The sequence below is a fragment of the Prionailurus viverrinus genome, chromosome B4 (assembly GCF_022837055.1).
Source record: "Prionailurus viverrinus isolate Anna chromosome B4, UM_Priviv_1.0, whole genome shotgun sequence".
Taxonomy (NCBI): Eukaryota; Metazoa; Chordata; class Mammalia; order Carnivora; family Felidae; genus Prionailurus; species Prionailurus viverrinus.
In genome coordinates, this window is record NC_062567.1 from 10,374,676 (window position 1) to 10,618,468 (window position 243,793).

The window sequence follows — 243,793 nt, forward strand, 5'->3', positions numbered from 1 at the left end:
GGATGAACATTTCATCCTAAAGCAGCAGAATATACATTCTTTTCCAGTGCACATGGAACGTTCTCCAGAATAGACCACATACTAGGACACAAATCAGCCCTCAATAAGTACAAAAAGATCAATATCGTACTGAGCATATTTTCAGACCACAACACTATGAAACTCGAAATCAACCACAAGAAAAAATTGAGAAAGGTAACAAATACTTGGAGACTAAAGAACATCCTAGTAAAGAATGAATGGGCTAACCAAGAAGTTAAAGAGGAAATTGGAAAGTACATGGAAGTCAATGAAAATGATAACACCACAGCCCAAAACCTCTGGGACACAGCAGAGGTGGTCATAAGAGGAAAGTATATAGCAATCCAGGCCTTCCTAAAGAAGGAAGAAAGGTCTCTGATACACAACCTAACCTTATACCTTAAAGAGCTGGAAAAAGAACAGCAAATATAACCTAAAACCAGCAGAAGACAGGAAATAATATAGATTAGAGCAGAAACTAATGCGGTAGAAACCAAAAACAAACAAACAAACAAACCCCCACAAAAAAACAGTAGAACAGATCAATGAAACCAGAAGCTGGTTCTTTGAAAGAATTAACAAAATTGATAAACCATAGCCAGTTTGATCAAAAAGAAAAAGCAAAGGACCCAAATAAATAAAATCAAGAATGAAAGAGGAGAGAGCACAACCAGCACTGCAGAAATACAAACAACAATAAGAGAATATTATGAGCAATTATACGCCAATAAAATGGGCAATCTGGAAGAAATGGACACATTCCTAGAAACATATAAACTACCAAAAGTGAAACAGGAACAAATGGAAAATTTGAACAGACCCAAAACCAGTAAAGAAATCGAATTAGTAATCAAAAATCTCCCAAAAAACAAGAGTCCAGGGCCAGATGGCTTTCCAGGGGAATTCTACCAAACATTTCAAGAAGAGTTAACACCTATTGTCTTGAAGCTGTTCCAAAAAATAGAAATGGAAGGAAAACTTCCAAACTCTTTCTATGAGGTCAGCATTACCTTGATTCCAAAACCAGACAAAGACCCTACTAAAAAGGAGAACTATAGACCACCTTTCCTGATGAACAAGGATGTAAAAATCCTCAACAAAATACTAGCAAACCAGATTCAACAATACATTAAAAAAATTATTCACCATGACCAAGTGGGGTTTATACCTGGGATGCAGGGCTGGTTCAATATCTACAAAACAATCAAGGTGATTCATCACATTAATAAAAGAAAGGACAAGAACCACATGATCCTCTCAATAGATTCAGAGAAAGCATTTGACAAAATACAGCATCCTTTCTTGATAAAAACCCTCAAGAGAGTAGGGATGGAAGGATCATACCTCAAGATCATAAAAGCCATATATGAACGACCCAACACTAATATCATCCTCAATGGGGAAAAACTGAGAGCTTTCCCCCTAAGGCCAGGAAGAAGACAGGGATGTCCACTCTTCCCACTGTTATTCAACACAGTATTGGAAGTCTTAGCCTCAGCAATCAAACAACACGAAGAAATAAAAGGCATCCAAATCGGCCAGGAGGAGGTCAAACTTTCACTCCTTGCAGATGACATGATACTCAATATGAAAAACCCAAAGGATTCCACCAAAAAACTTCTAAAACTGATTCATTAATTCAGCAAAGTTGCAGGATATGATATCAATGCAAATACATCTGTTGCATTCCTATACACCATCAATGAAACAACAGAAATAGAAATCAAGGAATCAATCCCATTTATAATTGCACCAAAACCCATAAAATACCTAGGAATAAATCTAACCAAAGAGGTGAAAAATCTATACACTGAAAACTATAGAAAGCTTATGAAAGAAATGGAAGACACGAAAAAATGGAAAAATATTCCATGCTCCTAAGAAGAACAAATATTGTTAAAATGTCAATACTACCCAAAGCAATCTACATATTCAATGCCATCCCTATCAAAATCACACCAGCATTCTTCACATAGCTAGAACAAACAATCCTAAAATGTGTATGGAACCATAAATGACCCCGAATAGCCAAAGCAAAGCAATCTTCAAAAAAAAAAACAAGGCAGGAGGCATCACAATCCCGGACTTCAAGCTGTATTACAAAGCTGTAATCATCAAGACAGTATGGCACTGGCACAGAAACAGACACTCAGATCAATGGAACAGAATAGAGAACCCAGAAACGGACCCACAGAACGTATGGCCAACTAATCTTTGACAAAGCAGAAATGAATATCCAATGCTGTTTTCAAAGGAGCACATGCACCCCAGTGTTTACAACAGCACTATCAACAATAGCCAAAGTATGGAAAGAGCCCAAATGTCCATCGACAGATGAATGGATAAAGAATATGTGGTGTATACGTGTGTGTGTGTGTGTGTGTGTGTGTGTGTGTGTGTGTGTACATACATACAATAGAGTATTACTCATCAATCAAAAAGAATGAAATCTTGCCATTTGCAACTACATGGATGGAACTGGAGGCTATCATGCTAAGCGAAATTAGAGAAAGACAAATATCATATGGCTTCACACTCATATGAGAACTTTAAGACACAGAACAGATGAACACAAGGGAAGGGAAACAAAAATAATATAAAAACAGGGAGAGAGACAAAACATAAGAGACTCTTAAATTGGAGAACAGAGGGTTACTGGAGGGGTTGTGGGAGGGAGGAGGGGCTAAATGGGTAAAGGGCATTAAGGAATCTACTCCTGAAATCATTGTTGCACTATATGCTAACTTGGATGTAAATTTTAAAAAAAATTAATTAAATTTTAAAAAAGAATGAAAGAAACAAGGAAAGATGTTACCTGGCAATACTACTGTCACTGGGGAGACTATGGGCTGATCGCCATGACCCCCCTCCACAATCTCCCTCCCGCTGCTGGTACTCACAAGAAACAGAGGTTTCAAACTGTCTGGTCTTATTTTTGGAAGAAATGTCTGTGAAGCAGAAAGGAAGATCAAGGATAAAGAAGATTCACATTTAATTTAAAACATTATCTGAACTGGGGCACCTGGGTGGCACAGTCGGTTAATCCTCCGGGTTCAGTTCAGGTCATGATCTTGTGGTTTGTGGGTTGGAGCAAGTCGGGCTCTGTGCAGACAGCTCAGAGCCTGGAATCTGCTTCAGATTCTGTGTCTCCTTCACTCTCTGCCTCTCCCCTACTCATACTCTCTATCTCAAAAATAAATTTTAAAAAAACCAAAAATTAAAAAAAAAACCCATTATCTGAACTGATCATTTCCACTGCCTCCCTCAGAGAACATTTATGTGACCATCTACACAGCAATAAAACCATCTGACTTAGTGTATATATTTTCTTAATTTGCTCCTATGGTTCTTACCTTGTAGGTGTTGATGTGGCATTTTATTTAATGCTTGTTATTATTTATTACGTCTTATGCAATGCCTTATCTCTGAACAAGATTATAAACCCCTCAAGAGCTGGGATCACCTCCCAGCAAGATATTTCCTAAACATATTCGGTAAGTAATTTTAGTTGGTTGATCTGGCTGCTTATCTTTAGGAAACACTGAAATCATTAAGGAAGGAAAGGGGAATGTAAAGAAAGAGCACACACAGAAAACAACCATCTCTGGATAACAAAGGCACCAACTCATCACCCTGAAGCCAATTTATAGTAGCCAGAAAATCATCTTTGCTCATTTGAGTTTACACAGTGAATATTCTCCGTGTTAAGGTCCTGGTGTGGCTCTTAGCTCCAGAGAGGCTCCCTATGAAGCCTGATTCTGGTTCCCGGTTCCTTGTGTAACGTTCTGGCCGCCTGGTTATGTGATGTTTTAATCATGCTTCTTCCCTCCTTGTTGGCACCTGCCTGACACAGGTGTAGTCATTCCCCTGGAATCTCTAGAATGAATACATAACCATCTACAAATGCCCAAGGAGGTACCCAGGGGAGTGCACCTCCAGTTTCGATGGCGAAGTCGGAACAGCTGCCACCTGTGTTCTCTGTGGTGCCTTCCATCCTCAGCCCACCTCTAGCCCAGCTTCTTCCAGGCCTCCATCAAAGGCCAAGAGTCACCATTCCTCAGTCCTTGGCTAGCTCCTCTTCCAAGCTTAAATCTTGAGCATTATTCAGGAGCAGAAAGAGACATGGAAGTATTCTTAGCAATATGATGGAGGCCCCATTTGGAGTCAAGGGAGGAGGTGAACAGAAGTTTCACCATCATCCAAGAGAGAATAGGGGCCAGGAAGGTCCTGTACGCACAGGGCGCCTTAAAAGCTCATTAGTGAACTGCGTTTCCTCACGTTCCCAAGCACCTTGGCCTTGGCCAATAAAAAGAACAGGAGGAAAAATGTAGTTAATCCTATAACCACAGTACCTTAAAACTCCAGTGGCAGGGCAAATATTTTAAAGGGCAAAGTTGTTTTCATGGTGAAGCCTGCAGGTGGATCCCTTACAAGGAGCCACGGCTCAGGTCTCTGTTCCATCACTGGGGGTCGACATAGAGCTGAAACCTTCCTCATTGCCATTCTGGAGCCTACACTTCTCTTTCTTCCTTCACTGGACTCTTTTTCTCTTTGCCTCTACATCAATTATAGGCCTGTGTGCTTAAAATAATTGGATTCTTGACAGTTTCTTAAAACGGATTCACTTTTACTCTGCTATTTTGGAACACTGAAATCATTCTGTTGTAATCTCTCACCATACATACGCTCTCCATGCAAATAATCATGAAATGAATCGCATTTAAATTTTACGAGATAATTTTGTATGAAGTAGACATATTTTCCAACTCTTTGCTTCTTATGCCCTTTTAAATACTAGCGATTCAAGAACACATTCTTATTGTATAAAAATTATTGAATATAAAAATATACAGGTGAAACATGGATGCCCCCTTTTACTTCCGATTCCAGTTGCCTTCCCTGTCCCATTGTTGACATGATCGATAAACTTCCAGTCCTAGTTGTAAGCATTCATATATATATATATATATATATATATGTATATATATATATATATGTGTATATGTATATATATATATGGGCATATTGCTATATATATATATTAAACATGTTAATATTTTCATGTAAATGAAATTATACTATGTGTTGTTCTACAGCTTGCTTTTTTTTATATAACAGGATAGCTTCAAAGTCTTATTTCCATATATGTACAACAATATAATAATAGTCCATAGGCACAAATAGGGAAGTATTATACTTAATCTAGTAAGCTACAACTATATAGTTGGGTTGTTTTCCTGAGAATTGCTGCAGATGGCCAACCACCCTTGTGCACATGAATATTCCTGAAGGCCAAATTCCTAGAAATGTAATTGTGTGTCACAGGATATGTGTGTTTTTAAAAGTTTTATTGATGGATTACTTACATACCCTAAAAGTTTGGGGTGGGTATTAGAATATTTATGTTAATATGATTATTAGTATATTTAAAGAGTTATGCAACCATCACAATTTTATTTTAAATCATTTCCTTCACCCCCAAAAAGAAACTTTATGCCCATTTGCAGCCCCATTCCCATCATGCCCATCCCCTGCCCTAGGCAACCACTACAGCACTTCCTGTATCTACTCTGGACACGGCATATACATGTAACCACACACTGTGTGGTCCTTGGTGTTTGCCTTTTTTCACTTAGCTTGCTTTTTTTTGAGGTTTATCCATGTGGTACTTTATCCATGTATCAATACTTCATTCCTTTTCATTGCTCAATAATATCTCACCATTGGGATATACCAATTTGCCTATCCACTCACCGGCTGATAGACATTTTGGACGTTTCCACTTTTTAGCCACTATGAATCACGTTGCCGTGAACATCTGCGTGCAAGACTTTGCACCCACAGATGTATGTTTTTGTTTCTCTGGTGGTATACTTAGGAGAACTGTGGAGTCATGATAGATCTATGTTTGACATTCTATGAAACTCCTGGACTTTTCCAAAGTGGCTGCACCATGTTATATTCTCACCAGTATCCTAGTCAACACCTATCTTTTTATCTTCTAGAGGATGTGAAGACATGTGTGTTTTAAAGCTGGCTTTACCAATTTGCACTCCCACCAAAGGTGTCTATATAACAGTAACTATTTCTCCACATCCCCAATGAGAGTATTTTGTTTTAAGAATATATATTTTCATAAAGCATGGGCATGTGCTTATTTCTAGCTATGCATACAGTAAAGAATAAATATAGGAAATCTGAAAGATTAAGAAACTAGAAAAAGCAGTACAATAAGTTAAGACTGATCATCATCAGTGGTCATATGTCACATATAATAACCAAGAAGAAAAGGAGTCACTGATCAGAGAGTCACAAATTTACATGGATATAACAGTATGCCCAAGATAATAGTCAGATGTCTCAAAGAATTCACCACAGACTTGATGATTCTTTATAGACAAAATCTCAACATGATCCTACTAATTAACCTCAATATATCCCACGGATCCTACAAGATATTGATAAGGCATATCTGAATTTCAATAATGTTAATGGACAAGATCAATGTCTCATACAAGCAGGATGAATTAGGCAATGCTGGCCATGCAAAATTAAAGAATACTTCGTTTCTGGTGGGACACCTGGGTGGCTCAGTCGGTTACGCATCCGACTCTTGATTTCGGCTCAGGTCATGATCTCACGGTTGTGGGATGGAGCTCCACGTTGGGCTCTATGATGGGTGTGAAGCTGGCTTGCGATACTCTCTCTCCCCCTCTGTCCCTCTCCCCTACTCGTGCAATCAATCCATCAATAAACAAACTTCGTTTCTGGGAAAGACATCAAATTCCAAAAAATTAAAGTAACATACATGGTAAGATATTTAAAAATCCCATGACAAAGGAAGTAAGAATTATAAAAAGACTTAACGCAAGGCCTGGGGCTCGTGGTTTAGTTGGCTTGGACTATGCAGCCAGGCTCCATGTCCTTAGATGGCGCTCTCAGTCAGTCTGAGGAATTCCTGTTCTCCTAGGCTGTGTGTAAGATTATTAAAAGCCCAGGAAATATAGTGAGATAGGACTGAATTCCCTAGGAGGATATGAAAATAAATACAGCCCTAATAGTAGGAAAGTATTTCCAAAGTAAATAGTTTTCGACATAAAGCTCACAAATTGATTTGTGAAATATGGGAGTTATTTTTAATAATGTGTTAATCACTGTACTCAAGTGTGATGGTCAATTTTGCGTGCCAACTCGACTGGGCCACAGGGCACCCAGATTGAACATTATTTCTGGGTTTGTCCATGAGAGTGTTTCCAGAAGAGAGTGGCATTTGGGTCAGTGGGCTCAGCAGGCTGCCCTCCCCAGGGCAGGGGACCTCGTCCAATCCGCTGAGGGCACTGAGGTCCTGGCAGAACAGAAGAAAAGGGGAAGGGAGGTTTCACTCCCTTTCTCTCTCTGCCTGACTTCTGAGCTGGGACATCAGTCTTCTCCTGCTCTCAGACTAGGAGTCACATCATCCATCGGCTCCCCCTGGTCATCAGGCCTTCAAAACCCAAGTTTCTCACACCACTGGCTCTCCTGGGTCTCCAGGTTGCAGACAGCAGATGGGGGAACTTCTCAGCTTCCACAACTGTGTGAGCTAATTCCTCATAAGTCTGTCTGTCTGCCTGTCTGCCAATCAGTCAACCAATCAGATCTTCCACTAAATCTTTGGTATTTCCTCTTGGCTCTGTTTCTCCAAAAACCCTTGATACATCAAGCATGGTTCACATCCTGTTTCAAGAGCTTGAAGGTTTCAAAATAATTAGGCATACTAAACCTGTAATCACACTTTAAGAGGTTTTAGACAATTTAATTAGTTTATATTTACAATACATGCTTAAATGTCCAATGGGGCACCTGGGTGGCCCAAGCCCCAATCACTCGGGTGATCAAGCCCCGAGTCACGCTCTGCACTGACAGCATGGAGCCTGCTTGGGGTTCTCTCTCTCTCCCCTTCTCTGCCCCTCCCAAAATAATGCTCTCTCTTAAAATAAATAAATAAACAAATGAAAAGTTTAAAAAAAAAAAAATCGAGTCACAAAGCCACTAAGCAGGGCCAGAGTGGGGATGGTGGCCAAGCGAAGGCAGGAGGTGGGAGACATATGGGGGGGCTATGAAAATAAGTAGGTACATGGAGAAGGCTTTCACTGCTAGAGAAAGAAGCAACAAGTATGGAAATGGAAAAGCCAGCATGTACTACTGGGTTACATTTGAGACTATCAATGTGAACTCGTAATTTTTGATCACCATAGATGTAAAAATAAAATCAATACAAATGTGTAAATACACATTCACACTGACACACACAAATATGTGCCCTAACCCTTAGAGGCCTGGGAACACCACCACTCAGCAGCAATCAACATCGTCTCGATAAATAACCAAGCGTCCTTTTTCCCAGACTCTGGTTGACGATTACCATCTTGCTAGGAGACCTAGGAACAAGTAGGAAGACATTCAAAACATCTCAACTGATAATCAGACTGCATCTTCTCAAGAGAAGAAACAAAAAAAAGTGAGAAACTGTAAATGTGAGGCTACCTCAGAAAGATGTTATTTACCCAAGACCTTAGAGAGAAAACACTTCATTTCTCCTTATACCAGTAAATGTAAGCCTGGTAGTTGTATTCCAATACTTTTTAGCTGCAATTAGCATTTTAAACGTTCTCAAACACTTTAATTGCCCTCTGCTTTTTTCACATCTATTACTATTTACTCGAAGAAACAAGCAAGCGTAGAGTGGTTCGATGAAATGGAGTTAATGGCCTCAAAACTGCCCCCTTGGGAAACTGCCTGGTTATTCCAAGAATGCAGCCGTAGCTCCAGTCGTGTTTGTAACCCATCTTCTGCACTGCCCTTTAGAACTCATGGTTTACCCCTGGATGTAGAAAATCTTCACTGCCCTGAGTACATTTCATTTTCAAATAGAGTCTAATACAGCTGGGTAATCAAACTGAGTAATAACTCGGGGCTGGAAAAAAAAAAAAGGCACAGAGAGACTGGAATCTCCAAACTATTTTAACTAATAGTGCAGTATAATCAAGCGTACAGTTTCCCGAAGTCACTTTTGGAGGGTAACATTAACCTAGATAAATAAGCGGAATAATTTCATGGTCACATCTCAGATAGGTTATATGTACTAGCTCATGGCATTAAAAACTGGCCCTTGCCAAAATACACCTCCCACTGTTCTACCAGGCTACTTAGAATTCAGAATACTTTGACCTGACGGACAGCGAGCTGCTGCTAAAATACCACATATTTTATACAAAAAGTAGCATGATCCCTTACCATGAATTTGTTTGACACAACGAATTGTCAGCCTGACTGAAGCAAGACAGAGGACATAACTGATGGGGGCGGCGGGGGGCGGGGGGGGGGTGTCAAAGAGGACAGTCACCAAAGGAAGACCTAAAACCACCTTCTACTGAAGGTGAACACAGCAACCCCCCCTTCGGTTCCAGATATCCACCTCCAACAGATCAGACAAACACAGCTGCGTGGTCCAAGCGCGTGGTGATTTTTATTAAGAATAACTTTGGTTCTAAGAATTCCACCCTCAGTTCTGTAATACTTTCCATTAAAAACAATTATACAAGAGCAAATACAAAAAATATTAAATTATGAAAACAAATCCATTAAGGCTCCCTTTATATATATTATATACACTCAAACAAGTCAAGATTTCTCAGAGTAGAAGAATAAAGTCAACTGTTGCAGCTTAGAAAGCAACACTCCTTTACTACCAGGAGACTATAAAACACTGAACTATTTTAAGAAAACCACAGAGTGGAAAAATGGAGCCATTTCTGTCAAAAAGTGGCTCAAAGCACAAAACTGCCCGGATGTTCAGGAGTCCTAGGGGTTTGGGCCGCACAGTATTAACGTGTGGAGGGGAGACTGGCACCCTTTTAAACTCGGGCTTGTGAGCTGAGCTGAGCTGACGGCTTCAGGGAGCTTCTCGACCTGTACATCCCACTGTTTGGTCGTAAGACATCACCTCACGCTATTTACAAGTCTTCTGGCCAGACCGTGTACTACTCGCTACACGTAACTGTGCAGACTGGTGAGTGAGACTGGGAGGGAGATGCTTTTGTCCTTTTTCTTGCCAGTGAAGAACGAATTCTAGGTAAGTTCTAGGAACAGAATCGGTCCTTCTGAAGGAGTCTGTCAGGGACCCTTGAGAATTCTATCGAGTGGCAGAATTACTTCAGAGACGCAGGACTTAAGATCCAGCATCCAGTTAGGTGAAAGGCTATGAGCTAGTCCTGAATCTTCATCCTGCAAATCTCATCATTAGTCCATATATACAAAGACAGCACTCCAGTCAGCGTGCAATCAGAAATGTACCTTCAAGAGGATCACGTGACATACCTTCTTCTCTCAAAAAGGAGGAGGATGGAAAAAAAAAGTTACCATTCCATCCTTCAAAAGTAGACTATTACAGAGCAACATTTCATCTTCAGCATCTCATGTTTCGTTCAAATAATACCCACTGGTGAGAAATCACCCACTGAGGGTGTGGTCGACATGTCCTCTAACTGGCAGTATGTGCTGTCTCTGTGTTTACCTTCATCTTGTTCACATGAGGACTGAGTATGAGCCTGTCAACTATGAAAACTAAAGCATTCCCACAGAAAGCTGATTTCTACTATGCTTATTAGGATTAAAAGCTCAGGATCCAGTTTTCTATGAGCCTTTAAAGGAGAGGACTCTGCAATGTAGAAATTACTGGCTGAATCGCCTGGATGGAGAACATACTGAATCCACATGAATTCTTCCAGACCACCCCCAGTAAAATGTACCAGCGGTAATAAAACGTACTTTGCGTAAGGATTTCGCTGTTGTCCGCCTGGGACTCACTTACGATAGCAAGCTAGCTGGTGTGCGGAAGCTGGGCGGCCTCTCCCTTCACCTCAGCGTTTCCTGAGGTGCATACAGTGGTCATCACCGCTGACAGAGCAGCGAAAGAGTCTTTCTTCACCGGGGGGGGGGGGGGGAGGGGGGGGAAACAAGGCAAAGCAGTATGTGATCCTTGATCCGAAATTTCCAAAACTGGGAATTCTAATGATATCCAAAATGTACAGATGCTATCAACCTTCCACCTAGGCCTCCTGGAGACCGATCTACGTTTGTTTCACATTAGAATACCCAGACAAGTCCTCCTTGCCTGGCTCCCGATGGGAGCTTCCCCCACACTGTTCTCAAAGATTTGGACCCTCTACGTTTGACACTGAAGTTGGGTTATATGGAACTAGTTTTTATACTCCAAAGGAGCGGAAGGATTGTTTCATATAAAGGGACTAGGCTCGGCAAGAAATTCAAACACAAAACAAAACAAGATCCTAATAGTTATCAAAGCAAGAATTGGATTTATACAATGTGCCTTCTCTGAACTGGACTGTCACTATGGAGCATTCTAGTATCAGAGAACCAAAAGCAATTAAAATAAGATCAAGACGGACCTTTATGTGTTTTTTGTTTCCGTATGTTTTACATGTAACTTGTTTGCGTATTTTTAGGTATTTTTGTTTCCATGTTTTTTAACCTTCTCACCCTATTTCTGAATCTTAATGCCAACAAAGGTAACAGCTGTGCTCAACATTAACATCAACATTCTCAGGTGTCAACCTAACACGGGTGACAGTAGGACTACACAAGACAATTCTGGATTCTCAACAGAGAATTTACAAATATAAGATGTAACAGATCAATGCCTTTCTATGTGATCTAAATTATCTAGCAGATACCTAAAGGAAAAAACAAAACACGTTTTGTTTTTTTGTTTTAGATTTTAGAAGGAGAAAGGCTCTCTGCCCCACTAAACCTGGACTGAAAGAAAAACCAAGTAGTGCAATTCTGAAGAATTTATTCCAGTGTCCTCTTTCTTTTTTGCTGTTGTGGTTTTGTTTTTGTTTTTTTTAAGTCTTTGAACACAGGTTCACTTATCCCAACTTAAGTGCTGGTCAACGTCCTTCATTTGGCGAATAGAAATCAACTGTCACAGGTCATTTATCCACCCAGATTGTAGGAAAACCAAAACCAAATCCTTTTTAAAGTAACAATTCTCTGCTGGCTGGGGTTCTCTCCAGGGGCTTCTGCCCTGAGCTTAAGTGCTGCGGAGACACCTGCACACGGCCTCCCCGTGTGGTGTGCTGGGCGTGCGGTCTCTGTGGCCCAGGCCTACGACTCCTGCGCTTGGGCCACTTCTTGGCCTGTTCTCCTGAGATTGCCTTTAACCTTCACAAACTCTGGGGTGTTTTCTTGTTCTTCTTGCAATTTCTGCTTCTCAAGTTCGTGCTAAATGAAATTCAGAAACAGGAAAATTATTTACAAAATGAGAGGCTTTTCGAAACACCACTCCTCTTTCCAAAGTCCCTAACACCTTCATTTCCCAGTGCAGGAAATTCTCTCCCAGTCTCCACCTTAGGTGTATGTATGTACGGACACGTGCAGGCCCTGGGGTCGTCCTGTGAGGGAGCAGCAGCCCCCCCGGGTGGTACTACCAGCAAAACCAAAACCAAAAACCCAAAAATCAAGGCTACGGAAACAGGATCCCGAGACCAATGTGCAGTTGGTTGGTGAGGCTGAATCTCACTCAATTGCTTGAGTTCCCCAGTGCTCTGCTGTGAGTTCAGTGATATTCCCCAGTTTGGGCTTTGCCTCCTGAATCCTTGTCTTTACTTCATTTGAATGTATTTTATGTAGCCCATTAGCTGACATTCTGTCTCACAGTTTCCTTTTGTGAAATCAGCATTTACATCTGACATGTCTGGCAAATTTTGCTTGTTCCAACATTCTTATTTCTCAGGACAGAAGAGATAACTTTTGAGAGGAGTCAACCAGAGAAAGTCATATACTGCATGATCTCCCTTATTTGTGCAATCTAGAGAAACCAAAACTGTAAACGCAGAGAGTAAAATGGCGGCTAGCAGGGGCTGGGGAAACGGGAGAGATGTTGGTTAAGGGTAGGAACTTGCAACCAGTAGAGAAGTAATACACAGCACAGCACAGTAATTACAGCCACCAAAACTACACTATGAACATAAACAAACAAAAGTACACTATGAACAGAAACATGCTAAGTGGGGCGCCTGGGTGGCGCAGTCGGTTAAGCGTCCGACTTCAGCCAGGTCACGATCTCGCGGTCCGTGAGTTCGGGCCCCGCGTCGGGCTCTGGGCTGATGGCTCAGAGCCTGGAGCCTGTTTCCGATTCTGTGTCTCCCTCTCTCTCTGCCCCTCCCCCGTTCATGCTCTGTCTCTCTCTGTCCCAAAAATAAATAAACGTTGAGAAACATGCTAAGTGACTAGACCTTTAGTTCCCAACGCCGAAATGATAATTACGTGATGTGACAGGCGCTAGCTAACACTTCAGTGGCAAACACACCGCAATATAAAAGCACCAAGTCAGCACGCAGTACACCTTAAACTCACATGATACTGAATGTCAGATGGATCTGAATAAAGGAAAAAGACAACTTTCATCTCACTCTCACCTGCTCCAGCTTCTGCTGCCGTTTTAATAGTTCTATTTCCAAGTCAGATTTCTTCTTTTGTGCTTCTTCTTCTTTCTGCTTTATTACTTGATCTCGTTTTCTCTTTTCCATCACCTTTTGCAGTTCTGGCTTATTCTGAGGGGCAAGACCCCTGCATAAATAAGTAAATAAATAACAAAATTAGAAAGTCTTAATCTTAAAAACAAAAACAAAAGAAAGTTTTAATCTAATGGGCACATCCTTCATCAACAGAAATTTATGGCGTCAGCCACAGAAAAGGGGTCTACTGAATTGGCAGCATCACTATGATGCCTACTAGCAGCTAGCAGCACGGGTCGTGTCAGAAATTCACGAGCATGGAAGAAAGACAAGAACAACTTCCAAGAGTACGCAAAATGCATTCATTCAATAAAAATGGACTGAGCACCTACTGTGTGCCAGATACTAGGCTATGTAAAGGGTAGTGAGGATGGTTTGGAGGGGGGAAGGTCGGAATAGCGGGCTCATTCAATGGGTATTATGATCGCTTATGATGCTGATGGAGACGGAGAAGATGGAGATGAAGATGGTGGAGAAGACAGTGATGGAGAAGATGGAGATGACAGAGAAGAGGAGGACAGGGATGACACAAGATGAGGAAGGTGGAGATGGAGAACACAGAGATGGAGATGATGGGGATGGAGATAACAGAGGAGAACAGAGATGATGGAGATAGATAGAGATGGTGAGGATGGAGATACCCAGAATATGAGGTGCCTGCACCTGAAGTTTTAGGGAAACCTTCCCAAGATGGAGCCCCCGATCCCACATACTAAATATAGCCTTGAATCGAGTGCCTGCGTGGCTCAGTTGGTTACGCATCCGACCCTTGGTTTCACCTCAGGTCACGATCTCATGGTTCGTGAGATTGAGCCCTCTGTCGGGCTCTGTGCTGACAGCACAGAGTCTGCTTGGGATTCTCTCTCCCTCTCTCTCTCTGTCACTAACCTGCTCTTTCTCTCTCTCAAAATAAATACTAAATACACACACACACACACACACACACACACACACACACACACAAACACATACATATTGCCTAGAGTTAGGCTAGCACAGAAATGTAAACAGCAAAATGGCCCTGGACTCCTCTTCCAAAATTCTCAAATTTGTCATAGGGCTCTTGTATACCAGAAGGCACGTCTAAGATTTCATCACTGCTGGGGGGGGCAGAGAATTCTGATCCCTTGACTCCTAGTGCTCCATACAGTGGAACTGCTTCAGATGTGTAGTTTACTACTGATGATGCACGGAAATCAGACTTCAGGGAAATTTTACTTTTCTAAGAGATAAATCAGGCTGCCTTCTTTGCAGATGGGGAGAAACAAAAGCAAAACTTAGACCATTCCCTAGCAACCCTGCACCCAAAATGTTTGGGGTAAGTCAAGGACATTTCCTTAGGTGGAACTTCTATGTTTAACTGTCAGCTAGGACATTGCTGGTTTCTATTTTTCTACCATTTCCTTAAGATTTCTTCAGTCCAGGCTTTCCACGGTGCTGGCTCAGTCAGCCTATCTCCTCCTGTCTTCCTTCTCTCTTTAGCAAGTCTCCACTAGCTCTCAAGTAATCTCAACTTGATACTAACATTTACTAAGAGCATTTAAAATAAAAATGAAACAAACCACAGAACAGGAAGAACATCATCAATTTCAGGCAGCACAGGGTGGAAGTGATGGTGGGCGTATTCACTCTCACGCACCCACACACATGCACACTTGACCTGTCAGTGACCCAGGCTTTTCTGGGCAGCAGGAAGGGCCCTACTGAATCAACTCAGGACTGAGATGGGCCCATGCACCTTCCCACGCACCTTCTGGTCCTGCTGATGGTGACTGCTAGTCTGTAATTCAGGAATGTCTACCTTGGTGGTGGTTCTCTAAACTATTTCAATCAACCAATGTGTCTCAGCATCTGGGAGTCATCTGAGTAACTGTTAAATCAAATAACAATTTCCCGAGTGTGGGCTCTGGCTGCAAGAAACTCGTCAACACACTCCTCTCAATGTCTTTCAAGTTCACACTATTTCATCTGTAAACAAATCCTCAATTTCACACTTCTTCATTTATCTAACTATAATTTTTTAAGATTCTGGCATCTCCCCTATCTCCATTTTTTTAATCACAAATGTTTCAAAGTTGTTTACAGAGTAAAGATCAGTATATGCCATCACTACAGATAAAGGATGCATAGTCAAAATAACATGTATCCTCACTTTCCCAATTTTCATTAGCAGAACTTTTAGTAAAAAAGAATGAAAAACATTAAATTCAGCCAAAAAAAAAAAAAAAAAAAGAAGAAACAAAAGAAAGGAGATGAGTTACTTCTGTGATTTAATTAGTGTGTTTTGCAGTTACTAAGATCTTATGATGGGGGCACCTGGGTGCTCAGTCGGTTGAGCGTCCGACTGTTGGTTTCAGCGCAGGTCATGGTCTCACGGTTTCATGGATTTGAGCCCCTCATCAGTCTCCTTGCTGACAGTGCGGAGCCTGCTTGGGGTTCTCTCTCTCCCTCTCTCTCTCTCTGCCCCTACCCGACTCACGCTATTTCTGTCTCTCTCAAAATAAATAAATTTAAAAATAAAGATTAAAAAAAAAAAAAAGATCTTACGGTGTCGACAGAAGTATCGAGGAACTATTCTGGAAGTTAAATATGAAATGTAATAAAAACTACTTATGGTACTTTGCTCACAATAAATGTAAGTGGCACCTGAGCATAAGAAAATTTGTTTGTAAATAATCTGAGTAAAGACCCACTCAGTTCCATGACTATTAAAAAGCTTCAGTAGGATACCACAGACAGAATTAAGGGACTTACATTTTAGGATTAAGAATTTAGCTATCTACATAATTTAAATTTCAAAACTTTTCCTTTCCCTTTATTTCACTGGCAAAACTAACCTCAATGGTTATTAAATTCTTCTGGATTATGCAAAGGATGCTCAACAACTTTGATGTATGAACACTAAGCTGGCATTCTGCTGCAGCCTATGAATGGGTTTAACTAACATCCAGTATTCATTTTCTAGTCAAAGACTTTACACAATGGAGACAGTAAGATAAAATATTTAGCCACAGAAAGCTCAGGGAAATGGTGCTTATCTGATAAATGTTCTGCACTTACAGCAGTCAAAAAGTCATGCAAATTTAGTTAATATTTTATCACAGAAGATCACTTCACTTTCTGTGCTGAATGGAAAGTCAAGCACTGCCCATATGATTCTGAGTTGAAAACTGGATCAGCCTGTAGACGGTGCCCAGAGACAAAAACAAGCCACTCCAAATCTCATGGACTACAGTGTCATTCTTTGCATGCTAACAGCTGATTTCTCTTTAATCACTTCTGACAGATACAATTAACAAGCACTTTCAATTCCTCTATGATTGACAGGTGCTTAAGTCCTGATGGCTTTGAACCACTCAACACCAACAGTTATTTCTGGGTCTAGTTCCTGTGACTATAATGTGACAGAGGGCACCCAAGACAGTTTTTTAAATTCGTATGTGCTCTTTGCAAAAACAAAACAAACAAAAAAGGTAGGTAACATATACACCCATATATGTAAAAGTAAAAGCACACCTAAACTCCCTGTTACACAAATCTTGGGAGCACCACATACACTGTATTCCATGTGGTTAGAATTGTACAGAGTAGAGTCCTTGCCCCACGGACCCTTTCCCATTCTTACACCCGCAGATAACTAACACTTTGGTCTGTCCTCTTCCATACTTTCTATGGCCTCCTCCTCATTCTTCTGAACATCTGCCTAAGATGTCATGGTACAGAAGTGCCATCATTTCCCCACTCCCCTGACAAACATTTAGGTTGTTTCCAATTGCTCCCTATTAAAAGCAATGCAGCAATGAACTTCCTTATACATGTATACCTGCCCTTTTATAGAACTATTTCTGTTGGCTAGATGCAAAAAAGTGCAACTGCTGGCTGACCAGCACATTTTACGTTTCAGTGGATATTTCCAAACTGCCCTCCGAGAGAGGCTCCAACAATTTATCTTTCTACCACTCGCGATGAAATGTACAGACAACTTTTGAAGGTACATTTCACATTTCACATAAACCACTGAATACATCAAGGGGCAGACTGGAAGGGTCTATATTCATTCACTCCACCCCCACCCCAGACACATAAAACCCATAAAGGTGAAATTCCCTCTCTCCTCACATGGGAGAGCACGGAGCCAGAGGTGAGGGCTGGCTCAAACCCTAACGGAACAGCTCCCCTCCCCACCCAGCCAAATATCTCCTGGCCTAATTTTTTTCTTAGGGTGGAAGGGGAGGGTTGCATTTGGATTTCAAGTCCTTGATCTTTAAATCTTGGAATCTTCTGGTTTGACCTGTCTTTATCTACATTTTTGGCTTGAGTCATTTCTACCTGCATGGATTCTAAATGCAAATACTCCTAACTCAACTTCCCATATTTTTTGCCACGTGGTACAGCAACAAGTATCTACTGAGGAACTATCTGTCCAGCAGAGCATATAAAATGAACAACTAAAATCACAGGAAACGAAATTGCTGACTGGAAGGTACAAGCCAAAGAACCAATTTTAGAGATGTGTTTAGGTGATTGGATATTCTGTATCTGTGGCCAAAAGTACTTTGTAGAGAAGATAGAATCTCTCTAAGTTATATAAGAAATATCCCTATATTTTTAAGACCTCTCAAACACTTTTTTTTTTTTTTTTTACATTTTTATGTTTGAGAGAGAGAGCCGGAGTGGGGGGGGGGGGGGGCAAAGAGAGGCGAGCAGGGATGGGGGGACAGAGGATCTGAAGCGGGCTCTGCGCTTCAATCCCTACATTTTACAGCATCAAGACTGCTGTGGGGCTCAAACTCATGAACCGTGAGATCATGACCTGACTGAAGTCAGATGCTCAATCGACTGAGCCACCCAGGTGTCCCGAACACTCATCTTTCAACTACAAAAAGTAATTTCTCTTGAAATCTGCCAACTACAGGGGCGCCTGGGTGGCGCAGTCGGTTAAGCGTCCGACTTCAGCCAGGTCACGATCTCGCGGTCCGTGAGTTCGAGCCCCGCGTCAGGCTCTGGGCTGATGGCTCAGAGCCTGGAGCCTGTTTCCGATTCTGTGTCTCCCTCTCTCTCTGCCCCTCCCCCGTTCATGCTCTGTCTCTCTCTGTCCCAAAAATAAAATAAAAACGTTGAAAAAAAAAATTTGAAATCTGCCAACTACAAAAAATAATGCCTCTTGAAATCTGCCCTTTAAGCCACTGAGAAGCTGACCAAAGAACCTGAGAAGCTGACCAAAGGTCTTCATAATCAGACCTAATGGCAGACTGTAACCAGATCAAAATTTAAAAACTCTTAATCTAAAACTGATCTAGGTCCAAAAGACGGTAAGTAGAGGAGAATTATATCCTTGACAGGGTGTAGGTTTCAGAGTATTTACGAGTATCTACGAGTATTTGTTTTCCTAAACAGTGAATCTGCTTTTATCTTATGATCTCTAAAATGTAACCTGAAAAACTCTGTGAACCAAATGCTCCCGGGTTTTGAGCCAAATTTATGCCTAAGTAGAGCAAAGGTACAGGGCTCCATGGAATGCTTGCTTTGCGTTGATCTCATTTCTGTCTCCCTTTCTTTTCTCCACTTTTTTTTCTGAGTGATACTATTACTCTATTTGGTTTATCTGTATGAATTGCTTTTTATTCTATGTTTATTCTCTGGGTTTTCTTGTATTTATATGTCAAATTAGGGTAACCCCAAGATAACACACACTGGGTTACTGGAAAGATCACTGGTTAAGATAAAATATGGGAAGGTCCTTTACAAATTGTAGAAAAGGAAGCAGACTTTCATTATGATTCAAGCCAAAAACCAAGTACAATTATCCTTTAACCAAATATATATATTATCCATCTGAAACTTCCTATCATTTGGCACAAAAATTTCTTGATTTTCTAAATTTAGAAATTTTATTTCTAAATAAAAACCCCAGAGTCTCTAGTAAGTATATATGATAGAAGATGAATCAGAGAAGAAACTGCTTGAGACATTTTCACTCCACAAACCAACTGTATTTCTAATGTGAGGACCCCACCAAACTAAGATCTTATCCTCAAAAACCTGAAAACATAGGATGAGATACATGCATTGGATTTTGAAACCCACCTTCCTGCCTTTTCGGTTTCTTTTCCCCCTCTTGATATACTTCAAAAGCCAGGCCATAGCCCTTCAGAGAAAAGGGGGAAGAAGCAATGGGAATTTTCAGAAGATGCTACATGGGAGGTGGAACATGGATGGGACTAACTGAACATTTATTTTTTAAATTTATTTATTTTTAATGTTTGTTTATTTTTGAGAGAGAGAGAGAGAGAGAGAGAGAGAGTGAGAGAGAGAAAGAGAGAGAGAGTGGGGGAGGAGGAGAGAGGGAGAGAGACACAGAATCCAAAGCAGGTTCCAGGCTCTGAGCTGTCAGCACAGGGCTCAACTCAGGACTGAAACTCATGAACCACGAGCTAGATCGTGACCTGAACCGAAATTGGACGTTCACCCAACTGAGCCACCCAGGCGCCCCGAATTGAGCATTTGTTATACCCCAGTCATTTTAACAGGTATTCACACATGTTATTATTTAAAATTTTTTTTAAGTAGGCTCCATGCCAAGCATGGAGCCCATCGTGGGGCTTCAACTCACGATCCTAAGATCAAGACCTGAGCTAAGATCAAGAGTCGGACATTCAACCAACTGAGTCACCCAGGAGCCCCTATTTATTTTGTTTTTATTAAATGTTTTTATTTACTTTTGAGAGAGAGAGAGAGAGAGAGAGCGAGCGCGAGCATGATCAGTGGAAGGGCAGAGAGAAAGAGAGACACAGGATCCAAAGCAGGCTCCAGGCTCTGAGCTGTGAGCACAGAGCTGGACACAGGGCTCAAACTCACAAACCATGCGATCAAGACCTGAGCTGAAGTGGGACACTCAACCAACTGAACCGCCCAGGTGCCCCATCCCCTATTTATTTTTTGTAAGAAGGATATTTTTATCCCCCATTTCACAGATGAAGAAACGTGTATCAGGAAGAGGGACCTTGTCCAAGGTCATAAAGGTAGGTCAAGTTAAATGGCAAACCAGGATTTAGATGATTTCCCTCTAACCTCAGAGCAACATCCTCTCTACACCATGGTACTTGAGGGAACACCAGCATTCTCCCAAATTACTTGAGCTGGGCCTGGCTAAAGAGTCAGCTGTATAAACAAGGAAAAGAAATCATGGGCCAGAGAAAGTCAGACAGAAGGAGGGTCTATTTTCACAGAAAATGCCTATTCTAGAAAATCTGGAACCAGATTCGATTGTACAAACCTAAACGTTTTAGATATAACCCAGGGTACTAAGTACATTTTTGTGGAATAATTTGTAGGCTATAATTCAGAGAACAAGTCTGCCAATTTTGGTTTTACCTTTGCCTCTCTTCTGACTTGGAGCCTTTCATAGATACAATAGAAGAACAAAACCAAACCAAATAAAACAAAAACAGCTTGGGCCAGAATGTCTCTTACTAGAGATCAACCAAGTCCCCTCCTCCCACTTTACAGATAAGGCAACTGAGGACCAAGAGGTAAAAGATGATCAGAAAACCACTCAGTGGCAACGGCTACTCTTTTGGAGTACATTAAACTTTCGATCTTTGTACCAAAATGCAGGCATCATTTCCCAGGTAAGACTGCCTTCAAACTCTGTGGTCTATTTAGGAACGTACAGCTCTGCTTTGCTTTGGGCATGATATCAATTCTATATATTTTTTCTTTTATGTGACAAAGATGGTTAGAAGCTAAGCACTTATTCAAAAAGGATCAGACGTGCATTCAGTTTAATCAGCATGAATCTAACAGCATACTGGGGCACGTGAATAATGCGTGGCAGGGGTGCACTAGGGAAGGAGAACTGCCGCCAACATCTCTTCACATTTTTTTATTTTTATTTTTAAATTAGGCCTTCCTGATAAAATATGACCCGGCTGCTTAACTTGGTCTGTATATCCTTCAGTTCAATGGGTACCTACTGAGTAAAGAGTGGGGCAATGAATGACCCATAAGGTCCCACAGTTAAGATCAAAAGTTTCATTCTGAAGATCCAAGAAGAGCTCCAAAGGAAGCTTAAAGGCTCTTAAATAAAGTAATTCTGTGTCCTAAGAAATAAAAATAATTTTGTATCCTTGGCTCTCCCAGTCAACCTGCCCTGCCCAGAATCACTTAAAAAGCAAACTATACCAACCCAACATCCAAATTTTCTATAGCACACATGGAGCAAACTGTCTACAAAGAAGATAAAAGGTAAATGTTTTCTCTCTTCCAAAAAAATAATAAATGCCCCAAATGTAAGGGGCAAATTCAGAATTTTAACAAATCTAACAAATAAGGTATTCCTCTTCAACTTAGGATACTCTTTTATCAGTAATCAATCCCCTCGCATCCAAATTCTAAAGCAGGTGTCTATTTTCAAAGAGGACACAGTTCTGCAGAATGCAGAGTCATTCCAGCAGATGATGGGACTTTATGGGGGGGGGAGAGGGGGTGCCCTGGCTCAAGGACACCAGAAGGAACAAGGCAGCCTTAAAAACCATCAGGAAAGGTAAACATCTCTGAAGCTGAAGTCCCCAAAGGAAAATTCTGCTCAAGAAACCACCGTACCTTTTTTGATTCATGAGAAGTTCCCTGTGAAGATCCTGATGGTTGCGGGATGTTTTGACAGGATTGACTAGTTTCTGAGGCCTAATTAGCTCCGGATTGTCATCTTCCACGTAGTCTGGCTCAGCCATGATGTTTCTCGGAATGAGATAGGCGTCCTTGAGGTCAGTGTCCTCAGACGGGCCGTCTGAAAGAGAAAGGTGACACGGTCTCTGGTCTTTCCTGCTGAGGCGTGCCATCCCCCAGGGCCCACTTCACTGCTTCACTGAAAACTCCTATGAAGCTTCGAGAAAGCAGGAAGCAGAGAAAAAGAGACACAACAATGGCCGTGGTTTTCTGGGTGACTAAAGCAAAGGGGACCCACAATCTGACTCTGGTCACTACTGCTCACACTTTAAGTTTCAGGTCACACAGGATGCTTCCTGCCAACATGTCAAAAGACCAACTTAACCCCATAACAAGCACCTGGACACCTGACCGGGATCCTTCATTGCTTCTTTCAGCCCCCTCCCCCCACCCCCACAATGAATGTGCACCAGTAATGGGCAGACCCATGACACCCATCAATGTTGCGAGGCTTCTAGAGCACAGAGCACTGCTTCTGATGTTGCCACTGGCCGGGGTCTCCTCTCACCTTACATGAGCACCCAGCTCACATTGTCCTCCGCTCCCTCCTCAAACGTCACCTTCTCAGTGAGGTCTGACCTCTCCCTACCCTACTTAAACCCAACCCGGCCCCCAGTTCTTCCCTGCTGTCAGTCCTGTGAGTTGGCCTCTTGGTTACTGGCTCTCGAAAGCAAATGCTCCCGAGGGCGAGAATTTTGTCTTACCTACCCCCTCTCCAGCTGCCCTACAACAGTGCCAGAAAAAAAGGAAGTGACAAGAAGGGAAGACAAAGGGAGAATACTTCGCGGCAAGAACGCGTCTGTATAGGTTTTTGGCGGGGAGGGCAGGCAGTCACTGGAGCACAGCGCAACAACTCCATGGAATGCCTGGGCAGAGTCCCACGGCCTTTCTGGGCTCAGACTCCTGATCAGTAAAGCAAAAGGAACAGAGGACGATCCCCAGGGTCCCTTCTCCCCCCCCCCCCCAATGGCCCCTACCCCGTGTTCAATTCTAGTCATTCATTCTATGATTTAAGTGTGTGTCCCCCCATAAGAGATGCTCAGGGCACAGGTCTCCCCCACACACGCCCCTGTAGCTACGCAGGGGCAGTGTGTGGCGCACAGTGGGCAGTCCACGAACATTCATGATATTTAATGAGACAGAAGAACAAACTCAGCGAGGGCAAGAGCTGGGAGGAAGAAGGCTGGCTGGGCATCAGGCTGGAAGCTGATGGGTCCAGCCGGCAGGCACTCCATTGCTGTGGACCCCTAGGCACTTTTGGTGTTGACCTCAATCCTGCTCCCCTGCCCCCAAAACAAATCTGTCCAATATTTCAAGATAATTAACATGCCATTTCATGCTTCCCTGTCCCTGTATGATGACTTTATTTCCCAAACCAAAAATGAGATGCAGAGTCTGACTATGGCACAGTATTTGACACTGGGCCTTCCCTCAAAGTCCAGAGAACATGCTTACTAATTCTCTGGCCAGTTTGACGCCCCTAGACAGAACAGCGACCACAGAACAGGCCAAGGTTGGAGGAAGACCCGCACGTGCATGGGCTCACACCCAAAACGGCCACCTTCCCCCACCTCTCCAGGGACACGGAGAGAACGATCCCCTCCACGCCTCCTGGCCCAGCAGTGGTGCAGATGGACTTCCACCATGACACAGAGGAGCCAGGGGTTTCTGCCTATTCTCCCCACGAGTCAGAATTGCTTCTTTTACAGCTCTAAATCCCCAGGCCCAGCAAAGTGCCTGGCACATGGCAGAAGCTGAATAAATGTTAACTGAATCAAATCTGGTCTAAACTAAAAAAGTGGAGAGGTCTTCCAGGGATAAGCTCCTCGACAGAAGACACGTTCCATCTTTATTTCTGCCCATGACATCAACCCACCGAGCAAGCATGAAGTAAAAGCACGTATATTCACACAAGAGGGTGGGATGAAGGGAGGAGAGAACACACGGTGTTGTTTCCATGGACTCTGGGCACAGGAGTGAAGGGGTAGGCAGTGGAAAAAATAAAGATGTGTTTCCAACTAAAAATTTTAAAACAAAAACAAAAACTGGATCCAGTTGCAGTCAGTCACAAGCAGGAGTTTTGCTCTCAAGGTCATGAAGATGCTTTCCCAGATCCTGAACTATTCCAAACCACTGGTGTGTTCTTCCATACCCAAGGGGAAAAGATGTTCCAAGCAGCAGTCAGCAATCACCCAGGGCCCGGACGTGACCATGTGTGAGCCTAGCAACAACCCAACGAACAGAAGAACTAGAATCTTCACTTTGCAAACAATAAAACGGGGAAACAAAAAGTAACTTGTTCATGCTAATATTATTAGTAATGGGAAGCTCAAACTAAAATGAATGTCTCTGGTCTCAAACCTATTCTCTATACCAAATTTGCTATTTTTATAGCAAAATCTCTTGAAGATTAATGTGAAAATAAGGAGATTAAAAATCCAAAGAATAAAGAAATCAGCTAAAATAGAAAAACTGTGGATGCACTATTTGTTTATATATTTTAGGTTTAACGACATAACTGAGGCTCAGAATTACTGAACACTGAGACGCGCGTAACAACTTACGCCAAATATTCCTTGAACGCTATTGACATGGATCCTTTAAATCAGAATGCCTGCAACCGCAATGACTGGAGAATTACAAACCTTGACCGTGGCAAGTCAGCAAGCCCATCACGGCCAGCCTGGCTTCAATACGCTGCCCCGCACCAAAGTGTGCTCTTTGACTGATAGGTGAAAGGCACCATAAACACCTCTGTGTGGCCCCAGCGGTCTTTCCATTCTCATTAATGAGCAGACAAGAAGGCCTACAGGATCCCATAAAAGGATCTGTTTCTCTGCTCCAAACCATGGATAATCTCCATGACAGTGAATCAAAACAGGTCACAGCCTCCTAAGGTCAGTATCACCTGGGGGAAGGGAAGCCCTGTGGACGTGGGGCAAAGCAAAGAACTCATGCAAAGGCCACAAGGCAGGAGTGTGCCTGGGGGATGTGAGGAGCTGCAAAGAAGCCAGCGGGGCTGGAGGAGTGAGTGCTGGTGAGGACAGAGAGGTGATGCAAGCGGGGAGGGGTCACGTGTCATGGGGAATGTGAGGGCCACTGTAAGGACTCTTGGCCTTTACTCTGGAGACAGCAGAAAAGACATTCAGGATTTCGAGCAGAGAAGTGACCAGATCGGACTCCTATTTTTTTATTTTTTACATCTTGATTTTGTTTTGTTTTTTTCCGTCTATAATTATTTTTTTTATTAAAAAAAAATTTTTTTTTAACGTTTATTCATTTTTGAGACAGAGGGAGACAGAGCATGAACGGGGGAGGGGCAGAGAGAGAGGGAGACACAGAATCGGAGGCAGGCTCCAGGCTCCAAGCCATCAACCCAGAGCCTGACGCGGGGCTCGAACTCACGGACTCACGGACCGCGAGATCTTGACCTGAGCTGAAGTCAGACGCCCAACCAACTGAGCCACCCAGGTGCCCCTATAATTATTTTTTTTAATGTAATTTATTGTCAAATCGGCTAACATACAATGTGTACAGTGTGCTCTTGGTTTAGGGGGTAGATTCCCGTGATTCATCGCTTACATACAACAACACCCAGTGCTCATCCCAACAAGTGCCCTCCTCAATGCCCATCACCCTTTCCCCCCTCTTCCCGCCCCAAATCAACCCTCAGTTTGTTCTCTGTATTTAAGAGTCTCTTATGGTTGTTTTCTTTTTTTTTACAATTATTTATTTTTGAGAGGCAGAGACAGTGTGAGCAGGGGAGGGGCAGAGAGAAAGGGAGACACAGAATCAGAAGCAGGCTCCAGGCTCTGAGCTGTCAGCACAGAGCCCGATGCGGGGCTCAAACCCATGAACCGTGAGATCATGACTTGAGCCGAAGTCAGATGCTTAACTGACTGAGCCACCCAGGCGCCCTAGGAGTCTCACGGTTTTAAAAGACCACTGTAGTTACTGAGTTTAAAACAGCAGCAGCAGGCGGGGAAAAAACTGGGCAGGAACAGTGATACGGGTGACACATGGGTGACACATGGGTTAGACCAGGATGGTTGCAGCACAGGTCAGACGGGTCAGGACAGGTGCTGACTGGAAAGCCTCTGAGGTTTCCTGAAGGACTGGACAAGAGTCACGAAAGGCATGGGAGAAGCTCGGGGGACTCCAAGGTCCCCGGCCTAAGCTACGAAAGGGTCGGCGCCATCATGCAGGGGTGCTGGGAGTGGAGGTGGACATGCAGAGTCTGATGTACCTGCTGGACAGACGTCTAGGTGATGACAGCAAAAAGGCGAAGGCAATCAGTGCTCAAACCCTGGCTGACTCTTTCCTTTGCCTCACTGGTTTGACCTCCATGGTCTCTCACTTGCCACCACCCCCCCGGCCCCGCCTCCCCAGGCCCCCCTCCCTCTGCCCTCCTTTCTCACAATTCCTGCAAGCAAAGGCAAACAAACAGGGTGCTCACTCCCAGTCTCTCCTGGATGTTGGTGCCAGGGTACAAGCACATCTCGGGTCTTGATGCCAAGACAGAGGTAGAGCTTTCAGTGTGCAGAATGGGAAAGGCTTCGGTTCTGATTCTAGGAAACAAGCTCTAGCTTGGAATTTTCTTTGGATTCCTCTCTAGGTTTAGTATCTGGGAAGTGCTGCTTCTCCCAGGGGACCAGGGCAGGAAGGCGGGCCTCAGCCTGTCCCCGCCTGGATTGAAGCAGACCCCCTGCTGCACACGAAGGTGCAGACGCTCCCCTTCAAACCCTTTCTCACTGGTTGGCCCTTCTGCACAACTGGGGCCAGGACAGGAGACACGAGGCCCCTCAGCCTCAGTCAAGTGTGACCTGAGGCCTGCCTGTGGACCAGGCTAAAGGAGTCCTTGTGGCCCCTTATGGAGTAGACCCTGCCGGGGTCTGGGAAAAGGTCACTTAGTGGGGTGAGCCCTGGGGATGAACCAGCAGGGAGCAACCTCTGTTAACCTCTAGTACTCATGGCAGTGGCGGTGGCCACTGAAGGATCTGGCGTCTGCATTCTGGCCACTTCTCAGTGACTTTCCACCCTCGAGCCATGACCAACACATGGAACGTAAATGACCTTCTTCTTCAACTTTCTTCCCTCTGTCAACCATCTTCCTAATCGCTACTAAGTCAATGGCACTGGAAAATGCCCTTCGGATCCTGAAGGAACTCTTTCATTTCACGGATCCTATCCACCAATTAAACTGAAATGGAGGGTGCCTGGGTGGTTCAGTTGGTTAAGCACCGATGCTCAGTTCCAGCTCAGGTCACGATTTCATGGTTTGTGAGGTCAAGCCCCGCATAGGACTTTGTGCTGACAGCGCAGAGCCTGCTTGGGATTCTTTCTCTCCCTCTGTCTCTGCCCCTCCTCTGCTCACTCACTATCAAAATAAATAACTTCAAAAAAAATTTAAACTGAAATGAACACTTACTGCCCCCAAATGTTCACATTTCCCTGCCTTCCTCACCAGCATGCCTTTGCCAGCACCATTCTCTCCAGCAGAGATGCTGATCCTCTTCAAGTACCTACCCCTGAACTGCTGTAAAGCCAAATTTCACTCAGCCTTTCAGATCCAGATAAATGTCAAATCTCCCAAGCTACCTTTCCTAATTCCCCAGTTGCGATTAAACTCCCTGACTTCTCAACCCCAAAGGAATTTTCTCTGTTCCCTTTCCCTAACAGTCACCAATCCCCACCTTCTATTACAGCAATGTGTACAAAATCGTCATCCCTTCACTGCAAAGACCACATCTGGTCTATGTTCACATTCCTCACACTCCCTGGACAGGGTCAATAAATAGTAGTCAAATGAAGTAACTACCAGTAGAGGGAGCCCCTGAGCTGTCCGAAGTCCTAGCAACAAGTTGTGAGTGCAGCGCAGAAAGTGGAGTTGGGAGGTCAGGGCTTCCTCCCTGAGCCATCAGGTAATCCTGAAGCCTGACAGACAAAGAGGATGAGACAGAACTGTCTGGAAGGAAAAGTACTTTGTGCACCGACATTATTACTACATGACACATTCTTCATGAAGAATAACACGAAGATATTTTTGTCATACTCTCCTGATCAAATAAACCGATTTGTATTTTTTTTAATTTCAATTCAATAAAGGAAAACTAGTGTTGGCTCAGTGTAGGAGAAATAAAATTGGCTTGAGATCCTGGATAAAACTTAACTTTCGTGACCCTCTGTTCTCCTGTTAAAGTTCTCTGTTAAAGTTCTCTGTTAAAGTGAGTGTTGTAATAAGAATTGGTTGAAATGTAGATTTATTTAAGTACTCCATAAAATCTCTGGCATGTCTATGGAAATTCAATAAATAGAAGCTATTATTAGATAAAATGTGTGACCAACACCACTAACACAGTTTATTTAGAGGTCTGAGAAACCTTACATACAAAACTCCACCTCTTTAGGCCTTGGTTTCTTTAAAAACATAGGAGTTCAACTAAATGACCCACAGCCCTTCTCACTGGTAACATCCAGTAATTCTAAGACCCATTCATGCTACAAACATTAAGAACCTTCCAAAAAGGGGCACCTGGGTGGCTCAGTGGGTTGGGCATCTGACTTTGGCTCGGTCATGATCTCATGATTCGTGAGTTTAAGCCCGGCTTTGGGCTCTGAGCTGACAGCACGGAGCCTGGAGCCTGCTGCAGATTCTCTGGCTCCCTCTCTTTCTCTGGCCCTTCTCCACTTGCATGCTCTCTCTCAAAAATAAATAAATGACCATTAAAAAAAAAAAAAAACCTTCTGAAAAGTGTAAAAAGGTCTATCCCACCTTCAAGGTGCTACATGGAGCTGTGAATGGCTTAGCCAGAGGGCAGGGTAGAGCAAGACATAGGCCCCAATAGCAAGGTCCTTTTATGCCGCTCAGAGACCAAGGCAGCACTGAAATACCTTAACAAGTTGAGTAATAGAGAACTGCATTTTAGACTGACCCTAATACTAAACACATCTTAGAGATTTGAAAGCAAACCTAAAAACTCTGCCTTGGACCAGGAGGAGACGGTGGCATCATCTGGTACCCAAAGGCATTCGACAAGAACCCAGAAGACCCCCAAGGCCACAAGCCCAAACACGGTGCACTGAAAAATACCACCTGCTGAGAATTCTGCTTTAACTTCTGGAAATCCACAAACAGAAGTCATTATTAAACTCTACTATCCCAGGAGAAAAGAAAATACCAACATTAGAGATGGATTTTGAGTCCTGGCTTTGTTGTCCCGATCAAAAAGGTTCACTCTGGGCCCACTTCATGCCTATTCGCAGGCATTCTGTGTTGACTGCTTTCCAGAGGTAAATAACCATTCCCACAGAAATACGTCACAAGTGGATTAATAAAAAATATTTATTGCATCTGAATTTCCTCCTCACACCGTTTTTGGAGTCAGCAGTTTTATCTGCTATTTCTACATCAGAAAGATAAAATTTAAAACCTAATCCCATGAGATTTAAAAACCACATTTTGAAATTATGATAAATTTCATGTTTACCTTAATATTTAAAATCAAATTCTACCTAGAAGCACTAATAATTGAAGCCTTTTTGAAAACAACACCTGAAACATGGCAATGTATGCAGGTGTACTGTAGGCTACAGGTGTCCTGTGACCAAAGTGAAACAAGTAAACTTCTGAATTGCTACAACTACTTCCAGCAAGTTAGAAGTAATTCCAAAGCACTCTTGAGGAGCAATTGTTTCCCAGGCTGACTCTAAAGAGATTCTAGCAACCCTCTAACAATACTCTGAAAGAGCCCGATCACTTAAGATAGCAGGCAGGCCAGCCCCAGGCCTAAGTCACCTGGCAATGGAAAGCCTGCCCTCAGTACCCACTAATCCCAGGAGGGAGGCAGGCTGTAAAGAGGAAGCTGAGAGAGCGGTGAGTGAGTTAAGACAAGAACTGTTCCCCAACAGCCAAGGGTTGCAACGACAAACTCCTGACCTGCCTGGGTGAACCTACAAATTCATCAGGGACAGTGACACCATCTGGCACCTGAAGGCATTAGACAAGAGCCCAGGGGACCTCTGTGGCCACAAACCTAAACTAAGGCTTAGAAATGGCGCCTAACCAGAGCGGTCTGCACACAGAAATGTCACTTTTTCACCTCTGCCTGGCCCCACGACTGCCGCCACTTCAAACTCTCGATAAAGTGGCTGCAAATACGCTGCTGTACAAACGCCAAATGGTGACGCCCTTGGGAAAATACCAAACTCATTTTCTCATCAGTTTTTTCATCCCCTAAAAATGTATTTTTATAAAAAAGGCACATATTTTATATTTAGAACATGGGAAAGGAGGCAAGAAACATGGGGAAGACGGAACACAGGCCATTATCAAAGCTAAGCCGGTCTGGCTGAGGCGAGACCAACCAGAAGGTGGCGACGGCTCCACAAATAACTAGATGTCCGTCTTCCTAACAACCACCAGGAGAGCAGGGAGGCCTCACCCCTGACCCTCAGCACTGTTAAAAGTGCAGAGATATGCCACGAAAGCAATCCACTCTGGGGTCCCTATGGATCTCCCCTAGAAGGTGTACATTAAGCTTCTCCCCATCATTTAATTCTGGATGAGGCCCTATGAGGTAGGAGTTACTATTATTCCCTATGGCCTACAAAGGAGGCTCAGACAGCTTCAAGAACATGGGTTCCAGAACGTACTGAATGGGTCTAAATTCTAGATTTCTCATCTACTGTGTCTTTGGGCAGGTTACCTCAGCAGTTAAGGAAAAAAAAAAAAAACCAAGAATGGCAGATTATCTCGTAGGGTTGTTAAGAAGGGTAAATGAGAAACGTATACCAAATACAATGACTAGAAATCATAAACCTTCAGCAGATGTCATCTGATATTAGCGCCATCACTGGCAATATATAACAATTAGTAATAATAACATTGTTACTCCTGCACTGGGTCACACAGTCACTACAGGACAGGGCTAGGATTTGAACTTGGATCTGCCTGATTCCAAAGGGATGCTCTTTGAGCAGTCCATTCTTCTGGATTGGGATAATGGGAAGGAAGACTTAAGTTTCGCTTTTAACAGGATGATCTTCTCTATCTCTTGAAAAGATTTTAGAAGCCTTTTAACATCACAGCTTTACAACCCCAAACAGAAGACATCTTGCAGAAAATTGCATTAAAGTGAGGAAAGAAGTCAGGAAAGACACATGTTCTTTCAAACACAAAGGTTTTTCGAAGAATGTTCGCAGCAGTGCTATACTTAATAGCTCCACACAGGAAGTGATCCAAATGTCCATTATCAGGAGGATGGATAAACAAACTGGGCACACTGATACACTGGAATACTACGCAGCAATGGGAATGAATGGACGACAAGTCTGAATCTCATAAATGTAACTCTGAGCAAAAGAAGCTAGACACAAGAGTCCATACTTCATTATTCCACATACATAATGTCCAAAAACAGGCAAAACCAATCTTTGGTGTTAGGTATCAGGATAAAGGACATCTTGGGAGTGGGCTGGGAGTGAAGGGAATATGACTTTTAGAGTGCTGATAATGTTCTGTTTCCTGATATAGGTTCTGGTTATACAGGTTTGTTCACTTGGAAAATGCACCACTCACTACACCTTTAAGGCCTATGTCCTTCTCTGTATATACATCAAACCACGTTAAATACTGTACATATCAAATAGCTATTAAAATTACTATCTAAGAGACTATTTGGTTGCTGCTATGTTATTAGAATTTTGTCATTTCATCCATTTTAAACCTTGTTCAATCCTTGAGAAATAATACAGTATAAAGGAAAAGAAAACCAGGCTTGAAGACCACCCATCCTGGATTAGAATCCTGGTTACATCATCTACCAGTTATGTGATTTTTGTTACTTAACCTGGGTCTTGATTTCCTCCACTGTGAATCAGAGCTCACATACCTACATTTGCAGAGCAGTTGTAAGCATTAAAAGAAAACTTCTGGAAAACATCCACCACACACAGTACCTGCCCCTGCGGCATATGCTCAATAAATTAGACAGCTCAATAGTTCCAACAAATTAATTCATTAATCTACCTCTTCATTAACTAATGTTCTATTTAAGTGAAAATGGATGGCCATATGCCACAGGTATACTAGCTGAGACAAAATTTAATGGATAAACCCAATCTTGTCTCTGCTCATCTTCTCGATTTGGACTCATGTGACAGAGAGGGATGTGGGAGGGGGGCAGATTGGAGGGGGTGATGAAAATCCCTGGTAGATAAGGCCAAAGCACAGACTGGAGCCTGCAGCTTGAGCCTGCCAATGCCTTGAAAATCTTGATAATTTCCCAATTACTACGCTTCAGTCTTATCTGCAGAACTGGATGGCCATTTCTCTCCAACTTCTCAGTAATCTGTTGCAAATAACTATTCTGAGCATAGAGCAATTATATGAATATAAGGGATCTCCAAAAACATAACATTTCCTAACTTGGCCCAATATAGAGTTTAAGTCTTCAAACATCAAGACAACTTTACTTATGTTCACAATTTGCTTAACCTCCCGTGGCCCTTCAGGTAAGACTTGAATCCTGCACATTCCCTCCCTCTACCTTGAGGGCAGATTCTAGAATTCCCTGCTGCCCTCTGGTACTACCCTAATTCTGTGAGGAGTGAATGGTGGGAGGGAGACATCTCCTCAGCCCTGGCCAACAGAAGCATTCATCTGAAAGAAAAGAGAGTGGCAACCGGGTGGCCGGCATCACCATCGTGGGCAATGACACGCAGCACAGCTGCATGACGGCAGCCCACACCACAGGGCATGTCACCACCTGCCAGGCTTCTGGGCTCCGCATGTCCCAGCCTGCTTAGTCCTCTCTGAAGCCCCCAATAGCACAGAATGGTTTCTCAACCAAACAAGCACAAGAAAATGGTGAGGCTCAAGCTCTCATCCAGAGATATTTCAAACTGAGATGGGGGGGGTCTCCTTATGGGCTGCTATCAAGAGGGTGGACTGTGCCAGGGGGTCATTCAGACATTCTTTCAGATAGGAGGTCCTATGCTCTGACCCTCAGGTCTGTCCACAAGGACAGTGATCCATGAGGCAGCCAAGCACAAAAAGCTACCAGTGGATCACTAACACTAACAGATCAGAGAAAACAAATTCCGTGCACTGTGTTCCTATTTGCATAGCAGCCAATGCACAGGGTTCTCCTCAGGCCTCCTGGCTCCTCAGCCGCTCCGTGGAATTCAAAGCTGTTGTCCATGTCCTCCTCGATGTGAAAGCCAGCCCCTTGGACGACCCTCCCCTGACCCTCCCTACCTGTCTGCCCAAGCGTCCTCTTCCCTCCCGCTCTCTCAGTGCCCATTGTTCTACAGAACAGGTCCCTAGCTCTATACTCTTGACTCTGGTGACCCAACATGCCCGTGGCCTTTCTGCTATATGAGCCATTTCTGAAGGGTATAGAAGATTCTTCCTTTCTTCCCAAGCTCCATGTCAAAAGTTTCAACTGCCAACTGGATACTTCACATCTGAAGCAAACACGTGTCAAGTTGAGCTCAACCTCGGTGGCTGGATTAATAAGTGCCCCCTTTGGGCCAGATAAGAATAGAACACTAAACAGGACAGAGCCAACCCCTTATATTCTGGTGGAAATCCTCCCTGGCTAATTGGGAGTCGAAATTTTTGTTTTCAATAGCAACAGAGAGGACGCCACACACACCTGTCTCCCACTGTCAGAAATAATCCTGTGGCTGTCCCTTAACTTCCTAACTTCACCATAGGCCAGCCAGTTTTCAAACAGACGTTATCTCTGAAATGTCCTATACCTCAGCCTTGATAGGGAATCAACCAGTCAGTGTTTCTTTCTCATAATACATGTCTTTGAGACCGTCACCCACTGCCCCTGCTATAGTCCTAGTTCACGCTTTCCTCCCCTCGTCTCCGAATCAAGAAGCTGGCCCTTCACCGGCCTCCACTCCTCCCGATCACTCTTCCCACTGCACCCCAGCCACATCCGATGCACTATTTCATCAGATCAAGAACCGCCAGGCCAAATATCACTGCCACATCAGGATAAAGTCTTAACTTTCCACCTAGTTCCCAAGGTTCCCTACAATCTGGTCCTCAATCACCCTTGCAAACTTGTGGCTCCTCTCCAACACAAAGCCTCTACTCTGAACCCACATTCCCATCTCCACCTCTGTTCCTCATTTCCTCTCAGGTAAAATTCCCTCCTCAAGACCAATGAAAAGTCCTTGCAAAGACCCAGCTCAAAGCTTGCCTCGCCAAAAATCTTCCCACTGCCACTTCTCAGGAGCCCTCTTCCTCTCGTCTGCACCGATGTGGGCAATTCTGCTCGCTGACCCCTTACCCCACGAATCTGACACTTACCATGAATTAATTTTTCCTATGTATCCATGTTGTGTCCTTCAAGAACAGATGAGTGTCCCTTGGCAGGGAAGAGACCTTCGACTGACGTAAATCATCCCCACAGCTCTAGCACGGTGCCTCAAACATAAGCCACAGGAAGGAGAGTCAGACACACAGGGACTACATGATGCAAAAGAACCAGAAGAAAGCTGGGGCCGCTAACTCCTTGTGACTTTGGCTGTGGACCATGCAGGCAACAGATCTGTGTTTACTCCCTATTGTGTGCCCAGCACCATGCCTGTGTCACCCATGGCCACTCCATAAAAGTGGACTGAATGATGGGGGAAAACACCGAAGGGTGAGAGTATCCAAATTAAGTAGCTCCTTTCCCGAAGCTTTTCCTGACTCCTCATAAGAATTCCCTCTCTTCTGGCCCAACAGGACACTGTTCCTACTTCTCTGAGGCTACTTAAGTCTACTTCTATTAAAATTGTATTTGAAGTTTTCTTCCCCTCACATTAAGCTCACAAAGGGGAAACCTGACTTTTACTTATTTCTCATCTTCAGAAACATCTCTGTGTGCTTTCCATATATCGTTCAACTAAAATCGGCCAGGTGATATGCAGCAAGTACAGAGCTCAGATTTACAAAAAAGGGGCAAAAACAGAGGGTGGAGGGGAGGTCAACCCTTACTTTAAACACATTCTCTGCCCTCATCTTATGTTGAAGGAGCACAGAATGAGTTAGAGTGAAGTCTCTTCTCTCAATAAAGATGAGTACAGGGAACCAAATGTCCAGCAGACATTTTCCTAACCCAGAAGATTATCCTCCCTCTTGAACAAGATGACCCAATAAAATGCTCACTAAAAGCCCACGACATCAAATGCTGTGTGTAAAAAATGAGTCTTTTGCCACAGAAAGCTAACTCAAATTGTTGTCTGGTGAGAAATAAATATTAATACATCGGCTTGCATAAATATTCCCAAAAAGCGATTAGTACTTCATTAATATGCAGCCCATTAATCTGCACAAACCTCTAAGCAACTGAAATGCTGTCCAATTAACAGATTTCTTTAATAATTAATTACCTTAAAGTCATTGGCCTTAAAATTGCCTTAGACAGATAAATTACACTTATCAAGTAACATTTGATACATGACCATTAAGTGACTCAGAGCTTCTCTCTCTCCTACATAAAGCAGCTTGATGAGATCTGAAGTTCAAGGACCCTGCTTTTACCAGAGAAGACTCCTCTGTGGTCTAACAGTGTCACCCAGTGGTAGAAGGCACAGCTTGTGTTCATAGCAGCTGTTGTTTTTAAAAAGAAGCATTTGACACATGTGTTTACTAAAGGGGAAAAAAGAAAACCGCTGTTTTGAATTGCACAAAGAAAACTAGTTATGTGTAAATCCTGGAAAACATGGAACTGGTACAGAGAGCTACCCTACAGCCAAGGTTACTTTGAAGCCCTCAGGGACCATACAACACTGTTGAGATCTGAAGAGAGGCACAAGTGAAGTTCCCTGACTCAGGGGCAGTGCACGTTTGACTCTAAATCAGTTCAGTCCTGGGGCTGAGCAACAGGACCGCAGTCACCAACCCCCACTCCGCCATCTGCTTTATTGTCTACCCTTCAGCCACTTCAGTTCTCAAAAACAGATCTTCCAGAACAAGGAAAGAATAACCAGCCAATTCTGTTCCAAGGCTGACTATCTGATTTTAAATACTTATGAGGTGAAGTTTAATTGAAAATAATAAATTATTTAACTTCCTTATCTGTAAAAAGAGAAGGCTGGAACAGATGACCCTTGAGATCCCTTACTAGTTCTAACATTCTGATAATACGGAAGAGTTCGGCTTATCGGTTGCTCTAAACCACAGGAGCTTAGAGCCAAGAGCTGCAGAGGTTGGCCCCATCATTACAGCCAGATGGACATGAGAAGCTGCTCCTGTGATATTCCTCACGTACCCCACTTTGGCCTCCACTCTGGCTCACCCTTGTTCCTCAGAACCATGCACTTCTCCACATGCAATCCACAGTGAGTAGGTTTTCTGCTAGTGATACTGAATTTCCCCGGATGCAGCCACCTTCACCCCAAGTGCGCCTGTAAGAGTCTCAACTGCCTGGCCCAGGGCTAGAGAGGTCCACATAGGAATGGAGCATGGGCCAGACTTTATTAGACCAAAACTCCAAATTGCAGAGGGGGCGGGGGGGCTCTGAAATATCACAGTGAAGAAAGAGACCTATACCATACAGGATAAATAAAAATGAAAAACTATTCCTCTTTGCATAGTCTCCTATATCAAGTACGTATTGTACCATAAATGAATAAATTGAAGTCTGACCCCTAAAAACAACAGTGGAATCATGCCACAGTTGACCTTACTCCCCCTACCAGCTAGTTTCTCTTAACACGTCTTTGTCTTCTCTATAAATCCATAGATATTCTTCTTGCTTATTCCCACCAAATTCCAAATACCTGTGACTTTTATAAAGTTATTAACAGTTTTTTCTCCTCATTCCCCTACATTTAGAAAACCAGCATCTACTCTCATGGACCACTTGTAAGAAGATAAACTTGTGTTGCTGAAGAAGCAGCCTTTCTGAAGAATTTGTTGGCAGTCTGTGGCAAAAGGCTTTAACACAAAGACACCCTGGAACCTGATAATTTCACTTCTAGAAATTTACTCCAAGATAATAATCAGAGATGTAGACAAGAATGTATAAGAATATTTATCTATGATCTATGATAGCAAAACAAACAAACAAACAAACCTTGAAACCACCTGGGACACCTGAATGGTTCAGTTGGTTAAGCATCTGACTCTTGATTTCAGCTCAGGTCATGATCTCTCAGTTTGTGAGATTAAAGCCCCTCATCGGGCTCAGAGCCCACTTGAGATTCTCTCCCTCCCCCTCTCTCTGTCCCTCCCCCCACTCACTTGTGCTCTCTCTCACTCTCTCTCAAAATAAAGAAATCAACTTAAAAATGAAACTACTTAAATATCTAATAATGGGATAATGGACTTAACGGACTTAAACATCCTATTTTTAGAATACACAATAAAATTGGAAATATTCACAATATATCAAATAGGAAAAAAATATCAGGCTCCAAAACAGTATGCCCCCTCTTTTCTAGTATGCCCATCTGCGTGTACAAGAGCTACTCAAAGTGTAGTGCAAGGATCAGATGTATCAGCACCACCAGGGAACTTGCTAAATGCAAATACCCAGCCTTTGAGAGACTAAATCAGGACAGCTGCAGGCAGGCCCAGCAGTCTATGCTTTCCTGCTCACTATGTGGCACACAACCTTTGGGGTAAGATACTGAAATTCCCCCTGTTGGAGGGACGGAGACACGGAGGCGCACCGAAGCTAGCTAATTCACCCAAGGCTAAAAGGCTAGTAAGTGGAAGCATCACACAGCTACCTCCAGAGTCCATGCTTTTGAACCACTTTGCTTAGTGCCTCCCCAGGTGAACTCATACTTGGAAGTGTGCACAGTGCTCTTTCCCTTAAATTAACAGCCTGATGCATCCCATCTATTGGTTTTTCTTCTTCGTTGTGTTTTAGCACTTCTGTTACAAAAAGCTCCTGACCGGATTGGGGGTGTTTTGACACCATCACTGGCACCTCCATTAACATACCTCGTGGTGAGCACCTGCCTGACATCTTTGAAGGCTATAAAAAGATCTCTACATTAAATACCAGCCCACAATGGCAGAAACCTCAATGCCCACCAGCGACAGACAACGCTGACCATGATACAGACTAAATATAGAAGGCCCTTGGGGCGCCTGGGTGGCTCAGTGGGTTAAGCGGCCGGCTTCGGCTCAGGTCGTGATCTCACGGCCCGTGAGTTCGAGCCCCACGTCGGGCTCTGTGCTGACAGCTCAGAGCCTGGAGCCTGTTTCGGATTCTGTGTCTCCCTCTCCCTGACCCTCTCCCGTTCATGCTCTGTCTCTCTCTGTCTCAAAAATAAAATAAACGTTAAAAAATAAATAAATAAATAAATATAGAAGGCCCTTCTGTTACCAGCTAAAAGGAAGCTGCCACGTGGCAATCCCATACACACGCTTTACAAACCACGTGGTTTACCATTTACGAAATTATGCAACTTTTGATCAATTTCTTTTTCTCTTCTGGCTTCCGCGTTATTTCAAAATTCACACATAACACATTTTTGTATTACGCTATCTTATATTCACAAAATTCAAATTTGAAAAAAAAAAAAAATGCTACCAGATCTTATTCCCAAACTGCAAGTTTCTAAATAAAAGAGACCTCCCTCAGCACTTTTATTGTGTATTATTTTCTAAGGAAGAAACACCTCGATCATTCATTTCAGGAAACTACAAAGGGAACGGACTGGGAAGATGGTTGATTTAGGCCTCATCACTCCTGAGAGGAAGGAAACTACACAGAACAGAAAAAATGTCCAGCTGGACTAGTTTTCAAAGCCCTCAAATATTCCTGTCTTCAAGAGCTGAATAATAGTTTCATAAAATTTATGACTTGGGCCAACTAACCAAGTATTTTCAAAAGAGAAGACTATCTTTAAAAGGACTTAGTGACAAAAACTTTAAAGGAGCACGAGAGACCATTTTTCCAGCTTCCTAATTACTAACAGATAAGGAAACTGAGGCCCAGGAAAACAAAATGGCTTGGCGAAGCTCACAGAGAAAGGGGCAGTGCCTGGGCCAGAACCAATATCTGACTGGTCCACACTCTGTGTTCCACATTGGCTCTCTCACTTCTGACGACTCTACTCAACTTTCTCAGTTCATTTTCCACATTTTCTACTGATTTGGCACAATCACTAATACCACCATGAACACTACCTCTCGATCAATAACTGGATAGCATCGTTAAAGATGGTATGTTTAAATTACAAGTATGCTTTAATAACGGCACCAAGACTCTACCTCCTTTGGTATCCTGCCAGATTTCAAAAAAGTACAAATTCACCGTGGTGATTAAAAAAAAAAAAATCCTCTTAAGGTAGGAGAAAACTATGTTTGCCCCCCCCCCCTTTTTTTGACCTGATACATTAGCGGTGAACTACAATGTAAACAACCACCACCACCAGTGACTGCTCAGACGCAGTAACTTCGGACATCCCCTTTAGACCCCCATTTACCTACCCATCCTCTGTCAAATCCCACCCTTCGTCAACTATCAGGACTTAGGATAAAATTTTTTAAAAAACTACTGGAGAAGTGAAAATCTGCCCTACTGACAACCGGAGAAACAAAAGACCAACCTTATAAGCTGTCCCCAGTACTGCCACCAGAACGTAGAGTATGCTCAGAATGGAACACAGGCCCACAATGCCACCAGAAACACGACAAGACGTCCCTCTTATCTCACTAAGAGGTGGGACTACTAACTTTTTCCTAAGTGACAGCTCTCAGTCCACATTCACGTGCTGCCTCCTAGATAAGGGTTGTCGGTACACCCCATCACTGAACTGTGCCTGCTTCCTGACGACATCCAACCCAGGTCTGGCCCCATTCCCCAATCCCGCCTTCAAAACATGCAGCTCAAGCACAAACCCAACTCTGCTTTCCAAGAGAATCCCAACATTCTTCTGGACCACGTCTGTCTACATCAGCGAGTTAAATGAACCCACTTTGATGGGACTATACCTAATCCTGGTGGTTGCTGGCTCATGGGATTCAACACGCTTTTGTCTTAATAAGTTACAGTAACAAGTGGTAGAGGAAAAAGAACCTGAAATAAAAGGCCCACAAACCTATAAATCCCGACATCACTCTTCCGGGTCTGCTTCCTTACTGATAAAATGAGAGCCCGTAATCCTATCATTTTCATCTCCAACTTTTCATCTCCAGTCTGCCACATTTCGGCCACATGTGCGTCCAACAGATTTGTTTCTATGGGAGAACGTGCCCTGGCTTCCGGTCACTCACCTTACCCTTTCACTGACAGAGTTTGTCTGGAGAACTTCATTTTTCACCTTTAAAAATAAGGGGGCGGGGAGAGAGAACTTCGGGCCAAAAACAATCGTTACAATGACGTGTTTTTCTGAACGGTTAGAATGTTCCACAATTATAAGAATGTAAGTGGACTTTTATTCGATTCCTGCTTCCACAAGGAAAATGGGGCACGTCTCCCGTCTGGTTCTTGAGAGGATCGTCTGGCTCGAACTAAGCCCCCGAGAGCAGCTATGCACGTGGCCCGGGTACTTTGAATTAAAGCCTGTTTTCCCACTTGCTCCTCTTCAGGTTACCTCCTGGGCTTTCCGCGAACATCAGCCGGTCTTGTTACGGAAGCCACCACAACCAAGACCTTCGGGAATAGTGAAGCACCTGTTGTCAGCAGGGCTGGGGCCGGGTTTCCTCCCGTGTACTTCCGCCCCGTCGTCCCTCCTACGCGTGGGCCTCGCCTCAGGCCCCGAGGAGAGGGACGGGGCCGCGCTCGCCGCCGTCTGGAGCTCGCAGCCGGCGGGGGACACGGGCACACGCCGCAAAGGCAGTGTGGTACGTACACCTGGAGGGCGAGGGGCGCACGCACGTCTCGGAGGCAGGGTCTTCCTAAGACCACCTCCTTCCGACTCCAGGTTCTCTCTGAGGGCTACGCGCACATCAGTGAGGACGCTCGGGGGCACACGGGACGCCGCCCGACTAAAAGCAGCTGAAACCACGGGCACTCATCTGTAACACACACAGGAACCTGGCGTCAGATGCCTCGGGGCTGCTCCGACGCTCAGTGGCGTCATCGGGGGCCCGGGCTCTCACTGTGGCGCTCCGCCTCGGCAGCTCCAGGAGGAGACGCGGCTGGGTAAGCCTCCGGCTCAGAAGTCTCCCCCGCCGTCGGGGGGGGGGGGGGGTCACTCCCAGAAGCCCCTGGGGGCCCCCCTGCTCCTGATTGGCCAGAACGAGGTCATGTGATCACCAGAGACAACGGAAACTGGGGAAACGGGAAGACGGCATTGCGGAGGGGGGAGGGGAGCACGAGGTCTGTCGCGTGAACAGTCAATTCTGTCACACACAAGACTGTTATGGGCTGAATGTGTCCCCTCCCCCCCATATTCATATGGGGAAGCCCTCTCCCCCAGGATAATGGCACCTGAAGGCAGGGCCTCCGTGAGGTCACGAGGGTGGGACCCCATGATGACACTAGCGTCCTTGTGAGAGGAAGAGACACCAGATCTCGCTCTTCCTCCACCGTGTGAGGGCGGTGAGAAGGCAGCCGTCTGCAAGCCAGGAAGAGAGTCCCCACCAGGAACCAAGTCGGCCAGCACCCGATCTTGGACCTGCAGCCTCCAGAACCGTGAGAGACACGTCTGTCGTTTATGAAACCCGGACTGTGGTATTTTGTTATGGCAGCCGGAGCGAACACATCCTGACAAGAGGCTCGCTGGGCCCCTCTGGGGGAGGTCACTCGTGAGCTCCAAAGCTGAAAGGGAAACCACAGCAACGCTAATTTCTTAGAAGCGTGTAGCCCTCACAGCATCAGGAGTAAAAGCTGCAATAAGCAACAAAGACAGGAGACTTCTTAACGGAAACCCTTTTATCCTTAGCGTTTCCCCCTACATAAAACCTCCCTTTTTAAACTGGGGGGCAGCGGGGGCTGGGGGGAAGTTTGGCAAGGGTTCAAATGTAAACACATTAGTAGTGGGCGTGGGCCCTGGAGCAAGGGAGTAGACTACTCTGCCTCCTAACTCGCTCTGCTTGAACTCTGCAGATTAATTCAGTTCCCTCCGGAAGCTTGTCATTCTAAGACCCCAGCCCTTACCGTTTCCCACGGCTGTGGCGGAGTCACAGGAAAACAGAACACGGCGTCCCCAGCTCCAGAAAGCATCTTACTTCCCACAAGCCACTACTTCGGTCACCCCATCTCACAGGCACACAGCGTCTCCCACGGGGCTACTCCGAAGCCTTGACTATCTCTGCCTACAGTTAACAGGCAGAGGAAAGCTTTCAAAGTGAGAATGGGGAAAAAATCAGAGCAACCTCCTTGGCAAACCAGGAACACAGGAAAATGAAAGCCTAAAAACAAGTGGCCAGCATTTACACGAGCAGACCTTAGGTGCCGCAATGTCTAAAAAGCGTAACGGCCTTTAGTCTTACTGGAATAGGAAGGAGGCTCACTGTTTTGTTTTGTTTTAATGATTATTTTTGAGAGAGAGAGAAAGACAGAGACAGAGCGTAAGGGGGGTGGGGGGCAGAGAAAGAGGGAGATACAGATTCCAAAGCGGGTTCCAGGCTCTGAGCTATCAGCACAGAGCCCAAAGCGGGGCTTGAACCCATGAACCGGGAGATCATGACCTGAACTGAAGTCGGATGCCCAACAGACAGAGCCACCCAAGCTCCCCAGAGGCTGTTTTAGAAAATATTCAAGATTTCAATAATGCATGTATTTCTGGAGTAGAGGCCTTAGAGAAATAATCACTTAATTTTAGTAGTGAGAAAAAAATACTTAAGTCATAATCCAGATCCTAAAGAACTTGAGAGAGTCCATTCATCATTCAAACACAATGCTTTTAAGGCCAATTTATAACTACTGCAGTAGTCTCCTTTTTACTTCGTAGTGTCTACCCTCAAGTAAATTCTCAAGGTAAATCACACCTTCTTCCCCCGCATGCAACTATGCAAAACTCAAACCACTTACCACTGTCTACACCGTGCCCCCCCCCCCCAGCCCCCAAGTACTAATATATCCTCCATCACTCACTCTGGCATTTCAGTCAAATCTATTACTACCTAATAATACCACAGTCAAGTGGTGTTTTCCCCAACCCTGCCATACCGTCAAGCTACTTAAATCCTACAGCTGCAATACTGATTAAGAAAAAGAACAGGACAGGCTGGTAACAGTAAATGCTCTGCCCAACACTAGTTCCACATAAGATGGAGAACTCTGCTTCTCTCTCCCTGAAGTTGCCCAGGTTTTAAATGTTTTCCTTTCTCTCGTTGCAAGAGGATTCATTACTCCAGAACTCAGCATCCATGGGGCGCCTGGGTGGCGCAGTCGGTTAAGCGTCCGACTTCAGCCAGGTCACGATCTCGCGGTCCGTGAGTTCGAGCCCCGCGTCAGGCTCTGGGCTGATGGCTCAGAGCCTGGAGCCTGTTTCCGATTCTGTGTCTCCCTCTCTCTCTGCCCCTCCCCCGTTCATGCTCTGTCTCTCTCTGTCCCAAAAATAAATAAAAACGTTGAAGAAGAAAAAAAAAAAATAAAAAAATAAAAAAGAACTCAGCATGCAGAAACCTCCCACCAGATCTCAGAGCCCCTGTCAAGAACTTCAGAACTTTATTTGAACAGTGTCTGTTTTTAAATCCACACGAATAGTAGCTACTGTAATTTAGTTCAATGAGAAGGGCAAGGACAAATGACATATCATCACATTCACAATGAAAACCTGTCCTTTACTTACAGCTGGTTATAAAGGAAATCATTCATCGCTTCCAGAAGAACAATTATAAAATCATTATCAAGAAACTACAGATGTATCACGATAGCTTAACTTCCCTTATGCCTTGGCTGGGGGGGGGGGGGGGGGTAAAAACTTATCTGAAAAGCTTAATAAGGATAGGACAGCTTTACCTACTTAGATTAAGTATTCAAAGTTGAGTATACTAAACGACCATGAAAAATGAGGTAATTTTTTCAGAATTTCTGCAAGGCAATTCAGGGTTCAAAATCTGGAAATAAATACTCTTTATAAAGTTTGTAATCTTACAAGTGTCAAAATGAACACGATTCCAAGTTTTTGGGACCAAAATAGCTAAGATTTCAAATTCAGTTTATAATACAAAATCTGCAAACACAATGGTACGTGTGACATATTAGGAAGGACACTAATGACCTTATTTTCCTAATTTTATCCATGAATCTTCAGAAATGAAGTCATAAACCTCATTTGCTCTTTATAAAATGTATTAGTACTAGGGACGCCTGGGTGGTTCAGTCAGTTAAGCATCCAACTATTGATTTCAGCTCAGGTCATGATCTCATGGTCTGTGAGATCAAGCTCCGTGTTGGGCTCTGAGCTGACAGTAAGGAGCCTGCTTGGAATTCTCTCCCTCCCCCCTCTCTCTAACCCCTCCCCCTCTTCTCTCTCTCAAAATAAATAAACATTTTAAAAAAAACGTTTTGGGGCACTTGGGTGGCTCAGTCAGTTAATATCTAACTCTTGATATCGGCTTAGGTCATGATCTCGGGGTCCATGAGATGGAGCCCCACATCAGGCTCTGTACTGACAGGCTCCCTCTCTCTCTGCCCCTCCCCTGCTCACTCTCTCTCTCTCAAAATAAACTTTAAAAAATAAAGAAATTTTTAAGAAAGTTTAAATAAAATGTATTAGTTCTAGAAAAGATCTGTTACCATTCTTAAATTTCTTTACATCTGATAGCAATATACAAAAACCAATGTTAAAGATAGTTATAAGCATTTTCCTTCTATGTACTATCAGACTTGCTCTAAAGTTAATAAACTTTCTAAATTACCTCAAATCAATGGCTTTCAAACTTCTGTCTGTAATCCTCTTTATAGAGTAACCCAATAAACACCCGCACTAAAATCAGCTCAAGTAGAAGTTTCCAGAAGGAATACACTGCCTTTGCTATATGCTGTACACTCTGATGTTTTCACTTTTATTTTTTTGTAATGCTGGTTGTGACCGACTAAATTGACTTCATGACCCACTAATGGACGCAGCTTGAGAAATCCTGCCCTGACTCATTTATGTGAACTTGCTACAATAATTTAGCAGCACTCTCAAGACCAGAGAAGGCATCTGAAAATGTAAATTGGATGAGCTGCTGTATGCCAACTGTCATCATCCCTTCCAAATAGAAAACACTTAAAATCCATTACCTTTTCAAAATTTTATTTGGAAGAGTATTACTGATACTAGAGTCATCACCTCTCTTCTGCCTAATCTTTATCCTGACTCCAGTCACTAAAGAACAACTTCACATCCTTCTAGCTGTGTGTGAATGAGTAAAGGAAGACAAACTAAAGATTACTTAGAGAATTCTATCTGTTCCTGGTTAGGTAAGTCTTTTTCCCTGCTTATGACAGAACATGGGCAATAGAGGAAGTATTGTATTTTCTCAACTTTCTAAAATATTTTTAAAAAGCAGTTTCAGGGACACCTGGGGGGCTCAGTCAGCTGAGCTTCTGACTTCGGCTCGGGTCATGATCTTGCAGTTCATGAGTTCGAGTCCCACATGGGCTCACTGCTGTCAGCACAGAGCCCGCCTTGGATCTGGATCCTCTGTCCCCTTCACTGCCCCTCCCCTGCTTGTGTACGCTCTCTCTCTCTCAAAAATAAATAATAAAACACTAAAATTAATTAATAAAATAAAAGCAGTTTCAATAATTTCTCTACCCACAAATAAAATTATATAGTACATCAATACTTTAATGTCATTTGCCTATTTTTTAAAAATGACAGTGTAACTCAGATAATATGTTTCTTAATACCAAAACAGTAATCTATTTGCATAATCTCTTAAGAGGCAGAACAAAATTCTACACAGGGAGCTAAGGTCAACAATGAGTAAGAGGAAGGGCTGCAGTCCCAGGGACCCAAAACCAAACAAAGGCCATTTGGCCCCACCACAGAGGAAATGGGTCAGAAAATATAAGGGAGAAACTAGAATTGATCTATTTCTTGTCCCGGTCAAAGATGGAAAGGCAACAGTAAGGGCAGTAGGGAACAGCAGAAGGAAGTTAAGCTCGAGAGTCTGAGAAACTCAAACCAGCTCTACCACACATTAGCTGTGTGACCTTAGTTCAACAATAAAAACACTTAAAATAATTGCTTAATAAATATTAACAGTGGGCGGGGCACAGTCCTAAATGTGCACACCCACCAACTCACTGAATTTTCACAACAAAACTCTGAGGCAGGTTCGGAGGACCAGAGAGAAACTAGGAAACTTGCCGATGCTCATACAGTGAGTCATGGGAAGGCCAGAATTCAAACACAGCCCAACTCATCCCAAAACCTCCGTGGGGGTTGCCTTCTGAGCCCCAGGTTTCCTTATCTTTCCCTCTCAGGGCCGCTGTATGGATTAACACCTCCGGCCTGTCAGATAAGGACCCATCACCACCAAGATCCAGTGACACAGCTGCCCCAGCACAAGGCACAGGGTGTCTCACGCAAGCCGAACTTCACCTGTGCAGAGTTACAAACTTTATCTCTTTTTCTTCTACCCTCTCACTGCCCCACCCCCTCAGACACACCTCCCCCACAAATACCTTTCACTGACCTTAGGAAATATGCACTGGAGGGTAGAGCAACGTAACTTGGATCATGAGTATATTTACTGAAGGAAAGAAGGCGGGGGTATCTAACGTTTATAAGACGAGCAAAGTTGTCAGGCTTAATTCAGAGCCAAGACAGTGACGGGCTGAAAGCCACAGAGGCTGGGACTCAGACAGCATAGCAGGAGTGTGCTGGAACAATCCTCCGGGTTATGCTCATTTTACCACGGACGGCATGAAGGCAGGAGGAGCCTAGGCGGGTAGTGCCGGTGTGGAATGGACTAGGCCAGTTGTGGCTGGGGGATCTGGCAGAAATAAAAGGGCAGGGCCTCAAATATGCCAGGAATTCTGCTGAGGGCAATAAACCACCACACAATGCAAAGCAGGATTGCATTAACATTGGTTTTGGAAACAGGAAGTACCCGTACCAAGTAGCTAGTAAGTGTCGACAGAATTTTTCAAAATCGGGTTACCTTCTCCTTTCTTTCCACGTTAGTTGGCAAATGCCCTCCCCTCCAGTTCTTCACACAAAAAAGGTGGGTAAACAGAGGCACTGACAGGGTGTTCAAAGGACATAACCACAGCACTACAATCAAGTTAATTTAACCAAGTTGTTGAAAGACAGGCCAATGACACACCATCACCCGATAACTGAAATCAGACCATTTTTAAAAGTAAATATAGAGTAACCGTGTAGGTATGTATGCTCCTATAGTATAACAAGTCAGCTACAAACGTGACGCTCAATTTGTTGTTGTAGCAACAGCAGACAATGCCTGCTCAGACTAGGAGTTAGCATTTTACCTCTTTGTTTCACCTTATACTTCTATCACTATTATAAAAACCAACTTCTGAAAATTAAGATATCACTAGTTTGTCAAACCAAAGGGAAATACAACCAACAGTGTCACCTGGAAAAAAAGCACCCAGAACCCTAAATGACATAAATTGAATTTATGAATGTTCAGAAAACAAGACATTGTTACTATAAAACTATTTAATAATCTCAAGAGATAAAAAGTTTGTTTTCAGACTTCGGCAAAAAATTAACCATGAAACTAACTGCCAGATTAAATAATATTATCTAAAAAAAGTAGTTTACTAATACACCTATTATTTTAAGGAAATGAAGGACTGATTACACTGTGAGCTTAGAATCATTAATGTCACTCCTACTGAAGTTATAATTTAATGCCTGATTATAAAATAAACATACAAAGAATCCTAGGTTTTGTCTTTAATCTTTTATTTTGCCTCTTGTGCTTATTTTAAGATAAGTTCTATTTCTACCTCATTAGCAAGAAACAAACTTTGTTTTCTCTTAAAATGGTTCACTGCAGAGACAGAAATATTCGACTCCGTGACTTGGGATAATTGTGTATTATTTCCTTACTAAATCTGTCATTGCCCCTTTTCCCTACAATTAACTAAACATCACAGGTCCAAGAGCACAGGTCCAAACCTCAGAAATGCCAGGCCCTGTTCCTGGGTCTGCCATCCCTTAGGCTCCATGCATTCAGAAAATGTTCGTGCCCCTCAGGATCAGTTTCATCACCTATGAGCCCCGAACCAAGAGATCGGAGGTTCTGGGGCAGTCTGATCTAAACCTAAGACTTTTACACACACACACACACACACACACACACACACACACACACGATGCAATGCAATGCACTGGGCAACACAGTCAGCCTCCATGAGACAGACTTTTCAAAGCCACACACATTCCCCTATCCCCCCCAAAATAGGAAACGTGAGAAATCTGCTCTTTATCTATCTGCAGCTATAATACAAACAGGGTGACTCCTAAAAGATCTATGACCCATAAGGAATGCATACCACAGCCTGGCTATGAAATGCAGCCCCTCATTGCCACCTTGGGGTTTTCAATAGTCTGAGGTGATCAGGCAGCAAGAGAAAGTAAACTGCAATAAAAGAACATTACATTCCTTTCTCACTACTCAAGGCGGGGAGGCGGGGGAAGCACTATTTGATTAATAACCATTACTTCAAATGGCCTTCCAAAGAGCCCTTCCCTATCATCAGAATTGATGTGAAAGTCAGTTATTTGATCTCAGAGATCTACAACAAAGTAGTCCGTGGTGACTCCTCCCAAAAGCACAGAAGATCTACAGGTGCTGATCACAGAGTTTCTGAATTGCTCCTGGCTCCGCCAGGATGCTCTGACTGAAAAAGGAAATACACCAGTCAGCACTCAGCCTGCCAGGTATCAGCCGGGTCACAATATTCTCATCTGTCACAGCCCTGACTGACGAGAGTTCTGCTCTTGACACAACAAAGCTGTGCAGAACCTCCAGCTTGATTAGCGACTCACTGTGTGTTCCTCCGGACTGCAGTCTGTAGGGTACGTGTGGGCCATGGACACCGGCCTGGCTGTACTGGCGGCAGTGCAATTTCAGGGTAAAATCGGAGAAGGCCATCCCGGCACTGCCACTTGTCAGACACAGCCAGATACCAACATTTCTGTGGCTAAAAAAGTAGCACCAAGAGGTTCATTATTAAAAAGAAAAACGCCAGAGCAGGAAGCCTGCACCAAGAATTGACTTTCTTCCCAAGTGTTATCCTAAAATGTAAATTAGGTCGGGTCACTGCACAATAGCTTCTGAGAACCCCTGGCAGCGCCCCCCACTCCCCCCCTGACTGGACCAGGGACTGCTTCTCACCACACCCCAGGCTCCAAACTCACCTCGCTCCCTGCGCTCCAGCCACACTGGCCATCCTTTAACTCTTACCTGGCTGAGTCTTTGCACAGGCCATCACCCCCACCCAACAGCATTTCCTCCCAACCCATCCCACCTTCTCCCCACACTGGCTCATTCTCACCCTTTTAACCTCTACCCAAACCTTTCCAGATCACCCCATCTAACCGGGGTTCCTCCACCATCAGTCCCTGTCCTGAGCTCGGGTCCCACCTCTCGCAGTCTGGAACTGTTTATCTAGTGCTGGACACAGGTTACTCGATCATCTCCCCTCCAGATACAGAGCCACTGGAGGGCCAGGGCCATTTCTCTTGTACACCACTGTATCTCCAGGGCTTAGAATATACTAAATGCTCAACCATCATTTCTTAAACTAATTCAGTATCTCAATAAATTTTGCATGGAGAAAAGATGCAGCCCAGAAACCTTTTTATTTGTCCTTAATTGGTCATGATGAAGAAAAAAAACTGTAGTCACTGGTATTGGGCTAAATTAACTTCTCTATTTCTCTCTACTAAATACCCACCCTTGGTTGGGTCTGTGCTCTCCTGCAATGTCTTGATTCAAATGGGATTTAAAAAAAATAATTTGAAATGGGTAGTAGAAACTGTATTATCAGTGATGGTTTGGTTCTCAGGTAATCCACAGAAATAGTCCTACTACTAACATTTATTCAGTCCTTACTACGTTCCAGGCACCGTTCAAACACCGTGTATTTCATCTCCTGTAACCTCCAAGACAGTTCCATGAGGGAGGTATTTTCACGTCCACTGACAGAGTAGGAACTGAGGCACAGAGACTTAGCAACTAGCTCAAGGTCATGCAACAGGAAGAGGTGGGTCAGCCCAGTGGGGGGTGCGGCCAGAGCCTTGGCTTCTTCAGTACCACAGCCGGCTTCTTTCCCTCCTAGAGAAGTCCACTCCCAGGGGAAAGAGACCAGGCAGTGCTGTCTCTTCTCATTTTGGAACCAGACCATTATTTGCTAAGTTTTTAGGGAAAAAAGACAATTCATCTTTTGACCCACTCGGCCTCAGTCCAGCTAATTCTGTCCTAATTCTTCCAGCTTGCCTTCCTAGTCCTCAGCATCTCCCACTTCCCTGAACCCCCCATTCATGCATCTCTACCACTTTGCCATTCATCACACAGTCCGGAACTATTTTCCAACCCAGCCTACGACAAGTGTGTGAGCGTCTAATTGTGCCCACGCACACGATCAAACGTGCAAACCTCTTACATGCAGATGCGAACCTCTTTCCAAACTCCAATTTGCTCTCTCTAGCTTTCAGAAGTCAGAAGGTAATAAGTTACCTGAACTATTTCAGCCTGAGATATAAAAGATAAAATAACTCCTTGACCTTCCTAGAGATCCTAAAATGTGTAACTTATAAAAAGTTCCCTGTTCACAAAGTACAGTTTGAATTAATACACAGCCTGAACATGACCCAAATCAGGTGGAAATTTCAAGAAGTGTCCAGGATGATAATTAAATGATTAAATGAAGCAGGCCACTGGCAACAGTACACCTGACTGCGATTTTCCTATCTACAGTCCTCCCTTTCCGAACTCAAGAGTCCAAGTTGCTCACAGGTATACTTGTGGGGAGAACAGGGGGGGGACTAGAAAACTGGGTATGGGAGGGGCACTGGGCAGGGAGATTGTACATTCAGTGTTTGGAGCTGGAGACCACCTACATTTTGCTGCTGAATTTTTAAAAACCCTTCAACACCTTAATAGTATGTTGTGCCAGGTATAATAAAAGTATGCCCAAAGAGCTTCACAATTCTTAAGCTGCCAAGAGCTACATGTGAAAGGCAGCCCAAAGTAGCAGATGAAGATGTAAGGGAAAAAAACACTTCAACCACTGAGTTGTACAGCTCCAACTAAAGAGCAGCAAAATAACACATTCCTCAACAGGACATGCTGATTCTGCTTATTTACATGTGAACCCACTGGATTGACTTAACCTCCATTTCCCTTCAAACACTCCACAGCTGTGATTTACAAACCTGGCTTGCACATCGGAATCACCTGTGGCACTTCAAAAACAATACCAGGGTCTAGCTCTGGTCGAGAACCATGAAAGGAGGGTCAACCATGACCAGCCACACCCAGAACAGGGTCTGGGCTAGAACACGACCATGTATAGGGGAAAGGCTGGTAAGGGCGGCAAGAACCATTTTGTCCACTCGTCTCCTCTCCCTCCATCCCCAAGGCCAGCCACCTGAACCAACCATCCATCCATCTACCCTTCCGTGAGCACCTCTTGTGCCAGCAATGAGTACCAGAGACACATGGCAGACAACACTGGCAGACCTGCCCTCAAGGAGCTTCCATTCTAGTGAAACCACAGCATGGAGATTTAAGTTACCCCTTTAAAAGGAGGGGGGTGGGGCAGCTGAAAAGGTCCCTCCAAGCAATTTCAATCGGTCTTACTGAACTTAAGTCCCTTAAGGCCACAGCTTCTCATTCAGTCCTCAGAACTAAGTTTTCTGTTGCGTTATGCTCTGCTTCAACTGGCACGACCCAACACACTGCTCTACTCAAAGGCTGGATCCAGGTAATCAAACCCTATTTCCTCAGTGCCCCTATGTGCCCCACATCCTCAGAGAGGGAGACTGGAATATCCCAAAGTCAAGTTTGTCCAGTCAACATTCTGGGTCTTATATTTTCTCGTTTCTTCACTGCCTATCAGGCTTGGGGGATACAAAGGATATACATGAGGGGCGTCTGGGTGGTTCAGTTCCTTAAACATCTGACTCTTGATTTCGGCTCAGGTCATCATCTCACAATTTGTGAGTTTGAGCCCCACATCAGGCTCTATGCTGACAGCGTGGAGACTGTTTGGGTCTCTCTCTCCCTCTCTCTCTCTCTGCCCCTCCCCCCCCTCACTCTCTAAATAAAGAAACTTGTAAAAAAAAGAAATATTTTTTTTTAAATTTTTTAATGTTTATTTTTGAGAGAGAGAGAGAGAGAGAGAGAGAGAGAGAGAGAGAGTTAGTTCAAGCAGGGGAGGGGCAAAGGGAGGGGGAGACACAGAATCCAAAGCAGGCTCCAGGCTCTGAGCTGTCCGCACAGAGCCTGACGTGGGGCTCAAACCCACAAACTGCAAGATCATGACCTGAGCTGAAGTCTGGCACTTAACCGACCGAGTCACCCAGGCGCCCCTAAAAGAAATATTATCTAAAAAAGAAAAACAAAGGATACACAAGAGTCCCTTTTAAAAGTCTTTTGGTAAAAACTAAAGATACATTAATATCACATACTGATTCAGAACTAAACTGTGTAAACAGCAGGGAACACAGATTAGTCAGAGGGTGAGCACCCCACTGAAGCAAGCCCTGAAAGAAGGGTTTGGCCAGGCAGGGTCAGCAACGACCAAGCAGGTATTTTAAGGGACACCAGGGGACCCAGAGGCAAGAGAAATAATGGCAATACCAGCCTGACCAAATTGAGGAGGACTCACCAGGTAAATAAATGGCAGGAAAGAAGGCTACATCGGTACGAGGACGAGTTTAACAGAGAGCTCTGAATCCAGATGTGGTTTACCTCTGACACTGTACGACCACTGTAGCAGCTCCCTGAGAAGGAGAAAGGCACTGATGGAAACTGTTTTTGTCACTAACTCTCCGATTTAGCCCAACATATATACCTGACACACCAGTTACTTTCAACAAGAACCTCATCAAAGTTGTTCATAACACTAGCATTAAAAAGCAGTCAAAGTATTTACTCCAGAGTCCAAATATGTAAAAATTTAAAAAATCAAACTGCTTCCCACCAATCTCTCGGGCTTTTTCGTGCTCCCATTTGCACCATCTACAGAGCACACTGGTGTTCTGGAAGCCACTGACAGACACGAGTATAAACAACTATCTGGCCACTCACATCTAATTTTGTTCCAGAACATGTGACCATCAACTGCCTGTCCGGGATGGTGTTTGGCACAGTTTGAATCAAGGTATAAACACAGCAAGCCTTTCATCCCCTGTCTTTCAAAAGACATATGACATCAGGAAATTAAATGCAATCTGTTTAGAGTAGCCCATGACAGAGAATCTGGTGAATTCCTTCTTCCCTTAACTCATCAAGTATTTATTTCGTGCCTGTTAAGTGCCAGACACTATTCTAAACAATGTGGAAGTAGTGACAGAGGAAACAAAGCCCCCGCCCTCATGAAACCCACATGAGGCGGGGCGGGCAAGCAAATAGAAATAGAGTAAAACCCTGGTTTGCAAGCCTAATTCGTCTGGAAACATGCTTGTAATCCAAAGCACTTGAATATCAAGGTGAATTTCAAGAACCACCTGCTCAGTTGTGATCCTGTGACATTTGCCATCAGGTACTACTCGTATTACAAGACGTCACTTTTTTATCAAATTAAAATTTATTAGAAATGTTTGCTTGTCTTGCAGCACAAGTTACCTGCATCGCAAGGTTTTGCCATATATGTGTTTATCAAGGAGTAAGTAAGGACTAGGGAAAGCAAACACAGGGAAGGAAACAGAGAATGAAAGGCTGGGCTATTTGGGATATTCTGGGAAGATTTCATTAAGGAAAGAACAGACACCTGAGTGGTATTTGAGCAACTATCTGAGTGAAGTTGCTATGTAGGGAGAGATCCACTCCAGGGAGAGCCACCAGCATGAGCAAAAGCTGAGACTAGACACCAAGGGGGCCTGGGTGGCTGCAGCACAGGGAGCCAGCAGGAGGGAAGATGGAAAAGTGGTCAGGAACAGGATTTTGGCATCGATACCAAAGGCAGGCAAGGGTAAAAGACCCCTGCAGTTCATGAAGTTTATGATTACGGTAATACAGTAATAACAACACTCCTCCTTCCTTACTTAGCCTGCAAATTCTTCTAAGTCCGCTCTATTACACAAAAGATGATGACAGATCTGAGAAATAAATGCAGTGCAAACAGCGGTTTCAATAACAACATGAAGAAATCACTACCTATATCTGGAGTGCATTCCCTAGCCTCCCAAATGTTCAACTCATAAAATCTGATGGATATTAGAAGATTTCCAAATTTAACGATGACTTTAACCATTAAGGATGCCCCCGAGTAGAATATTCTCAACTGTTTTAGGCAGAGGATAGAATGGCCTTTTAATGTAAAACAATATTAGAATAGGCACTAGTTTCCCATCACAGTTTACACTTTAAAGTGGGCTATGCCTTAGTAAACAGCCCTGGAGAGATTGCAAACACTGCAAGACGTCACCAGCACATTAACTAAAGCCACAGACCTGTATGCTCAGCTGGAAATATCAAAGGGATGTTCTCATCTTTAAGATGATAAGTGGAGGATGCAAAACTGCTAATTTCCTTCTTCGTGGATGCAGCGTAGCTTCTGTAGACATCTAATAATCACTTAATTATATCATAAGGAACATAAACAAAGAAATGCCAACAGGATGCCAACATAAAACAAAGAAATGTCCTCCATTTTCAGAAAAAGAGACCCATCAGCAGATTTGGATTCCTGTCCACACACTGAGGGCAAAAGCCTTAAAGCAGCAATATTTTTGGACAATACAACATCAGGGACATAATAGCGAGCAAACATCCTTTCTAAATCCATGGGTAAGCAGGGAACTAATCCCCAGATGTGGGCTGCCCTTTGCATTTCTCTGAAGCCACTTCAACTTCCAGCCATAAAACCATAAAGAGAAAAACGCCACACTCACCTCACTGACAAACTACTCAGAGGCAGTAAATGAGAGGTTAATTACACGCTGATTTCCAGGATATTTCTCAACTATGACAGTAGCTTTATCACCTAGTACAAGATCCTTTTGCCAATTTACCTAGATAAGAAACAGGATTTGCCTGAGGTGTGACAGAAATGAGAAAAAGCAAATTATGTCCCTGCTATAAAATTCAGCAATTAATACTTTCCTTGAATACAGCTTCTTTAATACATCGATTAATTGCCACTAAACTAAAAAGTTAAATTCCTGAGGCTTAAAATAGCCACAGAAAGGTTACATCAGTTCTGTTAAATAAACAAAAACTTAAGAGGAAGAAATGATCTTGCTATCACTCCAACTATACATATTGGGGTTCTTGTAACAGGTGGTCCAGGGATGAGGAAAATCATTTAATAGATACATTTATTCTTTATTAAAAAAAAAAAAACAAAACCCTGGGGCACCTGTGTGGCTCAATCAGTTAAGTGTCTGACTTCTGCTCAGGTTACGATCTCGCCGTTTGTGGGTTTGAGGCCCACATTGGGCTCTGTGCTGACAGCTCAGAGCCTGGGGCCTGCTTCAGATTCTGTGTCTCCCTCTCTCTCTGCCCTTCTCCCATTTGTGCTCTCTCAAAAACAAACACTAAAAAAAAATTTTTTAAGAAAAAAAAGGCCTTAATTTTTTCCCTGATTTTAGAAGCAATGTGCTGATTGTAGAAAATTTGGAAAATACATAAAAGTATAAAGAAAATCATCCATGAATGCATCAGGACACATTCCCATATTTTGCTATTTTCCTTTCAATTAGTACAACACACACCTCTTCAAAATTAGGATCATACTGAGTAGACAATTTATTACATTTAAAAGCATTTCATCTGCGATAAAATACTTTTTAAATATAGTTGCATAATATTTCATTATACAGATGTGTTGTAACTGACTTAATTATACCTCTTCTGTGTATTCAGAATGCAAGATGAACTACTGAATTGTAAAGTAACAGACCAGGAAAAGATCTATGTTATGGTTTCAGAACCTACATTGTACCTAACCTTTAAAAAACCACCGCTAGTCATATATTAATGAAGTATCAAAGAATATCCATAGTTATCCAAAAAGGTTATTTCAATGCTCCTACCTTTCCCAGTTTGTTAGATATAATGAGGGTATTGCTATTTTTGTCATTCTAAGTACATTTTTTATTTTTTTGAGTTTTAATTTCTAACACAGTAAGAATCAATAGACATTACAACAGAAAAAGTTCTTTGGGGTCCTCAAATACTTTTTAACAGCGTAAAGGAGTCCTGAGATCAAAAAGCTTAAAAATCCTGGGCTGTAGAATGAAGGCTCTCTTTAACAAATACACCCATGTACTATTTTGTTTGTGTGTGACTGATTTCTGCTTAAATGAGATTGCTCCAAGGCTTTTGAGAAATTCATCCTATCTGCATCGGGTGGAATTCTTCCTCTCTTGGCCCACATTTAGTCTCTAAAAAACTAGGCTCCCAGATACTTAATATATTTCAGCATTCTATTGCCAAACACTTTCTTCAAGCAGATACAGCAAGGAAAACAGGACCCCAGAAAGTCAGAGATGTAAGATCTCTAACAACAACTACCTCTCCCTTGCTGGTTAAACACAATAAGACAAAAAACTATCAAAATACATCTGGGTAAGAGCAGAGTGATTCAGATGATGGTATCTGACACACACTGTTTTTACTTCCTCTTATCAAAATTACACAGGCAATTCTGTGAATTCCACAGACCAAATTATACACACATACACCCTTCCACCTATCAGTGCCCAGAACTCAAGGGAAATAAGAAAACATGCACTTAGTTCCTGTTACAATGTTACTTTCTAATCAACAATCCAAAGCCCCAAAGCGATTACAGCACAACAGATATTCCTTATATTCAAGCACTGCAAGGCTACTATGCCACTGTCTTGGTTTTTTTTTTTGTTTGTTTTTTGGTTTTTTTGAGAGTGAGTGAGAAAGAAAGAGAGAATGCACACATGCATGCATGGGAGAGGCAAAAGGAAAGAATCTCAAGCAGGCTCCACACCCCACATGGGGCCCAGCACAGGGCTTGATCTCACAACAGACTGTGAGATCTTTTTTTTCTTTAATGTTTTTTTAAATTTATTTTTGAAGAAGAGAGAGAGAGACAGAGCATGAGCGGGGAAGGAGCAGAGAGGGAGACACAGAATTCAAAGCAGGCTCCAGGCTCTATGCTGTCAGCACAGAGCCCGATGCAGGGCTCTAACCCACGAACCACGAGATCATGACCTGAGCTGAAGTCAGCCGCTCAATCGACTAAGCCACCCAGGCGCCCCTGTGAGATCTTGACCTGAGCCAGAATCAAGAGGTGGGGGCTTAACGACCGAAGCCACCCAGGCGCCCTGTCCTGTTTTTCTGTAACATTTAGTTTCTACAAAGAAACAAAATGATCACACTTTATTTTTTTTAACTTTCTTTTTTTTAGAAAAAGAGAGCAGAGCAGAGGGAGGGAGAGGGGGGAGGGAGGGAGAGAGGGAGATGAGGAGACAGAGAGGGAGAGAGAGGGAGAGAGAGAATTCTAAGCAGGATCCATGCCCAGTGTGGAGCCCCACATGGTGCTCAATCTCACAACGGTGAGATGATGATCTGAGCAGAAAGCAAGAGTCAGGTGCTTAACCTACTGAGCCACCCAGACACTCCAAAATGATCACACTTTAAAAAATCAGATTGAAAATTTTAAATACTCTTTCATTATTAGAATATGTATTTGTAGCAGGTGCCCAGCACACTTCAACACCAAGGTTAAAGCAGTGAACAAACGAAGTTCCTACTCTCATGAGGTTTACATGCTAATGGGGGAAGCAGACACTTAACTAAGGAAGCAGCAGCAATGAACTACATTGGGTAGTAACAGAGGAAGCCCAGGAAACCCTGAGACAACAGGCTGCAGATGTCGAGAAGACCTTCGGGATGAAATCGGTCCCGGTGGCCAACCCTTCATGGACATGTGGCAGCACAGATCTTAAGAAGTTTAAGATTAATCAGAAAAACAAAGAAGGAGCTCAAGGGCAGGGATTTATATATAATGAAATCAAAACTCACCTGGGGAGACAATGAAGCCAGCCACCAAAATGGAGAAACAAGCTCGGTGGATCAGAGAAAATAGGAGTTTTAGACATGCTGCACTTTTGACGCCCATAAAACATGCAAGTGAATGTGTAAAGGAGGCACTGGCGAAAGTGCTTGAGCTCGAGAGTCACAAACAGGCTAGATACACGGACTTGGGAGCCAAAAATCTACAGGATGGGTGAAGAGGAGCCTGCAGAAGAGACCGAAGGGGAGTATCCAGGAAGAGCAGGGAATCCAGGGCTCAGGGCTCAGAGATAGGCGACTACTGCACAGAGGAACACGTTCTCAGCCGTGGTAAACTGTGTTCAGCAAGAACTGCTGAGCGGTCCATCAAGAGCACAAGCAAGCACCCTCTGAACTCAGCAATAGGGAGGATGACTTTCCTTCAAGGCTGGCTTCGTGAGCATGCACCTTGGACGTGGTTTCATGCTTTGCTGCCACCATCTTGAAATTCTTAATAACTTTTGAACAAGGAACCCTGCATTCTCATTTTGCACTAAACTCAGCACACTATGTAGCAAATTCTGCCTGAGAGCAGTTTCAGTAAAGTGGTGGAGATAAGGGGGTAAAAAAAAAAAAAAAGGAATACAGTAGTGTGAGGAGTGAATGGGAATGAGCAAATTGAGACATGAGGCATGTGGTGGAGAGACCAAGGAGGCCCCCATGAACCTCATCCCCCACCTCTCATCCCCTAGTACAACCCCTTCCCTCTGAGTGGAAGTAGGACCTGTGACTCACTTCCACCCAACAGGATATGGCAAAAGTGACAGGATTATCACTCCCATGATTATTACACCTTGCTGGAGTCTCTCTCTTACCAGCTGTCAGGAGCTGCCATGAAGTAAGTGGAACCCCATGGACCATGAAGTACAGGGACCTCTAGGAAAAGAGGGCAACTTAAGTCCCATGACTGCAAAGAAATGAATTCTGCCAATAACTCCGTGAGCTTAGAAGCAATTCTTCTCCAGGTGAGCCTCGGATGAGACCACAGCCCTGTACACCCATGGACCGCAGCCTGAAGCACAGAACTCAGATATGCTAGGCCTGGATTCCTGACCCACAGAAATGGTGAGATAATAAATGCATGTCATTTTAAGCCACTACATTTATGATAATTTGTCATCCAGCAGTAGATAACGAAGTACAAACCAGAAAGGAGAATATCCTCTCCAGACGTTTCATCAAAGGGAAGGAGACAGAAAGTAGCAGCCAAAGTGCAGGGCACCAGGGAAGGTATGGGTTTCACGGTGTCCGTTGTATTCTGTTTTTAAGATGGGAAAGACGTGAGCATTGGCAAATCCTTATGATAAAGAAACACCAGGGCAGAGGTGGAAACAGGAGGTGGGAGAGGGTGGTGGGAGAGAAACTGATTTTCAGGAAGTGAGGGGGATACTTCTTGCACCATCAACAGAAAAATAAGAAAGGATCCAAGAATGGGCAGATTTGCAGAGGGGCAGTGGGAAGAAGAGGGCACAGCCTGGAAATGACCATTTTATTAGTGGTGGAAGGATGGTCTGCTGACAGCGAGGGACAAGCAGGGATGTAGCTGACTATAAAATTGGAGATTTGCATGTTGAGAAGGTTGGACAGAGCCACCGTGGAGAGCAGGAGTGCTGAGGAGGAAAACATTTAATTTCCTAGCCGGGCTAAGTCCCTGGTGAAGGTGGGGACCAGGATCTTACAGTGGCATCTGTGACGTGGTCTGGCAGAAACTGGCAGTCCAGGCACAGACATGGGGACAGTGAGCTGCCTGATCCTCCAGGGTTGGGATGTGCCCTCCCAGCAGGCAGAAGGGAAAAGGGGATTTGGTGTACTGAGAAGGGCACCGTGAAACGTTGGCCGTGGAGTCAGAAACCAGAGGCACCGTGACTGACACTGAGGGTGGGAGCAGGACAAGGGGCTCGAAATGGACCCAGAAGGGCAAATATCCGACGTCACCTGGGACAGCCCATCAGAGGAACTGGATTGGAGGTTCTGGAGGCTACAAATTTCAGACCCAAAGCAGCTCACCGTGTTAGCAAGATCTCGGACAGTGACTCTTTGAGGGTGATCCACCCGTTCCAGTTTGAGCATTGAAAGTCCCGTGTCTGGGGAAACTGGGATGGTTCTATAACTGAAGGTGGTCCCTGAAGAAAGCCCCAGCCCCCAGTCCCAGGCAAATGAGGCCTGCTGGTCACCCACCTTGGCGGCCACTGGGATCAACTGATGAGCTCTAACAACTCCTGAAGGCTGGAGCAGGAGACTGCCGCCCAGGGGCCAAAACTCTGGAGCCAGGACTAGTAAATGACTGCACAGACGGCAGGAGATGATCACTAACCATAGCAAGCCCAGAAGGCCAAGGAGTGAGACAGGAAGGATGTGAAAGCAGCCACGAGGAGCCGGGGCGCTATCTGGGTGTGGCAGAAGGTGCCATCTGTGCCCACCAGGGCACAGACAGCAGCAAACTCCAAGAGCCGGGTTCCATTAGGACCAGGAGGTGAAGACTTCTGGAGGATAAGCAGGCTGATCACGGAGCAGGAGTCACAGCACGAGGCAAGTGCAAAAATCTAGGGTAAGAAGGGGAAGCACAGGACAGTCCTCAGAGGAAAGTCCCTGGAGTTCCAGGGCTACAGGAGCCCACGGAGGTAACTGCAGGGAGAGAGGGAATAGGGTGGGAGGTAACCCCGTGTGGGGTGTGGGGTGGCTGCTGGTGACATACTAAATGGCACTCCAAAGGAGCTGGTGTCCCATGAAGTCTGTGGGACACAAGCACAGGTGTACTTTAACACAATGAGACTGCTATGTGGTACATACACATTTATCCTGAAGAAAAGAAATTAGGAATTTTCTAAGCTCCACCATGGGTTCCTCTGGTCCTTATCTAAAAGTCCTTTCTGCTTGGGACTCAATACTCAGATGTCTGTTTCACAAATAATCATTTTTTTCTGATATTCAAACCTTCACCCAACCCTGAGATTCTCCTTAAACCTCTCACATTTCACTAATAACTTGTATGTTACCTGAATCCAGAAAATCCTCATGGATTTAACTGATATGGAGGCCAATAACTAATACAGAAACCGAGTACAGAATATATTTCTTGACAATCAAGTGCCAAAGTTATCACATCACCATGGAACTGAGAAGGAGAGAATATGTGCTATGTTGTGCTGTGTCACAGGGAGTTGTGTTTTCTGGCATGTGTGTGTGTGTGTGTGTGTGTGTGTGTTCATGCACATGTGCAAGCATGCATAGGTATTAAGAGTATATACCATCTGGAGATTTAAGTCCTGTAGAAGCTCGGAAAGACTCAATAATAGAACACTGTTTCAACAAAACCTTTTTAGCCTTATTTACAAAAATATATATGCAGAAAAACTTCCTCAACTGAAGAACAATTCGAGTACTTCTATTCAGTCTAACCTTGCTCTCAAGTTCTGGAGAAGACAGAGTTCAGCCAGGCCTTGGGTGGGGCGGGAGAACTAACCAAACAAAAAAGCACAGTGAGCTCACAAGTGCCAGGAGATCCGATGGTTACTCAACAGGTTGGGCCTGGGAAGGAAACCGAGGGCCCTTTGCCACCCCTCACACAGCCCACAAACAAGCTCTCTCTCCCCGTCCTCTCGTTAATTCAAGACCAGGCTTCATGAAGGAAAATGGGCCCCTATTCTCATAGGGTAGCCTACGAGCCCCAGCACAGCCCCAGCACAGCCCCCACCACGCAGGCTGGTTAAGCCAGAACTCCTCAAAAACCAGCACACAGACCCTGAAACAGAAACTCCCACCAACCAGGTTCATTTCCTACAAAGGCAGTTACCAACAAATAAATATTTCTAAATTAGTTTCATTACTACAGAAAGAGAATTCTTTTACAAAGTAAAGCTTTCAAAAGTTAAGCCAGAATATATAAAATTTAATTTATATATAAATAAATGTGAATGTGAACAAGGAAGATAGGAACCCTATGTTAATAAGGGTAACTCATATTTTTTTTCTCCAATGAAAAGACATTGCAAATGCACCTACCAAAAAACCAAAAAACAAAAAACAAAACCCAAAGCCAAAAAAACCCAAAAGCCAGTATAGGAAGGAGACAGAGAGATCTACTGGTCTCTATCAACATTACACTGTCACCAAGTATTTGTGCCAGTCAGCAGTGTGGTGCGGGAATAGGTAGCAAGACAAGCCAAAGCCACTGTGAAAATAGTACACCACGATGAAGGAGAGCATTTACATCCCTTGTCGTCTTAGACAGGTATTGACAGAGACTGAACGGTTTCATGATGGACACCCAAGAACCCATCTTTCGTGATCCCACCAAGGAACAAGAGGCAAATTCAACTCAGAGCCTGTCAGAGCGGTTTGCTGTTCCTGCACACATGTGTTTTTTCTATCCACAACTACTAGGGAGAAGGGGAAAGCAATGAGCAAAACAATTTCAAATCAAGGGCTATTTAGCTAAAATGAAATACTTCAAAACACTTATCCATCCTATAATGTCCATGGAATAGTGGCATTTTTACCAGAAGCGCGTATCTTCCAAAAAATTCCACAATTTAATCATCGGGTTCCCAAACATTGAATAGGGGATGAATAAATACATGGGGATAAAACATACTGGACACACAAAAGATATTTTTAAAAGGTAAAGGACAACTCATCCAGAGTATGACAGAGATGGTTGGGCATTTGAAGAAATCTTCAGAGGGGAAAAAACAGCCTCTTACGGAACGCTCTCCCTGGCAAAGACATGATGTCCAAAACTGTAACGAGATGTCACTTTTTATTTAGCCTCGTACCATACAGGTCTGCTGTTCTGTTAAACCCACAAGTTCAAGTTCACACATTTGAAAGACTAGATTATTCAGTGACCCATGGGAAGATCTCAACATTTATTCCTACCTCAGATACACATTTTCTTGTTTAGGCTTTATTCATGATCATCCAAAGTTTTAATGCTTTTTAAAACAATTTTTAATGTTTATTTCTTTTTGAGAGACAGAAAGAAACAGAGTGCAAGTTGGGGAGGGGCAGAGAGGAGGAGACAGAATCCGAAGCAGGCTCCAGGCTCTGGGCTGCCAGCACAGAGCCCCATGCGGGGCTCGAACTCATGAGCTGTGAGATCATGACCTGAGCCGAAGTCGGATGCTCAACCGACTGAGCCACCCAGGAGCCCCCCCACCCCCCCAATCATTCAAAGTTAAAAAAAAAAAAAAACCCAACCTTTAGTAAGACAAAGTTTGCCCAAGAAATTGCACTACACTTGTCACCTACTCAAGGCACAAGCAACAATAGGTTACTGAAAACGAACAGGTTACTGAGAATGAACGCTAAACTCTGGATATTTGCAGGCTCCTCACTCAAGGCAACAGATAAAAAAGATCCGGGCAAGAAAGCACCTCCCAATAGCAGTGGTGCCTTGGAGAGGGAAGGAAAAGTCCCCCAAACAAGAATTTACCACCACCACTTGCCCCTCCCCAAGAAGCTTTTTTTCTGAAAATCAAAACAGACAAAGTTCAACTTCAAAGGGAGATGTTGTAGCAAGTCCAGAAGGCGGGAAAGTTGGCATATCCATCTCTGTGTGCAAATGAATGACCTCATGAGGCATAGAAACGAGCAAACAATGCAAAACAAACTGTTCCAACTCTGGTACCAGTTACTGACCTTCCAGACCAATGGAACATGCTGTCTCTGGCAGCACAAGCAGAATGTGCATAAGAGAGCAGCTACTCTGCTTGAAAGCAAATACCTTCTACACACATTCACTGAAATCTAATAACAAAAGCAAACACTTCCACCTATGAATCAGCGCCCTCTTTAAGTGGTGTGACAATACACATATATAAACAAGTCAAATGCATGGGGGTCTCCCCAAGCCTGCATGTGCACCGTCCCCTGCCCAACACTCACACACCTTAACCATGCTCAGTCACCTTTCCAACTCAGTCACCCTCCCCAACTACAAGAGGTTAGGCTTTAATATTCATTGTAACGCCACCACCAATACCTATAGCATGAAGGCTTTAAGGCAACTAAAACTTGAGCTCCTAAGGATCATAATTCATGACATATGGTCTACTTGTGAAATGTGCTGGGAATTTTCTATTGTGGGGGAAATGTTTAACACAATGAAAAACTACAACCAGAGGAAGGAGGGCCTTGAGCTCTGGTCCCAATTCTGTCCAACTACCTGTGTGAAACTCTGGGCAAGGAATGGTCTACCTCTCTAAACCAGAGACATTTCCTTCGAGGTCTAGATTGTTATTAAATTATTAGGAAATATCAAATCTAGACCAAGGCACAGGGTGCGAAATTACCATTGGAGAGGCACACACGAGACATATTTAGTGAGCTAACTTCAGTGCTGGCCCACAGTACACTTGCTCCCCAATCAAGCTTGACACAGCAGTGACACAGAAAGAACCTGAGAGGCAGTACAGAAGGAGGCTCCATGGAAAACCCTGAAAACTGTTTACAAACCATGCTGCTTGGCTCACATGTGATTCACGAGCATTCCTTCCAAATGTATCACTGTGGACATGAGTCAGTCAGCTCTTCCTGCTCCTTCTTTCTATCTGCCCCTCCCACAGCACAGGAAACATGGCGCACCTCCCCACCTGCGAAGTGTCATGAGACCTGATACTTAAGATTTCAGGTCTATTCCACCTGTGAAAAAACATGGACAACCAACAGGGTTTAGTAAACCACACACACGTTTCGCCAAACCATACTGATCCCTAATACGGTACATATTTCCTATGGTGTTTTATGTTATAATAGTACTGATTGTGACCCGCGGTATAAAATAAGAGATCCATCAAAAATAGATATGTAAACAAGATGTGTATAGACATACATAGTGGAATATTACTCAGCCTTTAAAAAGAATGAAATTCTGGGGCGCCTGGATGGTTCAGTTGGTTAAGCGTCCAACTCTTGATTTTGGCTCAGATCATGGTCTCACAGTTCCTGACATGGAGCCCCGCATCAGGCTCTGCACTGATAGCATGGGGCCTGCTTGGGATTCTTTCTCTCTTTCTCAAAATAAATAAGGAAGGAAGGAAGGAAATTCTGACACCTGTTACAACAGGAATGAACAATGATGATAGTATGCTGACTAAAATAAGGCAGACACACAAAGATGAATACCGTATCATTCCATTTATATGAGGTATCTACAAAAATCAAGTTTAGAGAGACAGAAAGTAGAATGGGGGTTGCCAGGGCTGGGGATGAGAGAGAACAGGGAGTTAGTGTTTTGTTTAATGAGTACAGAATTTCCATTTGGGAAGATGAGAAAGCTCTGGAGAGGTATAGTCATGATGTCTGCACAACAACGTGAATGCACTGGGGCACCTGGGTGGCTCAGTCAGTTAAGTGTCCGGCTCCTAGTTTCAGCTCAAGTCATGATCTCATGGTTTGTGAGTTCAAGCTCTGCATCTGGCTCTGCACGGACGGTGTGGAGCCTGCTTGGGATTCTTTCTCCCTCTCTCTCTGCTCCTCCCCCACTGATTCTCTCTCTCTCTCTCTCTCTCTCTCTCTCTCAAAATAAATAAACATAAGAAGTTTTTTAATGTGAATGTACTAAATGGCATTGAACCATATGCTTAAAAATGGTTAAGATCATTGTGTGTCAACTGTACTCAAAAAACCATTTAAAAAATGACAAATTTTATGTTATGTTAGCACAATAAAAAACAAAGCTGAGAGTCAACAGCTGAGAAACTCCCCTAAAAAATGAAAGCCTTCTATACGACATGGTATTAATGAAACCGGAACAACTAGGAAAAATATTTCCAGTAGTATTCTGTAGCATTCATGTGAGATAGTAAAAAATACATGTATTAGTCTCTGCCCCGACTTCCTGACACAGAGTTCCAAAAATCTAGCACTAGGAGAATCTCTCATTCTAGGAGTTGGTCTTTGACCCCACTGAATGGGGCTCTGAAACCAGGGTGAATTCCTAAGTGGTAAGAGCAATGGAGGCATCTTTTGTCCAACTGAGGCAACTCTGGGTGTACTCCTGATGGGGGCTGGTCACCAGAAAGACCAACCCATGATCAGAAACTTGGAATTTTCAGCCCCAGCCCTCAGTTCTCAGAAAGTTAATAATTGATCGTGCCTCCATGAGGAAGCCTCCATAAAAATTCCCAGCATTCGGGGCTCAAAGAGCTTCTGGGCTGGTGAATACACCCAATACACCGGGGGGTGATGCACCTCGAATCTATGAGACAGAAGCTCCTGCACTCAGGCCCCTCCTAGACCTTGCCCTATGTATTTCTTCATCTGGGTTTTCATCTGGATCCTCCACCATATCCTTCAATAAACTGGTAACCAAGTGTTTCCCTGAGTTCTGTGAGCCATTCTAACACATAATCAAATCCAAGGGGGAGGAGGTCACGGGAACCTCTAATGTGTGGCCAAGCAGGGCAGAAGTTGGAGGTAACCTGGGAACCAAATACTTGCAGCTGGTGTCTGAAGCGGGGAGGTGGCCATCATCTGGATGTGAGACCACATCCAGGCAGAGAACGTCACAACTGAGTTAAATTGCAGGACACACAGCTGAGGTCACTGAGAAATGCTTAGTGGGGAAAACCCCCCACACACCTGGTGTCACAAGCGGTGAGCGTGGCAGTCGTGTGTCAGAGTAAAGGAGAACCACAGGAGGAGAGACTGGGCAGTTTTGTTTTTCTTTACAGCTAGAATCCTAACGCTGCAATCAACATATACTACTGAGTCTTAGTTTGCTCCAACTATAAAACAGGAACAGGGAGGTTTATTAATAAATTAAAGTCACAATGCCCCAAGAAAATGTTTGTTGACGAAAAAGTTGAGAACACTGTGAAAATTTAGTTAAGAATAGACATTATCAGATCACTAGGAAAAGGGGATGTTATTGGAAAATTTAGAAAAATCTTCCCAAAGTATTCTGGGGTTAATATGGGTCACTGCTATTAAAAAGTAGGAAAAAGAATAAACACCGATTTCAAGCAGGAGCTCAAAAAGTGTATAATCATCCAAGGCTCTCTTTGATCAAAAAATTATCTCTTTTTAAAAACTCTTTTTATCTCAAAGACACGCTGACTGATACCACAGTGTCTGCCCCTGCTTTTTTTTTTAAAGTTGAGAGCTGAGGATTTCAGCTCTCAAAAAATGGTAGCAGGGGCCGTGTTCTCTTACCCTGATTTCACACCCAGTGTCCTCAAATGCCAAGTCCTTTAAACTCAGATCTATAAAGCTATATTTATGACAACACACATCCACAGAGGCAACTCTGGATAAGCAGGCCCAACGTCTTTTCCACAAATGTAAATGAACATATGCACTTACAATCCACAATTTTCTATTCACATATAACTCCAATGTTAAAGACATTTTTTCTCCAAATAACCATCTTTGGGCGACTAATGTTTTTATGGCTGCGGGCCAGGAGATACAAGGAGTTAAATTAAGTTTTATTAAAGGTATTAGCATTAACACCAGTAAGAATGGTGGCCCCTTTCCTCAGTTCTTCCCAAATGGTCTCAGTCCTAGAGCTGGCACCTATTTCTGTGCTTACACAGGGCGTCACAGGGGTCTCCAACTTTAGGTCCAAGTACATGAAAGTACGAAGCCCTTTTCCAATCAGGCAAGCTCAATAAACAAAATGGTGCCAACTTCACTTGCCAACAAATGAGCAACTACTTTGTCTAACCTATTTGTTAAACCCAAGCATGGGCCTAGCCTCCCTAACAGATGTAAGCTCCCCAAGGGTAAATATCCTGCATACTGATCTGTGCCCAAGACACTGGGTCTTCCATTAGGAGTTTAATAAACCTAAGTTACTACATTTCCACAAACTCAATCCATTTTTATTTATCTTTCCTCACCTTGCCAAATCTCTCTAAGTGATATTCTCAAGGTTAGAAATATACAGAAGAGGGGTGCCTGGGTTACTCAGGCGGTTAAGCATCGGACTCTGGATTTCGGCTCAGGTCATAATGTCACAGGTTCGTAGACTCGAGCCCTACGTCAGGCTCCGCGCTTAGGATTCTCTCTCTCCCTTTTTTATCCCTCTCTATCTCAAAATAAATAAGTAAACATGTTTAAAAAAAGAAATATACAGAAGAAAAGCATACAATAAACAAGTTCCTTCCCTATCAGGGACACACATTTCCTTCTAAGATGCTGAAATAATACTACCAGCTTATAAATATGACTGGTCTTTACTCGGGGAAGAAAAATCCATCTCAAACATGAAAAGAGATGGGATCTTGGCAAACTGTTCACTTTTTGCTCCTTTCTATAAAGTCAATAATAGGATTCTTTATTTAGGATCTATAGTCAGTCCACTATCAGGAAGCAAGTAAGGGCCACTGATAAGGCTAGAAAACAAACCACACCTCAGTCACCAGAACAAAGCGTAGGGAGTTCCTGTTCAAAGACAAACATGACAATTTTGGAAGAGATTAAGATGAGGGAGAGGCAGAAGAGAAGTAGGCACATCATGCCTGACTAATCATTGATAACTAACACTGACACAATCAAATGTCAACTCACAGAAGGCAGTGATTTGCTTCACCTGCAATTTACCAACCATCCGAAATCCCTCTTCCAATCACTCTCTCCACAAAATAGACCATGTTTTTGTTCAAACGTGCACTAAAAAGGACAGCCCTGTTCACAAATCTTAAGACTTTACCAAAATTATAACAAAGCAAAAAAACAAAACAACAACAACAACAAACCCCACATTCACTTGCTATTAACTTCTACAGACATCTCGGAAAAACCCTGGAACCAGACACCAGGAAAGGACGCCCACTCATTAAGTTATGCATTAAGCTCAAGTCAGTAAATAAACTGATTTTCTAAGAGAAAAGATATTTCCTTAATGGTTTATGAAACAGTTACCAAAGTGACACACCGATTTTGAAAACTAATTTATTAGAACGTAAGCTTCTAAGAACATAAGCAAAAGTAGGTTTTGCTATTTAAGCATCACTTCTCAACATCCACAGCAACTGACGTTAAGTCTCTAAACACAGGAAGGCACAGAGTTACTGAATAAATGGACTCCAATCTGTTGGAAACAGCAATGCTTAAAGAAACTGTATTTTAATATTCAGAAGCCAGTTATCTGTTTTCCCTATTACAGTGCAGACTCCTTCTGAAGCCTTCTACTGCAAAGTAACCAAAATCTTACCAGATTAAGAATACACCAGATAAAACCCATGAAAGATTCACCTCCAAACCCTACTCATGACTTACAAGTTCCTACCTCCCTGCCCAGCTGGCAAACGACCCTAAAATTGCTTCCCTGAGCTTATCAGCCGAACAAATGGAAACTCTAAGCGAACACAGAACTTCCCGTCAGTAGCATCACCCAAGCAAAAACACACAGAGGCAACAGAATCTCAAAACCAGGTTGACTACTCAATACCTGGGATGAGACATGGATAAAATCGTGTTGTCATTCCCCAGTTCTTCTTTCCAAAGAGATGGGGTACCTCAAAATAAATCATGTGTGCAACCAAATACATGGAATTTAAAAGTCAAGGCCACACTACAGAAGAAACAGCTAAAGTGTGAGCAATGAGCAACAGTGTAAACAGCATCCCCTGCTCATTTACCCACAAATAAAAGCCCACGGAACACATGGCTATTTTCAATTTTAAAACATGCAAACTGTTAAAGGCCAAAGCCATAGGATTATGCTTGGCCTTTAATTCACTGGCCTTTCATTCATTTTAATTTACCAAAAGGAAATGCTAATGTGATCCTCATACTTGGCCTCCCAAGACCCTGACTTCATACCAAAATGGAACTTAAAATAATGCATTCTGCAGAATTTCCTTCCTTACTGAGAAGACAAACGATTTAGTTATACTCGAGGACTAAAATCTAAGGAACTCTTATCCCGTGTTGCTTGGGCAGTAGAGAAGGCTTAGGCATCGCCTCCAGTGGGAGAACACCTGGGGTTACAGCAAACCAAGAACAAAGCAGAGTCCTTGTTGCTGGAAACACCCGTTTCATGCACTTCATCTTCTACTGGGGGTACAGGGGGAGGGGAAAGACAGGCAAGAAGCAAAGGAGCTTATAAGGTATCTGCAGTGAGTCCGGTCAAGTGTTAGGAAAACGAATAAAGCAGGGTAAGAGGGTGCAGGTCAGGGGGCCGATTTTATAAGGGGTGATGGAGAGGCCTCTCAATATCTGGGATGAGCTTTCCAGAGAGAGGATCTGGAGATCCCCACACACCCTGGGCAAGCGTGTGCTTGGCCTGTTTAGGAAAAACAGAAAAGAGGCCAATGTGGCTGGAGCGAGGGGAGGAGGAAAGTGGTTGGAAACTGGGTCAGGGAGGTGGCAGGAGCCAGACCAGCTTCTGATGCACTCCAACACTTGGAGAAATGGCTGATTCAGGAATCAGAGTTCTACACCACCAAACGTGGTGGAAATCAACTCCTTACAGCGACCCCCACTGCCCCAGCATTATAAAGCCCCTGGGAGGTTCCAGGGACCATCTCACTTCAGCTGCACCTGCGGGTGTCCACGCCCATAATAGCTGTGGAACCAATGCCCAGTTCCTGTAAGAAGACACAAAGTAGGGCGCTCAGGATTAATGCTGGAGATTGTGCAGGCTGCTCGCCCAGGTGGGCAGTTTCAGATTTGGCATACTGACCACACACTGCTCGTGACAACCACTGAAACTCCAGGTTATGATGCATTAGAATAAAATCCTGTCTTCAGTCGCAGAGTACATCATCATCATCCCACTTGCCACAGGTTACCAAAGAGATCGGCTTTTCTGGGGCACTGCCGATCTCAAATACTCTTTGCCGTCGTCCCCAGAAACGCATGCCTCGTTCTCAATTTACCCTGGACATCATTAGCGAATAGACAGTGGCCATCCCTCTAGGAGACAGGTAACAGTTCTTCTAAAACCAAAACCAGAATGGTGAGGCGGGCGTCATTAATAACATACCCACGTTTTTCAACCTTCGCCTGAGTGCTGGCTGTAGGCAGGCACACTATTAATGTGCTCGTTGTTATTTCTGTAAAACTCGATCAAGTGTACACTATTATCCCCATTTTACTGACAGAGCTGTAACCTGAAGACCCGGAAGTGGGCCCAAGCACTCTGATCCCAGAAGATGCCAAATCACACTGCTTCTCTTTAAGGAACTGGACAGTGAAAAATTAAACATTTGACAAAAGTTACCCAGGGAGAGAGGGGAAGACATAGCCTTCCCCATTTGGCTAAAAAGACAACCTGTGTCTTAAGATCCAGAGTCAGGACTCTTTAGGGAGATATGTGTAACCCAGAGCTAAGCATACAGGAGAAAGAATCTGCTCATTAATGACAAGTGACATGACATGCAGAAAACCACAGTACGGACCGCAGGACTCCAAAAACAGGATGTAAGCTCACCTTTCTGGGCAGACAGCCACGCACCCACCGGCTGCCCTCCTTTTATGTTTCAGTATTCTTTCATCCGGGGAAGATCGCGAGCTGGCTGTGTGTAGCTCTCCGTTTGTTTTACAAGGGGCCACGGAAGTTGTGGCCTGACACGCCACCCCACCCCAAGTCACAGGGTGAGGGGGGCTGGAGGAAGTAGAAGAGGCTCGGCCAAGCTGCCAACCTGCATGCTGAGTTGCCGACACCAGCCGCCAGGAAGAAAGGGGAAACGTTCATGAAGGAAGTGAAGCAACAGAAGCAAAGGGCAGGCAAACCCACAACCGTACATTGTCCGCTCACCGGGAGGGCCCTCTGTGTTCCAACGTGGATGGGACAGTCCTCAGGGTATCACTGGGCCCGGGGACACAGCACAACGTACAAGACAGTCCTTTCCCCCGAAAGGATCTGCTGTAAGGGGTGGTGGTGGTGATGGTGGTGGGCGGGGGGAGGGATGTTTCTAGGGTAGTTCTTAGGAGGGAGGGTTTCAGCTCAGGAAATGTGTGACTAAAATGATATAAAACAGGATGTAAATGGAGGTCTTTTAAAAGGAACTTCTTGCTCCGCACTGGCAGTGCAGAGCCTGCTTGAGATTCTCTGTCTCCCTCTCTCTCTGCCTCTCCCCTGCTCGCTATCTCTCTCTCTCAAAATAAATAAATATTAAAGAAAATAATAAAGGAACTCCTAGCACTCTGAGTCTGAAACAGGGGCCGAGCACTCCTCGTGTGTTTCATAGTGTGAACGGCATGACTGAAGCCAGCCCAGCCCCATCGACACGCCTGAACCCCGTGGGCCCTTCAGTGTCTGACTCGCAACGGCAGAATTTAAGCAGCAGCGCTCTGGAGGCCAAGATTAGGATGAGAGGGGCCCCAAACTCAGAGTTCCCAATCAGGCACGGAAACATGCAATCCGTGAGCAGGGGACCTCACAGAAATCCAGAGGAAAAGCACCTGCCAGTAGGGACAACGTGCGGGAGAGCTCTGCCTTCTCACCCTGGGGCGCCCCAGTGCGCGGAACCTTTCACTCGGTTCCATCATAAACGAAGCAGTCTCAAACAGGACGACGTGCTGTGTGAGGCCGGCACCCACATCAAATGGTGCTTCTGGAACTTCAAGAAGGAACAGCAACTCTTCTGGGGAATGGAGCTCCTAGCAGAAGGGACAGAGAACCCGTGCCCAGGGGAACAAGAGACACACACAGGCACGTTATCAACAGTACCCAGATGGCACTGAGTCCTGTTCCCCCCTGCCATTGCTGCACACCCCAACTGCCAGGCAGCCAAGACTTCCTGAGACCCTTCTAATCAGGCTGAGTAGTAAAAGGAGGCCAAGCGTCCTTGCCTCTCTCACTCCTTTCTGCCTCTCACTAGTCCCAGGCATTAGGTGGAGCTGAGGCACTGCAGGAGCCCCAGGGAAAGCACAGCCCCCCAAGGAGGTCCAGGCAAGGAGGTGCGATGATGGTGCCACCAGGTGTGACCGGATTACAGGGAACAGCTCGTGGACTGCTGCCAAAACAGTCACTGAAAAAAACATAAACCCAGAGAGAAAAGAACACTGAAAACCGTAATGCAGGATGTTCTTTGGAATCCAAATAATAAGCAGACAAAGAGATGGGAGCCAAGCTCCTCCAATGAGGCAGGAAGCCGTGGGCTTACCAGAGAACCTCATGTCAGTCAACCCTTTAATGGGGACCTTTGCTCAAACACACAACAAACACTTACCTGCAGCCATGGACATGTACCTAGGAAGCTAAATTATTTGTCAATGATACCAAGTCACTTTGGAGTCCGGAGGAAGGCTCTACTAATAATTATACACGACACAAAAGACACAGACCAAGCTTATCCCAGACAAAACAGAAGGTACCTCATCCCTGTGTATGAACCCGGTGGGCTGCTCTCTCCTGCCATTAATCACCAACCCTGGACCCCTCACCCAGCAGTCAGTCCCTGCGCTTACAGGAGCCCATGACCCACAAACGAACCAGGCAAGGACCTCCACTGGGCATCACTGCCAACTCCAGGTTACTGGTGACCTACTGACCTGATTTTCTCCTCTGCCGGCTGACGTTCCCAGCCCACTCACCACGTCCTCCTTACTTCCACTTTGCAGGCTGCACCACTGAAATCGTTACCTTCTCTGCAGAACACATCCTGGTTTCTAAGAACTTTGCCTGTCCACAGATTCTAAACCTCTGTTCAGCTTGGCCGTTGCTCTGGGCTGAATGTTTACATCTCCCCAAAATTCCTATGTTGAAGCCCTAAAGTCCACTGTGATGGTATCTGGAGGTGGGGCCTCTGGGAGGCGTTTAGGTCACGAGAGTGAAGCCCTTGTGAATGGGATTAGTGCCTTTATAAGAAGAGACGAGAAATGACCTCTCTCACCGCCATGTGACGGCCATCCGTCTTGCATATGTGCAAACCAGGAAGAGGGCCCTCACCAGACACCATATGTCTCAGCACCTCAATCTTGGACTTCCCACCTCCAGAACTGTGAGAAATACATGTCCACTGTTTATGCCACCCAGTCTATGGTATTTGTTGTAGCCCCTGAGCTGACTAACACAGCCATATCCATACCTTCAGGTCCAGTGTTCTCTCTTCCACTCTCCAGTTAGGGCCCAGAGTCCAGCCTTGGCCCTTCACCCCCAACTTCCTAAGCCATCTCTCTGTTCTACCAGCACTTATAAAACTGGCTCAACATTTCAGGTACAGAAGGCCCAGGATGATGGTACAGGTGAAGTGGGCACTCACCCCAAACCTTGGGCAAACTCTAGTGGAGTCCGATGGGACTGAATATTTTGTTCCACTGCGTGAGTGAAAACAATCACGTATAAGGTCATATCCAGACACCAGCTTGGGGGGAGCACACAAAGGAAGAACACTACCATTTGTGAATACCTATCTATACGCAGGCATGGTGCCAGGGGCTTTACCTGCATTCCCTGCCTCACAGTCACATTGTAGAGATGAGAAAACTGGAGTTCACAGAGGTCAAGGAACTTACTACACTACACCAGGCCTACCTAAAATAAGCCTCATGTTCTTTCTAGTATGCAAGTGTTTGAATAAATGAAAACCAACACTTTTTAAAATTTTTTATAATGTTTACTATTTTTGAGAGAGACAGAGTCCGAACAGGGGAGGGGCAGAGAGAGAGGGAGACAGAGAATCGAACACAGGCTCCAGGCTCTGAGTTGTCAGCACAGAGCCCTACATGGGGCTCAAACTCACGAGCTATGAGATCATGACTTGAGCCAAAGTCGGATGCTTAACAGACTGAGCCACCCAGGTGCCCCAATGATAACCAACACTTTACAAAGCCTTGCAGGGAGGTAATGTGAACAGCATCTTTCCACAATCATGTAAAGAACTCATAAACTTGTTCCTAGAGAACTACATTCTCATATATTTACTTACAAAAATACATTCTCACATATTTATTCATTTAGAAAAAAATCTTTAATTTATTCACTCCTAGGAAGTTGTTGCACTCAAAGTCAAAATGGGAACTGGCAAGAGTCCACAATAGTTGTCATACATTCAAACGAACTCCTCGGCTTTTGTTGGGGTTACAAATAACTAGTTTAATATCTCTAAGATTTTATATTAGTATGAACAAGCACTAAGAACAAACACATCAATAAAAAAGACAGTTTCTTAGGATGACAGAATTGTGAGTTGGTTTTTTTCCCTCTAACATTATTCTTTTTCTGCAGTAAAATCGTCACCCTCCCCCCCAGTAACTAGGAAATTTTGATTTTGGTTTATATTCTTCTGTGGTGGCAACTGCCAGCACAGGCAGTAGGTAGGGCGAGGCAAGGCGAGGGAGAGCGAAGGAAGCCATACTGAACTGGGGATCAAGGGAAGAGAGTTCTAGTCCTTCACAGGCACTAAGGAGCCGTGAGACGCTAGTCTACTCAGCACCAGTGAGCTTCAGCTGCCCCGTGAGAGCTCCATGTTCTGTGAGGCCTCATCCCCCAGTCAATCCTGTGACTACCGGAAACACTTTAGCAGGGGCTGGTGACTAGAGCCACACACTTCCGAGAAGATGGTGGGTGTGTATTTAAAGAGGATTATCAAGGGAAACATCTATGAGTAAAAACTCATTTGTCTCCATTTAAAGAGTCGTGTTTATCTACATGAGGTTCGTAGAGGGAATATCTAACGTTTTACAATTATTCTGAAGAGGCTATAAATAGGCAGGATGTGAAGTTAGTCAGCTATGCACTAGGGCTCACCAAGAAGCACATGTATGCAACATGTTCCGGACTATTTGTAAGCTGTTTTGTTTCTGGCACAAACAGAGAAAGAAGGAAAAAAAAAAGTCTTGGTACATCCAATCATTACAGATTTCAGCTGTACAAATCAAACAGGAAGCTCACGAAGAATGCAATTTAGAAGCATTTAAATCAAACAAAACAAAAAAATCCCTATTCTGGGCATATATATGGACAGCTGCAAAGCCAACTGTGTTTTTGTTTTACTGCAAATTGTTTAAAGTCACCAACAGAGCAGAGTACAAGAGACATCCAAGGGGACATGTCCCCGGTCATTAGCAGTGTCTCCGCATTCCCCCTCCCTGCGTACTCAGTTAACACAGACCAACTGGTCTAACGAACACCCCTGTGGCACCCACACCAGGCTCTTCGGGAACAGTGTGGACAGAGAAAAAGGTGAATCTTTCATTCATTAGAAGCAAGAGGCTAATAATGCTCAGAAAACACAACATGGAAGAGGAGCAGGAGAGGGCGAGGCTCTCAGCCCAGAAACTGCTGCTTCCCAGACCCCACCACCAGCCAGTGCCTCGGAGATGTTTTCAAGCAGTTAAAGGATGAGGGGCAATCTGTTGTGAGTAATGATCAAAGGAATTATGTCTTTAAGGCTGTGGGTTGGCACAGGGCATTTATCAAAAGAAAAAAGCCACCCGTTCAAACCTACGTAGGTATCTCTTAAGTCCTAAACAATCTATCACCTAAGAGCTCACCATGCTAAGAAGCCAAGCAGAACTACTTGCTAAATAAACATATTAATTACTTAAATACTTATTAGGGCAAGTGCATCACTTTCCATTGGCCATATTTGCAATAAATTAGAGCTTATAGATTTTTAATGTAAATTTTTAGAGTATGTGGAAGGCTCTAGAATGGTAATGTTTATGGGCCATAAGGAATAAGGCATCCCTTTAGTAAAGAATAATGGTTTAAAAAATAATCATAAACAGGAAGGAAGGAAGGAAGGAAGGAAGGAAGGAAGAAAAGAAAGAAGGGGTTAAGAAAGGCGGTGCCACAGGTAGCTAGTACACATTCTCTGGAGCAAGCATATAAGAGTTTCATGTGATCTTGGATTAGTTACTCAAGGTCTCTAGATCCCAGTGACCTCTTCAGTAAAATAGAGTCATGAGATGAGGATCAAAAGAGTGACACACATAAAGCATTTAGCATGTGCACAAGAAACACTGAGTATTAGTGACTGTCATTCTGGACTGAGCTCAGTTCCGTCTCCACCCATAATGAGCTGTGTGGTCTGAGGCAAGCTAGTTTTCATGGCTGAGTATCAGATTATTCACTAACAAAGGAGGAGTCTGGGTTAGATGATCTCTTGATCTCCATGGCTTCTCCAAGCTCAAACCCTTTCTGACAACGTGATGTGGTTAACAACTTCAAACTCTTTTAGGCTTCTGGTACCCACACCTTTCTTTTAGGATTTATCGTTCACAGCCATGACTTGATTGATACCAAGAGTGTGGTCATAAACACAACTGCACAGTGTGAGACTGTGCCTTATGGGAACCCCAGAACCTGCTTCGTGACGATCCCTCTCACAAGTGGTTTCCGGGAACACACAGTGGCAAAAAAGGAATACGTGGCAAAAGAATCCACGTGTTGCCCTTCCGGTGGCTTTCAAACGTTGAGGCTGTCCCCAAATCAGAATGCTGGTATAGTGTGTCTGCTGTGTCCTGGAGCGATGGAGCATATGTAAATTAAATTCATTTGCCATAACGACCCTCCTTTCAAAGGAGCTCTCAATTACTTCCTGTTGGAAACACTGCAAGAATCTCTCCCTTCTGAGCCTAACAATGAAGTCAAAAAGTTGCCACTAAATCTACTTCTCTTAAATCAGGGTGGAAGAGAAACTAAACTAATTCAGATTTATCATTCTCCTCCCGCTGTTTTAAACTCATCAATGACTTACCTTTTCTAAGGAAAGATGGGGCTTAAATGTCCTTACACGTCAGGAGATTTAAAGTGACTATTCAGAAGGATAATGTGCCATGGTGTGCACCATCACATGGAATTCGATCACAAACCCACATTTTAAGCTCCTAATTGAGGCGGCGGCCAGGCACCCAAGTTATGTAAGCAACAGGACAGGATTTAATGCTGCTGCTAACTAAGCAAAACTTACAATAAAATTAACCTGACGCAGTAGCATTCATAAAAGATTGTGCAAAAGGCAATTCGCTCTAATGATAAGTATTCACGCACAATACCTGGATGAAGCCAGACCAATTTTGCTTCTCTATTAATCCTCTAGACGTCCCAAAGCTGCATCAACATGGCTGGCTTTCCCTGATCTCTGGCCAGTGTAAAATCCATATCCCTCTCACTAACCATGTTCATGAAGAGAGAAGAATCAACAAACTCTCATGAAATACGTGATTTGGGTAAGAGTCCTCAACAGGGACTAACAGACATTAGGGGAAAGGACGAAGTGGAAATTCACAGTGGAAGGATCAAGTACTCACCCCGTGAATGCAGTGACCCGCCACGGTATCACCGAAAGGGAGACACCCGTTTTCCTGAGATGGTGCAACGTGAAATACACAACCCCACCAACAAACTGATCCTACCCAAATAACTGGACATGAATCTAATCCAGCTCGAGGGCTAATTTCCGGTGTACAGACCTACAGAGACGAGTGGAACAGGTTTAATGTTCCAAGTCCAGAATGTGGGCCACTCTCCAAGACAACTGACCTGATTCTTCAACAAATCAATAGCTTAGGGAGAGAAGGGTGGGGCAGAAGAGCTCTCCAGAGTTAAAAAGCTTCAGGATGCTCACAATCAAATTCAAGTGTGGGCTCTGTTCTGAACCCAGTTTGAAGAAACCTACTGTAGAAGACATTTTTAAGTTAACAGGTGGACAGCTACCCTAGGGAGTTGGGAATTCTACAGGTCCCTGGGCTTCCACCACCCTTTGCCGTCTGATGCTTCTGGAACTGCATGTTCAGGCGCCCCGCGATGAAACGGCACATCGGCAGAAAGTAGGGTACGGATGGCTGGGCCCCATCAAGTCCTGTACAGGAAGAGGAAACTCTCAGGTAGGAAGACTCACAAGATTCACAGCTGATAGAACAAGAGGCAGTTCCTGGGGTTACCCAAAGAAGTTTACAGGTTCCTCTAGTTAACAATTTTTGCCAATAGGTTTCCAACTGCCCCCAGCTTCATCTGAAACCCATTCATGTAAAAAGCATAAAGTCACTGCTCTGAGCAGGAAAATCAGCATTCGAAGCAAGTTACCTGTGTACTGGGAGAAAACATAGGACCAACACCCAAGTGGCAAACTCCCTGTTGCAGTCTTGAGCGGTCCTCTACCTACCGCCTTGACTCCCTGGAGAGTTCTGTCGAGTTTCTTTTGGCTTCTCGCCTTTCTTTGTTTCAATATATCTGATGGAAAGGCACCTGGGTGGCTCAGTCCAATTCTTGGTTTCTGCTCAGGTCACGATCTCACAGGTTCGTGAGATCAAGCCCCAAGTTAGTCTCCACACTCACAGCACAGAGTCTGCTTGGGAATCTCTCTCCCCCTCCCTCGCTCTCTGCCCCTCCCCCACTTGCTCACTCTCTCTCAAAATAAATACTCTATAAATAAATAAATAAATAAATAAATAAATAAATAAATAAATAAATAAATCTATTGGAGGTATAACTTACATAATGTAAAGGGCACACAGCTCCATCAATTTTTACTCCCTGAAATTTTAATTTTATTTGATTGGCCTTTCCGATATAACATCCCCTCTCCTCGAGACTAGTAGGGCCAGTCAGAAGCAAGCCTGGAATGGAAGAACAAACAGGTCAGGGCCTGTTTACAACTCCCAAGCCCCGCACGCTGGTGGCCTCCACAGCTGACGCGGGCTGTCCGGCCAGCCAAACAGTGAGCGCGAGCCAACGGTGATGGCAACTGAAGATGCGGCTTCTTTACTGCCACCTGTGAGTCTCTAACTCTGTCCCCAAACCCCACTTTCCCAAAGCTTCCAGCTCAAGGCACAGGGCTTTTCACCTGCGGCTCCGCGGAACCCCTCCCAATGGGTGCAGAACACTGGCGGTCCCCTTTCGCCAGTTCCAAACACCTGCCATTTCACCACTTAATCTTCTTTTAAAACACGGCAGATGCCCCTGTGGTTCTAACCCTATGGAGACTTCTAAAGATCAGAGGGAAATCTTTTCAGATCCAAATGTAGTATCATTGTTTCACTCTTTAAAACCATGTGTTCTAAAATAAAGAGCAGCTTTTACGTTTGCTATTTTGAACTTAGTAAACAGGGACCATAATTAAAAATCCCTAAAAAATGAAAGGTACTACACTTTCCCACAGTTAGTTTAACGATGCCGTGATCCCATTTTAGAAAGTGAGGAAGCTACGGGGCCAGTAAAAAGTGTCTCCCCAGAAACGAAGGGCAGAATCCTGGTGTAAAGTTAGTCCTTATGCCAAAGAGGTTATCACTCATGATGGCTAAAATTATATAACCAGCTCCTACCAAGCTCCTTGACAATCTAGGGGGGAAAAAAAAAAAAAAGACAAACAGAAAAACACATAGGAGGTGTTTAAAACAGTTTAAAATTTTCAGAATATTAGGGATACACAAAGAATTCTTCAATAGGGAATATGAAATCCTCCAATACTAGTTATATGTGAACAGGGAAAAATACTGTTTAAATACAGATTTTGTTGCAAAGAGGGGAAAATGTATTAATGTATAATATAATTATATAAACATCTTGAAAAATGCATGATGCCTAATTAAATTACATCCATTAATAAGGCAGTAGCCTGGGGACAGTTTGTACAAAAATGGCATTTCTGGTAAACATAATATTTAAAATACTCAAATACACAAGCTCTAATGACATAATTATGTGTTTTTAATTTGGTGCCATCCTTACGTTATGCCTAGAAGAAAGCAACTTCACAAATGAATCACTTTTAGATGCTATAGTTTCCATATGGCAATGCCAAAATAAAAATGCAGAGCAGATATTCTCCTTAAAGCTATAGTTTTGGATTTACCTGGCAAGTGCACTACTCCCACTGGGATCCCAAACCCCTTCTGAGCCTAGAAAGTCAAAAGTGTTACAACAGAGTCCAGGGAAAACAGACACGGTTCTGCAGACAGAAGTCCCGAGTTTGATCATCGTAACCTTGGGCAAGCTTTTAAATCTCTCTGTGCTTTAGTGTCTCATTTGTGAAACACGAATAATGCTACCTGCCTCACAGAATCACTTAGAAGATCACAGAAGACCATGAGCACCACCACGCCCAGCGTAACAGTAAATGCTCAGTAAATGCCAGCTATTAACGATTTTCATCATCTTCTCAAGGCCCATCTCTGTGGAAATCATTCTCATCAGCAAAAAGCACCTCTTTCTGACAAAGGCAAAAAACACTCCTCAAAAGCAGATGCGTTGTGCAACAGTGGGTGAGCTGCAAACACATTCTGTTAAAATATACAAAGCAGGACACAACGGGCCGCATATTGTGTGATTTCTTATGTGTGGATGAAATTTCTACAAAAGCGAAATTTTAGAGACAGAAGAAAGATGAGCGGCTGCCGAAGACTGGGGATGGGAACAGGAATGGACTGCAGAATCCATTTTTTAAAAAAAATTTTTTTTAATGCTTATTTATTTTTGAGAGAGAGAGACAGACAGACAGACAGACAGACAGACAGAGCATGAGCAGGGGAGGGGCAGAGAGAGAGAAGGAGACACAGAATCTGAAGCAGGCTCCAGGCTCTTGAACTCATGGGCTGCGAGATCACGACCAGAGCCGAAGTTGGACGCCTAAATGACTGAGCCACCCAGCTGCCCTTGGACTACAGAATCTAAAACGGGTCTGGGGTGATAGTTGTTCAAGCACATAAACTACACACTATAAAACTGCACACTGACAATGGGTGAATTGTGTGAATGTAAATTGTATCTCAATAAAGCTACACTACCATAAAATAAAAGAGGTGTGTTTCCAAAAAGTTTGCACAGGCATTTCATACCACTCCGTGATAACAGCAAATTCAGGTATTTTACAGAACATAGCAAAAACAGTTCAGAATGCAAGCCTGGCAGGATCAGACTTGGATCCCAATCTTGACCCAGTTTCCTTCCGGGGCAAACTTTTCACTTCTCTAAGCCTCAGTTTCCACATCTGTGAAATGGGAACCTAAAAGGATTACTCTCAGAGGCTGCTGTGAGCATTGCATCATCCTCCCTTCCCCTCTGCCCCCACCCCCAGGGTTTTGCATATCAATAAATGGAGTCACCCTTTGTACAGTTGCTGAGGCTAAAAGTGTGGATGTTATTGAAGATTCCTTTCCCTCTTGAATATTAGCTCCAATCCATTAGTGAGTCTTGATGGTTCCATCTTTTTTTTTTTAAGTAGGCTTCACGCCCAGTGCAGGGACCAACTCCCTAAGTTGAAGAACCCACCAGCTATAGAGCATGCAAACTTGACCTCACCCACAAGACAGCTCTAAGAGGTAGTCAAGTGTGACTGCCTCCATTTTACAGATGAAAAGCAAATAAATGACCTGCTCAGAAACTACTAATTAGTGGGGAGCTTGCGCTTAGGATTCTGAATTTTTTTTTTAATTTTTAAAAATGTATTTACTTTGAGAGAGATAAAGAGAGGGAACAGGGGAGGAGGGACAGAGAGGGAGGGAGGGAGGGAGAATCCCAAGCAGGCTCTGCACTGTCAGCATGGAGTCCAATGTGGGGCTGGAACTCATGAACCCATGAGATCATGACCTGAGCCGAAATCAAGACGCCGGCCGCTTAACCAGAGCCATCCAGGCACCCCTAGGATTCTGAACATTTTAAAAATCTAGGTCTCTCTCTCTCCAACACACTACACTATTAAAAAAAGGAAGTCCATTAAAAAACAAGGAAGAAAAATAAGAAATCTGACCACAGCATTAGCTGTTTTAAATGAAATTAAGTTATAAGGGAAAAGAATATTATAAAGGAACGTCTTTCTACATAGACATATCCACCATGACATTCTTAACTTCCTCCAGGACATGGGAATTTTAATTCATCCACATTAGACATTCATAAACAACTTCTGATTATTTACACTGCAGGAGTTTACAACACGACTCACTGTACAGTTTCATAGACTCATCAGCATACAGCAGGCCCAGGTGCCTGGATAAAATGTTAAGTTTTAACCTTAACTCTTATGGAGTGTGCTCTCCGTTTGTTATGTTAATAATGACTCAGAAAGGTTTATACCAGAGTCACAGCCCTCTCTCCTATACACTTCATTATGACAAACCTTGTGTCCAAAAATAGAATAGAACGTGTCATTTCTAATATCAGAGCCAGGTTATCTTTACCAGGAGCCAGGTGAGGACAGGTGAGGAGAAAAGGGAGAAGGAAGTCCCTCCCCCTTCCCTACGGGTCCCTCATCTTGGCACCACTGTGGGGGGGGGGGGGGGCAGAAGGGGGGGGTCCCGCATCTTGGCACCATGGCCACGGAGTTACTAAAAATCAGAATTATAAGACTGCAGGCAATGGCACAACAGCCTCCAGTCACGTCTCGGGAACCATGACCCTCTGGGGTTTCATGACCTTGCATTTGCCCCTGCCGTGCCGGGAGGTACGTCTTACTAAGTTCACGTCACACATTGAGAATACCAGAGCTCCTAAGGGTTCTGTAACTTGCTGTAGGTCACAAAGCTGGGGCCTGGATTCTAACTCGGATATGTCTGGCTTTAAAGCTCCAAACCTCTCCCCTCCCCCACATTAAGAAATGCACCCCGCTCCCCAGTCCCACCCTCCAGCCCAGGGCCGGGAGTGAGTAGGGTGGTCCCCGCAGAAACTTCGGTGCAACACGAGCTGGCAACACAAGCTGGCACTGACAACAGCAAAGATCATCGAGAACCCTCCAAATCACATGTACCTACAGCCAGCCAGGAAGCAGACAGCTGGTCTCTAACCCGCATTTTCTCATTCTTGTTTTCTGAGGAGACATCACAAGACGTCTTCAACCCAGAAAGTTGCCTAGGCTGGGCATCCCCCCTATTTAAGACCTCTGGTTCTAACGACGGAGTTTATGATTCAGTAGCACAAGCAGGAAAAGCACTGTGGGCAGCCCAGAGGCCCCTGCTGTTTCACGGACTCTACAAGAGGGTTTCCTTCACACTGCAGAAGCCCAAGACTTTGCTACATGGCTGTCACCAAACCACGCCTTCCTCCTCTTCCCCACCTATACACATCACCACAGAGCACAGGCAATGGCTACTGCTTTCCAAGTGCTCTGCGCCCACTGCTTCCCCCTAAATGAAATCTTTAGAACAGCTAAGGTGTTCACCTAGTTTTATTTTATTTTTAATATTTTTAAATTTATTTTGAGAGAGTACACATGCGCACACGGGTGGGGGAGGGGCAGAGAGAGCCTCTCTCTCCAGGCTCCACACTGTCAGCACGGACAGGGCTTGAACCCATGAACCGTGAGATCATGACCCAAGCTGAGGGGAGATCAAGAGTCCAACTCTTAACCGACTGAGCCAGCCAGGCGCCCCGTGCGTTCACCTAGTTTTAAAGCAACATTCCTTTCTCTGAACCTCTCCCCTCCGTTTTCCCTCCTAGAGCTCACCAGAGTTTGGAAAACATTCTTAAGTCTTCCCACAAGTTCCCCACAAACCCCATCTTATCTTCTCATCTGGAACAGAACTTCTGGTCACCACAGTCATAGTCAGTGCCCCTCCCCCCTCCCCGCATGACACTAGCCCTCAGCTCCTGGGAATCCCTCAGGTCAGGACCCCATGTCCCCAAACTGGTTTCTTGAGGTTCACCTCCAACAAGAACATGGGGACAACACCATCCTTTCCCCATTTCTCCTGGATCAGGGCCACAAAGTGCCCCGACCCCTCAGCCACACTCCAGACAACAATGAAAGGTCCTCCTCCTGGGTTCAGCCCCCACCCCTACCACCCTGCTCTTAAACTGCTCAGCCCTCAGCAAAGCACCCTCACTTCCCTCCCATGCCTCTCCCCAGCCTTCACCTTGAGTTAGCAACACGACCCCTCAGCCTTGGCCAGGATTTAGTCTTTCTTTCGGAGACACCTTAACTCACCAAGAGCTACTTTCCCCTCACAGCCCTTAACATGACTGTCATTAAACCATGTCTGTGTAATGTTGTGCAATTCTTTAAACAGCGTCCTCACCCGTCGCGCCATGAGGACAGGGACCGCATCCGCTGTCGACTACAATACACCCAGTGCGAGGCCAGAGCTGGCACAGAAGAGGCTCTAAGTAAAGGTCTGTTACGCGAAGGAGTGAATGAAAAGCAAAGCTTCCCCCACCAGCCTTAGAAACAGCCCCTCGCAGATTTGCCAAGGCTAAATGGCAACCTACACCAGCTTGCCAAATTATTTCTTTTACTAATGGGAAATGAAATCAGAAAGCTTCAACTCCTTTTCAGCCGAGTGTCCTAAGTATTGAGCATAAGGAAAAGTTCAGATGGATAAGGCCCGGCATTTTCTACACCAGAAAGGAAAAGGGGAGAAAAATGATTTGCTTTCACAAAGGAAAAGCAAAAATAGGCCAAGATAAGACAAGGAAATTATACAAGAAAATGAAGCTTCATCGGGTCATTTGAGAACCACGTGGCCTTGGGCTGTGGTTCACACAGACTTCTCATTGGCACCGAAGGTTTCTCAACACAGATGCCCAAAGTGAGATGCGAAATAGGCCAGTGTCCACAACTACTTTCTCTAGACTTCAAGAGGGGTGGCCACCCCCCAACATATCTGGGGACTTCCACAAATGCCTGAAATCTAGATCTTACTGAACCAAATTTCCTGATCCATTTTTAACAACATTCTGCACAGAGAATCCTGGAAGGAGGAAGGTGCAGACCGGACGTTAACAAGAACACTAAGCCACAACAGGACTCTACTGTAGACGTTCTTTTCAGAGAAAAGTCTTCTACCCTGAAACCACTCCCACAGAAAACCAGTATAAATCTTTTCCATAAATTCTTTTCCCTTGGGACATTTTAAACAATTAAGAAATCAAAGAAATGAATGAATAAGAGCACCCATCCTACCACAGTTCAGGAACAGGATTTCCCATAGCACTTCCCTAAAACATAAACCAAGTCTACTTTTAAACATCCCCAAGAATGGTTTCTGCAGTCCACAGGGGCAAGAGGCTGGCCGTCACAAACAGCCATAGCAAGCCCTTAACACTGGACCACTCCCAAATTTTACGCCCCTCCCGCCCCACCCCCAGAAACGTTATTGAAAAAGAACAAAGCTACTCAACTCTGACCTCTAGTCCTGCTGGGTTTACGTTGCGTTTACAGTGCTTATGTAGTCTAAGGCCACAGGAGGGTTGAAAAATAATATCTAGAATTCTGAAATGTCCTATTTGAGTTTCTTTTGACTTCTGTACGTGGAAAGGCCCCATTATTTCTGAAGGAACGCTGATCATTACAGCAGACAATGTACTTCTCCCGATAAACTTCACACCCTGACTTACAGGTCACTACTGAGCTGCAAAAGCTCCCTCTAAAGCATGTGTGCAGATAAAGGAGCCCCAAGTTAGAACAGGAACAAAGAATGCACCTGATAGTTCATAGCCACAACTTCCTTCTCGTAAGTTCTTCTAACTTCGAAAAGGACTGCATCATCCTCACGATCCATCTACTTCTAAACAGTTGTCTCCAAGACCTCTTTTTACTTTGCATGGAGTAATGAAGATGTCCAGAAACTTTCCAAGTGGAAATTGTAGAAATGAAATGTCCGAAAACTTTACAAGTGGTAAAGAGAAGTACGTAATAACAAAAGCATTCAGTGCCAAATCTGTGGTTGAACAATGTGTTGTTTTTTGGCTTTTTTTTACAGAACACATGCACTCAAAACCACTCACTACTCACAGGGAAATCCTTTTTTTTACTTTCTCAAGGCAAAGTCTTTCTGAAGTAAGCCTATATCTGGCTATAAAACCTCTATCATTCCTTGTTCTACAAAAAAGGTGTCCTTCCATCAACATTTCTTATGAAATCGGAGAATTTTACTTTTTAAATATTTTAAAAGCTGAAATACCTTTTTTTAAAATAGTCAATCCAAAACTAGTCCTGAAACCTGAGTAACACAGTCCCTAAAACTTTTGTCAGTTCATTCTTCCAAATTAAGTGGAAACTACCTTGTTTTTCCTATTTCTTCCCTCCCCCCTTCTGTACAGGTGGTTTCTTGTAAGGCTATAAGAAAATATATTTCAGACAACTTGTTGGTATTAATTCTGTGTGAAAGTGGCTAACCACTATTGTAGACTATGGATATATTTCAATCTGATGTGACTGGTAAAGATTAAGAATCAGTAACTCATTTATTCTCTCTCTCTCTCTCTCTCTCTCTCTCTCTCTCACACACACACACACACACACACACACACACACACACACACACCATGGCTGCCAAGCCATAAATCAAGCTAAAATGCCTTCATCCTCAGGGTGTGTTTGGACAGTAGACATAAGTGACCTTCTTTTCTGTTGGTTTTTTTTTTCAATTTTATAATAAACATACATAATTCTATACTTGAAAGTTTTCAACTTGAAACTACTAAGAAATCTCCAGACAGCCATCCCAGATACTATTTCAACTTAAAGCAACTTGGATAACTAAGATCTCCAAAGTCATGGCCAGGGCAACGTGGCCAGGGGAGAAAACGAACACCCCCGTTGGTGAGAAATCCTCAGGTTAAAGAATGTAAAGTCTAACAAGCATCCCGTTTTTCTGTATTTCCCTTTAATATCATACTCAAATCACAGAACTTTGCTCTACCGTCACTGACTTAAGTCTTTCTGAGGAAGGAAGGGTATGGTATCTTGCCGCTCAGAGTAAGATCTGCAATTTATACCCTCAACAGGATTCCTCTTCATATTTCAGAAGTGGCTCTTACCATCCCCTACAGAGCGTGTCAAAACTTGGCCACACATATCCATGCGATCCCCGAGGCACCCGAAGATGCTTAGCGAGATACTATGGGAACCAAATTTCTAGGACTTCATGGGTGCAGACGCCGCCCAAGATACATACCGGGTTTACTGGATGAGTAGCAACGGAAAGGAGTCAAAAATGGAAAAGTTACTTGCAGACTGTTTGGAAACAGTGCGACAGTCACCTTTAAAGCAACGGGGCAACCCCCACCCCCCTCGGCCCCTCCTTTGTCTGCCCAGGCACAGGCTCGCTCGGGCCCCGGAGCCCGCTCCGGCCACCCCGAGCGCGCCCGCGCAGCGAGGGGCAACCGGGCGCCGAGGGCTCGGCATCTGGCCGCGCGCGGCGCACCCGGTGGGCAGCGCATCCCGCTCCAGGCAGGGTCTCTCCATTTTCAGGGCCGAGGAGGCAACAATAAGCCGAGCCGAGCGGCCGCCTGGGCTCCCCTTCCTCGCGGCGCCCCCCGCCTCCCCCAGCACCCCTCGGGCGGGGGGGCACGGCACCGGGCCCTGCCACGCCCCAGCCCTGCACCCCAGGCCCTCACCGAGCACCGCGCGGGGCGACCGGGGCTCCCCGCACGCCCACCGCCCTGCGCGTCGTCCTCTCGCGCACGCACGGACCCCCGCCCCACAGCGCGCGCCGCTCTCACGGCCGGCCGCGGGGAGGGAAAGCCGGCGGCCCTTTCCGCCCTGGGGTCCCCCGGGCCGGGGGTCGGGGAAGGGCGGGCGGCCGCGCAGTCTCCCCGGAGCGCACCCGCCTCCCCCGAGCTCCCAGTCTTTGTGTGCAAAGTAAGTGCGGGAGACGAACCTACCTCGGCGCGCTCACAAAGGCGCGCGGCTCCCTCCCCGGCGCTCGCTCCGGGCGGCCGCGGCGGCGCCCAGCGACCCGGCAGCTCAGAGCGGCCCCGAGGCGGCGCGGGCGGCGGCTCTGACGACGGCGGCAACGGCGGCCAGTCCAGCGCTGGGCGGCTCTTTCACACCCCGCGGCCCCGCGGCTCCGAATTAAGCGGCGGGGCGGGGCGGGGGCGGGGCGCGACTGCGGAAGCCCCGCCCAGACCCCGCCCCGCCGCGCTGGCTGCGGGCTCCGCGCTTGGGACCGCGGCGGCCGGAGGGGAGTGCGCCACGCCAGGCGGGGAGCTCGGAGAAAGTCTGGGGATTTGGTTCCGGGAGGTTTTCCTTCTGTTGTTCTAGTTTGATTGGCTTCAGAAACTTGGAAAGAGGAGAAGGAATGTTGGGAGAAAAAAAACTAAGTGTCACCAGATGAGAGAGAGAAATGGGAAATCGAAGGTGGCGGGAGCACGTTCCCGGAGCCCACAATTAAAGATCTCTCTCTCCCCCACCTCTCTCTGTCTCGGTCTCTCCCCTGAACTACTCGGCTCTCGGCTCGTGGGTGTCTGGCCTCTGTCTTCACTCCACGCTTGTGAGGTTTAGCGAGACTGTCCCTATTGAAATCCTACAAATATGTCACAGAAGAAATCAGGGAGGAAGCAGGCTTAATTGTATAAATTTACTGTCAAACCAGGACTTGAAACCCGGTGACCTGGAAATTTACCTAGATTCCTTCCCTGTCCCCACCCATCAAAGAGTAATTGGAGATCTGATTTGTGCACAAGGAGGAAAGGTTTGTTTCAGCTTTTTTTTTTCCTTCTCTGATTTTCGTTTTTTACAGCAAATTGCTTCTCTGCCCAACCCTAAGACTCTCAGATTACCATGTGCCTGAATCACAACAGGTACAAAACTAAGAAATTGAGAGTAGCAAACAAGGACAGGTTGATGGATTTTAAATCAAAAGCTTTTTAATTTTCTTGGCAACAGACGCATAAGGTTTTATTTATTGGGAAGTTTTTCAGACTAAAGAGCGTGGGTCATGATCATACAGAACAGTCATATCAATTATGGATTTCAGTAAGCAATTACTCCAAAGATGCTCTAAAGCCAGCCCTTTAAGGGCCTGGCCATCCTTAGGTCCCTGAAGCCCACTGAGGGGTGGAATCACCTACCACAGGATTTAGAGAGTAAGAGGCTGTGTGAACTTTATCCATAGTGTTTCCTCTGAGTCTTTCTTTTCTCCCTGTCCTTGGATTGTGTTGTTTCTGTAATTAACAATGGGTCCACCAGTCACCAAACCAGAACTGGGGATCCAGACTAGATTCTCTATTCACTCCTCACAAGGGAGCCAACCCCAAGTCCTGGGAATCCTACAGGGATCCTCCCCATCCTACCCGCCCTGCCACAACTGCCTTTGGGGTGTGTAACCATACCCTGGCAGTGGTCTCTCTCCCAACTGTCCCCAGCCTCCAATTACACACACTTTTTCCCTCCAAACTGCTTCCCAGTGAACTTTCCCAATACAAATCTGTTCAAATTTAAACCCTTTAACAAGTGCCCAATTCCTACTACATAATCAAGTCTAAGCTCCTTGCTACAGTACCCCATAGGGCAGTATACTTCTTGATATCACCTTGACCTCCTACATCCCCCAAATGCCCAGGGCTTAGCTCAGCCAGAATGCTGTATTTGCTGAATGGCCCTGCTCTGTGAACACAAGAATAGAGGAAAGAATCTGTCACCTTGCATAGTCTGGTAATTATTGCACTATATTGTAAATATGTGTCTTCCTTGAGCAGAGTTTGTGCTTGATATATACATGTATCTTTACCCCTCATCCTTAACATACTATCTGGCATATAAGAAGTGTTAGGAACTGAATTATGTCCCCCCTAAATTCCTATGTTGAAACACTAACCCTCAATATGACTGTATCTGGAAATAAGGCCTTTAGGGAAGTAATTAAGGTTAAATTAGGTCATAAAGGTGGGGACCTAATTTGGTAGGACTGGTGGACCTTTTAAGAGGAAGAGACACCAGAGTTTTCTCTCTCTCTAAAACATGCAGAGAAGAGGTCATGTGAGGACACAGCTGAAAAACAGCCATGTGCATGCCAGGGAGAGACCTCACCAGAAACCAGCCCTGCCCCCATGTCTGTTGTTTAAGAAGCCACCATTATGGGGGCCCCTGGGTGGCTCAGTCGGTTAAGGGTCCAACTTCAGGTCAGGTCATGATCTCAAGGTTCATGAGTTAGGCCCAGAGCTGGGCTCTGTGCTGACAGCTCAGAGCCTGGAGCCTGCTTCGGATTCTGTGTCTCATTCTCTTTCTGCCCCTCCCCTGATTATGCGCTCTCTCTCTCTCTCTCTCTCTCTCACTCTCTCAATATCTCTTTCTCTCTCTCAAAAATAAACATTAAATTTTTTTTTAAAAAAGAAGGCACTATTTATGGCATCCTGAGTGAACTAATACAAGGAGCATGCTTTAAATTCTAGATTCTAACCTGGGAAAAGCACTAACCCACCAGTGAGTCCGTAATGTCCCCTTAAAGCAGCCTGGGACACTTGTATCATGCCAACACAGTGAGAAGAGTGTCTGGATGTGGTAAGTAACTACATGGCATTTCCCCTGCCCTCTGAGAGGAATGGGAATATGTAGCTCATTCCATAGTCCGGGGTATAAATGTCCACAGGTTCTTAGCCATCACCCTACCCTTGTGTCAGGAAACATAATTTAAACAAAAACAGTAAGAGGAGATCAAATGTTTTCTTTGAACTTCTTGAGTCAACGTCATTAAAAGAAAGGACACTGGGGCGCCTGGGTGGCTCAGTGAAGTATCAGACTGTGGCTCAGGTTATGATCTCACTGTTCCTGGTTTGAGCCCTGTGTTGGGCTCTGTGCTGACAGCTTGGAGCCTGAACCCTGCTTCAGATTTGGTGTCTCTCTCTATGTCATTCCCCTGCCCGTGTTCTCTCTCCCTCTCTCTCTCTCTCTCTCAAAAATAAAAATAAAATTAAAAAAAAAATTAAGGGGCACCTGGTGGCACAGTCAGTTAAGCATCTGACTTTGGCTCAGGTCATGATCTCACGGTCGGAGAGTTCAAACCCCATGTCAGGCTCTATGCTAACAGCTCAGAACCTGGAGCCTGCTTCGAATTCTGTGTCTCCCTCTTTCTCTGTCCCTCCCCTGATCATGCCGTCTCTCTCTCAAAAATAAATAAACATTAAAACAATTTTTTAATTAAAAAAAAAGAAAGAAAGGACATCAATTTACTAAATCCACTATTTTGGGATTAGCTCGTTTCTGCTCCATTCAGTCTCAGCGAGGCTCTGTCATGCATTTGCCAGAGACCAGCTTGTTGTGGGTGGCCTCAAAGTCCAGATGTTGACTGGAGCTGTCTGCTTGGGTACCTCAGATGCCCTGTACATAGCCTCTCGGGGGGATGGCTGGGACTTCCTCACAGGTCAGCTGTGTCCAGTGGGGGTGAAAGAGGAAGCCATAAGGCCCCAGGAGCGGCCTAGCAGGAGGTCTAGCAGCCAGGTCATTCTGTGACATCCTATCATTTGAAAACAACACAGAGCCAGCCCCAATATGAGGTTCAGAGAAACAGACTCCACCCCTAGGTAGTAAAAGCAGTGGTCACATTACAAAGGGACCTAAGTACCGGGATCCTAGGACAGGAGGAATCATGGCGGTCATCCCTGCAAATAATCTTCCCTCGAATCAGAGTTGAGGAACCACATAGTGGAGGGTAGCTGCGACAGCTGAGAGCGGTAGTCTCAAGGGAAATCATTCTTATTTATAAACAGGCAAAAGCCACTTGGAAGTTGAACATAAAGCCCACAACAACAGATTCTATAATTGGTACTGGCCTCATGTACTGAACCGATAGATCAAAGTAAATACTTCAGTTTTGCTTATTTGTCTTTGCTTTCAAATAAGAATGAGATTAGAAGGAAAAATGGCGTTAGGTCTCTAAAGAAGCTAAGCTTGACCCAATTCCAAATCAGTGTATTAGTTATCTATTGCTGCAAAACCAATTACCATAGACTTAATAACATAAAACAATACCCACATACCAGCTCATCTTTGCTTTAGTTCAGGCATGGCCGGGCTGGGTTCTCTGCTCAAGGTCCCCCAAAGCCAAATCAAGAACTTGGCAGAGCCCATGGCTCATCTCATCTGGAGCCCAAAGGTCTCATTGGCAGAATTCAGTTCCTTCTTTGTCCGGTTTGTCCAGTCTGTAAGATTAAGGTCCCCGCTTCCTGTTGGCTGTCAATTACCAGCCACTCTCAGATTCTGAAGGCTGCCCACATACCTCCCCATGTGGCCCTCTCCATTATCAAGTCAGCAACAGCACATCAAATCCTTCTCAGGCTTCCTCTCTGTGCCTCCCTCCACCTCCCTCTCCTTCCATCTCTGCCTCTAGACTCAGATTTACAGGGCTAGTGTGATTGCGCCAGGCCCTACCCAGATCACCTCCCTATCTTAAGGTCAACAGATTTGAGAACTTCTTCACCTCTGCAAAGTCCCTTCACAGCAGTACCTCGGTGTGTGTACCTTTTAAAATGAGGAGCATCTAGAAAGGATCAGAATGATACATCCAAATCAAAAAGTATGTGCTATAAGCAACATCATGAGCTGTTACATTGAAATAGCTTCTTTGCATGAGCATTTGTGAGCAAAAAAAGTGGAACCACTTTATTAAATATACTAATGGCACCAACAATAAAAATGAATATTCTCCCCTTTAAGAGTCATCCACTGCAAAGCATTTTACAAACTCTACAACAGAGCCACAATTCCTATTGAAACTGAACCCTCTGCCATTTCTAGGGAGCTTAAAGTTTAAGTTTTAATTTCAAAATCTTTAATATATGTGTTGCCTTAAAATACTTAATTTGGCTTTTACAAAACACTTGCTCTTTGTTATTGACAATTTTAAAATCAAAGGGACTATAAAATAGTGATTAGAAAGCTATAACTAAATATCACATCAGAATCAAGAGAAACAGCTGTTAGCCACATCAACAACTCCTGAATGGTGCAAAGATCTGAGTTTTATGTCTTTCTCTTCACATGAATCCAACACCAGGAAAGAGGATTTCCTGAGAGTCTTCCTGTATAGTAAAACAAAAATCTCTAAAAAGCAAGAGGGAGGAAAACCCTCAAACCCTCATCCTGCCAAAAATATTAAGACATTTTGGTAGTAGATATTAATAAGTAAACAAACAACTTCATGTTTGAGCACAATGAAGATAATTCCTATATGTCTCCCAATTCAAATAACTAACATGTAAAATAAAGAGCCAGTTCACTGAGAATATTCTACATTTTGCTCCAACTTTCTTTTCTTCTTTCTAATATGCATTCCAGATACATACATTTCTTTTAGCAGAAAGTATTCCTTAAAACTCTTGCATTGGTAATAACTAGTTAAATGCCACTTATATATTCTTATCTACCTTTTTTTTGAGAGAGAGAGAGAGAGAGAGAGAGAGAGAGCACAAGACAGAGAGCACAAGTGGGGAGGGGCAGAGGTAAAGGGAGAGAAAGTATCAGAGAATCTTAACCAGGCTCCACGTCCAACACAAAGTCCACAACTGTGAGATCATAACGTGAACCAAAATTAAGAGTCTGAAGCTTCACCCACTGAGCCACCCAGGCACCCTTATTCTCGTCTACCTTTTAGGCGATGCATAAAGTTCATGGAGTAATGGAATAAAGACTAAGTTGGACAGAAACGATTTCAATCATGGCTCTGTTACCAACTAGTTTTGTGACCTCGGATGAGATATTCAACTCACCAGAGGCTGTTTCCTCTGGCTTTGATGGTTAGTGATGGTATAGCAATCTATATCCATATCTATATCTACCTATATCTTAGGTAAACTGATGGCTACCAAAGGGGAGGTAGGCAGGGGGGTAGCTTAAAAAGGTGATGGGGGGGGGCGCCTGGGTGGCGCAGTCGGTTAAGCGTCTGACTTCAGCTCAGGTCACGATCTCGCGGTCCGTGAGTGGGCTGATGGCTCAGCCTCTGGGCTGGGCTGATGGCTCAGAGCCTGGAGCCTGTTTCTGATTCTGTGTCTCCCTCTCTCTCTGCCCCTCCCCCGTTCATGCTCTGTCTCTCTCTGTCTCAAAAATAAATAAACGTTAAAAAAAAATTTTTAAAAGGTGATGGGGATTAAGGAGGACACTTGTCGTGATGAGCACCGGGTGTTGTATGTTAAGTGTTGAATCACTAAATTCTACACCTGAAACGAATATTACACTAAATGTTAACTAACTAGAATTTAAATAAAAACTTGGAAAAAATTATGGCACTTTTATATACATATAGACAGAGGTGCATGTTTCTTCTATAGAATTTATACCATTAATGGTGTTTCTGTTGCTGTCCAGGCTTGGCTGGATAGGAAGACTGCTCCGTCCACTTTGAGTTGACAACTAAAGTCCAAACTGCAGCTAATGTTAAATCTTGACAGAGAAAGTTTGCTTATTAACTCTGTTTAGAGAATCGTATCACCACACATTAGAAATGCTAAGGATTCCTGGGCTTTAAAAAATGCTCTTCGGGTGATAACATTCTTTAAGTTGTTCCACCAAAATTTAGCATGAACTACAATTCTAACTAATGTTAATGCTCACTGGATAATGTTGATAAATAGCTAAACTGTATAAGGAAAAAGAAAGGAAGAATGAATAACAAAAGGACAAGAGCCCTTGTCCGACAGCTGAAGGCAGTTCCTGGAAGTGTTTTGTAATGCTGCCTGTTCACCTCAGATAGCCACCCTCATAGCTCGGGACAACCTGGCCTGTCCTGATTCCAACTTGCCCCAGTGACCAGCCTTTTGCAAGTCAACAGCTGAGACACATGGCAGGAAACAGAACTTTGACATGCATTTTACCTCCCCAGCTCATTTCTCTCTACAACAACTGCTTATGGCATCTGCCATTGCCTGCATGAGAGCATAAACAAATACTTAAAAGGATAAAAGAAAGACTCTGCAGAAATGTAAGAAACTATCTTTTTTTCTGAAAGACCAATACAATTGACAAACCTCCGTCCAAAGTGATGAGAGACAGACACCCAGAAAACAAGTAAAAAATATATTAGGAATGAAAACGGACACATAACTATTGATACGCAAAGGCTAAAAAGTAAATGCAGAAACGCTATGAGCAACTTCATTTGAAAATTCAGATGATACAGAAACATCCCTGCGAAAATACAACCAACTCAGGATTACATAGGAAACTTGGAGGGTCCCATAAACTTCCAATGAATTGAATTAGCAATTAGATTTCTCACAGAATGGGAGGAATCTAGTACTATGGAAATTGATTTTAAGAATTATTTGCTGGGGCAGCTGGGTGGCTCAGTCACCTGAGCATCCCACTCTAATTTTGGCTCAGGCCATAATCTCACAATCCTGAGACGGAGCCCCATGTTGGGTTCTACACTGACAGCCCAGAGCCTGCTTAGGATTCTCTCTCTCTCCTTCTCTCTCTGCCCCTCCCCCCCACCAAGTAAATTAATAAACTTAAAAAATTATTTGCTAGGGGCGCCTGGGTGGCGCAGTCGATTAAGCGTCCGACTTCAGCCAGGTCACGATCTCGCGGTCCGTGAGTTCGAGCCCCACGTCGGGCTCTGGGCTGATGGCTCGGAGCCTGGAGCCTGTTTCCGATTCTGTGTCTCCCTCTCTCTCTGCCCCTCCCCCGTTCATGCTCTGTCTCTCTCTGTCCCAAAAATAAATAAACGTTGAAAAAAAAATTTTTTTAAATAAAAATAAAATAAAAAATTATTTGCTAATGACAATTCTTAGCTTGGTTAGAAATATCATTAATCTCTTTGACAGTTTATCAATGGGAATAATGAAAAGCAAAACTCCTCTTTTCACTGCTAACTTCTCTACTTACCATATGCCTGTCCCCTTACCAAGAGGACCCCTGATGGTCTTGAACCCACAGACTTCCAGATAGTCTTCATTTCCTCTCTCAGGCCCCACCTCCCTGTAGGTCACAAAACCAAGCCACTGCTTTCCCTATTATTTCTCTCAAATCCCCATTTTCCTCTTCATTTCTATCAAATTCTGCCCAGACTATAGATACGTCACACTCACTGAGTGGACACCCACAATGCGGTCCTTCTACCCGCCCCACACAGTGAACACTGCCTCCCAAGTCATAGCTCCAGCAGGCCACATCCACCAGACTAACACAGTACAACAAAGTACACAAGGCTTCCACCCTCGGATCCAGACCACTGGCTTTTATTTTACTAAAATTCAAAGCTACTGCTTTCTTTAAGAAATGGCTCTCTCGGGGCGCCTGGGTGGCGCAGTCGGTTAAGCGTCCGACTTCAGCCAGGTCACGATCTCGCGGTCCGTGAGTTCGAGCTCCGCGTCGGGCTCTGGGCTGATGGCTCAGAGCCTGGAGCCTGTTTCCGATTCTGTGTCTCCCTCTCTCTGCCCCTCCCCCATTCATGCTCTGTCTCTCGCTGTCCCCAAAATAAATAAACGTTGAAAAAAAAAAGTTTAAAAAAAAAAAGAAATGGCTCTCTCAAAAATAGAGCTACCATACGATCCAGCAACCCCTCTTCTGGGTATATATCCGAAGGAAATGGATTCAGTACCTTGAAGAGATACATGTATTCCACATTCATTGCAGCATTACTCACAATATCCAAGATGTGGAAACAACTTAAGTGTCCATCAACAAATGAACGGGTAAAGGAATATTACTCAGCTGTGAAACAGAAGACCATCCTGCCATTTGTAACAACATGGATGAACCTGAAGGTCATTTTGCTAAGTGAAATAGGACAGACACAGAAAGAAAAGAACTGGGTGGTCTCACTTATATGTGGAATCTAAAAAAGTCAAATACCTAGAAGCAGAGAGTAAAACCATGGTTACCAGAGGTGGGGAAGTAGGGAGAGAGGGGAGGTGTTAGTCAAAGGGTACAAAATTGCAGTTATATAGGACAAGTAAGTCTAGACATCTGATGTACAACATGATGACTATAGTTAATAATACTTTACTGAATACTCGGAATTTGCTAAGATAATAGATTTCAGATGCTTTCATCACACACACACACACACACACAAACACACACACAAATGGTTTAACTACGTCAAGAGATGAATTAATTGGTTTGACTGTAGTAATCATTTCATTATGTATATGTATACCAATCAGCATGTTATACACCTTAAATATATACAGTTTTTATTTTTAAAAAAGAAATGGTTTTATTTTTCCCTAACCAGTTGTCCTGAAAGACAAGGCTAACAAATTCAGCTGAGCTGAATCTATAAAGGCAGGGGAAATTCACTCTTATAGAATAATGAATTCTCCCATGAATTATAGTTACTGGTCAGAAATGAGAGAAGAACTCCACACATCCTCAGAAATAGTAGCTTCTTAAGGGTTTAGAAGGAGCTGGGTCTCTAATATTCTTACTTATAAACAATTATCAAAACATGTCTAGCTAATGGTTTCTGAATTAGCTCTTTTCTTTGTATGTTTAGGATGAAAATAGATGAGCTAGATCATGAAGAATTCTGAATATTTCTTCTTTCGTGAAGTTTTTTTGATCTATTTTACTACTTTGGATAACAAATTTAATTCAATTCCTGATTTTTCCTATCCAAGCAAAATAAAACTGAATCACAAAATAAAACCTTTAGTAATCGATAATCATGTGGATTTGGAATGAATATTTTCTTCTATTGTCCTTATTTACTTTTGAACAAGTTGACAGTCCCAACAATGGGAAAAAATCAGATTTTTTCACAATCATAGAGAAGTCATCAAATAAGATAATACAAAATGCCTTGGAGAACAGTGCCGCACTTTGTGTAAGATAAAGATACTTGGTTTGCCTACAGAGAGCCAAATATTACAGTGATTAGGTCCACAGTCCAACAGATTTGATTATGTGTTGTGTATCCCCTGTTCCCCCAGCTGAGTGAACTTGGCCAAGTTATCCACTTCCCTAAGATTCAGGTTCCTCATTCGTGAAGTGGTGATTTATTCATTTATATTTTTACTTTTTTTTAATGTTTACTTATTTTTGAGAGACAGATAGAGTGCGAGTGCAGGAGAGGCAGAGACAGAGGGAGACGCAGAATCCGAAGCAGGCTCCAGGCTCTGAGTGTCAACACAGAGCCTAACGTGGGGCTCGAACCCACAAACCGTGAGATCATGCATGACCTGAGCCGAAGTCGGACCCTTAACCAACTGAGCCACCCAGGTGCCCTAATTTACTCATTTATTTAACAAATATTTCTCAAGCATGTTCTTTGTCCCAGGTACTATTCTACTCCCTGAGAATACAATAGTGAACAAAGCATAAAATATCGCTACGATTATGGGGTGTATATTCTAAAAGAGGGAATCAAGCAGGAAAGGGAGAAAGGAGGAAGGAAGGAAGAGAAAAAGGAAAAAAAAAAACCAGAAAAGCATATAGTATGTCAGATAGCATTCATTATTGCTATGTTAGAGAAACACCTAATAAAGCTGAGACACGGATGAAAAGTGGCGGTAGGACTGTGTCATTTTAAGCAGGATGGCAAGGAAGGCGTCTCTGAGACAATGCCATTTGAGCAAATACCTGAAGGACGTGAGGGGGTTCCTTGTGCAGGCTTCTGGAGGACAGGCCCTCTGGGCAGCTAGACTGGTAAGTGCAGAGGTCTTGAGGCGCCCACGGAGCAAATTCCAGGCGCGGCAGGAGGCCAGTGTGGCTGGAGAGCCAGAGCCAGGAGGGATGATAGATGATGAGGAAGGAGAGGTGCAGAGGAAAGCAGAACAGATGGTATAAGGCCCTGTGGGCTGTGGCAAGAAGAGCCTGGCCTTTTCTCTGAGCAAGCTGGGAAGCCACTGGCAGGTGTGGAGAAGACAGACCTGTTCTGATGCACACTTTAAAGGGCTCACCAGGCTGCTGGGTTGAAAACAGACTGCAGGGGAGCAAAGGTGGAAGAACACTTAGAAGGCTTGTGTACTGGGAGGCTGGGTGGCTCAGGTCATGATCCCGCTGTTCCCGAGTTCGAGCCCCCCTTGAGCCCCATGTTGGGCTCTGTGCTGACAGCTCAGAGCCTGGATCCTGTTGCAGATTCTGTGTCTCCCTCTCTCTTTCTGCCCCTGCCTCTCGCTCTCTCTCTCTCTAAAATAAATAAACATTAAATTAAAAAAAAAAAGAAGAAGAAGAAGGCTTTTGAATTAATCCAGGAAGGAAAAGGTGGTGCTTTGAATCAGCATAATGAGAAGTGGCCACATTATACTTCTTTTGAAGGTGGAGCCGACAGGATTTGCTAATGGATTAGATGTGGAAAACGGGAGGGGGAAAAAGAGTCAAGGGTGATTTCCAAGTTTTCAGCCTGAAGACCTGAGCGAATGGAATCCCTTTTTCCGAGAAGGGGAGGCTCTGAGAAGAACCACTTCGGGAGAGGATATCGGGAGTTCAGTTCGGGGTGTGCTGAATCTGAGGTGCCCTCAGTGAGCCAAAGGTATGAAGCCAGTGGTTGGAGAGGAGTTGCTAGCCGAGAGAAGGGTGAGGCCAGAGCTATACATTTAAAAGTCATCAGCGGGCACATGATACTGAAGGCGAGACTGCATCTATCACCCAGGGAATGACTGAGGTCTGGGCCACCCCCACATTTTGGGGTCAGGGAGATATGTGGAAACAAGCACAAGAGAATGAGAAGCACCTTGAGAAGGAATGGCCGTTGAGAGAATGGAAACCAGGAGAGTATGGATGATAGGTGAGGCCGGGATCCGAGGAGGAAAGAGTGGTCGCCTGTGTCAAACACCGCGGGCAAGTCCGGGTCCGGGGAGGTGGGAGCTGGGGCCTGACGGGTGGATTTGCCCACCCAAGTGTCACTGGTGGAGCTGTGGGCACAGAAGCCTTACCGTGGTGACTTCAAGAGAGAGTCAAGGGCGGGATAATTGGAGGCAGCTGGCGACTTTTTTTTTTTTTTTTTTTTTTTTTTTAGGGAGGGGATTATAGAGCCAAGAAAGGTTCTGTTTCGTTTTGTTTTAAATTTTTTTTTTTCAACGTTTATTTATTTTTTTGGGACAGAGAGAGACAGAGCATGAACGGGGGAGGGGCAGAGAGAGAGGGAGACACAGAATCGGAAACAGGCTCCAGGCTCCGAGCCATCAGCCCAGAGCCCGATGCGGGGCTCGAACTCACGGACCGTGAGATCGTGACCTGGCTGACGTCGGACGCTTAACCGACTGCGCCACCCAGGCGCCCCTCGTTTTGTTTTAAAATTTTTTTTTTCACGTTTATTTATTTTTGGGACAGAGAGAGACAGAGCATGAACGGGTCGTTTTGTTTTAAAAATGGAAGAAATTGGGGCACCTGGGTGGCTCGGTCGGTTGAGCATCCGACTTCAGCTCGGGTCATGATCTCACAGTTCGTGGGTTCTGAGCCCCGCATCAGGCTCTGTGCTGACCTCTTGCTCAGAGCCTGGAGCCTGCTTCCAATTCTTTGTCTCCTTCTCTCTCTGCCTCTCCCCGGCTCACGCTTTGTTTCTCAAAACTAAATACACGTAAAAAAAAAAAAAGAAATTAAAGATGGAAGAAATTAATGGCATATCAAGGCCTGTGTGTAATCCTTGGCATGCTTTTTCTAAGCTGATGGGAATGATCCTGTATCTAGAGGATTAGTGATTATCTTTATTGGCCTTCTAAACATTAAACCCCGGCGCAACGCTCTGCTCCAGCTGATTTGCCTTTTACCTGCTCAACATACACACTCCCACCTCTGAATCTCCTTCGTGCTGTTTTCTCTGGCAGGAATGCTGTGGCTCTCCCTTTAATAGAGCTGATTTTTACCCATATACTAAGTTTCAGCTCAAGTCCTATTTCTATGAGTCCTTCCCTAACTTTTGTAACCCAGATTAATTGCTTCCTTTATTTCCTTTCTATTTACTTTATTATTTTTTAATGTTTATTTTTTTAAGTTTTTTAATGTTTATTTTTGAGAGAGAGAGAGAGAGAGACAGAGTGTGAGCAGGGGAGGGGCAGAGAGAGAGGAAGGCACAGAATCTGAAGTGGGACACTTAAGTGCTGAGTCACCCAGGCGCCCTTTTATTTCCTTTGTATAACACTTAGTATCTCTAACACACTTATTAAGTATCTCTGTGTGTAAAGGACTGAGCTAGATTTGGGAGGAGAATAAGTTAAATGGAAGGCACAGTATCTACCCTCAGGAAGCTAACAAACGTGTTATCTGTTGTACATGATATTTTTTGTGCATATCTTTTTTCCCCTAATTCTCTCATGAATCTTGAGGGCAGGCAGCGTTTTCACCCCCTTGGGGCTTAGCACCATAAGTGGAGCTATAGATTTTTGTTGAATTATATTAAAAAATCATTATGATAAAGTATTATTAGATCACTTCCCAATTATATAAAATGGTCACAAAAAAAACTTTTCTTAACATCTTACTTTTTCAAATATTTTTTAAAAAAATTTTTGATGTGTATTTATTTTTGAGAAAGAGAGAGAGCACAAGCAGGGAAGGGGCTGAAAGAGAGGGAGACACAGAATCCAAAGCAGGCTCCAGGCTCTGAGCTGTCAGCACAGAGCCTGACACGGGGCTCAACCCACAAAGCGTGAGATCATGACCTGAGCAGAGGTTGGATTCTTAGCCAACTGCACCACCCAGATGCCCTCTTCAAATATTTTTATAATCATTATTTTAAACCTTTCTAAAGGATGTTAGGTATTTCCCTCCTGTGTTATTCAAAGGTCCTTAGAGACATTATTTAAAAAAATAAATGATTGCAATCTGTTTATGGAAGGCAGAACTGGGTGTCTTTACTGGGAATTTTGATAAAGCTGAACTTAGGGCACACTGCATGTTTGCTAGAATAACTGTTCTTAAGACTCAGTTTTATATATAAGAGAAGGATCTGATTAGCGGTTCTGTGGAGCAATTGGAAACTTGTGCTTCAAAAAATATCAAGGCCAATAAAGAGACAAGGGGCATTGTCTTCATTGAGATTCCCACTATTCTCAGTGCTCTCCTGATGACACAGAGTAAGCCCAGGGGACTACTAATGAGCTAGGAAATATGAATATGCATCAGCTGGAACCTGACCAAGAAGCTGATAAAGGGTATTGTTCCTCGCCTAGGTCTGCCTGCTATAAAAAGTAGAAGGGTCCCGTGAGTATACTGTGGGCAGGTTTGTGGAGATTTTCTGCTGCTTATTGGAGAACACCAAACTTCAGTAAACAAGAACAGCACTGATGAAAAATACGCTTGAGTCCCTCATCACAATCAGTTTAAATAAACTGGGGAGGGGAGCATGGGTGGCTCAATCGGTTAAGCATCTGACTTCAGCTCAGGTCATGATCTCACTCCCCATTAGTTGGAGCCCGGTGTTGGGCTCTGTGCTGACGGCTCAGAGCCTGGAACCTGCTTCGGATTCTGTGTCTCCCCCTCTCTCTGTCCCTCCCCCACTTGTACTCTCTCTCTCTCTCTCTCTCTCTCTCTCTCTCTCTCTCAAAAATAAACAGTAAAAAAAATTAAATAGAGTGGGGAAAATAGAAAATACAAAGCAAACACAAGATGGTCAGTGAGCAGGAGGAGGAAGAGAAGTGAGGGGGGAAGGAAGGATAGAGAAAAGGAAATGAGAAGAAGGAAGAGCTGACCCGGAACAAGAGGGGGGCAGGAGGGAGGAAGAGAAAATAGAGAGGGGATGAGGAAAAGGAAATTGGCAGGAGAAAGGCATAGGATATTTTAAGATGTTGTTTGAAGGTCAATCCCTGGTTTTCACTATGGATGAAAGCCTCAGGAAACAAACCTTCCTGTTGAGGCATGTGTGTGATTCCTGTTAGGTTCCTTCTCAGCAGTTGCTGAGCATTAAGAGAAGGGTATCTGTAAAGACAGGGGGGTTGCACCTGAAGGCTGGGCCCTCTCTAGTTTCAACCCCTAAGGAAGACACAGGACTTTTTTTTTTTTTTTAATTAAAGTTTATTTTTGAGAGAGCAAGACAGAGCACAAGTGTGGGAGGGGCAGAGAGGAGGGAGACAAGGGTCCCAAGAGGGCTCCTTGCTGACAGCAGAGAGCCGGAAAAGGGGCTCAAACCCACACACTTTGAGATCATGACCTGAGCCGAAGTAGGACACTTAACTGACACCCACGTCGTGGGTGGAGCCCACGACACAGGAGCCCCACGACACAGGACTCTGAACCTTGGAATGGAAAGTGAGAGAGAGCCCTGGGCTTATTCAGAAAGGAGCCATGCTATTCAGGAGACACAGTCTTTTTTTTTTTTTTTTTAATGTTTTATTTATTTATTTTGAGAGAGAGAGAGTGGGGAAGGGGTAGGGAGAGAGAGAGAGAAAGCGAGAGAGAGAATCCCAAGCAGGCTCCACACTCAGCGTGAAGGTGGACATGGGGTTCAATCTCACAACCATGAAATCATGACCTGAGCTGAAATCAAGAGTCAGATGCTTAACCAACTGAACCACCCAGGCGCCCCCAGGAAACAGAGTCTTAAAAAAAAAAAAGGCCCATGTCAAATATGATTTAACATAAAATTGTGCATTCTATCCTGTGAAGCTTGATGTATCATAATTTCACAATAGACAGGAGACATGAAAGTCGTTTATCTATATTTGAATGCAGACAACAGCAGAAGGATAAGGCCAGAGCAAGACGGATGAAAACCGAGAGAAAGTCGTCCTGGTAGGGAGCACAGAACACAGCCATGTCCCAGAAGGGCTGTCTGCAGAAATAGGAAGGAACATTCAGGTAAATGCCAAAGAAACAGCCTGAGGTGCACACAGGAGCCAGTGCTGGGGGTCTCACTGCTGTTCAACGTGTAGGTTTTCTAAATCTCTGATAGTCTAGAAGATACAAGGAAGGATACTCCCCTACAAATTTCGGAGGGGGCTCGGCTCTCCTGACGCCCTGATTTCACCGTTGCAGCTGCCAGCAGTGTCTGTCACGTGATAAATTTCTGTCGTTTTAAGCCACCCAGTTAGTGATCCTTTATTACAGCAGCCTAGGAAGTTAATACACACGGTAAGTGTGTGTTTTGCTTGATAGGAGCTGCCAACTGTTTTCCAAAGCACCTGAATTTACATTCCCACCAGCACTGCATGAGGATTTTGGTCATTCTACACTCCGTCAGCACTTGGTGTTGTCAGTGTTTTTTATCTTAACCATTCTAACAGGTGTGTAGGGATAGCTCAAGTGTTTTTAATTTTCATGTCCCCAATGGCTTATAATGTCAAACATCTTTTCATGTGCTTTCTTGCCCTCCATATATTTTCTTTAGTGGAGCATCTGTTCAAATCTTCTATCCTGTTTTTACTGGTTGTGTGTTTTCTTAGTGATGAAGATGTAAGACTGTTTAAATCCCTTATTAATTGTATGTCTTGCAAGTATTTTCTCCCTGTACGTAACTGTTCTTTTTTATTTTTGTAACAGTGTCTTCCAGAGAAGTAAAAACTTGAAGTGTGATGTCATATTCACTCACTTATTTTCTTTTACGGCTTGTATTTTCTGTGTCCTAGGTGAAAAAGACTTTGCCCAAGCCAAGGTCCCAAAGAGTTTCTCTTATGTTTTCTTGTAGAAATTTTATAGTTTTTGTTTTTACATTTAGGTCAATGATCTATTTTTGCATGTGGTGGTAGGTAAGGGTGAGCTTGTTGTTTGGGCTTTTGTGGGGTTTTTTTTTGGCATAGGGATGTTCAATTGTTTCAGCTTCGTTTTTGAAAAGACCATTTTTCATACGTTGAATTTCCTGGGTAGATTTGTGGGAAATCAATGGACTGTATAAGTTCAGGTCTATCTCTGGAATTTCTGTTCTATACTACGTGTCTATGTATCTCCCATTAATTTTATTTTATTTGCCTTGCCTTTACAGTAAGTCTTAAAATCAGTGTGAGTCATTCAAATTTGTTTTTCCACAAAATTATTTTGGTTATGCTAGGTCATTTGCTCTTCCATATACATTTTAAGATTTTTTTTTTAATGTTTATTTATTTTTGAGAGAGAGAGACAGACAGAGCGTGAGTGGGAGAGGGGCAGAGAAAAAGGAAAGCACAGAATCTGAAGCAGGCTCCAGGCTCTGAGCTGTCCGCACAGAGCCCGACGCGGGGCTCGAACCCATGAACCGTGAGATCATGACCTGAGCTGAAGTCAGATGCTTAACCGACTGAGTTACCCAGGCATCCCTTCCATATACATTTCAGGATCAACATGTTGATTTTTTTTTAATTTGCAGAGATTTTAATTGAGATTGTATTAAATCTATAGATCAATTTGAAGAGAGCTGACATCACAATATTTAGTCTTATAATCCATAAACATGGTATATCTCCCCATTTATTTTGGTCTTTTTAGATTTTGTTCATCAATTTTTATATTCTTTGGTGCATAAAATGTGCACGTATTTTGTTAAAGTTATTCCTAAGTATTTCATGCTTTCGATGCCATTATAAATGATATCTTCTTAAAAGTTTCAGTTTTCTGGGCACCTGGGTGGCTCAGTTGGTTAAGCTTCTGACGTCGGTTCAGGTCATGATCTCATGGTCTGTAAGTATGAGCCCGACATCAGGCTCTGTGCTGACAGCTCAGAGACTGGAGCCTGTTTCAGATTCTGTGTCTCCCTCTCTCTCTGCCCTTCCCCCGTTCACTCTCTCTCTCTCAAATAAATAAAACATAAAAAAAAATTTTTTTTAAGTTTCAGTTGTCAATTACTAGTTGCTAGTGTACAGAAATACACAAGTTGATTTCCTTGTTTCCTATGAACTTGATAAGCTCTCATATTGGTTCCAGTAGCTGTTTCTGAGAATCCTTTGGGATGTGTGATGCAGCTAATAATGTCATTTGTAATACAGAGAGTTTTATTTCTTAGGTTCTCTGTTTTTTCAATTTGCAATTGCTTTCAGGGGACGCCAAGGGAAGGGGCATGCCTGAGGCAGATGAGAAGAATAGGATCCATTCCTCCCTTCTATGCTTTGAAAGCACACCTTAAACTGTTGCTTGTATTACAAAGATTCATTGTACAATTTTTCTGTTAAACTGTTCCTGTGTCATCGGTGTCTGTGACTGACTCCTACCGCAGACTATTTGGTTCCAAGCTCTTCAGCGTTCAAACTGTAATGCTCACTTTGGATGAAATATTTCCTCTTGCTGGCCACTTTTTAAAACGTACACAAAATGGAACATTTTGTGGCTAGACATAAGCCAAATGCCGCAGGGCAAGGGGAAATTAAAGCAAGACATTTGATTAAAGAGTTAAGACCAAAGAATTAAAGAATGTAAAGGACAAAAAAGGAAGCTAATGCTTAGCTTAATCATGCTACAGGTCTATTAAAGGAAACAGATACAGAGCCTTGAGACCTCCCCCGGATTCCCAGACTAGAAGCATATGTTGATTTGAAGTTGGGGAAGACAGAAGGAGAATAAACAATATTTGAAATGGAAGGATTCAGATTCTTTGAGGTTTTCCCAGCTGATATGGGGTGGCACCAGCCCTGTTCGGCAGCTTGCTTGTTAGCTGCTGGAAATAATATAGCACATGGGGAGCTAAAAGAAAGAGGAAGAAGAATCCTGCAGGGTGAAAAAAATACATACCAAAATACCTTGCAGTTGAGAGGAGATGTGTCAAGACAACATACACTGACAATGAAGTATATTCAAGTTGCTCTGTGATCCCCAGGTAGTTTCTCTTTGCTCATTACATAACACATCTTAAATACAGGAGAAACAACCCCCTTATACCCACATAATTTTTTCAGTAAGTAATACCTGGTTTTTCAAATCTTGGTTATTTCATAAACACCAGTAATGAAGTCTGTCTTTCAACATGCATTTCAACGAACATTTGTGCATCCACACGGGGGCCATGCAGTGTTTCCAGAGAATATTAACATGAGAATATTTTAATAATACCAAATTAAAATATGTAGAATATTACAAATGAGGTCACTGCCCTCAGCAAGCTCATGGTCCAGGGGAAGAGATAGACAACTAAGCAAACCAGTTATGAAGCAATAAAATGCTGTGATGGACAAACAGCTGGGAGCCAGGATGAGGGATTTTGAATCCAGATTGGAGAGGAGAGTCAGAGGAAGCTTCTGGAAGGATCCAGCACATAAGAAGTATGTTAAAGGATCTGTACACTAGGAATCCTCTTATTGGCTATTGGTTCGGATAGACGGTCAGTTGATCAGCACAGGGAATTCTTAAAAAAGTCATCTTTGCCTTACACACTTAATTTAGTGTAAACATAACTACGGGGCATTTCTTCACTCATTGACGTGATTGTACGGTCAAGGATTCCTTTTAAATGTAAGCCTTTCTAATTGGAATTCTCTTGTTTTCTTTCTCACACAAATCATGCTTACAATGCATTAACTACACAATTTCCCATTTGTTTCTTCAAATGGGAGCAAGAATGTGGAGAGAATTGCAAAGCAATCTGAGTAAAGAAGCCTTCTTGATTTTTACTACTTTGCTCGTTTTATATAATTCTCTTGCCCACACCTAATTTGACAGCAATTTGTCTCTCTCTCTTTTTTTTTTTTTAAAGTTTATTTATTTACTTTGAGAGACAGCACAAGCAGGGGAGGAACAGAGAGAAGGAGAGACAGAATCCCAAGCAGGCTCCATACCTTCAGCACACAGCCCCATGCAGGGCTCGAACTCACAAACCGTGAGATCATGACCAGAGCCGAGACCAACAGTGCAACGCTTAACCAACTGAGCCACCCAGGCACCCGGACAGCAACTTGTCTTAAGCAGCTCATCTTCATTCTTTTCCAAGCACTTGATCTGATTTTCATAATAATAACCCTTTCTTCTGACAGTCATGTTTTGTTGATTTACTTAATGTTTAATCATATTACAGTATTACAATAATAAGTACTCCAGGTGTAAACCAGTGTGAAGCAAACACATCTTAGTAAGCAGACAACTCAATCAGTAGAAGCAGAAGTGTGTGGAAAAGAGGGTATCAGCTGCAAGCATCTAGCCATGGGGCTCACCCATTATATCCTACAGGGAAAACTTAGTGACAGTTTGTCCATGAGGTGCTAAGTTCAGGTTCATTAAAAGGATATCTACTAGAGAAAAGGCACAGACATCCCAAGTAGAGTGAGTAGCACAGAGATATGGAGACCGGCACAAAAGCGACACAAAGGCATGTGCAGGATGGTGGTGGGTTCAGACTTCAACTAAATATCTCACGATCGGGCTTTGAATTGTAAAGGCATATAAGACAGTCCATTTTCCTTAATATTTCTATCATCAAAAACCTCATCTTTCCTTAATATATCCGTCAACAAAAACCTCATCTTTCTCAGTATTAACGCTCAACATTGCTGAGGATACCCATTTTTAATGAACTTGCCAACATCAGTTACAAAGCATTCTTCTGAGTAATGGAGTATTGTAAAATGTCAGTTGCCTGTGTCATCAACTGCCATGGTACGAAGTGGTACCAAACAAACAAACATAAAACAATGTAGAGGCTGGTGAAGCCAGCGCCCAATTCAGAAATGGAGGACCATTAAAAAAACCACTGGAAGTGCTGAAAGAGACCTCTAACAACACAAACAATCTAGTGGTCGTAAGAATCAGGACGCCTGAGTGGCTCAGTCGGTGAAACGTCCCACTCCGGATTTTGGCTCAGGTCACGATCTCACAGTTCATGAGATTGAGCCCCGCATCGGACTCCACGCTGACAGTGTGGAGCCTGCTTGGGATTCTCTCTCGCTCCCTCTCTCTGCCCCTCCCCAGCTCGTATTTCTTTCTCTCTCTCAAAATAAATAAATAAACTTTAAAGAAAGAATAATAAATACAACCATGAAACCTATCAGAAGATGTGAGAAGCATAGAAGAATTCAAACATGGCTTGGAAAGGCTGCAGAAAAAATAGAGGAGCCAGCTCCAGTGGGACCATGGAGTTGTTTAGCCTTTATTTCAAAGTAAAAAAAAAATAATAATATACATATACATATACATATGTATGTATAATATATGTATATACATGTAATATATGTGTATATATGAGTAATATATGTGTATATACATACATAGGGGTCAACTCCCAAGGAGCTTGAAGCGCCCTGAGTAGTCTTACATATTTGGGACAAGCTGCACTTCTGACAAATGCGTAAAACAACACAAGCAGCTGACGATGTAGGGAGAAGAACACAGGGTAGTGGAACTATTAAATCAGTAACACAGACATCTTATAAACCCAAAGCACACACATAAAAAAAGTGTATTAATCTTGATCAGTAAGTATTCAAGAGTAAGAAACATTTGTTCCTGGTAGCCCATTGCTCTTGACACAAGACAATAATTCTGTTGATCGGAAAGTCACTTCCATGTGTGTATGTGTGTGTGAATGTCTTCCGGCCCTGCCAGTTTTCCAACCTGGCACTAAATCTCTGCCCTGTCTCTAGGTCATCCTTCATTCCTTCTCCTTTGACCCTCTGACAGAGCCTCCTGTAGCCCCCACACCTCCCCAGGACAGCGAGCAGAACTTGGCCCTGGCTCTGGAGAAAGGACTTTGTGACTGCTCCAACCAGGGCCTGATGGTCATCAATATGACTGTTCTGGCAGCCCTTCAGGGAGCTCATAAGAACAGGCAAACAGGAGGGAACAGCCCTGTTTTGCAGCTGTGACGTGATGTGCCAAAACGGGCATTAATGTCGCGTGGAAGAAAAACAGGCGTAAGGAACAGAAAGGATTTGCTTCCTGTTAGAACTGAGCTGTGGTTTACAATCCAGATCAGATTTCTTGGTCATTTTTATGGTGACATTCTAGTTTGAGGATCTAGTGCTATTGCTTAGAAGAAGAAAAAATCGACACAGAGGAATAATTGAATTAAATAAATATTCAGCAGTGCTTTAGCCCAGACCCACTCAGTTTGACACTACAAGCAAAATCGTCCAACCCCGCATGCAGCTGCTTATGGATAAATGAACAGCTAATTTCAACAGGGCTGCTGAATAATCAAGGCTTAAAAGGAGACGTCCTAATGGAATCTGCTCTCTTGCCTACCTCATTAGAAAACCTCCAGCTGTACATCAAAGGGGCACACATCCTCCTCTCTCATTAGGGCCGGGGGGAGGCTGGGGACACAGGGTCCCCCAAAAGTACACTCAGGACTCTTTTAAGACAGTGGCTGTTTTGAAGCTGGCAAAGGAGAAGAGAAGAGAAGAGAAAAGCGATCTCCTGTTATGGTGATGATTTTGTTTTGTGTTTTGAGGGCTGGTCACTGCTGGCCACTGCCAGTCCCTGGGTGGCCTTGGATTTATACAACACTCTTCTTGTAGCATGAACTAGCCGAGACTCCCCTCCCCTCTCCTCTGTCTTCAATATACAATTCATTAGAGAACAATAAAAACAATGCTGTCTTATATTTGAATGGCCATTTAGAGTTTTCAATTGTACTATATTATCCAAGAGCTGGAAATCTTGGAATTTAGATGCAAAAGTGTGTATTCTCCTCTAACACTTCTGCTATTTGGTTTCTCATTTGGGGTCACAGTTATCACTGGACCTGACTTTCATGGGAACAGATGGTGGCATTTGGGATGGATCCTTTCATAGCTTTAGGTGTCTTGTAAGTCTTTGTGTAGCTTCGTAAAGCTCTTTGGGATGTGTATAAACAGTACCACTGAACCCATGTGGTTCATGTGGTTTTTGATCTGCTCTGATATGACGTATTTGAACCTTGCTCTGTCTCTTAGCCGTCACATTATAAATCCTCACGTACACAGATTTTCTTCCCTACCAATTGCCTATGCTCCCTGTTCTCATCATCATCTCTCTCCTCACAAGACACTCCTAATTAGATATGACCATGGCCTGAAGGTGATCTTCAGAAAGGATATTTACGAAGCAGGCACCAATTATCACCCAGGCAATTTAGATAAATTGCCACTGCTCAAACACCGTAGTCTAAATTGTGGTCATATGATTAAAAAGGAGAATTTCTGAAATGAATGGTTATTAATTTATATAGTACGGCAATCTGATTGTACCAAAAATATTTTTACCGCAGTCCAAAATTTCCTACCTCCCAATATATTTAATATTATATTTAGAGTATTATAGTTAGAATGGCTTTAGAAATTGATCACATAGGCCAAAATGAACAAATCCGGAGACTATAGATGCTGGAGAGGATGTGGAGAAACGGGAACCCTTTTGCACTGTTGGTGGGAATGCAAATTGGTGCAGCCGCTCTGGAAAGCACTGTGGAGGTTCCTCAGAAAATTAAAAATAGACCTACCCTATGACCCAGCAATAGCACTGCTAGGAATTTATCCAAGGGATACAGGAGCGCTGATGCATAGGGCCACGTGTACCCCAATGTTCATAGCAGCACTCTCAACAATAGCCAAATTATGGAAAGAGCCTAAATGTCCATCAACTGATGAATGGATAAAGAAATTGTGGTTTATATACACAATGGAATATTACGTGGCAATGAGAAAAAATGAAATATGGCCTTTCGTAGCAACGTGGATGGAACTGGAGAGTGTGATGCTGAGTGAAATAAGCCATACAGAGAAAGACAGATACCATATGGTTTCACTCTTATGTGGATCCTGAGAAACTTCACAGGAACCCATGGGGGAGGGGAAGGAAAAAAAAAAAAAAAGAGGTTAGAATGGGAGAGAGCCAAAGCATAAGAGACTTAAAAACTGAGAACAAACTGAGGGTTGATGGGGGGTGGGAGGGAGGAGAGGGTGGGTGATGGGTATTGAGGAGGGCACCTTTTGGGATGAGCACTGGGTGTTGTATGGAAACCAATTTGTCAATAAATTTCATAAAAAAAAAAAAAAAAAAACATTAAAAAATTAAAAAAAAAAAAAAAAAAAGAAATTGATCACATAGCTGAACAGACAGCAGAGACACACAGAATCTTAAGGATGTCATCCAAATACCAGTTTAAAGTAGCAGTTTTGCCAGATAGAAAGAATGCACAAAGAATGCAGAGTAAAAGGCACATTAAACAGATTGGTTGAATCCAAACAGGTTGTGAGGCAAAGAGGGGGAACAGAATTGGGGTTTGGTGGAAGGGTCACATGATATGCCTTAATCAGAGGACACAACTGAAAGTAATTAGAAAAGAATGAGCAAAGGGGAGTCCGGGTGGCTCAGTCGGTTAGGCGTCTGACTCTTGATCTCAACTCAGGTCATGATCTCAAGGTTCATGGAATGGAGCCCCACATTGGGCTCTGTGCTGACAGTGCGGAGCCTGCTTGGGATTCTCTCTCTCTCTTCCTCTCTCTCTTCCCTTGTGCCCCTCTCTCTCCCTCTCCCTCTCTCTCTCTCTCAAAATAAATAAAGGAACTTTAGAAAAGAATGTGCATGAATTCAGGGGACCTAGAACATACGTAGGACATCCATTTGGAGTCCCATGGTGGCAGAGCCATTAATAAGAAAGTCTAAAATATCATTAGTCATCTGAAATGCAAATCCAAACCACCATAAGATACCACTTCCCACACAAAAGGATCGCTATATATACATGTATAATAACAAGTGCTGGTGAAAATGTGGAGAAATTGGAACACTAATATGTTGCTAGTAGGGATGTAAAAGGGTTCAGCTGCCGTGAAAAACAGTCTGGTGGTTCCTCAAAAATCTAAACCATCTGGGGGTGGGGTGGCGTCTGGGTGGCTCAGTCAGTTAAGCGTCTGACTTTGGCTCAGGTCATGATCTCACTGTTCGTGGGTTCTAACCCCCCCGCCCCGTTGGGCTCTGTGCTGACAGCTCAGAACCTGGAGCCTGCTTCGGATTCTGTGTCTCCCCCTCTCTCTGCCCCTCCCCTGTTCACGCTCTGTCTCTTTGTCTCTCAAAATAAAAAAAAAACTTTTGTTTTAAAATCTAAACCATCTCTTTAGCCATCACATTATAAATCCTCACTTACATAGATTTTCACCACATGACCCAGCAATTCCACTCCTAGGTATGTACCCCAAAGAAGTGAAAACAGATATCCACACAGATTCCTGTACGGGCACATTCATAGCGGCATTATTTGCAATAGTCAAAAGGTAGAAACAACCCAAATGTCTATCAATGGAAGAATCAATACACAAATTGTGGTATATTCATACAACAGGATATTATTCAACCATAAAAAGAAGAAAGGACTGGCACATGCTACAACATGGATGAACTTTAAAAACACTATGCTAAGTGGGGGTGCCTGGGTGGCTCAGCCGGTTAAGTGTCCTACTCTTGGTTTCAGCTCAGGTCATGATCTCAAGGTTTCATGGGTTCCAGCCCCATGTCCGGCTCTGTGCTGCTGGCAAAAGCCTGCTTGGGATTCTCTCTTCCTCTCTCTCTGCCCCTCCCCCACTTGTGCTGTCTCTGCCTCTCAAAATAAATAAATAAACTTAAAAAAAACCAACATTATGCTAAGTGAAAGAAACAAGACCAGAAGTTTACATATTGTATGATTCCACTTATCTGAAATATCCAGAATAGGGAAATGCATAAAAATAAAGGGCAGGTGGTGGTTACCTGGGGCCCCGGGGTCATGAGTAATCGGGAGTAACTGTTCATGAGGACAGAGCTTTATTTTGGAGTGATGAAAATGTTTCAGAACTAAATACAGATGTCACTGTATAAAGGTGTAAGTGCTAAAAATACTTTATTTTTTTAATTTTTAAATTTTTTTAGAATTTTTTAAAGTTTATTTATTTTGAGAGAGAGACCACTTGAGTGTGCACACAGGGAAGGGGCAGAAAGCGAGGGGGAGAGAGAACCCCAAGCAGGCTCCGTGCTAACAGCACAGAGCCCGATCTCACGAAACATGAGGTCATGACCTGAGCTGAAATCAAGAGTCAGAGGCTCAATCGACTGAACTACCCAGATGCCCCTACAGTGTAAGCAGTTTAAGTAAAGTAAGGACAAGGGTGTAAATGTACTAAATGCCACTGATTTTTTATTTTAAAATGGTATATTTTCTATAAGGTGAATTTCACCTCTTTTCTTTTTTGAAGGCTCAACATAGCAGTTTATTGGTGAGAAAAATTATGCTGAATTTCTATAGTTTTTCATTGCACACCCAAGCTAGTCTCTCTAGTTTATGTGTGGTCAGCCTCTGAGAAGTTCGCCCCAATGCTCCTGGGGTGGAAATCCCACTTCCTTGGAGTAGCATTCCCCAGAATACTTAGAAAAAAACACTTGGAAAGAAAAATGACATCTAAGTGGTCTACTGGAATTGGTTCTTCGGTGGATATGTTTATTTTGACCACAGGCCAGCTTAGAACTAAGTCTAAAGACAATGACACAAGTAGAAGTCATCGTATTTCTAATTTTTTGTTTACTTTTGTGTACCTTGTATTTGAAATGTTTGTATTGTTTAAAAGAATAATTGGCACGGATAATTGATTTAGACTTATGATTTTTAAAAAATTATTTTTTAATGTTTATTTATTTTTTGAGAGAGAGAGAGACGGAGCATGAACAGGGGAGAAGCAGAGAGATAGCGAGACACAGAGTCAGAAGCAGGCTCCAGACTCCAAGCTGTCAGCATAGAGCCCAACACGGGGCTCAAACTCAAGAACTGCAAGATCACGACCTGAGACAAAGTCGGACACTTAACCGACTAAGCCACCCAGGCGCCCCTAGACAAGGTAAAACCTGGTTTGTAAACAGCATAAAAATTTTAGAAGAATTTAATATTATTCGTATAATTTCTATATTATGCTATTATATGTATTAGATTTTTATTACTTAAGTAAGTTTTGGGAAGATTTTGGTGTTATAGAGACAAGGCAAGGCCTGAGAAATAAAGCTAAAGTCATAAACAGTAAAAATATTAAGTGTAACTTAAAGGATTTAAATGGGACCAAAGATTAGTTGAAGAGCCTTTAAAGTGACTTTTTTTAGAAACGTATCAGCATTATATATTGCAAAATGAGACTTATAAACTTAATCATTACTTTTAAATTTACTCTTTTAAATTGAGTATTAATATTAAAAAGCACGTAAATCATAGAAATGCAATCTTTTTACCTTAGATGCATGAAAATACATACAGTATGTTCTCTGAGGTCTCACTGTAAATGAACAATGTGTATCATGGTGAAACTCTTTGATGGAGCTTTATCTTCTTCCGCAGGATGCTGCATATGGATAGAGGTTTCCTTGGCTGCAGAATTTCCTGTTCTTTATGCCTCAAGCTCAGGACAATAATCAAGACTTTTAAGAAAACATGCAAAATGCACTTATCTTGCTCACGTCAGCAGGTTGTATTAGATTTAGCACTTTATGCCCCAAATGCAAAGTTAAAACTTGGTTGTTGAGTTCAATATGCCATCACTTCTCCCTCAGTGTTAAAAAAAAAAAAAAAAAAAAAGACTCACTGGAAACAGACTTGCAGAAAAAGATCTGAATTGCAAGACTGACCATCAGAATCATTAGCAAAATACATGATTGCGTACAAATGCCTACTGCTCCCAAAGAATCCCAACCAATAAAAAAATAAAACAATGCACCTGAATTTTACATACATATGTTTTACTTGGTGCCCATTTTCAAAACTGTGTTTCATAAAGAACTCTCTCCAAGAGCAGTCAATTCTGTGTATTAAAAGAAATAACTTCGGCAAAGGGCTTTCGAATGCTCTGGTTTGAAACTCCCTGAATGGGATCTAGTCTGTCTGAAATGGTTTACTTCATGGATGGTTATTATCATTTAGCATTTATTGAGAGCCAGCAAAACGCCTGAACAAAAGGAAACAGAAAGGCATGAATCTGCAATCTCAACTCTGCCTTCTGTCCTGTTGTACAGATCATTACAAAGCCCTTTCTACTTAAATTGAAGCAGCCCATCTTTTTTCTGGGACAGGTTGCAGTGATCTCACATATGTTCCTTTATTTCCTTGTCACACACGAATCTCAGCGTTTCCCCCCTTCTCTGCCTGCCCACCATCCTACCACTTCTTCAACAGATCACTTCTTCAACAGATCCGCGCCTTGATCCTCTCCCCAGGCAACTCTCCCAGGATTTCCTTCCTGAACCACCACAACATCTCCTTACAGCCAGCATCCATAAAAAGTGCCTTATTGCCATTGTTCATTTCTGCAGGATGACCTTGTGCTCATGGGACGAACTTGGATAAACTTGGATAAACTTGGGCTTCCTTGTCCATCTTTTCTGTTAAGTTACCTGTTTAGATGAAAGAAATGAGCCAGCGTGTATATACTATGGGGGGGGGGCGCTTTTAGAATCTATCCTTTTTTTAAAGATAAATTCCTTTTCTAGAATTTGGCACGGATTCCTCAAGAGTAGATCAGATTGACTATGGTCATGTGAAAAGTTCCCTGATTGATTTACAAGAGGGCTACCACCATGCCCTCCCACTCTGGCCTTTCAATTTCAGGAGATTCCCAGAGAAAGGAGAACATTCCTGAAAGATGATCCCATCTTTCCTCCTTCCAGGACATTTTTGTCTCCCACCCTACTGACATCATAAATAATCCTGATTGTCCCTTTTCCGTCCCTCATTTATCACACACTCCTAAACCCATTGAGCACTTCTAATGCAGGACTGGCTACATACATTGTGGGATCCAGTGCAAAATGAAAATACGGGATCCCTTGTTTTTTAAAAAAAGATGAAGCATTTCATTTACATTTTTTTAAATGTTTTATTTCTGAGACAGAGAGAGACAGAGCATGAGTGGGGGAGGGGCAGAGAGAGAGGGAGACACAGAATCTGAAGCAGGCTCCAGGCTCTGAGCGGTCAGCACAGAGCCCGATGCGGGGCTTGAACTCACAAACCGTGAGATCATGACCTGAGCTGAAGTCAGTTGCTCAACTGACTGAGCCACCCAGGTGCCCCAAAGATGAAGCATTTCAAGACGGCCACACTACTGCATGAAGTCCAGTGCAGGGCCCTTCTAAGCTCAGGCCCCTATCTGACTGTGCAGGTAGTATGTCCATGAAAATAAAAAGTGTAGATTTCTGACCATCAGAATCAGAATCCCCTCCATAGGATTCAAAAATGGGCATATGAAACTAATTATGTAAAGGAAATCCAAAAGTAACTTTTTCTTAGGGAAAGAATGGGGAAGAACAAAGGCCAGGAATAGAGGACGGCAGAGAGAGAGACACAGAATATGGCAGAGGAACGGAGAGCCTGGCCAGCAGAAGACAGACACGAGGGGGTGCAGGAGAAGAAGGGCCAGAGAGAGGAGGGGTTCAGAGAAGAGCTGGAGGCCCATGTTCAGGAATAAATAATCCACTAGTCAAAAGCACCTTAGTGAATGAAGCCCCCCCCCCCCCCCCCACCAAGAGACCACCGGTAGTTTAAATAGATCTCTAATTGTGAAACTGACTGACAGACAAGAGAAACTTTACTTTATAGTGTAAGAGAATCTATATGCATACTACAGGTGGGCTCCTGGCTCTCGAATAATAATGCAAGAGGATACAACGATGCCGAAACTGGCCCAAGCAAAACAATCAACTTTATATTACAGGAGGCATGACAAGATCTTGCAGTGCCTTGGCATAGAAATTCATTAAGTGTTCATTGATGAATTACATTTTTTCATTGATGGATTCCTAAATTAACTCAATTAAATTTGTGAATTCATTTCTCGATGAACGAAAGTGTGGAACGACCAGCTAATGCCTAATCCACAAATTACTAAATTAGCTTCCACCGAACAAATGAAATTAAATAATATATACTAAGGCTCCAGCAAATAATTGTTGAACGAATGAATAAATGGCTAACCTCAGACAAATCCCCTATTAGCCCCCAAATCTCAGAATTGTAATTTTCCATTCTGAAACACGACACCTTCTTTTCACAAGGCAGCCAGAGAAAATATTGATTCAAAAGACGTTTGATTGGCAGCACTAACCTCCTGTTTCTTCTACTTCCCACACGGCGAGAAATTTAAAACACTTCTGGTCAATCGTTGTGCCACTTTGTGGCGCAAATATAAAACTTAGGGAAGAGATGAAATGAGTAGAAAGATGAAGCCTCGGCTCACATTCCCAGAAGTCAGGAATGTGAGGCCTTGGCAGCGTTCTTACTGAATGCGAAGAAGCGGACTGTGATGTTTTTTCTGTAATTGAGTTATACTTTTAAGGCATCGTTAATTGATTTTCTAAGCCATACAAGACAGCGATCAAGGTTTCAAAATATATGCCCAAGTGGGGCGCCTGGGTGGCGCAGTCGGTTAAGCGTCCGACTTCAGCCAGGTCACGATCTCGCGGTCCGTGAGTTCGAGCCCCGCGTCGGGCTCTGGGCTGACGGCTCAGAGCCTGGAGCCTGTTTCCGATTCTGTGTCTCCCTCTCTCTCTGCCCCTCCCCCGTTCATGCTCTGTCTCTCTCTGTCCCAAAAATAAATAAAAAACATTGAAAAAAAAAAAAAAACAAAATATATGCCCAAGTGTCCAAAATTTGGAGACCAGGCAGATAAGCTGGGGTTTATTCCCACAGCAGTAGCAGCCTTGCAAGAGGATGAGAGTGGGTAGTGAGAGAGGTGACAAGGTTCTGCTTCTCGGAATGGCGGAGTCACATCTCCCAACGCAAACAACTTCAGAGAAAATCCAAAAACAGCCCCCCTGAAGGCGTGGCGAGTGACTAAAAAAGCGGGCAGAACTTGGAGAGAGGTCTACATTTGAGGAAGGAAAGGCACCAGCTGACTTTCCCCTTCCACAGCTCACAGCTTCAAGTTAGGTGGTGCCTTTGGGATGACGGGGAAGGGGGAGGTGGCTAACACTTGAACAGACACCCACAGTCTTTCTGGCCCTGGGAACCAGAGGACAGAAGCAGGGGAGCCACGGCAGCTGCAAAGTGAGGGGAAGAAACCTGAGAAAGGAAAGCAGGAGAGAGGGAGCCTCGATTTCTCTGCATAAATGCTGCCCGTTATCTCTGGGCTGAGCCCTGAACTCTGTCTTCACCGTTAGACTTCAAGGCTTAAAAGAACTAAACAGAGATTTTAGCTGCTGCTCACTACTTCGGGAAACAAAAAATCAATATTCTCTGTCAGCGGTTCTCCATTGAGCAGGCTGGGGAGTGGCTGGGATGTTACCTCCCGCCTGTAAGAGACAGTGCTACATACCGAAGTACCGTTTCACTCAAACTGTCAGTTGCCACTTCACAGCCGCGGGGTGGCAGAGAACACAGCCACAGGTTATCACCCTATCTGCACCCACAGATTATCAGGAAAACAGAAAACAAGTGTTGGCAAAGTTGTGGAGAAACTGGAATCCTTAGGATTGCTGGTGGGAATGTAAATGGTGCGGCTGCCGCAGAAAACAGGCTGGTGCTTCACAGTTTGACAGAGATTACTACGGGATCCAGCAGTTCCACTTCTGGGTGCATGCCCGAAGGAACAGGAAGCAGAAACTCGAACGGATCCTTGTACTCCCATGTATATAAGCAGCATTATTCACAACAACCAAAAGGTGGAAACAACCAAGTGTCCGTTAATGGATGAGTAGATGCACAAAATGTAGTCTGTACAGACAATCGAATGTTAGCTGTTAAGAGCAATGAAACTCTAACACCTGCTACAACGTGGATGAGCCTTGGAGACCTTATGCTGAGCGAGATAAGCCAGACACGAAAGGACAAAAATGATTTCCATTTTTATCCTATTTCCATATAAATGATTCCATTTATATGCGGTATCTATAATAGTCTCAAATGTATAGAAACAGAAAGTAAACGGTGGGCACCAGGGGCTGGGAGGAGGTGGTAACAGAGAGTTAGTGTTTAATGGGTACAGAGTTTCAGTTTGGGATGAGGTCGGGAGATGGGTGATGGTGATCGTTGCACAACAATATGAACGCACTACTGTCACTGAACTGTGCACATAATAGTGGTTATGATGGTAAATTTGGGGCACCAAAATGGTAAATTTTAGGTGGGTCAGTCAATTGAGCAACCAACCCTTGATTTTCACTCCAGTCATGATCCCAGGGTCAAGGGATCAGGCCCCGTGTTGGGCTCCGTGCTGAGTGTGGAGCCTGCTTAAGATTCTCTTTCTCCTTCTGTTCCTCCCCTGCTCTCATGCTCTCTCTCTCTCTTTCTCTCTCTCTCTCTCTCTCTCTCTCTCTCTCTCTCTGGAAAATTAAATAAAACAAAAATTTTTTAAATGGTAAACTCTATGTTATATACGTACATTATGTTTTTTAATACACACATGTCAGTATCTCCTTAAATGCTGCTCTAAGATTCAGAGAAGTTTCAGACCTCCCTTGTTAGAACTGGGATGTATTTTTCCAGGTGAAACATTGTTATGAATGACAGTTAATTCTCATTTAGGCGCAAGATGACTTAGTCTTTAAACCAGGTCTAGAAACAATACCATTAGTTGTGATGTTGCTTCTATGCGAGAATACATTCTGATGTTCTATTTCACACAACTCACTTTGAAACATCCGGAACATAACTATGTATTAGATGCTGCTTCTGCTTCAAGCTCAGGTACGCTCACCAGTTTCTCTGGCCATCCCCTCTGATCCTGAACACACAAGAGCATCATCTCGTACCCAGTCAGGATAGAATAACTATGCTGTCAGGATTTTGCCATAACGTTACTCTCTGAAAAAGAAAACAATCCAAGTGTATGTTTCAGACAGAGAGGTAGAGGAGAGACAGACTTACTATCACATGCCCACAGAACTAAACTTATAATGCATTCTGCCGTTTCTCTACATGTCTCCAGCACCTTTTGGAGGGAAAGTATATGATCTATTTAATAACTCAAAGTAATTATTTCTCTTTTTAAAATAAGAATCGGTAGTGGGCACCTGGTTGTCTCAGTCAGTTAAATAGCCGATGTTGGATCAGGTCATGATCTCCTGGTTCGTGGGTTCCACTCCCACATCCGGCTCTGTGCTGACAGTTCAGAACCTGGAGCCTGCTTCGGATTCTGTGTCTCCCTCTCTCTCTGCCTCTCCCCTGCTCACGCTTTCTCTCTCTCTCTCTCAAAAATAAACATTAAAAAATCATAATAAAATAAGAATCGGTAGAGAAGCAAAGCATTGAACACTGTGCAAAATCAAGTTCTCAACTTAACGCAATTACCTCGCTCCCAACTCATCTGTTTCATTTTAAATAGTCCAGTGTTACATTTGAATTTACTCTCATGTTCACCAATGTACTTGTTTGTCTCATTCTTACCATTTATTCTTTCTTATTCTTTCCTCCAGTTTAATCTCCTTCTCCCTTGAACTCGTCCAGTTGCCCTTTTAGTGATGGTTTGTAGCAGCAAACTGTCATTGTTTGCCTAAAATGTCTTATATGTCCTATGTTAAAATGTCCTAAAATGTTTTATATTTTGTCTTTATTTTACCCTCACAGTTGAGTAACAGTTTACTGGGATTCAAAATTCCAGGTTGACAGCCGCTGTCTCTTATTCTCTTAACACATTGATGATATGATTTGTTTGTTTCTTCTTTCTCTCCTTGTAATCAATAAGTCTTCCCCCGGTTTAACAGTGGCTCCTTTGTAAGTATCTCCACCCCACCTCCTCCCCATCTCCTCTGGTTTATTTCAAGACCTAGTTGTCTTTAGTGTTCTGCATTTTCACCTTCATATGCCTAGGTGTAGGCTTACTTTTTGTTATCTTGCTTAAGACTTCTTTTGACTCCTGCATCTGAAGATTCATGTCTTCAAACAATTCTGGAACATCCTCGGCCCTATCTAACTCCGCTGCACTCCACAGCCCAGTACAGAGTGCCTATAGGTATATCCTGTCTTCTCAGGCTCCGTTCACTCCCTCTCAACCTCTCTTTCACCTTCCACATGCCGTCATCTCTCAGTGCTCTACATTACCTGTGTAATTTCTTTAGATTTATCTTACTATTCAGTAATTCCTTAATCATAAAATCTGTTAACTCATCCTTTTCAACAGTATGTTGCATTTATAGAAATTCTATTTGGTTCTTCAATAAATGTGCCTATTCCTTTTTTCCCCTTATCTAATTCTTGTGTTCTTCTTATTCCTTTGCTTATGCTCTTAATCATTTTTTTAAATATTTATTTATTTTTGAGAGAGAGAGCACAAGCAGGGGAGGGGCAGAAAGAAAGGGAGACACAGAATCTGAAGCAGGCTTCAGGCTCTGAGCTGTCAGCACAGAGCCTGATGTGGGGCTCGAACCCACAAAGCGTGAGATCATGACCTGATCTCACCAAAGTCAGACGCTTAACTGACTGAGCCACCCAGGCACCACCACCGCCCCCCCCCCCTTTTTTTTTTTTGCTCTTAATCATTTTTAACATTCTTGTTTTTTAGCCTTTCCCATATTGTATTAATTTTCCAGGACTGTCATAATAAAATGCCACAGACTGGGTGGCTTCAACAACAGAAATTCATTTTCTCACGGTTCTGGAAGCCAGAAGGCCAAGATCAAGGTGCTGACAGAGTGGATTTCCTCCGAAATCTCTCTCCTTGGCTTGTAGATGGCTGTCTTCTCCCTGTGTCCTCACATGGTCTTTCCACTGTGTGGGTCTGTAGCTTGTTAAAAAAATTTTTTTTTAAATGTCTATTCATTATTGAGAGAGAGAGAGAGAGACAGAGCACGAGCAGGAGAGGGGCAGAGAGAGAGGGAGACGAGACACAGAATCCGAAGCAGGCTCCAGGCTCTGAGCTGTCAGCACAGAGCTGGATGCAGGGCTCAAACTCAAGACAGTGAGATCATGACCTAAACCGAAGTCAGATGCTTAACTGACTGAGCCACCCACGTGCCCCTGTGTGGGTCTGTATCTTAATTTTGTCTTCTTATAAGGACACAATCAGGTTGGATTAGGGCCTACCCTAGAGGCCTCGTTTTGAACTAATCACTCCTATAATGGCCAAATACAGTCATCTGCTGAGATAGTGGAGCTAGAACTTTAACGTACGGATTTGGGGGTGCCTTGGTGGCTCAGTCGGTTCACCATCTGACTTCGGCTCAGGTCATGATCTTGAGGTTCACAAGTCTGAGCCCCTCAGTATATGTACAGCAGTATATGTAAAGATTAAGTGTATGTGCTTGGACATACATGATGACATGTGGGAGATTCTAGGATCCATCCTGTGGGTGGCTGACAGTCCCCTCCTTTGAAGAAGCCAGCTGTCCTGTTGGGGCTGTCTCTATGAGGAAGCCCACACAGCAGATGAGGGCAGCCCCTGGCTGACAACCAGGAAAACCCTGATCCTGCAGTCCTATAACCACAGGAATTGAGGTCTGCCACGTGTGGCTTGGCAGCGAGGACCCCTGTGGAGACCTCAGCCCAGCCGACACATTGAGGACAGCCATTGAAGGCTCTGTGCAGAGGACCAGTTCAGAGGCTTGACCCACAGAAATGTGAGTTAACAAATGCATGTCATTTTTAGACAGGTCTGGGCAATTTGTTACACAGTAGGCAATAACTAACATACCCCACGCCTCCCCGGCTCATGTAGGTGTCCAGCCCAAGTCTTGAGATTCCCAAGACCTCCCAGCCCCGGGGCACCCACAGCACCAACTTACACCACTGCTATCTCGTTTTCTGTTGCCTCTCTTCACTCTGGGCTCCTAGGACTTCCCATTATTTTAACAATTAGCTGTCTATTCACCAAAAAATCTTTGTTATTTTTGGTGCAGCATATTTAGGTTGTGTTTTAAAGTTTGTTTGTTTGTGTTTAGGCTGGATGGCTTTGGGGTCATAGTCCTCCTTGTGGTTAGAAATGGAAGGACTCCAGTCAAACCGGAAGCTCATGTTCTTTTCTCTTTACATTCTTCTCACAGAACATGTATCTGCTTCCCAAGTTCAAATATGACCTCTCTGGGGAAGACGCTCAAACTTTCATCTCAAAGTCTAACTTTTCCCTCAGAAACCCAATCTATATCTTCTTTTGCCTTTTTCAAATACCTTTCCCTTGGAAGTCTTATCTTGACATTAAGGCAGCTTACTTCTCCATTTTTTTTTTTTTTTTTTTTTGGCCAGTCCTTCAGATTGATTATCTCCTAATCAGATTCCAATATACCCTTTTATTCACCCCTTCACCCAGTTGGCGGCCAAGAGCTCTTTATTTGTCTTTACAACACTTCCCACATCTGCTTCTTCCCTTTCACAGCTATTGCCAACCGCTCACTGTGGGCTCACTGTCTAGATGCCTATGGTATTTTCTCCGTGCTTCCTCATTTCCTCACCTTGGCTAACGCTGCTACCTCCATTTAGTCTGCTCAGCCTGTCAATATCTTACCTATCTTTAATTTTTTTTCTAATGTTTATTTATTTTAGAGAGAAAGAGAGAGAGAGAGCGTGCACACACAAGTCGGGGAGTGGCAAAGAAAGAGAGACACACACAGATCAAAAGCAGGCTCCAGGCTCTGAGCTGTCAGTGCAGAGCCTGATGCGGGGTTCAAACCCATGAACCGTGAGATCATGACCTGAGCTGAAGTTGGACACTTGGCCAACTGAGCCACCCAGGTGCTCCTTCTTACCTATCTTTAAACATCCAGCCCAAAGACAGCTTCCTCCAGGAAGCCTTCTCTGACTCCTCGGCACTCAAACAGTACCTGAAACCTTAGATCTGGGAACTGCCATGCTTTACTTCCCTGTGTCTTTGCCTGGTAAAGTGCCTTCCAGAGACTGTGACTCAGATGTGAAAGACTACCTGATCCCTGGCTCAGAAAAATTAGGAAGTGAGTCAGGAAATCTGGTAGTAGAAAGGGCCACAGAACTGGGATTCACAAAATATGCAAAAAGTCACATGATTCTTACTGCCACCAGCCTAACTCAGGGATCCACCAGACCCTGGGTCTGAGCCCAACCCCATGCCTGACTTCTTTCTTATTCCAATTCCAGCCCTGCTCCCAGAGTGGCTCCAAACCAGAAGGCTTACTGATTCTAGCCGAAAACCCCGGCTTCAGTGGCATAGAGTACCCTCTTTTACGAAGCCCTCCATAACCTCATCTATTCTTCCAGCTTCGTCTGCCACAAGCCTTTTCCTTTTTCCTAAACTCCAGCCATTGCCAACACAGGCATCTGAATGTAAGGAGAATTTGCACCCTCCTGCTTTCACTGACACTGCCTCTACAGCCTGGAATGACCTTTCTCCTTTGAACCACAAAGGCTTATCTCAACATTAAGACTCAGCTGGAAAGGGAAGGGGAAAAAATAGTTACAAAGAGAGAGGGAGAGAGGCAAACCAAAAGAGACTCTTAAATACAGAGATCAGACTGACGGATGATGGGGGCTGGGGGAGAGGGGAAAATGGGTGATGGGCATTGAGGAGGGCACTTGTTGGGATGAGCACTGGGTGTTGTTGTATGTAAGCGATGAATCACGGGAATCTACCTCCAAAACCAAGAGCACTCTGTACACACTGTACGTTAGCCGATTTGACAATAAATTGTATTAAAAACAAAAGACTCAGCCGGAGTCACCTCCTCCATGAAGTTTTCCCCAACTGCCACTCCCTCCCTCACTTACCTGTCTATTGCTATCTTGTCCATCTCTCTGAGTCTCCATTTGTATCCAGCATAGAGCACGGCCACGGTAACACACAGCACTTACTGAATGATTTCTATGTGTCAGGCACTATTATCAATATTTTACATGTATTAACTCATTTATCCCTGACAATGAGCTTTTGAGATGAAGACTACAGATGAGGAAACAGAGCAATTGTAGTACCCTTCAGGCCACGGAGCCTTAAGGAAGGCCACTAAGAAGTGGTCGAGCCAAGCTTTGAACTGAAGGCATCTGACTCCAGAGCCGGAACCATTAACCACACACTATCCTGCATCTCAGGAAGTGTTGACTAAACAAATGTGTGCACCGATGAATGACTTCTCTAGAAAGATGGGAGGTAATCGACTGTCCTTTTTCTTTTGCCTTCATTGCTCACGTCAGCACATCCTACATGACCTCTTCTTGGATCCACATCTCTCAGGGAGGTTCTTATTCAAACCTTTATTTCTAAGTTCTCTTGGGAATAAAGCAGAGGACTGACAAACTGTAGGCCACTAGAGCTCTCAAGTGCCCAATGTGACCTGGACGGATATCCTCCCAAGTGAAATAAAAACAGCGAGGTTTTTTTTGCTTGCTGAATTTCCTAGGATAGCACCTTGCATAATTCCTAGCTAGGATTATAGAATTTTTTTTTTAAACGTTTATTTATTTTTGAGACAGAGAGAGACAGAGCATGAACGGGGGAGGGTCAGAGAGAGGGAGACACAGAATCTGAAACAGGCTCCAGGCTCTGAGCTGTCAGCACAGAGCCCGACGCGGGGCTCAACTCACGGACCGTGAGATCACGACCTGAGCCGAAGTCGGCCGCTTAACCGACTGAGCCACCCAGGCACCCCTAGAATTTTTTTTTCCGAGAGAGAGAGGGGAGAGGGGCAGAGGGAGAGAAAGAATCTTAAGCAGGCTCCACATGCAGCATGGAGCCAGACGCGGGCTCAGTCCCACAACCCTGTGATCGTGACCTGAGCCAAAATCAAGAATCAGATGCCCAACCGACTGAGCTACCCAGGTGCCCCAAGAATTATGGAATTTGAGAGCTGGAAGGGTCTTATAGATGATGCATTCCAATCCCTTAATTTAATGACAAGGAGGCCAAGGCTCAGATCAGCAGTCATCAAACTTCCCACGGCCACACAGCTAGTTAGTGATTCCCAGGCCAAAGGCCAGAGGAGACAAAATACTCCAAAATCTGACATTATTTCCCTATCTTTTTTTTTTTTTTTTTGAGAGAGACAGAGTGTGAGCAAGGGAAGGTCAGAGAGAGAGGGAGACACAGAATCTGAAGCAGGCTCCAGTCTCTGAGCTGTCAGCACAGAGCCCAATGGGGGGGGGGGGGGGTGCTCAAACCCACCAGCCATGAGATCATGACCTGAGCTGAAGTCCGCCGCTTAACCGACTGAGCCACTCAGGTGCCCCCCCCCCTTTTTTTTAAATAGAAAACTTGCTTCAGGGCACCTGGGTGGCTCAGTGGGTTAAGCAACCGGCTTCAGCTCAGGTCATGATCTCACAGCTGGTGGGTTTGAGCCCCCCCCCCCCCGGTCCCCCCGCCCCATTGGGCTCTGTGCTGACAGCTCAGAGCCTGGAGCCTGCTTCGGATTCTGTGTCTCCCTCTCTCTCTGCCCCTCCCCCACTCATGTTTGCTTTCTCTCCCTCTCTCTCTCTCTCAAAAATAAATAAACATTAAAAAAATTTTTAAATAGAAAACTTGCTTCAAAGGAGTTGTGATCCAATTACAATGATTTCACCCTTTACTTAGCATAATTTGCTCCCACTTCCAAGGGGGATTGGAGTCAAAAGATTTATGGTGGTTCTATAATATCCTACGAGAGGAATGTTCTTTTGCTTCACAAATGAAAAGGTTACTTTTCTTTACTTCAGTAGCTCTAGCTGAAGGGCAAATGTGTTTTAACAAAATGTGCTTCCTTAAATAATATAATTAATCATCAACAAAGTTCTACCACACTCTGTAGTTTCTTCTTAGGTAGATAAATAACCAAGTTGATACTTCCTAATGGCCCTTATCCAATACACACACACACACACACACACACACACACTGTATTACTGTACATACAATACTTGTATATTATCTATAATTATTATATATTATATACATAATATACTATTATATATAATGAATATGTGTTGTATATAATAAATACCAATAATACAATATAGAGTAACTACCAATCATGTATAATAACTACGATTTTGACAGGTAAACCAATAAAACACGTTTTTGGAGTTTGTGGCCCTCTGCCGCATGAGACCCCTGAATAACTGAAGCCAGCAGTGGTTCGGGAACATATAAGTTGCTGCACTGAGGACCAACACTGGGTTAGACAAAGTGACGCAAAGCCAAGTTAGGCCAGTTTTAGATGACCGACCCTCGGGTACAGGACCTCAGCAGACATTCCAAGCAGCCAGGAAATAATTCCAAAGGGCAGTTTAAGGTCACCGTGGGCAGAGACATAAGAAAACAGCTGTCCAATGTGAGATTTTTTTAAAGCTGTTGTCATATGACTTATTTGGAAATTACCTAATGGTGCCAGTAAGGAGGAGGAATACGTACCCTTCTTTGTCTTCTTATTCTCTCTCCCTCTGTCTACCCAATCCTGTTCTGAAATAAGGCAGAGCTGTGAAGGGAGAGGCCAACAGGTACTGCGAATCTATAATGATTCAACAATAGTCATAACGCTGGCTAACATTTATGGAATGCCTAATATTCCAATTTAATTCTCCATTTAATCCCTTACTGTGTACCTGGCGTTGTGCATTCCATGTATTATATTGTGTTATCCTCATACCTCGCCAATGAGATGGTCTTAGTTCTCCAATTTTAAACCTAAGGAAATTTCCTGAAGTCAAACAACAAACCAGAGGTTGAGCTAGGAACCATAGCCGCCTTGTCTGATTTGGGGACTCATGACCAGGTGTCCCACTCACTCTGCCTGCCACTGCAAAGCCCATCAGCACTGTCTACATGAGCAGACACACATACATACATACTGCAAACATGGCCAATGTTTTCCTCTATGCTAGAAGCCAGAAAATGTGAGGGTCTTGTCCTGTTTTGCTTCAACTTTGCCATATAATCTTAAGTCATTTACTTTCTCTATGACTCAGTTTCTATACCTGTACAGTGAAAATTACAGTGAATTAAATTATAATTCTCCTCTACAGTGAAAATTTACCTGTCCTACTCTAGGTCAAGGTATTTTAATCACAGATCGAATAAAATAATTGTGAAAGCATCATGAAGGATGTAGCACATATATAGCATTGGTATGATTGTGTTTACTACAAAACACAAAAACAAAATACAAAAACCTTTCTTTCTCCTTGACAGACAGGAAAGGTCTTTTCGTATATACTTCTTCCATCCCATTATTTTAATGACTAGTTACACAAAGCTGGCAATAAATCACCCCTTATTTATAAGAAGGAATAAATGCAGAGTGTCTGGTCTAGTAGATGTTCAATAAATATTAACTTCCTTACTTTGTTTGAACGGGCCTAGGAGGCAAAGCTTGTGCAATGGTTAGTTATGTGTCAACTTGACTAGGTGAGAGTGGCCAGATGTTTGCTCAAACACTATTCTAGATGTTTCTGTAAGGTTTTTTTAAAAATATATTTTAGGTTCCAGTATAGTTAACCTACAATGTTATATTAGTTTCAGGTGTACAATAAACTGTTTCAACAATCTGTAAAGGTGTTTTTAGATGAGATTAACATTAAAAAATTTTTCTTTAATGTTTATTTACTTCTGAGAGAGAGAGAGACAGGGACAGAGCATGAGCAGGGAAGGGGCAGAGAGAGAGGGAGGCACAGAATCTAAAGCAGGCTCCAGGCTCTGAGCACAAAGCCTGACGTGGGGCTTGAACTCACCAGCCGTAAGATCATGACCTGAGCTGGAGTGGATGCTTAACCGACTCAGCCACCCAGGCCCCCCAGAGATGAGATTAACATTTAAATCAGTAGTCCCAGCAAAGCAGGTTGCCCAATTGAATGTGGGTGGACCTCATCTAATCATTTGAAGGCCTGAAAAGACCAACAAGTCTGACCTTCCCCTGAATGACAGGATTTTTTTCTACCTTTGAATTCAAACTGAAATGTCAGCTCTTTCTGGGTCTCCAGCCTGCTGGCCCTGGACTGGCACTGAACCACTGGCTTTTCTGACCTCTAAATGACCTAAAATAACCTCTGGCCATTTTACCCTGCATAGCTTCTAATCTTGGGTCTTACCTCCAAAATCACATGATCCAATTCTTTATACTAAATATATCTCCTCCCCCTGTCTCTCTCTGTGTCTCTCTCGAAACAGACACAGACACAGACACAGACACAGACATAGATGTATCCTATTGATTCTGTATCTCAGAGAACCGTGACTAACGGAGCCTGCTACAGGCTCATTGAGTGCCACGGGAAAATATGTTTGCAACATTATAAAACAATCATCAGCCACCATCTTCCTGTATGCCATTAGGTTCAAAATTGAAAAGCCTGAGGGTGGTGGAGGGGGGAATTATGCCCTAGGACTCACTTGGCTATATCACAGCCCTACCGTCATGATTCAGGACATATCCTTGGGGAATCCAATTCTTTTCATGGCTAGGACCTCACTGTCCTTTCTGTCCTAGGGTGCAAATCACTTATTTGGCTGCAAAAGACTCTTTTATTGCCTGTCTCACATTCTCCACTTCATCAATCTTGAATAGGTGTCAACACCACAGAAGGCAGTGGCTTGATTCAGTAAGTCTAAAATGGTCCCCAAAGGCTTGTCACCTGGGTACATTATGAATGACTTTTAGATTTTTGCTCTCCTTTGGTCTAAGCCAGCCTGAGAAAGAACACACCGCGGTTGCCAGACTTTGGTGCTTTCTTCCCCTCCCCCACATCTCCACTGATTTATAATTCATTTTTTTTCTGGTTAACCGTGACCATGGTCAAGACCACGCACAGTACCCTCAATAGACTCCTCAGCTTGTTGGAGGGGATATGGCTATTAACAAGACAGCCTGGCTCCCAGAGGGTTTGGCTACTGAGATGCATTTTTCTTCCTTTCTCAATTCCTAGTGGAAAATAATGCCTGAGAGGAAAACAAGACAAACAGTGGCAATTCAAATTTCCCCTGAGCTAGGGTTTATTTTTTATTTTTCCCAGATCCCAGATAAATTTTCTTCCTGGTTTCTGTTTTATGTCACATTGGCTGACATATGTCAAGCTCTTAACATTGATTAAAAATAGACCACTCGGATAGAAACAGACTATCACAACACAAGGGAATTTTGCTGTTTCATTCCGTTGTTTTAATAAGTGTAAGGGTAATAAAAGACCTAGATAAATAGTCTTGGAGACCGAGTCCCCTGTTTATCTACAGAACAGACGTAACTTCTCAGCTCCCCTTCCTTACACTGTAGTTGATTACTCAGAAAGGTAAGGTCACCCTACCTTCACCTCTGCCCTCTCGTAGAAAGAGTCAATTAAAGAGAATGTCTAGAATTGCACGGATTATCTTTGTTTAGGCTACGATCTTGCTTGACAGTTGTGTGGGTACATAACTTACTTCCTCTGTTAGATTGAGACCTCCCTGAGGTTCCAGACAGTGTCGTTCATGTCTTTCCCACAAGACACAGCGTGGTCTCTTGACACACAATAGGAGACAACTGGCTGCAAATATTTGTCAGTTGAACAAATGAGTGAATAAAAATATTTTAGTAGGTGTAGATGACAAGCCTTCTAGGAGCTGTTAGGCTCAATTATAATGAGGTGCAGGCTATCATTCGTCACCAGCAGTCTTGGCCAGATATTCGGGACTGCGAATTATACTAGCCAATTAATTGGTAGGTATGGTTGTATAACCACTTCCTATAAGATCACTATTCTCATCCAGATTGCTGTTTGAAAATGAACCAAGACATTTCCACTGTAATTCTGACTCCATGCTAGCACTATGTGATACAGTCTGTGCAGATTTACTTTCTCAGATACCTCCTGGGGCTGGAAAAAGAACAGGATCAGTGCCCCCCCTCCCCCAGTAAGGGTATCTATTGCTAGAACCTAGTAATATTTTGCTAGACTGAGGCGATGTTGTAAGGAGATACTTTAGGGGCACCTGGGTGGCTCAGTCAATTAAGCGTCTTACTCTTGATTTTAGCTCAGGTCATGATCTCACGGTTCATGAGTTCGAGCCCCAAGTCATGCTCTGTGCTGATGGCTTGGAGCCTGCTTGGGATTCTCGCCCTGCCCCTCTCCGCCCCTCGCCCACTTGCGTGTGCACTCTCTCTCTCTCAAAATAAATAAACTTTTTTTAAAAAAGAAGATACTTTATTATTGCCCCAATCATCTTGCATATTCACTATCATATTGAGATGCTGACAAATATAAGGAATGAAGAATTCATTGGGCTTCTGTCAACAAACAAAGTAAGAATGGGGTGAGAATAAATGCTTTAGAAAGTAAAGGCCTACTAAACTTTTTCTTAAGAGATTTAGCACATTTGAGAAAAATGTACAACAACTAGATTTTTGTCCAAAAAACACTCAGTTAAAATTTTCTTCAGGCATCTCAATATTTTCCATTTCTGGTCAAGATCTGAACAGCAAAAAGGAAGTATGATCTGAGGTAATTATGGTCTGCCCAGGAGCAAGACAGGCCCCAGACCTCATGAGGAAGCTTGACCAAAAGAGGAACAGAGCCGTTTGACTTAAAAAAACTGAACTGCTGGAGTTTTTTACTGACTGGCCCTAATTCAGAGCAGGTGCAATCACTCGGGCTGTTTGCTGACAGGCAACATGGAGGAGAGAAAACAAAAAGCAGGGAGAAGCACTGAACGCTCAGAGGCTTTCAGAGGCTCCTGTTGCTAGGGAACCACTTCCTCTGTGCTCATACCCAGCTAACTCAAGCTATTCAGATATCACTAGAATAATCTTTCTTAGGCTTAGGAAGAAAGGAAACAGCTCTCAAAGCTCAGACGTCATGGTAACACCAGGCAAGGCCTGGCTTTTCCAGCAGACGCTAACGAGCCAAGGATGCCGGGAGAGGACAGAAGTGAATGGGCATCTTGTTTTTACTCAGACGGTCAGGGGGCTGACTCCCTTCTCCCCTCTGCCTACCTAGGTATATCAGTTGCAAAGCAGCGACAACATGCGCACACGAGCACATCCAGCAATTGTATCATCAGTCAGAGCGGAGAAAAGGTTTTATTCATCTTCAGATGCCGACATCATCCAACGCGGTGCTTTACGCTCAGTTCTCCACGTGCGTTGAATTCAATTCTTTTCACAGAGATGACTGAGGATTTGGTTCTATGTGCACTGTGTGGCGTGCTATGCTGCGTACAAAAATGAACGGATAGATTCCTCCCCGCGAGAAGCTTCCTGGTCTTGTAAGACAAACACAAGCCTGGATGGACTCTGGCTACAAATGGCAGCAACACACACAACAGCAGCGTGAGGAAGATAGAAAGGTTTTTGTTGTTGCTGTTCTTACACATAAAAGAAGCCTGCAGAGAGGTAATCCAGAGCTGGTATTGAGCCCCCTGGTCACAGAGACCCAAGTGTCTCCTGTGTTTTCCCCCCACTATCCTTAGGTGGCAGTTTCATCCTCAGTTACCCTGTGGTCCAAGATGGCCACCACGATACCCGGTCAACATTCTAGGCAGGAAGGAGGGGAGGAGGGTGCTCTCTTGAGGGAGATTTCCAGAACCCCGCAGTAGTAGACACCGCATTTGAAATCTTTCTATAAACAACGTGAAAGCCCTCTCTCCCTGTGTTATTGTTTGGGGGGTGTGAAATCAGTCTTATTTTGTACAGTTATATATTTTTTTCATTGTGAAAATTATAGCATCGTATTACAGCAAATTTGGAAAATAGATTAATTTGTCCCCAAGACCGACATTTATTTAAGAACAACAAATACTTATTGCACACTCATTGCACTAGGAGCTAGGGCTGTGAGCTGAAAGGCCACTACAAGCATTCAGGATTTTCTTCTCCATTTTGTAAAACTATGCATCAGTTTTTGTGTTTTGTAGTTGTAATAAGAGTAAATAATTCTATACCCTACTTTTTGCACTTCACATTAAATCATTAGCTTTTTTTCCATTTTATTATATAACTAAATTTTAAATAAGTAACATATGCTTATAGTAAAAATGAAATGTTATTTAAAAAAAAAAAAAAACAGCCACAGGGGCGCCTGGGTGGCTCAGTCGGTTGAGTGTCCGACTTTGGCTCAGGTCTTGATCTCACGGTTCGTGAGTTCAAGCCCCGCATCAGGCTCTGTGCTGATGGCTCAGAGCCTGGAGCCTGTTTCAGATTCTGTGTCTCCCTCTCTCTCTGACCCTCCCCCGTTCATGCTCTGTCTCTCTCTGTCTCAAAAATAAATAAACGTTAAAAAAAAAAAAAAAAAAACCAGCCACAAAACAATAATGAGATGCCACTAGACACCTTCAGAATAACCAAAATCCAGAACACTGACAACACCAAACGTCTGTGAGGATGTGGACAAACAAGAACACTCACTCATTGCTGGTGGGAATGCAAAGTGGTTTAGCCATTATGGAAGACATTATACTCTAACCATGGAGTCCAGCAATTGCACTCCTTAGTGTTTACCCAGAGGAGTTGAAACCTTATCTACCAATTTCATCCACATAAAAACATGCACACAGATGTCTACTGCAGATACTCATAACTACCATAACTTGGAAACAATTAAGATATCCTTCAGTAGATGAGTAAACTCTGGTCCATCCAGACAATGAAATATTATTCAGTGCTAAAAAGAAATAAGTTATCAAGCTGTGAAAAGACAGGAAGGAATCTTAAATACATAGCACTAAGTGAAAGAAGCCAATCTGAAAAGGCTATATACTGTATGATTCCAACTATATGACATTTTGGAAAAGCCAAAACTATGGCGATAGTAAACAGATCAGTGGTCACCAGGGGTTGAGGAGGACGAAGGGATGAATGGGCAGAGCACAGAGGATTTTTAAGGAAGTGAAAATACTCTGTATGATGGATATATGTCATTGCACATTTGTCCAAACTATAGAACGTACAATACCAAGAGTGAACTCTGATGTAAACTACGGTGTTTGGGTGATTATGATGTGTCCGTGTGGGTTTGTCAGTTGTAACAAATGTTCCCCTCTGGTCGGGGATGTTGATAATGGAGACGGCTATGCATGTGTCAGGGCAGGAGACATATGGGAAATATCTGTACCTTTTGCTCAATTTTGCTGTGAACTTAAAACTACCCTAAAAAAAAAAAAAAACTCTATTGAAGATAAAACTCAGCCATATTCCTTTGCTCTTACCATCTTACACACTGTCCCAACTTGAAACCGTCAGCACCTGAGGTACATCCCATAGTTCCCTGGTAGGATGAAACTCTAGTCACCAAACATGATTATTTTCTTAATAACCAACCCTTGATTGACTGCCTACCTTATGCTATTTCACTTCCCCTCCCCACTACCTATGCTTCCTGGGATCTCCTCCAAAGAAGTTGTGCTAGAATCCTTGTCCCAGGATCTACTTCTGGGGGAACCAAATTAAGGTAACTCCTGACAACTTAGCTTATATAACATTGGCAGCCCTATCTGTAAGGGAGGCTGGGAAATGTAGTTTTATAGCTGGGCATAAAACCACACCCAACAATATCACAATCCTGTGGCTAAAGAAGAGAAGATGAATATTGGATAAACAATTGGCAGAGATAAGTCATGTCCACACATAATTATAAGTTATGGGCCATAAGAGAGGTGTTGGGGAGATTACTTCTCAGTATGTACTCCATTATTTCATCAAGACCTCAGAATTTGATTTGGACCTTTTAAGCCTAGGTATGATTTTAATAGATGAATAAGTACTCTGACAGTGATGTGTGGGATGGACAAGAGTAGGTAAGATCCAGAGGCAGAAAGACCAGTTAGGAGGAGCACTTGGGTGGCTCAGTCAGTTAAGCATATGACTGTTGATTTTGGCTCAGGGTCGTGAGATCAAGCCCCGTGTCAGGCTCTAGGCTGGGTGTGAAGCCTGCTTAAGATTCTTTCTCTCCCTCTGCCCCTCTCCCACGTTGTGCATGTGCTCTCTAAATAAATAAATAAATAAATAAATAAATAAATAAATAATCATTAGGAAACTATTAAAATACTTTGGGCATGGGGGTGGGGGAATAATAACCTAAACTGGAGTGTGACAGCAGGACCGGAAAAGTTGGAATAGATATGAGAAATACTGCAAAGAAACTCAATACAGAGGTTAAGTGGAAAGTAGGAATCAAACATAACATTGAAGCTAAAAACCAAGATGGAGGGAAACAGAAATTATACAGTTGGAGAGAAGAGTCAAGTTTGGGGGGAGTTTGTTCTTATCTGCTTCTTCTAGATTTCAACATAATATCTTAATAGAGTGAAGCAGATTAAAAAACAAAGATCCTCAACTTCGCCAAATCTTGGGCCGGGGCGGGGGGGGGGGGGGGGGGGAGTCAAGACTCATTTATTTCATCTCAACCAAAGCATGACTTCATATACCCAGGGGAAATTCCAGGAACTTGCCCTACTCCAGGGTGCCCTCCTTACAGGAAACCAGGAGCATTAGCCTTCCTAAAGGGCACCAGATCTAAGATCCCTGCTGATAAACGTGCTCAAAGCAGAGACAAAATCTACTCCCTCAGTATGGTAGTGCTCAGAAATTCTCAACTCTGTTCAGAAGACATATTGGTATTTGCAGAGTTGCTGAAATGGCTAAGGGCATAGGGCATTGGACTCAACTGGGCCTATGTTGGGATAAACTAAAGTTTTAAGGTTGAGTTTCCTTATCTGCAAAGTAGGGACAATGTAGTACCCACTCCATAGGGCTGTTCAGAGGATTACACAAGAAATTCACACAAAGCACTTAGCATAGCACCTAATGCATTGCAAGTACTTAGTAAATACTAGCTAGTGTCATTGTTAGAGTATCCGGCAAACATGTGTACCAGACATTTCACGTTCAGTTGTTAGAAAAGGACAATTCAGAGCATGCGATCCTGAATACGCTCAAATCAAAAATGGCAGCTGGACCAGATGAACTCCGGATACACTCAATGGGAGCAGAGAAAGTGTGGACACCTGAAGGAAGTAACATGATGTTCCATTTTCCTTAAACATTTTCCAATGGTTTCCAATGGTTGGATGGACCCGCATCCTATGAACCCACCCATAGCAGAGCAGCCATGAAAAGAATGCAGACACAAGAAAAATGTTAAAGCTTGAACTTCTGGAAATGTGGCTATTAGGGCTGAGGGCATAAAACCAACAAGGCGAGACTTGAGGCCCTGTATGGGTGCTCAACACAGAGGGCAGGCTCCAGAATGTTCGTTGAACACATGGATGAGTTAACCATGTAACCAAATGAACTGATGCCACAGTATTTACAGTGACGGCCAAATACTAGCACTGGGCCTCTGCCAAACGTGCCCTGACTTTTCAAGTCCTTGATCTGGTTCTGCTTCTAAAAGCCAAGGGGGCAATGTGTCCCTCTTGTCAGTTTCTCCTTGGATAGGAAAGCTGAAATTTTCCACGATTACTATATACACTGGAGTCATGCTTGATCGAAATCCATCTAAAAGGTGCCAGGCACACGGCCAGATGAGCAAATGCTCACAAAGGGAATGTGACATCAGTCTTGCTGAGCAAGAGCAGAAACAGAAGTCCTTTACCACAGCCCTCTCAGTGGGAACACCGTGACCCCTTAGCTCCCGTGAAAGGAAAAGGACTAGAGAGGCAGGTGTGGCCCCAGAGCTGTCCCTAGTCCTCCAATGTCCTGTGTCATTAAGGTGTGAGCTGGGGCTGCACTTATAGCTGTTCAGCCACACCCATCCATTAAGTGGTTCCCCTTCCCCGTGGTACCCTTCAGAGTCGCAAAATGTTTGTACCACTCCATTATCGAAATCATGAGAAGCCTCTGAAGAGTATGGAATTAGCCTCTGACCCAGAAGAAAATGTAACTGCGGGGAGCTTCAGGGAACTGTGTGAAGATCGCTGGCCGAGGTCAGTGCTCACCAGCTTGATGCAAGCTAGCATTTCCTGCCCTGTTTCCATGGCAATGGCCCCCACACAATCTCACCTGCTCCTCAGACACAGGCAGGATGGGGATGTAACCTCTCAGGGATGCGACACCAGCTGATTATTATTTTTTATCACTTAGGAAGGCAGGCCGGGTTTGGCCAGATTTTTCAATTTCTCAAGAGATATCAGAACCTAGATTTTTACAGGAAATTTTCCAGGCTTTAAACACTGGCAATCATTTTTTTTTTTTTTTTTTTTTAATTTTAAAGACTGCAGGCCAAAGAACACGTATCTGACTTTGCCCTATTGGTAACGCCAGTCCTAAGCAGTTAAAAATCACCATTCGGGCTTTCAGAATTACTCACTGTTTTTGAATAGCTGTGTGGAACACAGACCACATACCAACCCTCAGCCATAATTTGTTACAGAAAATTCACTTAACATTTTACTATGGTATTTTATTGTCTCTTTCTCATCATCTCTCTGTGATGAAGGGTAAGGAAGCAGAGGTGTTCTTTTCTAAGCTGTTTTTTAAAAACAGGCTGAAAATAAGGTAAATGATTATTCAAGTTCACATAGATCCAATCAATAACTCAGCTGAACATTAGAGCTCATGTTTGGGACTCAAAAATAAATGGTTTTGTGACTCAAATCCACTCTTCAACTCATGTCAAGTGAGTTCGAAATGAGTCACAATGTGGCAGTATCTAAGCAACTATGCTTTGTGATAGTCAACTTCCAGATGGAAAAATCTTATTCCTTCTTAGTAATCATTCAACACCCCCCAATTAATGGGTAAGGACAGAATGCTGCATTCAGAAAAGGTTAGAGAATTTTTTTTTTTTTTGAGAGAGAGAGTGCACGGCCACACAGGGAAAGGGGAGGGGGTGGGGGAGGAACTGAGGGAGAGAGTGAATCTGAAGCAGGTTCCATACCCCAGGTGGAGCCCAACTTGGGGCGGCACCGCATCACACTGAGATCATGACCTGAGCTGAAATCAAGAGTCAGAGGCTCAACTGACTGAGCCACCCAGGTGCCCCAAGGTTGGAGAATTCTTAAGAAGCTTAGGAAGGCCGCCATTTTGACCAGTTAATGAGGTAGTAATCAAAGCAGCTAGTTTGCATTTACATTAAAAAAAATATTTTCAGATTTTTTTTGTTTGTTTTTTGTTTTGGTTTTGTTTTGGTTGTGAGATCTTAGGCTCACTGATTCTTTTGAGTACGCTGTGGTGTGTTGAACGTGGTGCCGGTGCCAGGGGCCCCTGTCTCGTTTTGGATGCCCCCAGAAGCCGTGTATGTGGGAGGTGAAGGCAACAGCAGGGGGGGCAGTGGGAGGAGAAGCCGGGAGGAAGGGCCACCAGCTACTTCTGTGGGTGACAGGGGGCTTGGCGCTCGGCGGCAACTCTGGGGCGCCAGGGCAGGGCGTGTGCCCCACAGCTGGCCTCCCCAAGGGGCCAGGGAGCAGAGGTATTGCTTCACTAGGCTGCAGCAGCGCTTGCTTGAGGGCTACCAAGGGGGGTCAGAGCAGGTTCTGGAACAGAACCCCTGAGGCAGACACCTGCAGGCCTGGAAGTGGGGCGTGTCCGCAGAAGTGGAGGTGGGGGCACGGTGGCCACATCCCCCAGCTTCAGCAATCCTGCACTGCCACCATCCCCCCTCGGAATCTGGATGATGGCATTTTCTCAATGAAGTGACATACAAAAATGACTTTAGAACAAATTTTTTCAACCATATGGCTTGATCTGTGCTCCTCCCATATACAAATTCTGGAGCAGTGGCTAAGCCACCAGGAATACTTAAGTGGGTGGTGGGGTCTGACTGTCATGAAGCCAAATTGAACCCAGCTGAGTGAGTGAGGGAAATAAAGACGCTCACCTTAGGGGACCCCCTAGGACCAAAGAGCCACTTCATTTAAACGTTTGCAGGGATGGCACAAAAACAGACACATAGACCAATGGAATAGAATAGAAACCCCAGAACTAGACCCACAAACGTATGGCCAACTCATCTTTGACAAAGCAGGAAAGAACATCCAATGGAAAAAAGACAGCCTCTTTAACAAATGGTGCTGGGAGAACTGGACAGCAACATGCAGAAGGTTGAAACTAGACCACTTTCTCACACCATTCACAAAAATAAACTCAAAATGGATAAAGGACCTGAATATGAGACAGGAAACCATCAAGACCCTAGAGGAGAAAGCAGGAAAAGACCTCTCTGACCTCAGCCGTAGCAATCTCTTACTCGACACATCCCCAAAGGCAAGGGAATTAAAAGCAAAAATGAATTACTGGGACCTTATGAAGATAAAAAGCTTCTGCACAGCAAAGGAAACAACCAACAAAACTAAAAGGCAACCAACGGAATGGGAAAAGATATTTGCAAATGACATATCGGACAAAGGGCTAGTATCCAAAATCTATAAAGAGCTCACCAAACTCCACACCCGAAAAACAAATAAGCCCAGTGAAGAAATGGGCAGAAAACATGAATAGACACTTCTCTAAAGAAGACATCCGGATGGCCAACAGGCACATGAAAAGATGCTCAACGTCGCTCCTTATCAGGGAAATACAAATCAAAACCACACTCAGATATCACCTCACGCCAGTCAGAGTGGCCAAAATGAACAAATCAGGAAACTACAGATGCTGGAGAGGATGTGGAGAAACGGGAACCCTCTTGCACTGTTGGTGGGAATGCAAATTGGTGCAGCCGCTCTGGAAAACAGTGTGGAGGTTCCTCAGAAAATTGAAAATAGACCTACCCTATGACCCAGCAGTAGCACTGCTAGGAATTTACCCAAGGGATACAGGAGTACTGATGCATAGGGGCACTTGTACCCCAATGTTTATAGCAGCACTCTCAACAATAGCCAAATTATGGAAAGAGCCTAAATGTCCATCAACTGATGAATGGATAAAGAAATTGTGGTTTATATACACAATGGAGTACTACGTGGCAATGAGAAAGAATGAAATATGGCCCTTTGTAGTAACGTGGATGGAACTGGAGAGTGTGATGCTAAGTGAAATAAGCCATACAAAGAAAGACAGATACCATATGTTTTCACTCTTATGTGGATCCTGGGAAACTTAACAGAAGTTCATGGGGGAGGGGAAGAAAAAAAAAAAAGAGGTTAGAGTGGGAGAGAGCCAAAGCATAAGAGACTCTTAAAAACTGAGAACTGAGGGTTGATGAGGGGTGGGAGGGAGGGAAGGGGAGGTGATGGGTATTGAAGAGGGCATCTTTTGGGATGAGCACTGGGTGTCGTATGGAAACCAATTTGACAATAAATTTCATATATTGGAAAAAATAAAAAAAATTAAAAAAATAAATAAACGTTTGCAGGGAAACGTGGGTAAATACCAACAAGAACACCACCACCAACAACAATCTTTGAGATTTAAAAACTTCACCTTTTCTCTCCTACCTAAGAGCCTTTGTGACAATGACCAGCTGGAACCTCTACATGATGATTTCCACTGTCCGCAACCTGAGAACAGGAGGAAGGGGACACCCCAAGGACAGAGTGGGCTGGGCATCCAAACACGCAGCATGTGACACAAGCCCCAGCTTTCTAGTCTGGGGACAGGACATGAGCGGTAGAAGTGGGGAGAGAGGTTCCTGCAGGATGGAAACACTGGAAGACCACCATTTTGTGGTCTCGTGTATTTCCTGTAAGTGCTGCTTCATCATTGCTGCTTTTGTGTATTAGTGTTGCCTTCACAATCCTGTCTGCTCTAAGGGATTCTTACAAACACCCAATAACAAATTTTAAACAAACAATGAAATAATAGAGGAAAGTAAAATAGCATAGAAACATCTTCTGACACACACACACACACACACACACACACACACACACACAAATTAGGCAATTCTGCTCCAAGTATTGCCACATTGAAAATTCATTCCTAGTAACTGATTCATTTTATGACCTGGATAAACTTCTGGAAAGCCTCGTGTCTCCAGAAGTGCTGAGGGGACTAGTACTTGATAAAGCTACCAAGGTGTCTTCTGGGGTGCGTGGGCACAACACCAAAACCAGGCATTGCCTCTGCAGGTGCATTTCAGCTCCTCTTCAAGAAACAGGTGTCTGGTCAGTCAACCAGGCCAACCACCCCAATCAAGGGTGCCTTGAGCACAGAGACCTAAATCAAACTCTCACTTTTATTTATGTTTGTGTTTTCTCATTTATGGACAATAAATTGTCTATTTAATTTCCCGAATAAAAGAAATCTGGAAATGATTAGCTCTCTGCCCATGGAGAGGGGAGAAAAACCAGAAACTGCTCTTGGGTGACCCTGAGGAGGATGGACGCTGTGGTTTCAGAGGTGTGGGTGGTAGTATCGCTTACTGGCTGTTGCCTAGGACGCGCTGAGAACTCAGAAACCGGATTTCTTAAGTCTGACACGTTCTCGATGCAAAATAATATTGAGCTAGGAGCAGAGTGGTACATCTCTAACAGGCAGGCCAGGAAGTGTCCTTTCCTGCGTGAAGGAAAACCATTACTGCCTTGTGTTGCCAAAGACAAGAATCATCCCCACTCCCTCCCCACCACCGCCCACCAGAGAAGCATCTTCTTGGATTCGAGGGCAAGGCCAATTGATTTAACGGCAAAGAAAATCTAGCTGCACTCTCCCCCCACCCCATGTCTTTCTCCTACTTACACTGATAATGCAGGACCTGTGAATAAATTCTAGAAACATCTTCCTCCTTACGAATATCTGTTAGAGCCCAAACATGGCCTCCCCATCCAGTGGTGTTTTCGTTTTTGGATTAGGGATTATATCACTTCTGCAGGTGCTTATTCCTCTGATAGACCATCACTTCTTGGGAAGAATTTATATGACAGTGAACATTCAGTCAACTAGTATTTGAAGTAGAGACAAAATAGTGGGACTCCTTAGGCTAAAACAAAAGCATGGTATCTAGGTCCCACACAGGAGTGTAGGGATCAGGACTTGGCTGGAGGACATCTGCAACCCAGCAGCATTTTCTCTAATAAAGGGCCTCCCAGAACCCACAGACTGTCCTACAGGCAAGGAAACGGAAAGAAGGTAAACTCAGGCACAGGAAGGACATTTACCTCCTTGAAGGCAAGCCTCATGTCTCCCTCATCTTTGACCACCACCCCCCACCCATGGTTCTCTTCATGTTTGTTAGAGCCCCAGCTGAAAAACAGTTTTGATATTAAAAGTTGTACTATAAGCCAGACTTGATCATTCATGCATGCACTCACACTTTAGTCAAACAACCATTTATTTTGAGCTCTTTCATATTCCAGACATTGTGTTGAGAGCTGGGGGAAAAAAAAAAAACAAACAGAAAAATGCACTCAGCGTTCAGATTCTGGCTGAGCTCATTGCTTCAGCGAAAGTTTGAAAGAAAAGAGCAAGCATTCCCTCTTCGTCCAACAAACATTTATTGAGCACCCACTATACATAGGGCTCTGTTGTAGGCATTCATGATGTACACAGTGGCCTATAAAATGCTCAAACACTGCTGCCTTCATGGAGCTCATTCTAGAAGGGGAAGACACACAAAGAGTAAATAAAGGACATGGTGCGCCAGAGTGGTAAGTGGCTTTCAGACAAGCAAGATGGGGCAAAGAGGTTAGAGTTGAAGGACAGATCACAGTTTTTTGCTCAGGGTGGTCAGGGAAAGGCTTGCTGAGAGCAGAGCCCTAACAGGAGGTAGGGACAGAAGCCATGCAGACCAAGACATCCAACCATCCCATATAGAAATTTAGGGATCGGGTCATCTACAGCCCCCGGCAGCATCTTCTGTGATTAAAAGGCTTCCTAGGACCTCAGACTGTCAGTTCTAAGGTCAAGGGGATGGAAAGAGAGTAAACTCAGGACAAAGGAAGTGTACAGCATCTTCTGTTTTCTAACTTCCTTACCTGAACAGTCCTCTGTTCATTCTTTGGCCCGCACCTCGGAAAAATCGGTAAGGAAAATAAATAACCTTTTTTTGCACAAAGTGGGGTGTGACTGAAATACAGTTGGCTGGGTGGAAAGCTCATTTTGACTGTTCTACTGTGACATGAAAGTTAAGACCAAACACTTTATTTGTCTGAATTGCCAGAGAATAGGTCATTTTCTCACCTCCCAAGGCTCCCCGCCAAAAGTGTCGCCTTCCCACAGGGGGCCAGCCTCACACACGCGCACACACACACACACACACACACACACACACACACACGGCGACATCATGTCGCTTAAGCAGCTGTTCAGTGGAACCCTGGTCTCACTTCCTCATAAAGGTTACAAAAATACATACATTTTTTCTTCCTTATTGCATTCATTTTTAGTTGAAGAATTTTAACCGTTTGGGGTTTACTTCACACACAAGAAACCTACAAACCACAGGAAATGAAAACTTGACAAAATGCAGATGATACAGACAGCCAACTCTGAAAGCGTGCTGGGCCCCACTCAGCCGCAGGTGAACTTTAGCAAAAGGAGTGTTCCAATGAAATGTTCTGACTGTCATAAAATAGCTTCGACTTACAAGATTCTCCCATTATGATCTAAGTGTTGCAATCTTGGGGCCCCCAAAAGCCCCAGCTGAGTGCAACCAAAAAGATGATAAGGATTCAGCAAAGTGTTCTTGAATTTTAAACACGTTTGAAAGTTGCTTTAGCATTCAAAAATATTTGGCCTGCTTTTAAAGCAACGCATGGGCAAGAAAAATGGCAAGACAGAGCCAACATTTTAAAAACACATTTTACTTTCTTTTTGAAATATAGCCACCAGAAAGGGTGCAATTCATTAAAAAAAAACAACTCTCTCAAGAAAGCATAGCTGCCCATTCATCTGTCTCCCTGTCCACAAGGGAATGAATGAATAAATGAAGATAGGATGTGCTAATCTCCGAAAAGTGGTACTACATAATTTCTATCATTTAGCTAAGATAAGATTAGTTTGGGCAAGATCTGGAGTTTCTTTATGTCAGCTTGTAAACCTGAGTCTCTGTACCGAAAAGGTAATGCTCACTTTTAATCTTGCTCAATATTGATGCCTTTTATAGGCTGTTGTGTGTATGTGCAGTGCTTGGCTTGTGCCAAGGGCCCTTCCATGGAATAGAAAGAGATTAAATTAAGCCTCATGGCAAAACTTCTCCATGGGAATGCAAGCTGGTGCAGCAACTCTGTAAAACAGCATGGAGGTTCCTCAAAAAACTGAAAATAGCACTACCCTATGACCCAGCAATGGCACTACTAGGCATTTATCCACGGGATACAGGTGTGCTGTTTCGAAGGGACACATGCACCCCCATGTTTATAGCAGCACTATCAACAATAGCCAAAGGATAGAAAGAGCCCAAATGTCCATCAATAGATGAATGGACAAAGAAGATGTGGTATATATATACAATGGAGTATTACTCAGCAATCAGAAAGAATGAAATCTTGCCATTTGCAACTACATGGATGGAACTGGAGGGTATTATGCTAAATGAAATTAGTCAGTCAGAGAAAGACAAAAATCATATGACTTCACTCATATGAGGACTTTAAGAGACAAAACAGATGAACATAAGGGACGGGAAACAAAAATAATATAAAAACAGGGAAGGGGACCAAACAGAAGAGACTCATAAATATGGAGAACTGAGGGTTACTGGAGGGGTTGTGTGTGTGTGTGTGGGGGGGTTGCTAAATGGGTAAGGGGCATTAAGGAATCTACTCCTGAAATCATTCATTGCTTTACTATATGCTAACTAATTTGGATGTAAATTTTAAAAAATAAAAAATAAAATAAAATAAAAAAACTTCTCCAAAAGTCAGAGCAACCACAGAAGGTTCTGGGAAAGGAACACCTCTCATGGCAATGCGAAAGGGAAAGAAAACCTACAGAAGGAAAGATCTGGGAGCAGATGGCAAAGTGAGCCATAGAGACCAAAATGTCTGCCAACTGTGATGTAGCAGCCGAGAAATGAGGCACCAAATCAGGTGAGAACATGTAAACCCTCCCCGTGTCCTTGGATACTTCCAATAACTGGCTTATCTTCAGAGGGTCATATTGTCAGCTCCTTGCTGACATATAGATCATTCTGCTTGGAATTATGTTGTCCTTCTTGTCACAATTAGTAAAGTCTCATCGTTTTTCTCTGTTTTTCACATAACACCATGGCCACCTCAAAGGAACTGTTACATATGGAAATCTTTCCTTCACAATATCTCCACTCATATCACCATTTTTCATGGGTCCATTACCTCATTCTTCCTTTTCCCTGTGCAGTTATAAGCAGAATGTTGTAGGAGAATGATGCAAGATATCTCCAAAATTGCACCTTTGCATAAAGGATCTAGCCTCACTTGTGCACAGACGTAAAACTTGGTTTTAAGGAACACACAGTCTGATGGAGTCTTCACTGAGCATCCCAATGATTCAAGGCCTTACTCAAGTCAAGAAAGTGACTAACCATACATTGTGTCTGTAACCAGAAAGCACTCCTCTTCTTACCTGTTTGCTAATGTTTAAAGTCCTTTTAACAGCCACCAAATTTTTTCATTCCATAGGTACATTTGCACCATAAAATACCAATAGGCTGTAGAAGAGGCAACATAATCAGGTAAATTAATTACGTACCAATGTACACATGCCTGATTGCATGTTCTTTTCTTTTAAAGCTTATTTATTTATTTTGAGAGAGAGAGAGTGTACATGAGCAAGGGAGGGGAGAGAAGGAGGAGAGAAAGAATCCCAGGCAGGCTCCATGCTAGCAGGTCATAGAGCCTGATGTGGGCTCAATCTCATGAACGGTGAGATCATGACCTGAGAGGAGACCAAAAACAAGATGCTCAAACCACTGAGCCACCCAGGAACCCTGCATGTTTTTTTGATGGTAGCATAACTGGGGACCAAAGGTAGTGAGGAAGGAACCCCACTGTGGAGGGGCAGGGCCTGGAAAGGGCAGTCTTGAGGTAAAGGTAAATTTTATCTATCTGATGATGAACATGCCTAGCACTGGTCTTGCTAAAATGAAGCACCAGCTGACAGCCACTCATGGTGTATCACATTAAAAGAGACTTATTATAAATGGGCACTCTATCCACTCAGCTAATATATCCATAAAGTCAAGGGGAAGCGCTCCCTGATTCTGAGTAGGCATTAGGGTTCTATTACACGCAGGTCACTTACTTAAAAAAAAAACCCTCAAATATACACAGACACTGAATTATTAGAGAGCAAATGACAGGTAATGATGATGGTAAAGTTTAAACACACTCCCAATTAACCTGTTCTAGCCCCTGGGTGGACCCTGCAAGTATAAATTATAGATCTCAGGATAAAGTGACTGATGCTTGAGGATTAGGTCAGCGGCCACAAAAAGAGGCTGAATGCCAAATAGGTATTGCTTAGATTCATTATATAGTATTTGGTTTTCACTTTATAAATATCCTGGCTAATGTGTCTTTCTTCACAAAAGGATTTCATATCTATTCTTCAAGACCCAACTCGTATGCTGCAATCCCTTGGATAACTTCCTGGATCCGCCAAATTGAGTTTCTCTCACCTCATCCCCCCACTCCTGTCTGTGTTTTAGCATGCACTGTATCAGACCTGTTGTCTTAGCCCTCTGTGTCCATGTTTTAGAGACATTATTTAAGTACAAGCTCTAAAGGCAAGACTTCCACAGAACCCTGCTTTCTCTAGAATTTACATTTTACTTGTTTTTTAAAGGGTACAATTTCTCCATAATTTACATTTTCCTTTTATTTGTTTAATTGCTGCATTTCTCATTTTCCCACAAACTCCATGAAACATGGAGTCATGTCTGTCCTAGTTACCACTCTAAATATGGCATTATTCCTAGCACAATGTCTAGCACATAGTAGGCATCCAATAAACATTTCTTAGTTATTGTATTTTATGTTCATACTTTTCAAATAACCTGGCAGACACAACTTACACATAATATGATTTCAAAGAATGGTTAATAAACACAGTGTATCTGAACTAATGGACAAAAACTAGAGGCAAAGTACACTAGTGCCACAGTGTAGAGATGCACTTTGGGGAGTAAATCCTGAATAAACGAAAGGGGCTCTGTAGTAAGTCCCAAAGTTGGTGAACCCAAGAACTTTTTAGAAGTAGTGAGAAATTTTTGCATTTTCTTCTAAAAATTTCTACTTAGAGAATAGCATTATTTGGTGTTTTTTAAGAAAACAGATGAATATTTACTCACAATCCAAATTCTAAAGCCATACAATTCAATCACAAAGAAATGTGGATTATAGATTTCTAACTAAACTGTGTCCCTCTTTTTCTGCAGAATTATGTTCATTGGGGTCTCTGACTCCAAATGTATTTCTGGAGGAAAATCTTTACCACTATATACATTTCTAGTAACACACTCGAAGGACTTAAAGATTGAAGAATGCTAGCAGACTGTTTGAGAATGGGATCCCTGATTTCTCACTCAGAGGTGTCATGTGGGATGTGTTGGAGTCAACTCATGTCTTAGAAAAGCTTTAGTGAGTAGTTGTGCCTTCACAACATGTGAGGTAGTCAAGTCTTTGGATGTGAACAAATGCCTTCAAAATCTAGTGGGCACTATACCAAGAGAGCAAGTGATACCATTTATAACAGCAACCAGGAAACTCAAAATCTCTTGGCCAAATTTGCATTGACCCAGCAATGGCCATTATCCCAGCCTTCTCTAGCTGAGGAACTGAAAATCAAGAGTGAGTGTGCAAAAGTAGCATTCAGAACAATTTTCATGGGTATGATACACAAGCTCCAACTCTGCCCACTCTATACCGCTACTTTCAAACTCCAAAACTCCTTACAAGCATCATCAACTCAAGGAAGCTTCTTAGATTCTACTTCCTCAATGTAACCAGAGGGCTTTGGTTGTATCAGTCTTTTCACATTATTTCTTGTGTTCCAAACACATCTATGCCTTAGACTTTTGTTTTCTTGAAGGCATGTGTCATGTATTATGCTCCTTTATAGCCCAATCTAAAGGGTCTACATCTAAAGTAGCTACAGAGTTGGCTCACATCAAACCCACCCTACCTATATCTCCATTATACAGAGAAAGAAAATACTTTGCATATAGTGGACACAAAGGACTCAAGTAAGAATTTACTGAATGACTACCAGGTTCCAGCCACTGTCCAAGGTGCTAAGATACTGTTAAATAAGACAGGCAAGGTTACTACTCTCTAGGGAACAATAAGTAACCAAACCAATCCATAGAAAGATAATTTTAGATTGTCATAAGAGTTATGAAACAAATAAAAATGGGCAATGACATGAGGAGTGGTAGGGAGGAATGACAAAGTGGCCTCAGGGAGTAGACATTTCAGTGGATGCCTGAATGATGAGAAGGAGGCAGCGAAGCAAGGATCTGCAAGGGGAGAGTGTCCTAGGGAGAGGCACCAATATAAAGCAATGTTTGTTATTGTTGAGGATAGACACTTGGGAGGGGTATAGAGGGAGATGGTGGAGATGCTTAATTGTTAAATCTCTTTCCTCCATCTATATCAGAGCAGGGTGCCACCTCTCCCCCCCACTTTGCATTTTTTTCATTACCATTTCCATTTTCTCAATCCTGCTCTCTGATTTCCATTAAAATGTAAGAACACGAGCCTCTGCCAGCAGCAAACACATCTGGATCCCTCTTCTAACCCCTAAACATCTAAAACACCAAGCTAAAATCCATTTGAATACAGAAGCAGAGACTTAGCTTTCATTATTGTTAGGTCCATTCAACTAATGTTTGTTTTTATGAGCATTGCTTGTCATTATCCTTACTGATCACAGTCAGAAACTAACTTATGAATTTACTCATCACTGTTTCTTTCCATAGTATCTCATAGGGAGTCCTATTATGGGGTAAATAGTCTTAGCAAAGCAGCGTATTTCACTATGCACTAACATAAAAAGAAACCCAGCAAATGCAACTAAGTATCATTTCCCAAGGTAATCATAAAAACTTCAGTGAACAGCTACACTACTTATTTTAGTATTCCCAAATTTGAAATTTCTTCATCATTATCATCATTTACTTCATTGCAAGTATTTGTTCATCAAGAACTGGAATCAGTAAAAGAAAGAAGAGAAGCAGCTAGTTTCGGCATGATGACCAGATTGTCTAGATATCGTGCCTGGAATACATCACAAGTGACATTTCTAGTCATGTTTCCAATCATTTGGAAAGTCACACAGACTTTCTCTGGCAACATGCAAAGCTTTTGGATGCTGCAAGCCCTGCTGTCAGCAACAGCAGCCCAGAAAAGGAGGCGTTGCGCTGAATGTACTCTACCTGATGCCATCTTCTGTTCCGACTCGAGACATTTAGGTTCTTCCCGGGAGTCCTCTTCTTCCTGAGTTACAGCCCCACAAACCAGAAAAATAGGGAGACATTAAAAATATGCACTAATTTACATAAACACTTTCTGCAAACCTACTGAATTAATATGAGTTCAAGATCTGAAAAAAATTAGACCAAACACTTAACGAACTGAGTCTTTGGACAAGCAACAAATTCAACACCAGATGTTGAGTAGAGTAACTACAGGAGTGCTGGGTTACAAACTCTAGGGTGCCAGCACAGGGAAGTCTCTATGGATGTGGTCCCTGAAGCAATACAATCCAGGGGCCCTCAGTGACTAACATGTTTGGGAGCATCGATTACTTAGGCAAAGTTGTGGTAGGTTCCTCCACAAGTCAGATATTCCACCAGCATGGTGTAACAAAGATAATTATGCTTTACTCTTCAGTATTCAAAGAGCTGATTTCACCTATTTTTGAAAAATCTATCACCATTCAGTTATTTTTTATCTCTGGGAAGTTGAGTAAACACATTCTTCTCTGAGTTCCGGTATGGTATTTTTTAATGACATTGTGACTCCTGTAGCATTGCTGAAGTAGACCGAGCTAGGAGTGAGGGAGGTAAATTAAAAAGAATGTCTACAAGATGCTTTTCTAATTCTGTCTGCAAGATGACTTTACACTGATTCCCTCACTTATTTTTTTCCTTCCTTGAACAAATATTTGAGTGCCTCTTATAGGCTATTTCTGTGGGACCTTAATTTCTATGCAAGATCCCTTCAATTACACTGCAAGCAGTTGTCTACTCAGCATCCTTCCCAGACTGGCACACTTTCTGCACATATTTTGTTCCTCCAAAGAATGTAGCCCACTAGAAGATGTTTTGGACCACAACAAAGCATGGGGGTGTGGAGTTCCATAAATGATAACCGAGGCTACTCTGTAACCAAAGTGGAACAATGGAACTCAAAAATTGATATTATCCATGGTAGGAGTACTCCCCCATTTGTTGTGAGTTTGCAGCTCCTAAGTACTATCTCATCTAGACGAGAATCCATCATACTCTCAGGCTTAGTTAGTAAGATAAAGAAGTGTTCTTTTCAACTTATGAAGAATAGTTTCTTTAAATTGTCATCACACTCAACTTACAAGGGAATTGATTTCACCTATGTTGGGAACAAATGCTTTTCCAGAGATCAAAATTCATCTTCAAATGTTCATCAGGGAGCAGTTCCAAAAACTTATTCTACTTTTGAAACCCATGAACCAGTATGGGCGATGTGAGTAAACACGCGTTCAGTTCAATTATCTCAAATTTAAAATTTGTAAGAAATTTTAATGATAATTGCTTCCAAAATTATATTTCTAAAAGGGATGTGAATTAATACTACACCAAAGGGCATGTAAATGATAGAAAGCCCCATTATACATAAACTAACTACAGCACCTAATTTCTTGTTTCACAAGGCCAAACAGGACTGTATATAATGAAAACACAGGAGTTATTTTATAACACAGCTATAGGGAAAGTCTCTCAAAATGCCCAAATAACCAAATAAAATTGTTTCATAGATGAAAGTATTCTCCTTTGAGCCTGTAACAGTGTTTACTTTTTATTGCTTTGAATTCCAGAATTGTGAAATAATGTAGCCCTTCAGCTTTCCTCCGAGCATATTATTTTATTTTAAAGTGCCCCTCCCCCAATTTTTCTCGTTAAATAGTAAAAATTGCAAAGCCCTGGAATGATCTGCAGATGGAAGGATATTTGGAATCCTCTTGGCTGGAGAGCTCTCAGCATAGAATAAACAAGCATCTGTCTTCGATAGTGTAAACTATGTTCTATTTAGAGAAAAAAGACTGAGCTTCTTAGATTCTTGTGTTTCTTCTCTTCAGTGCAAGTCTGTGATTTGCTGAATTTGTTCTCACTGGCTTTTCCCCAGCAGAGCTAGAATAAAATGACAACAGTCCAACTGTAGTAGACATCTGTTGATTTTGCTGCCTGGCATTCACTCACTCTATCTAGTAAGTGTGACCCGGTTTCCTCTTTAAAGTCATCCTCTTCCACTCTTCACCAACTGTGGCTCTTATGAAACCAGCCCAGAGCTCCATGGACCTCCCTCCATACTACTTACTCCAGGGGTGGTCATGTGACTCAGGGCAGGCCCATCAGTCCACTGCATTTCCGTGTGACTGGTTCGCAGTAGTCATGTGACCCAATCAAGGCTAATGATAGATTTCCTCTGGACTTTGGAATAGGAATTTGACTCCTATTCTTACCCAGTAAAACCTGAAGCGACTTTGAGGTTTGGAGCTGGTGCTGTCACACGCAGCTGAGACAGACATCCACACAGAGAAAGGCAGGGCCAAGAGACGGACTGATACCGAGTCCCAGTGATATCATTAGAGCCCCAAATCCAAGCATTCCAGAAGAAAGCTTAACCTTGGACTTTTCAGCCTAAGTCAGCTATTATGTTCCTTTTTCCTAAACACACACACACACACACACACACACACACACACACACACACACACATTTAGGGGCACCTGGGTCCTCAGTCAGTTAAGGGTCAGACTCCATTTTGGCTCAGGGCATGATCTCTTCCTGGGATGGAGATCTGTGACAGACTCTGTGCTGTCAGTGTGGAGTCTGCTTGAGATTCTCTCTCTCCTTCTTTCTTTCTCCCCTTCCCCCCCACCCCGCCTCAAAATAAATAAATAAACATTTTTTTTTAAACCACGATGATTTAAAAAATAAAAACCCATTTCTATCAGGTTTTCTGTCACTTCTAACAGAACCAGCCAATGCACCTCAGCTCTGGGCAGCCAGAGTGGCTGCGTTGGTCAATAGCTTCTGTGACTCACACACTATCTTGTATTTTAATCTATTTTTAAATGGAATATGACAGGGGTGATGCACTGACAAAGTGCTCAGAGGAAGTGCTAATACAATTTGGCAAACAACTGAGCTTTTCATCTATTTCTTCTGAGGTCTAATTCCAAGATGTTTTACTGAGAGGTCATGAGTTTTGTATTCTTTATGAGACGGTCAGTCAGGCTCGACCACAAGAGGAGTCAGAGGAGAGGAAAAGCAGGAAAAAATAAGTCTATCACCCTCACATGTCCTAGACAAGAGGCTCAGCCCACCTCGGAGGGCCACATGGGAAAGACACCAGAGTGGTTGGGGGCAAAAGACAGGAGCTAGGGGAGTCTTTAGGACATGGACTTTATTGGGGTTTCCACAAGGGAAAGGCAAGGCAGGGTGCAGTAAATAGCTTAGGATTGGCTACTTTAAATAATTTCAGTGGGCTTTGAGCCATAGGGATGGTCGCTAGTTGCCTGGTACCTGGCGCTGAGATAATTAAGGCAGAGGGATATTGCCTCCTGGGGTACACAGGCCAGACAGAGAAGGTCCAACTCTGGATTGGTTAGTTTGCCTCGTGCAGGCACAGTCCAGGCTGGACCCTTTGTTGTCTCTAAGAAATGGCTAGCAGAAAGGTTTTTGAGATATGTCAAAACATTACAATATACAGAAAATTTAAAATATTTGCAATACATCACACTTAACCACAACCTGAGTATGTTTACAATGAGTGAGTTCAAGGTATGTTTTAGTACAAATAAGTTTTTTTCCCCTAAGATTCACCTGTTTGAGCAATAGAAAATCAGTCAATCAACCAATCGATCAATCATTAACTGTATAAGCTCAGTGACATACTTTGAGTCATTTTAAGCTGGCCTCATAGTGCAACACTGACAGCTGGCATTTCACTCTAGGAGAGCAAGTTTAGAAACAAGATGGTAGTTCAAGAGAAAAATAGCATTCTTGACCAAGAATTAAGGAGATTTAGTCCCATTTGTCTCCACCTGTTGGAACAAGTACATGACTGACTCTTGGCGTCAACTTCCTCCATCTGGAAAATGGATTCCAAATATAACCATCCCTTCCCAAGAAAGTTGAATTCTAATTTTAAATAACTGCTTCCCTGTCACCAAATGTTTGAGGAGTCTTCAAGTCTTCTCTCTTATGGACTGTACTACAAAGAACGTCTTTCAGTGTAAGGGTTTTTGTTATTTCAAATTATTTTGGATTAAAGTTTCAAAGGAAGGATTTTGGATCAAAGATCATGAATGTTTTTGAGGCTCTTGATGTAAAACTCCCCCCCATACAAAATATTACAGTAAATTAATGTGTTAAAATGTGACAGTTCTGTTACATCCTCTCTAGCAGCATCTAAGTCCACATTTTGATGGATATGAAGTCTCCCATTGGAGGTAATTTTAGAAATGGATATCCAAAACTCACCATATTCCAGTGCCAAGAGTATCTTTCATTTCACTTGTTTTATTTTGGCACTGCATTGCTACTAGTAAATACATTTTTAATCTTCCATGGAATCCCATATCTAAGCCTTATCTATCCCGCTATTTTGTAGGATCTTCCAGGGCAAAAACTATGTTTCCTCTTCAAGCTTCATTCAGGCTCTACCCTCTTTGTCAACAGGTGCTTGTCAAACAATTGTTGAATAGATTCAATTGTTCCCCTACATTACACTTTTGTTTAATATCCAACCCAGTAACACAACCCACAATGAAACTTTGAACATTGTCCCGCCTAATAACAAAGATCAGGTCATAGTTTCTATAAGAAGGCCTTCCTGAAGCAGCTCCCATCTCCATCCCAAACTCTACCCCACTGTGTAGTAGTTCATTAGCCCTCAACAACTCTCTGAGGTAGGTGACCTTATTATCATCAGTCCTGTTTTATGGATGGAGAAACAGAGGCTCAGAGTGGCTTATTCACCCTGTAGTGGATACTATGATGTGACACCTGGAGGCTCCCTCAGGACTGAAAGATTTATTGTCAGAGCTACAAGAAATGTGGTTAATAGACAGCACTCAGCTGTCAGCATCCTGGAGGAGAGTTGCTAGGGCTGGTGGCACTTGGACTTGTTGACTTGAAGGCAGAGAGGCCCAGCCCCCTCACTTGATCTCGAGACAGCTCTGAAGGACCCTCCTAGCTCCAGAGCTGCCTGTTAGTGGAGGGCTTCATTGAGAAACTTCATTGTATCCCATCATTTCTCTCTGCCTAATCCTTCATCCTTCTCTTTCTTTCCACAAGGGTTGATCCCCAAAGCACTCCCTAATGAACTTTGCATATGCTACTCTCCATTTCAGAGTCAGCTTTCCAGGAACCCACCAACACACCCAAAGTAACATTTCCTGGAAGTGCCAAGAGGGAATTCAGACCCAGGTCTACCTGCCTCCAAGTCCGATGACATAAACCACTATACTAAAATCCCTCTTTAATATCAATCAGTGTCTCGCCCTTGTTCAAGCTATGGATGGATGCCTGGGCCCCAGCTCAGTTTCTGATTTGCTAAGAATGAGGTTTGGGGTGACCAACCATCCTGATTTGCTTGGAACTGAGGAGTTTTCCAGGATGCAGGACTTCTGGTGCTAAAACCAAGGAAGTCTTAGGGAAACTGAGATGAATTGGTCACACTAATTGGAGTGTGACCCTGGTATCTGCTATTTAAATGACCTCTAGATGTTTCTTTTCTTTTTTTTTTTAACATTTATTTATTTTTGGGACAGAGAGAGACAGAGCATGAACGGGGGAGGGGCAGAGAGAGAGGGAGACACAGAATCGGAAACAGGCTCCAGGCTCTGAGCCATCAGCCCAGAGCCCGACGCGGGGCTCGAACTCACGGACCGCGAGATCGTGACCTGACTGAAGTCGGACGCTTAACTGACTGCGCCACCCAGGCGCCCCATCCTCTAGATGTTTCTGATGCACTGAAAAAGCTTTAAAAATATCGTATATTTGTAAAAGAGAGTCCTAATTATGGATGAGTGTTTTTAAGCTAATATTTTGAACTCTCTGTTAGGCACTGCCTGTAAGAGCTTTACAATCTGTTTAGCAAATATTGTCCTCATTTTACAGATGAGGAAACTTAACAACAAAGATCAGAGAAATTAAGGAACTTTCCCCAAGTCACACAGCTAATAAGTGAGCCTGCAGAAAAACCCCGTTGGTCTAGAATCTATGCTCATAACCACCTCTCCATAATGTACACCAAATGACTTGTTCTCTCTAAATTTCCTCATCTGAAGATGGAGATAATATATATATCCATGGGTTTTTGTGAGGATAAAATAAATCTGTACAGCATCTATTCCAATGCCTGCTGCAGAGGGAATATATATTATGCACCTTTCCTTTTCTTCCAGTGTAAACACTTTGTTGGGTTGTATGTCCATTTTTTTGGTCCACTGGACCACTAAGGAAAGGATTACAGGTCATCCACCAAAAGCTCTTTCCTGACTATATTTAGAACCTAGAAAAATTCCATTTATGTCAATATATATTTACTGAGGAACCTCCATGTTCATGGAACTATGCTAAAAAACGTGGGTAATGCCACAGTGAATAGAATATAATCTTGGGCCTCCAGGAACTCATAACCACAGGAGAGACATATGACATTGATCTTAGTTTTCTTAGGGAATGAAAAATCCTAACTCTAACAAATAACTTTCTCTCCCTTCCTCTTCATGTGGTGTTGTGTGTAAATCATGTAGGATAAGGAGTAGAAAGAATTTCAATATTGGAACGTGAGAGAAAGAGCTTGGTTAGCACTTAGGACTAAGGGAAGGGTAATATAAATAAATTGGTTAACCCATGTCCTCAGCTTCCTCTTTCTGGGTGGGCAAACACAATTCCAAAGCTATGAACAAGTCTTTGAGCCTTGAGAGAAATGACTCTGGACCCCAGTGCACAGGTGAGGTGGCAGAAGCATCCAGTCAATTTTAAGACATGCTACACAGTTGTCATTTTAAAGAATTAATGCAGCAGATACAACTATTCTGAAATGTGCCAAGAACAATAGAGCAAGTGGGTGGAGACAGAAGCAAAGCCCATTGTCGTCTCACAGGGTGGTGGAAGGATGTGGCCCTTGGAGTTAGGGAGACCAGGGTTCAAATCCTGGCTGTGCCTTGTAGAAGCTCTGTGAGCCTCAGTTTCCTCATCAAAATGTACAAGTAATCACTTGATGTCCTTGCAGGACTGCTGTGAAGGTTAATGAGATGACAAGTGTAAGAATATCATACTAGTCACTACTAACATGACATAGAGTGGTGACTGTCTGCTCATCCAGCATCCACCCACCCCATCTGGTAAGAGCTGCCATCTCTTGGCCTCAAGGATTAATCTAGGTAAGAGGATGTAACTTAATTTAGGCTAGTCATCCTGACTTTACTGGGACTTCTCTGCTTGGTTGATGGATGTCTTACAGTCTTAGGTAGGAGCCTCAGAGCCAGTGACAGTCATATCCTCTGAGATAGCCTAAGAGAATGAACCCAGTGCTCAATGAGAAGCAGAGGCAAAAGGCAGAGTGGGAGCTATAATGGATGGTGGTCCTGTGTCCTATTCTGTGGTTTATTATTTCTATATTCCTCTGCCAAATCTATCAGTTTAGGCTACCCCTAACTTCTTGCTGCTCAGAGAATGCCCTTTCAGATAATTGTAGATGAAGGGGAGCCCAAGCAGAGCTGGGCCCATAGAGGATATTCTTCAGGAGCAAACACTGCAATTCACTAAGTTACCTAAGATCAGGGAGGCTCTGGGACCTTGACCAGAGGCTTGGTTCATTTACAGCCTACCCTACATGGTGCCCTAGAGTGCTAAGTCTGCTTTTCTTCATCTCTACTTATAGGAAAACTAAGTAGTTACAGGGAAAAGAAAAAGAAAAAGAAAAAGAAGAGGTATTAGATCTCATGCTTGTAAACTTGTAGTTCTCAAACTTGGGTATGTATCCAAATCATGTGGAGGACATGGCAAAAATACAGAGAACCCAGCCCTTTTCCATTTCGACAAGCCTGGGTCTCTGGATTTTATTTTTATTTTTATTTGTTAGTGCTTTATTTGTATCATATTAATACAGTGGAAAAGCATGTACATTGGAGTCAGATGAATAGGTACAAATCGCAGCTCTCCCACTTGTGAGTCATGGGATTTTAGCAAGTTCCTTACGTCACGTGTGCCTGCATTTTCTTGTGGGACAGTGTAGCTAATAATAGCTCTTCCCTCGGAGGGCTGTGGTGTGGTGAGTTTGTTAGTGGGTGTAAATGGAGCGATGCCCGGCACGTGAGGTGGTGGCGGCGGATGGTTTCCCCTTTTAGGGAAGTGACTTCCTGCAAAGGCACCAGCTCTATGTAAGAACAGTTTTGTGTCAGCTCATTTATCCATTCATTGTTTCCACGAATAGGACCCTGGTCAACTGCTTAGTTGTGTTTAGATATATACTGACAAACGCTTTTAAAAATCTGGTGTTTTATCTCCTTTTGTGGTCCTTAAAGAGATCCCTGAAAGATGATAGTACAGATGGAAAGATGTTAGGAGTCATCTGACATCTCCAAGCGAACCTGTTTTCTTTTCTTGTGTATTTGCCAGTTTCTAAAATGTCATATACAAAGGACTTTCCTTAATTCATTTTAGGTACATGGTTATAGTTCAGTTCATCTTACCATCTGGAAAGTTCCCTAACAATCAGACTAAAATTTCTCATGTTAACATCTCATTACTTCTTTTTAATTTTTTAAATTTTTTTAATGTTTATTTATTTTTGAGAGAGGGAGACAGAGACAGGGCACAAGCAGGGGAGGGGCAAAGAGAGATAGGGAGACACAGAATCCAAAGCAGGCTCCAGGCTCTGAGCTGTCAACACAGAGCCCGACGCGGGGCTCGAACCCACAAACTGTGAGATCATGACCTGAGCCAAAGTGGGACACTTAACCGACTGAGCCACCCAAGAGCCCCTCATTCCTTTTTTAAAACATATCCTAAATTTTTATTAAGTTTTTAATTTTAATTCCATGATAATTAACATACAGTGTCATATTAGTTTCCAGTGTACAATATAGTGACTCTACACTTCTATGCATTACTCAGTGTCCACATGACAAGTGTCCTCTTAATCCCCTTCATCTACTTCCCCCACCCTCACCCTCCTCCCCTCTGGTAAGCATCTGTTCTTTATAGTTAAGAGTCTGTTTCTTGATTTGTCAGTCTCTCTCTTTTTTTTCCTTTGCTTGTTTGTTTCTTAAATTTCACATGAGTGAAATCATATGCTATTTGACTTTCTCTGACTTATTTTACTTAGCATTATACTCTCTAGATCCAACCATATTGTTGCAAATGTCAAGATTTCATTCCTTCTTATGACCAAGTGATATTCCATTATCTATATCTATATCTATGTGTATATTTCCACATATATCTACATATATCTGTATATTTCTACATATATGAATATACCCACATATATCTATTTATATCTACATATGTAGATATACCTATTTATATCTATATCTATATCTAATCTGTATCTATCACTTCTTTATCCATTCACCTATCCATGGACACTTGGGCTGCTTCCATAATTTGGCTATTATAAATAATGCTGAAGTAAACATCAAGGGTCCATGTATCCCTTTGAATTAGTGTTTTTGTATTTTTTGGGTAAATACCCAGTAGTGCAATCTCTGGATCATAAGGTAGCTTTACTTTTAACTCTTTAAGGAACCTCCATACTGTTTTCCCCAGGGGCTGCACCAGTTTGCATTCCCACCAATAGTGGACGAGGGTTCCTCTTTCTCCACATCCTCACCAACACTTGCTGTTTTTTGTGGTTTTGATTTTTGCTGTTCTGACAGATGTGCTATCTCATTGTAGTTTTGATTTGCATTCCCCTGATGATGAGTGATGTTGAGCACCTTTTCATGTGTCTATTGCCCATCTGGGTGTCTTCTTTGGAGAAATGTCTGTTCATATATTCTGTCCATTTTTTAATTGGATCATTTGTTTTTTGGGTGTTGAGTTGTATCAGGTCTTAATAGGTTTTGGATACTAACCCTTTAGTTATGTCATTTGCAAGTATCTTCTCCCATTCAATAGGTTGCCTTTTTTTTATCATTTTATTTTTTCATCATTATGAGTATATTTGATTAGCTCTCCTGGTGATGCTAATACACACCCAAGTGTGAGAATCACTATTGTAAAGGATGGAAGTTTGGCCCAGAACTCAGATAATATCATCCAAGCTCTCTCTTTTTCTGTCTCTCCATTTGTCTGTTTCTATGTGTCACTTCTCAGGCCCCTCTTCACTGCACAGTCAAGACCACCAGGAGCTCTGGAGCTACATCCTTTCAGCTCATGCTTCAAAGGGGGACAAGGAGTATTTTAGTCCCTGCGCTCACATTCAGAGTTCTAGGGGAAGACTGTGACTGGTCTATCTTGATTCACATAGTCACAGCACATGCCTATCAGGGAATGGGGACTATGATTTTCCAGACCCATACTATTGCCCCTTCCAAGACTGCTAGAGGGAGAGGTACTGTGATTGTAAGCCTCACTAGAACCTCAGAAAACAGAAAGGCACAGTTCCCTAAGGGAAGGAAGGCTGTGTCCTGAGGTAAGGGAGGAAAGATACTGGCCACATTGCTGTTGAAAATATATACTCCCAAGTAGGCTGAATTCTCCAAAGCCACAGGACTAAAAATGCCTACCATGTGCCAGGAGCTTCATATATGTTACGTGTAACATGAGACAATATTTAAAACATTTAACAGTATGGATTAGCCACCAGCTGACCAGAATGGGGAAGGTCCTGGAGGTCCCAGAGGGAGAGAGGCCTTACTTAGCCCTTTAGTTCCTGGACCGTGCAGAGTTTAGAGGTCCAGGAAAAGGGGTGATGTGGAACATGGATGCCACTTAGGGATTGGAGAACAGTTATTTATCAGTCAACACAATGGTATTTTGATATTGGAATAGCCAACATGTTCTTCCTGATGTATACCTGCTGAACATTTTCAACCCTCAGTATCATCAGCCACGCTTCTAAAATAGAAGTACATCGTGGAAGTAAGCTATAATACACCAGAGGTATGCAAACCTCTCTCTAGAGTACCATTACACTCAAAGATTTGGGAAGGAAAGGGGCACCTGGGTGGCTTAGCTGGGTAAGTGCACGACTCTTGGTTTCAGCTCAGGTCATGATCTCACAGTTCATGGGATCAAGCCCCATGCTGGGCTCTGCACTGATGCTGTGGAGTCTGCTTGCAATTCTCTTTCTCTTTCCCTCTCCCCCCTTCAAAATAAATAGATATTTTAAAAATATTTGGGAAGGAAAACATTCCTTCCCAAACAAATCTGATGACATTGCAGAAAGGTGTGTAGAACAGACATAAATGTTTAGGATGATCACGAAATGTCAAAAGAAGTTTGGATGCAGGGTCACTGACTTGGGGTTACTTCTATAGACAAGATTGGAAAGCATTGTCAGGGGAACTGCAATGTTGATATTTGTGCCCCCATTATACAGAAGGGGCCCTGGCAGGTTGAGGACTTTGTCTAACGGTGCATGTTTTTTTTTTTCAACGTTTTATTTATTTTTGAGACAGAGAGAGACAGAGCATGAACGGGGGAGGGGCAGAGAGAGAGGGAGACACAGAACCGGAAACAGGCTCCAGGCTCCGAGCCATCAGCCCAGAGCCCAACGCGGGGCTCGAACTCACAGACCGCGAGATCGTGACCTGGCTGAAGTCGGACGCTTAACCGACTGCGCCACCCAGGCGCCCCTAACGGTGCATGTTTTAAATAGGGGCAAGAATTCACACCATCTACCTGGGGCAGAGGCCCAGGTCTCTCAGCAGTATCACACTACCTTTAAAGTCTGCTCCTTGATGGTGTTATTTTTAGAAAATTCCATCTTAAGTGGCAACAGCTAGTTATCACCTAGCTATACTTGTGAAAGGACCAACTGAAGAGAATTTTGGATAAGGAAGAACTTTGCAAAGGAACGAACAATTGTTCCTCACAGTTAAGGAGGGCCATTTCAAAGACAGGCCATTGTCTGTTTCAAGGTCTAGAGAGCCCCAGGCCAAGAAAACCACAGAACTATACTACGATACTACCTTGTCACATGGTGGAAATTTCAGAACCAGGAGCAGAGGGAAGTTTGACACAGTCTTTACAACTGTAATTCAGCACACTGGTCCAAAATTTAAAGCTGCAGGGGCGCCTGGGTGGCGCAGTCGGTTAAGCGTCCGACTTCAGCCAGGTCACTATCTTGCGGTCAGTGAGTTTGAGCCCCGCGTCGGGCTCTGGGCTGATGGCTCAGAGCCTGGAGCCTGTTTCCGATTCTGTGTCTCCCTCTCTCTCTGCCCCTCCCCCGTTCATGCTCTGTCTCTCTCTGTCCCAAAAATAAATAAATGTTGAAAAAAAAAATTTAAAAAAAAATTTAAAGCTGCAAAATGAGTGCAAAAATATTCAAATTAAAATAAACTGTCAGACTCCTGGCAAATGGAAGGAGTAAAGTCTGGTTGCCTGTACATGTTGCTATAGGCTGAATGTTTGTGCCCCCCTCAAATTCAGATGTGGAAATCCTAACACGCAAGGGGATGGTATTTGGAGGGGAGCCCTTTGGGGGTGATCAGGTCATGAAGGTGGAACCATTAGAGGAGATGAGTGCCCTTATAAAAGGGACCCCAGGGAGTTCCCTTGCCTTTTCCACCTGTCAGGACATAGTCAGGAGAAGGCCATCAATGAACCAGGAAGCAAACTCTCACCAGACCCTAAATCTGCGGGTGCCTTGATCTTGGACTTTCCAGTCTCTAGAACTGTGAAAACTACACGATCATTGTTTAAGCCACCCAGTGCATGGTAGTTGCGTGAGCAGACTAACACCCTAAATTACTGAGGGTTATTATACATCCTGCGTAGAGATTTGTATTACAGATCTTGAATGAGTGACAGGAGAATCATAAAACTCTTCAGCTACTTACAGCATCTAGTTCTACTCCAGAAACACTTGTTGAATGAATAAATGAATAAATAAATGAATGTTTTTTTAAGAAAAAAATTTTCCAAAATATTCTTCCTTCCTTCCTTCCTTCCTTCCTTCCTTCCTTCCTTCCTTTCTTTCTGTAAAACTGAAACTCCAGGAAGCTATGCGTCTATCATGTGGCTTCAAGCACTAGGAGGCACACTGCCAAATAATCCTGGGAGAAGATGTAAGTTTGAGAGATCATGTACCAAAAGGATTTCCAAAATACGCTGTGAATGAGAAGCAGGATTTATGTTGGAAATCAGGGCACTAGTTTTTATTCTTCTCCATACTGGTTCACAAAATTAGCAATATCTCATATCTGCCTAGTACCTCTCAATTTATAAAGAGCTGTCCAATACATGGTTTTATTTGACTCCTTCAAAAACTTTGTGTGCTGGGCAGAGCATTATCTCCCTGTCTAGGGAAAATGTACTGTTTCCTCTGCTCATACTTACACTTCTGACCCAGATATGTGGGTTTTGTCCCACACTGAACAATTCTCTGACACCAGCTCGGTATTCACAGTTCACTTCGACACTAACCAGAGTTAGCACAGACCCCCCAGGTTAAGGGCTCAGACCCTCCCCCGCCCCAAGGTTGGTCCCACTTGAAACTCCAATCAATAGTAGGTCTCCGTGTTACCTACAAATTCTGTTCAACTTGGTTACAAATTGGAGGTTCCCACAACTCCCTCCTTGGGCTTGATAATTTGCTAGAGATCCCAGAACCCAGGAAAACAGTTTACTTACTACTGCTGATTTATTACAAAGGATATTTTAAAGGATATACATGAACAACCAGACCAAGAGGTACATAGGGCAAAGTCTGAAAGGGTCCCGAGTGCAGGAACTTGTGTCTCCATGGAGCTGGGGGGCACCACCCTCCCAGCAGGTAGATGTATTCACCAACCTATAAGATTTCCCAAACCTGTACTTTGGGGATTTTTATGAAGGCTTCATCATGTAGACATGATCAGTTATTAACTCCATTTCCAGCCCCTCTCCTCTTTCTGGAGAATTGGTTGGCAGCAGGGGTGGAGGGGAAGGGAGCAGGAAGCTGAAATTTCCAAGCTCCTAATCATGGATTGGTCTTTCTGGTGAGCAGTCCCCATCCAGGACCTCAGCTAGTGTTGTCTCATTAGAACAAAAGGTGCTCCTATCAGCCAGGAAATTGCAAGGTACTTAGGAGCTCTGTGAAAAACCAGGGCAGAGAACAATATCATACACGTGTGTGTGTGTGTGTGTGTGTGTGTGTGTGTGTGTGTGTGTACATATATATTTCTTACTATCTCACACCCCCATTTTCCATTTGAGGAATTTGGGCTCCACAGTCACAACTGTAAAGAAAGGCAAGGCCAGACACTGTTCACTAACCACTAGAGTTTTCCAGAGCTCCCATCCATCCCTCAGAGTTTAGGCAGAGGGATCAGAATATAGGAGGGGGACCCAAAAGCAGAGAGGGGGCAACGGTGCTACCAGAGACCCACACTGAAGCAGTGTGAACATGTTCTTAGAGCTATCACAAGAATTCTAGAGGTGACTTCTCAGCCCTGGGTTTCATGTCCTGATCAGCCTTACTTGCAGAACTTATTCTAGGCTGAGACATTTATGGAAGCTGGAATTATGTTTGTGTAGAGGTCACACCCCTAGGTAGTGACACCCAAAAGCTCTTTTGATTTCCTGTAGAACCTTCCAGAATAACTGAAAATTTGATGGTGGATTTTTTTTGGGAAACCTAAATTTTTCTAGTCCTAGCTGAAACTGAAGCTGGTGGTAAGGAAATTTAGGCTCAATGTCCGGCACCCAACTGCTTTTCCTGAAGCTTGAATCAACAGAGAGTACTATTTATAAATTGCCCAAGTGAACTTAAAATTTTGTCTAGATTCATCCTGGCGAAAAAAAGGCTAAATTGGAGGTTGCTTGATGTCAACTAAGGAACGGAAGAGAGGGAGGAAGGAGAAAGCCGACCTGCTGTCCTGCCTTCTCCTGGGCTCCAGCACTATGCAGGGTCTTGACTAAGCATACATCTTAAAGCAACATCATTTTTAAATATAATTGCACCAGCTCTTTTAATTACAATAGTGTTTTGGAACTCATGGCTTTCCAGTTTCCCTCACAGAAGCTTTATGCTCAAAAAAGACCTAGCAAAGCCAGAGAGGACTAAGGATTTCCCTGGGTCAATATATACCTCTCATCTTTCCGGCTGTGGTCCCAATAAGAGAATTTTTGGAAAAAAAATTTTTTTCTTCCACGCGTCCTCATTAATGTCATTTTAGAAAGACAATGACATCTGGTGGGAAATGAGAGCCACCTGCCAGTCTCACAGAATTGTGTGAAGTTGACGAGGTTCACACGGCCCTGGCCTTCACTTCCTCCTTAACAAAATGGACAGAAATGCAGCCCTTCTCCAGGCCAGGGCAATGCTTCCAGATCAAGTAAGGGAGGGATTGCGAAAAGCATCCCGAGCTTTTTTGCATAACAGAAGGCTCAACATTCTTATTTGGAAAGAGAATTATGAAGGTCAGTTATCTTTTTGCTTCATTAAAGCCCAGGCACTTCCGTGTATATACAAAATCAACACAAATGGATAGAATTCTGTCACCTTGCACACAATGATCACTCAGCAAATATTTATATTTTGTGGGCTAACCTCACCATATAGACATTTGCAGGTCTGCTTGGAATGCACAGAAAACTCAGCAGAAGGAACAGGTTGGGGGTAGGGCAGATTATAATGAAAAGTGCTGCTCAGAGTTCTTTTCTTCCCTTTTCATTCCCTTTTCTGCCTATAAATGCTTCTCTGCCCAATTCTTACTTGTGGATAGAGCCTGATAGACCCACTCCAAGACCATAACGGTCAAGGTCATACACATGCATACTCAAACATAAATACACACAAACACACACATAGACAAACACATAAACACACACATACACAAATACAAATACACAAGTATATCCACACAAATGCACACATATGCACACAATTGAAACACACACACATATGCACATACTTAAATACACAAACACACATACATGCACACTTAAATACACATACATACACATACACATAAACACACAAATGCACATGTACACACGTACACAAACACACACATAAACACACATACACATACTACTCAAACACACATACATGGACAAATATAAACACAAACACACACATACATACACACACAAACACACATATATAAACATATACACATAAACACATATACATGTACTGACACATGCATGCATGTACGTACACAAACAAGTACACATACAAACATGCACACAACCTACCCAGAGTGGACAACACAACAAGGAATGACCTGGTAACGAAATCCTTTGGTTGCTAAGCCTCCCATGCCCCCTGCCCCTGCCTCTGACCTTCATATTGGGAACCATGTTGTCTATTTCAGCATCTCTTTTGTCAGAGCTTCCAGAAAGAGGAGTTACTGGGAACTTGAGTGTTAACTTAAGCGATGCCCAAAGTTCCTTTACAAGGAATTAATAACCAGAGTTCCCTTCTTCCAGATGTTCCTCCACAGTCGGGGCGCCCCTCCACCCACCTTCCTGCTGGCGGACGCTTCCCACAGCCGCTGCAGACGTGCTCCAGATGGACCGCTGCCCCAGTGCTCTCACTGAGCCTTGCCTTCTCCTTGCCTACTCCTCTAAGGGAGAAGAAATGTGCTTCCTGGGGAAGGGGTCAATAGTGGGCTTTAATCTAGAAAACCAGGGAAGAAGTACTATAGTCGAATGGCAAGCATTTTTTTTTAATTTTTTTTTAACGTTTATTTATTTTTGAGACAGAGAGAGACAGAGCATGAATGGGGGAGGGTCAGAGAGAGGGAGACACAGAATCCGAAACAGGCTCCAGGCTCTGAGCTGTCAGCACAGAGCCCGATGCGGGGCTCGAACTCACGGACCGTGAGATCATGACCTGGGCTGAAGTCGGATGCTTAACCGACGGAGCCACCCAGGTGCCCCATGGCAAGCATTTTTAATTTCATGGGAAACTGAGTCATTCAACAAGCAGTGATTTGAGCACCCACTCTGTGCCTGTCAGTGGATTCAGTGTGGAAGAGACAAGGGGGACCAACGCATGGCCCTGACCTTCAAGGACTCCCTAGAGCAGGAAACCAATCATTAGAACAGGAGAAGCACTAGGGAGGGTAAAGAGGAAGGGACTCAGGAGTCTGCACATGACAAGAGGGGAGAGAAGGACAACTTCTCAGGGGAGATGACACCACGTGGGAAGGGGTGGTTTTCCAGGTAGGGAACCACTTTGAGAAAGAAAAAAAAAAACACCTCTGATATTTTTTGCTTTCAATTTCTTCCTAAAGTTTTTAAAGTATATTTATACCTTATATCTCAGAGACAGCCTATGTACCCTATGTCTTCCATGGGTCCCATTGTTCTCTGCCTGCCTGAGGATAAATCACAGGTTCCCTTGCCCTCTGGCCCCCCACTGGAGTCAGTCCTGGGGAACAAGGTGCAGGAGGCCTGAGGGAGGATGGTGAGGTCAAGGCTCTTATTCCGCTCTCCCATCAAGGCAGTCTTCTCTAGGAAATGCTCTTTTTTTCTAGGTTCCTGTTGCGGCTTCCTCTCCACCCTCATCCCTTTGGGTTTAGGAGCAGTAACAGCTCTTGCCCTGAGACTAGTATCCTTTGCGGTTCCTCTACATCCCACCCACACCTAACAAAAGTTGCTTTATTAAGCTCTCCTTGAATTATTCTAATTGGAGGGCCATCTGTTTCCTGTTGGGATCTTGACTGATAGAGCAAATAGCAAATATATCAGGGAGGGCAGGATGCAAAAACTATATAAACGTGTGTGTATATGTGTGTACATATATGCCAGTGACAGTAGTGATAGTGTCTGATTTAGTCATTTATTCCACAGCCATTTATTGATGACCAACTATGGGAAAAATACAATGGATAAGGAAACCACACTTTCTGGATTTTATCAGAGTGTCAGTTACAACATTTTTTGTTATGGTCAGATTGTGTATTTTAATTTGGAGTTCATTAAATATGATCTCAATAGCCATGGGCAAGGGGAAGATGAGTACGATGAATCAGTTCTCTTAGTGTTTATACTCAAGCATAGCTTAGTTCTCTACAGTTCAAGTCAATAAAAGAAAAAAGCAAGTGGAGAAAGTCTGAGATATGATCAAGTACCAGATGTACATTTTTCAGGTTACACTATGGGTAACCTCACCTGCTAGGAGGTAAGTCTGTTGCTTTGGGGTCAAAGCAGTGGTGAAAATGAAGTCTCACCACGAGCCAGACAGCAGAAGCTTCACATACAATATTGAATCTATTCTTCAAGGAAACCCCTATAAACCAGGCATGGTTTTTCTCATTTTGCAGAAAGCTGAGGCTTAAAACATTAAGCAGTGAGCAGTACTAGTTAGCATCTGGATTCAAATTCAAGTCTATATCCAAGACCCATTCCTCTTTATTCTATGTCTCTTCCAGGAATAGACCACTCACGGCCAAGACCAGAGGGTATTTGGTGAATAAGAGACAATTACAGCTTTGAAGGCAAAGGGCTATCCTGCAATTTTGGCTTACTCTCTGTTATTATATCGGCACAGTGAGAAATGGGCTGGGAAACCAACCTTACAGGAATTTCCTTTTGATTCTGCATGGTAGAAACAGACCTCAGCTAACAATCTGCTCTGAGATCAGAAAGAAGGTCAAGGGGCAAACAAAACAAGCTGTACTCCAGCGGCACACCAAGATTTGTTTCCGTGGAGTCTATGGCTCCCTTTGAACTATCTAATAATTATTAGTTTCAGGAGGTAGTAGAGTTTAGCATGTCAATGGGAGGGTATCTAAGGGACACATTTGAAACTTAAGGCTGTCCTGGGGCGCCTGGGTGGCTCAGTCACTTGAACGTCCAACTCTTTACTTCGGCTCAGGTCATGATCTCATGGTTCATGAGTCTGAGCCCCGCATCAGGCTCTATGCTGGCAGCGTAAAGCCTGCTTGGGATTCTCTCTCTCCTTCTCTCTCTGCCCCTCCCCCACTCATTCTCTCTTCCTCTCTCTCAAAAATAAATAAACATTAAAAAAATTTTTTAAAAGAAATGTAAGGCTGTCCTACCTGTGATTAGCTACACTGGGGCTAAGAGTGAGCAGCTTTGCTCTCTGCTTCCTTTGGGTACAGGACAGCCAATCTAATCACACAAGAGGATTCTTATGAGTGGCCAGTAATACAAATGCTTATAAATTTAAAGTAATCCATAAATTTTGAAGAATTCAAATTTAAGACCTGTTGATGCTCTTATAAAAGCCTACCTTCCCTTCCCTTTAAGTACCCATATACCATGGTTTAAGTACCCATATACCACGGTTTATGCCCATTGTCCCAGAATGATTATTAATGCTGTCTTCTTTCCTTCTCAGAAGTGTTGTTTTAGATGATAAATTATCACTCTATTTTTGCTATATATAAGTGATTGATAAAAGAAAGTGAGGCAGTGGGATCCTGAGCTTGAAATACCCCAGGTCTAGCTTCAGAATAAGTGCTGTCTTGCTGCGTGTGCCTAGGTTATTCAATTAACCTCTCTGATCCATTATGTGCCAAATGAGAAGAAAACATGTGGCCAGTGACTTTTATGAGCAATAACAAGCAGAAATCGTTCATAAAGTTATACATCTTGGAGCCAGAAACAACCTGGAGAGATCATTTAGCACACAGGGGCTATGAAGAGCCATCCAAAAATCACAATGATCCAGTCAGTTTTCCCCAAAGATTTCTATTGTTTTGAAGAAGTCTAGCAACTCAACCCAGCCAAGGTAAACCAAATGATAGAGAGCTGATGGCCTGGTGACTCAAGTCTTTTATCAAGTGGAATTCTAACTACTAATCACGCTTTGTCTGTTTGTTGCATTTGCCAGAAGAAAATATCTAGTGGTCCCAGTGCCCTATTAACAAACATCAGAAAGGTGACCGTCCTGGATTCAGCAGCGGGTTCTGAATGGGGATTGTACTTGCCACTTCATGAGCAGATTTCACAGAGAAGGGTGGGATGGGGGGACCCCAATCCCAAGGGCCTGTCAGGTGTAACCAGGGGCACCATGACTGGATCCAGTGATTTGTTTCTTCAGTGTCCCTGAAGACTGTCACAGTCTGCTCCTCTCTGTCTTGTTTGCTCTTGCCTCAAGTCAGCTATGTCTCCAATCCCCACTCCTCAACAAGTCCTAGCAATTTTATTCAGATAATGTCTGATAAATTATCAGTTTAGAGGGATACAGGGGGTAGGGAGGTACAACGAAAAAATAAGCCACCAAAGTGCATGGTATTTGGCCCAAAGCCTAGAAAGGGAGCTGATCCCATCCTTAGGCCTCTACTGAGGGTATAGACAGAAAGGATATAATACCTCAGCCACTTAATGGACAAACTAGAAAAGGCTCCCCTGGCCCCTCTGCTCCTTCATCTTCTTGTAACTTCTCCTTTCCTCCTTGTCCTCATCCTAGACACCCAACCCTGCCTCCTCCAAGCCCACCTCAGTCCCAGAAATGACACTGGGAAGTTCCTTAAGATTTGCCATGGCTGGAATCTGGAATCACTTCCAGGGCAAGAGTCCTGGGTTTTTTAAATAACACAGGGGTTTGCATTTGTGGAATTGGAAAGTCTGCGATGCCTGCACAACAATTAATCATAGGCCAAATTCAAATTTGTGTGCCAAAAATTTATAAAGTACTGTGTTACAGAATCTGTTTTTCTCCCTCTTATGACAGCTTTAGAGGAACGGAGGAGGGGCAAATAAAAATAGCCACTTTCCAATGCCTCTACTTCTAGGGTAACATATAAGGGTGCCCTTGAAAGCTATATTATCCTTCTGCAAAATGGTTGCCTGTGTGCTTCAGTGTGAGCAACTACTGTTTGAGCATAGAGTTTGTGACATCCATCTCAATGTACTTTCATCCAGACTATTTCTACGGTTTTGTGCCTTTATCGCCATGGGGCCAACTGCCACACATTGGCCCAGTCCCAGTTCAACTTGTGGTCTTGAAACACAAATACCAAGATTAAAAATAATGTCCATAGTGGGGCACTTGGGTGGCTCAGTCGGTTAAGCATCTGACTCTTGATTTCAGCTCAGGTCATAATCTCAGAGTTGTGAGATCAACCCCACATTGGACTCTGCGCTGAGCATGGAGCCTGCTTATTCTCTCTCTCTCTCTCTCTCTCTCTCTCTCTCTCTCTCTGCCCCTCCCCCACTCACGCATGCTTATGCATATGCATTCACTCTCTCAAAAGAAATAAACATTTAAATAATAATAATAATAATGTTCACAGTATTTTTAAAATCCATAAAAACAAATCATTCCTATAGTAATACTCCTAAGCCAACTTCTATCATGGTGGATTTGCCAAGAGAGAGGCAGAAACCCACTGCGGGCAGTTCCCTGTGTCTTTTTAATTTAGCAATCAAACGCCCAATTGAACGAGTTATTTGAGTAAAAGGAGAAAGAAGGGATAATGTCAAGTGTAGGTGGAACTAAAATGCAATACCTGGAGGGCTAATAGAGAACATTGGAAACTATTCACCAAATAGTTACCGCTTACACTCACACGTCTATCATACTTAACAATTATAAAAGATAGTTCACATACGTTATCTCACATGAGCTGTGAAACAGCCCTTGGAGGAAAACACTATCATACTCACTTACCACTTGGACATGCTAGGGCTCAAAAAGGTTATTATGTGATTGACCAAGATCGTAGAGCTAATACTCAACTCCAGATCTGTCTGCTTTCCATTCTGGGGTTTATCTCACTATAGTCTGGCTATATGCTCCTGTATACCGTGTATAAACTAGTACGCCAGCTTTCAGGGAATTACAGATTAGAAAGCATTGCCCTGCCCTCTTTGAGGCTAAGTCATAAATGCAAATAACTCTAATACAAAGCAGATGTGACCACTGCAAAAGTGGCATGAACACATGCTGTGGAGGTTTTGAAAAGGATACAACCGTAATTTGGGGGGAGATTAGGAAAATCTTGGTGACAGAAATAGGTTTGCGTTGAAGCATGGATACCCGGCATACTGTGATCAGGGAGGGTGGGTAGGTTGTAGAGTCAAGGGACAACATGAGGAAAAGCAGGGAAAGTATGGTGTGTGACGAGAATAATAAGACATGGGTTCTACTCACAGACCATTTGTACCTCCTAAGGCTTTTGTACCTCCTAAGCATGAGTACCTCCTAAGGCTTTTGATTTAATTCTCAAGGCTTCTGGGAAGCCCACTTTGGAACAAAAACATCGCCCATCCTGAAGATTAGTCTGCAAACTGTGTGCAGACTGGGTTAACATGGGGAAAGCCTGTAAGCAGGGAGGACAGGGAAGAGTCCATTAAAAAAAAAAAGGCAGTAATGACAACTGTGATACAGGGGCTAACTAAATGAGGTCATGCAAAATCTAGGAGAAAATCAACAGAGTCAAGAAATAATCCTCAGTGGAAAGGCTATTCTTTGAAGGTGAGCCATTTCTTTGGGCAAGTTATGAAGCTGGAGGGAAGCACCATCACAATGAACGGCCATTAAGCCTGGCATCCCCCAGGGCACCTTGCGAGATAAAGGGGCCTGGCTCCCTGACTTGTAACTTTCAGAACTCCAGAAAAATTGACTGGATGGCTTACTTCCATATGGAAGCCTTGGGGGCATTTCAGTGTCTGCAGAGAATTTAACGTAGGGAGAGTAATTGGTGCCGACATCAGACGAGATCCAATAAAAAGATGAACGTCCTGATTCTAAAATGACAATAAAAATGAGGGTGAAGAAGGGCGTGGCAGCTAAAAACAAAAACAACAACAACAAAAAAAACCCCAGCCTGGGCCTATCTCTGTATCCTGACCTGGATCCATGAAGCACAATCTGCTGCAGCTCCCAGGGCATCCATTTCCTGCCATAAACAGCAATGACACTCTCCTTCCCGGATGTCGAAACTGACTAAATAACCTCCACTTGCCACTGGCAGCTCTGACAGCAGAAGTTACCTGAAATCGCACCAGCCCTGGATGAACTCTCGGCCCAGCCGGTCACTTGGCTGCTACAAGCAGGCCGGAAACAAATGGCGCTGGGAGCTGGCACAAAAATTTAGCCGTGCTCACTGATAACCTTCACCTGGGGGTCAGGAACCCATCGGACGGTGACAGACGCGTGCGGCGCAGGCGCCTATGCACGCGGACGCGCACGCACACGCACACGCTTACGTACGTTCCCGCACCCACATCTCCCCTCCCTCCTGACGTGGCCTCTCCGCACGCTGTAAAGCAGCGAGCGCCTCGTGTCCTTGCCAGGCTGGAACCGGAAGTGGGACCCAGTCATACTTGCCCTGGAAAAGTGCCCTCTGCTGCTCGTTTCCTCTGGAGGTGAGCACAGAATTCATCTCATCTGAGTGGTATTAAAACATTCTTGGGACACCTGGGTGGCTCAGTCGTCAAGCGTCCTTCGACGTCTCCTCAGGTCATGATCTCAGAGTTCGTGGGTTCGAGCCCCACCCCCACCCCCCCACCGGGGCTCTGTGCTGACAGCTCAGAGCCTGGAGCCTGCTTCGGATTCTGTGTCTCCCTCTCTCTCTCTCTCTGCCCCTTCCCCACTCGTACTTTGTGTCTCGCTCTCAAAAATAAACATTAAAAAAAGAATTTAAAAAACCTTTAAAATTAAAAAAAAAAAATTCTTTAATGTCCTAGTTTAACCTCATGGTTCCTGACATCTCGTTAATCTCTGTCGACTCTAACAGACTTGTCTTTAAAAACCCTGGGGCCAGGCCAAGCCCTCCATTGTAAGTGGTAAGGACAGCCCAATCGTATTTTCGGACTCTCCCAGGATCAGCGAACGTGGGAACAGAGAAAGAGAAGACAGCAAAAGCCTTCCAGTCCATCAGCTCGGGCTACGCGTCAGGAAGGGGAGACCTAACGGCGTGGCTGATCTCAGGCAAGGAATTACTTAAATTATTATTATTCCTAACACAATGTGTGAGAGAAGAGGGAATTGTGTGGTGCCATAGCGGTGACCTTCAGTAACACTAGCCCGTTGCAGACTTGTCCCTCTGGCGGTGTTTGGAGACTCACATTAATGAGGGAGGGCCGAAAAGGTGTAAGGAAGTAGGTAAACACACTCAAACGTACCTCTTAGCAGACGAAACAGAATTTAAAACTGTCATACCATCAGCAGTGCTTTAAAGCCGACTCTTAGAGGTCCACGAAAAAAAAAATTGGCAGAAATAAAAACTCTTCTAATTCTTTTTTTCAAATGAAGAATAAAGAATACACTGGTAAGTAAATGCAAGAGGGACACCTGGGTGGCTCAGTGGGCTAAGCATCTGACTCTTGATTTTGGCCCATGATTGGTGAGTTTGAGCCCCGTTTGGGGCTCCATGTGCTGACAGCGCAGAGCCTGCTTCGGAGTCTCTCTCTCCCTCTCTCTCTCTGCCCCAGTCCTGCTCATGCTGCTCTCTCCTTCTGTCTCAAAATAAATAAACTTAAAAAAAAAAAAATTATGGCCACCGGTCCCACAAAAAGTGCATTTGTTCTTAAGGAACAAAGAAATACATGGTTTGTTTATGTATGTACACAATATTATATGCACATTTAATATATATAAACATGTATGTGTGTCCATGTCTAACCCATATGTGATCAACCTTCTGTCATAGATCCTCAAAGAATGTTAAGTGGTTGAACGAAATCCACCTCCCCAAATCAGGATTTGAGAGATATTAAGGCTTAGAAAGAGAAATCTAATCATTTTATTTTCTCTAAATTTGTAAATATTATAAAAGACTAGTAGTAAAGTTTTCAGTAAATTGCTGGGCAAAATAAGTACAATAAATGAATCATCCAAACAAAGTAACAGGTTTGAATGGATAGCTAACAAGGTGTTCGAAGTCATAGAAGAACCTGCTAACAAATGGTTTTCTAGTCTTTCCTCTAAAAATGTTGAGAAGTTATAGCCCATCCTCAGGAAAGTGGGTCCCTAGAGATAAGTCCCTGACAAAACCAGGAAAAAAATACGGGGGACACCTGGCCCAGTTGGGTGGTTAAAAATTAAACTGGACGTATCTGAAGTGAAATCAAAACAGTACAGCCCATTGAATGGGAGAAAATATTTGCAAATCATATATCTCGTCAGAACTTAATGTATATGGAACACCTACAACTCAACAACAAAACTAAAAACTAATAACCCAGTTCAAAAATGGGCAAAGACCTTGAGTAGATATTTCTCCCCAAAAGATATACAAATGTCCAATAAACACATGAAAAGGCGCTCAGCATCATAAATGATTAGAGAAATGCAAATCAAACCACAATGAGATACCACTTCACACTCACTATGATCACTGTTATCAAAAAAAGAACAACAAGTGTTGATTTGGATGTAAAGAAATTGAACATTTGTACATTGCTGGCGGGAATGTAAAATGGTGCAGTCACCATGGAAAACAATACGGTTGGTCCTCAAAAAATCAAATGTAGAAGTGTTACATTCCTCAGCAATTCTCCTAGGTTTATACCTAAAAGAATTGAAAGCAGGGACTCAAACAGACATTTGTACACCCATGTTCATAGCAGTCTTGCCACAATAGCCAAATATGTCCATTGATGGAGAAGTGAATAAACAAAATGTGATATATACATACGATGGACTATTATTCAACCTTAAAAAGGAATGAAATTCTGACATGATACAACATGGATGAACTTTGAAGACATTATGCCGAGTGAAAGGAGCCAGACACAAAAGGACAAATACTGCATGATTCCTCTTATATGAGGTACCTAGAATAGTCAAATTCATAGAAAGCAGAATGGTGGTTGCTAGGGACTGAGGGGGAAGGGGAAACAGGGAGTTAGTGTTTAATGGGTAATGAGTTTCAGTTCCAGAAGAGGCTCTGGAGGTGGATGTTGGTTATGGTTACAAAACAGTGTGAATGCACTTAACGCCATTGAACTATACACATAGAGTGGTTTAGGGGCCCCTGGGTGGCTCAGTCGGTTAAGCATCTGACTCTTAATTTTGGCTCAGCTCATGATCTCATGGATCATGAGATAGAGCCCTGCATCAGGCTCTATGCTAAACATGGAGCCTACTTAAGATTCTCTTCCTCCTTCTCCTCTGCTCCTCTCCTGCTTGCATGTGAGCACACACTGTCTCTCTCCCTCTCTCTCATAATTGAACAAATAAATGAAAAAATTCTTAAAAGAGTGGTGTAAATGGTAGGATTTAAGTTAGCTATATTTAACCACAATAAAAGAGTAAAAAAAAATAATTTTACACATTCTAGCTCCGATTCTGTCACAGCCACTCCGTATGTGAGTTCGTAAGCTGTCATAGCTACCTCTCTCTCATCTACTTCGCTTCATTGTTGCCACAGTGAGATTCTTCTCAAGGATACAGAGACCGGACCTCTGGGTCAGGTGCTCATCACATGCAGCAGCTCAGAGAATTTGTGCCTCCAGGTGACTTCCAGGAGGAGCTCTCTACTTGGAACCAGGATAAAAAGAACAACGATCGCTATCAGAGTGTCCCTGAGATTGAAGAGAGGTGAGCCCGGTACCGCAGAGGAAAAGGCTCTGTTCTCACGGCTGTGATCTCCACGGGCTGCTCTTGCAACTGGGGGAAGTCCGGTCTCCCAGGACATACTCCCCTCCCTTCTGTGAGCTGTGGCATCTGGGATAGATTAAGGAGCTACATTACTGCAGTAAGTAGGAGGCCCCCATATTTGTTTTCTTTTTCATTTTTCATTCTCTTAAAACCACTTTATTCTTTCTGTCCTTAAACATGGCTTCCTACCCTCACTTTACCATAATAATGAGATACCAATACATTTTGGATTTTTTAAAACTTCAAGAGTATCTCAATGAATCCCATCTTGTGGAGGAGATGGCAAACTTATAAGGAAAAAAAAAAATACAAATTCAGACCAGGCTGTGGAAGACATAGCACATGTTAATGGCTAGGAATGGCAGGGCCTTCAGCCCCTGGAATTGCTGAAAAACATTCCAGCTGAAACACTCTGTCGCATTCTCCCTTCCATTTCCCATCGTGCCATACCTTTTTATGACTCCCCAGTCTCTCCACCGTAGGAAGTTTGAACCCAGATTGATTCCCACCTATTTCAGAATCTATGGAACTGAATTTCCCGTGGAAACAGCCTCTTCTGCAAAGAGGCAGCCAGGCCATATTTACTCTTTTCTTTAGGCATCAGATCTCAACCCTGGCAGTATGTTTGAAGACAAATATGGGTAAGTTGGACTTAATTAAAACCTAACTGGTTGCAAAAGCCACTGCTAGGAGAATGAAAAGACAAGCAATAGCCTGGGAGAAAATATTTACAAAACACACCTCTGACGAAGGACTGGTATCCAGAATATACTCTGGATAAAAGTACTCTTAAAGCTCAACAATAAGAAAACAAACAACCCCATTTAAAAATAGGCTAAAGATCTAACTATCTGAATGGAAACCTTTCCAAAGAAGATATCCAGAAGGCAAATCAGCACATGGAACATATTTCATCAGGGAATTGCAAATTAAAACAATTCAGTACCACTATACACCTATTAGAATGGCCAAAATCCAAAACACTGACAACATCAAATGCTGGCAGGGAGTTGGAGCAACAGAAACTCTCATTCATCACTTGTGGGAATGTAACATGTTGCAGCCATTTTGAAAGACAGTTGGCAGTTTCTTACAAAACTAGACAAACTCCTACCACATTACCCAGCAATTGCACTGCTCAACATTTATACAAATGAGTTGGAAACATGTCCACATAGAAACCTGTACATGAATGTTTATAATAATTTTATTTATAATTGCTAACACTTGGAAGCAACCAAGAGGTCTTTCAATAGGTGAATGGATAAACAAATTGTGGCACATCCAGACAACGGAATGTTACTCAAGTATAAAAATAAATGAGCTATTGGGGCGCCTGGGTGGCGCAGTCGGTTGAGCGTCCGACTTCAGCCAGGTCACGATCTCGCGGTCCGTGAGTTCGAGCCCCGCGTCAGGCTCTGGGCTGATGGCTCGGAGCCTGGAGCCTGTTTCTGATTCTGTGTCTCCCTCTCTCTCTGCCCCTCCCCCGTTCATGCTCTGTCTCTCTCTGTCCCAAAAATAAATAAAAACGTTAAAAAAAATTAAAAAAATAAAAATAAAAAAAATAAATGAGCTACCAAGCCATGAAAAGACGTGGAGGAATCTTAAATGCCTATTACTGAGTGAAAGAAGCCAACTTGAAAAGGCTACATACCGTACGTTTTACTACATGACATTTTGTAAAAGGGCAAAACTGAAGGTAGTAGAAGATGAGTGGTTTCCAGGGGTTCTAAAGAAGGAGGGAGAAATACGTGAAGTACGGGGAATTTTTAGGGCAATGAAACTCTTCTGTATACTACTTGGCGGATACATGTCAGTATGCATTCTTCAAAACTCATGAAATGTACAACACAAAGAGTGAACCTTAATGTAAACTATGGACTTTAGTTAGCATAATGTATCAGCCTTGGCTCATCAGTTGTTACAAAGGTACCATGTCAAAGCAAGATGTTAGTGGGTGAAGGGGGGGGGTGAGGAGAGGGGGAGGAAGGGCCGGGAGGTATGGGAACTCTCTGCTTTCCACTCAGTTTTTCTATAAACCTAAAACTAATCCCCCCAAAAAGTTTATTGATTTAAAAAATATATATACATATATTCGGGAGTGTTTAAAAAATACTGATTACTAGGCTCTAATCCAAAGGTTCTTATTTGACACACGGGTTTCCCCAAAGTAGTCTTAGGCTTAAATCCACAGTTTGCTGCCAAAGAGCAAGAAATCCCCCAAGTTACCAAGTCAGGAAGACATGATTTTCCAGACTGGTCCATCAGCATCACTTAAGATAAGTGTACACATCTACTGATATTTTAGGAAGTCACAGAAGGAAGGGGGACTGACTGGAAGCCAAGGCCATTGGTACAGAGTCTGAGGCTTAATGATTTATAAACTCATTGCTGGAAAAAGGTTTAAGGAGAAAATTGTCAGAGCTTCAGGTGACAAGTGGCTTTTATACTAAATTCTTTCTCAGAAGTTCTTAAGAAAGGCTTTGTTTCAGAACATGAGTCCAGAATTCATACTTGCTTTGGGCTACAGTTTCTAGAGATGTCCTTAGTGGTGACCGAGACTAGCAGTGTGCCCCCCTTTCCCTTTAGGGCTTCTTATCTCCTTGGACTTCTCTTCCTAAACACCGGGTTTCTGGTGCAGCCCTGGTCTTGGCTGCTGAGCCTCAGGATGGCCCTTCCCTCCTCCCACCACTCCCCCAGAAGTGGACACCCTGCTGCTTCTTACTGTACAGACAGGGTTAGAATCTCACTCAAATCCATGGTCACTTCTGGCTAACCAGATTAAGTTAACTACATTGTTGTAATGGGGGATAATGGACTATTATGTTACTCTCTGTCAACAATGACACTATGCATCAAAAGCCTCTATATGGTTCATGTCCCTTGGCCCTGCAATTCCATAAATGTCAGCAAAACTTTAGCTATAAGGATGTCTGCTTTACAGCGTGGTTAATATTACACAGAAAACATTTTGAAAATATTTTACAGGGGACTCCTTCTCAAAAACTTTACCTGTAACCATCACCTTTATGGCCCCAAGGAGAGGAGGGAGGGAATGCTACCTAGAGCTGGAGGAATTTGTGACAGGAAAGTCTTTGAGCAGGAAAAAATAATGCAAATCACTTGACATTTCTGGAGGAGAGGGAAAGAGAATAGGGAACTTGGGAAGGGGGGGTGTTGGGGATAGGCAGATGTGGGTATTCTGTTTTCCTTATTTTGCATCGGAATTCTGGAGTAAGACTTGTTAAATGAGTTGAGCAGAAAAATCAGAACATCAGGGTTCATGGTTGTCTAGCTTAGGGGCTCCTGCAAGCATTTGGGAGAAGGTTCTTATTCAGTCATGTCCCAAATGGGGCTGGAGAGCTGCCATCTCAGCACTGGTGGTAGGAGGGGGCTGTTGGGGTACCCCAAGGATATATTCCTGGACTCCTTCAGTCTGTTAGCCCAGAGACTTTACAAGTGTCTATGTGCCTTAATGTGGGCACAGAGGATTGGTAGGCTAGTGTTCTTGGCTCAGGACACAGAGGTGACAATGTGCTGGGACTTTAACATAAGATTCAAATGGCTGGTACCAGGAAATCCAGTAGTAGGAGCCACATAATGGCTCCAGAGGTCATAAGAGACTGTTACAGCTCAACAGACATCAGGCCCAGGACAAATCAAACCCACTAATCTTCATTAGAGGGCAATATGGATCCAAAGCCTTAAACCACAACCCCACCTGTCCTACCAGAAGTCCAGACTCAAACTCAGGGAGGAAACTTGGAAACTGAACATTCATTCAAAGAAACTGACCTGAATGGAATTACTTAATCCAGAAAAAACAGAATTTTCATTTTCTACCTACAATAGTGTTGGAGGCCAGATTACATCAATGATGGAAAATAAATGACATTTCTTGGCTCATCTGTGTAGTGCTGTGTTAAATTTTCAAACCACTACATTTACCATATAGCCAAGTTACCCTTAGGCAGGAGGTTGGAGGACCCTTCTTCAGAGACCTAACCCAGGGAAGGGAACATTGATTATTGTTGTTGGAGTGTTTATGATACAAAGCTGGTGGTCCACCCATTATCCTGTAGTGAAATCACTAATTGGCAAACTCCAGATCTCACAAAAAGAGTTTCTGACCTCCTTTTTGCTACTTTCTTGTAACTATGAGTGGACAATCAAGGCTCAGCAAAGCTCACTTGAGAACTTAACAACATGAGAGAGAAACAAACAAACAAAAAAAATGGGGAACTCAGAAGAATCAGAGATAATACAAAGAGTAGGGGGGGAAATTTTTAAAGTCATTAACATCTTCAGAGAGAAAGGAGAAGATCTTTAAAACAACAGATGATATGCAGAAAGGAAATAATCAGAGCTCAAGAAAGAACCTTTAGAAATTACAAATATGACAGTGAAATTAAAAGAGGCCAGAAGATAAAAATCAAAGTTATCTCCCAGGAAATGAAACAGAAAGTTCAGTAGGATAGAAAAGGAAAAGAAAAAGATCAATTTAGGGCTGTTTTAGTTACCAATCACTATGTAATTAGTTACCCCCAAATGTAGTGGCTGAAAACAACAATAAACATTTATTATCCCACACAGTGTTTGTGGGTCACCCAGTAGTTAGCTGAGTGGTTCTGGCTTGGGGTCTGTCCTGAGCTTGTGGTCAAGCAAGATGTTGGCTAGACCTGCAGTCACATAGGGCTTGACTGGACTGCAGGGTCACTCCCAAGATGGCTCCCTCATAGGGCAGCTCATCGCTGGCTGTTGGCAGGCTGTCCCTGGTCATGTGGGCCTCTGTATAGAGCTTCTTGAGTGTCCTCGTGACATGGCAGCTGGCTTGCCCCGGAACAAATAATCCAAGAGAGAGAGCAAGTAGGAAGTTGCAGTGCCTTTCAGAAGTAACATACCAACCCTTCCATCACATTCTGCTTGCTAGAAGTGAGTCACTAAGTCTGTCCCAGAGAAAGGGAGCTAGAAAGGATTAATGGTAATGAAATGACTCATAGTTTTGCCAGGCAGTGGTTCATGAGGTGGAAAGAACACAGGTGCTGATGTCAGATGGTCATGGGCTTGAATCTTGGCCCCTCCTCAAGCAAATTAACCTCTCTTCAGTTTTCTCCCCTCTAAAATGCATATGATACCACTGTACTTGGTTTTAGTGAGTTGAGAATAAACTGTTTAAGGTGACTTGCACAGTGTCGGTGACCAATAAATTACAGTTACTATTATTAATATTGTAATGCCTTTGAGTAAAATAGAAAGGATGTGGTTTATTCTGATGTCCTGGCTACATCCCAAACCAGAACTCAGAAAAACAGCAAAACCCCCTCTGGATGGACTCACTAATCAGCAACTAAGCAAGTGCAGTGCTTTGCTCTGTCATTTCTGAATGATGATGTGGATTCTGCCTAGAGCCCATAAAAAAAGCCCTCTGGCATATGGGTGTGTGGATTTGGAGGAAACTTCAGCTAGTGAAGGTCATGTTTTAGTTTTTAGTTCTTGGCAGGTCTTTTGCCAAAATATGTTTGAATCTCCAACCTCACAGCAGAGTCAATAACAGCATGATTTAGTGAGTGGCACAAAGTCATCAACCATCCTGACATCAAAACTCCCCTAGTGAGACCAGCATTCATTGGTAAATTTAGGCCTAATTTTGGTTCTCCATCCACCCCTCAGTAAACAAAGTGCATTCCTGTTTATAACCTACCTGGCTTTTATGAAATCAGTGATGTGGGACATGGAAAAACAGTACAGCTTTTTGTGACGTTGGTTTGGATTTTTGAGGTAGGTGAATTACATCAGTAATAATTCCAACTTTGGTTTGTGTGCACCATCCCTATTTTATGCGGCCATTACAGTTGTTGATCAACAACTTGAAAAGTGGGAAGAATTGAAATTTTCATTCCTAGTTCTACAGATGAGGAAACAAACGCAAAAAAAAAAAAAAAAATGAAGCAACATTCCTGAAATCATACTTGTTTGTGCAGAACTAAGATCAGAGTTCAGGTCTTCACAGGGTCCAATGCACGTCCCATCACCTCCCATCCCATGGCACTTCACTAGTGATAGGAGGGGAGGAGCCTTCACTATCAGATGGTGGCATCAGAGCAGGATCCCTGGCCCTCTGATTTGAGGTTCACTGGACAAAGCCTGCCCCAGTGACACATGCTCAGGCATGGGCCTTAGGCCTCAGTTTAGCCAGGGACATACTCTCTTTTGGCCATGGTTTCTTGGCTCTAAAATGAGAATCCTGACCTACTTTGTTCAACTGTCCTCAGGGAAGAGATAAATATTTTTAGAGAAAATTAGAAATGTGTTTGTAAATGTCCTGATACAATATAATAATACTTTGCCTTCAGTGACGCATTTTTTTTCCTCTTGAGAATCTAAAAGAAATTCATAATATTTCCATTAACTAAGTATCTTGTGGAGGATGAAAGATACAAAAGTGTCAATAATTTGCTTTGGAAAAACCACACAAGTCATTTGCCCATTTGTTTTCAGATTCATTCTGTCCTCTCCCCACTACATTTTTTGGGCTCCCTTGCTCTCTAGGTGGGAGGGACTAATGGGGACAGTTTATACTCCCCCTCCACCGTGAAAGCACAGACCAGTACCATAATCAGCCTGCCATTTCAGTAAACCCTGGAGCCCTAGCCCACACCAGCCCCAATTGTCCCACCAAGACAGCCACAGGGCAGTATACCCTGTCGGTATACCAGGGCAGTATATACACAGGGACACCCCTGGTTAGCTCCCACTACAACCCCAGCCTTTGCACCAATGTGACAGGTGCAAAGCACCCAAGAACTCTCCAGGACCACCCCACTTTGGCTTTAGACAACTTGCTAGGGTACCCTCAGTACAGAGCACCCCAAAACATCTTGTTTGACATCTGCTTCAAATTCAGCTGCCTTGCTAGGGTGCCCCTTGTGAGGAGTGCCCCAGTACCCCAGGCCCATGCCTGCATAGGTTTCAGCCACCCCACAGGACACCCCCTGTGGAGAGTGCCCCAGAACACTCTCTCCCATGCTGGCCTCAGATCCAGCCACGCAGCTAGGCTGCCTGCTGTGCTGAACAATTTGGGCCACTCCAGCTTGCACCCAATTCAGCTTCAGCTGACCTGCCAAGACACCTCTGTGGAGAGCCCTGGGACACCTCAGCTTGCACTTAATTCAGCTTCAGCTGTCCTTCCAGGGAACATTTTGCAGAGAGTCCCGGGACCACATTGGCCCATGCCCAGTTTAGCTCTAGCTGCCTGCCAGGACATTTCCAGTGTAGAGTGCCCTAGGACATCCTGGTCTGAACCTCACTTCAGCTTCAGTAGCCCCTTCAGGGCACCCTCAGTGTGGAGAATCTAGGAACACCCTGATTTATATCCACTTCTACTTCAACTATCCTGCCAAGATGCCCTGTGTGTGTAAAATGCCAGATCTCTCTAGCTTGCATCCACTTTAGTTTCAGCTATCCTGCAAGAACATTCTCTGTGCAAAGAGCTCAGGGACTTCCTGGCTCACACACTACATCAACTCCAGCCACCCTACCAAAGCACCCCCTGTGCATTGCACCCTGGAACAACCTGGCTGGCACTGGTTTCAGCTTCAGCTTTCCTGTCAGGATACCTTCAGTGCATAGACCCTGGGATACTGCAGCCTACATCCAGTTCAGTTTTAGCTGTCCTGACAGGGCATCCACTATGTGCAAAGCCCAGGACGCCCAGCCCATGCCGGTCACAGCTCCAGCCAGCCAGCAAAAGTCACCGAGCACATACAGTCTACATAGGACACAACCAAACACATGACCATTCCTTCAAGTTTAGGAGAAGTAGCTGTTCTGCCTAATCTGTAGAAAAAAACAGAGAAGGGCAAGTACAATGGGGAAACAGAGGAACATGCTCCAAAAGAAAGGACAAGAAAAAACTTCAGAAAAAGAACTAAATGAAATGGAGATAAGCAATATGTCTGATAAAGAATTTAAAGTAATAATCTTAAAGATACGCACCTGGAGAGAAGAGTGGAAAAACTCAGACCTTCAATAAAGAGAGAAAATGTTAAAAGGAACCAGTTAACATTGAAGCTTACAATAACTGAAAAAAAAATTCTAGAACACCTAGAGGGAATCAACAGCAGAGGAACGTATCAGCAGTATGGAAGACAGGGTAACGGAAAGCACCCAAGCCGAACAGCAAAAACAGAAAAGGACCTTAAAAATTTTTTTAATAGGTTAAGGGATCTCTTTGACAATATCAAGCGAACAAACATTCACATTATAGGGGTCTCAGAAGAAGAGAGAGAGAGAGAAATGGGTAGAAACCTTACTTGAAGAAATAATAGCTCAAAACTTATCTCATGTAGAGAAAGACATAGACATCCAAGTCCAAGAAGCACAAAGTTCCAAACAAGATGAACCCAAGGAGGTCCAAACCATGACACATAGTAATTAAAATGTCAAAAGGTAAAAACAGAATCTTAAAAGCAGCAAGAAAGAAACGAAAAATTACATACAAGGGAAAACCTATAAGGCTACCAGCTGATTCAGCAGAAACTTCGCAGGCCAGAAAGGAGTGGCATGATACATTCAAAGGGCTAAAAGGCAAAAACTTACAACCAATAATACTTTACCTAGCTAGGTTATCATTCAAATTGGAAGGAGAGATAGTTTCTCAGACAAAAAATAGTTTATCACCACTAAACCACCCTTACAAGAAATGTTAAAAGCACTTATTTTTTTAATTGTTTATTTCTGTTTGTTTGTTTGTTTGTTTGTTTGTTTGTTTTGAGTAATCTCTACACCCAATGTGGGGCTCGAACTCACAACCCCAAGATCATGAATTGCACATTCTACCCACTGAGCCAGCCAGGTGCCCCCTTAAAGGTACTTCTTTAAGTGGAAAAAAATGGCTATAATTGGACATAATAAAATTACAACTAAAAGGATGTAAAATATGACAACATCTACATAAAATGTGGAGGAGGGAATAAAGAGGAAAAGAACAGTAGAGGAAAAAGAAAAAAAATTATTGAAGAAAAGAAAAAAAATGACCATCAAATTAATATAGATTGCTATTTACTTAGTATGGTATATATGAATCTCATGGTAACCACAAATCTAAAACCTGTGATAGATACACAAACAAGAGAAACAAAACCAAACATAACACTGTAGAAACTCATCAGTCACAAAGAAAGAGCAAGAGAAGAATAAAGGAACAAGGAACATAAAAACAACCATAAAACAAGTAACAAAATGGCAATAAGTATATACCTATCAATAATTACTTTAAATGTAAATGGCCTAAATGCTCTTATCAAAAGACATAGGGGAACAAAATGGATAAAAAGCAAGACCTGTCTATATGCGGTCTATAAGAGACTCAACTCAGACCTAAAGACACATACAGACTGAAAGTGAAGGGATGGAAAAACATTACCATGCAAATAGAAGAGAAAAAAAAATCCAGAAGAGCAATACTTATATCAGACAAAATAGACTTTAAAACAAAGACTGTAAGAAGAGACAAAGATGAGCATTATGTAATGATTAGGGGGTCAGTCCAACAAGAGAATGTAACAGTTGTAAATATCTATGCATCCAATACTAGAGTACCTAAATACATAAAGTAAATATTATTGGACATAAAAGAGAAATTGAAGGGGGCACCTGGGTGGCTCAGTCAGTTAAGCATCTGACTCTTGATCTCTGCTCAGGCCATCATCTCATAGTTCATAGGATAGAGCCCCACGTTGGGCTCTATGCTGACAGCACAGAGCCTGCTTGGGATTTTCTCTCTTCCTCTTTCTGCCCCTCCACTGCTCGCTTACTCTAAATAAATAAACAAGTAAACAAACATATATAAAAAAAGAGAAAGTGATGGTATTGATGGTAATAAAGTAATACTAGAGGCCTTTAATATCTCACTGATATCAATGTATAGATCATCCAGGCAGAAACTGAACAAGGAAACTGTGTCTTTGAATGATACATTGGATCAGATGGACATAACAGATATATACAGAATATTCCATACAGAACCAACAGAATATACATTCTTTTCAGATGCACATGGAATGTCCTCCAGAATAGATCACATATTAGGTCACAAAATAAGCCTCAATAAATTTAAGAAGATTGGAATCATACCATATATCTTTTCTGATCACAATGGTATGAAACTAGAAATAAATTACAAGAAAAAATCTGGAAAAAACACAAATACATGGTGATGAAACAACATGATACTAAACAACAAGTGGGTCAACAAAACAAGAAAAAATTTTTAAAAATACATGGAGACAAATAAAAATAAAAACATAACAGTCCAGGGACACCTGGGGGGATCAGTTGGTTAAGTGTCTGACTCTTAATCTCTGCTCAGGTCATGATCTCACAGTTCATGAGACTGAGCCCCACATTGGGCTCTGCACTGACAGCATGGAGCCTGCTTGGGATTCTCTCTTTCCCTGTCTGTCTCTCTGTCCCTCTCATCTGCTCATGCACACACACTTTCTCTCTCAAATAAAATTCTTAAAAAGAAAAAAAAAGAAGACACAACAGTTGAAAATCTTTGGGCCATAGCAAAAGCAGTTCTAAGAGGGAAATATATAAAGATACAGTCCTAACTCAAGAAATAGGAAAAAGCTCAAATAAACAATTTAACTTTATAGCTAATAGGACTAGGAAAAGAAGAACAAACAAAACCCAAGGTGAGTAGAGAAAGGAAATGATAAAGAACGGAGCAGAAGTAAATGGCATAGAAACTAAAAACAGAAAAAAAAAAATCAATGCAACTAAGAGCTGGCTCCTTCAAAAGATAAATAAAATTGATAAACCTGCCACCACACTCATCAAGAAAAATAAATAGAAAGGACCTAAATAAATAAAACCAGAAACAAGAGGAGAAACAACATCTAACACCACAGAAATACAGAGAATTATAAGAGAATAGTGTGAAAACTTATATGTCAACAAATTGGATAACCTAGAAGAAATGGACAAATCTTAGAAACATACAATCTTCCAAAACTGAACCAGGAAGAAATAGAAAATCTGAAGAGACTGATTACAAGTAACACAATTGAATCAGCAATAAAAAAAACTACCAAAAAATGAAAGTCCAGGACCAGATGGATTCACTGGAGAATTTTACCAAACATTTCAAGAAGAGTTAATACCTATTCTTCTCAAACTATTCCAAAAAGTAGAAGAGGAAGAAAAGCTTCCAAATACATTCTATAAGGCCAGCATTACCCTGATATCAAAACCAGACAAAGACATCACACACACAAAAAAAGAAAACTATAGGCCAATATCCCTAATGAACATAGACGCAAAAATCCTCAACAAAATATTAGTAAACCGAATTCAACAGTACATTAAAAAGAACATTGACCATGATTAAGTAGGATTTATTCTGGGGATGCAAGGATGGGTCAATATTTTCAAATCAGTCAGTGTGGTATACCACATGAACCAAACAAAGGATAAAAATCATATGATCATCTCAATAGATGCAGAAAAAGCATTTGAAAAATTCAACATCCATTCATGATAAAACTCTTAACAAAGTGGGATGAGAGGGAACATACCTCAACATAATAAAGGCCATATATGAAAAATCCACAGCTAACATCATACTCAATAGTGAAAAACTGAGAGCTTTTTCTCTTAGATCAGAAACAAAACAAGGATGTCCATGCAGAAAAATGAACCTGGACCACTTTCTTGTACCATACACAAAAATAAACTCAAAATGGATGAAAGACTTAAATGTAAGACAGGAAGCCATCAAAATCCTCAAAGAGAAAGCAAGCAAAACCTTTTTGACCTTGGCCACAGCAGCTTCTGACTCAACACATCTCCAGAGGCAAGGGAAACAAAAGCAAATATGAACTATTGGGACTTCATCAAAATAAAAAGCTTCTGCACAACAAAGGAAACAATCAGAAAAACTAAAAGGCAGCCGACAGAATGGGAGAAGATATTTGCAAATGACATCAGATAAAGGGTTAGTATCCAAAATCTAGAAAGAACCTATCAAACTCAACACCCAAAAAAACAAATAATCCAGTGAAGAAATGGGCAGAAGACATGAATAGACACTTCTCCAAAGAAGACACCCAGATGGCCAACCGACACATGAAAAAATGCTCCACATTACTCATCATCAGGGAAATACAAATCAAAACCACAATGAGATACCACCTTACACCTATCAGAATGGCTAACAGTAACAACTCAGGCAACAACAGATGTTGGCAAGGATGCAGAGGAAGAGGATCTCTTTTGCACTCCTGGTGGGAATGCAAGCTGGTGCAGCCACTCTGGAAAACAGCATGGAGTTTCCTCAAAAAATTAAAAATAGAACTACCCTACAACCCAGGAGCTGCACTACTAGGTATTTATCCAAGGGATACAGGTGTGCTGTTTCGAAGGGACACATGCACCCCAATGTTTATAGCAGCACTATTAACGATAGCCAAAGTCTGGAAAGAGCACAAATGTCCATCGATGGATGAATCGATAAAGAAGATGTGGTACATATATACAATGGAATATCACTCAGCAATCAAAAAGAATGAAATCTTGCCATTTGCAACAATGTGGATGGAACTAGAGGGTATTATGCTAAGTGAAATTAGTCAGGGAAAGACAAATATATGACTTCACTCATATGAGGACTTTAAGACATAGAACAGATGAACATAAGGGAAGGGAAGCAAAAATAATATAAAAACAGGGAGGGGGACAAAAACCGTAAGAGACTCTTAAATATGGAGAAGAAACAGAGGGTTACTGGAGGGGTTGTGGGAGGGGAGATGGGCTAAATGAATAGGGGGCATTAGGGAATCTACTCCTGAAATCATTGTTGCATTATATGCTAACTAATTTGGATGTAAATTAAAAGAATAAAATAAAAAATAATAAAAAAATTTAAAAATAAAATTAAAAATGATGTGGTAAATATATACAATGGAGTATTACTTGGCAATCAAAAAGAATGAAATCTTGATATTTGCAACTACATGGATGGAACTAGAGGGTATTATGCTAATCGAAATTAGAGAAAGACAAATGTCATATGACTTCACTCATATGAGGACTTCAAGATACAAAACACATGAACATAAGGGAAGGGAAGCAAAAATAATATAAAAACAGGGAGGGTGACAAAACATAAGAGACTCTTAAATATAGAGAACAAACAGAGGGTTGCTGGAGGGGTTGTGGGAGGGGGGATAGGCTAAATGGGTAAGGGGCATTAGGGAATCTACTCCTGAAATCATGTTGCACTATGTGCTAATTAACTTGGATGTAAATTAAAAATAAATTATTAAAAAGAGAAAAATAAAGAAATGAAACAAGGATGTCCATTCTTACCTTGTTTTATCCGACATATTACTAGAAAGTCCTAGCCACAGCAATCAGGCAAGAAAAAGAAAGAGGCATCCGTATTGGTAAAGAAGAAATGAAAGTGTCACTATTTGCAGAGGACATGATACTAATATATGTAGAAAATCTTAAAGACCACCAAAAAATATTAGAAGTAATAAATGAACTCGGTAAAGTTGCAGGATACAAAATTAATACCCAGAAACTACCAGTGGTTTTTTACACACATAACAAAGGAGCAGAAAGAAAGATTAGGAAAACTACACCATTTACAATTGCATCAAAAAGAATGAACTACATAGAAATAAACCTAACCAAAGAAGTGAAAGACCTGTACTTCAAAAGCTATGAAACATTGAGGAAAGACATTGAAGATGATACAAACAAATGGAAAGATTTCCCCTGCTCATGTATTAGATGAATTAATACTGTTAAAATGTCCATTTACCCCAATCAATCTACAGATTCAGTGCAATCCTTGTAAAATTACCAACAGCATTTTTCACAAAACTAGAACAAATAATCCTAAAATTTATATGGAATCACAAAAGACCCTGAATAGCCAAAGGAATCTTGAGAAAGAACAAAGCTGTAGAAATCACAATTCCAGATTCCAAGATATACTACAAAACTGTAGTAATGAAAACAGTATGGTATTGGCACAAAGATAGAAACAAAGATCAATGGAAAAGAATAGAGAACCCAGAAATAAACCCACAATTATAAAGTCAATTAATCTATGACAAAGGCAAGAATATACAGTGGAGAAAAGACAGTCTCTTCATTAAATGATATTGGGAAAATAGGACAGCTACTTGTAAAAGAATGAAACTGGATCACCTTTTAACACCATACACAAAAGAAAACAAAATGGATTAAAGACCTAAATGTGAGACCTGAAAACATAAAAATCCTACAAGAGAACACAGGCAGTAATTTCTCTGACTATAGCAACAGTTTTCTAGATATGTCTCCTAAGGCAAGAGACACAAAATCAAAAATAAGCTGTTGAGAATACACCAAAGTAAAAAGCTTTTGCATACCAAAGAAAACCATCAATAAGACAAAAAGACAACCTACTGAATGGGAGAAGATATTTGCATGTGATATATACGATAAGGGGTTAATATCCAAAATATATCAAGAGTTTACACAACACTGAAAAAACAATCTCATTAAAAAATTGCCAGAGTACCTGAAAACAAATTTTTCTAAAGAAGACATTCAAATGGCCAACAGATACATGAAGAGATGCCCAATATCACCAATCACTAGGGAAATGCAAATCACAACCACAATGTGATATTACCGTACAGCTGTCAGAATGGCTAGAACAAAAAAGACAGGAAACAACAAATGTTGACAAAGATATGGAAAAAAAAGGACCCTGTGTACTTTTAGTGGCAATGCAAATTGGTATAGCCACTATGGAAAACTCTAAGGAGGTTCCCCCCAAAATTAAAAATAGAATTACCATATGATTAAATAATTCCACTGTTGGGTATTTACCCAAAGAAAACAAGTCACTAATTTGAAAAGATATATGCACCCCTCTGTTTATTGTAGCATTATTTATAATAGCCAAGACATGGAAACAACCTAAGTGTCCATAAATAGATGAATGAATAAGGAAGATGTGGTATGTAAATGCAAAGGAATATTATGCAGCCATTAAAAAGGATGAGATTGTGCCATTTGAGACAACATGGATGGACCTAGAGGGTATTATGCTGAATGAAATAAGTCAGACTGAAAAGATAAACACCATATGATTTCACTCATAAATGGAATCTAGAAAAAACAATAACTAAAACAAAAGAATAAATAAAAAGCAAAATCAGACCTGTAAATACAGAGAACAAACTGATGGTTGACAGAGTGCAGGGTATAGGGGGTTGGGCAAAAATGGGTGAGAGGGAGTGGGAGATAGGGACTTGCAGTTATGGAATGAATAAGTCACGAGGCACAGTATAGGGAATATAGTCAATGATATTGTAGTAGCAATGTATCAGGAGAGATGGTAGCTGTACTTGTGAAGAGCATAACATAACGTGTAAATTTGTTGAATCACTATGTTGTACACTTGAAACTGACATGACATCGTATGTCAGCTATACTCACATAAAAAAAGAAAATCAGGAAGTGTGAGCCTTCCAGCTATATTCTTTTTTAAAAATGATTGTTTTTGGTTATTCTGGGTCCCTTATGTTTTTATATAAATTTTTTATGTTTGTTTATTTTTGAGAGTGAGAGAGACAGAGTGTGAGTGGGGGAGGGGCCGAGAGCGAGAGGGAGACACAGAATCCGAAGCAGGCTCCAGGTTCCAAGCTGTCGGCACAGAGCCCGGCACGGGGCTCAAACCCACAGACCGTGAGATCATGACCTGAGCCGAAGTTGGACACTTAACTGACTGAGCCACCCAGGCACTCTCTCATTTCTATACAAATTTTAAGATCAGTTTATCAATTTGTGCAAAAAACATGGCTAGAATTTTGATATTGTGTTGAATCCATAAACCACTATGGGAAGTATTAATGATATAAAAGTCTCCCAATCCATGGACATGGATGTCTTTCCATTTGTTTAGATCTTCTCTAATTTTTTTATTTTTTATTTTAGAGAGAGAAAGGAGACTGGAGGAGAGGAGTGTGGGGAGGTGGGGGGGGGGGAAGAGAGAGAGAGAGAGAAAGAGAGAGAGAGAGAGAGAGAGAGAGAGAGAGAGAGAGAATCTTAAGCAGTCTCCACGCTCAGCACAAAGCCCAATGCAGGGTTGAATCCCACACCCCTGGGATCATGACCTGAGCCAAAATCAAGAGTCAGATGCTCAACCATCTGAGCCACCCAGCCGCCCCTTCTTTCATCTTTTCAATATTTTGTAGTTTTCAGTGTACAAGTATTGTGCCTCTTTTGTTTAATTTACTGCTAAGTATTTTCTTGATTCTCTTATAAATGGAATCATTTTCTTAATTTCATTTTTGGAGTGTTGATTGCTTATGTATAGAAACAATTTATTTTTATATATTTATCTTGTAGCCTGCAACCTTGTCATACTTACTCATTAGTTTCAATTGTTTTTTAGTGGATCAGTTAGATTTTTCTATATACAGTATCATGTCATCTACAAATAGAGATTATTTTACTTACTCCTTTACAATCTGGATACTTTTTATTTCTTTTTCCAGCCTAACTGCCCCAATTAGAACCACCCGAACCATGTTTAATAGAAGTGGCAAGAGTAGACAACTTGGTCTTTTTCCTGATATTAAAGCAGAAGCTTTCAGTCATTCACCATGAAGTGTGTTGTTGGCTGTGAATTTTTCAGATGCTTTTTATCAGGTTGATAAAATTCCCTTCTATTCCACGCTTTTTTGATTGGTTTTCAGTGTTTTTGTTAAAGGAATATACTTTTGTGCCCTGCCCTAACCCATAAATCTTTTAGTCTCTACTACTCTAAATTATTCTTCTAGTTCCATGGAAATGACAGCAAATAGCTACATTTGATCTGTTCCCACTAACTGGCTTATTCCCTCAGATTGAACAAAGCAGTTAGGCTGCTTAGAAAGGTATTTAGGATGTTCTATAATGTATAAAGCGTTCATGGTACTAAAATGTAAAAAGAAAAGTATACTGTGGTAAAACTGAATCTATTTATTGATACCACAAGTCTATTGGTGCTTGAGTCCCTTCTTCCTGTTATCCCACAGCAATTGACATTAGTGTGCCTTTCTCTATATTTGTGGAAGGTGGGTAGGGATTGGGGTCATGCTTTCCTCGCTGTGTAGCCTGGAGCCAATTACTTAATCTCTCCGTGCTTTAATTTCCCCATCTAAAATGATCTGAGTATAACTTGTGGAGAGGCGTACATCTGGGTAAAGTACTAAGTTAGTGCCTGACACTTGGACAGTTAGCTCCTATCGTCCTTATTATTACCAAGCTTCCCAAACTTAGCCACATCTGAGCTCTGTGTCTCTATTTCACATCTCACAGGCTGTTTGGCATTTGCATAGGCATAAGAACGAGTCATTTAGAAAGCAGAAAGGAAGTCCGTTAGTTAGAGTCTAATAGCCATCATGACAGCCCCCACTTCCAGTTACCGTAGCTTGTCAAATGTTCCACCATTTCTGAGTCTGTGGGTTTGAAGATCAACTTAGACACAGAAAGAATATTTGAAGGTCATTTTGAAAATCCAGGCCTACAGCAGTTTTACTTTATCCTCAGCGTTTTAATTAGCTTAAAAAGATTTTCTAGAAATAAAAGAAAAAGTAATGTGCTGTAGATATTGCTTCTCAACGTTATTAAGTAGACAGAGACATTGAGCATGAGCCTCTTTTCCTGTCCCAGAGGGAACAGTTCCTCCCACAGACGTGCTTCCCGCCACCTCAGAGGTGGACTCCTGTGCTGCCTGCTGCTGCCGTTTGTGCAAGGCTGGGAGTGCGGGGGAGGGGTCACGGACTGTCCTTGGGAACAACCCATTTTCAAGCCCTGTCTCTTCTATTTTCTTAACTCTCAAGGTGGGTACTTTCCCTAACACCCCTTATGGGAATTCGGGCTGAACTTTTCTTGACTTTTTTTTTTTTTTTTGCAGAGACAGACAGTTGTCCCCCCAAAATACATGCTCCCTTTCCCTCGCCACACTTGTCCCTGGAAAGTGGCAACTCAGCCAGGCACCACCGTTCATGCAGGTGCGTGCCACCGTGTGACTGAGTTCTCTAATGGAGCATCCACAGAGGCGATGCCACTTCTTGGGCCACTCATAAAACATTGTGGGGGCTCTCCATACTCTTATTTCATCCTGGATGGAATATAGATAGATAACTTCTAGAGAGTTAAAGGTGGTAAATTGCATCACCCCTGATCCCTGAACAACTCTTCTACCAGCACTGTTATCTGAGGGAGAAATAAAACTCGGTTGTATTAAACTTGTGGAAGTTCAGTGTTTGTGTCAATGGCTGGCATCACCCTAATTCAACTTCTCTCACTTTAACAAACCCTGAATATTTATATACTCAGGGTTGTTTTACACTGGGCATTTGTCTTAGTCCGTCTGGGCTGCTCTAACAAAATATCACAGAGTGAGCAGCTTACAAACAACAGAAATTTACTTCTTGAAAGTTCTGGGGTTGGAAGTCTGAAAGCAGGGTGCCAGGAGGGTCCGGTGAGAGCCCTCTTCCAACTCAGAGACTCCTTGCTGTGTCCTTACATGGTGAGAGGATCTAGCTAGTTCTCTGAGGCGTCTTTTTTTAAGGGCACTAACCCTAGTCAGGAACGCTTTACCCGCATTGATCTAATCTCTTCCCAGAGGCCCTCAGGTATTAAGTTTTCAATATATGAATTTTGGGAGGACACCAGCATTCAGACCACAGCAGCATTTATACAGGGAGAAAGTTTTCTTTTTCCCTTAATAGTAAAAAATTAAAAAAGAAGAAAGTAAAAAACCTTGACTCATTTTAGAACCTAGGCTTACTGGAACATGTTGAGAGATTAACATGTATAAAACCACATGCATGAATATGTATTTGTAATCATATATGTTTATATGGATTTCTCTTACCTTCTGAGTAGTCATCAGTTCATTCTTTAAACATAAAATGCCTACAGTATGCCAGGTAGTGTCTGCACATAGTAGAACATAAAGGTTAGTAAGATATGGTCCTTAGCTCCAAAGAGATCACAGAGACCTAGGCTTAGGTTCCAGAGACCTAGAACCTAGTCCTGCAGCGATCCCATGTAGTCAGATAGTTCATCTAGAGTGACACAGAACTCCAGCTCCACTCCATATTTTGGATCAACTTTAGAAATTGTCTGGAGCGTGTGCTCACATTTCATTTTCAGGAGGAGAGTATCCTCTAGGATGAGAAGCCTATACCAGAATCCTCCCGGATGGAAAATTGGCCCTCACACAGTCTTAACACAAATTCTCAGAAGGCCAGTACTAGTGAAGACAGGGAGAAGAATAAAGGAGGAGACAACAGAAACTCATCCACATCTGAAGGATAGACAAGTCCTTGGGCCTCAAATACACAGAGGCTCCAGTTTCTTCCGTTCCAGGGTCACTGGCTTGAGAAAATGAAGCATGGACATTTGTAAAGCTAGTTTGAGAAGGAAATCACAAAAATAAACGTTGTGGAATCCATGTATAAGGCTCTCATAACTTCAAAGGGTTGTAAGGAAACAACATTGCTATGAATTTGTTGCAAGTGAAACAGACACATATGATTTAGATTTCCATGAAAATAAACCCAGCTCCACAGAGGGAATAGAAAAAGCACCTGAAGGCCATATGCCTTTGGGTGGGCCTTTGTGTTTGTAAACCCATAAGCCTTACAGAAAGAGTTGGGATTCTCAGGCCCTAAGCAATATTCTAGCTCCCTGCAGGGCCTGTACTGCCTCACTAGGCTGGGTAATGAAGCTTGGTTGGGTTTTCTAGGGGCTAGAATCTTGACTTGAAATGAGAAATTCTTAGGGGGTCTCTTAAAGAAGACAGTAAGATGGGGGAGGTGGAGAAGGAGAGATTGAGATTTACTGCTTAAAAGGCAAGGTTTATGAACCACAGAATATCTTTTACTCTAGATTTTATGATCAGTCAAAGCTCTTAATCAGTTTGGGCTACTATAACAAATACACCATAGATGGGGTCGCTTAAACGACAAATATTCATTTGGAGACTGGCAAGTCCAAAATCAAAGTGCTCACAGTTCCAGTGCCTTGTGAGGACCTGCTTCCTGGTTTGTGGATGGCCATTTTCTTCATTGTATTCTCACATTGTATTCTCACATGAAGCGAGGGGTGTAGGGAAAGGAGGAGAAGCTCTCTGGAGCCTCCTTTTATGAAAGCTCTAATCCCCTCACAAGGGCTCCACTCTTAGGAGATAGTTACCTCCCAAAGATCCCACCTCCTAACACCATCATATTGGAAGTGAAGATTTCAACAAATGAATTTTGAGGGGACATAAACATTTAGTCCCTAGCAGCTCCCAATTAAGTCTGGGGGGAAAGTGAACACAGGAAAATGTTCATTGGGAGGTATCTTCTGTTGCAAAGCAGGTACAATGGTTTGATGTGTGTACTGCCTCAGAGCTGAGAAGGGAAATATAGCAGGATTGGATGTCTGGGCTACCCTTAAAGAAAGAAAGGACTGAATCCACAGTATAGGATAACCTGGAACCAAATTGTAAACAGTTGTTTGTTAGATCTTTGAGGGTACACTTTTTAAAAAACATTCAACATTTAAGGACAATAGTGTTACACTTCTCCCTAGAAACCATGTTACCTGCATGGCAGCTAGCAATCTGTACAAACATTCTGCAAATGGCTTGATCCTACACAGGAGGTATTACTCAAAAGGACAAGTGCAGCTTAAATGACTCTTTCATTCTTTCTTTTTGTGCCTTCTTCCATAAAAAAGTCCTGTAAACTGTGATCATTCTCTGATCTTCAAAAGCAGAGGTGTATTATTCTAAAGATAGCACCATCATGATTTGGGCTTTGGTCGCATTGCTGGAGCCATGTCTCTTGAATCTTAACTATGACGGTTTGTTCCAGCCTGGACTTCCAACTGTCAGTAGATGTATCTCAGTGCCATGGGACTTTTTCTAGAACTAAGGCATACTGTAGCCTGAGACTCAGCACACCATAGTTACCAGGCAATCAACACCTCCCATTAGCAACTCTCAACTGATGACTCTTGGGAGTTGATGTATATATACCCCATCTCCCTCAGTGGGATCATGCTGAGTCATGTGTTTTACACACTTCCCAGACTTCCTCTGCGGTATTAAACTCCAGTTTGTCCACTGTGGTAGTTAATTTAGTGTCAGGCTTCTTTTCCTTGAATCACTTCCTCCACTTTCTTCCTGGGGCTTCTGGGGAAAACCTACACTAAAATAGGCACTAAAATGCTTAGCTAAATCTCCATACTTTAGCAGCCCAACTCACTTCCTAATTTTAAGCAAGAAGCTTAGAAAGTGATTACAGATAGGGTGCCTGGGTGGCTCAGTTGGTTAAGTGTCCAACTCTTGCTTTCGACTCAGGTCATGATCTAACCGTCTCTCTCCCCCTCTCCCTCTGCCTCTTCCCCACTCGCATGCTCGCTCTCTCAAAGAAAAACAGAAAAGAAAATGATTACAGCAAATTTTGGGTACATCAAAAAGCTCTAAGCAGGTGTAAGAAGACAAAATATCCTCTAGGAAACTCTTAAATTCCAAATAAGTAAAGAGGGCTGGGCATGAGCATTCCCTGTCATCATTCCATCATTCTCTCTCTCTCTCTCTCTCTCTCTCTCTCTCTCTCTCTCTGTGTGTGTGTGTGTGTGTGTGTGTGTGTGTGTGTGTGTGTCTTCCCCCTGCTTTCTTATTCACTGCCACACTCACCCTCATATGGAGCAAGAAAGCTTTACGGAATAACCCCTAATGTAAACTTAAATGTCCAGCCAACACAATGCTTGTGAGCTACTGGGTGGTCTGAGACCTAAGCTCAAAGCTATGGTCTGGGTTATTATTTAAACCTTTAAGATCAACTTCATTTACACTGTTTTCTTTAGCAAAGGTTTTCCGTTGATCAAACTCACTTCAGTCTACCAACTTTCTTAAAGAATAATCGACAATTATCTTTCTCCCTTTTTGGTTATTTCTTTGGTGTTGCGGTTTTTACTACGTGTGTGTGTGTGTGTGTGTGTGTGTGTGTGTGTGTTTTCTTTTTAACTGCCAATGGTAGAAGTCATAACTTGAAAGTAAAGCAGTGAGAAATATAAAAACAGAACACACTAAATAGAGATGAAGGAGAAAGGAGAAGAGAACCACCCCGAGGGTATCAATTCCAAGTGGTGTGGACGCCCAGCTGGGCCAGCAGGGGTCATTTATGTGAGCCATCCATCACTGAGGGCCTCAAGAAATAGATTTCTATCTTTGTCAACAGCTTCGCCACCCTGATGTATCCATATAGACTAGAATATTGGATTAGGAGGTCATATTTTCCTTTCACTGCATGGTAATTTATTTGCAAAATTCTGAATCACATACAAGCTTGCAAAGCAATCAGCTGAAGAGGACAGATGCTTTTAAAGTTTCCAGTGATCATATAACACTACTTATATTCACCTACAGCTTTTTTTGGAACATGCTCACTTTCCAATACCCAAGAGAAAATCCAAACTGTCAATAATGGTATCCAAATACCAGTCAATTTATTGATTTATTTACTGAACACCTACTAGGTGCCAGGCACTGAAAAAACAAGACAGAGAATGCCTGCCCTTATGGAACTCTCAGCCCAGTGGAACAGAGGAATTAAATCAATAACTTCGCAAAAAATATTGCTTTCTCAACACATAACATATACTCCTCTGTTTTTACCGCATCATTCCCCTTAATTCCATTATATCTAAGGTGACCAAATGTCTGGCTTCCCTGGAACATTACCAGTTTACTCCTGCTGTCCCAATGTAATTATTAATGATGACACCTTCCACTCTCAAAAGTGCCCCAGTTTCTGGGGTAAATTACATGAAGACTTAACTGTAACTACCCTCTCTACACCCCTTCAATCCCACTATTGATTTTCTGTGTTCCATTTTCTTACAACAGCTAGCTCTCCAGACAGACATCATCATTCAGCAGGTATTGACCACATTCTGAACACCTCATGAGCAAGAGTGAGGAAGCAAGGCAAATCTCTTTCTTCACTCTATAAACCAGTCTGTCCCACAGATAGACAATTAGTCAACTTGTCAGGCAGGCAGTGCTGTGTAGCGGGAAAATATTGATTGGGCCAGGAGTCCAAGAGCTGTTTTCAGTGATCGCTTTGCCATTTACTAGATGTCATTAAACTTGCTGGAGCTTTAGTAAGTGGCCTTATCTTCAAAATGGGGATAGTAACACCTGCCTGGACTACTTTTAGAGGGTTTTTTTGAGAAGCAAATATACGAGAAAGTATCTCTAAACTGTAAAGTGCTATACAAATGTAAAGTGTTATAAATATGCAAGTAGAACACACTTGATATTTTATGTTGCAATTGACATAGTTAATCCAAATTATGATTCTTGCTAATAAAAACATATACTGTCGGGGCGCCTGGGTGGCACAGTCGGTTAAGCGTCCGACTTCAGCCAGGTCACGATCTCGCGGTCCGTGAGTTCGAGCCCCACGTCAGGCTCTGGGCTGATGGCTCAGAGCCTGGAGCCTGTTTCCGATTCTGTGTCTCCCTCTCTCTCTGCCCCTCCCTCATTCATGCTCTGTCTCTCTCTGTCCCAAAAATAAATAAACATTGAAAAAAAAATTAAAAAAAAAAACATATACTGTCTGTGTATAAAGTACAAATATTTTGATGGCATGATAATATTAAAATAATATTAGGAGAAATTTTGATATTTAATATATTACATATAATATATAATATTAGATACTCAGAATAAATTACTGAATCATACAGTATTCTAACTAATCACAGCCATTATGCCAATTTCACAGAAAAAAATACAAGCAATAGTATCAGCAGTCAACCCCACCCAACTTTTTAAAATAAAATAGCCCCAGAGTCAGTCTAATATATCTTATTTAGTTTTGTCAAAGGACATCACATTTTTGTTTCCATCTCTGTCAGCCACATGCAGAGATCTCTAAGGTATTTTGTTAACAAAAATGCCATCAGGTTGTATACACACCTGACTAAAGTTACATGTTCAGCAAAAAGGATATTCACTAAGATAGTATTTTTTACACATGATGACAAACTAGTTCCTAGATGCAGGGTATCGTGACAACAGTCTGCCTGTCACAACCAGGAAATTACACTGGCAAGTGATATATCATGGGGCTCTTGAAATACTAGAATAGATACACATAGCACTGGAGAAATTTGTTCATATGAATGATAAGGCAAGACTGTGGTAAATTCAGCTTCTGTTATCTCACTTATTTGTCTTACCACCCTGAGAGGTGGGTTTTATAATTCCCATTTAACAATGAGAGCACTGTGCTTCAGAGAGGCTGTGCAACTTGCCCAACATCAAACAGCAAGTAGCCAAGCCAAGATTCAACTTCCAAGTCTTTCTGATTCCAGCGTTCATGTTCTTTCCAGAAAACCACACTGCTTGTCAACATTTTCTTCTTCAATAGATGTCTAATTTGATTATATTAACTACATAAACTCTTCAGAATTAATTTCCATGGATGTCCCTATATTAGTCAGGATTTTCTAGAGAAACAAAATCAATAGGATGTAAAAAGAATTGGTTCACATAATTATATAGGCTACCAAGTCCCACAATCTGTCATCTGCAAGCTGGAGACCCAGGAAAGCCAGTGGGGTGATTTGGTCTGAGTCTGAAAGCCTGAGAACCAAAGTTGATTTAAATCCTCACCGAAGGGTGGGGATGAGATGAGATGAGATGTCCCAGCTCAAGCAGTGAGGCAGCAAAGGGGGGCAATTTCCTCCTTCCTCTAACTTTTTTTCTGTTCAGGCCCTCAACAGATTGGATGATATCCACCCACACTGGGGAGGGCAGTAATCTACTCTACTAAAATACTGGTTCAAATGCTAATCTCATCTACAGACACCCTCACAGATATACTCAGAAACAATGTTTAACCAGGTATTGGGATATCCCTGATCCAGTCAAGTTGACACATAAAATTAACTATCCCAGTCCCTGAAAATACTGGTCCCCTGGTGTTTATAGAGGACTTTGGCAAGGAAAACTGGTCCTAAACCAATGTTGTCATCACTTGAGCCATTGATTCAAATAAATGGACTGCTAGCCACCCCCATAAATTTGGGACTAGATTTGTTCAGGCACACACACTTAAATTCATTTCAATAGAATCTTCTTCACTGAAAACAACACTGATTCATTTGTAATGAATTAAAATGTTAGCAAGGAGAATAAATGTCCTGCCATACATAGTCAAAAATCCATTGTTTTATTGCTTATTAAACAATGGGAGGGAGGGGAAGTATATTGAATGACAAGATGAAGACTTTCCCTGGAGCGCTCACGGATACCAACATTGTCAAACACAAGCTATATAGCCATTACACTTTTCTTACATTGGCCCTTCTGGATCAGTAGGGAATTGGAAGCATCTACTAAAATGACTGTCAAGGTGATTATTAGGAATTAGCAGGACTTGTTTCCCAAAGTTTAGGCCACATCTTCATTGTTCAAGCTGAGTAACAATTTGAGTCTGCAGATTTACCACTGCTCTTGGCATTTCCTTACAGCTCTGTGCTTTTAAATAGTTCACTTTCCGTTACCTTAGTAGTGAAATGCAGTGGGTATGGTTTTGCAAATCTCTCAAAGAAAACAAATTAATATACGTCATCTCCCCCTGTGGCACATGGAAGCCCATCTGTCCCAGCCTAACCTGCCAAGTCAGCTCAGTCCTGAGCCAGCTAGTGTTGGCTGCCGTGCAGGCTGGTGTCCAGAAAGATGTCGCCAACCTGCTGTCTCGAGGCTTGTATTGCAAAATTGGGTTGTATTTCGGTGTTTGTTCATTCTAAAGTCCTGTGTGTGCTGGCGGGAAAAATAGGTGGAATTCATCCCCCCAAATCCAATGGCCTTTCATGATGGTCCAGATACACACATCTGTTGGAGCTATTTAAGGGTGGTCTTGATTGAAAACCGGGTGATGGCTGGTTAGATGACTCCTCAGGGTGTCTGTCTGTTCAGTAAAGGAAAAAGAACTTGAATTCCAGATCCAGAGAAATGAAGCATTGAAAATTAGCAAGAAAATTTGGGGCAAAAAGACTGTGTTTTTAGAATGATTATAGGAAGAATTCCCCAGTTTCAAGGGGCTAACACATTGTAGTGCATTATTCAGGGAGAGGAGATTGAGAAGACTCCTTTCCAGAGGGTTTAAAGCAAAAGAGCATCTAATGTTCTGTCAAGCTTCTCTGAACCAGGACATGGACTGAAATGCCATTCATATTCAGCTTCCACAGATCTGTCGATATCTAGCTTAATAGGATTCTAGAATCCCTTCCTAGGAAATACAGTAATGCTAACATCTAATTTGCATATTACTCTATAATTCCCCAAAGTACCATCAGGAAACCTCCGAGGAAGGTAGGGCATGATAATAATTTAAATGAGATAAAATACTGCAAGAGGGGGAGTAGTATGGAGAGGGAGCAGATAGCAAAGATAGCAGTCCTCCAAAAATATTCCTCTCTTTGGCAAAGCATGTGTGTGCCTCTAGAGTATATTAGGAAAGCCAGTCTTAAACTGGACAAGCTGAAAGGGACCTGAGCGATCATGAAGTTTATTCTCGTTTTTAAGTAAAGAAATGAGTCCATGAAAGGGAAGTGATCAGACCAAGTTCACATGTCAAGAGAGAAGCAGAATTGAGGAAAAACACCAGTCTCATAACTTCCAACGCTCTACTCTTTCCACTTGTCCACACAGTCTCCCCTGTAATCCTGATGTCTTTCAGTTTCATACCTCATTCTTACCAGAAACCCGAGTTTAAAACATCATAAGTGATCAAGAAATCATTTTAACCTATTGCCTATAAGAAAAATACTGTACACATCATTTTAACTTTTAAGTGCTAGTTTTAAAGAACAAATAAGTAGGAAAAATAGTTATGGATAGTAAGACTGATAGTAAAAATTACAAAAGCCAAGAAGGTTTTTGAATTAGAAGGCAATACACCCACATTCACTATTTTTATTCCATGATAAATTTATCCAGCTAGTCATTAAATATTTCTGAGTGCCAGGCATTTGCAGCAACTATGTAAAGTATAAGGGATGGAACAAGACAACAATGAACAAGATAGGTCCCACTAGAGGGACATATATGTGCAAAACCACAGAAGCGTAAAGGAACAAAACACTCTTGGGTGTGGCTTGGTGTTACTATAGCCTAGCAAGTGTGAGTGTAGCAAGAGATAGGGCTGCAGATGTAAGTGTGACCAGATCGTGGAAAACCTTCACTGTCACTCTAAGGGATTTGATGTTGACTTTTAAGGAGAGACAGATATGGTCAGATTTATATTTCACAAGGAATAATACAGTGATGGGGGTAGGATGCACTGAAAGACTGGAGACCTTTTGGAAGGCTGAGGAAATTGTCCTCTAGATTCTTTGGCCATTCCTTTTTGGTGGCTTTTGCAGCCTCCTCCACCTTATTCTTGACATGGTAGAGAATTTATTGCTCTGTCCTTGCCATTTTCTTTTCTCTAAGCCACACACTTCCTAGGTGATCTCATCCTGCTCTGTGATTTTTAATATCTTAATATTACTTTTAATATTTAGTAATATTTCTGTGCTCATGATCCTCAAATCTTTATTTCCTATGAAGACATGCTCAATGCCATTGGTCATTAAGAAAGTACAAATTAAAACTACAGTGAGATACCAGGTCACACCTACTAGCAAGGATGTCTATAATCAAGAGGATGTACATTAACAAATATTGGCAAGGATGTGGAGAAGTTGAAATGCTCCTACATCGCTGGTGTGAATAGAAAATGGTGCAGCCATTTTGGAAAACAGTTAGTTTATATGATCCCACAGTTCCACTCGTAGGTGTCAACCCAAGAGAAATGAAAACTTACATTCATACAAAGACTTGTATGTGAATTTTCATGGAAGCCTTATTCATAATAGCCTGAAAGTAGAAACAAATGTCTTTCAACTGGTGAATGGATAAATAGAACGTGGCATCATAATGCAATAGAATATTATTCAGCAATAAAAAAGAAAGAAGTATTGATGATTATTGATACAAATTACAACATGAGTGAACTTCAAAAATATCATGCTAAGTCAAAGATGCCAGACATATAAGACCGCATATTATATGGAAATGTCCAGAAAAGACAAATCTATGAATATAGAAAGATTAGTGGCTGCCTTAGGCTAAGAGTGGGAACAGAGGTTAATGTAAATGGGCATGAGGGATCTCACTGTGGTGATGAAAATGTTCTGAAACTGGGTTGTGGATATACGACTTGGGTAAGCTTCCTAAAAATCATTGAATTGTACGCTTAAAATGGATTAATCTTACGATATATAAATTATACCTCAATAAAGTTAACTTGAAAAAAATCTGTTTCCAACCCTGACATCTTATTGGAATACAGACTTCTACATCCAGTCAATTATTTGGCATCTTTAGACACCTAATAAGTATCTTAAACTAAACATCGCCCCCAAAAAAGTATGTTTTAAAATGAGGTGTAATTTATATAGTTAATACAATTCAAGTGTATAGCTTGATGAAGTATACCCCTGTAGAGCTACCACCTAGATTTCATGTATTTCTGTCAGACCAGGAAATTCCTTCATGTCTATGTCAATAGACAATAGACAAATAGAAATAGACACATTTCTAGTCAATATTTCTGTCCCTCCAGAAATCATCGCTTTTCTGATTTCTGTCACCATTGATTAGTTTTGCCTCTTCTTGAACTTCTTAAAAATTGGGTTTGTGTTCTTTCACTCAATATAACGTCTATGGGACTTTTCAGGTCGTTGTAGTACCTGTTGTTTCATCTTTTTCATTGGTACGTGTATTGTGTGTTCTGCATGTGATTTTATCACAATGTGTTTATCCGTGCTCCTGTTGATGGGCATTTAGGTTAACTACACTTTGAGTTATTACAAATAAAGCTGCTATGAACATTCTCATACATGTGTTGGTGGCTATAAGCACTCATTTCTGTTGGATATTTTCTTAGAAGTGGAATTGCTGGACCAAGGGAGAGAGATCCTTGATATTTCCCCCTAAGCCTATCTTTCTTGAATTTCCCCCACATCATAAATGCCACTGTACCTACCTAATTGTTCAAGCTCCAGGTGTAACTGTTATCTCACCTTCTACCCCATTACTTTTGTCCTCAACTCCTTCTCTGCATAGCAGCCGAGGTTTTAGAAAAATAAGTCATATCATATCATTCACTTGTTTAAAACCTTTTTGTTTTCAAACTTCCAGTGAAGTCTAAATTCCTTTCCTGATTTACACAACCCCACTTTTTTATCTGGCCATTACCTACTTTTGAAACTGTATCTTTTGGCATGGTGTTCTGGCTGCCTCTGGACTTCCTTTTTGAGTACACCCAGCTCGTTCCCAGGGCATTGGTACCAGTTCTCTTCTTCAGCTAAGAATGCTAGTCCTCTGATCTTTGCATGACTAACTCCTTCCGTTCGTTTGGGTCTCAGCCCCAATGTCACTACATCTGAAAGGCCTTCTCTGAACACTGAATTTGGGATAGCTATTTGGTCACTGGATTTCACGGCAATGTAGTATAATTCATTGCTGGGAAATTATGGCCATCCTATTTTTATTTATGCCTTTCTTTATTGTTCATCTCCTCACAAGAATGTATGCTCGGGAAAAACAGGGACTTCATCTGCCTTGCTCATCGCATGCCTGTGCTTAAACTGTGCCTGGCATGTAGAATGAATGTATGATGTTAGTGACAACGATGGTCCAATTGTCACTTCCTTCACCAGTCCTCAGAAACTCACATATAGAGCTGGAGAAAGTAGGTGGTTGGAATAATCCATATTGTGGATCTGCCAGGTAGATGCACACTTTGTTCAGGAAATGAGGGCGCTGAGGGTCTTGTCAGGAGAATGCCAGAAGTGACCTACCCCAGAACCCAGGTTGGATAGTAAAGAGAAGAAGCTATGTGGGGAGAAAATATGATACGGAGGAAACGAAGGCAGTCTTGACACAGTAGCAGAATATTTATATCCAGATTATGTTCACAACTGAGTCAGAAAGTGAGGCCCGAAAGACTGAAGAAGCATTGGGACTTCATTGCTGTGTCAGTGGTTCAGTAACATGATTGAGTCTTCTGTATAAACTTATTCTATGTGGTCAGTGCTTGGCACTAGTCAATAAGTATTTGTTGAATGGTTTGATAAATTAATTGAAGGAAAAAGAAAACAACAAAGAGATAGTAATAAATGAATGAATGATAGAATACAAAACTCATGCTCTACTATGTTGCTTGCAGAAGTTAAAAGAAATAATACCTTGCCACAAATTTGTCAACCTACTTTCAGGTCTCTGATGATATGCGTAGTCTCTCCCTCCCCACTCCCATTCAGTCTAAGGGACAAGGCAAACTGTTTGGGATAGCTTTCTTACAGACTCATGGATAAGGCTATCCATTTGTATATTCTTTCACTTCCTATTCCACTAAATTGAATAATACTTTATATAAGTACAGTAAGTCTGCTGCAAAATAAAAAACCCAAACCCCATTTTCACTCAATTCTCCTTCACTGGCTCTATAAATCACCGCTATTTTCTGAGTCCAAGATACACTAAAAACATTTACTAAGTACAAACATCATAAATCATTAACTGTTCATTTCCAAAAATTTATTTTAACTCCAGCCAGGGTTAACTATTACTTGGATTTATTTTTACTCACAAGCATGCAATATTATTTCAGGATAGTCAGTGCTGTAATGTCAAAAAGATCAACTAAAAATAAATTTTAAACGAATGCAATGGGAAATGTTGGCAGTAGAATACAGAGTGTATGTTATGGCTTAAAGCTGCACAGAACCCACTGGAGCCTTGATAATGTCATCCCCCAGCCCTCAGAAGGCAGCACAGGGTAGCTCTGTTGACATCCTGGGGAAAGACTTCACTGCCTGAGAAAGAGTGAGAAGCAGGAAGTTCTGTGAACTCACAGAAGGACAAAGGAATAAGGGAAGGAGAAATAAAGGAGGCAGTAAAGCAAATGAGCCCAGAGGAATTCCCAGAGCACGATGGAGCCAGAGATCTTGTCAGAGCTCTGAGAAAAAAGCAAAGAGACTCCATTCATTTCTGCTTTACAGTAGGCTCTTTTGTTTTGCTCACATGGTTTCTTTTTTATTCATATGTCACAGAGTTGGAGTCAGGATGATCTGAGGAAAACAGGGAAGTAGGAGAGAGAGGAGAGGGGATAAGAATGAAGAAAAGCACTTCCTTTCATCAGAAAAAAGCATTTTATTTCCACAGGGAAATGTTCTAAGATAAATTTATCTTCCCCAACCAAGAGACTTCTCTGAAAATGCTCCCCAGGTCAATAGGCCAGTCCATCCCTGTGGAGTACAGTTCTTTCCAGCTGGCTCCTTGGCTTTACTTCGACTAGGTACCAATTCAGTGCCTCGGCTTATCTTTTTTCTCCATCTGAAAATGTAACTTACACCACCGACTGATGGTGATGTTGTAAAACATGCTGAACATTTTGGAACATAACTTGTTCATGGACAAAAGCTCTATCTCTGGGAATTTCATTCTCCTGACACTCCACACCAGCTAGTGCCACCCGTGTGGAACATTTACCGTGTGCCAGTATTGTGAGGAGCAATTTACACACAAAGCCTCGGTGGAATTGAACAGTATACCCACAAATGTGTAACAACCAGGGAACAAGTTTTCCACATTCTGCAGCTAAAGAAGCTGAAACGCAGGAAATGTAACTAACTTACTACAAAGGTAATAAATGTCTGAATCCAAACTGGTATCTACATCTGACTCTAGAGCCCAGGCTCTCTTCAAAACAGCCTTAAATTATATGAGATAAAGCAATGAGAATAATGGGTTTGTTGGGAGTGAGAGATGAAGTCTGTTTCAAAGCAAAGCTGGAATTATCCACCCCACCACTGAGCACATGCATTTGTACAGAAACTTGATTATTGACTAGACCGTGATGTAAGTGATGGTTTTCTTGGATGCCAGGCCAGGCTATTTCTCCTGACCACAGCCACGCCTCTTAACCTCCTTAGTCTCCTTAAATCTTATCTGTAAAATGAGATGGTCTCTCAGGGCCCTTTCAGCTCCCAAACATTCCCTTAGGATTCCCAGGGGTAGCCTATTTCTGGGTAGCCGGAAGCATGTCACACACCATTTGAAAAAGGAGGTTAGATGCAAAAATACAAAATTAGGTCAACAGCACTTGGAGGACCTATAGGACTAGTGAATACAGGGTGTCCGGACATTTAGACTAACAAATTATTTGGGCTGAATGGGTTGGTGTGCTAAGTTTCAGTTGAATGTGTTGCTATACTAGTTGCTGTTTGTTCTGGATATTATTGCTGTGTAACAAGCAACCCCAAAACTAGTGGCTGAAGGCAACTATTTTATTTTGTTCACAATTGTGGAGTCAGAAATTTGGAAAGGACTTGGAATGAGCTGTTTAACTCTGACCCACATGCATCAGCTGGGGTAGCTGGGGCTAGAGGATACCCTTCCCAGATGGCCTTCTCATGCACATGTCTGGAGTCTCTCTCTCCACACGGCTTCTCATCTACTTGGGCCCCTTCCTCTGGCTAAGACTTCTTCTAGCATGGTGGTCTCAAGTTATTCATACTTCCAATATGGCAGTAGCTTCCAAAAGACCAAGACAAACCTGCTAGTATTCTCAAAGGCCCTGCCTTGAAGTAGAATAATGTTACTGTTTTGTGAATCAGAGTAATCACAGAGTAGTCCAGATTCAAAGGGAGGGGAAACAGCTTCCACCTTTCAATGGCAAAAGTGTCGATCTCCCACGGTGTCTCACCTGAAGATCTGACCAGAAAAGAGCCAGATAACTACTAGATTTGGAGGAAGTGGAGTGATCCAGGACAAAGAATTACAACCACCCACAGCATATGGCATGCCTAGCAGTTTTGGCTGCCTGGCATTCTTGATTCAACCAGCTGTCTTCTGGCAGCAGCACTTTGGGGAACCTGACCTACTCAGCTCTCAGTTCATATGGTTTGGATAGAAGATAGCTTTTACCCCTGAAACATGTGACTTGGGCCTGAGCAAGCATCATCAGTGCCTAGAACAGTGCCTGGCACATAGTAGGTGCTCAATATGAATGAATAAAAGAGGAATATTGCATTCCTCTGGCCACAAGGATTGTTTCAGGGATACGTGATTCAAATTCTAGGACTTCTTCTGGAACGACTAGGAAAGAGGTATCCTCCTTATGCTGGACTCGGAATTTTAGGCATGTAATGCAAAGCTAGTGACAGACACCATGAGGTAAATCCCTGCAAGGGAATGGAACTCACCCAGGGGAAACAAAAGCTGAGAGATGAAAAGAGACAGAGTCTTGATGACATTGTTTGACATCCAGTTGTGCCTAAAGTTAGTCTGACCCCTAAGACAATTCAGCTAACTGGCTAAAATCCACAACACTGACACCACCAAATGCTGGCAAGGATGTGGAGTGACAAGAACTCATTCTTTGCTGAGAACGCCAAATGGTACAGCCACCTTGGAGAGGGGAGTTTGGTCACTTCTTAAAGACCTGAATATCGTCTCACTGTACAATCTAGCAATTTTGCTCATTTACCCAAATGAGTTAAAAACATGTTCACACAAAAACCTGAACATGAGTATCTATGGCAGATTTGTTCATAATTGCCTCAAATTGGAAACAAGATTTTCTGTAGTAGGTAAATGGGTAAATGAACTGTGGTACATCCATACAATGTACTATTTTTCAGAAATAAAATAAATGAGCTTTGGAGTCACAAAAAGTCATGCAGGAAACTTAAGTGCATGTTGTTAAGTGAAAACAGTCAGAGTGAAGGGCTAAGGGCTGCATACTGTATGATTCCAACTATATGACATTTTGGAAAAGGCAAAATTATAGAGGGGTTCAAGTGGAGAGAGAAAGGAAAGTATGAATAGGTGGAACACGGCATTTTTAGGGCAGTGAAAATATTCTCTATAACACCATATTGGTGGATATGTGCCATTATACATTTGTCAAAACCCATAGAATGTACAACCCAAAAAGTGAACCCTCAGATAAACTATGGACTTCGTTAATAATAGTGTATCCATATTGGTTCATCAGTTTTTACCAATGTACCACACTAATGTGAGACGTTAATATTAGAGAAAGCTGTGTGCAGGGGACAAATTGTGTAAGAGAGGTTATATGGCGATTCTGTAATTTCTGCTCTATTTTTTTGAAAACTTAAAATTTCTGTAAAGAATAAGCTGCAAGTCAATAATCTCCTTTTTAGCTTAAGCAAGCACTTGCGATTTTAAAAAGTTCTGATAGGGTTTTGAGATAAAGCCTAGCTTAGTGGCCAGGAAGTGACATGAGAAGACTATGACAAGACTTGATGGAGCCACAACAGCAGTTAGCATGGGATGTGAGGATTTCCCAACAATAAGGCAGCACTATGGTGGGGCTCCCCATGGCTTTGGTGATTAGACAATATGCCAGCCGGAATTAGGGTGCCAAGTCAGGGGTGGGACTCTGGACTAGATAATGGAGAATGGAAAGAGCAAGGTGGGAGCTGAAGTATTGAAGAGATTGCCAAGCCCAGGGAGCAGGGCAAAAACCAGATACCAAGAAGTGAGGGCAGCTTAGAGTGACAGAGTAGTGATGCCTCCAGTTAGGCCCTGATCTGGAGGTGGAAGGCCAGTGAGCCTGCAAGTTGGGATTGTCTGCCCCACCCTCAGGGGGAGGGAGGAACAAGGGAGGAGAAGAGCTCTATGTTTTAGGCCAGGCAGAGAGCATCCAGTCTGATCGCCACACTAGCCTACAAAAAAGTCTATTAGGGAAAGCAAACTGGGTGGAGAAAGATGTGAATCTCTGTATCTCCAGAAAAACCAGAGGGCACCCTCTGGCCCACCAAACACAGATTCCATAAGAGTCCCCTTTAAATAGAATTCCTGAAAACCCTCTATTTCCTTTAAACCCAGATTCCAGCACTGTTAGTTCTTTTCTGATGTCACATGTGACATGTTGATATTATTCTTCCTCTTGTCTTCTTTCCACACTTAACTCCCCAACTTTCTGAATAAATTTTGTGTGACTTAACAAATGTTCTATAATCATCTGTGAACAGTGTTTTAACTCTTTCTTCAAAGAAGCTTGGACAGTGAAAAGAAGCTGGATCTCAGGACCAGGCTCAATGTGAATTTTGACATCAGGTGATGCTAATAAAGTGTGTTATTGATCTTGGTTGTAATTAAGAGCTCTCTCTCTGTAGGCAGCCAAACTGATCCTCTCTTCTTTCTCGTTAATGGGTTTAATAAACTGATGGTCATCTTTAGAGAGATAGGTCAAATAGCCCATCAACCCCTCATTCTTTCCTTCCCAAAAAGAACTGAGTCCAAAATATAAAGACACACACACCATACAGATTGAGTAATGTAGGCAGGATGTCTCCAAGTGAAGACATAGCTTAATCAACAAGGGGAAGCTTGACCTGAATAGAAGTTCTTCACATTTTAAGGTTGAGGCATTTTAAGGTTGTGACATGGTTCCCCAGGGAGCTTGATTGCGTAACAAAGGGAGCTTTGTGTCCCAAGAGTGGCTCTGTTTTTGTCTGTTTTATGTATTGGGATTTCAAATAAAATTTCCTTTGAAAAGGTTTCCCTAATTTTCCTTGGAAAAAAATTTAAAAGACATGAAAATCACTGCCCAAGACAAATTAGTTGAATAAAGACACATTGCTACTGAAATTCAGGAATGAAAATGAACACCTGTCTCAATGGTGGTCTTCTTTGAGTCAGTAGAAGCACGGGCGCCATGACCTTCCATCCATTCTTTGACTTCTGCTACCTGTCCAGTGACAGTTAAGTTTTCCTGAACTTGACTCACCTTCAAGGTTTTGCATGAATGTCACTTCTCAATGAAGCCTACTCTGACCAGACCATTTAACATGTCAAATGCATGTTGCCCAATAGGGACTCCCAGTTACATTACCTTGCCTTACCATTTACCTTGCGGACAAAGCCAAGTCCGACTTTGGCTCAGGTCATGATCTCACGGTTTGTGAGTTTGAGTCCCACATCGGGCTCACTGCTGTCAGCACAGAGCCCACTTGGATCCTCAAAAAAAAACAAAGCTATATATATATATGATATATACATATGATGTATATATATATACATACATATATACATATGATGTGTATATATATATATACACACACACACATATATGATGTATGTATACATACATCTATGTATACATACATCTATGTATACATATGTATACATATGTATACATATGTATATATGTATATATATATGGTAGGTGCTCACTAAATATTTATATATATAAATATTTATATATATATATATTTACATATATATGGTAGGTGCTCACTAAATATTTGTTAAGTGCTGGATGAGTTGTTTCTCCCTTGGCTGAATCATGGGAGAGTAAGTGAAGAGTGATAGTATGTTGTATGCATTGAGAACTCAGTATCTGGCCAGGTAATAAAATGCTGGATTGGTTGTATGCCCAAACTTTAGCAATTCCTCCCTGGATCCTATATGACTCCTTAGCTCCTGTTCTCCTTCTCTGTCTCTCTTTTTTTCTCTTTTGTAATAAAATTTCCTGAAAAATATTCTGCATTTGTCATCTCCACTGTTCAACCCTCCTTATCTCCTAGACTCATTATAGTCCTTGCAGCCACCACTCTAATTGAAACAAGTCTCTTAAAGGTCACCAATGATGTCTTTCTACCAAAATCAAGTGTTACTTTTTAGCTCTCCATCTCTTGACCTTTCTACTCCCTCCCTTTAAAAAGTATCTCTTCTTCTGGCTTTCGTACTCTTCTGGTTTTCTTTCTGTCTCTGTTAGTTTGACCCCTTTCACATTCTTCACTGGCTCTTAAAATGGTAATAGTTTAAGCCCATGCAGTATCCACAGACCTCCTTCCTCCCTCTGTTCTGTTTCTCCCTAAGTGATCCAGCCACTCCATGACTTCAACAATGACCAAGATAATAATGGTTTCTAAACTCTATCTCTGGCTTAACCTACCCTTCTAAAATTCAGTTCTACATGCTTCTCTGCCTCCCAGCTGTCTCTACTCTAGTGCCTCAGAGGCACTTCAAATTCAACATGTCCAAATTCAAACACATCATCTCCCTCCCAAATCTATAACATCACTTTCTCCATAATTGTGCAACCCTTAAGCTACAAGTCATCTATAATTTCTCCTCCTCATGTCAATGCCATATTTAATCAGTTTCCAAGTCCTGTCAATTCTGTCTCCAAAACATCTCCTTAATCATATCATTCTTGAATCTATCATTATTTATTCCCTAGGTTTCTATAGGAACTTCCCAAGTGAGCTCCTTAGCTGAACAATTAATTTCCCATGATGAAGTGATGTTCCTAAAATGATTTTCCTTAAAATTCCCTAGTAATTCTCTATGATCTTCAGTATAAAATCCAGTCTCGTCAGTAAGGCATGCAAAGCCTTCATGATCTGTCTCTACCTGTCACTCTACTCCTATTCCCCACCAGATTCCTCCATGCAGCCATATGTAGCTATAGTGAAGTGTTTCTTTCTGAAACACCCTCACCCACCTTTGCTCTGGCAATTTCCACTTATTCTTCAAGATTTCATTTATGTGTAAGCTTCTCTGATTAAGTACCTCAGTGCTTACTTATGTCAAAACACCTATTGTTCCTTCCTTTTTTTTTCTGTTTTGTCTACCTTCCCAACCAGATTGAGGGCTATTTGAGAAGAACATCATTCTCTTTTCCCTGCATATCCACCTCCCCCCCACCCCCATGCCAAAAGCAGTCACAATGTCTTCCTCTTAACAAGTGCTTAATAAATGTATGTTGAATGAATTAATGTCTTCAAGCTAGGATAAGTACAGGGAGGTCAAGACAAGATCTGACAAAGGGTAGTGGACATCTGTTACTGTTTTGGGCCACCCAGTATCTGAACCTTCCTCCCATGTCTAGAGAATTTCTCTGATTCTCAGTGGGAGTCAGAGCGTACCTCACACTCTTGATGCTGAAGATATCAGTAGCTCACTCTCCAAGTCTTGTAGCTGTGGCAAAGGCTCTGGTCTGACTTCCTGCAATCCAGATGGACACCTTCTCCCCCAAGACTTTGAGTGGGAAACTAGCAGCTTCAGATAGATGGAACTGGAAACAGTGGCCATTAGGCGTAATTTGCATTTCAAGGCCACAACAGCAGCAGTGGGAGTAGCCACATGGAGAGCCCGGAACTGGCAGAATCAGGAGTGGCATCTACCCTAGCAGTGCAGTAGAGCTATCTTCCCAGGACAAGTTTTCCAGCACTGCTTGGGATGTTGTTCCGGGCTGTGTAGCTATCCCTTGGTCAGTTTTGTTTAAATCAACCAGAGTTTTTTTCTGTTGCTTGCAACTACAAACACTGACTGGTACCTAAAGGTTTCAAAGGTACAACATTTAACCAAGATGCAGCACAAAAGAAGGCCCAAGTAAAATTCCAGGGGCATCAAAGTCTAGCAGTACCCAGTGGGACTGCATAACCTGCTTGCTTAAGTGGCAGCTGGCCTGGATTTTACCCCTGTCCTTCCTCAAAGCAAGGTTAAGAATAGATTTGATTATACCTTTGGGATCTAGAATAACTTTTCTTTAAAAAAAGAAAAAAATCTGAATGCTTGTTGTAGAGTCAAAGCCTGCATGTTCCGTGGCATGCCTAGAGTTTAGCACCAGATGAGACCTATTAAACAGCTACAAGACAGATGGAATTTGGTTCCAGGCAGCCTTTCTGGGAAGGATGAATCGCTGAAGTAGAGTGGCTATGTTTGTAAGCCAGGGAACAATGCCATTAAGAAACAAAAGCCCAGACAGACCATGTGATCTGCCAGCCCTTTGGAAGCCAGTTTGTCTGAGGACTTGGAACTGAGTGAACTCCAAGGGGTGGCTGGTAAGTGAAGTATTTCCATGCTCACATGACCTAATGCATTGTTTGCTCAGCACACCTCAGTAAGATCCTCGTGTTTTGACATTCCCCTGACACCCCCCCTTCCCTATTCAGTCAACCTGGCTTCATACACTAGTGCCTTCAATACTAGTGCCTCATTCCTTCTTCCTGGTTAAAATCCACTAGGTAGATCAAAACTACACTGTGAGTTCATCTGCTAAGTAAAAAACATATTTCATCATATAATAATTTTCCCTAGTACCAGCACCCTTACTCCCTGGCCAAATGAATAATGCAGTGGCCTTATTAGAGCTGAGGTATAACCAAGTTCACATCTTAGTCTTAGTAACGTCTATACAGAGATGTGAAACGAGTTAGAAAGACAGTAGTTGCAATATACCAGTATTACTCTATCTGGAGCATTTATCAACATGGGGCTCTGCCATCACAGGGAGCAGAGACATCAAGGGCCCACCCTCTCCAATAATACACACTCTACTGTTACACTGCAATGCCTAAAATCAGCAGCAATAATGTCTTTGAGACAATGCATAGCTCCAAAGCTACTTATAACAATGCAAATGTGTTACGGGAGGAATCATTAACAGCCACTGACACATCCACAATAGTAGACCTTGAGGGAATGAAATCTAAGATAGGGAAGAGGACAACCTGAAAAAAGAAAGGTCTAATCCCATCATGGAAGCCAATCATGGAGGAGGTATCTTAGTGATCATCTTGAAGAGCCCAGGCACTTGAGAACTTGGAAAGATGAGAGCAACAGCTCAAATAAGAAGTACTACCTAGGAAAAAACCCTGGGGCCAGGAGAATGATTTGGAGACAAGACCAGTCTGAAAATCCATTGGTAGCATCTCCAAGACCTTTCTTATGGAAGTGAATGGGTTTCATTCACAAATGTCTTCTAAATACATCTTCCCCAGACAACTACTGACTGTGGCCTGAGCCACATCTTGGGATATAGGACGTCTGAGATGCTGGAGGAGATCATCAAGAGGAATGACCACTAGTTGACCCAAGAGCTGGACCTGGGTAATTGGAGGCTCCTCACCCTATCCCTTCCCTTGGAATGTACATTCTGCCCACTGTTGCTGCACTAGGAGCCACTTCAAGGATGCATTACTTGACAGAGTAATGTGTTTTGGCACCATCTAGAATGTATACGTGGCTGAACCCCACTAAGACCTTTATATAAACTCTGAAGAGTCTGGCTCCTGGGTGGGGAGATCTATTCTTCTTGCAGCTGTCAAGACAAACCACATATTTAAGTTCCTTTGCTTATTAAAATGGCCAACTACCAATCTGGAATGGTCTGCCTCTTTCTTTGGTCTCTCCTCGCCCTCCATGTATGGGGACCAGTGTCCCCCTTGGATTTCATTTGGGGAACTCCCAAGCTTGTGAACCAACAGAGGAAACCATGGAAACTGTATCATAATGGAAAGACATTACAAAAAATAGAATTCCCTGAAAAAGCACTTTGCAAGCACTGTAAAGCTATCACAGGTGACAACATTCAAGTCTATGAAAAGTACAAACACAGCTTATGACTTTTGCTGATACTATCCCACAGATATCATGAAACTGAATGTGTTATGGGAGGAATCATTGAATTCATAGGACCCTGAATCTAGCCCTTAGACCCAGGCATCAGGTCCTCTGCCTGCAACACTTTGCTCTGGAGAATTCCACTCAAGGAGTCCTAGGCCAGGAGATGTACCCATTCAGCACCTCTCCCCTTCTAGATCATGATGCAGGTTCTTGGGACCCAAGAATTCCCTGAATAGGCCATCCTAGGTGGAGCCTTCTTCCACAGGCCTATACTACTGAAGGACCACAGGGCAGTTATGTGCACTTCTAGTCAGGAAGAGGCAGGATGGGAGAGTAGTAGGACCTGCTTTGGGGCAGGATGGGACAGCAGTAGGACCTGCAGGCTGAGGAGTACAAACGCATGTGCTAGTGGCCCCTCAAGGTACAAGACAGAATCAGGGGTGGCACAAAGAGGGAACTTGGTCTCAGGCTCTTTTTAACTCTTGCTCAAGTCCTGCAAATATTAGGAGCAGATCTGTCTAAGGCATTATTTCTGTGTCAGCACATCTGTTAAGGGACCAGCTCCGTGCCGTTGGACATCCGCTAGGTAATGAGAAGGAGGAAGATGACTGACCTCAGCTGGGCAGATGGGATGTGCACATCTGCTCCCTTCCTTCCTTATTATGATCTCTGGGGGAAGGTTAAATCTAAACACAAAGACTCCCCCACCCCCAAGTCTTCCCAGGAGAATGTTCCAAAGCAAACCCATAAATGTGGATTTTTAAGGAAACTCTCCTTGCTGTTAAAACTAGAGGACATTTAGGGAAACTATTCAGTTTTTCTATAATTTCTGATACATGGCCCTTGTCCTGCAAGGAGCAGAGTGTGCTATGATAGCTTGTCTTCTGCATCTCTTTTTGAGCTTACCAATCAAGGCTGGGAAACCACCAGGGAAAAGGAAGTCTGAACAAGGCTGGGATATTAAACATAGAGCAGTGTTCTTTTTTTTTTTTTAATATGAAATTTATTGTCAAATCGGTTTCCATACAACACCCAGTGCTCATACCAACAGGTGCCCTCCTCAATGCCCATCACCCACTTTCCCCTCCCTCCCACCCCCCCATCAGCCTTCAGTTTATTCTCAGTTTTTCAGAGTCTCACATGGTTTGCCTCCCTCCCACTCTAACTTTTTTCCCCTTCCCCTCCCCCATGGTCTTCTGTTAAGTTTCTCAGGATCCACATAAGAATGAAAACATATGGTATCTGCCTTTCTCTGTATGACTTATTTCACTTAGCATAACACTCTACAGTTCCATCTACGTTCCTACCAAAGGCCATATTTCATTCTTTCTCATTGCCAAGTAGTATTCCATTGTATATATAAACCACAACTTCTTTATCCATTCATCAGTTGATGGACATTTAGGCTCTTTCCATAATTTAGCTATTGTTGAAAGTGCTGCTATAAACATTGGGGTACAAGTGCCCCTATGCATCAGCATTCTTAAGGGAAGCAAGTCGAGTGGAGTGACCTGATATGCTAACCCTTTGAAAAACTGTGGAAAGTCCTAGAACATTGGTATTTCCCTAGACCATCCCAGATACCCCCAGAGTTGTCCCTGGGTGTCCCTCTGCCCTCGTCTGTGGCTCTGAGAGCTGCAGGGACAAGTGGGCAAAGAAATGCCAGGTTCTTGGGGCACCTGGGTGGCTCAGTTGGTGAAGCATCTGACTTTGGCTCAGGTCATGATCTCACGATTTGTGGGTTTGAGCCCCGCGTTGGGCTCTGTGTTGGAGTCAGAACCTGGAGCCTGGTTCCGATTCTGTGTCTCCCTCTCTCTCTGCCCCTCCCCTGCTCATGCTCTGTCTCTGTCTCTCAAGTAAACATTGAAAAAAAAATTTTTTTAAGAAATGCCAGGTTCTTGGGGCGCCTGGGTGGCGCAGTCGGTTAAGCGTCCGACTTCAGCCAGGTCACGATCTCGCAGTCCGTGAGTTCGAGCCCCGCGTCAGGCTCTGGGCTGATGGCTCGGAGCCTGGAGCCTGGTTCCGATTCTGTGTCTCCCTCTCTCTCTGCCCCTACCCCGTTCATGCTCTGTCTCTCTCTCTGTCCCAAAAATAAAAATAAAAACGTTGAAAAAAAAATTAAAAAAAAAAAAAAAGAAATGCCAGGTTCTTAAGAGATTATAACATACCTAGACTGAAGTCTACCTGCCCTGTGCCCCTACCTCCACCTCCAAAGAAGGTAAAGACTTGTGAATAAGACCAGAAAGCTTTTCCCAGTGGCTGGGAAGAGAAAGAGCTTACAAAAATAATGAAAGGAATTAGAAGAGAGATTTAATCCACAACATCTCTTGGTCTGAGCTCCAAATGTTTTTTTAAATACCCACCAGTCTCCCTATTTTAATATTTACAGGGCCACAGTGGATTTTTCCATTTCAGGTTGATGTCATTCCCAGGCTACAGGTTTCCCGATATCCCATCTGCTAATGCAGTTGACTCCTGCAGACACAGGCCCATTCACTCTGGTCTGAGAGGGCATCCTTCCTTCCTGTTTTTGCTGCAGCCTGGAAAGTGATGCCTGGAAAAAGGGACTGAACTTATTGCCCATGAAATCTCCATGACGTCAGAGTTTCTTTCCTTTTGCTCCTCACTCATCTCTTCAAAGGTGGCCCTCTGAACCACCCTGGCCCATGTCCCTGGAAGGAACAGAGTGCCTGGAATAGACCCAGCTTTACACTCCAATGTTTCCCTCTTCCATTCTACCTGCAAAAAGTCTAGACAAAGAGTGTTACTTTCTCTCAAGGGACAAGTCCAGATGCAAAGACATATAGCTTCTAGTAAACCGTGGTTGTTGATAATATGAGTATGACATAGGAGATAAACATCCAATTCCAATGGAACTAGACTTGTGCCGCATTTTATAATCTCATCATGTGTTTGGAGACCCCCTTGTGTGTGACAGTACCTGTTGACGATTCTAAGATGGGATGGATAAGGCCAAATGCAAACTTAGCCATTACAACAGAATATTATATAAAAGAAAATTTTAAGAACAAGCAATTTTTATCAGCCCAAGTATAATTTTAATAAAATACAAGTGCTCCCAAATTACAAAGCTGACTCTTTAGTTTCTAGTTCAAAAGCTACTTATGACATTATCAAAAGAGTAGCAATGAAAAGAGTGGTAATAGATGTCCATTCATGTGTGCGCACACACAGACACACACAAACACACGCGCCCACTGAGACACGCATGTAGAGTTTTTATGATTACCCCTTTCCTAACAAATCAAGCTCTACTATTTGCCCCTAATGAGGATGGTGGCAGAAACTACAAGTTAGGAATAGGAGTTTAAATTCCTATTATACTGGAAACATGGGATTCCATTACAAAGTAAGTTCTCCCTCCGGATGCCCACACCTTAACTGTGGGCAGGTCTTCCTCAGACTTGATGCTTGGCCAAGATTCACAGCATATAGAAGGAACTTTTACATTTACCGTAGAGAGCCACCGTAATTATCCAATACTTAATGGTAAAATAAAATGCTGTTTAAGTTTTCCCCACACTCATGTTAAATTTCCTGTGTGTGGATGGATGGAAGAAATGAGAGGAAAGGAATGGAATGAAGGGGTGAGGATAAATATTTAAATGACTGACTTTTCAGTTTATTCCAGTTTTTTACTTCACATATACTCTTCAACTTTTCCATTTTGATAATCAAAGAATGTATTTTGTGAGCCACTTTCCAAATGTTCAACATCTTCCTCCCCCATATAAAATTAAGGTATGTAAAGACTAAAAAAAAATTACCTTGAATTCAACTAACAAATTTTTTCATATTTTTTAAAGGAAAAGTGAATCCAAATAATTTCTGAAAAATATGTGTCTGAGACATTGAGCCTCCCTTGAATTCATTGTGCCCCTCTGCTAATGAGCAGCAACATGCTGTTGAGTAGGATGGCCTCATATCCAGCCCAGAAGTAGGACTTAGTTTGTCAAGCCAAGCAGAGTAGTTCGATCTCCTTCCTTGGACATCGGGGTAATAAAACTCCCAAGACTTGTTTTATGGTGGAAAAGAAATACTCCTGTTCCCTGCCTTTCTCCTCCAGCTAAATGAGGATGGGAAAGCCTGAAGCCCGGGCAGCCATGTGGTGACTATGGGGAGCCAGCCTTTAAAACCAAATGACATTGTGAAAAGCAGAGAGGCGACATGCAAAGAGCTGATCCTTCATGCACTTTGAGCTACCATATCAGCCATTGCAAAGCCTGCCCTGACTCCAGACTGTTCAGTGATAAAAGCTGTACTTTTCTTTAATCATTTGAGTTGGGGGTTTCTTCCACTAAGACACAAATGCACCATCCCAGATAACAGCATATCTGTGTGTTGGCAACCATGTGGGTAATTTTAGGAAGAAATCCACTATATACTGAAAATGATGAACTTCTTTCCTTTTAAAGTTATTCAGTCAAAGATGAAATGCAGATCTGGAAAAAAAAATGAAAAATATTTCTCAACACCAAAGGTTGAATTAAATTTAAGGACACAAGGTAGTGAGTAAACAGGCCTGAGGTAATCTTTGCTTGCCAGGGCCAGGGCTTGAGTTAAGAGCTGTTTTATGACAGTTTAATTGATCTGCCAACATTTTCCCTGTCAGGGGAAAGCATATTTTAGAGGAACAGAAACTTAGGAACTGACCATTTGAACCAAGTCAGCAAATATATATAGGTTTGGCGACTTGTCACTTCCAAGGTCTTTCTAACCATGGTCTAAATTAAGCTTAAAATGATTCAGCGGTCCTAGAGAAATCATTTTTGAGCAAGAACAGGTGAAACTAGGTAAAGGGCCCACTGTTGACTCTAGGAGAGTAAAGTTACCAACAATGGAAAAAAAAGAACTCGGAGATTCCCAAAACAGAAGTTCTGTAGTCACACTGCTACAGCATCATCCTCAATGGACATCCATCCAATCAATTCCTGCTTTCTCCAGGAAGCATTCCATCAATTCCTTTTCCATCCATTCCTCCCTGGAGAACAGCTTTTCACCCACTACAAATTCCTAGTGGTAACTAGCACAAAATCTGTAGCCCAAGAGCAGGTGTACTTTTAAGATGACAGTGGGGGAAACTTTCAGGATACTGAATAAGCTTGAAAGGCTCTGAGAGTTTTAGAGACAAATGGGACATCACTGCCTTAGAAACTCCCGTCTATGCCCTACCCTCAAATTTCCAGAAGAGCAAAATCAGGTTCTGAAAGTTTGTGAGATGTGCTCAAGACCCACTGAGCAAGTTGATGGGTGAATTTGGACTAGACCAGGTCTTCAGACTCCAAAATCTGATGTTTTTCTCTTTATCAAACTTTTTGTGGTATATTATGTGTCAGCTTCGTTAGGATATGGCCCCCACACATTTACTCAAACACTAATCCAGGTGTTTCTGCATAGGTATTTTGTAGATTCCCTTAACATCTACAATCTCTGACTTTAAGTAAAGAATATTACCTTTGGTAGGGTGAGTAGCCCTCATCCAATCATTTAAAAGCCTTAAGAGCAAACACTGAGATTTCCCAAAGAAAAAGGCATTCTGCCTCAAGCCTGCAGCAAGTCCTTCCTGAGTTAGCCTGCTGGCCTGGCCTGTGGATTCAAATTTGTAAGTCCCCACAGCTTTCTGAGCCAATGCCTTAAAATCTGTCTACATAGATAAACAAATAGATGATAGATATACAGAAAGTAAATAGATAAATGATAGACAGAAAGTAGATAGATAGATGATAGACAGAAAGTAAATACATAGATGATTGATGGATATATGAGAGATATATAGATTGATAAAATACATAGATACATAAATGGATAGATACTGAAATAGATATAAGTATATAAATACAACACACATACACACACGCGTGCGCGCGCGCACACACACACACACACACACACACACACATACACACGTCCTGTTGGTTTGTTTCTCTGGAGAACCCTGACTTATATACTATTCAATAAGCGAGATAGGGCAAATCCAAAATTGCCCTGATGAATACCAATAAATTGAGAGAGAATCCTTGGGATGGAAAATGGAATATATGAGCTCCAAAGGCACAGCTGTCATAGGGATAGTTCAATAATACCTGGGGCCCCAGATTCTTTCTGTTTTTCTGCTCTGTCATCTCTGGCTCCTTTTTTCTTTTTTTTTTTTTTTTAATTTTATTTAAATCCCAGTTAGTTAACATAGAGTGTGATAATGGTTTCAGAAGTAGAACCCAATGATTCATCACTTCCATATGATACCCAGTGCTCATCCCAACAAGTGCCCTCCTTAATGCCCATCACCCATTTAGCCCCTCCCCCCCCACCTCCCCTCCAGCAACCCTCAGTTTGTTCTCTGTATTTAAGAGTCTCTTATGGTTTGCCTCCCTCTCTGTTTTTATCTTATTTTTCCTTCCCTTCCCCTATGTTCATCTGTTTTGTTTCTTAAATTCCACATATGAGTGAAATCATATGGTATTTGTCTTTCTCTGACTGATTTCACTTAGCATGATACATTCTAGCTCCCTACACGTTGCTGCAAATGGCAAGATTTCATTCTTTTTGAACACCAAGTAATATTCCAGTGTGTGTGTGTGTGTGTGTGTGTGTGTGTGTGTACCACATCTTCTTTATCCATTCATCAGTCGAAGTGCATTTAGGCTCTTTGCATAATTTGGCTATTGTTGATAGCACTGCTATACATCAGGATGCATGTGCCCCTTCAAATCAGCATTTCTGTGTCCTTTGGATAAATACCTAGTAGTGCAATTGTTGAGTTGTAAGGTAGCTCTATTTTTTATTTTTTGAGGAACCTCCATACTGTTCTCCAGAGTGGCTGTACCAGTTTGCATTCCCACCAGCAGTACAAACGTGTTCCCCTTTCTCTACATCCTCACCAACATCTGTTGTTTCCTGAGTTGTTAATTTTTGGTTCCTTTCTCAGAGGCAAGTTGTGGAACTTGAAGGTAAGTTTTGAAGGATTTCCAGTCTGTTGCCTAATATATAACTGTGCTGTTGAGCCTAATATTTGAAGGATGCCATTGATTCTATTTGCAGAGTAGGAGTGAAAAATACATCTACATAAAGTGCAGATAAGGCAATTTTTGTTTTACATTTCAAAGATGATTTGACAAGGCATGACTTACTGAGTGTGTAATAGTCATTTTAAAGCACTTAACACATCACAGAAACTTCCTTTCCCCTTCTTACTTTGTCCTGCCATTCACTTTACAGAGAAACTACCAAGACTCCTTCACACCTGGTAATGACCATTGTCTACCTTAAGGATCTTAGAACATTGAGGGTGCAAGAACATAAAGAAGAACATCTTGTTGCAGGATGTTGATTGGTTGTTTTTGTTTTTGTTTTTGTTTTCATTGCTTATTTCACAGAAATGCTATCAGCCAGTTCTTAGATTCTGGCTTTCACAAATTCTTTGGTCTCTATGAGGTAGAGCAGCTGCACATTAGAATTGCTGGAGAGAGCTTTTAAACTACCGATGCAATATTCCCAGCTCTGATCAATTAAACTCAGGTTTCTCAGAGTATCAACATTAGTATTAGTAACTTTTTAAAATTTCCCAAGTTATTCTGGATGCAAGTAGGGTTGAAAACAGCTGGGACAGAGAATGGGATCAAACTATCAGTTAAACAAGAGCATGAACAGTAAGAATGGCAGCAGCCGTAAAATGGGTATAATGTTTGTGTGCCTCCCAACCCCTAAAATGCACATGTTGAGACCTAACCCCCCATGTAGCAGTATTTGGAGGTGGGGCCTTTGAAAGGTGATTAGGCCATGAGAGTGGAACTTTTATGAATGGTAGTAATGCCCTTATAAAGAAGACTCCAGAGAGCTCTCTTGCCCCTTGTGAAGACACAGCAAGAGGTCTGTGGATGGGAAGCAGGCCCTCACCAAACCATGCTGGCACCCTGATCATGGACTTGCAGCTTCCAGAACTGTGAGAAATAAACTTCTGTTGTTTGTAAGTCACCCAGTCTGTGCCATTTTGTTATAGCTGCCCAAAGGGAATAAGACAGCCATCAACCCAAAGTAAGAGAGAGAGAATTTATGGCCACTCTCCTCAAAATCTCTTCACCCACTTACTTCAACATTTTATATCCTTTCCTTAAGTTGCTAATTTATCTTATTTATTGCCTGCCTTCCTCAGTAGACTAGAAGCTCCACAAGGGTGTTTCTTTACAACTGGATAGATTTCCAACTCCTAGGCCAGTGCCTGATCACATTTTATGTTCTTAACTATTTGCTGGAAAAAGGAATGAATAGATGGGAATTATGTCTGGTTTGGGAACTGTCTGTGTAGAGCAGTTGGAAAATACAATGGTGACTGAAAAGATGCTCAATGTCCTTCCTCATCAGGGAAATACAAATCAAAACCACACTCAGATATCACCTCACTCCAGTCAGAGTGGCCAAAATGAACAAATCAGAAGACTATAGATGCTGGAGAGGATGTGGAGAAACAGGAACCCTCTTGCACTGTTGGTGGGAATGCAAATTGGTGCAGCCACTCTGGAAAACAGTGTGGAGGTTCCTCAAAAAATTAAAAATAGACCTACCCTATGACCCAGCAATAGCACTGCTAGGAATTTACCCAAGGGATACAGGAGTACTGATGCATAGGGGCACTTGTACCCCAATGTTTATAGCAGCACTCTCAACAATAGCCAAATTATGGAAAGAGCCTAAATGTCCATCAACTGATGAATGGATAAAGAAATTGTGGTTTATATGCACAATGGAGTACTACGTGGCAATGAGAAAGAATGAAATATGGCCCTTTGTAGCAACGTGGATGGAACTGGAGAGTGTTATGCTAAGTGAAATAAGCCATACAGAGAAAGACAGATACCGTATGTTTTCACTCTTATGTGGATCCTGAGAAACTTAACAGAAATCCATGGGGGAGGGGAAGGAAAAAAAAAAAGAGGTTAGAGTGGGAGAGAGAGCCAAAGTATAAGAGACTCTTAAAAACTGAGAACAAACTGAGGGTTGATGGGGGTGGGAGGGAAGGGAGGGTGGGTGATGGGTATTGAGGAGGGCACCTTTTGGGATGAGCACTGGGTGTTGTATGGAAACCAATTTGACAATAAATTTCATATATTGAAAAAAAACATTTTAAAAAAATTAAAAAAAAAATACAATGGTGACAATGCTAATGCTATGCTTGGGAGAGCTGGTCAACCTTAGTTTGGGACTTGTCAACCATCTGTGTCCTGAAAATGAGCCACACTGGAAGATCCCTCAGGAATAAATAACCTAGTACATCGTTCAACAAGGAGCCTCTGGAACTCAAGAAGGAGGATTTCACCTTTGGCCTTTGGAGGAAATTAATAGAATTCAGATGGTCAAGCAAGAGAGATGGTACCACACAAAAACATGAAATGTACAGAAACTCTTTCTAAAGTGAAGAATTCACCAGAACAACCAGCTAGTGATTATCTTAAGCAAATATAGATTTTAAAACTAGCCTGGGACAAGAATAGCTTGTTTCAAAGGCCTGAAGCTGATCAGGCATTTGGAGATAAGCTAGTGGTGGTGCCTCTCTAAGAATGTCTGCAAGGGAGAGGAGTGGAGTGATGGACAGCTTGCCCTGGGTGCTGGGCATGGGGTCCCCATCTGCAGGACATGCTAGCCGGCTGGTTGCCGAAGAAGTGAGCAATGCAAAAACTTTCATCTAAAGTTAAAAGTCTGTGCTGGGCTCCTGGAGCTACTGACATGCATTCTCAGGTTAGTTGAAGAAAAACATACAAATAGTGCCAGCAAATGGATTAAAAAAGAAAATCTAAGCTCTCCAAACATTCAACACTGTCTGTATTTGTTTCATTTCCCTTAACTTCTTTTTTTTAAATGTTTGTTTATTTTTGAGAGAGAGAGAGACAGACAGACAGACAGACTGCAAGTGGCGTAGGACCAGAGAGAGAGAGGGAGACAGAGAACCCAATGCAGGCTCCAGGCTCTGAGCTCGAACCGTGAGATCATGACCTGAGCCAAAGTCGGACCCTTAACCGACTGAGCCACTCAAGCACCCCTCCCTTAATTTCTTAATAAAATTTCATTGAAAAAAATCTAGCCATATGTTTTGAGATAGGTTTATATGCCCCAGGGTGCTAAATGGGCTGAGACTGCAAGAGGAGGTCTGCTTGAGAGCCTGTCTGTGCTATCTGAGTACCCTGATTCACTGTACAGAGCACATGTCTTTTCACAATTCTGCCCCTTTGCTTCTTTCAGCAACTATGAAGGCAGCTGACCTCTGGACTTCTAGTTCTGTGAGATAAGACATCTCCTTCCATTTAAGCCAATCAGAGTCAGGTTCTTGGTCACCTGCTGCTGAAAATGCCTCTGTCTTTTTCACCTAGTGAACACCTTCTCAGTTTTGAGACCCTGCTCTTGTGTAGCATTGATTCACTGACTCCCTTCTTAGTGCTCCAGATTTCTATTGTGGCACCTCTGCTCTATCAGCTGGACAGCAAGCCCTTAAAAGAAGGGCTTTCCCCCCAGAACTGACAGAGTCCCTGACACAACAAAGGTGAATGAATGAATGAATGAATGACCTTGGAGATAGAGATTCTCTGTGACAGCAGAAATGCTGAAACATAATTATGAGTCAAGAGAAAAAGGGAAAGGAATGATAAAGGAGAGTGTGGAAACAGGCCGTTAGGAGGGAACAAAATGGGAAAAATATGAGACTGTGAGTATGAGAAGCTGATATATGATCAAATTAAGGTTTATGAAAATTTCATTGGATGGGAAAGAAAAATCTGTGTATAATTGTATAAATTATTTTAACAGTAAGCCATAGAAATAACCATTAATGCCATTTTGGCATTTATCACCTCATAATGCACCTGTCAATTTGCCTGAGTCCTGTCCTAATGGCAAGCAACTCAAAGGCAAGCCTAATGCTTGGGTCTTCATGGCATGCCCAGCCCTGAACCCAGCACATGTCCAGCACCCATTAAGGGCTGTTGAACTGAGGACTGAATGAAGACTTGAAGGCTTCAGAGTTAGATGTCACACCGATTACTGAAAGCACAAAAGAAATAACCTGCTGAACATTTTATTTGAAATTATTTTTCCCCATTAAATCGAATTACTTTTTTTCTTCTTTAACACTCTCTAGCTTAACAATAACATGTAAATCATGAGCTTTTATCTTGGACTTAGAAAGTGACCCATTAAGTAGGAAATCATGTGCTTGATACTTAAACCAGATTAACTAAAAAGGTCTTTTAGATATTGGGTTCTCTGCAATTCAACAGAATTTTTTTTTTTTTTTTTTTTTTTTTTTTTAGCCAAAAGCATTGTAAAGCCAGAACTAGGGGAAAACATTAAGCCATCCTTAGCAGTGTCTTCAGTACAGCTTGGTGTCTTATTTTTTTTTTTCAACGTTTATTTATTTTTGGGACAGAGAGAGACAGAGCATGAACGGGGGAAGGGCAGAGAGAGAGGGAGACACAGAATCGGAAACAGGCTCCAGGCTCTGAGCCATCAGCCCAGAGCCCGACACGGGGCTCGAACTCACGGAGCGCAAGATCGTGACCTGGCTGAAGTCGGGCGCTTAACCGACTGCGCCACCCAGGCGCCCTGCTTGGTGTCTTATTAATGTGAACAGTATTATCCATACACTTCTCCACATGCTATTAACGTCACACAGAGTAGGAGGTAAATGCATCCCTTTGTTCTCCTCCCATTTTAATGGCATCATTATTTATATTATTAATATCCTATATTTTTTTCCTGTAATGCTTGAAGTTCTATATAAATAGTCATTCTTTCTAATCTAGTACTAGAATCATAAAAGCTCTCATCCTCATTTTGCAAGTAGGAAAACAGAAGCGTGAAATGGCTAATGCTTTGCCACGTGGGAGATTCACTGAGAGGTTCAAAAAATGGACCACAAGGACAGTTGAAAGGAAACTTCCTCTGGCCAAGTTTACTTCAGAATAAATTTTTCTGGGTCTCTTATCTCAAACCTGAGTAATAAACAGCTCGTTCTTCAAGGGGAAATATCTTGAACCCTTCTCCCTAGTGTAGTCTTAAATTATTTCCATCAATTTCTAAAATAATTGATAGACCACAAATATATTGGCAATACAAAATAAAATACCCATGGTAAAAATATATGAAGGCTCATAAGCCTCTCCCCTAATTTTTATTTTATTGATTCACCCTTTATTTAATAAACATTTGTTAAGTGCCTTCTATGTGCCAAGTACAGTTTTTGATGCCACCCATTATAGATATAAAGAAAAAAAAAGATATAGCCCCTTCCCTTCAAGCTCTTCACAATGAGAGTCAGACACATAAACATGGGGCAGTTTAATAAGTGCTCACATAAGTGAGGTAAGCACCAAGTGCCAGTAGAGGACAGGATAGGGCACCAACTGGGAACTGGTGTTGAGGATGGTGTCAGAAATGGGGGACAGACTAGGAGCAGAATGAGCAGGACATGTCCAAAGTGTGTGCTGGGGCGGGAGGGAGAAAGCACACGGCCCGGCTGCTACTGGTAGTCATTTCATAACCACAAATGGAACCACTTGTAGGGTGAAGCCCATGTTACGGATGGCTGAGCAGAGAGATGGAAAAATCTAGGTGGTCGATGGCTTCATTGAACTGAACTGCTGAATCAGTCAACACTAAAGTCACCCTACCTCAGAGCTTGTTTTTAAGTGAAAGAATACATTTCCATATTGTCTAAATTTAAGTAGGGTTTTCTGTCTCTTGCAGCTAAAAGCATCCTAAGTGATTATGTAGAGGAGGTTTAGGGGGAAAGATAGTTCATTTCTGCACACATTGAATTTGAAATGGCTGTCGGTCCACCTGGAAATTTCCCAGGGACAGGTGGGTCTGACCGTACTTGTCGAAACAGTCATTGTTTTAAAATAACCTCAGCATAGGGGAGCCTGGGTGTCTCAGTCGGTTAAGCCTCCGACTCTTGATTTCCACTTGGGTCATGATCTCACGTTCATAAGATCAAGCCTCAGGTCGGGCTCTGTGCTGACAGTTGGACCCTGCTTGGGATCCTTTTTCTCATTCTCTCTATGCCCCTCCCCTGCTTGCGCTCTTGCTCGCTCACTCTCTCTCTCAAAATAAATAATAAATTTAAAAAACATAACCTCCGCATAAACACTTTGAATATCTATCCCATAAGGATAGTTAGTTGCACTTGAAGTAGCCCCATGGCATCCTCAACAACCCAGATGCTTTCTTGCCTTCCTGCCCTGCCATCTCTAGATTACTTGCTTTTATTCATAGGTTTGTTCTCTCCTCTCACAAGATGGTGACAGCAGCACTAAGCATCCCATTCACACCCCAAAATGTCCAAAGGCCAAATTTGGGCACATTTTTCCTTGTTCTTTCTTGAGAGCAAACAGAGTCTCGGAGTTGATGCTCAGAGGTTGTCAGTATGTGAAGGACTCTAATCAGGGGTCTGTATTCAGACTAAGCTACATCAAGCACTACAAATGAGGTTAGCTACGTCTGAACAAGAGGATCCACCATATGCCTCTTTTGGGGCCTGCTTGGCAAAAAACATCTGTACCTGTGGCAGAATTCATGTGAAGCTTTCTTTATTGCAACATATCATCACGGAGCAGGTAGTGAATGGGTAGGCATAGCCCCTACCTGCCTCTAATAGTTGGAGGATACCAATGTTTACTGGACAATTTTGAATGGTCAAAAGAACTCAGAATAACTTGTAACTCCACTACACCAAGTTACTTCTCCCTACAGAGACTCAAGTATTATACATCCAGGTCAGAGGAGTCCTGGTAGAAGTTCAGTCATAAGAACAATCTTTCCTGCAGACAGACCTCCTGGAATCCTAGGAAAGGGCCTGAGAATGAGAGCCTTCTGAGAGAGCCATTGCTTCACTCCATACCAGGGTCTAATCATTTAGTCTTTTTTGTCCATCGCTGCTTCAGGTGTGTTTCTCCTGAAACACCCAGATCAGTCAAAAAGGCAAACAATTCCCAGATAAGAGGACTCTTACTAGTTCAGGGTAGTTCTAGTTTTAATTTTCTGAGGAATTGCCATACTGTTTCCCTTAATGCCTCTACCAGTTGACATTCCCATCAACAGTGTGTAAGTGATAAACATTACCTTTTCTCCTCTCCTTCTGGCTTTTTGATAACTGCCATCCTAACAGATGTGAAGTGATATGTCATTGTGGCTTTGATTTGTATTTCCATGATGATTAGTAGTACTGAGCATCTTTTCATATACCCACTGGCCATTTTTACATCTTCTTTGGTAAAATGTCTATACAGGGCCTTTGCCCATCTTTTAATTGGGTCATTTGGTTTTTTGCTATTGAGTTGTATGAGTGCCTTATATATTTTGGATATTAGCCCCTTAGCAGATATATGGTTTGCCAATATTTTCTCCCAATCTATAGATTGCCTTTTAATCTTATTGACTATTTCCTTTGCTATGCAGAAGCTTTTTAGTTTTATGCACAGGCATACCTTAAAGATATGTAGGTTTAGTTCCAGACTACTGCAATAGAGCAAATAGCACAAAAAATGAGTCAAATGAATTTTTTTGTTTCCTAGTGCATATAAAAGTTAAGCTTAGGGGCGCCTGGGTGGCGCAGTCGGTTAAGCGTCCGACTTCAGCCAGGTCACGATCTCGCGGTCCGTGAGTTCGAGCCCCGCGTCAGGCTCTGGGCTGATGGCTCGGAGCCTGGAGCCTGGTTCCGATTCTGTGTCTCCCTCTCTCTCTGCCCCTCCCCCGTTCATGCTCTGTCTCTCTCTGTCCCAAAAATAAATAAAAAACGTTGAAAAAAATTTAAAAAAAAAAGTTAAGCTTACACTGTACTGTAGTCTATTTACAGTGTGCAAAAACATTATGTCGAAAAAAACAATTCCATACTTTAATTAAAAAATACTTTATTGCTAAAAAATGCTAACCGTCATCTGAGCTTTCATCACATCATAATCTTTTTGCTGATAGAGGGTCTTGCCTCAATGTTAATGGCTGCTGACTGATCCGGGTGGGGTGCCTGTGGCAATTTCTTAAAATAAGACAACAATGAAATCTGGCACATTGATTGGCTATTCCTTTCATGAATGATCTCTCTGTATCACGTGCTGAAGTTTGAGTGCATTCTACCCATTGTGTATTCTTGGTGCCTTTGGCAAAGATTTTTTTGAACATACATGGGCGACTTTTAAAAAAAGAGATAACTTTGAATTAGCTCTAATGACAAGTGTATATATATCACATTTGAATTTTTATAAGAGTATGCATTGTTTTATATAAAAAAAGTATTAAAGGCAGTTTATGATTTCCAAATTGCAGTACATTAATTACCCTTAGTAATAAGTAATGTATGACACATCTTTTTGAGATTTGGTGCTTTAAGTTACAGAAACTGATTCTCCTTATGGGGGTGGTCTATTTGAGGGGAAGTTTCTCTTTTTCTGTGGACAACCAAATTATGCCAGTGTATTTAGTTTCTAACAGTTGCCTGAGTTGTCATTTTCTCTTTAACTAAACGGGGGATACCCACAAACCATCTTGCCACAACAAAATCATAAACACTTCCCATGGCAGTCCTATGCCCCTTGTAGAGACTCTCCCCCTTCCTCTAAATCCCCAAATTTCCAAACTCTCACCTCCCCTGGTACAGAATTACAAAACCATGTGTGTCAACCTCACATCAGGAGTGTTAACTTAGTGAGCTCTATTTTCTTTGGAAAGGAGGAACTGTGAATGTAAAACTAAAGGCAGTTCAGATCAGGTTAACATGTGTCCTTGGCTGGGGGAAAAAAAACACCTCTAATTTACCATGATTAATATAGCACATTCTTTCAACTAGCCCCTGTGGGTCCTGGAGCAGAAGAAATGTTCATTTCCAGCATACCCAGTGAGTAGAATAGTGGAATTTTTTTAACTGAGGTACAATTGCATGTTATATAATCAAGAGAATGGAAATTCTAACACTACAGATCCAAGTATTGAGGGAAAGTGGGTCTAATCAATGAATTGGCATCTTTTTGGTAGCTCTTTGGTGTGACACTCCAGGCCAGTGACTATGAACAAAGTAAACCTTGCTCTTTTGTTAACCACCTGTGAAAATGAGGGCAAAAGATCAAGTAGGTCATGGGCAGATTGCCAGATTCTCTCTGATGAGCTAGAAATAGATGCTGCTCAAAAGTGGGCTGACCTCTTCCTTTTGTACTTCTCTCCCTCCAACGTATGTACACCTACTTAGATAGTATTTATCATTCTTATTTGAATTGTAAATGCCAGAGTAACCTCACTTGAAAATTATGCTTTAAAATTTGATGAAATTATACACTCAATTTTTATTTCTTAGCTTGGAATGTATATGCCCCTCAGCTCTAAATTTTCTGAAAATTTTGCATTTTTACCATTCTCTGTAGTCTTTTATGGACAGTCTCCAATAGTCAAAGCTGTGCAATGTAAATGTTCATGGTGTTATGAGGATAATTTATTTTCTTTCATTCTAAGAGAAGCCAGAAAGCTATCTCTTTTCCAGTTGGGATGAAACTGAATATCTGGATTGGAAAATTCCTAAGTACACTGGGTATATCATGCACTGTCATGGCACTGTGTTTAACGTCTTTTGAAAGTAGAAACCTAGTGTAAGAAATTGTCAGACCCTAAAATGAATGGGATGGAGTCCCCAGCAGCTTATATCCCCCCTTGTTGGGAGGTAGGGAGCATGAAAAGGAACTAGAAAAGTAATATTTGCATGGATTTATAAGTTTTTTCTATTAAAAAATTTTTATATAAAATCATCTGCCTAGCAGAGAACTTCCTTAATAGGATATTTGTTTTTATACGTAGTCTAAAATTGTGTTCTCTTCTATTTTGGCCCATAAGAAAAGGAAGGGAAGATTTCCTTATAAAGAAATGCAGGAAAACTGGTTTGTACCAGAAAATGGAAATGCAGCGTAGCAGAGTCGCTACCAATAATGCTTATAGAAGGGGGATGTGGAGTTAACAGTGGGATGAGGGATGATAGATGTTCACACACAAGTTTAAAATTTGCTTCTAAGTAGTACTAGCCTCTGCAGATGGTACTCTCAAGGATCAACTTCAAGATAACTTTAAGACATTAAAAATAAAAATAAATTTGTTGAATGAGATCACTTGCCTGTAGAGGTGAATAGCTCCAGGAGCTTTTCTGTTAATAGATATCCAGGAGTCTCTCCAACACCAAATTCAAATTAGCGTGGCCTTGATGTAGCTCCAACAGAACATGACTGGAATCTGATTCTAACCAAGGAAGCTGAAACCCAATTAATTAAACTATCCCAGGTCTTAACAAAGACTGTGCCAAGAAAAGAAGGGTGGGCATGGAGCCTAGACAAGGAGAGCTGAATAAGCAGCTATTTAGTTATTGGTAGCATGAGTTCTGCACTGGCCAAGGAAGTCTTGCTTTGACTGGTTGAATTGAGCTTCCTATCCGCTAAAAAGGTTACCCTTAGAGTGGAAATGATTCAGATTTCTTACCTCCACTGAGTCCTAGTTTCCCCATCAGTAAGAACAGTAGGAGATAAGTTCCAAGAGGCAATAGGATATACTTTGTATAGGATCTGCAGGCCACCATGAAGACGTGATTAATATTTTAGGGAACCGCAGAGGCTTCGGAAAGTTTTGAGTAGAGGAGTGATTGGGATTATCAGGAACTAACATTGCAAAAGGATTAGAAGTATCAAATTAGCTAATCCATGTAAGGCCTTAGCACCATGCCTAGTCTATTAATAGTGCTCAATAACTGGTAATCATGATTATAATTACCATACTTCAGTGATGCTATCAAAGTAGCTCCTCTTCACCAAGACTAAATCATGAAGAAATAGAAAATCTGAATAGACCTATAACTAGTAAGGAAATTAAATCAGTAACCAAAAAACCTTCCAACAAAGAAAAGCCTTGGACCAGATGGTGTCACTGGTGAATTCTACCAAATGTGTAAAGAATTAACATCAACCCTTCTCAAACTCTTCCAAAACAAATTGAAGAGGAAGGAACACTTCCTAAATAATTCTGTGTGGCCAACATTACCCTGATACCCAACTTAGAGGCATTGTAAGAAAAGAAAACTAGAGGCCAATATCCCTGATGACAATTGATGCAAAACTCCTCAACAAAATCATAGTAAGCAGAATGCCATCCACATGTTAAGAAGATTACACCATGACAAAGTGGGATTTATCCCTGGAATCTAAGGATAGTTCAACATACAAAATAGCAATCACTGTAACACACCACATTAACAGAATAAAGAGGAAAAATTATCATATCAATTGATTCAGAAAAAGCACTGACCAACTTTAACTGTCTTTCATGATGAAAATACACAACAGAATAGGAATAGAAGGAAACTACTTCAACACAATAAAAGCCATATTTGAAAAACCCATGTTGTGCTCAATGGCAGCATCAGACCCAATGATGAAAGACTGAAAGTTTATCTTTTAACATCAGGAACAAGACAAAGATGTTAACTTTTGCCCTTCTATCCAACACAATATTGTTGAGTAGCATTCCAAATTCCAGTCAGAGCAATTAGACAAGAAATAGAAATAAAAGGCATCCAAATTGTAAAGGAAGAAGTAAAATTATCTGTTCACAAATGATATACTCTTATATGTAGAAACCATAAAGATTACACACACACACACACACACACACACCATTAGAAGTAATAAATGAGGGGCACCTGGGTGGCTCAGTCGGCTAAGTGTCCGACTCTTGATTTTGGCTCAGGTCATGATCTTGTGGCTCATGAGTTCGAGCCCTCCATTGGGCTCTGCACTGGCAGTGTGGAGCCTGCTTGGGATTCTCTCTCTCCTCCTCTTTTCCTCTCTAACCCTCCCACTCCCCCACTCTCACACACACACACTATCTCTCTAAAAATAAATAAATTTTTAAAAAGAAATAATAAATGAATTCAGCAAAATTGCAGAACACAAAACACATGGACAAAAATCAATTGTATTTCTGTACACCAACATGAGCAATCTGAAAAGGAAATTAAGAAAACAATTTCATTTACAATAGCATCAAAAAGAATAAAATACTTGGAGATAAACTTAGCTGAAGAGTCAAAAGACTTTTATACTATAAACTACAAAATATTGCTGAAAGTAATTAAAGAAGACACAAATAAATGGAAAGATAAACTGTGTTCATGGATTGGAAGACCCAATATTGTTAAGATGTCAGTACTACTCACAGCAGTCTAACTAGTCACTGTAATCCCTGTCAAAATACAAATGATGTTTTTTTGCAGAAGTAGAAAAAAAAATCCATCCTGAAATTCATATGGAATCCCAAATAGCCAAAACAATCTTGAAAAGGAAGAACAAAGTTGGAGGTCTCACACTTACTGGTTTCAAAACTTACTACAAAGCTATAGTAATCAAAACATTGTGCTACTGACATAAAACACAAACACATAAACCAATGAAATGTAATAGAGAGTCCAGAAATAAACCTTCATATATATGGTGAATTGACTTTTCACAAGGGTGCCAAGATCATTCAATGGAAAAAGGACAAGTTTTTCAACAAATGGTGTTGGGAAAATTGGATATCCACATGCAAAAGAATTCATTTGGACCCTTACTCAAAATGGATCAAAGATCTAAATGTAATAGCTAAAACTATAAAACTCCTAGAGGAATGCATAGAGAAAAAGCTTGATGGTATTAGATTTGGCAGTGATTTACTGAATGTGACACTAAAAGCATAGGCAACAAAACAAAAAATAGACAAATTGGACTTTGTCAAAATTAAAATTTTTGTACATCGAAGGACACTATCCAAAGAATGAAAAGGCAGCCCACAGGATGGGAGAGAAATATTTGCAAATCATATATATCTGACAAGGGATTAATATTAAAAATATTTAAAGAATTCCTATAATTCAACAACAACAAAACAACTCAATTTAAAAAAAAAAGGCAAAGGCCTTGAATAGACATTTCTCCAAAGAAGATCACAAGTGACCAGTAAGCACATGAAAAGAAGCTCAATATCACATTAATCATTAGGGAAATGAAAATCAAAACCACAAGATACCACTTCATGCCCATTATCATAGCTATTGTCAAAACAAATGAACAAAAACTTTAGAAACAAGTGGTGGCATGAATGTGGAGAAATTGGAGCCCTTGTGCATTGCTGGTGCATTTGGTACAACCACTATAGAAAACAATATGTTCATTCCTTGAAAAATTACGGATAGAATTACCATGTGACACAGCAATTCCACTTCTGGGTACATACTCAAAAGAATTGTAAACAGGGTCTTGAAGAGATATTTGTACATGCATGTCCATAACAGCATTATTCCCAGTTGCCAAAAGGTAGAAATGACCCAAATGTCCATTGACAGATGAATGTGTAAACAAAACATGATATATACATATGATGGAATATTATTCAGCTTTAACAGGGAAGGATATTCTTACATGTTTCAACATGGATGAACCTTGACGACATTATGCTAAGTGAAATAAGCTGGATTCAAAAGGACAAATACTGTCTGATTCCACTTACATAGGTACTGAGAATAGTTGAATTTCTAGAGACCGAAAGTATAAGGGTGGTTGCCAGTGGATGAGAAGAAGGGTAAATGGTGAATGGGGAGTTAGTGTTTTATGAATACAGCGTCTGAGTTGGAGAAGATGAAAAGAATTCTGGAGATGGATGGTAGTGATGGTTGCACATCACTGTGGATGTCCTTAATGCGACAGAACTGTATATGTAAAAATAATTAAAAATGTAAATTTTATCTTATGTATATTTTATTATAATAAAAAAAATGTAGCCCCCACTTCCTCTGAGTTCATACTCTCCAACAGATTTCTGGTTATCATTTCTCTTTGTGTATAATTTTCCTGTAGAGAAAATAAATGGATGGCTTAGTAAGCCCTACCCTGACAGTCCTCCAGGCTGACAACTAAACGGTCATTCAGATTTATACATCAGGCTCTTGTAAGGGTGGGTATCAAGGAACTAGGTCTTACAGAAGGATGACTGACAAAACTGTGTTTCTTGATGGCATAATGGAGACTCAGACCCTAAAAAGCAGTGACAGCCTAAGCCTGGGGTCTAGGGATATCTTGGCTACCACTTCTCTGTCTAGCAGCAAAACCAGCCTGTTACTAAAAGCAATGGTGTTTTCAACTCCAAGATAGGCCCTGTTTCCCTTCCTTTTTATATAACTAAATTTTTTTCATTTTATTTATTTGAGAGAGAGACAGAGCAAGAGTGCACAAGCAGGGGCAGGGGCAGAGAGACAAGGCGGGGAGAGAGAGAGAGAGAGAGAGAGAGAGAGAGAGAGAGAATGAATCTTAAGCAGGCTCCACACTCAGCAAGGAGCCAGATGCAGGGCTCAATCCCATGACCCTGGGATCATTATCTGAGCTGAAATCAGGAGTCAGATGCTTAACTGACTGAGCCACCCAGGCACCCCCCCTAAAACTAACTTTTAGTTAAAAATACCGAGGAATGATTTCCCAAACCACAATTATTTTCTCTTCCTGTGTCAGGCAGGCTACTTTGTTGAAGTAAGAACTAGATAAAACTTACCACTGCTGTAGAAAGACTTGCTTAGTGTGGGAACTGTGTCCTTACACTGCCAACATTTAAGGGAGAGGGAGGGAGGGAGGAGGAAAATAGTACCTTTCAACTAGGAAGCAAAGTTTAAAAGAATAAGGTAGAACCCCTTCTTCTCTGTGTATTCCAGCCTCCCTTGTCTTCCCAAGGGTAGGAAAGGAGTCTCTTCCTTGTGCTCTTATGGTGTCTATTTTTGACCCATAAACCTTCTCATATTGCATTGACACCACCTGTTTACTGTATCTCCCACTGGAATGGAGGGAACTTCATAAACTCTGTCTTCAGTCTTTGTTTCCCCAGAACTAGAGCTGTCCTGGCACGCAGTAAGAACATGATAACTCTTGGCCAGAAAAATAAACAGCATACTGCTGTGTTTCATTAACTCTACAACCCCACCAGTTATTAGACACTTCAATTGCAAGACCACCAAGAAAGAAAAAAAAATACAATCAGAAGAAAACCAGGAGTCATAGAACATTCCAATTTTAGGGTTATTATCACCTTGATTGCAGGCCTGGAACATGGAAGAGATGGCCACAAAAGGATTGAAGACTAATTGATATCACTTCATAAATACATATATGTGCACATACATCTACACCACCAAAAACCTGCTTTTTTAATTAGTTCACTTGGCCTCTCTATCTTCAGCTTTTCCTCTCAGACAAGGCATTGTTTCAGATTTTTAAAAATCACTTTCTTGTCTGAATACCAGGTAACTAAAAACAGGTAGAGGGACTTGTCCCCATTTCTTAGCTTTGGTTATGTTCTGAGGCTCAGCTCTAAAAAAGAGTATTATTTGTTGTTTCCACCAAGGCAGCTTAAATGATGAGGATCAGTGTATCACAGTGGGAAGTACTTTTGCCTCCAGGCAAGACTATAATAAAATAAGCTCATTCGTCATCTGCCGAGGGAAAACATGTCACTACAAAATTACTAGGTAATGAAAAATCTGGGCAGTCTTATGGCACTTTTAATCAGAAGATCTCAAAACAGCCCCACACTATCATCAACAAAGTCTTGTCATCAGCAGGATGCAAAGTGGAAAGTGTCCCTTTGTGTTATACACCATGAATCTAAGTTGTTTTTTTTTAAAGTTAAGCAAATGAATAAAAAGCAAATAATAATGATGATGATTATATACATAGATACATTTACATATAAATACACGTACACACACATGAAATTTTAATTTAATTGCATGTCTAGTGAGATCATGGACAAATATTTCATTGTAAATCCTCAAGCACCACACCAGTAATAATAAGGATCTGGGCTTCAATCCTGGCTCTTCCTCCCTTCATGACCTTGGGCAAGTGTCCTACCATCTCTAAGTGTCAGTGTCCTTATTTGTAAAATGGGACTCACAAGGATATGCACCTCACTGTAACTGGGGTCCATGGAATATTCCCTGTAAAGCAGAAATACGGTGAGTGCTCTATAAATATTAGCTCCCCGCTACAGAAAGAACTACAATAGAGGCCCATTTACCATGCCCGCAGACCCACTTTCCCCCCGACAGCCCGGTCTTAGTTTCATAAGGTTTTCATTTCGCCACTGCCAGTTTGGTCTCACTTCCCTCCCCACCCAGTTTGGGACCTGGGCAGCTACTGAATTTACTACCATAGGGTCCATTCTTCTTTGCCCCATCCACCTCACCTTCCTCTCTTCTTTCTATGATATCCCTCAGGCCAGGATTGTTATGATGACCTCAGCTCCAATCTTCTCAACTTTAATCCATCCTACATAGCTGTACCTGTTCATGAAATCCTAAGCATGACATTTCTCTGTTCAAAATTCTTAAAGCTTCCCCACTGCCTACTAAATTCAGTTCTGACCACAGCATTCGAGACATCCCACTTTTGGCTTCAATCTACCTTTCCAAGGTACCTCTCCAATTTAGCCAATCTGATGTACCTATCCCTATGCTACATTCTCCCACATCATTTTATTCACACAATTTTCTTCTATTGTAATGTCTTCCCCTTCGTCTCTACCTTTAAAAATCCTAACCCACCTTCTAAAAAACCAGTCTCAAATTCGACCTCCCCTGCAATGTACCTTTCCAACCTCCTTTCAACTGTCTCATGTGTGTCTTCTTTGGGACACTTATATTTCATCTTGCACTGAGGTTGTTTCCATCATAAGGCCTACCTCACCTCTGTAGTCTATCCATGCCTTTGCTCATAGTAGTGGGCAATTAATATGGATGTTACTCTGCTGTGTTTAATTGGTTATATTTGAATACACGTATTTACTTTGAGTCCCTGTATCACATATGCCACTAAAACAGGAAGATAAAATAAAATCAACCCTTTGTATGTGCTGCTGTATTTAGCAATATAGGGTGGGTCCTAGGTTGCTGGAATCAAATGGTACATCATTGGTTCCTTTAACATGCAACAAATAAAAACTTGGCCATGATGTCCACTCAGCCAACTACAGTACTACTAAAAATATCTTAATCTGCATGTGTATATAAACTGAAAATTGACCAACAAATGTTTTGGTTTTTGTTTATTTTTTGAGGTTTTGATTCAGTGGTGCTAGGGGAAAAACAAAAACAAAAACAAACCATTACAGTTCTTGCTATAACAGAGGGTTTGGTGAAATCCTCTGTCCAATCTCAGAATAGAAGGATGTAGAAAATAGAGCTGAGCTTCAGTAATTTAAGATAAGCATGTAAAATATCAAATGAAACTATTTTTTAAAATATGTTTTAACCCTATCTTCACTGTTTTGCAGTTTTCAATGCTAATGAGTCTTCTTGGTGAGCAAGTCAGACAAAATATGTTAGACTAGATGGAAAAAAAATGATTTTTGAAAAATCAGAATGTCTTAGTAATGGATCCCCAAATAGTTCTCAGTTTTTTAAGTCTGGTCCTAAGCTGCTTGGCCAGAAATATAACCAAAAAATGCTCAAGAGGTATCTCTAGAAAACACTATTCAAGAAACCCTGCCTCTTGGGATTACCAAGAACTTTGACATGGCTGTGCAGCTAAATCCAATCAGAATATTCAACAATTAAAAATTCAGTAATGCCTCTAAAAAAATAGATAAATATATCAAGATTATGCCTTTTAAGAGCAGCAGCACTTTTTTTTTTCAAATAACTTCCTTCTCCTGCCTCTAAGTCTTGGAAAACTGTCAGAGGAACACCCATATTATGAATAGTTTTATAGGTCGCTTCCTTTCTTTACTGCTATGCATAGGGTTCATCATTTCCAAATTTTCCCAGACTGCTTTGATACCATGTGATTCCTTTTAAGTAGGGGCAATTTCTTAATTCTGTGATCAAATCTTCTATATTGTGGGTTTTCATATAAATAAATTCATGTACCAGTTAAAGAAAAGAAAAAGCTTTCCCAGACTACCTTACCCTTAATCTTTTATTGAGACACCGTTGGCTCTGAAGCACCATGGGCAGTTAATTAAAGGCCAATTTTGGCCATTATTAAGGCCCCAGTGCTTATTGTCATTGCTTCCCTCTACATCCTTTAAGAACCTTATGAGAATTTAAAAGGTTTCACACACTTCCTCTCACTACTAAGAGTTCCCCTCAACATCTTATTCACTAATAACATTAACCATGTTTGTTTCCCGAAGGAATCCACCAATGATCAGAACTCTCCTCCAACACTATTCCTTCTATAACAGCATTGGGAAAACTCACCGTTGGCATTTCAATAATTGATGGTCTGGGGATAGAAGTCTGGAAAGTAACTGCTTCACAGTCCGATTTACCTTCTAAGGACCCAGACGAATCCTCAGGGGTCTCAGCAGGCTGGTTGGCACTGTGATTACTTGAACTCAGATTTGCACTGCCATTTCTCTCTGAACAGATGCTGGAATCTCGCCTTTTCTCTGGAGTTCCTTCTTCCCCTCTCGAGCGACTTGGGTGCTGGTCTGCTTTGGCCGTGGGCTGAACATAGATGGTGGAATGAGGATCAGCTGTGGTGGGCTGATCAAAGGGCGCATTCTCCCTTGTATTCCCGAAACAAGCAAGCAGAGCTGAGCATGGAAATGGATGCATCCTTCTAGATGGAGATTTCAGTCTCTTGGTGAGCCTTGCTTTCCAGGTGGACATGACCTGCAGTGAAACATTGCAAAGTTCAAAGTGGGGGAAACTTTTCCAGGGATTCAGATCACCTCCGGTTTCCTTCTAATAAGTATCTCCTTGTCTGAGAGAAGGACTTACTAGTGGTTACTCCTAAATACAAAATTAAGAGATGGCAATTCCACCCTCCCTAGGAGTCACTTAGCAGCCAACTCCCCTTCGGAAGCATCCATCCCATCCCGGGTGATTTCACGCTCTTCCTTCCTTGATGCCGTCAGTGGCTAAAGAAAGC

General features: G+C 42.6%; 1 protein-coding gene across 7 annotated transcripts; it reads right to left on the reverse strand.

Moving 5' to 3' along the window:
• Positions 1-9,502: 9,502 nt before the first annotated feature.
• On the reverse strand, positions 9,503-243,531 carry FAM107B (family with sequence similarity 107 member B). 7 transcript variants are annotated; one of them, XM_047865342.1, is made up of 5 exons: positions 243,118-243,531; positions 150,721-150,781; positions 22,203-22,386; positions 13,500-13,650; positions 9,503-12,303 (listed from the first exon to the last, which is right to left on the reverse strand). In XM_047865342.1, exons 1-5 carry the CDS (start codon positions 243,529-243,531, stop codon positions 12,187-12,189), a joined length of 927 nt encoding a protein of 308 aa, XP_047721298.1. In that variant the 3' UTR covers positions 9,503-12,186. The 7 variants fall into 7 exon arrangements, with proteins under 7 accessions (XP_047721298.1, XP_047721300.1, XP_047721302.1 ...); XM_047865344.1 differs by lacking the exons at positions 150,721-150,781; positions 243,118-243,531 and adding an exon at positions 88,868-89,017; XM_047865346.1 differs by lacking the exons at positions 150,721-150,781; positions 243,118-243,531 and adding an exon at positions 71,810-72,016.
• Between the last annotated feature and the right edge of the window lie 262 nt (positions 243,532-243,793).

What these genes read in the sequence shown, in the direction of transcription:
- FAM107B (XM_047865342.1), bottom strand. Translation starts at nt 243,531, where the DNA reads ATGTCCACCTGGAAAGCAAGGCTCACCAAGAGACTGAAATCTCCATCT. An exon ending in GGAACAGAAGATGGCATCAG is followed by an intron (nt 22,387 to 150,720) that starts GTAGAGTACATT and finishes TTTCTCTTTCAG; the next exon opens with ACGGCCCGTCTGAGGACACT. An exon ending in GGCAGCAGAAGCTGGAGCAG is followed by an intron (nt 12,304 to 13,499) that starts GTGAGAGTGAGA and finishes AATTTCATTTAG; the next exon opens with CACGAACTTGAGAAGCAGAA.